The sequence below is a fragment of the Pogona vitticeps genome, chromosome 5 (assembly GCF_051106095.1).
Source record: "Pogona vitticeps strain Pit_001003342236 chromosome 5, PviZW2.1, whole genome shotgun sequence".
Lineage (NCBI taxonomy): Eukaryota > Metazoa > Chordata > Lepidosauria > Squamata > Agamidae > Pogona > Pogona vitticeps.
In genome coordinates this window covers 51,527,290-51,815,647 of record NC_135787.1, presented here as the reverse complement: position 1 = coordinate 51,815,647, position 288,358 = coordinate 51,527,290, and the positions used below count along the sequence as shown (strand labels likewise).

Sequence of the window (288,358 nt, the reverse complement as noted above, 5' to 3'; positions counted from 1 at the left end):
ATGTTCTATCTCTGGCTAACATTAAGAAAATAGCATGTGTTCTGATTTTTTAAAAAATATTTCTTTCACTAATATTTAATAAGATTTTTCTACTCATGGAATGAGATTCACAGTGTGGAGTAGTGGACAGAGTGACAGATTAGGACTTTGAAGAATAGGGTTCGAATCAACATTCAGCCAGTGGAACTGATAAAACCACTCCTTAAAGATTTCAGTTATCTTGAAAGCCCTAATAGGGTCGCTAGAGGTCAGTTCCAATTTGACAGCCCCAAACACACACACACACACAGACACACACAGAGAGAGGGGGGGGAGAGGGAGGGAGGGAGGGAGAGGGAGATGGAATGAGGTGGCCAGTGAACAATATAACCCCACAGGCACACCCAAAACCTTCTCCAGAGGTGTGCGAAACCTTCCAGAACTGCACTTTCAGGTTATGTAGGGCAGGAAGGCGGAGGGGAAGAAAGTTTTGACTGCATTATCCTTCCGAGGTTGATAAAATGAGTACCCAGCTTTTCTGGGGGGGGGCAATGTGTAGCCTGCATAATTAACTTGTAAACCGCCCAGAGAGTGCTTGAAGCGCTATGGGGCGGTATATAAGCAGCACGCTTTGCTTTGCTTTTATCCCCCCCCCTTATATCACTTTAGGCCATTCATTCTCAATGGGGCCACATGGCCTCTTGGGTGGGGCCCAGCACATTTGAAAGGGGTCACAGACTTGATCCAATTTTTCACACATCTCCTTATAAGGTTCATTATGCAACTTTTCTGATTCTGATTTGGCCTATATTTCTTTCATTTTTTGTTTATAGCTGTGACCAAAATGGCTGCTTTAGACTGTCCCACAAGCTATGATTTTCTGTGTCTTGCATTCAGCACATACCACAGAAATCAGAATCAATTTGCACCAGTGCTAAAAAAAAAAATTGCTACAAACTGGACAACAGAGAGATAATGCAGACTTGGCATGCATGGCCTAGAAATCCTGCAGAGTAGGAAAAAACTTTGCAGCCAGTGTTATATAGCTCTCACCACTTCTGCCAACCACATCTTATTTCATTCTGGAAATGGGATTTGATTTCACTTTGAAACAAAGCAATCGAAAATTTTGTCTCATGTCCTCCCCCTCACTTTTGTCATCCCTCTCTATCTCTCCCCCTCTTTCCTTATTCTCTCATCGTCTCTCCCCCCCCCAAAGGAACTTTTCCTGAATTTCATATAGGGTATAGTGTGATAGATGGAATCAGAAGTTCAGGGAAACTGACATTGTGTTAATAGTTCTGTTTGTATTATGATATTAGAGAAAATAGCTGAAATCCTGTTGAGCAGCTCAACATACAAAACAGCAATGATGTCATCAACAACAGCAAATGAAAGGAAAGTTGCTGATAATTACATGTGATTTTGGGATGCACATGACTCATACACCACAGAAAGCCTATTTGCCACCAGTGATGACCTCATCACAAGTGCATGTGGATCTGTGCAACAGGATTTCAGCCAATGTCCCAAAATTACAATACATGAAACTACTGTCTGGTAAAGACAACATTTGTTCGTTCGTTCATTCATTCGTTGGTTCGTTCGTTCGTTCGTTCATTCATTCATTCATTCATTCATTCATTCATTCATTCATTCATTCATTCATTCAGTTAAAATACTTTTACCTTGACTATTCTCCTTAAAAAGAACCCAAGGCAGGTTATATCAGTAGAAGTCAATATTTAAAAGCTAAAAACTGTGAGTATACAGATATTACAAAAGAATCAAACAAATACCACACACTAAAACAGTAAACAAAGTCAACACCAAAAAGACATTTGACACTGCAAGGCACAAGAATCTATTTAAGAACCACCCTTGGGCAGCTAGTAATTAAAGGAAAGCCTGTCTGAAGAGAAAGGTCTTGGTCTGCTTACGGAAGGGCAGCAATGATGGGGCGAACCTGGCCTCCAGTGGGAAGGAGTTCCAGAGTCTGGGAGCAGCAGCAGCGAAGGCCCTCTCCTGTATTGCCACCAAATATACCAGTGAAGGTGGTGGGACTGAGAAAAAGGCCTTTCCTGATAATCTTAAAACCTGGGCAATCTCACACGGGGACACATGGTCCTTGAGATATCTTTTAGGGCTTTATAGGTTATAATCAGGACTTTGAATTGTTTCCAGAAATGGCTCGGCAGTCAGTACAAGTGCTGTAATGGAGGGGGAGAGGGTTATGTGACCTCTGTAACCAGCCCCAGTTAATACTCTGGCTGCAGCATTTTGGACCCCATGAAGTTTGCAAACACAGTGACAAGTGTCTACTTTAACATATAATGCAATCTGATTGAATCGGTTATGAGTCCACTTCAAAGTGCTGGTTGTTAGGTTAAAACTCTAAATGTATGGGGACTAGATTGTCTGAAGAACATCCTTCAGCCTGTGAGCCAGGCATAACGTAGATATCAGGTGCCAAGGCTCCACCCTCTGGTCCGTTGGTAAGGCCCATCATTTTGGTGAGCATAAAGAGACATTTTAAAATTATGGTGGGACTATAGAGTAGGTCTTTACATACAGCAGGTTCCAGATTTAATCCCTGGAAATTCCAGGTACGACAAGCATCTTGCCTAGCATAGTATTGCCAGTAAGTATAGTTAACAGAACTAGTTGCACCAAGCATCTGTTTTAGAATAATGTAGTTTCATATTTCTAATTTTCTGGCATAAGAAATTCACTTGATCCTGCCCTAATGAGTTTTTCAATAGACTGAGAAAAACCCAGTTACTTATAAAAATCTTACTTCTGGTGATTAATTTGAGACTTGCTTTAAAAATAAATTATAATACCTAAATAGTTGCTGCTTATCTTGCTTTCTGTTTTAGATGGTAAGTCTTTCTAGGTTATATATGGATTTTGATGTTATATTTATATGATTTTATTACACATGTTGTGTGTGTGTACCACTTTGGGAGAGCTATATATTTCCTAAGGTCACTATACACACACACACACACACACACATATAAGTTTATTGCGTAGCACACAGGCTGTTGCAAAGTACATCAAATAAAAACAACATAATACAGTACAATTCGATACACTGTAGCATGAGGAAGGGAACTAAAACCAGGTTAAATTTCTATCACAGCTAAAAACCTCTAACATCTTAAAAAATACCACAGGGAAAATTAAGTGATGGCAGTTGAAAGACAATATCTGGTGCCAATAACAAGCATCTATCACAGAAAGGGGCCCCCAAAGGGTACATGAACCTAAATAACAGCTTGATTAGTAATAGTGGGGGCTACGAGTTTTATTTTCATTTTCATAAGTATAGATATAAAACTTGCCATTCGAAATGTAATAAATTTATCTCTGTCTGAAAGTAGGATCCTGAGCATTTTCTGGACAGGTCTTCCAGGATATTTTTCCAGAATAGGCTTCAAAAGCCTTTCACGGTGGGTCACGAATATGGGACAGTAAAACACGACATGTACTAAGTCCTCAACTGATTTTTGGTCACAAGTGTAAGCAGCCCCTTATCTCCAAAGAGATTTATGGGGGTGCCGGAGACTGGGATGAGTCCGAAATCCAGACAAACCTCTGACTGCTGAGCAGAGCCCTTAGGTCTCAGCAAGGTCCTGTCTAAACTTCTTCCTCAAAAGCCAATCTCCTTTATTAAGAAAGCAACACACACAGACAAATCCATGAGTTATACTCAGAATAATCTGGCTCTAAATCTTTGGTAGCAAACACACATGGCCAATTAGACATTCAGCTAGTCTGTACAAGAACCAATGCATGCAGATCAAATCATTACTGCTTTATTGAAAAGAATTGCTTTAGAAAAGGTTTCAGTTGATGGTAAAATAGTTCAGTAGGTACATTTTCATATCAAGACAAACGGAACACTCCCCCTCCCCCACTCCAGCTATAAAAATAAAGAAAAGGAATTATGCTAACTAATAAAAAGCATAACACAGTCCATCTCACGTGTCTTGGGTCTTCATAGGCTGACGCTAGATGAAATCCAGTTAACTTCCATCAGTCCATGGTAGAAAAAATAGTCCATAGCAAAGTTATAATCCATTATGGGAAAAAGCACGTGTCTGACCTTTCTCAGTCCAACTCCATCTTTTTCCAACTCCTCACCAACTTCCTTCTTCTTCCCAGAATTCTTCATAAGGAACACCCCCTCCTGGGTCTTGTTGTCCCGCCTAACTTTCTCATGAGAGCTTGAGAGTTGTTATCAAGTTTTGTGGCAGAATTATTTTGACTACGAAAGTCTCTGCTCTCTACTCATCTTAGCAACGAGATAATCAGAGAGCGAAGCTTCTCTGAAACAGCATGAAAAACTTTCCTACTACAGAACAGACTTTAAATCAAGATGGATGCTATTGGGACAATCTTAGGACTACATATCCCATTCTAATACACATAAAAACACAAATCATCACAACAAGAACAAACTCTCTCATAGTATGGAGTTTGTGTGTAACGCCCTTTTAAGCTAGCAAGTGGCAGCATATCAAGACGTGCCTGAGTGAAGGCTTTTCTATAGTCGAAGCTCACTAAATCTGCAAAATAAGAAGGAAGATTTATAGGTGGAGATGAAATAATCTTGTAGAACGAGGCTGTTTTTAGAGTGCTTAGTGAACCTATATCTGTTTGGTAGCAGAGATCAAATAATCTCTGCTTTAATAAGCTTTTTGCTGCAGACAGACCAAGGTGCCTTACATACTCTTCTGAAAATCCAAGTTTGGCTACTAGTTGCAGTACGTAGGATTTCCACGTTCCAGAATTCATTTCCCCATATGATGATGTTAAATATTCTGACTGAGTGGTAAACAAAATTTTTAGCCAATAGTTAACATTATCGACAATTCTAATCTAACTAGTGCTGAGGGAGTTGAGGGGGGGGTCACTATATAAAGATTTTAAATGTATAAATAATACACATAAGTAACTCTCCTCATTTCAATTGTTCTGTCCTGGGGCGGGGGGTGTACAGGATTGTAGATTTGGCATAGATCATATTTTGTGTTGATACATTATCTGGCTGTGACCAAAAAAGGTAACCCCAGACTATCTTTGTCTCTGATGTGTTTGTTTGTTTTAATAAAGAGTAAGTGGGAAATGGCTGAAGCTTGGGGACATGTTTACAAGTCTTAATACAACAGAATATCTGCACTTTAGGTCTAGTTCCTTGTAGGTTCTTCAGGAAAATGTGGCTCAGGGGAACTCAAACATGCTGGCAGGGCACATGAGGGATAAATAGACTTTTAATTACCAAATGGCCTTAAAACATCCGTGCAAAGAAGCAAAGCAGCAGACAAATAAACAAATAAAAATACACAGTTTGAGATACCCAGTAAAGGCATCACCATCTCTGAAGGAGAGATCCCTTTTTCTGAATTAAAGGAGAGGAATGTTAAATACAATTACTAGGTTTTGGGTAGCATTCCAGATTTGTTTCTTAAAGTGCTATTTTCCTTCTTATCATTTTCTTCAGGCAATGAGGTTTGACTCAGTTATTACAGAAATTCACTCTCCACCTCAACCCGCAAAAGACAATCTTAGATTGCTTTGGAAAATTTTTTGTAGCTGCACAAAATGATCTCCATCGGGCAATGGGTATTAAAACATCATTTCCTTGTTAAATGTAATTTCCCTTGTCCTGTGTAACCATCACTTTACTTCAGTTCTTATCTGCTTCCTCATTTGTGCTGTCAGCATGTAAAGAATGGTGAAAAACTATCTGAAGCTGACAAGAATGAGGCACTTGGGGAGGCCAGAGGCAGCTGATAATTGGTAGCAAAATACAGAGCATTCCCAGTGTAAAGAACTCACTTTAATCTAAACCCTCAACACCCACTGCATGTTGATTATATCTGTTTGTTGACATTCATGATATAGGATTGATCCTTTCATTGTCATTCAGAGCAGGAGTATACTGTCAGCTGAAAGATAGCTACAGAGAAGGGATATACTGACAGCTTTTAGGGATGGCCAGCCAACACTGTCTCAGGGGATATGGGGTGATGTCCTTCTTTGGCATTGCCGAGCAATTGAAACCACAGAGCAGGGTGGGGAATATGTGGTCCTACAGATGTTTTTGGACTTCAGCTGTCATGGACCCTCACTCTTAGCTGTTCTGACTCGGGCTGATGGAAAATGCAGATCAATAGCATCTGGAAGGCCACATGTCCCCCAACCCACATAACCAGTGTCTGGGTGGACCCAACATATACCTGGATTTAATCCTTTAAAAAAACCTCTAGTTTAAGAATGTGAGATGTTGTGTTTCTGTACCCACAATGCAAAAAGCCAGGAAATGGTCCAATATTGCTGGACAATGCAGTGTCCACATTGCCAGAAGGAAAAAGGATGACAAGCTTTACATAGTAAAAGGCACCCTGAATGCTGACAACAGTCAAGATGATCTACAGCAGTGGTTCTTAACCTTTTTGAAAGAATCGCCCCCTTGAGCCATTGAGGAAGTTATCATCACCCCCCTCCTGGCGCCGCCGCAGTGGCGCGGCGGGGCAGAAGGGGGCGGCAGCGGGGCAGTACTAAAAATCCAATCAAAACATTAATGAATAGCAAGCTATCTAAAAATCACACATGGGTTGCTGGTTTACTGAAGGAAATCTGGCCTGAAGAGAAAGGTCTTTGCCTGGTCATGGAAGGAGATCAATGAATGGGGCCAGCCTGGCCTCCAGTGGCAGGGCGTTCCAAAGGCTAGGATGCATTTTAAAATGTTTTCAGATAGAAATAAAGGAAGGGACACCTTGGTGCCACTCAGTCCTCATACAAAGGGAGTCTAGGGAATTAGTGACCCTTTCCACAAACTTTAATATTGAAGGAAAAGGGAATTCCTTGCAGGAGGACGAACGGGGGGGGGGGGGGGCTGACTGTTGCTTGAAGGTGGCAGGAGGAGGAGGATGAGAAATGGGATGAGGAAAAGGGCCCGCACTTGCTGACATGGGCAGGAAGAGGAGCTGATCCATGCAATCCGTGGGATCCAGAATGGGGGAGTTGTAGACGGGAAGCTTCCCAAGAGGAAGCTTCTTCATGGGGTGGGGGCAGTGTGGCCTAAAAGTGAGATTGGCCCTGATTTCTGGGCTCCAAGTTTCTCCCCTTGATCTGGGAAGGTCCTCATTTTCCCAGGAGAGCCATGGGGGCATTGGGAAGAGGAGGGGGCAGACGTCCAAGGGAAAGCCCTGCACAGAGCAAGAAGAGCCGATGAATGCAGCACATGTGAGCACATGCACACCACTGTTGCAGAACTAAGGTGGAATCTCTTCCTGGTCAAATGTACTGTTGCTCAGGGAGTGGGTGGGAGAGATGAAGACTCTAACATTGGGAGCTAGAGGTAGCCAGTGAGAAAGGGATTGGGAGTGCACAGACACACACACCTGGTGAAGCCAGCCTCAGTGTGCATCAAATGCCCAAAGAGGAAAGAAGAACCAACCAATGAAAGAGGCAGCTCGGCAGCTGGCGGCGGCTCGCTCCATTGCCCCCCTACCACCCCCCTCTGTTCCTTCACCCACACATTGCACCTTTTAATTCCATCACCCTCCTGAAAAACAAAATCACCCCCTGGGGGAACAATATTACCCAGGTTAAGAAGCACTAGTCTCCAGGATACCCTCTCCTGCTCACTGTCATTCATACTTGCTGCAAAACAGCCCTGACAATTGATTTGAGTTTGGGTGACAAGTGGTGAACAGATGAAAAAAAGGAGTCAGATTCTAGGATTTTACCTTTTGTGATGTCATTTTGTGAATGGTAGCAGTGCTGGGGGACTCCTGTTCAACACCTTGATCAATAGCCTATGGAGTGTCTCAGGGTTCCAGGATTCCCCAGGATTGTACATATACATGAAAAACCCAAAATAGGCTGTCCAGAATTTTGTGGTCTGGTACCACCAGTGTGCTAATAACACCCAACTCAGTCTGCTTTTTAAGATCTTCCAGGAGGCTCTTCTCACAGTCTCTCAGGCCCCACTATGTGGTAACCCAGACTCCCACCATCCCCTGCTAATTTCATCCTTGAATCTACCTTACTCCCTTAGCTAAAATTCTACTTGTAAAAATAACCTTACAGGAAAATCTAACATGAGATGGGCTGATTCAGTAAAGGGAAGCCATAGGTGTTAGTTTTCAAGATCTGAGCAGAACTTAACGGAAAAGGCAAGACTTCTAGGGAGGTGTAGGAGCAGCAAGATGAGAGGAGAACGTACCATGAGATGTTGTTGGTTTACAAGTTCTGATCAGAGGTTTTAATTATTGTACATTTTGGAAGCCAGTAACTCATACAGAGTGAGAAAGGTATGGCGAGGTGGGTTTACTTCCCTTCTTTCTCCCTAACCTTCACCCCAATGTTCTACTCTCATGTTGCAGCTGTCCTTAACTGCTGCTGTTGCTGCTGTCTACTTACTTGCAGGTAAACCGGGTAAAATTTGTTTTGAGATCATAAAACAAAAAAAGTTCATTTATTTAATGAAGGTGGTTTACAACAATTAAAATACTGTATTTAAGATTATTAACAATGAGTGTATAACACTAAATGGATCAATGAATACAATACCAAAAAACATAAACAGCTTGCTTGAAAAATGACAGGAAAGATGGGGCCAGTCTAGCTTCCTGTGGGGGAAGCTTCAAGAATCTGAGGGAGGAAGTATAGGTCACCTGCTCTGTGACCTAACTGGAGACACATGCTGATTGGCCAGAATGCTATGCTATGCAAATAGGGCCTTTAGAATTCTCAGAAGTTATGTTTCTGCACAGGGGTAAAACAGTGTTCCTTTTTTTAAAAAATCACAATTCCAAACCCTTTGCCCAAACATCCCCAAATTTCCACAGAGCAAAAGTAGACTTCCTGCTACATCCATGCCCAATTCAGTGTTGATTCAACATCCAGTTTCCTAGTTACAATTTTTTGTTTGGGGCACTCCTAATTTTTGATTTGCCTTACGGAATGTTGAAAACTCCTAATGCACAATATATTTGTTCCCATTAGTTCCCACCTTGCTGCAAGACTATCCATAATGCTACAACACCAACATTTTTGGACACTTTGAAGGAACAATAATATGTGTTTTGAGGGCAGGGAGGTTGGCACTCAGGGGTTCAGCTGAGTCTCTATACTCCTTCCTCTCCATCAAAGGATAGAAAACAGAAACTGTTATAGTCTTCCATTGACCTTAGAGTCACCCAATTCCAAATTAAAACATCCTTTAATGCAGCTGGCTACATTTTCTTCCACGAGGTATTATTACCTAGCTTTGAAGCAGTGCAGTAGGGTGAAATAAAAGTTTTGTTTCATTTCAAGACAGTAACAACATTGGATTTCATTACCAAAGCAGTTTAACACTCGTTCTATTCCAAAAATCCTTAGAGCATGTAATATAGTCATGAGCATTCGACCAGAAACTTTCGCATCAATATTTTCTGACAATGCATTGACTTCAGCTGCAACCTTTCATAGTTTTGGTGACTCAGGGTGCTAGAAGACCACATACATTCACCGGGGAGATTGCAATTGGCTGGTGGTGCCCACCCTTAAGGAACTCAATGTGATCTGCTAGATTCACAAAAGCGTGGCATCATTCCAGTCCTACAGTAACAGCATTGTTTATTGATGCATGTCTAGACTCAAGAGGCTAGACTTCTCCTTTAGAATGATAGCTCAATGTTTTCGGTCTCTGGCTGCAGAGCCAGAGGTTGGCAGTTCGATTCCCCATTGTGCCTTCCTGAAACATGCTGGACTCAACGACCCATCAGATCCTTTCCAGTTCTGCAGTTCTAAGATTCTTAGAAAACCCCTAAGCAATGAAGGATTAGGTTATTTGAATGTTTGCGTCTACCCCCAGTTAACCAGCCTGGGCATTAAGATTGGCCACAGAAGTCCTGCTTATTGGACTGCTGTTAGTAAGGATCAGGTTGGACACATGAGGTCTTACCAGTGGCGTTTCCATATCTTTCAGGCCCCCTTCCATGACATTGTCAAGCACCATTTCTGATGGTTTTACTAGATGCTGAATCCATTTATTAATGTTATCTCTTTTTTCCTCCTTTAATCAAGTCTATGTTTGTTTTATTTCAGGCTGCACACAAAGTTTTGAATTGAATTTTTATTACTATTGTTCTACATTTTATTGATTTTTATGTTTGGTTGCATCATTTGAGATTATCTTATTTCATAATACAAGATTCACATATTTTTATTTCAATTGGTCCAGTCTTTTTTCTCTCAAAGTAGCTTTTTTCTCTGCTGGGGTGGAGGTTCTACTTCTCCAAGCCAAAATGATTCGAACAGGCTTTTCCCCCATGTGGATAGTTGTGATACATTCTTGTAAAGAAGAGGGAGCTTCCTGTATGTGATATTTTGATCATGTGGGCAGTTGGGGTCTGATGTTCAGGACGAGGTGAACACACACACACACACACACACACACACACACACACACACACACACACACACACACACACACACACACACACACACACACACACACACACACACACACACACACACACACACACACACACACAGAGCATTTTTGCTCTCTCCCAATCATCTTTTTTTAATTTTTAAAAAACTTCTTAAATACAGTACTTGAGACTGGTGCTAGATCATTCTGTCACCTTATTGCTTGGTCATCATTTTTATTTCCTGTATTTACGCCCCCATAAGTTCCCTGTCTGATCAGCAGAGGCAGGATCAGAGAAAGGAAGAATCACCAGAAGTAGGATCAGAGGAAGGAATGAAAGAACATGGGCTGTGGGCTGGATTGTGGAGCACATCACATCACATGCAGTAGAATTGATTTGTCTCACAAATCAGTCTGCAGTCCCTGTATGAGGACTGACTGTGAATTCAAATGCAATGCAGGCTACAAATTGAATCACTCCAATTTGGCTTTCTGATACAGTTGCACCCTAAGTCAATGAATTGTGTAAAAGAGTGAATGAAAAAAATAATAGCGTACAGTTAACCCAATTAGTGTGAGCATTTTCGCTCTCTAATGTGAGAGGTAGAAAGAAGGTCAGCTACCAAGCCTTTTGCAATTATTTATTATCCTATCCAATCTTCTTAACACAAATATATTAATTAATCCCCTTGTGTGAATGTTGTCAACTTTGAATTTGCTTATGGAAATGCTGAGGAACCCTTAGAAAGCTGTTGTGGGACTCTGCATCCTCCCTGGAGGGCTTTAAAGGAAGCCTATAACTGGTACATTTTTGTGAAGTATCTTTACAGTGTGTGGCCTCTGCAGCATGCCTCTGATCTCAGGTAAAGCCCTCCTCTGAAATCTTCTGATGGGTTTGTATAAATGGCAACATTCAGAACACCAGAAGCAAGTGTCTTCCACGGAAGGGAAAGGGCAAACATTCTGGATTAACAGCTTCATATAGATATTGGTCCCTCTGGACATTACAGCATTTCAACCTTCCCAAAAATTGCTTTAATTAATAATGCTTTTTTAGGAACAACAATAGCAAAACAACACTGCATTAAAAAGAAAAACATTCCTGGGCACAGTCTGAAAACGTTTCATGTTTAACACTCATGGTTTAATCTCAGGAGTGCCATATGAGAACTATAACCTTTGTTCTCCTATCTTCCCCCCAGTATTGTGAATATTTTACTTCTCTTTCCCTCTCTCATTACATTAAAAGTTTAGTCCCATAATACAGTTTACAGGAATTGAATCCAAACTTCCAGTATGAGGACTTTGCCCTGTTGGACTAGTACTGGGATGGCAGCAACCACTAATCAGTGGTGGAGAGGAGCTATTATGTGGTCAAGCAGTGAAGCATCTGGGCATTGTGAATGATGGACAGAGCACAAAAGAAAGGCACAGTATTAAATCTTAAGATCTGTGGAGCAAACTTCTGTCTAGCACTGCCACCTACTTATACTGTCCCGTCTTTCTCGTTATCTAGCCTTCCTTAGGTGGCTTGAAGAAATCATGAGGAATGAAAGTGATCCAATATGCTCACCTGGTCCTTCAACCCCTTTCCTCATTATGTGAACGGATGGATTTGAACTGAGATTCTGCTCATACAGTTGGAGCATCCCAGGTGTTCTGTGTAGATGGGGATATTGATAAAAGACATAAGCTTTGTTAATGCATTCAGTTGAGCATGAGTAGACTTTCCATCCAGATCTCTCTATTCTGATCACCCTTTCCCATGTGTCAAAGTCAAATAATGAAGGTCAGGTGCTCACTGAGATGTTATGTTTGGGGCAGATTGTATATCTCCATGCCTTTTCCTCACATTCAGTCATTATGTCTGAAAAGATGATCTATCTATCTATCTATCTATCTATCTATCTATCTATCTATCTATCTGTCTGTCTGTCTGTCTGTCTGTCTGTCTGTCTGTCTGTCTGTCTGTCTGTCTGTCTGTCTGATACTCAGTATGGTGTAGTGCAGTGGTCCCCAACTTTGGGCCTCCAGATGTTCTTGGACTACAATTCCCAGAGGCCTTCCCCACCACCTCTGCTCTCCGGATTTCTGGGAGTTGAAGTCCAAGAACATCTGGAGGCCCAAGGTTGAGGACCACTGGTGTAGTGGATACAGTGATAGACTAGGATGTAGGAGGCCTGGGTTTGAATCTCTGTTCAGCTGTGGAAACTCACTGGGGGTGTTTAATTGGTAAAACTACTTCTTAAATATCTCTTTTTCCTTGAAATGCCCTATTAGTGTCCATTCCAACTTGATGGCACAGAACAACAATGAAGCTTACCTATCTACCTACCAACCAACTATGCCAGCACTTCCTTTACACTTCCCCTTGTGTCCATACAACAAACTTGTTAGATAAGTTATAATGAGAAGAATTACTTGTCTTCAGATAAGAACAACTGAACAGGACACTGGATGTCTCCAGTCTTAGTCCTTCTCTTTATTCACACCACTACTTTTCCTAGTAAGGTTCAGTAGGGCGTATGTAGACCACAAAGTTGGTATCAAATGCCATGGACTCATTAAACACTGAGCAGATCCAAGTAAGAAAGTATCTAACCCTATGACAAGGCATCAAGATAAACAGAAGCAAAGCAAAAACCAAATTTAGCACAGAGGACAGAGTCTAGTATGTGCCTGCAAACCAGCGCTTCATTTTCAAGTGCACCAAGCCTATCAGAAAAAGTAAGCAGGGAGAGGACCACATGAAGAAGGCCTAGTGGTAGGAGGAATATTGAAGGGTAAAACAAATAGCTCTGTTATATATGCATTGCATATTTTATATGTCTTTGTTCTTTTGTGTGGTATGTTATGTTCATTTATTTGTTTCATTTTTTGCTTCTGCATGAATGCATGTGTCTATTTCACCTATATTGTTTGTTTTCAGTATGGTCTACTTTTTGCTAGTTTTTTTTCAGGGGTATGGGACTTCTTTTGTATATGTGTGTTCTGCTTGCGTATTTGTCTAAGTCTCACCTTCTTTGACATTCATATTTTGTTGTGTTGGGGGGGGGATATATGTGTGACTCATAAGATTGCCAGATCTGTAACTTCTCACTCCATGAGATTTTGAAGTCAAAACCTTACAAATATCATGTGCTCAGTAAGTATGAAAATACTTTCAAACTGAGCCATTGAGCTCTGGTGCCAATTTGGAGTGAGGAAGAGAGAGGAGCCCAGGCTTTAAAGCCACCACAGACAATAAAACCAGTTTATCTCCTCCTCCAGAACTGCTTGCCCTGCAATTTCTCTCCTTGACTGAAGACCCCAAGAAGTATACTCATTCCCTGAGGCTTGGTAAAACTTACTTACACCCTATCTTTGTACTCAGTTTCTTGGCCAAGTTAATTGTCTTAGTGGCAGCTGTTTTGTAAAAGCATGTTATAGTCTTTCAAAATGCCAGATGTGAATACCAGACTACAAATTTTGTGGAGCCCTGCTTTAGGAACTGCAGTGTCTCTAAGTGGTTTATTTATGCACTGAATGCCTGAAGAAACATCTGCTTCCACTGTCTGTGTACTGAATGTCTTCAGTAGTAGTAACAATAGTAGTAGCAGCAGGAGCAGGAGCAGCATCAAACAAGGAATATTTCAGGAGGATTCTTTGTCACCACTGTTGTTTAACATCTCACTAATCACCGTGTCGATAATTTTAAATAAAACTCAATTGGGCTACCATATTTCACAACGAGAAGGAAAAAAGACAATCATCTGTTACACATGGATGACCTAAAACTATATGCAAAATTTCCATGGAGATAGAATCACTGCTAAACACAGTGCAAATATTTAGTGAAGATATTCAAATAGAATTTGGAATTGACAAATCTACAGCTCTGTCTATACACCGTGGCAAGATCCAAAACTAGATGGAAAAGAGTTTTAAAATGATGATATTATAAAATCACTATCTAGTGATGAAAATTATAAATACCTTGGAATACTAGAAGCAGATAACATCGCGTACACAAAGATTAAAGAACTGACAGAAAGGAAATATATCAAAAGACTGCAGAAAATCTTAAAATCAAAATTAAATGGTGGAAATGCAATCAAAGCCATAAACACATGGCTAATGCCAGTAATTAGAACCCAGCTGGAATAATAGATCGGACTCAAAATGAATTAGAAAAATTTGATCAAAAAACAAGGAAACCAATTAACATGCATCATGCACTACATTCAAAAAGTGATGTGGACAGATTATATTTACTACGAAAAATCAGAGGTCATGGATTACTGCAAATTCAGCAGGTAGTAGAGGAGGAAAAGCCTAAATGGTTATATCAGAAGAAGCAGATGAAAATTACCAAAGGTAGTGAAAATGGAGAATATTTTGAAATCAGAAACAAAGGCTCAATATAAGAACCAACAATTTGAAAAAAAATAGCTGGAAAAATAAACCAATGAATGGACAACACCTGAGAAATATTGATGGAAAGCATGATCATGATTCAACAGGAGCATAGCTAAACTTGGGGGCCATTAAGAAAGAAACTGAAGGCTTGATTTTTGCTGCACAGGAACAAGCACTCCAAACCAATGTGATGAAAGCTAAGATTGAAGGAATTAGTGCTAACAGCAAATGTTGACTCTTCCAAGAAAAATATGAAACTATGCTGCACCTCATCAGTGAATGTACAAAGCCTGCACAAACAGATTACAATATTAGACATGACATAGTGGCAAAATTAGTGCACTGGTCATTATGCAAAAAATATAACTTGCCAACCTCCAAAACCCCATGGCAATATTAGGTACAGAAGGTGTCAGAAATTGAGGACGTCAAGATCTTGTGGGATTTCTGGATTCAAACTGATAGATACCTTGAATAGAACACACCAGACATAGTACAAATAGAATGAAGAAATGTCTGGATCATTGACATTACAATTCCAGGAGATGCCAAAGTTGAAAATACAAGAATTGAGAAAACTAACAAAGTACAGAGACCTGGCAATCAAAACATCTCACTTGTGGATGAAACACACTTCAGTGGTCCCCATAGTCATCTGGACTTTGGGAAAAATATCAAGAAATTCCACACAGTATTATATATAGTTGCAGATCTCAGAAGTAACACCATCAGAGCTACAAAAATGGCAATATTAGGAACAGCATACATACTTTACTAATATTTAATAGATGCTTCAGCTTTTGGTTAAAACTTGTATCTGTTATATAAACCAGTCAATGTTTTTTAGAATTTTGATTGACCGTGCCTGGTGTTATAATAATAATAATGGGTCATGAAGTCAATTCTGACATATGAAGATCATTTTCAGGGTTTTCTAGGAAGACAGCACTCGGATGTTTACCATTTCCTCCTTCTGGGGGCATCTTGGGACTGGGGAGCTTGTCCAAGTCAACACAGGCTCTTCTGGGATGCACAGTGGGGAATCAAACTCCTAACTTCTCACTTCACAGCCAGATACCTAAACTACTAAGCTATCCAGTCTGATGAACATCTTCAGTAGATTCTTCTTATTGCCACCATCTGAATGGTCCTCTCTGTGGTAGGATGCTATGTGTAGAATAGTTATCTCAGGAAGGCAAGCCTATCCTTATGGGCAGGATCCTACAACCTAAATATGGAGTGGGAGGCCAATTGTCTAAGTGTCCTCTGCTCTGATTGGTTTTCCATTGTGTGGCCTGTTATGCAAATTATCTACCAACCAGTGGAAGAACAGGTATATGCCTGGAATCTGGCCATTAGTGGAGATGTATCTGACTGCATTTTAATATCTATAAACATCCTTGTTGGTTGTATATTCCAGACAGTACAATTTAAAAACAAAATTCTTATTAATCAGTTTGGGCTATGAGTTTCACCAGATTGAGTTCTAATGCTGTCTTTTCTGTCACTGGATTGTATTCTTTGAATGGTCCATTTCAAACGGTTTCACTGTGAAATAGCAGGACTTAATTAGTAATATAACTCTTCAGAACAGCTGGTGTGTCTTGGTTTGCTGAAAGTGGAACATTTGTTATACCAGGTGTGCATTGATGTTGTTGGTACTTTTCCCATCCATTGGTTCTTATGACATTCCTCTTGACTTAGTGTTTGATCTACTGGTGAGAAAGGCCCACATCCGATTGCACCAGAAAGGGCTGCTTTGAGGGAGCAATCTCCCTTAATGTCACCCTTCCTTCGTCTGTTGAGGAATCACTCCAGCCCGGCCCTTAAAAGTAATAGGCCCTATGTATCAAGTGACTGATTACCGACATGCAGTATTAGGAAAGTAGATGTTTACTTTATGGCACTGATGGAAAAGGTTAGTATTTGGACTACCTCCCAGCACGAACCTTCACTGTGCGCGATACATACTCCTGTCTTACAAAAGTGAAGAATGGTTAGGCATCTCGGGAAGAGAGAGCCTGTGTGCCATCACTACTGCCACTCTCACCTTTGCTGGAAGTTTCCCAGAAGTTGCATAGCCATCTGTCGGGGATGCTTTAGCTGTGGATCTCCTATGGTAGCAGCAGATCTGACAAGATGATCCTTGGGGGTCACCTTCAGTTCCTCAGCCCAAATCCTCTTGTGTGGCTATGCCTGGGTAACTCAAAGTTGCACAAGTGGCTGCAAAATTCGCAGCAAGGCAGACGTGATAGCCAACAAGCAGTTCAGCTGCCATAGTTGTGCAAGTAATTGCACTATCAGTTACGTAATCAAGTGAAAACTTATGGACCACCTGGGCTACTTTTCTGCAAATTTCTGCAGGTGTAACTTTGCATTATGCCAAGGATAGTAGGAATTGAGTCTACAATTCTATGCTTATATGAGAAATATGGATTTTTTTTTAAAAAAGGTATTTAATTTTTTTATTTAAAAAAACATAATGTACTTGCTAATGACATAAAATCTTCATGCAGCAAGAAATGAACAGGCAAATGTCCACTTCTTGAAGTAGAAATTAAATCCTTCTATTTTGTTACTGCTACTGGCTTTACTTTCCTGCACACTGTACAGATATATATCCATTTATTGGAACTTTCCTTCCTCTGCTTGTTTTAAAGCACTATAACAAGTTCCGGAGATTTTATGTAGCCTTTGTGACAGAATGTTCTGTTTCAACTGTATTTTCACCATCTGGTCATCCTCTAGTGGCAGAACGAGCAGCTGCAGGGATGAATGTCTCTCATTTACAAATTTCATGCACACAACTGTTGTGGGGAGCCAGCCTCATGTTAAATAATGGCACTTTGTGGCAAAGGAAATATTCTAGCAGCCAGTTAGCAAAATTTCAGTGACAACAGACCATATGCCGTGGCATTTTCCAGACTTAAAATGTACAGGGAAGTGGAGTTTTATGAGCTTTAAGAAATTAGATACTAATGATCCATTTACCTGATCTTTCAAGTATATTTTCAAATTTAATATAGTAAGGGAAAGTTTTATGCAGTTGTCAAACAACAATGCAGAAAACATTTGATAAAGTTCAACTCTACAAGATCAGTGTTCTATGTTATTCCCATCTTATGAGTGCTTAGAACAAAGTCCCCCTGTACTATGTAGGGCTTACTCTCAAGTAACTGGGTTGAGTGCAGGCTAAAACTATGTAAATTGAACAACTATTTGAAACCCATCCATTACAAACATTTTCACCCACATCTTAAATATTAAACTCCCATTCTTCTGTATTTCAGTTTAGATATTCACATTTCTGTAAACCTTAAATACACAATGTTCATCTAAACATCTATTTGACAATTTTTTGTGATATATCTGGCTTATAGGTCAATCACTGGGATGTTAGCTGAACTAACTGACTTAAGCTATGATCTATGAATTTAAAAAGGAATGAAAACTAGGAAAACTAAGGTGAGAGGCAATAAGTGGGAGACATGTCAAGGCAAGTAATGGGTTCAAAAACAAGCTTATAAATTGACTTAACTCATAATCCATCTGTGTTAATTTAAAATTATATTCAGTATAATATGATAAGAGTGGGAGTTAATGAATTTATAAAAATAATGCTGGATGGCTCAGTGGCTTAAGTATGGAGTTCAATTCCACATTGTGCCTCTTTGACAGGAGCTGGACTTGCTGATCCATGAGATCCCTTTCAGCTCTACAGTTCTAAGTTTATTGTTATCAAAGTTGGGGGGAAAATCACCTAAAATGTAATATCCCATGTCATGAGGGCCACCAGCTTGAACCGTTTTAAAGAGAGATTAGACACATTCACAGAGGATACGGCTACTAATATCTGCTAGTTATATTCAATGTGCATTATCTTCAGCATTTAGATGCCCTATGCTTTTCTGTACCAGTTGCTGAGTGACGTAAGCAGAAGGGTGCTACTGTGCCCATGTTGTGGCTCTGGGCTTACTATGATTGGCCATTATATTAATGAAATGCTGGCTGTGATAGACCTTTGGTCTAATCTAGCATGTTCCTCACAGAAGGAGATGAAAAAAGAAGCATATTCCTTCCAGAGCAGAATTTCACACTTCTTTTTTCATTTTCCCTGGAAAGTTGGAAACCATGAGTTGGATCTAAAGTGTCACAAATGGAGTACCACTCAAGAAGCAGTATTAGGTTTCCCCCTTCTACCTATGTGATTCTGCAATCCCTCTGAATGACCTCCAGAGATTTGGGTGACCCTTCAGGACTAATGGAAAGTGGTGCAGGAGGTTTCATGTGGAATAGGGAACAGGTGAAAATCACCTCTAGCTCCCAAATTGCTTTTGGTTTTCCAGTGCAATGGCAACTTCTTCATGATCCAAACTGTGAATGGAATGACTCTTTCTGTTAATGGAAGAGCATTTGTGGAACCAACCCTAAAAGAAGAAAGTGGTTGATCAAGCAGACTTTATAACTGAGTATTAGTTGCTGATCATGACACTCTCTGCTTATTTTAAATCCAGCTCCTGGATTTGTCTACTCTTATCTAGGAAACATAATCTCCAGTCAGTGTGCTAATGGCCTAACGTGCTGATCAACCAAAGATTGGTTTCAATAATTGTAGTCTCATTGGGAGAAATAGAATAGCCAGCTGAGATCTCAGCACCCAATTTTCTAACAATGTTAGTTATTTCTTTCTTTTCACCTAGTCTTTCAAGTCAAATTCTGTTTCTCCACAAGGTATATCACTCATTTCAATTTCTCTTCTACCGGCATTTCTCCAACAGGTTTAAGCCTAATACCCTGAGTAAGAGAGATTTCCTACCTTTTTTTCCCAACAGGTCAGCTTTTTTTTTTAAGTTTGTTTCCAACTCAAAGCAATTTTTGTTCACTTTTTTTCCTGTGGGAACTTCTGGCTGAAGATCTCTTATTGACTTGGTTCTATTAAGTCATCTTTTGTTTTAATGTAAGAAGAAACAAAGATTTCCAGTGAGTTCATAAAGGGAAAATAATGTTATGTGTGAATTCTAATGCAATTTGAAAGGCACAGATTTTTCAGAAGGAAATATGTCATTGTTAAAAGACAGAAAATGGATGTAGCAATCATGCAAAATTGTAGGATGATAACAAGGAGTAATATTTATCCCCCAGGCAAAGAATTCTAGATAAATGACTGTGAAATGCATGCTTGAAATGTTAGAGCATTTTGGACTACAAAAATCAGAATGCTCCAGCCAGCATGGCAATGGAAAGAGCAGTGGGAGCTGTAGTCCAAGCAAGTAATTTTCCTAAAACTCACGGAAAACTTGGGTATTGTCAGTGGCTTTTTCAAGTCAACTGAAAAGACTTCTGATTTTGACTGATTTAGTCTGTTCAGTTTCGACTTCTCCCTCTGATTCAATGAAACCCCACCACCCTACAAAAATCCTCCTTCAGGTTCAACCATCCTTCAGGACAGCAAGAAATATAGTGCAGACAGTTACAGAATGTATGAACAGAGTTTTTAAAAAGAAGTAACTAGCCTTGTATGAGCACACCGTGTTCTCTGAATGCAAAGAAGACACAACTGGGATACAATCCTGCATGCTTAAAATAGAGCTGCAGAAAATAGTCCGTGAATGATAATATTGAACCATTTTGTTGACTGCAGTTGAATGTCTGGGGAAAAGCCAACAACTCAGAGAAAGGGTCTGAGGTCAGGAATATAGGGTCTAATTGGTTTTGGGACTTCTAGGTAAAAACAAGTAGCATAAATTACAAATGGAAGCTGTAGTGTTTTGGGTAGTATTTCTGGATACGTTTGCCTCCAACTGTCAAATCTCATTTGGTCCTCTCCTTGACTTCCAACTCCTCTTTGCCTCACCCAGCAGAATCAATGATAAAGAAATCTGAGAGTTGTAGTTCTAGATAAGAAATTGGGCAAGAACTTCTAGAGGCCAAGGGGTTCAAATCCTCTCTATTAAACAGCTTTTGCCTAACTTCATACTTTGGAGTACCATTAAAAATTTTAAGCCCTCAATAGCTCAGATGAATGTATTCTCCTGAGTGACATCAATAGCAGATTTATTCCTATTTATTTACTGTAGTTTATAAGTCCTTTCAGCCATATGATATCATCTCACATCTAATTTACTTTGGCTTGTGCAATTGCTACAAGGATTTCACTAAAACAAACAGTTGAAAACAATATGCAAATGAAGAGAACAAGGAATCTAAATACTATAAAATACTGCTTGCATGTTTGCTTAACGACTGAAAATGCAGGACTTACTATGTCAGCAGTTATGAGCCTTTCTTCAGATCCAGACTTAACATTTGCCTTAACAAATGTTAATCCATTTCACAGGGTACTTCAGCATTTTCCCTTTGTTGTCATAAGCCAGCAGATTCTCTTCCAAGGAAGAAGGCTGACAGCCAGAGTGTATTCTAGTATGTCCCACCAGCTGGTTTTCAGGGAAGCTGTTGTATCAGGTTTTAAGGGAGCCAAATGGACAGATGGCAAGAGAAACCAGTTCTTTACTGTAGATTCCCATTCTTCCAGTACTAAACACCCATCACAGGAATGAGCTTGTTCCAACTCTTTACTGGTTTCCAAACAAAATGGATGTGCCCATTACCATCATCCAAGGAAAACAAATGAATCAAAACCATTTCAAATGTACAATGTGAATTTTGCTCTTGGAGTTGCTGAGCAAGTCAGGCGATAGCTGAGATCTTTTCCTCCTGTTCCATATTTATGAATCTCAAACAAGGCCTCTAGTATTTATTTGTTTTAAGTTGTGAATCTTCTCTGCCTATCATGAGGAAAATGTTCACAAGGTCCATTCTCATTATGACATAAAACAGCATTGTTGTAGAAGTTATGATTGGAAAAGTTACAAACCAGTTGTCTCCCTTTTTCTGTGGTCATGGAATGAACTGTGTTTTCCATGAACAAGGTTGTATAGCTTGTGTGTCATTCAACAGCTTTGGGAATTCTGTAGAACCGTACTTACACACACACACACACACACACACACACACACACAGAGAGAGAGAGAGAGAGAGAGAGAGAGAGAGAGAGAGAGAGACGCACACACGCGCGCGCGCGCACACACACACACACACACACACACACACACACACACACACACACACACACACACACATCACAATCTGCCCACATCAAATAATAAGTGTCTGCGTATATATAACAAATCCTTAAAGGCAAGGTCTGTTTGAAATCTGGTTTTACACATCCATAGTTCTGGATAGAGATAGCACAATTGTTGTCCATGTTTTGGATCTCTGGTTATTTTTGTGCTTTATGTGCTACATATGGGACTGCTGTTGAAAATGATTTGGTAACACTAGTTAGTTGAATGCATGTTTGTTCACTGGAACTATGAGACATAACACCTCAAAACAACTAAAAGAACTTCACTAGCTTAAGTTTATTTCCAGGTACAATTGCTGATTTTATTTTCCTAGCACAGCTTTAATTAAAGGAATAGCATTCTCACATCAGAGCCCCATGTTAGGAGAAAACACTACTACGGCTCAGAGGTCCAAAGGTGCCTGGTCCAGGATACAATCCTCATCCGTTAGTATTCATAGAGCAAGCCTGAGGATGTGTAGGAAATTGGTCTCAGTGTGTGTGTGTGGCATGTTAGAAGTTCATACTGGGCCCAAAATGATAATTGTCCTTGTGCTGAGGTCATCATAAGAGACTCCTTCATAGGAGCCCCCACTATCTGACGCAAAGGGCAGATGAAGAATAGAGCAAGAAACAAGGTGAAACAGAGGAAGAGACAGTCCATTTTCATATTATCTTGCTTAGGCACCCATATTGTTAACCTTAGCCAAAGATGTTTTTATTTTTCCAAAGAGTTAAAATTTTATTTCTTGTTCATTGCTATCTTAATCTGCTTCTGTCTGTTTTTAGCTGCTATTTCTTTCTGTTTTCTTGGATCTAAAGCCAATAATTAGCCCCAATGAGAGCAGACACACTGGATCAATTGCTGAATGATAAGCTGGTGAATATGTAAATCCCATTGTTTCAATAGGTTGTATTGCATTTTTGCACACTAATTGTTTAATTATGGGAGTGAGGATGATGCATTTATAGAAACATTCCTGGAAACATATCTAACAAATGGAATACAAAAACTAAAAACTAAATACAGTCGTGCCTCGCTTTACAATTGGCCTGTATAACAAATCTGCTTAACGATACCTTTTTGTGATCGCAAAACGATGCTTCCTATGGGCAAAATCTGCTGTGCGATCATTGGTTCCCTGCTTCGGGAACTGATTTTTCACATTACGATGATCAGCGAACAGCTGATCGTTGGGTTCCAAAATGGCCGCCGGCTGAAGAAAATGGTCCCCCGCTGTTTTCTAGGATGGATTCCTTGCTAGACAGGCACCGAAAACGGCTGCCATATGGAGGATCTTCACTGGATGGTGAGTTTTTAGCCCATTGGAATGCATTAACCGGGTTTAAATGTGTTTCAATGGGTTTTTTATTTTTGCTTTACGATGTTTTCGCTCTACAGTGATTTCTCTGGAACGAATTAACATCGTTAAGCGAAGTACCACTGTAGATGTTCATTTATCTCACGCAACTAGGAAAACAACTATATGTTAAACTTTCATAGAGGTGACAGTTCCAGCTGTAGGTGTTTCATGAGGCAGCCTTTGTGCATATTAGTAGCTCATTCAGTGTTTCAAGAGAGAAAAATCAAATCTAATGTGGTCACTAATAGCTTCTAGATATGCAAAACAATCCCCCTGTTCAGCTACTTAAGTTGAAGATGGGGAGTCATAAAAGGAACAGTGGTGACCAATAAGGCAGTGTCAACATTTGATTTTTCAAACATATTCTGAACTACCAGTGGGAACTGCAGGGCCTATTTATCAACTCAATTCAGCCAATTTCCCTTCAAATGGAACCAAGTAACACAGAGAAAATAATGTTGGAATGAGCAAATGACATCAAAGAGCTTATTTATACTCAGCAGGAAAATTTGAAGGTTTCTTTTATTAAAAACCAAAACATTAGCTAATATTATTCAACTCCCAACGTCTACATTAATCTCCTCTCTCTGGAAGCAAGAGTCCTGGTGATGTAGAGCTTATCCACTGGCTGGCAAACATAGGAATTGTTCTCAGAAGCCTAAAGACAAAAAAAAAATTATGACTCTCCCAAATTAAAGAAAAGATCTTAAAACAAAAGACATTTCTACAGGCTGATGCATGAATTCCAACAGGGACAAAAACAGAGCTACAGAAGAACTTATTGAACAAAGCAATTTATGAGGCTGCTTTATAGCCACCCCAAGAGAGAGATTTATATTTTATTTTATTTTTTCTTAATCTACTAATAACACTGTTTAGAGGAACTGGAAATACATGGTATATAGGGGATTCTTCCATAGTAAAATAATAAGATGAATAACAAAGGCATTATACTTTTAGAACTGCTTCTTGAATGTTCTGAACCGAGGGCTTTGTTCATGCTGCTGCTATTGTTGCTGATGCTATTTCACATTTCTATCCCATTTTTCTGCCTAAAGACAGATAATCAAAGTAAACCCATTGCATCAAACTAAAATAAATTAACCCAAATAAACTTTTTTTTAAAGGACGCTTAATTCACCATCAGCTGCTCCGTGGTACTATCAGCCAATAATGATGAGAATTATTCACAAGTTTGTCTTAACATTATTTATCTGGAGTTTTTCTTTCTGAATGGGTTTGTAGGGTTGCCAGTTCCCAGGCTTTGGCCCTGAGATCCAGGTTTGTGGTTCAGTTCTCACCTTGTTCTACAATTTGTCCTAACATACAGTAGGATCATGCAAAGATTTACCAGCGGATTCAAATTTACCCTTGATTTTAGCAATGTTGTTCCTTTAGTAAAGTGTTTACTTTCCTCTCTGTAATGCTGCCTTCAGCCTGTGAATCTCTTTCAAGAGTCTCTGAGTCTTTGTATTCTGCTTCATAGGCTTTAAATGTATCATACTGTCTTCACATTATCTACCTATCCAATGCACACCATTTTGCAATTGTTGCTGAAAGTTTTTTCCTGCTGTGACTTCACAAGGGTGCATCATTACAACATTGCAAGAACACACTCCCAGGTCTCACATTTTGGCCTTGAAATCTCAGGGAATGGGATGCTGACCTCAATAGTTTGTGGTGCTATTACATTTTTTGTCTGCTGCCACTATTGTAAACTTGTTTTATTTGCCACTGTTAATTTCATCTAGTTGTTTCTGACTGACCTCTTCTTTTAACTGCTGTCGCTATAGTTTTCTTGTGCTTTAATGTCTTAATTTTGCTTGTGTATAATATTATTATATTGTTTTATTGAGTATTGTAATCTGCCTTGGGACTGGGAGGATAATGTATCCTGAAGGGCAATTTTATAACCCATTAAATAATCATAACAGTTCTCCATTTTTCTCCTCCAGGATTAATTTTCCTTCAATTCTTCCATTGCACATCATCTCAGCACTTGAGGGAGAATTTCTCCTCATTCAGACATGGTGATTCAGTGCTCTCCGTGTTGTAGCTTCAAAAGCCAATTCATACAAATGGCAAGTCAAATAAGGAATTGAGATACAGGTAGAAGAAACTGGTGCAGAAGCAGTTAACACCCTACCTATGTGATATCCATGACTGGATCTCCTGCTACAGGTATCTACTCTCTTCACCATCACATACCTCATCAGTAGTTAATCATTTGAACCATTCTTTAGCAAGAGGCAGAGTATCTAGTGGAAGGTTAATTTGCTGGACTACAACTGGGTTTTGGGCACTGCGGTTCAAAAAATGGTTTTCGCCAAGCTCTTTTCAGATTATAATTGCTTCTCTGGAGATAATGTGAGAGCCAGATCCACATCTGGATCTTTCTTCAATTCTTAGTATACATGGAGGCCTATTTGCTTGTTTCAGGAAGCAATGCTGTAGAGAGTTTGATAAGAAAGGTGATAGAATCTCTTACAGGATGATTGTTTGAGCAGCACTTGGAACAATAGGCTATGCTGACTGAGGGATGGTGGAGCTGCAGTTTGAAACAATGATGTCTCCAAGATTCGGTTTTGAATGGTATCCTTGTTGTCTGTATAACCCATAAACTTGCTTTACATGCACTGGACAGTTATTTAATTTTAAAAGAATGGAATCCCAAGTTAAAATTAGCAGCTCAACAGTGGGTCTTCTATAATGAGGGTGAAGCAGCAACCCAAACAGAGTGGAATGTATAGGACTGGAAGTTAACATTTACCAAAGAGTAACACCAAAGGAGTATTAGGCAAGTATTACCTCCAAATACGTGCATTAAACAGACATGTCTTGGGCGTTTTGCTTTACTACTTCCACAATAATTCTAAGGCTTGAGTTGGAAGAACTCCTGTCACAATCAAAGGCATTGTTGACAGCCATACTTGTGATCATCCTGTTGTGATCATTGCTGACATGACAAGAATGGACTGCTTCACAGAGCAAACAGATTTTATGAACACTTCCAGTCAAACATTTGCTTTACTTTGTTTTTCATTTGTTTTTCTGTTAAGGCCATGGCTTAAAGATGGAATTAACTTGTGGGTCTTTGGGAACTTTAAGATCGCTCATGTTTTAGACACTTACACAGAAAGAGAGCCAAATTTTTCTAAGCAATTAGCTATGCATAAGATAAGGATAAGTTGTTTTCTACAGCTGCATAGAGAATGTCTCTTTTTTGATTTGGGATTCAAATTAACTCATAAATATTGAAATTATAAGCTTAAGGAAATTGTGTTATTTGATGCGTGGCCTATTTTAAATAATTAGTTTTATGGAGAAACTGTAGCAAAAATAAGAGAATTGCTATTCTAACATTGCAGGAGCGATGCTTAACAAATGTATGGATTCGTTTCTTTATTTAAATATTCAGCCTGCTCCACTTTGAAGGCTTCATGGCAAGTAATCAATTTTAAAATCAATTTTAAAGTATACAGTTACAATTCAGCCAAAGCAATTAAAACATAAATGCCAAGACCTCACAGTTGGACTGGTTGTATCACAACCCATAAAAAAACAGCTTTCGTCACTTCTGCTGAGATTTTGAGTGAGGTTCATTTCCTAAAGAATGAGTTTGGTTCAGTAGGTTGGAGATAACCATAAAGAATGCTTCTATCCACCATAGAATTCCTGATGCAACACAGGGAGATTTGTGAAGACGGTGAGTTGGAGCAAGATTCAGAAACACACACACAAATGGAGGGACTCAGGGTGTGATAACAGTAAAGATAAGGTTTGTTGCAGTTGTTTAATCTTCCATTATGGATTTTTTTTCAGAGAGAGGCCAAGTGGCTCAGTCATTTGCTTTTTTTGTAAATGGCAAAAATGTAGACATTCAATTAAATTGTTGTTGTTGTTTAGTCGTTTAGTCGTGTCCGACTCTTCGTGACCTCATGGACCAGAGCACGCCAGGCCCTCCTATCTTCCACTGCCTCCCGGAGTTGTGTCAAATTCATGTTGGTTGCTTTGCAGACACTGTCCAGCCATCTCATCCTTAAGGTAAACTCTGCACTTGGATTGACGGGTAACTCTATTTCTTTAATATTTTGCTATGGTCTTTTCTTTTTCATTGATGCTGCTGTAGCTGATGTCATGAGAATTCTCTCTGGGATGCTACAGCCATGATGGATGTACAAGTCATCACTTGATGCCACAGTCATGAAAGAATGAGCAGGTTTACTTGACAGTGGACAGGCAGCCAACTCATATGAATCTCTTTCAACAGACTGTATTGTTCAACAACATAACAAAAGAGTAATATGACACAGCATAAATAAAGGTAATGAGGTGGCAAACATTCAAGGAGAGGTACGTGCAGCTGAATCTGGGCCAGGAATGGGCACACTGCCACCCAAGACTACATGTGGCTACCCTCTTAGCACTCACACACAACATTTGGAATTTTCAACATTGCTCAGAAAGTCTAGAAGGCAGAGGCATCTTGCCATAATTCCCACCTCCGATTATATTATGCAGAATGGAAGGCCCTTTTCAAAACTGGAGGGAAAGCCTATGGACAACCCCAAATGGTGAAATGGCTCCCTGTAGCCTCTTCGGGCTATTACAGACTTCTTTCATTAAAAATAAATAATAGAATGTTTTTCTACATGTGGGAACACATGCTCTGTCCTACATAGATGAAACATGAAGACAGGCAAGGGAGCTACCTACTGGAAGAATGGAAAAAGAAGTTGGCAGCTGGTGTGGGGAGGTGAAGAGTAGAATAGCTGGAGTGGGTGAGACACACTTGATTGAGAGAGAAATTACAGGAGTTATTCATGTGACAGAAGCACTGAAGAGAAATGAGAATAAGCACCTAAAGAAACAGTTGAGAGAAAAACAAGAAATGTGAACATTTAGAGAGAACTAATTACAGGTGGAAGGAAAAACATCTGTTCCTGGAGGAACTAGAGATCTGTGCTATGTGTCAAGCCTGACCAAAGCTTGAAGTGTGACTTAGTAGTTTGTATTTACTGATGCAAGAGGTATGGGAGAGGAAAGAAAAAGACTGTGCAAAATCTAAATGTGCTGTAGCTTTTAGCCTTTTGTTGAAAGTGAATTTATTTAAATATTGAAAACACTTCTTTATTCTAGTACCATTATTATATATACCTCTCTTCAGCTACATACATACTGTAGGTAAAGGTAAAAGTTCCCCTTGACAACTAAGTCCAGTCATGTCTGACTCTAGGGGCCGGTGGTCATTCCCATTTGTAAGCCGAAGAGCTGGTGTTTGTCGATAGACACTTCCCATGGTCATGTGGCCAGCATGACTAGACACAGAACACCATTATCTTCCCACCGACGTGGTACCCATTCGTCTACTCTTTGTATGCTTTCAAACTGCTAGGTTGGCAGGAGCTGAGACAAGCAACAGGAGCTCACCCTGTCACATGGATTTGAACTGCCAACCTTTCGATCGACAGCCCAGTGGCACAGTTATTTAACCCATAGCATCACCCGTGTCCCTCAGTTATATATATATATACATTTTTTAAAAAAAAATTATATATATATACTTTCAAAAAAATCTTTATACATTTCTGCTAATGTTGCCCAACTGATCAGTTTTAGTAACTTTTCTAAGAAGCTGCAGCTAAATATATGTGAATGTTACTGGTAGAAAATTCATTTGCAGAGCTGTGTTGCTCCAACCCCAAGCAGCCATGACCTTACCATGTCTGTCTGTCTGTCTGTCTGTCTGTCTGTCTGTCTGTGTCTGTCTGTCTGTCTGTCTGTCTGTCTGTCTGTCTGTATTTATTTATTTATTTATTTATTTATTTATTTATTTATTTGAAGGCTGAAAAAAATTTGTATAAGCAGATAAGGGAAAAAAGGCGAGAAAGAAACTGTTGGCAGTCCCAGTAAAGTGTATATTAGTGCTTAGGTCTTGGTTTGTAAATCCCAGCATCTCTGACAGAAAAGTGATAAATTGCACACAACATGGAAGACTTAATGTTTTTTAGCACATTTCCCAGAATTCCCCAGTCAAAAAGTTGCTTATACTAGCTGGGGGACTGGGGAGGTCATAGTTCAAAAATTTAACTTTTCAGTGTTCTACTCTGTTCTAGGTACACACAAACCCTTTCTCTAATTAGTAGTGTTCTGAACCCAAGTCCCTGTTTTCAGAAACAACGAAGAAAAATGGAGGTAGGGAAGGGTGACCATTTTGTTTGCCTTTTTTTAAAAAGGATTTTTCAAAACTGCCCTTTTTTCATAAATTTGACCAAAAATGAGATTAAACAAAGCACTGACCATGAGAGAAAATGAAACTGACATGTTTATCTAGTGATAGTTAGAATATATGTGCACCAGCAGCCACTATCTCTGCATTTCAGAGCCTGGAAATCTTAGTTCTGGGTACTACTACTCCCAGATTCCCCCAGCTTTGCTTGGTGCAGGATTCTGGGCACTATTGTTTAAAAGGAACTTTTTCAAACTCTGCTTTCACTTTGATCAGAGGAAAGTTTCATCATGTTCAGACAGGGAAGCAGGGGCAGAAAAGGTGATGGAACTGGAATATTCTTGAGGACTTTTCTGGATATATTCACCTTTACTGTGCAGAAAGCCATAACCTTGTGCAGGTGAACACAGAGAAAGGACTTTGGGGTGAATGTGGCAAGTATTGTTATTTTCCGTCTCAAAGATTTCAGTTTTTCAGGTTCGAGCAGGGGTATGAAAAAAGACAAAGAGAGGGTCCCAAATGCATGTATAAAGGGTGGAACTAACACTCTTGGTTCCACTATCATCTAGCAAAATGTTGATGTCTACCATTTAATGCTAACTCCAGCATGGGAAAGGCAGAGACTGTCTGGAAGCTCCCAGCTTTTTACTGATCAAGGAGCGTGTGCACTTCATATGGGGAGCTGCGTTGCAACTACGCTGCGGAATGTGTTGCAGCCTTCTTTACACTTCTATTTGGATTAGGTGAACAGATGGAGACCATGGATTGTGTCCACATTGGGCCTTCAATCAGATGCAGTTTGATCTGTACAATTTTCCCTCCTCTTCCTTTGATCTGTTAATCCCTGTTTCTCCTTTTAGTCTTTCATTGTAAAGCTGGTGGGCTGTTTAAAGTGTTCCATTCAACCATGGAACTCACTGGGGTGTGGAACTGGAAAAACCACTCCTTAAATATCTCAATTACCTCAGTAGTCCTATTAGGGACACTATAAGTGAATTCAGAATTAACCGCACAGAACACAACAAGTAAGTGGAACCAAGACGGAGAACAAATATACCTACAAGGCACTGTGAAGAACACTGAATGAGCATTCACAGCTGTGAGGACTCAAAAGTAGGTTTCACTAGCTATTTTTCAAACTGTATTTGTTTGCTTGGTTGCTTGAATGTTAAATATTTATAAGATACCTTTCTGCCCACCAGGGACCCAAAAGTAAAGTACAATAAAATCATAAAGAAAACCAGAATTTTTAAAAATCCATTTTTTAAAAAAAGAGTGAAAACAATTGTTATTATTATTATCTTAGAACTCCAGATCTGGAAGGGACTCTATGGATCATGGATGCCAGCCCTTGTCAAGGAGGTGCACTATAAAAGCCGTAATACAACTTTACTGCCTGTCAGAAGCTTAGAAGTGATCAGTCCATTCTTACTTGTAGGAAGCAGGTCTATAATCAGAGTGCTGCTTCTGTTCTAATAACCAGAGCAGAGGGGGCCCTCCTGAAATTTTGGGGGGAATAGTAGAACCAAGGCTCACAAGACTGAAGCCCTGGGACTTCCAAAGCAGCAGGAGCTATGACAAGCCACACTGGATAGCTCAGTGGTTTAGGTGTCTGGTTGTGGAGGCAGAGGTAGGGAGTTCAATTCCCCACTGTGCTTTCTTGACAGGGCTGGACTCAATGATCCATAGTGTCTCTTCCAGCTCTGCAGTTCTAAGATTGTTATTATTATTATTCCTTGAGTTTAGATGCAATCCTGAAAGGAGCTGGGAGAGAAACAGATTTGCACAGGAAATATATATTGTTGTTAGCTGTCTCTGCTGTAGTGCAAAGTATTTGAGAGGAGTCTGGTCTTGAATGGGCAGTTAGGAGCTATTCAGCTTTTTAAAAAGCTGTGCTCCTTGTTTATATGGACTTGTTTCACTGCCTCTTTAGATGGGAACATGTATTTCTTACTTTAGAATGTGTCAAGTCAATTCTGCTGCATTTGAGGTACCTCTTTTACCCTATGTTAAGCAGATCAGAAAATCTGGCCTAAAGTCTTGTCCTGAGTTCACCACTGACTGAACTGTTCATTTCCTGGCTTAACCTGCTCTTTTCAGTGTTGAACTGCTCAGAGCTCACCATTTATTTTAGCACATTTTATTCAGATGGAACTAACCATTTCTGTTGCCCTTTTAAAATACATCTTCAAGATCTCGAAGTAATGCATCACCAATTCCTTTGGAGAAAATAGTTTAAAGTGAAATATTATTGTGAAAAACCATCCCATTTTTTCTCACTTTGCTAAAAAGAGAAAGGAAAGAAATCTTTCAATTGTATCACATTTTCAAAGAGCACAGCTTTTTATTGCCGTTGAACAGTCTTGCCGCGTGACATATAACATTATGAATGAGTCATAAGCTGATTAAAATTGTGTTTTATGTTGTATGTGGAAAAATTGCCCTCTGTACACACTCAGACCTGTAGTAAATACACACTAATGTTAAAATTGTAACTCCCATAAAATGATTTCAGTCCATCCCTCCCACTTAAACACCAGCACATTCTTCATGGTGAATTGGTTTTAAAATTGCTTTAATGACTTATAATGCAAAGACCAAATTGGGAGCAGTATCTAAGTACGTTCATGAAATCACAGAATGAAGTCCTTATTACTGTAAGTTGTCTAGTGCCTTATTGCTCTCTGCCATATATTTCCGTTCTAAAGGGTGTCTAATTATTGTTGAACAACTTCTGAAATCAGCCCTATTGCTACTGTAACTCAACTAAGGGCTCAATCTTACTGACAATAAAAACCTGTTATATCAGGATCTCCTTTTTAAAAAAACAACTCAAATGTTAGCATCTATGCTAGGTACACACATGGACAGAGTAATGTGCCAAAGGAGTGTTTTCCTCCTCCTCCTCCTCCAGAGGTCTGTTTATTTTGAGGCCGATGTGGAATCAACTCCATGTATGTGAACACCCCTGAAAGGAGCAGAAAAATTCACTCGCTGGTCTGCCCGCTTCACTTGCCCATCCACCCAACTGCCCGCCTGATCATCTCCCTTGTTGTTGTTGTTGTTTAGTCGTTAAGTCGTGTCTGAATTTTTGTGACCCCATGAACCAGAGCATGCCAGGCCCTCCAGTCTTCCACTGCCTCCTGGAGTTGGGTCAAATTCATGTTGGTAGCTTCAATGACATTATCCAACCATCTTGTCTTCTGTCGTCCCCTTCTCCTCTTGCCTTCACTCTTTCCCAACATCAGGATCTTTTCCAGTACGCCATCAGTACGTTGATGACACACAGCTCTACATCTCCTTTTCATCTACCTCAGTGGATGCCGTCCTGTCCCTTCAGCGCTGCCTGGAGACTGTACTGGAATGGATGCAGTCGAATGGGTTGAGGCTGAACCCGGACAAGACGGAGGTCTTGAGGGTGGGTGGCCCTTCCATTAGTGGTATAGGTTACTCCCTTTCTTTTGGGGGGACGACCCTTGCCGCAAGGAGTGAGGTCCACAGCTTGGGGATACATCTGGACCCCACTGTTACCATGGAAACCCAGGTGGCGTCCATGGCCCGCTCCGCCTATTTTCGTTTATGGCGGATTGCCCACCTGCGACCATATCTTGATGGGAGGGCCCTCACTACTCTAGTCCACACGCTCGTAATCTCGAGATTAGACCATTGTAATGCAGTCTACGTGGGGCTGCCTTTGAGGTTGATGCGGAAACTTCAGGTGGTCCAGAATGCAGCAGCCAGGCTTCTTAGTGGGGTGAGAAAATATTAGCATATCTCCCCCACTCTGGCTGCCTTGCACTGGTTGCCCATCCATAGTTCTTCAGGCACTCTGTCCACCAAATCTAGTTCCTTAAATTTATTCTTCACTTCCACTGTGTATTCCTAAGGGATTTGGTTTAGATTATACTTGACTAGCCCAGTGGTTTTTCCTACTTTCTTCAGTTTAAATTTGAATTTTGCTATAAGAAGCTGATGATCAGAGCCACAATCAGCTCCAGGTCTTGTTTTTGCTGACTGTATGGAGCTTCTCCATCTTTGGCTGCAGAGAACATGATCAATCTGATTTTGGTATTGCCCATCTGGTGATGTCCATGTGTAGAGGTGCCTCTTGTGATGTTGGAAAAGAGTGTTTGTGATGACCAGCTTGTTCTCTTGACAAAACTTTATTGACTTTTGCCCTGCTTAATTTTGAACTCCATGGCCAAACTTACCTGTTCCTTTTATCTCTTGACTCCCTACTTTAGCATTCCAGTCCCCTATAATGAGAAGAACATCTTTCTTTGGTGTCAGTTCTAGAAGGTGTTGTAAGTCTTCATAGAATTGGTCAATTTCAGCCTCTTGGTGTTGCATGGTGCAAGGTTATCGAGCTGCTTGTCGGCTTTCACCCTAACCCCACACACCCCATGAGGTTAACAGACCATGGCCAATGGTCAGAGCTGCAGTCCACCAAGCTCTGGGGAACTACTTCTATACCATAGAAATTGTTCAGAAGTGGCCGTATGAGTGCAGCCATATATAACATGCAACATCAGCTGGGGCATCTGTGCTAACTTGGAGTCTCCAGAAAGAGCCACTCATTTGATTTCTGTGTTATTTTCACACATGACATGGCATGCAATGAGTAATACAAGCAGTAGTTTTTTCAGCAATTTACCCCTGCAGTTTACAGCACCAGACTGATTCTGGCATAAATAGCCAATTAGATGCTGGCCTTTGAGTGATGCTCAAGAAACCACAAAGGGTTTCTCGAGCATCAGTCCCATCCCGTACATTATTTCATCTTTCCCATATTGCTACAATGACAGGGCTGCCACATGAAGAGAATCTTTAAACGTATAATTCCGACATAGACTTTATATTCCTCTACAAGTATTGTTTGAATACTCCCATGTTTATTCTTTTCATTCTATGGGACGTTTTCTTTCAAATTTATGCTGCTTTTAGACATTGGATGAGACAAATAAACAAAGGTACTTCTTTACTGCTGAATAGATAATATGCAGTTTGCATGTGAATTGGTTCAAAGGTACAAGAGCAATGATTAAAAGCAAACTAGAGAAAATTAAACTATTAAAAAATCAATTTAAAATTCATCATTATTCTACTCTTTATTAATATTATTGAATTCTGTTTGCTTAGGTGAATTATATGCTAGAGCACTTCAGGGGGCATAACAGAAGAAGGGTGGTCATGAATGCATTTGGAAATAGTTCATGAAATTACCCATCCTTTGCCTTAAGGTAGTCATTCATACCTCCCCCCAAAAAAACTGTCACATACTCTTCAAACATTTTTTTCTTTATCATAAAACCTTTTAGCAAAGAATACGATGGCAGAATTAATATTGCCTGCTTCTACAAGCTGTTAGAAATGACACAAGGCACACCACTGTTCAGATATCAAAAGAAAGCATCCATAGTTCCGGTATAACGTAGGCTTTCTGTAAATTAGTTAAACATTTCCACCTTTCCTGAGGGAGAAAGAGCATAACATTGCCAAGACATTAAAAATAATACATGAGATAAGAAAATGGAAAATGTTAAAATTCAGATTAAATGCTATGGTAAACTGAGGAAGCAGGAGGAATCTGAATTACCTGGGTATTTTTGTTTTCCTGTCATGGTAGACCTTGAAGTGATGGACCTGAAGGTTTCAACTGGTAATTCAATCTATTGTTGATCAGCCTGAGTTACAAGTCACTTTACCGAGAAAGTTGATAATACTATATGCTTATTTACATTTTTATTGCTTTTGACAGCCACACAAGATGTTAATAGGAGGAAAAAAGCAACAGTTTGCTGGGTTCAAGGTGTTTAGAAGAGTGTATTTAATAGCACACAAAGGTCTTCATTTTAAAAAAAAACAGGGTTTTGCTAAAATGTATTTAAAGTATATTTATAACTCAATAGACAACTTCTTACAGGCAAAGAAAAAAAATTCCATAAATTCATTAAAGCTACAGTCCCATTTACCTGACAGTAAACATCACTGGAATCTGTGGGCATTCTGAAACAGACATTATAAGACAGCACTAATTTTTCCCTATTAAATTTTATTTTTATTTTATTTATTTTTAGGGCAATAAGTTTGTGCTTTCCCCTCAGTTTCCTCCCAGCTAAGTCTGTGCTCACAACTTGGGCTCACACCTTTCTAGGAAGGAAAAGGGAATCCAAAGCAGAGAATGAAAAAATATATTTACACTTGCCTACTTCACCTGACACAAGGAGGAAGTTGCTAGGAGATAAAGCCTTGTTTCCTTTTCAAATATAAGGCAATTCTGGTTTCTGGCTTTGTTTAGATTTTTAGATTTTTCTACTTTGTGGACAAGCCCAAATGTTCTCCTTTATAGCAAAGTTCTCCTTCATTGCTCAGGCACCCATTTTGGGGTCATTCTGTCTTCATTTTGTTAAGCATTCCGTTTTTATATGTGCTTGTTTTGTATTGTGAAGCAATTACACGAAGGAAACATTTATTCCCCAGTGGACCGTCTCACTCAATCAGCAGTATAGAGCAAATCAGATTTATATGTAGCAATATATATAACCCCCTTTTTTCCACATGTGGAGAAACAAGAGGCTGAAGAAAAGGAAAAAAAAACAAGAAAAAAGAAAGAATGCTTGCTGATGCCTTGAAAGAACGAGGACGATAAAAAACATTTCTTGGTTGAAAGATATTTCCTTTCCATGAGTGTACAATGTACTGTTTTCAGACTGCAGTTGACTAACAGCCACCCAGAGGTCCACATAATAGTAGCACTATCTGGGGATTATACAAAGACTTTGTGCTATAGCAGTATTCCACAAAACCCTTCAATGCAAAATGGCCATTCTTAGGCAGCATGTTTGGGTGACAATAGAGTATGGCAGAGCATGTAACTGAGAGGGATTCACATGCCAGAATCCAAAAGGCATTCCTCATCATCAGTGCACTCTTATGTTTAAATTACATGTACAGATAAATCTGTTGAGAGAGCTGAAATCATATTACAGTAGTTTTCCAGCTACACAATTCAAGCAGACTGACATATTTGAGAAACTGAACTTGCAAACAAAGGAGCTGTATATTAAAAACCGACCACAAAACAAAGCAAGCTGAGATTTTAAAAAGCTCCTGCTGTGACAACCACACACAACCAGTTCTTAAGGGATTATCTTTTATGATAATGTCTTATGTGTTCATATTAAAGGGTGTGTGGAAGCACCCACCCACCCACTTTATTCCTGAATAAATGGCATACAGATTGGGGTCAACCTGTTCTATCATCTTTAGGAAACATTTTGACCTGCTACATCTCCAGAACTATGACGTTATCTGTGGATTTCCAGATCTCTGAAACATAGCACAACAGAAAACAAAGCAAGAAAACAAATAAAACTCCCATGAATAAGGAGAACGCACAAACTATTATGATGTGGAAGGTGGGTCTGTGCAGTATCTTAATTGCCTGACAATAATACATAAACACACACACACAATCCTGATAGTGTAATGAAATTGCAGTAAAGTTTAGAAACTTAAACTAAGCAAGAGGTTCCAGAACATTAAGGGATATCCAGTATGGTTTAATGCAGCCGTCCTCAACCTTTTTGGGACCACAAACTGGTTGGGGGGTGTAGGCTCCGTGCATGGGGGAGCACCCCTGCGCTTGCAGAGGAGTGTGTTGCGCTCGTGGGTGGGCATGTCATGCCTGCAGAGGGGCATGGCACACTTGCGGAGGGCATGTCATGCTTGCAGAGGGGCATGTCACACATGCATGTGAGCTCAACATGCCCACCCACAACCACAACATGCCCACCCACGAGCGCAACACGCCCACCGTACATGTGTGCAGGGGTGCGGAGCTCCATCTCCGCAGCCCAGTTCCAGGAAGCCCATGGACCAGCATTGGGCTGTGAACCAGGGGTTGGGGACCCCTGGTTTAATGATAGGGGTCTTACTGACTTCTCAGCTAGGTAGAGACATGGCAACAGTGTTTCTATGAATCCCCCTGTCTTCACCACCGATTCAGGCCTCACACAAATTCAAGCATAGTAAGCCTTCTGTGGTTCCAAGTATTTTTTTAAAATGTATTCAAGTTGTTCACCACCTGTGTTTGAATGGCAGGAATGCTGGGCAGCAGGTTGAAATATACAACTACAATATGTGTGTATGTGTACAAACAAACCTGTACAACAGGGAGGTTTCTATATAATCAGGCAGCAGGATTCTTCCTCCTGTTGAGTTAACATGAGCATGTGCACGCATGGTAGAAGAACTCCATTTGATGGGGGAAACCTGTTTGTAAACATAACTGTTTTCACAGCTTTTCCCCATTTTGCATGTGAAGTACAGGCAAGGGAGACCAAAACAAAAATGTCCAACAACCTTCCTGTTCCTGGCTACTGTATTTAACTTTTCTTCCCGAGGTACAGAATTGTCTGGCCTGGTCTTGGCTTGCATCCCCAGTTGCCATCAAGGCTCTTTTGAATTCTGACAAACTTAGTATGGTTTTGAGGTATGCAAGATTTTCAAACAGTGATTTACTGGTTGATATCCTGCAGCGCGTTTCTATGGCCAAGCTGGGATTTGAACTCCTCAGTCCTACTCCAGCCCTCTATCTGCTATGCCAACACTAGCTCTCTCATTAAATCTGTTAGAGTCCTTTTCCATCAGAAGACCTCTCCCCCCGCTTTTGCTCTGAAGATGGAATCTATAGATGACTCATGACTAAAATAGGGGGCTGTCCCATGCTGTAGCAGCAGGCAAGGTGCCATTTTGTGGTCTCATTTAACCACAAGCCACCACAGAGGGAAATCATCAGCAACTTGAGCAATTCTCCCCAAGAACTTAGGTTCCCTTCTGTAGCGAGGGTGGCCACTGTTATAGACCACTTCCTCATTATTCAAGGATTCGTTAAGAGAGAGAGAGAGCACATGCTGGGAGAACAACACCTACTGCTACAGTTCTGTTTTTGTTATACAGGGTTTGGTCTTAGTTATACGTGTTGGAACAGACAACATCTTTGAAAATTAATTCATTTGCATTATGGCTGTTACAAATTTGCTGAATATTGTGAACAGCCATAGCTATATATGAGGACCTAGTGTTCTGGTATGGATTTCAGAAGGAATATATCCATGCAGTTGATGTGAATGTCTTGAATTAGCCAGCTGTATATGAAGATTAAGGAGAAGGCTGGCCCATTGCCAGTGCCAAACTATGAGACAATGGCCAATCCAGCTTGGCTTTTGTAAATGAATGTTGTGGGTCCACTCTTGTCCTTCAATCTTAGCAGCAGGATATTTTGGACCAGTCCTGCAGGTTCCAGGTTTTGCATTATATACAGTAACACCATCAGTTATGCTGTAAAGGACCCTGGGTATTTCTTTCAGTTTCTACCCTAAAGTAAAAAGAAAATGCTATAGGGGGACATTCGGTTGCAGCAAAATCATCACTTTAAATTTTATTTCTCATTGGTTTTTGTGGACTGCATCAAATAAAGCAGTCCACAAAAATATATGCATTCCACAAAATATATGCCGGATAGTACCTATTAAATGGTATAAGACTCTCTTTTTGGTTGTTCTTGTTGTTGTTCTTGTTGGTATTTTTACGCTTAAGTAGGTGCCTTACAAATGTTGCACCTGGATAGTTGGTTCCACACCCCCCACACCCCCAAGATTCTCTGCCTTGCGACTGTATGAAGTGCCAAATTTGTGTTTGAGGGGGCACACTTCTTCATAACAATTGCTGGCGTGTTTATCCAACACAACTAATACTACATGTGGTCCTCAAAATCAAACCAAAACAAAAGATAAAACACTTTCTTGTGCTAGAAAAGAAATATAAGCAGAAGATGCCATACTGTATACATGACAAGTGGCAGAACGTTTGAAAAGCATTCTGTGAGAAATAAACAGATAATAAGGGTAAAATGGTCGGTATTTAAAGTTGAGATTTCCACATGTCTCTCTCTAAGCAGGCAGAAACGATAAGAAAAGGCAGCCTTGATCTTGTATGTCTGGTGCAAGAATAAACAAGGTAAAGAAGGGAAAAAGATGTAAATGACATTTAGAAAGACAAAGGGGATTTTCTTATCAAAGACCCAAAAGGGAATGTTTTGCTCATAAAAGTAAAGGTGGGAGGCAGCAAATGCCAGACCCACATCTCAGGAATAAGTTTCAGGCTACCCTGGAGGAGCTCGGAGGGATGCAGGAAAAAGCTTTCCGTAAACTTAAAAATGCTAGGATTGCTCGTCACCTAGGGGAGCTGAGAGCCCTGGATGGCCAGCCATTCACTTGTTTCCATAGGTTTGTGGCCGAACTGCCATTCCATTACCAATGGCCATCCTGAATGACCCTTAGACACAGGGTGGTGACAGATTTATATTGGGATGTCAGGCAACTGGTACAGCAGCAATTGGGCAGAGCACAGGTGGTCCATGCTACAAGTGACATCTGGAGCAGCCAGGATATAAAACATGCCTCCCTCTCCTGACAAGACACTAATGTGAGGTGGAGACCTCAAGCATAGACAACACAAAAGGGCAGAATACAGGTGGACCCTGGACCCTGTGTATGTGATGGAGGGCAGCCACACAACTCACAACATTCAAGACATTATGAGGGACATGCTATAACAGTAGAGTCTAGCTACAGAAAGACAAGGTCTGTTGGTAACAGCTAATGGGGCAAACATGGTGGCAGTACAGCAGGCTGGCAAGATGTAAGGGTTGCAGTGTATGGCCCATACTCTCAACCTAGTACTTCAGGGTGCTTTGCAGGGTATCAAAGGCACATGCATGCCTCATATAATTGAGTGGGCCAGAAAGATGGCACTGCATTTTCGCCACAGTGTCTGGGACTCTGAGCTGTTGCAGCAGAAGCAGGAAAAATTGGGACTACCACTGCACCACTTAATCCAGGATGTGGCAACTCCATGGAACTTCACTTTCTACCCACTTGAAAGAGTTCTAGAGCAGCAAACAGCACTCCATTATTTGGCACTGGAGACTTCCATTTGTGTGGATGCTCCTCTAGGCTGAGAAGAGTAGGGCATTAGGGGCCAGATTGTCTATGTCCTCCAAAGCTTTGGGGGTACACCACAAGCCCTTAATGGGGAGACAGCCATCCATAGCAAGGTGATTCTAGTGTTACAGGGCTTGGTTTGCATGATGGAGGTCTTACAGAGGAGACTTAGGTGGATGAGGAATTCCATTGAGAACGTCATTTTTTTCAGCCTGAAGTGGTCGTGATGGCCAGCAAGCTAACAGACCAGCTCCACTACAATTTTGCGTCCTTGTGGGAGAAGGGGGAGTATGTTCTAGCATCTCTCTTGGACTTCCAAATTAAGCAGTGAGCAATGGCATTAAGTAGCAGCAAGGAGTGTCACAAAGCTAGCCAATTTTCCATCACATGCAGCAGTAGCAGCTAGTGAAGAAGGTCCACCTAGCACTGAGAAATCACACCAAGCAGGAAGAAAGTAGCAATACTCGTAACATCTCAGACAGCACTACCAGCAGTTGTATTCTAGAGTCCAAGCAACAACAGAGCTAGCTTTCTGTGAAACACTGTCTTGACAAGCATGGCTCAGAGAGCACCCCAGAAAAAGAACATGAGAGAGGCAGAGGTAGAGGCATGCATGCAGGAGCCCTGCAAGAGAAAAGAGGCTGACACCTCTTCTTATTGGACTAAGAAGGAGTATGTTTGGGGAGGTTGGGCAAAGGTGGAAATGGGGCTGTTTTATTGCCCACCAACTAGTGTATGCAGTGAAGGAGTGTTCTCTCAGACAGAGGACATTGTCAGTCTTCATTGCACATGCCTGGAACCTGGATCTGTAGAAAAACCTATTTTCATTATGGTCAACCTACCATTGCTGGGCTTCCCTTTAAGTACAACAAAACAGCACACTCTGGAAACAGTACTAGGTGTGCTATGCGTCAGTCTGCTGCCCCCTCATGCTGCCTCTTTCATTCTTCCAACTGATACTCCAACACTGGGGTCAGCCACTCAATTGTGCTGTGCCCCATGCTGTAGGCACAAGTTCCCACCCACCACGGATCATCTACTGCTCCAGACTGCCTGCCACTGGCTGCCCAGAGTATTTGTCCACTCCCCAGTATGATCTGTCCTCTGCATCCTCAGTACTCCTGATATTTCCTGCTGGTATCCCCACTGTTCAGGATTCAGTCAGTATGCCCATTACAAGTATTAGGTACTTCCTGTTACTTAAACACTGCTGGCTGTTGGTGTGTATTCTTTTCGTGTGGCACAATGACTGGGAAGGCATCAGAGGACACAGGGAAATCCATTGAAATGTTTTGCCTCTTTTTGGTTTTTAAAGGGGAAAATAATGACTATACAGTGGGACCTCAACTTACAAACGTCCCTACCTATGAACATTTCGACTTACGGACGGCTCCATTCGCAAAAATCTGCATCGACTTGCAAATGGAGCCTCAGCCTATGAACAAAAAAAAGGCAGGGGGAAAGGGCAGGAAATTCAAATTTCCCCTGCCTTTTGTTGTTGTTATTGTTGTTGTTGTTGTTGTTGTTGTTCCATTCAAACCGCTGGTGGCAAAGAGGCTGCTCTTTCACCCCAACAGTTAGGAAAAGGGACCCCAGGAGCTTCAGATGTAGGATTTAGGTTTTAAGTCCAAAACTGCACTGCATTAAAAACAAAACAAAAAAAAATTTTGAGCTAAAATATAATATATAGCCATATGGTGGTATTGATCCATTGTTCTAAGTGTGATGAATATTTATTTCCAAACACAGTTTTAATTTCTGCATTCACCTAATATACTCAGGATGCCTCAAAATGAATTAAAAATACTCTCCTCTAAAGTTTGCAGGGTTTACATTGTGTTTGCTTGTACAAAAATAAAATGAACTGAATATAATCCACAAACAGACACACATCTGAAGCTAATGTACTTGAAAGAGATGAGCAAGATGGAAAACAGAACCATGTCACTTTCCGGGACATCAGAAGTAACATAACCCCACAAATAAATGCATTTGAAAAATTGATTTCAAATGCATTCCATACCAACAAAGGAAAGATTAGGGTTCAAAGTGTTAATTGCTCTATGCCTGGAAACAACCATACAGACAAAGTTCAGTTTTATAATGACAAGGCCTACAATTTCTTTCTGACAAATCCAGATACATCTGAATTTTTTTTTCTTCTGGAAAAAGAAAAGTTGTGAGTTAAGTGGAGTTTTCCTGTTTGATGAATCCTCAGTGATTATCTTTGACAGTCTGCTTTTCAAATGGATAGTTTTAATTAGATGCTTTCTGCTTTAGCTTACTTGTTTTATGTAACCAAGAAGTATGCTTTAATTTGCATCAGTGAAAATATTTGAATGCTAACAGGAATAAAACCATATGGCTTCCCATGTGATACAGAATCATAGCAGATAAACTATTCCAAGAACATTCTTCTCAGATGCTTTAGTTGAACCAGAATCTATGCCAGCAAAGCACTGATTAACCTCCAGGTAATGGCAGCTTCTCTCACTGGCAGTCTCATAGCTATGGCTGAAAGACTAGCCTTACTGTTAGGCAGAGTGAGACAAGTGTCTCTGTAATTTTCTTTTTAGCTCCTGAGTAAGTATATGTGAGCCGGTCTGCAGTTTGTTTTTCAAAACTTAAATTCTGCTAATTCCTTTATATGAACCAAAAAGGAAAGTGAGTTAATACACTGATAAAGCTTCCCTACATCCACCCCGAGTAAAGTTTAAAATGCCCTGCCTGTGCATCCAAGATCACTACCAGGGACTCACTTGGGGGTAAAAAAGAAAATGTCTACACATTTAAGAGTCTTCAAGATTCCAGAACAAAGAATCGAGTCTGTGCATATAATGTCTGTGTCAAGTACATGGACATTGTGAATTAGGCAGCAGTACCACATACATTAGGGGCAAGATAACCCTTTTTTCACATGTAACTTCCCCTTCACATTTATTGGAGAATTTTGGTAAAAAAATTAAAAGAGGGTTTCATTTGATTATTCCATTAGTTTGCAAAGTATTTTGTTATTTAATTGTTAAGTTGTGTCCGATTTTTCGTGACCCCATGGACCAGAGCACGCCAGGCCTTCTTGTCTTCCACTGCATCCTGGAGTTGGGTCACCGGACCAATTTGCAGCATTTTTTAAATCTAAAGTGGAGGCCATCCGCCGGGACCTCGCTCCTTTTTTGAATACAGCGAGTCGAGTTGAGATGTCCAGCGCTCCGTCTTGTCCGGTGATTTTTGATACCTTTCAGCCTGTTTCGTCCGATACTGTCGCCAGGACGCTTGATCGCTGTCGTGCCACCACCTCCTCCTTGGATCCTTGCCCGGCCTGGCTAATCAAAGCAGCCAGGCCAAAAACAACAGAATGGGCCACAGCAATAATAAATGAGTCTTTCCTTGAGGGCAGGTTTCCATCTACCCTCAAGGAAACACTCATTAGGCCCATTAGAAAGAAACCTAGTTTGGCGGCGGACGAAATTGGCAATTATAGGCCCGTCGCCAATGTTTCTTTCTTAAGCAAGGTAGTCGAGAGGGTGGTGGCTGATCAGCTTCAGGCGTTCCTGGATGAAACAGATGCCCTGGATCCATTCCAGTCGGGCTTCAGGCCGCGCCACGGAACAGAAACTCGGTGAGCCTCCCCAGAAACGGCATTGGTCGCCCTGTGTGATGACCTATTGAGGGAGGCCGACAGGGGCAAAATGTCTCTGCTGGTCCTCCTCGATATCTCAGCGGCCTTTGATACCATTGACCACGGTATCCTCCTGGGGAGGCTCACCGAGTTGGGAATAAATAAATATTTATTTAAATAAATAAAATAAATAAATAGGTGGCCAGGCTTTCACCTGGCTCCGTTCCTTCTTGGAGGACCGCCCCCAGAGAGTACAGCTTGGGGAGAATGTCTCGGCCCCGTGGAGCCTCAATTGTGGGGTCCCACAGGGGTCGATCATCTCCCCAATGCTGTTTAACATCTATATGAGGCCGCTGGGGCGGGTCATCAGGGGGTGTGGAGCGATGTGCCATCAATATGCGGATGACACGCAGCTCTACATCTCCTTTTTTCCAACTGCAGGAGATGCCGTTCTGTCCCTTCAGCGTTGCCTGGGGACCGTATTGGAATGGATGCAGGAGAACGGGCTGAGGCTGAACCCGGACAAGACGGAGGTACTAAGGGTGGGCGCTCCCACAGTTGGGGACTTGGGAAACTCCCTCACTTTTGGGGGTGTGACTCTGCCCGCCAGGGATGGGGTCCGCAGCTTGGGGATCCATCTGGACCCGGCGCTCACTATGGAATCTCAGGTGGCGTCTGTGGTCCGTACCGCTTTTTTCCATCTTAGGCGGATAGCCCAGCTGCGACCCTACCTTGATGTGGGGGCGCTTACTACCTTGGTGCATGCGCTCGTAATCTCAAGATTAGACCACTGTAATGCGCTCTACGTGGGGCTACCTTTGAGGTTGCTGCGGAAACTACAGGTGGTGCAGAATGCTGCGGCCAGATTACTTAGTGGAGTGAGAAGATTCCAACATATCTCGCCTACTCTGGCCGCACTGCATTGGCTGCCCATCCGATTCCGCATCGACTTCAAAGTGTTGATGCTTACCTATAAAGCCCTAAACGGTTTAGGACCTCGATACTTGGTGGAACGCCTTCTCCCACCAAGATCTACCCGTGTCACTCGTGCGAGCCAGGAGGTGAGGCTGAGGAGCCTAACGCCGAGAGAGGCCCGGAAGGAGAAGACCAGAAATCGGGCCTTCTCGGCGGTGGCTCCTCGTCTCTGGAACAACTTACCTCCTGAGATTCGCGTGGCTCCCTCGCTGGACATTTTTAAGAAACAACTAAAAACATTGATGTATAGGCAGGCTTTCCCAACAGAAAACTCCTGACGATTTTTCTTTTCTTATATCTTTCTTTGATTTCTATCTTAGTTTAGGTGCAATGTTTTAAAATTATATTGTTTCTTTTATTGTAAGCCGCCTAGAGTGGGCTAATATGTCCAGATAGGCGGGATAGAAATAAAATAAATAAATAAATAAAATAATAAATAAATAAAATCATGTTGGTCGCTTCGATGACACTGTCCAACCATCTCATCCTCTGTCGTCCCCTTCTCCTCTTGCCCTCACACTTTCCCAACATCAGGGGCTTTTCCAGGGAGTCTTCTCTTCTCATGAGATGGCCAAAGTATTGGAGCCTCAGCTTCAGGATCTGTCCTTCCAGTGAGCACTCAAGGTTGATTTCCTTCAGAATGGATAGATTTGTTCTCCTTGCAGTCCAGGGGACTCTCAAGAGTCTCCTCCAGCACCACAATCCAAAAGCATCAATTCTTTGGAGGTCAGCCTTCTTTATGGTCCAGCTCTCACTTCTGTACATTACTACTGGAAAAACAATAGCTTTGCAGAAACCATAGCTAAAGCAGAAAGAAGAGGAAGCTATCAACAACAGTGGGGGGGGGGAAAGAAACAGGAAAAGGGATGAACCCTTGCCTCAAATGCCAGAGGCTGGAAAACAACTTTATCAATCATGTTAGTGGCAAAAAACCCAATCACATTAGCTTTGAATTTCTGGTTAAAGTCCTCTAGCTGTGCAGCAGAAGTGCAGATTCTTAGACATTACGTTGGAAAAATAATAAAAAGGTTCTATTTACTTACAGTTGAACAGATAAAACAGCAAAGTGACAAAACATGACTGTTTGTTGCAGCAGGCCCTAATGGGCTACTTCCAAGAGACTAAGGACTTCTCCAACTCAGAAGCAGGTAGGAACTATTGGTTAGTGCTGGATGGATTGACAGCCACTCCAACCCAGGAAGGTCCCACCCAGCCAAACTTACTAAAAGCAGCATAAGTTTGCAATAGCTTCAACAACTGGTTGTAAAGGCTCCTCCCACTGATACCCAGTGTTAACGCATGCAAGATTGTTATTACTGCAACAACATCTGCATGTTGCCATGGGAGTTATATCCCCTTCTTTGACACTCCAGGGCCAAAATATGATCCCATGGGATGACATGTGATGATATCAAAAGAGGAAGGGCATGAAAGTCTGGCCATATCTACTTCTGATCCAGCTGACTGTGGAATCTAGGTAAATGGTCTTAGAATTTGGGCAAATCCCAGAGGGTCTAATAATATGCTAAAATCAGTCTTGGAGGAGAAACACTTTCTTCAAGTGGAAAAATGTCACAGACTCACTATTTCTGCTATGGCCTTATCTAGCTGATATTGGGGATTTTTTTTCCAAGCACTGCCCTGGAATTAGTAGAAATGGGTGCCCAGCCTTTAAAGCCAACTCACCCATAAAAAGCAAATGTCATCTTCCCCCTGCCTGACAAATCACCCTGATATTTGTTTCCCCACCTGGAGACCCAGAGAGACATAAAGAATTGGTGTGTTAAACTTGTGCAGGGATTTATACATTTACATCTGAGTATTGGATTGTGAGCCATTTGCCCTCTCTGGAAAGCTGTAACTCGGCAGCCATTATGATAACATAATGTTTATCACTGAAAAATGTGGCTAGTATTTATAGACTTTGGAAAGGGAGGTAATATAAAGGGGTAGGCAGGTTTCATCGTCATGATGGAACAGTAGATATCTTCTCTAATAAATAATTTCTCATAAAGACATGTCAACTTTCGTTAGCTAACAGAAGCCCTGGGAACCCCACCGAGCACAGCTTCTCAATATGACAGAGTAACAATGACATCTGCTTTCACATTCTAGGAAGCACAAGCAACACAGAACAGATTTACTCTCTTCTACAGTCTAAGCAAATAACTGTATGGAAAAAGCAAAGCAAATCCAGTGCTCGCTGAACTGAAAAATTAATGGGAATTATCGTGCAGATTTGAAGGATGGGGCGGAGGGTGGAAGATCAGTCAGAAACAGTTAGGAATTGCTAGGCATATATTTGTCATTAATGTGGTCAAGCCTCAAGCCAAATGTGAAGCCTTCATTAAGACATGCAGTATCATAGAACAGGTGGTGCCTTGCGATGCTTCCAAGCTATGCCCCTCATGCCTGGGACATATTTCCTTGGAACCTAAATATAAAAAAAGTGATAAAATGAAAAAAATATATATAAGGTAGCAGAAATTCATCTTTGCAGTTCAGTGAAAATGAATTAATTATTTTGTTTGACATGCTTGTTCTTAATATTGTCAGCTGGCTAAATAGCTCAGTGAGTTAGATATCTGCTGTGAATTCAGAAGGTGGGAGTTTAATTGAACACAGAGCATCCCAGGAGAGGAGCCAGCCTGTATAGTCTTGGGCAAGCTGCATAGCCTCAGGGTTCTCCCAGAAGAAGGGAATGGTAATCACTTCTGAGTACTCTTTACCTAGAAGTTCCTGAAAGGGTCATCATAAATCAGAATAATGGCATGTAAGTACTATAATTATTATTTACACTTACATACTATTTGCTTAATCTTATGACACCCTACCTCCATCTTTGTTTCTCAATGTAACTGTGTGTTTCAAAGTTTATTAATTACATTTATATCTTGCCTTTCCTCCAATGAGCTCAAGGCTCGTGGATCTTTTCCACAAGCTTATAAGGATATTTATTTGTTTGTTTGTTTGTTTGTTTGTTTACAATATTTTTTAGCCGCACCATTACCAGTGGCTTCTGGGTGGCATACAACATTAAAACTTAAAAACATTAGAAACATTTTAAAAGACAATATAAAATATCATATATTAAAATAATTCTTAAAACAATAAAATTAATAAGTCCTGCTGCTCATGTGGCCAGCTAGGGAATACTGTTTAATTAAAATGCTGGCTAAACAGAAAGGTCTTTGCCTGGCACCGAAAAGCCAAGAGTGTTGGAGCCAGGCGGATCTCTATAGGGAGGGCATTCCAAAGTTGGGGGGCAACAGCCGAGAAGGCCCTATTTCGACATGCCATTCCCGTCACCTCTTTCAGGGATGGCACCTTCAGAAGGGCCTCCGGGCCTGATCTTAGAGGACGGGCAGGCTCATATGGAAGAAGGCAGTCCTTTAGGTAAACAGGTCCTAAGCCGTTTAGGGCTTTATATGTCAAAGTAAGCATTTTGAATTGGGCCCGAGCAGCAACCGGCAGCCAGTGCAAATTTTTCAGAACCGGCGTGATTTGAATCCGTGCGGCAGCACCACTTACCAGCCGTGCAGCCCAGTTCTGTGCCAGTTGCAGTCGTCGGACCGTCTTCAAAGGCTGCCCCACGTATAGTGCATTGCAGTAGTCTGGTTGTTACCAGTGCATGAGTGACTGCTGCCAGGCTCCGCTCATCCAGGTAAGGGTGAAGTTGATATATTCTCTGCAGCTGTAAGAAGGCATTCCTGGATACTGAGTCCACCTGGGCTTCCAAGGTCAGACTGGGGTCAAGGAGCACCCCCAAGCTGCGGACCCTGTCCTTTAGGGGAAATGTAATCCCGTCTAAGGCAGGGAAATGGCCCTTTAGCCTATCTGGCGGGGCACCTACCAGCAGCACTTCAGACTTGTCTGGATTGAGCCTCAGTTTATTGAGCCTCATCCAGACCATTATCGAGTCCAGGCACGAGTTCAGAACAGTGACTGCCACACCTGGATTGGTAGAGAATGAGAGGTAGAGCTGGGTGTCGTCAGCATATTGCTGACTCCTCAGCCCAAACTTCCTAACAACCTCCCCCAGCGGTTTCATGTAGATATTGAACAGTATGGGGGACAGTATAGAGCCCTGAGGAACCCCATGACGCAACCGCCATGGATCAGAGCTACTGTCCCCCAGCACCACCTTCTGGACTCGATCAGCCAGGTAGGAGCGGAACCACTGTAAAATAGTGCCTCCGATTCCCATCCCAGCCAATCTGTCCAGAAGGACACCATTGTCAATGGTGTTGAAAGCCGCTGAGAGGTCCAGGAGAATCAACAGGGATGCATTGCCCATGTCTTTCTCCCAGCAAAGGTCCTCAAACAGGGCAACCAAGGCAGTTTCCATCCCACAACCTGGCCTGAAACCCGATTGAAATGGATCTAGATAATCCGTTTCATCCAATACAGTCTGGAGCTGCTCAAACACCACATGTTGCAACACCTTGTCCAGAAAAGGGAGGTTTGCTATTGGTCGATAGTTGATCACTACGCCTGGGTCCAGATTAAGTTTTTTCAGGAGTGCGTGAATCACTGCCTCCTTTAATGGGGCAGGGACCACTCCCTCTCTTAATGAGGAGTTGATGACCTCCAGGATCCAGGTGCAAACTCCCCTGGCAGATTTCTTTATTAGCCATGATGGGCAAGGGTCAAGTTGTGTAGTGGTGGCACGAACCGATCCAAGCACCTTGTCCACATCCTCAGGTCGCAACAACTGGAACTCATCCAATAAATTATAAGTCCAGAGCACTGGACACAACCATAGGCTCTGCATCAACAGTGGAGTTCAAATCTTTGCGAATCTGAGCAATTTTCCCCTCAAAGTGTGTAACAAATTCATTACAGCGAGCCACTGAGGAGTCCAGGACCTCCACTGAACCATTAGTTTGAAGAAGGTCCCGGACCACTCGAAATAGCTCTGCTGGACGACACACCGAGGAAGCGATACAGCTGGAGAAATATACTGGCGTTTCGCCAGCCGTATTGCCACAGAGTAGGCCCGATAATGGGCTGTAAGCTGTGTTTGGTCATAGTCGCAGTGATATTTCCTCCATCTGCACTTAAGCTGTCTCCCCAAACGTTTCATAGCCAATAGCTCCTCTGTGTACCATGTAGCCATATAGGCTCTGCGGGTAGGGAGAGAGCACCTAGGTGCGATAGTGTCAACTGCCCGGGCCATCTCCTTGTACCACAAGGCAACCTGGGCTTCGACAGGAGCGCCGACCATATCAGCTGGAAACTCCCCTAGAGCATTCAGGAATCCTTCAGGATCCATAAGTCTCTGGGGGTGGATCATTTTAATTGATCCCCCACCCCTGCAAAGGGTAGTAGTGGCAGAGAGTCTAAATTTTACCAGGAAATGGTCCAACCATGACAACGGAGTCAAAGATAAATCCACCACATCCGGACCACCATCCCCCCGTCCCATTGAGAATACTAGGTCAAGTGTATGGCCTTTCTCATGAGTCGGGCCGATGACATGTTGAGACAGCCCCATGGTTGTCATGGCGGCCATGAAGTCCTGAGCTGCCCCTGATAAAGTGGCCTTGGCACGGAGGTTGAGGTCTCCCAGTACCAAAAGTCTGGGGGTCCTCACCACCAGATCCGAGATCACCTCCATCAGCTCAGGTGGGGAGACTGTTGGCAGCAGGGTGGGCGATACACCAACAGAATCCCTAATCTGTCTGGCAAGCCCAACACACAATACAGATCCTCAAAGCATTTCCCAAGGGGACAGGGAGTCTGGAAAAGTGGAAGGAATCCTTGTAGACTATTGCCACACCTCCTCCCCGCCCCTCCGGGCGCCCCTGGTGTTGGACCACGTACCCAGGGGGACATTACTGAGACAGAGGAACTCCTCCTTCTTCTCCCACCCAGGTCTCAGTAATGCATGCCAGGTCGGCCCCCTCATCCAAAATTAAGTCATGGATGAGGGCAGTCTTGTTTTTTGCCGACCTGGCATTTACCAATAGTACCATGTGGCCCGGGGGGGTGGCTGATATGGTCACCTGGTACCGTTTGGCTGGGAGTAGAGCTAGAAAGGGGGATATGTGTAAGGTATCTAACCTCCTTTCTCCTACGTGGGCATGCCTTACTCCCACTGCCATATCTTCCCCTGCCATATATTGTCTCTATTGGTTGTCCCAGAGGCCCCTCAAACCCCCCTGTTTCCCAACTTTTTCCCCAGCCAGTTCCCTCAGGGAATCTGGCAGCTGGCGGGAGCTGCCAGATTCCAGCCATAGTCCCACCGTCTCTCACTCAGTGAGCTGTAGAAGGCAGATGTTGTTCAGCTCCCCTGAACACAGGAATGCTGGTCTGGTGGGGCCCTTGAAGCAGCTCCGACTAAAAGCCTTCTTTTCCCCTTGAGCCAGGTGGCTGATGTTGGGAAGGGGGAGGCAGCCAAACATTTGTTTGTTTGTTATGAGCTTCAAGTCACTTTATAGCAGCCCTCACTGGGTTTTCAAGATAAGTGAGATGTTCAGGGAATGATGTATCATTGACACTTCCTAACAAGTTTCCATGACCAAGCAGGGATTTGAACCCACGTCTCTGGAATCCTAGTCCAATATTCTATCCAATGTACCACAATGGCTATCATCTATTTACTAGTTTACATTAACATCTTGGTTTTCTTCCCACAATGTACTTTTTGAGAGTAACAAGGATGCAATAAAGTTTCAAATGCAACAAGAAAGAAGATAGTTATTTTATTGGAGCAATGAGCAATATTTTCTAGTTGCTTTCTGAAGTTCCTTAAAAATTCATTTTAAGGGCATTTTTATAAATATCTTACCAGGAATTTTTCAAGTTTTATGCCATTCTATTGACAATCCTAAGTCCACCCCTCCAAAAAAAAATTAGAACAACTAACAGAGAACAATGAAAAAGCAATGGATAGTGCAAGAACTAAGGTAACAAATTACTTTTTAAATACTGTAATGATGAGCAACAACTATGGTTTACTTTTCAAAATATATCACAAATAGTAGGAAATTAGTAGAAAACCTGGAAAGTACCAGGACGATGAAAGAGAAAGGGGTGTCTATAATGTTTTGTGATTGGCAGATCTCGCCTCTAATTATAGTGAATGGTTTTACCAGAGGTCTCCAATTCCAAGGGTGGGGGAAGGAAGGATGTTGAAGTAATATCTTGCAGGACTGATCCAGAGTTCAGTGCTTTTTCCTATTTCTCCCTCCGATGAGCAGGAATGTTAAAAGTGATGTAGTGGCACCTATGGGACCTAGAAGGATACAACATTGGGCACTTGATTGGAAAATGCTGGATATTTTAGCTATTCTGCCTCGGTGGCTCCAGGTCCCACATTTGTGGTCTGTCCCACCCCTGTTGCACTTCCAGTAACACTAAGGTGAACTAAGCAGCAAATGAGTAAATCTTAACATCATTCATCACAACCTCCTAGTTGTTGACCTGTTCTATTAAGCAGTGGTTGTTTCTTGTGCAGGGACGTCTCTGTGGGAATGGTGGGAGTTATACTGGAAAAATGTTAACATAATATAGTGCAGAACTGATCCAGTGGGCAATCCTGCAAAACAGCAGGCAGCAATATGCTAACAAATGGGACATATGAACTGAAATTTTATTTAATCTATTAATTCAAATGGCCTTAATTCCGGGTAATTTAAATAAATCCACACTGTAGCCACTAGTGTAATATGACTCTTTATTAGTTCGCTGAAATGCCCTTTTTTCATCATTAATTATTTTTATCTGGAATCACTAGACGTGCTTATTTTTCCCCTTTCATTGTTCTGACAACGGCCTTGATGTAAATAACCAGGATAAAACTGCTGGCAACTTCCACCTCTAGCAGAATCATAAAGTTGGACAGGATGTCAAAGGTCATTGAATGGAAATCCTTGCCAAAGTGGGAAATCCACTAGATAAGCAAATGGAATATAGAACTCTTGGAGAATTAGTAAAATCTTGCTTTGTAAGCCACTGAATCACAAGCAATGTAACATTATCCACAAAGAATTTCTAATGTCACCATGAAGTTCTAGCCTCATTTCATGTATGCACTTGAAACTGCCGTTAGGGTCACAATCCTACATATGCTGACCTGGGAGTAATTCAATTGGATTTACTTCTGAGCAGAGCTTTAACTACCCATTTTGGCATCTGTGACAAGCAGCAATTCCTGGCGCGTAGCCTAAGATTACATATCACAATAGCAAAATGGCTACTGGGCTCTAGGCAGCTGCAGAGGCGGTGTGGCCCAAGATGTCACAGGGAGGGGAGGAGAGGAGAGGCAACAGTGGGAAACGTTCCTCCAAACTCTGGTTTGCAATGGAGGTTGTGAACGAAAGAGGCATGGCTATCCCAAATCTCTTTTTCCTGCCTGAAGCAAGAAACCAAGCATCGACTTCAAAGTGTTAATGCTTACATATAAAGCCCTAAACGGTTTAGGACCTCGATACTTGGTGGAACGCTTACTCCCAACTAGTTCTACCCGTGTCACCCGCGCGAGCCAGGAGGTGAGGCTGAGGAGCCTGACGCTGAGGGAGGCCCGGAAAGAAAGAACTAGAAACCGGGCTTTCTTGGCGGTGGCTCCTCGTCTCTGGAATAACCTACCTCCGGAGATTCGTGCTGCACCCTCGCTGGGTACTTTTAAGAACCAACTAAAAACATGGATGTATAGGCAGGCCTTCCCTTCCAGTTAATTCCTGTCCTCTTTCCTTTTTTTCTCTCTTTATTTGATTTAATTTTATTTTTCCCATCTTATAGAATCATTTAATTAATTAATTGTTATAATTTTTTTAGAACTTGTTATTCTTATGTTGTAAGCCGCCTAGAGTGGTCGAAATGACTAGATAGGCGGGGTATAAATACAATAAATAAATAAAATAAAATAAATACAAGAACAAGCTGAAAGAAATGGGCATGTTTAGCCTGGGGGGGGCTGAGGTGAGGTGAAATGTGATAGCACTCTCAAATATTTGAAAGGTAGTCATAGAGAAGAGGGGCAGGATTTGTCCTCAATCATCCCAGAGTGCAGGGCACATAGATCAAGCTACAAGAAGCCAGATTTCAGTTGAATATCAGGAAAAACTTTTTTTGTTAGAGCAGTACAAGAATGGAACCAATTACCTCAGGAGGTGGCAAGTGCTCCAATGCTAGAGGCATTCAAGAGGAAATTGGACAACCATCGGTCAGATCTGCATTGTTTTGGATTTCCTGCATTGAGCAGGAGGTTGGACTCGATGGCCTTATAGGCCCCCTTCCAATTCAGTAATACTATGATTCTCTGATTTCTGAATTCTATGACTGAAAAGCATTTTTAAAACTAGTAGCTTAGAGAAATAGAATTGAAAAGTGCCTGAAGAGCTATACAGAATGTGTCTCAAATGCTACACAGCATTAGCATATAACAAGACTCTGCCAGACACTAATGCAATCTTCATAGTGACCTATTTTGCTTTAATTCTTTTGAAAAAGAGAGATCTCACAAGTTGCTCTAAGCACATGCTGAAGGATAGGATATCAGGAGACAAAGAGAAACTTGGGTTCTTTCCAGCCTGTTGCATACAATTAATTTTTCATCAGTAACAGCATTGAGGCTAACGTCTCTGAAGGGAAAAGCTTCTCCTCTATTTGGATGCTCTCCGTGTGAATCAGAGCACTAAAAAATCAGGCCTCTGGGTCATGTGGAGAAACTTTCTCTTTCAGATTCATCACCCTCCTACATGTACTTCTTATGTGCACGTCCAACAGAAAGAAGGCTGCAGGGATGTGGATAGTGTGCTTTTCCTCCTCCCATGTTTTTTACTTCATGAGAAATTTCTCAATAGGGATTTGGCTGTATTTAGAGTAGATCCACTGAAATTAAGAGCATTTAAATTAGACGAGCATAAGTCCAGTACGTTTCAGTGCATGTACTCCAAGAGTGACTAAGACCTGATTCCAGCACAACAGGGAAATGGCTCCTTGAGTCTAACTTCCATTGTGTGTCCCCCACCACACAAACCTTTTTCATATGATTAAATGGCACAGGGAATGAAGTTCACATCTCTTATGCCTGTTCATCATCCTGTCACCATCACTTCTGTGGACATAAGCAACATATATGCAAGTTGCACATACAAAAAGCAAGGCTCCCATCCCACAGAGAAAGCTAGTTCTGTCCAGCTTGTATTTGCCTGGAGCCACCTAAAGAGTTCCTTACAGATGACGTCTGAGGAAAAGGCCCAGGGGTGTAATTCCACTACCTTCTTCATTCACTCAATATACACATAGTTAGAGTGTGTTGAAAGCGTACATGCTGCTTTGTATATTTCATGAAGAAACAGTGAGTTAAGCATGTAATAGAAAAGACTCACAGGTAAAGGTTATCCTAATGTAATTCCTCTCTATGTAAGGATGTAAATTTTTGTTAGATAAATGAAACAATAAGGAAGGTACCTCAAAATGCCTGATTCAGGGGAGGGGTATCAGGGGACAGGTATCTAGTTGTCTCGTGTGCTCCCAGAGGCATCTGGTGGGGCCCCTGTGAGATACAGGATGCTGGACTAGATGGGCCCTTGGCCCGATCCAGCAGGGCTCTTCTATGTTCTTAGGTAGGTAGGTAGGTAGGTAGGTAGGCAGGCAGGCAGGCAGGCAGGCAGGCAGGCAGGCAGGCAGGCAGGCAGGCAGGCAGGCAGGCAGGCAGGTAGGTAGGTAGGTAGGTAGGTAGGTAGGTAGGTAGGTAGGTAGGTAGGTAGGTAGGTAGGTAGGTAAGTGTAGGACTGCCCCAGGCTGCAACAGATTCAATTGCTGATAGAAAGGCAACTAAATGTTACCTATTACATTGATATTATGTTTACAGCACAGAAGATGGAAGCAAGTACTTGAAGCATTTTCTGTCTCAGGTGTCAAAGCTAGTTTGGCCTGAGACACTATATACTGTGACATGTGCTTTCTGATCAAATTAAACCCAAGGTCATCCACTGAAGCTGAATACTTGGAGATTCAAGACAGATTAAAATGAATGGCTTCTTCACACAGCACCTAGTTGAACTGTGGAATTTGATGCCACAAGGTGAGATGATGTCTGACAAATTGGATAGCTTTGAAATCGGATTAGATACGTTTATGATGTTTAGGGAACATCCACGGCTACTCCTCAGATTGGCAATATATCACCTCTAGGATCTGAGGTAATAGCCCTACAAACCTCAGTTACTAAGGCCAATGAGATGGGGGAGCAGAGTCATATACCATGTTGATCAGCTCCCTGTAGGTAGCTGGTTGTCCAATTAGTGAAAAGAATGCTGGACAGGCATTTGATTCTTATAGTTTGGGGGATTGTGGCATTTGTTGTGCTGCCTCAGACAACAGACTGTTTAGGGCCAGCCCAGAGCATTCCCTAGTACAATGCACGCAGAAGCTGAAACTAACTGGAAAGTCTGGATGTGTGTCTATTAACATCCAGGCCTTAACTTTACAGCTCTCAGTGAATTCTGCAAATATACTAGCAATATATTCAAGATAGCTGAATATATTCAGAAGGACTCTATGATCCTTTCTTCTTTATTCTATTTCTGCTATAATTACATGATTCAGTAGCTTTTATCGTTTGTCTATTTTACAGTAAGGTGAATCAATGGTCTGGCACAAACACTGAAATAAAGGGTCACCATTTATTTTCCATATTAGGAACTTCATTTCCATTGTTCCAGGAAATAACTACACAAGTGTCAGAATTCAATCACTTAGTGATATTGTAGATGTAATTACAACGAGCCCTTCCAGAAGTGATGGTGTAATATTTGCTTCTCTATTCATAGGAAATGTTGGATGACAAAGGGAAATGTTCTTGAAGAAGTCATGTGGAATGAAGGACTGGGTGTAAAAAGTAGTATGCATGGGAAAATATATAGCCTGTTGGTTAATTTCCACTTACTGTAGTAAAGCTAGGTTCAATAGTATGCACACCTCTTAAGTAGAATGGGTAATGTCTTTGGCTGACAATTTATGCCATACATTAACTCAGCTGTACCATGACTAATCATGATTAATTTGCCTTTAAGTCAGCAAAATTCTCCAGGACTATCAATCATATTCTTATAGTCTAGCAGATTTGCCCATAATTATCCTACAGACATGATAATCCTCATGGATAATTCACTGATCTACTATGTAAGTTATGTGTCAGCTGTAGTGTCCTATTTCCCAAAGGATGATAAAGGGGAAATGGGAGAAACACATACCTTATTTCTGAGACTACAAACTATCAAAGGAGCAAGATTAGAGTGGCCACTGCTCTATCACCAAAAAAGAGGACAAGGGACACCAAAAAAGACATCCTTGAATTTAATTTGCATACAGTATTCAAATATAAATGAACATACTCTAAATTGCAAGTAAACATTATTGCTGTAATTTAACTGGAAATATACTACTGACCACTGTACTGCACGGGATTGTACTAGATGGGATGCAGCATTGAGTTTGTGCAGCTTCCATAAACGTATCTATTCATAAGTATCTGCTGTCAATTAATAAATATGATCTGCAAGGCTTTAAGAATGAACAGAATTAAGAATTGATTGCCTGATTTTACTGATCAGTTAAGTGTGACCATAGCTTCTACACCTGAGACACCTAAGGATCTGAGACTTGGACTTATTAAATCAAAATTTTTGTGTGTATCTACTACATATCATGGTGCCCTTTCCATAAAAGCCTGAGTACTTCAGCTAATTGGTAGCACTGCAATTCAACTTTAAACATTTCGCTACAGCATTTCCAGTTGTAGCCTCCAGTTGAAATATTAATTTCAATTATTGACCCCCACCTTGGAAATTAACTAGTGCTGAGCAGAAATGGATGTTTTCAGGCTAACAGGTTTATATTGTGGAAACATGGGAAAGATAAATCCACACGTTCTGTTGCTCAATGGACTGGGGACCTTGCATGCAATGGACTGAAGACTTTGGGGATGCAACTGAGCATATGGCATACAAATGAGAACATGCAATACACTTTTGTCCAGACATGTGATCAATGGCTATTCACTTGTATGCACATTTTTTATTTTCATTTCCATACTTTCCATATTGAGGATTTTGTTTTCGTTAAGGGTATTCTCTCTTTCTCTGATTTTTTTTAAACATTTCTTTCCACAAAAGATTTATTCTTATTAAAAAATGGAACAAAAAATATCATAGGTTCTTTCCATCCTGAATATGACCAAATCTGCACATTTTGAAAAGTTCTAATGAAAGTCAATTGACTCCCCTTGCTCCTCACATCTTCATGCATCATGATTGTACAAGTGCAAGACTCATACGAAAAAGTTCACCATGAGGTTGTGAATAGATTGACAAGAAATGCAGGATGTGTTACAGGATTGGGTTGGTCTGATTCACTTTTTTTGTTGATTATATTTTGTAAAAGAAAATGCAAATCAGCCCAGAGTCCCCCAACCTTCACAGTTATTCCCTCTGCCACTGGGGCTACTACATTTTTTCACAGAGGATCCATTCATATTGGTTCAAACAATGTGATTGCTTGAATCAATGAAGAAAAGTGGGTGTTGTGGTTGGTGCAATGGCATGGTGTTGGGGGGGGGGGCAAGATGCAGCCTAAGAGAGCTAGATCAATGCTATTAATGGCATTTATTTATTTATTTATTTATTTATTTATTTATTTATTTATTTATTTATTTATTTCAACAGCTTGGTGGCAGCACTGTTGTGCTATGGCACCTAAACACCAAAGAAAGAAAGAAAGAAAGAAAGAAAGAAAGAAAGAAAGAAAGAAAGAAAGAAAGAAAGAAAGAAGGAAGGAAGGAAGGAAGGAAGGAAGGAAGGAAGGAAGGAAGGAAGGAAGGAAGGAAGGAAGGAAAAGAAAAGAAAAGAAAAGAAAAGAAAAGAAAAGAAAAGAAAAGAAAGAATGGCTAAACAGCCTTATTTACAGCTCCTTAAAGTAGTTCTCTTGCAACTACACATCCTGCATGGGTAGAAGAGAGCTAGCTATCTTGACAAGCTGTTAAATGTGTGGCCAGTTCATGTGAACAGACCTGGAGAAACCTGAATTCCCCTATGCAACTCTTCAGTGAATGAATTTGTATTTCTTTTGCTATGTAATCACACCTTGAATTAGTGAGCTCTGAAACCAGCTGGGAATGGATGAAGATGGGTATTCAGCTTTTTAAGTAACTTTGTACACACACACAAAAGTTTCTATTCTAGCACTACTGATCCTGAAATTTATTTTCCCACCTGGAAACTTAAAGAAGCAGAGCAAATCCCTGCAAATTTAGCCAGTGCCTTGAGACCTGGCAATGCTCTCCTCTGTAACCTTATACAAGTCAGACAAATCAAGCGCCAGTGTCTGTCAGAAAGTAGGTAGTGAAATGAGAAGGCAATGTGTTTTAATTGATGAAAAATCCTTTGTAATACAGCAAACATTCTCTTTGTTCATACAATCCTCGTTCAGGGAAGAATGGCATGAGGAAGAAATGTGACCCATTGCTTTTCACCCTGTAAAACATTTTAACAGGGACATATTATTTAGTGCAATCCACAATGCACTGCCTTAGGCTTAAATAGAGGTCTGACATCGCTTCATTAGAGCAATGTGAAGACCTTGGCCATCCTGACATCCCATTTCAGATTTTGGCATATGCCTCTTGTAGTATTTAAATCAAGAAATGATCTGTCAGTTTTAATGATGTAGTGTTGGCATATTATGTCCAAAACTATTATGATAATGATTTCTTGCTAAAATTATATTCAGATCCATTCAGTTCATTACTTTTGCTGTAAATCATTTTGGAAATAATCCCGGGTTGTAACCATTGTTCACTTGTCATGGTCAACAGTGACATAACCTTGGCAGAGTATAAGTTTGGTACAGGGATGGATTCTGTGAAATCTGTTTTTTGTTTTTTGTTAGGGTTTTTTTGGTTAGTTTTTTTTCCTTTTATCAAGATGATTGCTATATAATTGCTGGCAGGTTAAATTTCCAAAGCACTGAATATTTTCTCTTGCATAATTCCTGAACCAAAGATCCTTACATTCTGAATCTCTGGGAGAAGGAAACTATGGCCCAGATGTTCAGATGTTCATGAACTCCTGCTTTCTGCATGGATAAGACCAAAGGCTAATCTATTTTGAATTATGTTTATACAATGATGAAAAAGATGCTGATAAAAGGCCATAACAGGGCATGAATGAAGTAGCATCTTCTTTTATCACTGGTGAGACCGTTGGGGGTGATGGATGTCCAACAATTGGAGGAGGTTTTTGTGTGCATATTTCCTGATCAGTCACTTGTTTCTGCAGAAGTACAGTACAGCCTTATCCACCCATCACCTAATTTGAACATATAAAAGAAATTTTCTGAAGGGATAGCTTTGGCCTGGTGGCACAAAATAGATCCATGTCTTGTTTATAGGCAAATGTAAAATTTTCCTATAAAATTAAATCTTTGATGGAGATCTGGAAAGGTCCAACTAAGGTGCAACTACACCATGAGAAAATTCAGTTTTCCCCTGGTAAATTTGAATCAACTGGCCACACAGTGAGAAAGGAGGAATTGGCTAAACAGCCTTGTCTGCAGTTTGTTAACATAGCTCTCTTGTAGCCCTCCTGATATGCAGGAGGCATGGCTATAGGAGAACTACCTTAATAAGAGGCAAACAAGGGACAAGTGGCAATTTCCTCCTCTCATTTCCTGCTCTTATTCTCTACATTTTGGGGAGGTTGTTTTGGTTTTGTGGGGTATAGGTGCCCTAGTACAACAGCACTGGAACCAAGTTTTTTGTACAGATGAGCAAGTTTCTCTACAAGCTCTGGAAAAAACAGTCTGCAATATCTGCAGTCAAAGCTGTGCATCCATCTGTGCATACTACTGAACAGCTGGGTGTTTTAGTGGTGTCATCTTTAGTCTAGTTCTTCCTCTTCTGGGGACAGTTTTACTTACAGTGCTTTTTCACCCCTAAGTAGTTATTATTTTTGGAAAAACAAATGCATATTCAATTACACAAAACTTCACAAGACAATTTAAAATTTGAAGCTTAAAATTTAAATTTTAGCCTATCTGAAGACTTGGTGGATTATGACAAAAGAGATAACTGAATTAGCATTTGTTTCATTTGAACTGCATAGCAAAATGGTGGGAAGAGGCTGAACTTCTCTATAGGGAGAAAATGCATGAAGTTGCAAGTATAGATGTGTAAGTTTGCTTTTGACAGCAGAATTCTGTTGTTTTTTGGATCATGCACCTTGACCATATCAAAAGTCAGAAAAATGTAGAATGCTTTATAACTATTGATTAGACATGAGATTGTGACAAATAGTAGGAAGAAGGTTTTATTAATTACTTTAAAGAAATAGTAACCAGAATCCAACTGAAAACTTTTCCCAGCATAGTTTCCTTTGGTTTGAATTTAAACAGTGAATTGCTGCAAGTAAAGATGTCAGTGTAGATATTTGCAGACCTATGCTGAGTCATGTGACTTGTGTGTGACCGGAAATACCTACACCACCTTCTTAACGTTTGCCATTTTGCTGCTGACATTTATGCCAACAAGAGCTACCCTGCTAAGAAAAACAAACAGGATTTTGGCCATAGTTCAATCTACTTTACAGATGGGAAGGGGGCAGGTTTTCAATGGCAAAGCTTTGCCGTTTTGCCGAAGCAAATTGAAGAACGGAGTGGAAAAAAGTTTGGCACTTCATTTTGTTTCAGCAAAATCGGTTGCATGAACCAAAATATGAACCAAACCATGAACCAGCTCAGTTCATTTTTTTCCAGTTTGTAGTTTGGTTCATACCCATCTTTACTCATCACCTATTTTTCACGAGAAGTGCTACCACATTCCCTAAGGCATAATTTGCCTAAATGCTTGCAGCCACTGTTTCTCTTTCCTGTCCCCTCCCCTCACAACTAGCTTTCTGTTATGCTCATGCTGTTGGAAGCACAACACCTGTATATAAACACCTTCACACTGATGTAATGATCCCTGATACTCCAGAGCTATCCCTAGGCTTTAAAGGCAACTCATATACGAAAGTCAAACTTTCTCAACTTCCAGCATTACTTATCTTGAGACTGACTTCTTTGTCTGAAAACCTGGAGAAGCAGAACAATTCCCTGGCACTTTAGGCAGCATCTTGTAACCTTTGCAACAATACTAACCCTGGAGGACGCCAAAGAATATCAGAAGACCAGTTTATGCCTTATAGACTACAGCAAAGCCTTTGACTGTGTGGATCATTGTTGTTTTGAAAGAAATTGGTGTGCCTCTGCACTTGATTATCCTGATGTGAAACCCGTATTGTGGACAAGAAGGTACCATTAGGACAGAGGATGGAGAGACAGAATGGTTTCCTATAGGCAATGGTGTCAGACAAAGGTACATTTTATTCCCTTATCCCCTTATTTTAGACTCTTATCTGTTCAATCTGTATGCAGAACATATCATATGGAAAGACAGACTAGATTCAGATAAACTAGGAGTGAAAATTGGTGAAAGAAACATCAGTAATTCCAGATATGCAGATGATACCATCTTATTGGCAGAAAGCAGCAATGACTTGAAGCAACTTCGGATGAAAGTGGTGACCTCTGTGTTGAAGGCTACGATCAGAGTTTGCAAATGTTACCCTTTTAGGCTGCAACCCAGAATTCTTGTCCTGTATAGCCACAGGCTGAAAGATTCTGGTTGCTGAAGCCTGCATAGTTTCAAGAAGATGTGCTAATATCCAAGGCAGAGGTTAAAACAGTTTATTTTAAGGCTACCTCCCAGAAAACACCAGTCAGCAGGCTCACTGGCCATGGTGGCTGGCAGATTCCCATAAATCAGTTTAACAAACTCTGAAGAGAGGCTAGAGAAGGAATAGGCAAAGGAATGACCGGAGGCACATGCCTCAAGGCAGTCCTCTGGCAGCAAAGATAAATTCTTCCTCTTGGGAACGGCGATCCACCCTTTAAATATATCCCAGCCCCCCTTGCACCCTTTTACACCCCACTTTTTCAGAATTAAAAGAGAACCTGCAGCCACTTCCAGTTTAATTCACACACCCCTCCCAAGTATTTTTGGCAATCTGTGTGCCCCACCCTGCTACGCACCATGATTCCAAGGGCAGAAAATTGCCCCCTGGACCTGCTAAATATTTGTGTCCTTAAAATAATCCTAATTCTATTGTGGGTGGGTGGGAAATAATGGATACATGAACTTTTCAATATGTTCTGTCTGTAAAACAATTGATCACTACAGTCAGGGGATAGAGAGCATAAAGCAAACGAAATGCTTAAAACAGCAGGCAATGTTGTTTTTTATGTGAAAGCAAAATTTCAAATACATGCAAATATGTACTGAAACAGAAATAATCTTCTAATCCTATTTCTTACTAAAAACCGTCCTGCAGAGTTTTAAGGAGTGTATCATAAATAACTGAAAGATTCTGTGTTTATCTTACATTATCAGAAGAAACAGAGACTTTATTTGTTCATCATGCCATGCTATTTGGTTTGTGCTAAGAACCCTATTAAATGATATTACATTCAACAGCTCCATTAGGTCTCGGTTTCAAAAATATGCTTTCAAGGAAAATGTGATCATTTAATGCAAAGATATTCTGGTACAGGGGAGGGCAATCTGTTAAGGCAAATGATTTCGTTCTGCCCTCCCAGCATCTCCTCATTAACACTGACAATTTGTTATTGCTCTCCAAGCAGTCCGGCCTTCTGGCAAAGTGATGACAACCTTGGCCGTCCTCTGTGGAGTCACCACAAATGTCTTGTTCTAAGCTAAAGCAATGCAGACAAAGGCCAAGTTTCCCTTTTAGATGTGGTCAACTTTTTGGCATCATGCTATTTTTTCTGCTCAATACAAATATTGCAAAGAGGCAGAAGGTAAGCAAAGACAACCCAGCTCATACTGTATATCTAACAGTTTCTGTGTAAAGCAAACATTGGATGCTGGAGGCTATAACTGTGACACTGAATCACCAGGTTTTGCAGAAAAAGCATTTTGAGACAAATTTTCAGTGTATATCGATCACATGTGAAAAACAAAAAACATGCAAAAAGCTCATAGTTTCACAGTTTTATTGATTGGTTCATTGATAAGCAGCTGTGAACAATTGCTGTCTCCTCTCCCTGCCTTTTTTTTACAGTTACGATCCTATAGTTGCGTCCCAGATTGCACAGTCCTCACGGAGTAGCAAGATTGGATGTGATCTCCCAACTCCCTTCCAATGCTCTGATTTCATGAAGACTAAATGTGACTATAGCTAGCTAGATAGCTCAGTGAATTTTGAATCTGGTGGTGGAGAAGAAGGTGAGAAGTTCAATTCCCCAGTATGCATCCCAGAAGCTTCAGCCTGTGCAGCCGTGAGCAAGCTGTACAGTCCCCATGGCAGCCCCAGAAGAAGGCAAACCACTTCTGAGTACTCTCTACATAGAAAACCCTGGAAAGGACACAATGGTACACAATAAAAAATAAATATGACTGTATGTGTATAAAGTCTGTTGGCTTAGCATGTGCATGTTTGTGGCAAAATATGTCCTCCATGCCCTCCACTTTGATGATACATGAGTGGCCACCATAGAAACATTTCTCTGTCTCTGAGAAACAAATGTCCTGCTAATGCCTTAATGTGTCTCTGAGCGCTAACCAAATGGTTATCAGTTAGTAGTGTAGTCTAAAGTTTGAATTCTCCAGAGTTCTGTAATGGAACAGTCCAATGCCCCCTCTGAAACATATATGGATTGGCTTGTCCTGGTGGATAAAGTTTTGTGTGGCTTCAGCGGAAGAAAGTTGGGTTTTACCTCGATCTCAGCTCTGCATTTCCAGATTATGCTGCTGGATGAACTGACAGAGAAAATATGCTATATATTGCCTATGTCCCGAATAAGGGCAAGGATAGTTCATTGGAGCCTAGAAACTGAGTAAGCATCTTAACCCACAGCCTCCCAAAGAGAATGCATTATACAGCACTTACATTTGTGAGTGGTGGGACTAAGAAAGTGGAAAAGTCATTCACAGCCTTATCCTCTGGCTGGTGAGAAGCAAGCAGAGTGGTCACTTACACATCATTTAAAAAAGAGGGCACAAGAAGGAACTGAACTGGTGTAAAACTGAATATGCTAATCTTTACAAACTTGCACAAAACTGTAAGTGACTATTATAATTTAAACAGAGCTGCAATGCATGGCATTTGACTGAGAAAGACTGTGACTGGGTGACTTGTGTGTTTACTGGGGCTGCTCACTAGTTGCTAAACTTTGATGGGAAACTTCAAGACCCCTGGTTTTGCCCCCATTGCTCTTTTGTCTTTAAATTGGACTGGACAGTACTTCAAAAAAAGAGAATGGTCCCCTGGCAACCCTTCAAACAGAGGACCATCCCCTTCAGAAAGGGAACAGATTATTTCTTTAGGAGCAAGCTAAGCATCTGGAAGATACTTGTGAAAGATCAGGCCAGAAGCCAAAGAGCTTAATTGGAGCTCTGGATAATATTAACAGAAGTATAGTCCCCAAATCCTGTGAGGTACAAGTCACTTTCTATTCAGCAACCATTATGCCTCATCTAGAGTACTGTGTTCAGTTCTCAACATCACACTTTAAGAAGGATGCTAAGAAACTGGAGCAAGTTCAAAGGAGGGCATCAAGGATGATCAGGGGACTGGAAACCAAGCCCTATGAGGAAAGACCGAAAGAACCGGGCATGTTTAGCCTTGAGGAAAGAAGACTGAGGGGAAATCTGATAGCACTTTTCAAATGCATGAAAGGTAGTCATACAGAGAAGGGGCAGGATCTGCTCTTGATCATCCCAGAGTGTAGGACTCAAGTTATAGGAAGCCAGATCTTGGCTGATTATCAGGAAAAACCTCTTAACTGCTAGAGCAGCACAACAATGGAACTAATTATCTCAGGAGGTAGTGAGCATTCCAATGCTGGAGGCATTCAAGACAAAATTGGACAACCATCTGTTAGATCTGATTTGATTTGGATTCCTGTATTGAGCAGGGAGTTGGACTCCGTGGCTGTACAGGCTCCTTCCAACTCAGTTATTCTATGATTCTATGATTCAGGTTGTCATAGCCCTGTGGGACTAAACATTAGCACATTTCCTAGGAGGAAAGGCATCTGAAAGAGCAAGAGGGAAGTGCAACCTAACCCACTAGCAGAGAAAGACCTGGGATGGATAATGAGAGCTGAGGAGTGGGAAGCACATGACGAAAACCAGCACTGACAAAGTATTGTGTGTTAGTGATGGCTTAGATTATTTGACACTTTGCATGGCAGCAATTGGTAAATTAGGAGAGTGGCTTAGCATATCCATGGTGACTTTCTGTTGCAAGTAACTTATACAGTGGTGCTCCGCATGACGTCAAAATCACTTGACGATAACATTTTTGATTGCAAAATGATGGTTCCAATGGGGGAAATCCGCTTTACATTGATTAGGAGCCTATTTTTTCCGGCTCTGCAAAATGGCTTCCCTCTATTCTCAAAATGGCTGCTTTCCAGCTCTGCAAAATGGCTTCCCTCCCTTCTCAAAATGGCTGCTTTCCAGCTCTGCAAAATGGCTTTCCTCCCTTCTCAAAATGGCTGCTTTCTGGTTCCGCAAAATGGCTTTCCTCCACAAAATGGCTTCCCTCCCTTTTCAAAATGGCTGCTTTCCCGACAGAAGCTTCGCATTACAGCGATTTTTAACAGCTGATTGGCGGTTCTCTATAGCCAATCTTCACTGGACAATGAGGTATTTCCTCCATTGGAACTCATTGACCGGTTTTCAATGCATTTCAACAGGGAATTTTTTTTCACTTGACGAAACTTGACGACGATTTCGCTTAACAGCGATTTTGCTGGAACGCATTATCGTCATCAAGTGGGGCACCACTGAATTATAGTTATAGAAGCTTTTTAAAGCAAGAACATAAATGATTCTGTGAATATGTGAATATATGTAAATCTGATTGATTGATTGATTTAATAAAACCTATAATCAGTCAAATTAGATTTCTTGAACTGAAAGGCAGCCCTGTTACTTTTGCTTATTTGTGCGTTTTTTATTTATTTATTTATTTATTTATTTATTTATTTATTTATTTATTTATTTATTTATTTATTCCATTTTCACCCCGCCCATCTAGATTCAGGAATCTATTCTGGGCAGCTTACAGAATATAAAGATAAAAACAGCATTAAAATAGTTTTGATCATAAGAGCAAAAAGATCAATAAAGAAAATAGGATCCAAGATGGAATAAAGAAGTTATGTCATGGGAGGGAGGGAGGCCGGCTGGAAGAACCAAGTCTTCAACTTGCTTTTAAAAACATTTTGTACAGACAGTGAGGGTTTCTCGGTTTTTCTTCATTCACATCAGTCCAAGGAATAGGTTTTTGTTGTTGCAGCTGTTTTCTTCACAGAGTAAAATCATCTGTATTCTATTCAATGGCAATGACATAATGCAGAAACCTGAGCAAGGAAACATATTCAAATTTGTATTTCACTTACTATCAATATTAAATAGGTGTTACATGCAGCTGTTTCTTTCAACTTCAATTTATCTTGTTTTGGTGCGGGAAAGCTTTGCCAGAGTTTGTAACCCCAAAATGCCACCTTTGATTATTTTCTGTTAAGACATCTTTAAACCACCATATTCAACTTCTTTGGAGCACATTTTTATATGTTTTTTAAAAATATAAAGCTCTTAGCATTATATTCTTTGTTTGGTTTTATTCCTTGAAATTCTTGGCAGCTTCGGCCAAGACATTGAAATTGAAAGATTAATTATGTTTCACAAGCAGTATGACTGAGGAATTAAAACATCAGTGGTGAACCGAAAGCATGCTGTCTACCACCGACCCATCAGTTTGAGTCCAGGCGTTTGATGGAGCTGTGATGCCTAGAGATTATTCATGATATTTGTTGGTGTTTTATTCACACTGATTGACAGCCATGACTTTTGCCTGCGAATTGGTGCTTGGTTGCTCAGAGATAAGAGAACAATTACTTTGACAGTCTCACTAATTGGTATGATTCTAAAATGTTGCTTTGTCTAAAGAAACTGTTTGCATGGTGATTTTTATGTCACACACTGTGTTGAATTTAAGCATCTTATCATTTTTCTCAAAAGAAATGTCTGCAGAAGCATTTTCCAAGAAATTGAACCCTTTATTAATGCCCCTAGATCTGTTTAGCTACCAGGGAGAGCTCATTGTGATAGTTATACTTCAAAGGCTTTTAGGATACCTAACCTTTCTTTTGAAAAAAGGAAACTATTTGAGAACTTGAATGCTAGGTAGCCACTTTCACCTTGCATGTGGATCACTTACAGGATATTTTCCAAACAGGTGGAGGACTGGAGCAAAAGATACATTGCTAAGAGTAAAATTCCTGAAGCAACAAATGTATCTTGTATAACCTCAGTGCACACAGATACACTTGCACATATCAGTGGGTTTATTTCAATAGTACATTCTTGTCTGATATACATCTATATTTGTATTCAAAACAGACCTTATTCAAGGTACATTAATTTTACCACCACTTTCCAGGTGAAGTCTACATGACCTAGTGATAAATTTTGAAATGCAGGAGTGTATTAGGTTAGCCTACATAGCCAGATTTCCAGAAAAGAGTCCATATCTATGCCTACAGACAGTAAACAAAGATAACAAACTGTTTCCCACATTCTGTCTCACCTTCCAAGGGCATCCAGCTATTAGTTCCAACTGTAGATCCATCAGATCAGTGAAACTTAATCAAATGTTGACTTATCAAGTTTTCATTGATTCAGTGGATGTACTCTAAGTCAAGACTAACAGTTGGATTTAGGCCCATAGTACTCTTTATATTGCAATACCTGTTTTATTCAGATCAGTTGACAGTCATAAAATAGCCACAAGGCATGATTTTCTGGTTAGCATAATAAACTTTATTTGGGGAAACCTGGTTTTACCTCCCTGGTCAACCATGAAACTAACCAAAGGGATCATGTGCCTCAGCAGATTTGCCCTCTAACCTGACCTGACTTTCTCTCAAACTGACAATATGTAGACGTACTGCTCCAGCAGATGACATCATCATTTTTACTGTGAAAAATGTATGGATTATGTGCTCTTCCATGATCTTAGTTCACCATTATTCAAAGTCTTACAAACAGTGACAAATCTAAAATTCAAAAGTTTGCATGCAATTCACAGGCACCAGGAACTTGTTACAAATAAGAGAATACCAAAGAACTTCAGCTTCTCACATCACACATAGCAGAAGTATATGAGACAGTTAATGCCAAATTATCCCTACCCTAAAGTTGTCACAGCGTGAGGCTATACTGGAAAACTAAATGAGTGATTCAATTTTGCTGCTATTTGATTCACAGCCTGTATTATTTTTGAAACTGCAACCAGTGCTCACACAGGGGTTGGGGACTGATTCAGAAGTTCACTATCTGTGAAGATTTTCGGTCATCAAGATGAAGTTATCTAGAAGTTGACTCAAGGCACCTAGACTTCTTTCTAATTAGGTTGAAACATTTCCTACTCATCCAAGTAGCTTCTTCAGTCTGAGGAGAGTTGGTAGGAGACCCCTGATATATCCTCCACATTAGTTTCACTTCCCCTAATATATCCTAGCCTATGCAGACCAGGAGGAAGTGAGAACAACATGGAGGATATATCAGGGGTCTCCTCCCAAGTCTCCTCAGACTGAAGAAGCTACTTGGATGTGTAGCAAAACATTTCAACCTAATAAGAATGAAGTCCAGTTGCCATGACTCAGCTTCCAGAGAATACTCAGAAGTGGTTTATCCTTTCCTTCTTCTGGGGGCACTGTGGGAGTGTGCAGCTTGCCCAAAGCCACATAAGCTGGGTCATCTTCCAGGAGGCTCAGTGGGGAATTGAACTCCCAACCTCTGGCTCCACAGCCAGATACTCAAACCACTGAGCTATCCAGCCAGCCCTCTCTTCAGGGAAGTGTTTTTTCAAGAACACTACAGAAATATAATCTACATTGCATATATCAAAATGATGTGATTTACAGTACCATCACCTGTCCTCTCCTCCTCTTCCTCCTCCTCTTCCCTATCATCATCAGCAACAGCAGCTAAAGCCTAGAGTGACAGGTCTGGGTTGGGTGACCTCATACCACTGCCCAGGGGGGAAATGTGCATATGTTTTCTACCACAGTTTTAGACACTGATAGGTGTGACAATCAGCTTGCTCCTGGGAGGAGAAATTAATTTATTCTCCTTCATAAACAGCAATACTTCACAGTTACTCTGTCTCCCCACCCCCACCCCTATCCCTTCAAGCTGTTGGGGAATTAAGCAGCAAAAGCTATCTGGACACTAGCTGCTGTTGCAGTGTTCATGCATTTAATTAAAATGCCCTTAATTGGTTTACTCTGAAATTGTGTCCTTTACTTTAATTAAGTACAATCTGATGGAAGGCCAGCTTGGAGGTATTCATTACAGGGCCTCTGCTGCTTTCTGCAGAATCAACTTCTTAGACCCACAACAATGTTTTTTTCAGCAGCTGGAGTAATGATCTATGGGAAAGATAGGAATCCAATGCAATAAATACCTATCTATCCAGGATGTGCATAAAAATCATTATGCATTATTATGATTCCTAAAGGGTTCCTACAAAACTGTTGAAATTCATCTGTGTGGTGGCAACAGCAGCCGCAACAGCAGCAGTAAAAGAAAGTTCATTTTTTCTTTAATTTCCTCCTAGCAGCAACATGGGATCCATGATCACTGCAGATGGAGACAGCAGCCATGAAATTAAAAGATGCCTGCTTCTTGGGAGGAAAGTGATGACAAACCTTGACAGCATCTTAAAAAGCAGTGACATCACCTTGCCAACAAAAGTCCGCATAGTCAAAGCTATGGTTTTCCCTGTAGTGATGTATGGAAGTGAGAGCTGGACCATAAAGAAAGCTGACCGCCAAAGAATTGATGCTTTTGAATTGTGGTGCTGGAGGAGACTCTTGGGAGTCCCCTGGACTGCAAGGAGAACAAACCTATCAATTCTAAAGGAAATCAACCCTGAGTGCTCACTGGAAGGACAGATCCTGAAGCTGAGGCTCCAGTACTTTGGCCATCTCATGAGAAGAGAAGACTCCTTGGAAAAAAACCTTGATGTTGGGAAAGTGTGAGGGCAAGAGGAGAAGGAGACGACAGAGGATGAGATGGTTGGACAGTGTCATCGAAGCTACCAACATGAATTTGACCCAACTCCGGAAGGCAGTGGAAGACTGGAGGGCCTGGTGTGCTCAGGTCCATGGGGTCACGAAGAGTTGGACACAACTAAACAACTAAGCACACACACACAGCAGCAACACAGTGGCAAAGCCGTTTTCTGAAAAATGAAGACTTCTGCTTCAAAGTAGGGAAATGCATATCTTGTTTTGAATCCAATTAGTTCCCCTGCAAGCCTTTGACTAGTGCTAATAGGCTTCAAAACAAAGTTGTGCTTTCTGTATGCCTTGTTTTAAAAGCAGAAGTTCCTCTTTAAAGGGCTTTTTTTAGCACTGCTGCCATCCTGCCAGGTGGTATACTAGCAGGAGGCACCAGCCCTGGGAGTTGGGACCAATTTCAGATTGACACTTTTTAAACGAACCCACTGTGTTACTCATTACTTCTTTCCTGCCCGGCTGCCATAGTGATTATTGCTGGTTCAATCACACAAGCAATGCTTCAGGTTATGTATTATTAACACCTGTTGTTTTCACCAGCAAACAACAGGGGGAAAACAGGGATAATGGTATTGCTCACTCTTGCCTTTAAGGATTTTCAGAACTCATGGACTAAAGTCTCTGCAAGTCTGCAGGAATTTCCCTAACCAGATTTCTGGAGGCTTTAATCAAGAAAACTTCCTGACAGATGTTTTCATGTTTTTTTAGCCAATGAATTCAAAGTCTGGCAACCATTTTTGTCCCATGGAGGAGACAAGAAAAATGGATGGCAGGGCTGATCTCTGTGGGAGCTGCAAGGGGTTATGAGTATGATAGTCTTTGCCCATTAGCCTCTCAAAAAAACTCTGCCAGGCCTATAATCCATTTTAGCTCCCACAGAACTTAGCCTTGCCACCTATTTTCCCTGTCTTCTCCACAGGGGGAAAAAAAACTTTACTTTATTTGCACTTATACCCCTCCCCTCTAGACAAAGTCTACTCGGGGCGGCTTACAGGAGTAATAAAATACAATAAAATAAAATGCAATAAAGTAAGATACATAATAATAAAAAAGATTGTAAGAGTCTGAAATCAGTAGTTTAAAAACTTCAAAACACCTGTCCGGACTTTACGTTTTTGATTAAGGTCTCTAGAAGTGTGACTGGGATAATTCCTGCAGATTTTGGGAGGCTATAGTCTACAAATCCCAAAAAAACCATACCTAATGAGCACATCATTTTTCTTCTTTATGTAATGCAGTGAAATACTCTCTGATTCCCTCTAGTGGCCAGTTCTGATATCATGACTTGCAAATATAAGACAGAAACAAAAAATAAAAATAAAATAAATCCAATGGCTTCCTGGCAAAAAACATGGAAATTTTCGGTCAAAATACCTCCAATAATGTGTTAAAATGTCCTCAAGAAGTAACATGCAGAAGGAACTAGATGCTCCTTGTTGCATTTAAAAAGTAACTTCATGTATATTACTTTTACTATAAATTTGTAACTATTAATTATGTCGCTCATTAGCAGAAGAGTGACTGGGAACAGCATTAAGTAAAAAAGTTAAATATAACTAGTTGTCTTCATAAAATGGGGTGGAGTTGACAGAGTAGCTTTCTGCCCCCCCAAAGGCTGACCACCAGTAGCGAAAGGTAGAAATACTGTAAAAGTCCATATGAAAATATTTCATCCAATTAATATGTTACTGCTGGGACTGCCACTGGAAAACCACACTCACTTGCATAACCAAGTAAGGCAGGGTTACTTCATGGAAGGTAAGGTTACTTCCTACTTCATTATCAAAAGAACACATTTGGTTTCTGCTAGTACATGTTGTGGTTAAATTGTGCAGCTTTGATTAAATGGGCATTATTTTTGGTGGCTGCAACTCCACAGCAGTAATAAGCATAGTTGTGTTTTGTCCACATCATGATGCCACTTAGAGATGGTCAAGTGAGCATGGAGTTCACAGTGATATCATCATTGTCATTATTACTATGCATCAGATCACATATCATAATGGGTTTAATTGCAAATTAGTATTAATTGCAAATTGCAATGCATTTAATTATAGAACACCATTTTATTTTCTAGTACCTTCATTCAAATGTATCTTCACTGGTTTAGTATACTATCATATGATTTAATGCAGAGCTTAACTTTTTTCTATTGTCATATGATTATTTGTAAGAGCATAAATTTATTTGTTGGATTAATTCTTCTTTTGCCCTCTCAGCATAGCAACTAAAATGTTTTAGTTAATTAACCTCATCTAGAGAATACACAAACTCTTAATGTATTAATTAAATAGGTTTCTGTGGTCTCTCCAGATCATGGAAATCCTAACTCTTTCCCCAAATCCAGAATGCAATGCAACATATTTTTAAAAGGTTCCTAGAAATTATAGAATTTGATCAGATCACAAGCAGTAAAATGACTCACCTGGTGAGCCTCTAAATTGGTGTGGTCAAAATGAGCTCCATGGGCTGAATACATTCCCACCGCAGTTTGTTTGAGGCCCCCTAGGTCTTCCCTGGCCCCTTCATGACACTCAAAGGAGTACATATACTGCTTCTGGAAAAAATGACGACCACTGGGGTTTGCACTGGAAGTTGCCACCTCTGAAGTCCTCCAAAATCAAAATCAGAAGTGAATAGGCAGTAACTTCGTCTTTTAATTTTTAATTTGCCATTGTGAGACATTTCTCGGCCTGGTGTGGTCCTTTGTGGTGCTAGAAATGAAAATATGGCCCTAGCCCAAGCCCACTAAAATTATCCACAATGGCTCCTGAAGGATGTTCAAACTGGCATTGTCAAGTTAGAATAGAGGGTGGGGTGGGTTTTTGTATTTTTCACATCAGAATCAATAATGACTTTTGCTGCAACAGTATTTGCAAGTGTTGGCAGCTTGGAGGCTGTATATTGGCTGATCAGGAGTGTGAATGCAGTTTTTTTAAAACCATGTCCAAGGGCAGGATCCAAAGGTGGAGTTCTGCTGGTATAATGTCAGAATCCTGAATGGCATGATTTTTTCCCCCACAGTCACTCTTTGTATACCTGTGCAATGGATCAACACAATTGCCTTTGGGTTTGCTTTGGAGGTACTGTATGTCTATGCTGACTGTCATGAAATGTTCCAGCTCTTTAAAGTCTTCAACTACATTAACTGCAGAAGTTATACTAAATATATGAAGTATCGCTGGAGCCCAGCTTCATAATGTTATTTTAAATCTCCATTTGTATAGATGTAGTTTCTCTTCAGAAATGATTTATTTAGTCATTTAAAGCCTAGCTTCTTAATCTGTGGTCGGCAGACCCCCAGGGAGGTGCAATGTCCTCACAGGGGGTCTGTGAAGACTTGAAGAAATGTTATGATCTTATGCAGTTGAAATAGGAAGGAAGGAAGGAAGGAAGGAAGGAAGGAAGGAAGGGGAAGGGAAAGGGAAAGGGAAAGGGAAAGGGAAAGGGAAAGGGAAAGGGAAAGGGAAAGGGAAAGGGAAAGGGAAAGGGAAAGGGAAAGGGAAAGGGAAGGAAAGGAAATGTAGAACAAAATCTTAATTTCCCTTCCTTGTTTGTCTAAAGGGTTGGCTTTTTTTAACCTACCACCTCCCTTAAAAACAAACAAAAGTAAAAAATTGGTTATGAAAATAACTGTTATTTCTGCACATTGTGAGAACATGCAACTGAATGATGCTGAGTGGCTGAGAGGCAGCATGTGACATTTCTGGCTACTGCGCAGACTGTTAGAAGCCACAGGAAGAGAGTTAGAGTCAGTCATTGTCAGTGTCAGTTTTTGGACAGACTTCATGATCTTATTCCTTCTTTAATTTCTGCTAATAAAACAATGTGGTTATTGTCAGGTAAAGTGACTTTCTGATATTGTCATAGTGAATCTCATAACAATACATTTTAGTTGAGCCTGAGAATGGATTGCTGGCTGAATTTGAAACATAAAAGAACTGATTGTGTTGATGAGGGTGCATCCTGTTCAACGCAAAATGAAGCTTCTCCCATTCATCTTAAAAAGTGTTGTCGTTATAGCCAGGAATATCTGTTGATTAGCTTCACATGTACAGGTCCTGAAGACAAGCAACTACGACAGTGTGTGTTACATTACAAAGTATTGTCCAACAAGGTCATGAAACTATCAAAATTTTATTCAATACTAAAAATAAAGAACATGACAAAAAGAGAATAATTTTTTTCAAGGTAAGAGGATCATGAGCTTCATGAAAGTAAGAAAATGGGGGCGGGGGAAGACTGCAACTGGTTGTAATAATGGATATACACTGAGGAACTCATTTGAAGTTTCTCAACTGATGGCTAAAACTGGAAAGCTGCATACAATAGCTGAAAAATATTACCTGCTGCAAAAATCATGGTTCCTGCATTGATCAACAAGAACGTTGCCAAGAACCTTTTCTTAATACCTTTGTCAAATGACATATTTAAGAAGTGAATCAACGGTTTGTCAGGCAATATCAAAGAACAATTATTAGAAAGAATTTGCATGTTTCCCTACTTTGCACTGCAATTGGATGAAAGCAGAGAAATAACAAAGAGATCTTACTGTGCTCCGTTAGATATATCATCTTGAGTTAATTCTTGAGATTTGGCTTCTCTGGTGGTCCATAGTAACAAAATATATTTAAAGGGGGTCCTTGATAAAGAAAAGGTTAAAAACTGCTGATTTAAAGCATTTGTTCTTTGACCCACAGGGCTTTGAAAGCAATTACAGTGGGGTCTTGACTTAAGAACGACTTGAGTTAAGAACATTTTGACTTAAGAACCGCTCTCATAGGAAAATATTGACTTAAGTACTTAGATTTGAGTTAAGAACTGAAAAAAGCCACGTGGGAGGCAGGGAAAGTGCAAAATGTGAACTTTCAGTTAACTGTTGGCCAGTGAAAAGGGTGCCTGTCTGCTTCCTCACTCCTCCCAGCATTTAGAGAGTAGATTGGGAGACAGTCTTCGGACTGCCTGGTACTGTACTGCCTGGACTGTATTTTCCCTGCCTTCCATGAACCTTTCTTGATCTAAGAAAAAAAGAGAAACAAAAATATCCCCCTCTAGTGGTCGAAGGCGGAATAGCAGCTTCCCATTAGTTTCTATGGACGGAAAAGAGCAGATACGGATCAAATGGTTTTCAATGCATTCCTATGGGAAATGCAGATTTGACTTGAGAACATTTTGACTTGAGAACCGCCTTCCAATATGGATTAAGTTCTCAAGTCAAGACCCCACTGTACAATAATTTTGTGTGAATCCGAGCAAAGCCTGCTACTATGCCACTGGCTCCTTCCCTTGGTGTATTCACATTCCCCTTTGAATGCTTGTATAGGGCTGTTGTATCTAATATGACAATCATTACACCCTTGGCCTTGTACAACTTTGTTAGTTGCTTTGCTTTGCTTTGCTTCACCACTAGAAAATTTCCACTGATAGATGGTGGGATTAAGAGTTCATCGCACTCAACTTGGAGCAACCTGTTTATTCCTCTGCATTTGTCATCAAAATGAGAATGACAGAATAAAGAAAGATTGATGAGCACAAGTTGGAATGCAGCTTTGCAGAGCGGTTCCTAAAGTTGCTACCAGCAAAAGCTCAAATGGAGTGAATAAAGAAGCCTACAGGAAGACCATCTGGTGAACAGAAGCTGTGATGAAGTCTGGGTCAGTGCTCATGTAATGGATCAAATCCAGAATGCTCAGCTGTCCAGGGGGTGGTACAAATACTGCATGACCAGACAGGGCAAAGCAGAAGAAGCTAGTCATGGCACACAAACAAGTACTTTGGCAAATTAAGACAGCAGGTTCTTCTGTGAAAGCACGAGGGCTTCTGCCTCGCATCAATGTTGTCTGAAATCGTGAGGCTGAAAGTCGACCTCTTACGATTTGTTACACTAAGCCTTCTGATAATCAAGATGTGGCTTTTTGTCAAAGTCAAGGCAGGCTGAGACAGGCTATATTATAATTAGTAGAAAACTAGAATGCTTAGAATCCCAACCATTAGGAAGCAGAAAGATAGATTTCAAAGCCCAAAAGACTTGATTTTTTGGCCTCTGTTTTCTCTCAATTAAACTACCTGTCATTACGTGTAAAACACTTGTGAAAATTAGCAACAAAATGTTGCAGTACAAAGAACTCCTGTTCACTGTGCCCTCTTTCAAGATCTTCCATTACAGCTCTAGCCTCCCCAAGTTATGCACTGCTGATGAGCATTCTGTAGCCACCTACCATGCATACAACCCTCACTGGGTTGTCATTTTCTTCCTCCACCAAAAATGTTTATTATTTCTACCAACTCTGAAGTTCTCCTCAGCAGCTGGATGCCTCCTTCTTATTTCTCAGTAGCCACAATGTGGCTACACAGCCATGATAAATCAGAAGTTGCATTCCTATACTTAATATAGAGGATTATGACCTGTTCCCATTAAAGGGCTCTGCCCTTCAAGGTGGACCTGCCTTGAAGTGCAGTGCATCTATAGTATGTCAGTAGATAGAAGAGAAAGGTGAGTGTGTAAGTTGCACACCAGGAAATCCCTTTACCTGTTTGATGCAAACAGCCAGCACTGATGACAGATGAGCCACTTGGGTTTTGTGCTCATATGCCATTGACACAGAGCATGTCTCCTCTTTATTAAGACTTTTTTCTTTATCACTGAACAGAAAGGTTCTGCCATTTTTATAAAAGCAAATAAAACAGAGACATTTTATTATCCTGGTTAAAGATTTCTGCTGCAAGATAGCATGCACCATGTGGTATTGATTTGCCCAGAAATATGGCTTCCTTTGCAGTGAGAAAGAATAGTTCCCTTCAGAATATAGAAGTTTAAATGGATTTCTCACCTCTTTTTTAAAAAAAGAAAAAGAAAAAGAAATGTGGGCTCTTTAGCAGCATAAAATTGATGGTATTTTTTGATGAGGGCTGAAGCTACCGTCTGGTTTCACATTTGTCCATCTCAATTATATTGCAAGCCTGCTGGGAAGAAATGGAAACTTTCAATGTTTTGTCTGGTACTTAGCAACTGGATGGTGCTGCTTCGTCACTAAACATTTGTGATGTTAACCGATGAAATACTGCATCATTTTAATCTCCATTGATGGCCAATACTACATTTTAAATTGCACTTGCGTCAAACACAGCTAGACTTCTGTAATGAGGAGGAGAAATTTGTTTAGATCATAGTTTAATACAGACTAAGTTAATCTGAACAAATATTGTAATGATCTTCAGTTTCCACTTTTTTTCTTGAATTTAATGATTCAGTTCTCTGGCCAAATAATGTAAACAAATAATGCATTATAGAAAATAGCACAGAAAAGCATAAATGAAATTAATTGAAAAAATATGTATAGTAATTAAAATGTATCAAAAGGTGCATATGGAGTTCTTACATGGAGAAATAGATATGAATTTCACTATGAATTTTCCCACAGACTTTTTTAAAAACTAAAAAATCAGAGACAAGAGTATGCACTTGCACTTGGGAAATGTAGGTGTTATACAAAGCAAAACAGATAAACATCTGGATCCAATTGTTAGTCTCTGGCTAAACTTATTGAATCAATGGTACTTTCATAGAAGTTGACTTACCAAACCTTCATTGATTTAATGGATCTACTGAAATTCCAACTGATAGTTGAATGTAGACTAGATTCATTCATTCCTAAACAGCCCCCACCCTGCCTGTTCCAGATCTTGAGAAATTTGGGTAAAAGTGTAAAACTGGGATTGATTTATTTTTTAAACTACAACACCAAAAACCAACTTCCACGCAATCAAAATAATTTTTCCAAGCTCTGGTAAAATGTTTCTGTCATTCAGTTTAATACAGAAAGAGTATAGTCATGTGGGTGAGAAGTATATTATGCCCTCTTTTGTCAAGCAGTGCTTACACCATCTTCCAACAATATATGTGATAATATGAAATTAAAATCCATGTAAACTAGTTTGGAATTGGATGTCCTCATTTCCTCTGTAATGCCTTAAATTGTTTCTGATGACCTTCTAATTTCTTTTCTCTCTCTCTCTCAGATAAGGGGTTAAGAAATCCTAAGGTATAATGGAGTATAAATGTCCAATCCAATCCAAGAACATTTAAATGTACTCCTTTTGTCATGTAGGTCTCCCTCAGTGGTGCTAAGAGACACTTCCTTCAAGGAGCTGTCAACAACCTATGTTAAGCTTTGAATGGGAAAGGAATATCTTAAGAGAAGCCAAATCTCAAGATACTGTGAAAATATGCCATAACATAATAATGGAAGTGTCATTTTTGTTTGTTTTTAGAGGATGCCTCGATAGAAAAAGAGAAGACTACTTACCGTAAAGGGCATTACTGCCCCAAGGACACCTCCAGAGACTAGCACAAACAAGGAAGCACATTGAAAGTGCTTAAAAAATTATGAGAAGTGGAGCATAAGGGGGAATATAAAAGCTACCTCTGTGTGGCTGCTTTTCCATGTAGTTGATAGAGAAGAGATGCTAGATTCTTTCACAACCCTGACTTTGTAGGAGCTAGAGAGGGAACTAACTGTATATGGGATTGGAATGTATGCCATAACCATATCATCTGCACATCTGTTTTGGAAGCTAAGAAGGATCAGGTCTGATTTAGCCCAAAGGTGGGGGACTAGCTGGAAATAGCAGGGATCTTTAGGTAAGGCCAGGAAAGAATCCTGCCTGGAAACCCAGGACAGTTATTGCTAGTCAACATTGTCAATACAGAACAGAATGGTACTCACTATAGGGCAGCTTCCTACAGCCCAATCAGCTTTTCAGATGAAAGTAGTTTTCTTTCGCCTTGGTAGGATTCACCCATCTCTTTTTGGTAGAGGAAGCAGAGTTTTTCATTGTTTTCTATGAGTGTCTACTCTTCAGAAGAAATGGGTTCATATCTCTGCTGAGCCATGAAAAATCACTGGAGGGGTGGTGCCTTGAATATAGTTTTCAAAGGAATAGCTGTGTTAGTCTGTGCAAGCATGCGAGAAAAAAAAATCAAGGCAAAATCAAAACAAGAAACAAAAACATTGTGGGACATTAAAAACTAAGTATAGTGGAGTCTCGACTTACGGTCGGCTCTACTTACGTACTTTTCGACCTACAGAATTCTCCGGCCGCAAAATTTTACTTTGACTTGCGGCCAGAGAAAGGTGGGGATCTGGAAATGCCTGTGGCCTCTTTTGCTTCCCATGGAAAACTGTATAAAAAGGGACAGAATTCAGTCCCTTTTCTACCATCAAACTGTTGAGAAGTGTTTCTTGAGGACTGGAAAATGTGGCATATGTAAGTATCTTATTGCCTATCTGCTCCAAATGTACGCTCTTATTTTAGTGTAGTATTGATTGTATTCTTTTGCTTGTAATCATGCCTTGATAAGAGGTTTGGACTGATGGTCCTGTAGGACCCTCCCAACCTTACTTTTCTTATGATTGGGCAGATTATTATATGCATGATAGCTCTCTCTCTCTCGCTCTCTCTCTCTCGCTCGCTCGCTCTCTCTCTCTCTCTCATAGAAAACTGTCACCAGAGAAAAGCCATTTTATGTGCCACTTCAGATGAATTGATCACAGCCATTTCAGAAATTACTCTGAACACCTTAAAAGGAAACATTGCTCTATCCCCTCAACAGGGACAGCCACCCCTTTCCTAGCCAAACCCCTCTAACCTTGCCCCATTGGCTCACAGGACCACTGGGGCAACATGTCACTTTGGGGAGCCAATCCTGAGGCTGTGCTCTGGTCACAGAGGACCCCAGCATCTATGAACCCCTCCTATAGGCCCATGGTGGCCTCAACAAACCCTCTACATCACCCTAAAGCGCTGCCCACCCAGGAGGAGGGCCCTGGGTCAATTCCTGACCCTTTGTCCCACCTCACAGGGGCAGCACACCTGTCAAAATTGATTTTGTTGAGGGCTAGGTGCACCGAGAACAGAAGTACAAGCTGGATTTCGAAGGGGAAGACAGACTAGAGACCAAATTGCTAACATGTGCTGGATCATGGAGAAAGCCAGAGAGTTCCAGAAAAACATCTACTTCTGCTTCATTGACGATGCAAAACCTTTGACTGTGTGGACCACAACAAACTATGGCAAGTTCTTAAAGAAATGGAAGTGCCTGACCACCTTATCTGTCTCCTGAGAAACCTATACATGGGACAGGAAGCAACAGTAAGAACTGGATATGGAACAACTGATTGGTTCAAAATTGGGAAAGGAGTATGACAAGGCTGTATATTGTCCCCCGGCTTATTTAACTTATATGTAGAATACATCATGCGAAAGGCCGGATTGGAGGAATCCCAAACCGAAATTAAGATTGCCGGAAGAAATATCAATGACCTCCGATATGCAGATGATACCACTCTGATGGCAGAAAGTGAGGAGGAATTAAGGAACCTTGTAATGAGGGTGAAAGAGGAGAGTGCAAAAAACGGTCTGAAGCTCAACATCAAAAAAAAATCATGGCCACTGGCCCAATCACCTCCTGGCAAATTGAAGGGGAAGATATGGAGGCAGTGACAGATTTTACTTTCCTGGGCTCCATGATCACTGCAGATGGTGCCAGCAGCCACGAAATCAAAAGACGCCTGCTTCTGGGGAGGAAAGCGATGACAAAACTCGACAGCATCTTAAAAAGCAGAGACATCACTTTACCATCAAAAGTCCGAATAGTCAAAGCTATGGTTTTTCCTGTAATGATGTATGGAAGTGAGAGCTGGACCATAAAGAAAGCTGAAAACCAAAGAATTGATGCTTTTGAATTGTGGGGCTGGAGAAGGCTCTTGAGAGTCCCCTGGACTGCAAGGAGAACAAACCTATCAATTCTAAAGGAAATCAACCCTGAGTGCTCACTGGAAGGACAGATCCTGAAGCTGAGGCTCCAATACTTTGGCCATCTCATGAGAAGAGCACACTCCCTGGAAAAGAGTTTTTATTAATTGCATGGAGTTTTTATTAATTGCTGATGGATAAGAAAAATGAACAAAACAAACATAACTGACTTTTTATGAAACTGACCTGGCCCAGAAATAGACTAACACATCCAACTCTATATCCATTGTTTTGGATTTGCAGTTGGTTTTTCCCCCATTAATTTTAAAGATACTCCAACTGGACTAACATTTAGTGAAATTTCAATTGTGTGAAGAAGTACAATTGGGAAGAGTCTTGAACAACCTTAAACAATAATGAATCTCTGTTTTTTTAAAAAAAATAATACACAACTGTCTTAAAGAAAGTTCTAGATGTCTTTGTATCCACAGGGAGTGAACCTACATAGGACCTGTTCAGGAAAGGCATTGTAAAAAGGGAGAACCTGAATGTGTGAGAAAGGATGAAATATCAATCCATCCCTATCCACTGTTGTTTTCTTCAAGGAGGGGAGTGACAGTCCGAAGGGAAGTACACATGGAGCCTCCCTTTACAATCAGGGTGATAGGATTGGCTATTCTACTTGGGACCATGCTGGATTCCCCCAGCACACAAGCCCAGCTCTCAAGCACATATTGCAAAACCAACACCAAGTTAATAATCTGTAAAAGTCTATCTGCTGGGACGTTTGGAAAGCCAGCTGCAGGGCTTTATTTTTAAAAGGCCTGTTTTTCTCCCCCTGTTAATGTGTTTGCCACTTTGCACACACTATTAAATTGGATTTAGTCTAACCCAGGAATCATTTCACCTCCATTGTATTTAATCAGAGGTGTTTCCTATGTGAACCAGTAAAAGGTCTACACACATACCCCAGTGGCACACCTTCCAGGTTTCCTTTTGCAGTTTGCTAATTCTCATTACAATTTTCCTGGCAACTTTATGAAAGCTCTTCTGCTAATAACTCTGTTTTGATTACAAGTCACCAACCATTTATTCTGCAGTAATGTTTTTGAAATTTTTTGATACGTATCCAGATATTCCAGGGGCTTTGCACAGAATGGATGTACCTATAGGTTGCACCTAAATAACAAATGGAAAAAAATATTTTTTTTTGTTTTTATAAAGGCTTGAATTTGCAAGTTTTGAAGGTTCTTGGGTGTTGCTGGGGTCAAAGCATTAATCTGGAATGTAAATGCTGTGACTCTGGTAGCGTTAGTTATAAGCGCGTTTTATATATATACAGTGGACCCTTGACTTACAGATGGCTTGACTTACAGACTTTTTGAGTTACAGACTTCTCTGGCCGCAAAATTTAGGTTTGACTTGCAGCCTGAGAATTGACTTACAGACCAGAAAAAAACCAAAATGGAACAAAAACGGCCTGTTACGGGATTAATCGGTTTTCAATGCACTGTAGGTCAATGGAGACTTGACTTACAGACTTTTTGACTTGAGAACCGCCTTCCAATACGGATTAAGTTCTCAAGTCAAGACCCCACTGTATATATGAAAAAGGATAAACATGGTTATGCCTGCTATCAATACATGATAACCTTACTTGGAAAAAATTCCACAAATGTCAAGGAGACTTGCTTACAAATAAACTGGGTTCAAGATCATATTGCAAGACCTCAAATTTTTATTTCTATTTAAGCTGAAAAGACACAAGTAACCCTTAATCAAGATCTGCCCCATTTGCTTCTGATGCACCAGTTGCAAACTAAGGAGACCCATTAAAATACTGCATAAGGAGAAGCAGACAAGAGTTTGCTTTTATGATAAATTTATTAAAACTTCCAAAATTCTTCATAGCAAGCAAGGGGAAGAATGTGAGAATTAAAAAAAAAAAAACCCTAAGAAAAGCCAAATCTGATATTTGTCCAGTTAGGCCAAGGCTTTGAGCCCTTAGTTCTTAAAAATCTTAAAAATCTATGTTTGTGTTGTTCTGTATCATATTACTACTGGAAGAGGGTAGCCACTAGATGGGCATGCCCTGGCTTCCCTGCCCTGCCTCCTCTGCCAGAAGGGAGCAAGGCTGGGAAGCAACAGACACCTGTCTGGCCAAAAAAACGAGCCAGCATGAACTGCTGAACCTGCAGTTGATGTCTATCTCTAGTAGCCACCTCTCTTTTCTTATTTTAAAAATAACAAAATCATAGGTAGACAGAATATAGCTCATCTGCATGAGTGCGGGGGGGGGGTTTATCTATTTTAATTGACCAGTACTGAAAATTTTGTTTCAGTTCAGTTTCAATGAGAGTTACGAGCATTTGCAAATTTTGTCTAAAAGGCAAAGAAAGTAATCTGGGAGAAATTCACAATTTATTTTTTCTAATCTTATATAAATTTCCTTCTCAAATCCATTGAAGGTCTAGCCTCTATTTTCCTGAATTGTGGCACATACATACACATGTAGAACATATTTAATGTGAAGTTCTTGTGATATTGTTTTAGATTTTCAACAATTATATTCATAACTTCAGGGACAGATACTTTCGGCATATCATATTTATGCTTAAATTAAGCCTACAGATCATTCTAAATGACCTAGTATTCCTTACACCTTTCACTGCTCCAAGGTCAAGAAAAGAAAAACAATAAAGAAATTTTAAAATGTTTGTATTTTAGAGGAAGAAAGTACAATGATCTAAAGTATCTTGGCACAAAGAGATTTCTCAGCATGCAAAACTTTTAGTAGAGTCTGGGACTATTTTACTTTTAAAGAGCAAGCCTGACATCTAGTGTAGACAAACCACTTAACAACAGTCTTTTTGTTGTTGTTTGGGAAACCCTATGATTATTCTCTTTCATTTGATCACTGTGGTGTTAAATCAGAAAAGTTACTACCATTGTGTATACTGGAATAAATACCATGACTTTAGAAATTGTGCTCATAATATTTGAAACTACTACATATTTTGAGTTTCACACAACTGATCTGGTTGGATCAAACTACTGGAAGCTCGCTGTAGCTTGACTACTCCACAGAAAGTGGTGAGCAAGGTCCCCAAGTACTTAAAAGAATTCTGCTGTGACACATTTTGAAAGAGGGGAGTGAAAGTTAGAAGGAGTGGCCTCTACACAACATTCAGATATGCATAAAAAGGCCTAGCTAAGTTCACCTTTTGGCATGAGAGGTGGCCACCTAATGCACCAAAAATTCTGTCCCCTTATTTTCTGAGCAAAAGAAAAATCTTACTGCAGTGGGTCCTTTTCCACTAGGGATGTGAAGAAATCTTGCATCTCACTATCTCACAAATAAGATAAGCTTTTAGTTTTTATCTTTGTATGCAAGACAGGATTTACATCTCTATTCCCAACAAGCCAGAGTTTCATCGTGCTGTCCTTTGCTTTGTGCCTCACTCCTATCCCTGTTTCTTTTTCTCTAATGAAACTCCCAAAACCAGTCCTTCCATTCCTGTGTAACTCATATATTTTGAAGGTTTGTTACAGCCATTTCTTGAGAATAGTTTATTCATCACATGTGTTCATAGTCAGAGAAATGGCAAAACAAATTATTACTGAAGTTTTATGCAAAACATATTGTACTATCCAGGCAATTTGAAAAAACAGATAAACAATTCCACCTTTTAGCACAAGCAACTATGGATAATTCATTACTGAAAGAGGTAGTGCAGACTGCAATATATCCTGTCCTTGTCTGGGAATTAGTGGGTAGAAAGTGGTGGTAGATAGCCTGTACATTGTTAGAGTTCTCCTCTGTCCTGCATTGTTCCCTTCCTCCTCATATTTTTTGTGCTTCTTTCTTGTTTGAAAACAAAAGTTGTATTAGCAAACTAACAAAAATGAAGTTTTCCTGTGCAATTTTCTCTGTGATAAGTGAAGTCAATCATAGCTTGACACTATAAAGCTAGTACAAACAACAGACTCTGGGCGACTGTTGTAGTTGTGAGAACACTTAATCCCCAGCTGGTTTGCAAAAATTAATATCTGTTTATAGCACCACCTTCAAACTATCCATAAAGAGAATGAAGCCATAGCAATGAATTCTGGTTGGGGGTTATGGGAGACTGGAAAAAAAGGAACTTTTCCAATCTGTGATATTATGCAGAGTACTGCTTTCCTGGTTCCCTTCCAGCTTTGCAATTCTATGCAAGTGTGGCTCTGTGCTCTTCCAGAAATATCAGATTCCATTCCTGATGTCCTTTATTGAAACCACTCCTCCTTCTCTTTCTTTGGCCACTGTATGTTTTATTACCAAAGTCCCTAGTGCTCTTTAAGTGCAAGTTGCTGAGAAGAAGATGTGAGCAAAGCTGACCTCAAGAGATTGTGAGGTGTTCTGACTAAGTCCTCAGAAATGTTAGTCAGCTGAATGACTCAAGAGACAGTATTTTCAGTTCTCATGAGCTCTTTCAGATAGATTTTCTCAGTTCCCAAACCACTAGGCATAAGCTCTGGGAAAAGGCTCTTTGAAAGGAAGCTAGAGAGGATGCATGCTGAATCTTTGCAGTAAACTATTGGACACTGATATGAATGTATTTTTGTGTTTGTTGTTGATTGGGGGAGGGGTCTGTCTTTTTTTGCTCCTGAAGATCTCATCTCATTGTCAGATGCATTTATTTCTTCCAGTGAAATGCACTTGCAAAGAAGTAGTTTCAGCACAAGTTTTCTGTGAATCCATCATTAAATTGTCTTACTCAAATATATTGAGCTGATTTTTTGTGACTTCACACTCTGGGTTCTCAAGGGTGATGTAATCCAATATTATTCCTGTGCCAACAAAATGAAAGCCACAAGCATAACAGTTCCCCACCACCCCACCTGTTGTCACATCCCCTTGTTCTCTTCAAGATAAGGAAACTGTATGGAGGAGAGTGGAGAAGTCTGTTGAGAATGGAGGGAAAGGTGATTTAGCTGAGTTGACATTTATTCTCTTCTGTGTTTATGAATTAAGGTGCATTTGTTACAACTTTGTAATTTGAAAGGCATGTTAGGCATTGACTTGAATTCATGAGAAATTTGGGCAGCTCCTCAGTGCAAAGTTGGGGGGGGGAAAGTACCTCCTAGGTTCATTGAGTTTTTGATTTGCAAAGCTGCCATTTGGCTTCACATTAGTTCTAATCACAGGAACGGAAAAATGCTATAGATTAGAAGGGCTTTGCATTAGTGAAGCAGCACAAAGCTGCCCTGTACACTAGAAAATTAAGCCCCTTATTTTAAACGAATAAATCACAGGGTACTTATCAATGCAAGAGGCTCCATGGGGAGGCAACTATGAGAAATGGGGGAAATGATGTTCTCTTTGAAAATGCATTGGAAAATATTCAGTCCATATATAAATAGGGACTTTTATTTATTGAACCGTTCACTCAACAGTTAGCAGTGTAACTAATAATCTTCTTTTGCACTTGTCTGAGCACAATGCATACTTAGGACAGCAATTCAGAGATCACTGGAAAAGAGGAGACACATCCTTTTACACAGGGGCAGGGGAGGCAAAAGAAGATACAGATTTGCATTCCATTCAGGTTTGTTAATTTGTATATATGGATCCAGAGTTGGAAAACTAATACACATCTCAACATAATAGAGAGGACTGTGCCCATATGATGAGGTTACCTGCTCAATCTATTGTATAGGTCCTAAGAGTTGATGGGTAACTTTAAGATCCTTGCTCTCACTGTTTATGGTTCATTTGTAATCCTCATATACCGGGGGGGGGGGGATTACCAATAAATGTGTTGTGTTGTGCATTTTTCCCTTGCTTCACCCCTAAGAATTCTAAAGTATTGTTTGTACTTTAGCAGAAAGGTTACTCTTAGTCTTCTTCAGGCATTTTTCAACCAGGTGCTGTGAGAACACTTTGAGAGGCGCACTAAGCCTTGCCCTCTCCATTACTGCATTCAGACTTGGCTCTAAAAGGGAGGACAGTCCTTTGTTCATACAAACTCTACAGACCAGCAAGAACACACATTTTCCAGGGTTCTTACTTGCATGTAGAGACTAAACATGAGCAAGATCCTGTCCTCTTCAGACACAGCACTATATCTATGAAGAACATAACAACAGAGGACATGGCTGATGTCCTCCCCTCTCTCTTCTGAGTTCCGTGTGGCTGAATCCTGTGTGATTAGCCGAAGTGAATTCACCATAGTCTAACCATCAACCAAGATAGGAAATCCATAGCTAGACCATCCCTGGCAAATGACTACCTAACCTTTATTCAAAAACCTGCAATGGAGGAGAGTCTGCCACTTTCTGCCACAATCCATTACACTACTTAACAGCTTCTACTGTCCTAGGATATTCCTAATGTGAACTTAAAATCTCCTTTGTTATGATTTGAATCGACTGTTCTAGCTCCTGCTTTCTGAAATAGCAGAAAACACATATCCTCCAATTTAAATCCTATTTAGATCAATTGGGATGCAACTTTATGATCAGTTGACTTTAGCAGAACTTAAAGACTTACTTGACCACCTTTGAACAACATATTTTGATTCTTAAGAGCTGAAAGATGCAGAGCTGTAGCCCATCAATCAGACATTTCTCTCTAAAGGCCCGTTTGTATGCTCCAAATTCTTCCATGAGGAGAGACTTTGTAATGGCAGCCTTGTGGAAAAAGTAATGCATGAATTGATTGAAGTGATGATCTTGATGTCACTTTTCATAGTGGTGACTCGCATGAGTGGAACAGCTGAAAAACAGCTCACTGTAATCATGAAAGTCATTGTACTGGTGGTCTCAACAAAATGGCTCCTGTGTTACAAATAACATAACAAGAGCAGACCCATAGAATCAATTGCTAGATGAGTGAATGGACACTAATTTAAACCCAATTCATTAAATATGTATGGTGTAGTTCGGATTTGATTCAAGCTCAAACAACGACTGGTCACAAGCTATGCTGGATGCAATTCTACCAGCATGCTCTGGTATGGTTTTTGCCTCTGGTATAATACTTGAATAAGAACATATATAGTGCATTGATGTAAGACAACAATCATGCATGATTTTGTAAAATTCTATCCTTCCGTTCCTTGGTCTTTTTGTATGCTAAGAAGCCCTAAACTCTATAACCTTTCCTCACAGGAAAGATGCTTCAGCCCCTAAATGATGACACCTCCCCGAAAACCGATATTGTTCATAAGTTCCAAGATTTTAGGTTTGTGTTAAGAAACACGTGCCCAAATCAGCTTGTACCATAAAGGGTCACCATAAGTCAGAACTGACTTGACAGCAGATTAGAATTATTAAAGGACATGAAACTGCTTCCATATCTGGCATGTCATATAGTAACCACTCTGTTTTGCCACTCACAGCATGCCACATTTTCTTTTCAAAGAGGTCATGCAAACATGCTTAATTGATGACTTGATATGAATGAATGTGAATAAAAAAAATTTTGCACCTGAAAGTTGGCATACAATAATCATTAGGGATGAGTTATCCTAAGGTTCACAAGAAGATAACCTCACTTATTGCTGAAATCAAGCAAAAACAATAATGAAATATCTAGGAATCAATTTGATTAACTGCACAGTTTGCACCTTTTTTCCATTAGCAAGTAACTCCGGAGACCATTGACTGGGATGTTTTGCAACTCCTTAACCTGGCTGGCTTTTTTCAAATGCTTCCAAGCATGTCTAGTGCAAAATCGACAGAGACATTTAGCAAACATTTCACACTTTCTTAACTACTGCACAAGGGCATTTCAGGCATTAAGTCAATCAGGCCACTGGGAAATTCTCCACTATGACCTTTCTGTTGGGGCTAAATAAAAAAGTCATAGGATAAATGGGAAGTTCCTGATTAGAAACAGCAACTCAGAAATATGTTGGAATGGGAACAATTTAGTTTATTCATATGTTTTCCCCCACAAGAGGACTTTTAAAGATTTATTCCAGAAATCATTTTACAATTTTTTGAGAAAGTAAGAACCTGAACACAACAGAATTTCTGCTTTAAGATGTCATCTGGTATGGCCATAGAAACCACCAATGTTGTGACAGAGGCAACATTCCCTCTAGAATGCATGGGCACATGGGTGCACGTCACTTCATCAGTCATGTGCAGCTGACCCTGTATTCCTGCCCATTTGCTTCTGGTCGTGACTGGAATCTTGCGTGCAGGGGGCAGAGTTATCACACAGCACTCCAGAGAATTAGAGGGAATGTTGGACAGGGGTGTTGTAGCTGTGGGAAGAGCCAAGAGAGAGCATTCTACAAGTGTGCGGAGGAAACCAAGGATCTAAGGGATCTTCAGCTAACTTGCTCCCCTAAAACATCTCCAGACAGATTATTAGAGTAGCATTGCCTGGAGCGCAAGAGAATATATGTATTTCAGAGTTACTCAACCAATATATTCCAACATAAATGTGAACTAATGTCTGCATTCATAGTAGTCATATACATAGAATTATGAATTAACTAGTAAATAGATGGTAGGATTACGTTTCTGATGCATTGAAACAACTTTTGTCATCATATTGTAAACTAATTGACCAAATTGCTGAAAATAATTTTTAAAAAATCTCTGAAAGATCCTCCTTGGACATAAAGGTAAAGGTAAAGGTTCCCCTTGACAATTTTTGTCCAGTCGTGTTCGACTCTAGGGGGCGGTGCTCATCCCCGTTTCCAAGCCATAGAGCCAGCGTTTTGTCCGAAGACAATCTTCCGTGGTCACATGGCCAGTGCGACTTAGACACGGAACGCTGTTACCTTCCCACCGAGGTGGTCCCTATTTATCTACTTGCATTTGCATGCTTTCGAACCGCTAGGTTGGCGGGAGCTGGGACAAGCGACGGCCGCTCACTCCGTCGCGTGGATTCGATCTTACGACTGCTTGGTCTTCTGACCCTGCAGCACAGGCTTCTGCGGTTTAGCCCGCAGCGCCACCACGTCCCTTTGGACATAACATCTCCAAAAATGAAATAAAAAATGGTGAAGAGAACCAATAGTAAGAATTGTTTCACAGCAAGCTCAACGCCTGATTGTTGACCATTTGTAAGCAGAAAACCTATTTCCAATTGAACATGGGAAGATAATTGGCTTCATCCACTGACTTATTCCTTCAGGAATGATAATAGCTCAGTTTCTCAGTTCTGTCATCCAGACTGTGAATAGCAAGCAAGGCTTAGGTTGGGATGAATAACCTAAAGCCCTAGAATCTCATGAGACCTGTGGCTTGATTCTCTGTGGCATTTGCAGGGTTCTAGCCAGAAATATACCCGAGGGGTTTGGTCAGCATATTCAAGTGAAAAATAGACGCAGTAACTTGTCAAAATATTATGCACCATCAACAGAATGGGCTTCATATTCTCCGTCAGGAAATCAATGTGTATACAGTGAGGTCAATGGCTATTTCTCTGCTGCAAGATGGGAAGCCAGAGAGATCTTTCGGGTGTTCAGGCCTCCATGTTAACCTCTCCCATATACATGCAGGACTGGATTTATGTCAATAATCTTTTGAAAGTGATTACAAGCTTTTGGAGAGTAATCAGCTCCTTTCCTAGCAGTCAACTGGGAAGAGAGTAAGGGGTGAAGAGAAAGAGGGAAAGAAAAACTTTGGGCTTGGTTATGGGGCCTATCCATCACTGGTTTCAAATCTACACCTAAAGGAATGTGGTCCTCACCATTCCTTTCTCTCATTCAACTTCTCCAAGCCATGGTACCATGTTTCCCTGAAAATAAGACAGGGTGTTATATTAATGTTTGCTCTAAAAAAACCCATTAGGGTTTATTTAAAGGGAATGCTTTATTTTTTTTTCATGTACCACAATCTACATTTATTTAATTACAGTCATGTCATCTTCTTCTGGTTGCTGCACAATGGTGGAGGGCAGGGTTTCACTTCACTGGGGCTTATTTTTGGAGTAGGGCTTGTATTATGAGCATTCTGAAAATCATATTAGGGCTTATTTTCAGGTTAGGTCTTATTTTTGGGAAAACAGGGTAATTCTGTCCCATAACTGAAATCTTTTCCTCAGCCAATTTGTGCAAAGGCAGTTGACTTCTAGGCTGTTACTGATATGAGCAACAGATTTTATAGGCATTTCATTTATATAACTTTGAACCACAAGTTCTATGGATGTGCATCGGGAAAGTGTTTAATATAGTCCACATATTACACATTCATCAGCTCATCTCTGACTTTTGAAGCCTAGAATATTGATTTAAGGCACAATCCTAACTAGCTGCTACTTGGCCACCAGAGAGTGTGTTGGATCCAACAACACTCAACACACACACACACACACACACAGAGCCTAGGAGTGTTGTAAATTACTTAGAGCCACCTGACCTTTACACCTCATTTTGTGCTGGCACAGTGGCAGTGAGATTCAGCTGAGAGAGGTTTGGCATAAACTCAGCTCCTCCCCATCGTCCCCTTCTCTACCCATTTTGTGGCTCTTTTGCTAGCTCACTTCAGCCAGCACAGCAGTTATACTGGCAGATCCAGTTGTGCCAGCAATTCAGTTGTCAGCCAGTACAAGAGTCATTGTTCATTCCAATGCCACTGTATACAGCTTATCTTTGAGTTTAGATTTCACTATACATGTAGCTCAGAGAGAGAATTTTAAAGAAATCCTTGACATACAAAAAAATCTTGTATCTATATTGCTGGATTTATGTGGTAGGGATAATTAAAAATTCAGTTCAACTTATTTTCTATAAGAATTTACCGAAATCTGCACGATTTCTCTATATTCAAGACAGGAGTCTGATCTTTTAAAAAGATTAAATGTGGGAGAAGGTGAAAGTGAGAGATTTGCTCATATAGGGCATTAGACTCTTTATTCTGCGTTTGAATCCCTGTGCATTAAAATATTAATGTTGATTGAGAGCCTCATTTTTTCTAAATGTTGAGTGACTTCTTATTTTCAGCAAGTGAAAGGCATCCAGATGTAGCATAGTCCTTTCTATGTTGAGAAGGGGAATTTTATTTCAGTTCAATTTTGAAAATTAAACCAAAATGCATAAATTTTATATCCATATGATGGAGAGAACATCAAGTTTCTTAAATCTAGATGTGGGAGAAAACAAGACTGACAGATTTTCCCATTGGTAGTATGTTTATTAAGAAACTGTTGTCAATCATAGCTTCTCAGTGAGATAACATATGATTAGTGAAAGACCTATAATATTTGCACAAGGCAATATATGCCAGTGTATCTTCTGGTTCATGAAGATTTTGTACCTGACCTACTATCCAAACTTCATCTTCTGTGATGGACTAAAGAAACAGACAGCCAGTCCCTTTGAAATTAATAGGATGGATAGACAAAGCCATAATCATTTACTAGCATAGGTTCAATGTATCAGGCTCAAAATGTCATATAATGTGAACAGTGCAGGAAAACATCTTCCTGAAATACAGAAGGTAAGAATGTGCCATTCTTTCCTCTCTTTTTTAACGGGAAAAAGTCACATTATTAGAATTAGTCTAAAAGTAGTAAGTAGCAAATTTGGTCTGCTGCTGAAGGACTCTCAACAGATGATAAATCCACTATAGAATTACACAGACACATTTTATAGCTTGCTAAGAGCTTTCCAAGGTGAAGAACAGAGCTCTTCAAAATTAAAGACAGCCCATCTCAACAAAGAAAGGGTCTGAAGTGTTTCAAATGCTGCATCAGCCAGACTGTGTAGTGACACCATGACATTTTGACTCTTTTGTCAGCTAGGGCAGTTGCTGTAAAAGTCTATGTAGTGTGTAAAAATCCCATAACTCTGTGTTATTAGCTGTGGTTTTATTCTGTTTGACATCATTTCCTAATACTGTATATATGTGCAAATGGAAAAACAGATATGATGGGATCTTAGTATACTGTATCAGACTTCAGTGTTCATAACATGTGTAGGAATGGACAACCAATATAATTTATTAGTGGATTTCATATTTTAGACTCCATTCCTTTACCCTCTTTTCTAGGAGTAAAGCCCATTGGATGCATTAGCCATATAAGAGTTAACATAGTCACAGGTCCAGGATTGGTGCCCAGAAATTCACTGACTGGTCACAAGGAAAAGTTTCACTGTCTTAATAACAATAATTTTGTGCTATCAAGTCATTTCCAAATTATGGCAACCCTCAGAGGGTTTTCTGTGTATGAAGTACAGATGAAAACTGTTTCCAATTTTAAATGATAATAGCATTAAGTTAATTTCTCAACTGCTAACATCTAACTTTCATTTCTTTTCAAACCTAATGTTACAAGCTCTGATTATGCCCATAGTAAACTGCATGTGATACCATTCTTCATCTCTATTCAAGCCTTAGAAAATATGAGTTACACCTCTTGACGAATTCTTGTTTAGCTGTTTTACGTTTCATGTTCATTCTTCTTTGAGAAAGCTTTGTTTTTTTTAAAAAAAAATGGCTACCCTAAGGTCATTAGCAGTTTCCTAGAAAACTGAAATACTTCCCCATTGATTTTTCAATACTGAGATTTCTGAAGGCAGATATGTATCAATTTATTCTTTTGCATAAAGTATAGATTCACCTATCTGTCCTACATACAATGACGTGAGCATTGTTGCTGAATGATAGCATATACCACCCTAGAGAAGAAACAGTTTCATGAATTCTGAATACTGTGGATGACATTACTGTGTCCTGTTGCTAGAACAGGCATGGAGACATAAACCCTATTAAAATATTATAGAATTCATTGTAAATATGAAAAGGAGAGGTCCCTGCTCATGTGGAGCAGCAAGAACCCAGATCTTCCAGGATTCTTGCTTCAACGGAAAACCATCACGTAAGCAGCATGAATGATACCTTTATTAGGCCACCAAAATCTCACAAACAGTTGCTGGTTTTCAAATTGTGCAGGCCCCTTCACCTGCCTGGGCATTACAGAGCTAGGGTGTTACAAAAAGAAAAATGAAAGAAAAAGAAAAAAAATCCCCTCAAATGGTGAGACATAGCAGTCCATCTCTTTGGCTTAAAGCAAGTTCCAAAATGGAGGCTGTCGCACTGGTCAGTTCATGGTGACAGGTTTCAAGTTTGTCCCTGGCAGTATGGATCACAACATCTTTCTCAGTCAAGGTAGACAAAGAGCTGCCAGTCACTCAGTGTATGTGTTTACACAAACAAACAAACACTTCTTTACAGGAAACCACAAAGCTCATTTTTGACTGGGAACAGAGACACACAGAAATGTGACAAACCTTGCATCGAGCAAGTTTGGACTAGGCAAAACACAGCCAATTGTAGCCAGATTAAGAGTATTACTTGGTGGCTGGAGGGAAATGCAATCCTGTTTGGAGCCACACAATTTTGGGTTAAAATTTAGGTTATGCACAAAACAAGAAATAGTTGTAAATTAAGAATATTACCCACTGGCTGGAAGAAGGTGTTGTCCTTAATTTGATACAGGAATATTTTCTCTTCATATTTACTGTTGCTTTTATGAAGAAAGTTAACAATGAAGGGAGTGGGGCTGGGTTCTCTGACTACTGGTTAGGGTTATAATTGGCATATGGATCTGTCACAGTCTCTATTTACCTATGCCCCAATCTTTGTTCAACAGACTAGTGCAGCTACTGCCCAGGAATAGAGATGGGCAAAAACCTCAGTTTGAGGTTCTTGTCAATTTGCACACTCTGCCTCCCTGGCCAATGACCCACTCACCAGTTGAAATGCACGCCTCTCCTTCTCCTCTTTGGCTGTTCAACCAATGCCTGATGAGAGCATGGGTTTGCTTGTCCTGCCTCCTTGTCTGCGTAAGTGATCAGCCAAGGAGGAGGGACAGGGAAACCCCTGCTCCTGCCAGACACTGGTTGAACAATCAAAGAGGAGGAAGAGAAGAGGATCACATGCTGGCTGGTGACTGGGGGATCTAGCCAGGGAGGCAAGGGAAAGGAACACACATACAAACCAGCGCAAACCTCCAAACTGAGGTTCATGCCCATCTCTACCCAGGAATAGTATTCTGTGCTTTATCTTTGGCCTTGGGAATCTATGGAAAAATAATAACTATATGTTTTGACAAATCCAAATTGCATCTGGTATTTTAATTTGCACCTCTTACAAATGATTTGAAGTATATTTTCTTTAAAGATTAAATTGAGCTCTTATTTTTTTAATTGATTCCAGAAATAAATATTGGAAATGATTAAATTCAGGAAGATACGGGAGAGACAAACTTTAAAGTTACTGCCTTGGTTGACCACCACCACCCCACCACCCCGGTTGTTAAGAATATGACTTCAGTCTTAACATTGGTTATGACCAATAAGGCCCTTAATGGTTCAGGATCTCAATACCTGTCAAAACCTCTCTCCCAGCTATCCATTTAACTCAGTCCTTCCACTTCAAATTGCTAAAGGTGGCCACACCAAAAGAGGCTTAAAAAGTGATGAGAAAGTTGAGCTTTTCAGTAGTGGCCCCTACTCTGTGGAACAAGTTTCTTTGCTAGAAAACTAGTAAAGGCATAGCTTTATAAAGCAGCCTTTAACAACATAGCCCCAGATGTTAATATTAATTTTTAAATGTAGGCTTTTTCTTACTTTTGTGTTTGAGTTGGTTGCATCACCATATTGTGTTATTATATGGGGGTGCTGGGGGAGAGTTGAGGGGTTTTATATCTTTTTTTTGTAAACCACCCAGAGTAGTGGGAGTTCACTAATGAGTTGACATACAAAGCAAATAAATGAATAAATATAGCTCTCCCCCTATACAATACACACAAACAGGTGTAAATGCAGTCTGGTATGTTCCTCTACAATTACAGAGGAGGAAAAGATAGCATTTAAGCTTCTCCTTGCCCAATTGTCTACTTCAAGTCTTAAAAACAACAACAAACCCTTCATTTTGAAAGTTTAAGCATGTAAATGATGTGTAAATGCTCTCATGGAATATTTTAAGGTGGCAGAGGGTCCAGAGGAACTAACTTAAATACCACCTTTTCTCCACCACTGCTACTTGGCTGCTAGTTCTGTGATGAAAACATGCCTTTTAAAAGAAGCATGCTGTCTAGCTTCAGTTGCACACATTTCTGTATATTGTACAGCCTGGCACTAGAAAACTGTCTGAGTATAGAGAAATAGAAAGTGGCAGCCAGATTGTGAGGAAAATAGCTGAGAGAAATTCTCCAGCATGCTTGACATCTCAGATATACTGAAATGAAGGAAGGGAAAAATTATATCCTTCATCAGAAATAGCTAAACATTAGACAAAGAGGACGTATATTTCTTGAAAACTGATTTTTTTAAAAAAGTTTGCTTCTGGGACAGAAAATATACACGAAAGAGTTTATTAGCAAAATGGTTGTCTCAAAAATACAGATGACATAAGGGTCCTGGGCCATAGTCCAATACAGACTTAAGCATGCTACATGAAACTCACTGGAAGTCAATAAATTTAAGCGTCATTAATTCTGAACTGTAATATGACATAGAAATGAAGCTCTGCTAAGAGTCTTAAAAATAATAGTGCTTTTGATTGATCTTATGGGTTTGATTTATACGTTGCATATTAACTGTGTCAGATTCAACTTCCTGTCCAGTTGTGAGCAAAAAAAGAGGGAAAGTCAGAAACAATCTCTGTCTGAAATAGGGAACAGCAGTTGCCTTCCTGTGTACCTCAATAAATAAGCCTAACTTGGAAATTTTTATAGAGCTTGAGTAGTGCCACATAAACCTCACTGGGCAATTTTTTTCTCTAGTTCCCCCTTTTGGTTGAAGTTTCCCCAAAACACACAACTTGCATTCCAACCTGACATTACAAAATCTCAAGTGGAGAACGTACAGAACCCTGGCACGTGTTCAGCAAACAAATCCATTGAATTAGAGAGCTTGCCTTTAAACCCATTAGTATCATAATCTTTAAGCATATTTCAGTCCCTACAGAAATTATTCTGAAGTCAGTGCTGGTTAGTATATCCCTTTGCTCCAGTGAAGCCAGCTGGACCACATCCATGGAAATAAAATAAAATTTTCTCATGACTGATTTTTCTCTGTATTTTGGAGATGATCACTCTTCAGGATAGATTTCCTTAATATATTTATGTCTTCGCAATATACTCTCCAGATTCTTGTAAACAATTTTGTTAGGTAATGAGAACCTTCTTCTTCAAAGCTGGCTACAATTTAATATCCTGCAGCTAATAATAAATGTAAATCTATTTTCAGAGTTATAAGTTGTATTTTAATTTTATCTAAAAGATATTCAACATCAAACATCTAATGATCACTTTAAAGATCACTGACTTGGAACCACTTCATGTAGTGGTAAAAAGCTCACACTGGTTTTTTGTCTATTGTTTTTTCAGTCCAGTCTCTTTTTTGTGTCATTAAGTCGCTTCCAACTTATGGCAGCCCTAATAGGGTTTTTGAGGTATATGAGGTGTTCAAGTAGTGGTTTACCACTGACAACCCCACTGAGTTTCCGTGGTCAAGCAGATATTTGAACACAAGTCTTCTAAATCTAAAACTCTACCCACTATATGAGAGAGACACAAATTATACTGGGTCCAATAGGTTATGCTTTACTCGGGCATTTTATCCTATCCATTTGTTTTGCTGTTACTGTGATTTTTCATTGCAATTATTCATTATTTTAAAGTATAATCACATGATTTTTGGAAGCTACTATGGAGCTGTTGCTGTATAGCAGTTTACAAATAATCTATATTAAAGACTGCAATCCCTTACATAGCCAAAGAAGCACAATTTCTTGCTACTTTGAATATTCTCTCTAGCATCTTCATCTGTCAAATCCTAATTCTGTCTGATGAGAAAATGGGCTTATAAAGTGCTCCAGGGCACCATTGCCTAATGGTATGAACATGAGGATTTGGGATCTCTACAACATGTAAATGTATTTTCCATCCTGCTCACTTTCTTGTCCAATCAAGCGTTGTGTGTCACTTTTTGAGTGGGTATCTAGAGTCCTGGGCAGGAAGAACACCACAAAAGAAGCATCAGAGAAAATTACTGGCAAAGCAATTGTAAATACTCAGATGGTCATCAACAACCTTTAAGGTTAGGGAATCATCATTTCTTTTATGCAGCTGGATATCTAAATCCTTCTGTAGCTTATTTTGTTTTTTGTTTTTATTTAAAGATCTGAACATGACAGTTGGATGCACATGCATGCTGGTATACTCGGGAATGAGAAACCCATAGTATCCTTCTTTTCAGAGAAGGGTTGAAGATTGGAAACTCTTTTGTTTCAGGTACGAGGGGCTGCTGTTAAGTATTGAGCCTTTCCCAGAAAAAAATTGAACTAGGAAGCTATAAATTGCAGGGTGTATTGGCTAATTTGTCTGTATTCAGTGGTGTAAAAATCAGCTACCTATGATTTTAACTTATCTTTCATGTTCAGGTCCAAAGTGAACATGGCAGCACCTCCAGAAAAGTTCAGTGTGGAAGAGCATAGGACCATAATCAAGTTCCTGTTTCTCCAAAGAAAAGGTGCAAAGCAGATCCATGATGAAATGTCACAAACTATGGGTGATAGTGGCCCTTCATATACAACAGTTAATGTTGGGTTGTCAATTCTAAAACTGGCCATTTCGGTGTTGAAAGTGAAAAACCCAGTGGAAGGCCTGTTTCTGTCTCTATGCCCGCAAATGTGAAAGCCATCCATGACATGATCATGGAGGACCGCTGAATATCAGCCAAAAGTATTGCTATATATCTGAGAATATCACATGACAGAGTTGGTGCCATTATCCACAACAACTTGGAAATGAGAAAGCTGGCAGCAAAGTGGATCCCCAAACTTTGGAAAAACGAACAAAACAGGAAACATGTGGAGTCGTCAGTGGCTGTTTTGAAACATTTTGCAAGAAATAAGTCAGATTTCTTGGGCAAACTGGTAACTGGTGATGAGACATGGATCTACTGTTATGATCCTGAGACAAAGGAACAGTCTAAGGAATGGAAGCACAGTAGTTCCCCCAGGCCAAAGAAGTTCCGGGTGCAAAGGTCGGTGCAGAAGCAAATGGCAACAGTTTTTTGGGATAAGAAGGGAGTTCTGCTGGTGGACTACCTCCAACACGGTTCAACCATCAATGCAAAATATTACTGTGCTTTATTGATGAACTAGAGGCAAAACTTCAAGGAAAAACATTGAGGAAAGTTCTCCAGAGGTGTCATCCTGTTGCATGACAATGCCTTGTCACACACTGCAGGTGAAACAATGGCAAAACTGATGTCCTTAGGCTTTCAAGTGATGCCCCATCCACCCTATTCTCCCGACCTGGCTCCTTCTGACTATTCTGTTCCCCAAACTCAAAAAAACGTAAAGGGACAATGATTTGGGAGTGTTCTGGAGGCAACCAATGTTGCAAATGAGTGGTTATAGCAGCAGTCGGAATAATTTTATTTGCAGGGACTTAAGAAGCTGCAGGACAGATGTCGCAAGTGCATTGACTTCCTGGGGGAATATGTAGAATAGTGTGGCAGTTAGTGCTTCCTAGCACAATTTTTTTCTGGGAAAGGCTCAATATTTATCAGCACCCCCTCATATATTGGTAACTAGTAGAGATTGGGGTATTTGTATTTGTATACGAACGCAAATATCCCTGCACAGGTTGCATTAACAAAGGCCCAGTCCCATGGGGCCAGACGGTCCATTCACCAATCCACCATGATTCTATGAATGACTCTGGCAGGAGGTAGGAGGACAAACCGGGACACACACTACACCAGAACACATACAGAGTTCTAACTCCTGTCCTCTAAAGATGCCAGCCACAGAGACTGGTGAAATGGTAGGAAGAAAAACCTCCAGAACACAGCCAAACAGCCCGAAAAACCTACAAAGGAGAATCATCCAATTTCTTCCTCATAGCCACAACATGGAAAGGGGGGAAGCACATGAAACCAAGGCTAAATTGGCAACTCTTGAAATATTAAGCAATAGTGTCAAAATATAATCATTCTGCTGATCAAAGTTATAATCAGGATAAGCAAATAATATTGACAAGAGCAATAAATAGAGTAAAATAAAGCACTATTGATGATAAAGGTCTATTTTTAAGAATGTTTTAGTTCTTTCACAAATCTAAGAGAATTAGATACTTTTGAATTAATAGGTAATATGAAGGACTTTTACAGTCATGGCCAAAAATATTGGCACACTTGCAATTCTGTCAGAAAATACAACCCTTATCTAAGAAAACTGTTGCAGTTGCAAATGTTTTGGTACTCACATATTTCTTTGGTTTGCACTGGAACAACACAAAAAAATAGAGAAGAACAATCAAATCGGATACGTTCTCACAGAGAAATCAAAAAATGCACTGGCCAAAATTATTGGCACCCTGTCTAAATTGTAAGAAATAATTGCTTTTCAAGCATGTGATGCTCCTTTAATTTGTATTTAAACACACCTGTCACAAGTAAGAGGTGTGGGCAATATAGTAATCACATTTGCAACCAGTTAAGATGGAGAAAAGTTGATTCAACCTTTGTGTTGTGTGTGACACGGAGCATGGAGAAAAGAATGAAGTGTGAAGAGTTGTCTGTGGATTTGAGAAAAACAATGTGGAAAAACATCGACAATCTCAAGGCTACAAGTCCATCTCCAGAGATCTTAATGTTCCTGTGTTCACTGTGTGCAATATCACCAAGAGGTTTACAGCTCATGGCACTGTAGTTAACCTCCCTGGACGTGGACGGAAGAGCAAAATTACTGAAAAATTACAACCAAGGGTTGTTCAAATGGTGAATAGAGAACCCAGATTAACTTCCCAACAATTTCAAGCTGATTTGCAGACACAGAGTACAACAGTGTCAGCTCGCACTATCCATCGCCATATGATTGAAAAGGGACACCACTGCTGACACAAAGCATTAAAAAGCAAGACTTAAGTATGTCAAAACTTATGTGACAAAACCACAATCCATCTGAGAGAACATACTGTGTATAGATGAGACAAAATAGAGCTTTTTGGTCAAGGACATCATGGAACTGTTTACAGAAAAAGAAATGAGGCATTCAAAGAAAAGAACACAGTCCCTACAGTCAAACATGGTGGAGGTTCAAAGATGCTTTGGGGTTGCTTTGCTGCTTCTGGCACTGGATGCCTTGACTGTGTGAACGGTATCATGAAATCTGATGATTACAAAGAATTTGGGAGCACAGCATAGTGGCTAGTGTCAGAAAGCTGGGTCTCCACCAGAGGCCATGGGTCTTCCAACAGGACAATGACCCGAAACACACTTCAAAAAGCACCCAGAAATGGTTACAAACAAAGCACTGGAGAGTTCTGAAATGACCAGCAATGAGTCCAGATCTGAATCCCATAGAACACATGTGGAGAGATCTCAAGCAGTCGGGAGAAGGCATCCTTCAAATCTGAAGGCCCTGCAGCAGTTTGCAAAGGAAGAGTGGTCCAAAATTCCAGTAGAGAGGTGTAAGAAACTCATTCATGGTTACAGGAAGCAATTGATTTCAGTTATTTTTTTCAAACGGGGTGCGACCAAATATTAAGTTAAGGATGCCAATAATTTTGGCCAGTGCATTTTTGGGTTTCTGTGTGGGATTGTATCAGCTTTGACTTTTCTTCTCTGTTTTTTTGTGCTGTTCCAATGCAAACCAAAGAAATAAGCATGTGAGTACCAAAACATTTGCAACTGGAACAATTTTCTTAGAGAAGGGTTGCATTTTCTGACAGAATTGCAAGAGTGCCAATAGTTTCGGCCATGACTGAATTTACCTTGGGCTTAGTAATGCCTTAGTAACATAATACCTTGGTAACAACATTTTAAATCCATTTAGGAATAACCTAAAATGCACTTTGTACAGAATTTTCTTCATAGGCACATAGCCATATACAAATATATATAATTACCAGCTCAACCAAAATAATTTTTCAATATTACTTTGCCAAATGTTTATTTCTAGGTTTGATTACTGAAGTTTAAGACACAGAAGGCCCTATGAAAAATTAAAATACTGTACAATACGGCCATCTACTTTCCTTCATAGGTTTTGTGCCTACTTATGCAGTAATTGTTTCCTCAACTTCAGTTGTACTTATTCAGTACTTTTAGAAACTGAAAATGCTTCTTTACTTTATGATCTATGGATTCCAACATGAACATGATGACATCATTATATCACATAGCTAGTCAGTGAGAGCTGTGCATTGGCCATAATTGGCCCTACTGGCTGAAATGTTGTTTGCGCAACTCCTTCCAGGATGACTGATGATGCCGTCAGTAGGGGGTGATGTTGAAAAACTGAAGACCTCCTAATGTTGACCCATGGCTTATGTGCGATCCCTTTCATCAATTGGAAGCCATGGGATCTGTGGGAGAGGAGGAGGATGTATTTAATTACCGAAAAGAACTACTACCAATCATTACAATCTGGCAGCAGAAATTTTTGACAATTACAGACTTCCACCTCCTGTTCCACAGCTCCCATAGCTTCCAAACTATGAAAACTAATACACGGGAGTTGTAGTAGCTGTGCAACAGAATTAGCAACTGTTTAATTTCTGAAAATTGCCCCCTGCTGATGATATAATCAGCCTTCCGCAGGCCAAGTTTCACAAACAGAATTTCAGCCATATTTCGGTGGTATGTGTTTTGCCTGCTTCTTACAAGTAATTTTGAAAAATAATTCAAAAAAAACCTATGCTTGGTGATACAAGATTAGTATCACAAAAGTGCTTTTGTTTTTGTTAGAGGAAAATTAATTAATCACGATATAACAGACGTGTAATATGTTATAATGACCATCAGTATGGAAGAATAGAAGAATTCTCTTCCCCCACACATAGCACTGTCATCAGAGGAGAGGAAACTTGGCCTGCATTTCCAATCACTACAGCTTTCCACATTCAGCAGATTTTAGTTAACTATGTAGTACAGGATCTCCCTCTTTGAAACTCAAAAAGTCTTTCAGAGGTTGTTACAAGTGTACACCTGGCACTGTGCAATTCTGTATTTATTGCAACATAGCATGGGATTTGCCTTGGTCAAGAGTCAATGAGCTACTATCTTTTTAAAGCCAGAATTAAAAATAGCAGATGCATTCTTTACTGCGATGGCAGAAGAATGGAATGTCAACCAACTTTCTAAATTATTATTTTCAAAGGTGATATAAAGTTTATGTTATTTAGGAGGCAAAATCACATAGTTAAATATAAACAGCAAGACAGACACATGCTTAGTTTTATTTTATTATTATTTTTTTAAAAAACCCCACACATTTATTAATGCCAGTGTATGATCACAGTAAGGAAACATAAACTAAGCTGGGTAGCAACCAACTTCAAAGGTTATCAAAATATTTCTTCTGAATGGAACATAAAATTCACGCATTCTTGATTCTTTATTGACCCACTTAAGAAAGCTTTAAAGAAAGTTGCTACAGTCAATCTGGATTCTGGTGGAACTTGGCACATGAATTACTATTTACCTGTCCATCCACACACTTCTCACTCTCTTGAAGAACTCATTCATACATACTTACATGATGCATATACACTGTGACTAAAGCCATGTATGGCCTAAAGCACATACAATACTTTGTTCTAAAAGTAACATATTTCTACATCAACAGGAAGTCCATACTATTTACAACTGATGATCTTGGTCTGCAGATTTTGCAGATGGGGATTTGCTTGAGGATCACTTCTGTGAACAATACTTGTTCAAACTATCAAGTTCTGTATCAAATCAGATGTTTATCTACAGGAAGATCTGTACGATCATGTGCAAGTATACTAAGGCAATAGTAGTAGTTGTTCCACAGGGCTTGTGCTGCCATTTTAATTCTCTTTTTCACATGCTTAGAAAGTCTGTCCTTCTTAAGATGCAGCCAGGCATTGTGAGACATTCATGATCTGCAGGTTGTTGGCTTGAAGGTCTAGAATATTTTAGATTATGGGAATATTTTTTTAAAAAATGTTCATAGAATAGCACCATAGAAATATCTTGCCATCATGGGTCTTATTTCCAGAAAACAATTCCTTTGTTCTTTCCCCCCCAATTGGTTGGAAAACCTGGTTTTGGGGGGGAAACCTTTAATTGTTTACGATTTTTTTAAAAGCAAACAAACAAATAGCTCATTCACAAACATTTCCAAGGAAATGTAGACTAGCGGTTCATTACTATCAAAATGAAACTCACAACTGGCATTTGGGATTACTCTGGTCCTGGTAACCTCTGTTGTTCTTTATACAAAGGTCTGCAGCAGTCTTGTAAAAGACACATTCCCTGTATCATTCTAAGTGTAACATGTAAGAGGTCAGCAGATACAGAGTCTGTCAGCAGTAACAAATCCAGTGTTCCCAGTCACTGACAGTCTCCAAGGTCTAGATGTATCATGATGAATGTAAAAAGCGTCAGACATTCCAATGTGTTGCTATAATCAAAATTCTCTACAGATCTAATGATTTTGCAGACATGGTTTTCCAGTTTCTATGGCATTAATACATTAATGGGATAGATGAAATATGAGTAAGGAATAAATCTCAGAAGATCTGCTGCCCTTCTTTGCTGACTTTTGTTTGTATGTATTGTATCCTGGATACACCACTGAAGCAATTACAGTAAGGAGGATATAAGAACAGCATTTTTGAGTGCATGACTTGCAGAAGGTGAACTTTTTTCCTCTCCTGGACACCAGTCACTTGTCGTAACAAAAGAAGTCTGTAGGGTCTTTCCCCCTAAATCTGACTGTTGAATATGCAGGCCTCTAGGACACTTGTCAAGCTTTTAATAGTCTCCTTGAAAGCAGGTGATGCCCCTTTGCCAGCTTTGCAGAGACAGCCACACACGGAGACCACACGTCATCACCATAATGTCTGTACTGTTAGAACAGGAGTACATTTGACAGTGAGATGTTTTGGCTTTCCTTCATTTGAATTCTTGGTGTAAAACTTGTTTAGTAATAAGGTCAGTATGAAAAAAAATCCACCCCTCTCTCTCTTTCTCTCTCTCCCCTTCTATTTCTCCACAAGTCGCTCTTTCTGACTCATTTTGTGATCAAAGGTACCTTGTGTTATTTTTTGGTGTGGACATTATCTGGGTATTTTATACTTTTGTATCGTATATGGAATCCTTTTTTGTTGATTGTATCATCCGTGTGAAAATGAAGTAAAATAGAATCACCTGCTGAGTACATTTCTTCTGGTGGCTGCAGAGGGGGGAAAAGAGATTATTACAAACTCTGGAAACAACAGCTGATTAGGTTGCAGCAATTAGCATTGCTATCTTATATTTTGAGGACTTTTTGACCCTTTTCCAATAACAGCCCATCACTACTGATGCGTGTTGTACTACCAACCCTGGACAGCTTGAATATGAGTACACAGAACACTGAGCCCTATAATTCATCTCTCCATTTCAGCTTTGTGACAGATTATATGTAATTTATCTACTTACTTATTTGGTTCTTATTCCACTTTTCTTTCTAGTGGGTACCTCAAGGTGGCAAGTGGGGACATATAGTATGGTCCTGGGTGAACTAAACCAACTCTCACTATGAGTAATGCATTTTTGGAGGGCCTCATGGACTGAGAAGTAATAAACACATTGAAAATAATAAAACTGAAAGATTACCTACCCCTGATCCACAAAACCGACCAAGTCTTAGGGCTGTGGTATCATGGCCATCAAATAGTTCTAGGTAGTCATAACCACAGTCTGCTTCTTCTTCCACCTCAAATGTCTGAAAAGTCAATTCTATTCGATAGCCACGGTCTGATACTATTAGCCATTCACAGTCTGCTTGAACTGGGTAGTTGTTATCACCAAACTGAGCATGAGAATAGAGATCTCTTGGTTTGCTTTCAGCTTTCAAACGACCACCACATTCTGTGCAAAGTGATGAAGAAAAAAAATAGGAAGAGAAAGACAGATTGTTTCAGCCATCTTTCAAAAACAGTAAAACAAACAAAAAAATTCTAAACTCTTTGTTCTTGTCAATTTGAGCTGTCTTCACTCATTGAGACACACTGGCTGAAATCTTTTTGTGATCTTCTCAATCAGCAATTGAAATATTTAATTTAATTTAATTTAAAACTTCCTATCCCCACCCCCCTTTCAGGTTCTTAGCATTCCTAGGGATCCCTTTTCATCTTGGGAAGCCAATGGGAGCCACAGGATGGGAGGAGGAAGTCTTTCATATTGGAAAATTGTTACCAGATCACTGCCAAAAGTTATGAAAAATTAAATTTCAGTCACTGGCCAATGACATAATCCTCATTGTGCAGGATAAACTGAATTCAGCCACTGATGAGGAATTTGCAAACGCGTTAAGATGACAAACAAGAAGTGTTGTTATTTTCTCATCAGAGTCTTCATGATTTTGGAGCTGTAGTATCCTTTTCTTTTGAGAAGTAAAGTACATCCATATTCAAGAACAGAATTGCTCATTATTTTAAAAGACATAAACAATTCTTCCAAATTGTTTAGTTCCTAAAAGTCCACTTAGCTTTCATCATATTGTGCAATTTGTGTTGAAGTGGACTGTCCACAAAAGGTCACATTAAAATATAGAAGTTAGTCCTTAAGGTGCCACAATGCTTTTGCCTTCTTTATTTTTGTTTTGTTTTTAAGTGTTATTTCTGCATGTTACTTAATTTGTGCAACACCTTATTCTCTTTCTCATTCTTACCGTGAGTGCCTCAAAATACACTGCCCTCTCATGAGGCACTGCAAGGATGAGACAAATGAAGGTTGACACATCACTATGCAAAATCAAATGAAAGAGAATCAAATCTTAATTTTGACTGTCCAACATTTATGAGCATATTGGAATACAGAAGAATATTAGAGCAACACTAGGTGTCAGTGTAAACCAAGAAACTGAAATAACTGAAAACAAAACCATACTTGACCCGGAGAGAAACTAATATGTGTCTTTAGTTTTTTCTAAGATAATTTTGAGTAATAGCAACATTCAAGTTTGTAGGATTCAAGGTGCTACCAGGGTGAAGCCCCACATCCTATCTTTAATGTAAACATGTTAACACCAGCAAGATAATCAATACTACTAGATTATACTCCATTGAAAAGTCTGCTAAACATAAAGACACCCCAGGTTAGAATCTGGCCTAAGACATTTCTCAATATTTCTAAATGAAACTAGCAAGAATTATGTTCATACCTGTAGAATGTGTAGCTTGGAAGCCTTTCCGCTGTACTGATGCGTCAGAGATAAAACGAATGAACATTTTATTTCCAGTAGCAACAAGAGGATCTGGTATCTTATTTCCACATAAACGTCCAAGAATTGGAGACTTTTCAGTTTCTCCATCAAATAGTTCTAAATGGTCATAGGCACATTCTTGATGTTGCTCAATTTCAAATTCATTAAAAACCTGGAAAGGTAATAAAATACAAATCTATTATTTTGTCTGTATTCTGAGTATGAATTCTGCTGCTCTGACACTTATTGAATGGCATAACAATTATGGAAAGAGCAAAGCAGTGAAAAACTGGGTATAATTCATTAAAGAATCCTCCTACGCAAGCCCAATTTGCTCTGGTGGTTTGTTTTGTTTGTGAACTCCCTTTTGCAATAGTGCTGAACAGCAACCCTAACCAATAGACAGCTCTCTCAATGGTTTTCAATTTCAATGGCCATGTTTTCACACTGAAGGGATTAATACATTTATTCCTAGTAATCATCTATGGAAGAAATAAGCAAATCTGGAAGACAAAGATGTTCCACTAAATTCATTCTTGCCACTGACAGGAGCATCTCATATTTCTCAAAGCATTTGAAATACATGGCAAATGGGGAACGAAGCATTTACAAAATATAGGCCAAAATAAATGGTGTAACTTTGGGAGGCAAATTGCCCCGAGTTATGAAATCACCACAGACATTATGAGTTACAGTTACAAAAGAGTAGTTGTATAGACCAGATGGGCGGGATACAAATCAAATCAATCAAATCCAATCAATCAATCAATCAATCAATCAATCAATAAAATAAGTCCTACAACTCAATATTCAACTGACTATTCTATGATGCTTTCTTAACTTACAACATTTCGCCTTCAAAAGTTTCAATTATGAAATTATTAAATAAGAGAGAGAGAGAGAATAAAACATGAACTTTCAAAGTATTATATAAAATAAATTTTAGGGCTATTGTACTATTTTGGATGAACATAGAACCAGTGTTTACCAATAAGAGGAAAAATGCTGCATGGAACAGAACTCTTACATTTTCCTCATTTCTTTTTTCATCACATGGTACTATTTTTCCTCTGTTCAACATTCACATTTTTCAGTTAGACATTGTGGCTCTCAAGATCTTACTGGACTAAAAAGCTCCCATCAGCATGTAGCCAAGAGAACTAATTGTGAGCGATGGTGGGAGTCACAGTGCAGCAACATCTAGAGGACCACATGTTCTCCATCCCTATTCTGCAGAACTGCTGCCTTTATGAAAATCAGATGTTACTCCAAAGATTGCTCTTTTAAAACTGATGTACTAAAATCCATGTTAAAAAGACAGCTCACTCATTTTCAATAACTGACAAGGTAACCCCATGCATTTGGAAGTAAGTCCAGCTATGTCTGGTGAGGTTTACTGTGACTGTGATTACAGCCTAAAGGTTCTTTCTGAAAATATCATTTAACATGCTCGGCTCTTGTAAACTGTAAAATGGAGCTGACTACAGTTCATCAGGTGGGAGGCAGGAATATCTGAGGAACTTTCTAACAAAGGAAACTGGAGAATTAAGGACCATATTTAAAAGGAAAAAGCTGAACATGAGTCAAATGCAGAGCAAACAGAACTGCTGTATGTTGTGTCTGGGACAACAAAGCAGCTCTAATCAACTGAATGATAGCTAGCCAAAGTACAATGTGATGCCACTTTATATTAACAGCTGTCCTTGAGGAACTTTCAGAAAGCTCCGTTGTTGATGTTTTGGCAATGGAGAGAGTACAGACAGAATAAGCACCGAGCAATACAAACTGAAGCAGTGATATAGTTCCTTGACTCTTTTATTTCTCAGGAAGTTTAGGCATTAGTAATAATAAAAGGAAACTATGGATACAAGCAGCTATACAGCCATCCCGGTTGGTACTCATAAATGTTATCCTAAGATACTACTTTCACATAGCCAAATATACTGTGGAGAAAAGAGCTAATCTTTTTTCTAAAATAAGCTAGAGGAGTGATCGTTGCTAGCTGCCAGCTAATAAAGAATATTACTTTCTATGAATTGGAATGCTAAGTGATAGAAAGTGCAAATAAAGTAAAACCATGATCGGAGATATCATTAGGATTTGCAACAATATCAGAGCAAGGTGCCTGTGTTCATGTCTAATTATTATAATGTGACATGATTATTTTACCTACATGCTTTAGCCTTCTTTCACACTCATTAACTTCCAAACCCCAAGAAATTAATTATTGTGCTAAATCTCTGGCCATAACACACTTTTATAAAATGTTCTTGAAAAATTGCTTATTTGGCAAAATATACAGCTATCTGGCAAAAACACAACAGCTAAAGGATTCTTTGAAAACCACTGTACAGATGTTATCACCTACTCCATATCACCAGTAATTCACCTTGATATCAGAGTTTAGAGAACTGGCAGTCTAGCAGATCCTTTTGATGCTGCTCATTATTGGGTGAACATTACATTATGTATTTATTAATAGAACTGTTGTGTTTCTGATGTGAACAAAGAAAGCAGCAGCAGCTGCAGTCCAAAACACTGACTTTTCAAAGTTCTGGCAATCTTATGCTAAGTACAAGTGACTTTTGCTATAATGAAATTACTTACTATTTTGACTCTGTGACCAGGAGTGGCACTTATTTCCCACGTGCATTCCTTCCTGCTTGGGTACTTGTCAGGCCAGTTAGGGCTTGTGATAATTCCATTTGGGCTGTGGATCTTCTGTTCACACTCAGCTGTACCAACAACAGACAGAAATTAATGAGTCTAGAGGAAAATATATGCCATGTAGCAATAAAATCACACTCATTATTTCATGAAAAGAACAGAATTTTCTAGAACCCAATCTGAAATGCTCACTCAGTATTCACTATTTACTTGCTTTCTTACTAGCTTGCTTACTTACTTATTTACTTATTTAGTCTCATTTATAGACTGCCGCTCTCTCAGTGAGGGAACTCAAGGAGATTCACAGAGTTGAAACAAGTAAAATTTAAAAAACAATAAACCATACTTTAAGAAAAACACAGAATGCTAAATAAAGTACATTAAATGATTAAAAACATTTAAAAGTTTGAAAACAAACTTACTCAGCTAATAACTGGCATTCAGGGGCTCAGCCTGCCATCACTAGCATCACAAATAGCTATAGTTTTGAGTTCTGTATTTACATTTATGTAGTTTCTAACTATCTACTCTAGATCACATAAAACGTTTTTGTAATTATCCTACAACAGGTGCAAATGCATAGGTAAGGGCTTAGACAGCAATTTGTTCTATCATAGTCTCCCTGACCTTCCTTGCAGTCATGTTTGTTTTCATGTAGCACAAATCCATTGCGACACTGACACACATAGCTTCCTACAGTGTTGATGCATTCATGCTGGCAGCCACCATTGTCCTTTGAACATTCGTCCTTATCTGGAAAAACAAACAGCATATTTATTCTCAGCTGAATATTACTCAAACTTCCTTAATGTGAAACTCACTTTATCCTTCTCCACATGACAATGCAGCTGTACTACACCTATTAATTGTTCTTCCTTCAACCTTGTAAAATGGCACAAAGTTATGGAGCCTATTTCTTAAACATATGATTTTAAAAAAAAAATCTGTGGGTAACTACAATGATTTGAGTTTGTTTTTTAATGCTATCTTCCTCATTTGCACAGTCTTCTGGCTGCAAAATAGGGGAAGAAAGGATTTTTAAAGAAACCTTCAAGGAACTCTGAATTTATCAAATAGGCAATGGCCAGTCTGGTGTGCTATACCTTCCCCAGAATATCTCTGAAGTGTAAAAACAAAAAACAAATAAACAAACAAAACCCACACAAAATCCAAAGATAAATGTGTGCGATACCTTTATTAGACCACAAAAATATCGCAAACAGTAGCTATCTTTTGACTTGTGAAGGAGTCTTCATCACACTAACAAGATTAGGAAGGACACTGTAATCTACATCCACAGAGATGAAATCTGAAACCTGCCCATCTAAACTGACTTTGCTATAGCCATTTTGGAACTAGCTTTAAACAGAGGAACTGCTACAAACATTCAACCATGTTTTTCAAATGTTTATGTTTCTGTAGCCCCACCCCCAGCTCTGTAATGCCCAGCCTATGAGACTCCTCCGGGAACTGAAATTTAGCTACTGTTTTTAATTTTTAATAATCTACTAAATGTCTCCCCCCTTTTTTGTCTTCTGATTCTGACATGACACTGCGTCATGATGTAGCATCATTCTAAATGAGGCATTGTGTGGGAACACGTCTTTCCAATAAGCCCCCTTCTCTATGAAAATTCCTTGAATATTTTCTACCCTACACTGAAATCTATTTCCTCCCCTCAGCACTGCACCTCCCACCAATGGTGAGGCACGAAGAAAATGGTCTAAAATGGTTTTGGCCCAGGCCCCAGTACTTGTTGTAGCATTAAAAATAGTTTATTCTTATTATATGTTACAGTGTTTTAACAGGAACTTGCAGTGTTACTATATTATTGAAGTACCCACATGGAAGAAACAGATGTTACATATTGCAAGAAAATGTACAACATAGCAGGCACTATCCTGTTGGCTGAGTAGCAGTCCTCTAAAAGAGCTTTTAGTACGTTAAACATACAGCAGGGTCGGGTAGTGTTGGTAACATGAGCTGAACTAAATGGCATCAGAATTCATTTGCAAGGGAAAGAGCCAAACTAGATTAACAGGCAGCCATTCTTGCAAGAGGCATCAGCTGCCCCCATTCAGCTGTTATTATTTTAGGTGGGGCTGACCCATTAAATCGAAACTGGCAAAACCTATGCCTGAAACACATTCAAAATGACACATATTATACCAGCTGTGTGCAAGGCCCTGTCAGTTCAGCAAGTTAAAATCCTGAGCGCTCTTGATAGTTACATCAAAGAGCTCCTCATTCTGCACTGAAAAGCATACACAGGACACAGTGAAGGAAAGTGCATTTTTGAAAAAGACAAGCATGCAGTTATTCCATCTCATTGTTGGTTCAGATGAAGTCACTGCAGATACACAAGCCATTTGTTTTTTACAAGTCTACTTTCCTTGAATATTGTATTCCTGTGTGCAGTAACCCATCAAGAAACAAAACAGCTTCACTATCAAACACTTCAACTAGCTGCATGTTGAAATACATGTAACACATACATTCTTCTTCAATAAGTTTAAAAAGAATTAGAAAAATCTCCCACTACTACTTTTTTCAGTGGCCCCATCTCTCTTTTCACCATCTGGCCCAGCATTTCTAAAACAACTAACCAAATAATAACTACCTCCTGTGGAAAGCCTATTTTATAAAATGACTGCACCAAATCAAGTTAGTGTACACGTGTTACAATGCCATATAAGATATTAAAAAGTTCATATTCTGTGTGAAATTTCTGCCATACACAGATTTTTTTTTGCAGGTAAATTACCAATTTGAGAGATCCTGAAAATATTAACCTATCTAAATTCTAAGCTGCAGTTTAATATAACATTACACTTGTGATCGCATTGGTTATGAAAACCTGTATTTGAAGAGCCCTCTGTGTATGTCTGAAAAGACATGATGCATGCAAAGAAGCCTTCCAGGCAGCCCCACTGGATCCCAGCCAAAATAAATGAACATTAATTGATGGCATGACTCCAACTGAAGACTGAAAGTTCATCCTAAACCCTGGAGAAAGAGTATAGACCTGCCCACTGAATGTGAAAGCATTTGCTTTCTAATTCTTTCAAAAGAATGCCGATAATAAACTTTCTCCTGCAACTGGAGAAAAGCAATAGGCAAGGGAAATGACAGAGAACAGATCAGAAAATGAGTAGTTTAAGATTTCTTCTCCTTGGTGTTTCAGTAGTACTAATTGCCTAACAAATTGATCAAATGCATAAAAAAATAAAACCACTTAATACAATTTACAAACACATGTATAAGTAGCTCTGATATTTTAGAAATTAGCAGGGCCTTCTTTGTTCATAAAAACACCTGTGAAGGAAAAATAAGGTGTGTTTTTCTTAATGAGTGTTTACTTAAGCTGTTTGAATTAAGGGATAACCTTTAACACCTTCTCCAATATTGTTGTGCAGTAATAACACAAAGAAAGTGACATTGCAACAGAATGCAATAGTTTGGCACTGTAAATGAACTGGTGCAACAGAAATCTTGTCTACATTTTTACATAAACCAGTGCAGACTTTCCGTAATTTGCATTCAAGATTGACATTTGTAGAAGAAGAAAATAATTAGTGCAAATTAGTTATAGAAACAAATGTTTTGCTGGGTAAATGCAAATCATTTGTTGTGCTAAAAGATGGAAATCAATCTCCCAGTTTTGAATGGATCCTCTCTGTATTTTTGCCTGTTAATACCTCTAAAAAGAAAGATCCATTCTGAACAATGTGTTAGATTTTAATTATTCACAAGACATATGGTCATACCTCTGAGACTCTCAGAGGCCAGTCTGTGAATTATACGTACTTGGCCTGAAGGGGCAACCTGTATCAAGTCCGTGCATGATTCAAAAACAAAAATTTTCTCCTTGCAGGCAGCTCTCTTGTCTGTGGGGAAAAACGTACCAGGATGGCACCAAAAATGAGTGTCTGTTCCAACATCAATCTGCTCAAGGGTAGAATAATCATTACATATTGATTACCCACTCCCACCCACCTTGGCCAATAAACACCTGCATATGATAGTAAAATGAATTTTAGTGGAACAGAAACCACAACCTATTTCGATGATCACCCAAAAAAATAAGAAAGAAAAAAGAAATGCCTTCAGAAACTTAAAAAAAGAGCAACACATCATAATCTCCAATTAAACACACATAACATAATTAAAAATAATTAATTATGGCTCCCTTTCAGTATTATTCATAGAAGGGGCAAGTCCCTTCCTCCAGATGGCTCTGCATTAGGGCCCATAGCCCATTCTGCTCTGAAGGAACAGTATTGACCCATATGCTAACATTCCTTGTTATGGATACAATGGCCATAGAGAGCCACCTTCACTATATTTTTCAAGAGTCATACCCTCTTATTTTCTTTAGTTTGTGGTTGCAACTCAGGACCAGACTAGAAGAGGTACAAACAGTGGCAGTGGTGGGTCAGGGGCGGCTTTAAAAAATCCCACAAAGGGGGGAATGGGGGGGCAACTTCATGCTTCATGAGTCATCAAATTTTGACGACTGACAAAGCGGGATGACTCGCCAAAATGGTGAGTCATCCCCATCTCTAGTCCGCATGAATTAGGCCAGATGGGCAAAACATCCTCTAGATTAGTGGTCCCCAACCTTTTCCAAACTGCGGACTGGTTGGGGGTGGCGTGGGTGTGTGTGGAAGCCATATGCGGGTGAACAGGGGAGCCACGCACACATGCGTGGGTGGATGGGGCATCCATACCCGCACATGCGAGTGGGGGCGCTTGTGAGCACATGGCACCCATACATGTGCACAGGGGCGGGCAGGGCACCCGTGCATGAGGGCATGTGTGCATGCATGGGGGCATACATGCAGTGTGGGCAGGAGATCTGTCTCTGTGGCCTGGTCCTGCCAAGGCCATGGCCTGGTACCAGGCTGTGGACCAGGGGTTGGGGACCCCGACTCTAGATCATTTTTTCAGTATTATAATTTAACTATACTTTAACAATATATTAGTTGAAATCTTGTTGCTTAGTGTAATAACTCATAACCAAAGTTGGCCATTGAATCTGTGGGCATCTGGCAAATCAGGTCCTCCATAACTTCCATTGATTCAAATGGGCTTAATTTAGTTGCAAATTATTATGATGAGCAAGAGAACTTCAGTTATTATTTACCATTCTCATTTCTTCTGAATAGAGATGAGCAGGAACCACCAGTTCATGGCAGTTCATACTTCAGCGGAACAGGTGTTTGGCGCTTTCTTTCTCTCCTTTCTCTCAAAGGAGAAATAGTTTTTAGCGTATAGTTATGCCATTTATTTTCTTTGACACCCCTAGCAGTTCTGAATTTTTGTTTTTTTCCTCTGTTTGTGCTGAAGTTCCCCATTGTGGCCCAAGGTTTACTTCCCATTGTGTTTCAGATTGTATTGAACTCCAACATTAGGCTGAATGTAATTATTCACATATCCAGTCCATACATCCATCATAAATAATCAAAAAATAAATCAAACAATTGTTTGTCACATGCAAAGATGCTAAGATCTTCTTACACAGACCTTTTTTCTGAGTTTATATTAATGAAATGGAAGTCACTGAGTATAATGAACTTCTGTGTGCGCGCGCTTGTGTAAACATAATTTAATTATCTAATATGTAAATTATATAGATTATATAGTTATGAAATAAGCAGTTTGCTTTTACCCCTCCATAATAGTAATCTAAAATGGCAATATAAGGAAATATAGAAAAAAAGACTATAACAATTAAAAACCCACAAATAACATACAGTCCTTTCAAGACCTTCTAAAGCACGGGTCAGGGAACATTTTTACCTTTTACCCCCCAAAATTTTATATACATCAACATTACCCCCCCGGCTCTTGCCATCTGTGGCAGACCCCCAGCCTGCCTCTGGGCTCACCCGGGACCTGTGGCCACCGCCCGGGTAGCCAGTCTGGAGCTGCCACACCACTGAGAAAGCGCATCCTTGGTGAGGGGAGGCGGTCACCACAGGGCTGGCAGGTCCATTGGCCATGAGCTCAAGCGAGGCGGGGAGGGAAGGGGGCCTCCTCACCAGCGCACTGGGTGGGTGGGCACGGGCAGGAAGGAGAGGTCCGGCCAGGGCTCTGCCGGATAAAGAGACCAGTTGACCTGGTACGCCACCCTCCCCCCCACTTTGGAGGCGAGGAGGGCAGGTGGGTGCCCTGTGTAGTTCCTCTCCAGGGCTCGCTTTCCCCGTGACGGAACACCTGCCTACACACACCATCGTCAGAAATAAAATGCCTGAGGGTAAAATGCCTGCCGTGACCATCCTCATTACCCTCAGGATTTTCATTTTTACCCCATCTGGGGTAATTTACCCCTGTTCCCTGACCACTGTTCTAAAGCAAAACAAATATTATTTAAAGAGAGATTTTTTTAAGATATTCCAAGCCAGCCATTCTTAACATTTTTTTTTTTTTTTGGCCAAAGATTGTATAAGTCGCATAATGAACCTTATAACATGGCGTGTGAAGAACTGTTTCCAGTCTGTGGCCTTCCAGGGACCATATGGCCCACATTGAGAATGGTTGTTCTAAGCCAATGGTTCCCAACCTTGGATAACCCAGGTGTTTTTTGGACTGTAGTTCCCAGAAGCCTACACCACCAGCTGTGCTGGTGAGTTGCAGTCCAAGAACACCTGAGTTACTCAAGGTTGGGAACCACTGTTCTAAGCAATCATTTATTTCTTAGAAACCTGGTCTGTAAACCTTTAGCTTTCCTGTCTTTACACATTCTGCCAGATAGTGTGTCTCCTTTATTGAATTTTTGAAATAACTATACTTCTTGTAATAAATAATCTGTTAGAGAAGCTGACCTTTTTAGGTTACACAACATGCTATCAGAATTACATTTACATATTGCATTTAATCCCCTTCCACTGAAATAAACAGGAGCTACTCAAGAGGACTGCACAGCTTCATAAGCCAAGATCCTTAAGGTAATATATAAACAACACAAAACAATCTTAAAATACATTAATATGAAACAGGGAATATTGTCCTTAAATAGGAGGCACGTGGTTTAACATGGAGCACACACATGACAATTACTGACACAATCAACTGAAGTTAAATGGCTTCAGTTTTCACAGATTTTAGTGAGAGATTTAAGCATGTTAAATCTTAATTATTCCAATTTAATTCTGGCAAAATCATGTCCCTAAATATTAACATGCTGATTCAGACATTATCCAAAATGCTATGTGTAAAATTGATTTGCTGACATTTAGAATGTAATTCAATATGTAAATAATAGAAGACTTCTGCATGACATAGATTCTTATGGAATAGTATTAAAAGCTGTTTATATTAATTTCATTATGTCAGAGATTTTACATGATGAACATGTATTTAAACTCACTCATATTGGACGAGATGGAAACCTGAGAGGCCCCTTTTTCATGGAACATCAAGTATTATCATTAAATGAAAAGCCAAGATCTTTTTTCCTGATGAATTTTGCACCTGAGGTGTTTTTATATATTACATTAACAAAGCATATGGTTACTCCTTTGCTGACTTCTTCGGTTTGCATAATAAGCTGATGGGTAATATTTATAATTGGTACAATTAATCTGTTGTGTTTTTGTTAAATATTCATTGAAGTATATTTTTTATTTCTTCATTTATATTGTGTTGATACATTTAAGGTAAAATGTAACAAAAATACAATTATACTCTAAAATTCTAATTAATTCACAATATTTACATTAAAATTTATGCAATTCTATCGACTTAATACAGAATAGTTCAAATGCTCTGGTCTGTTGCAAGGTACCAAGACTTCATGAACAGTGGAGCTATTAGACTCCTGTCTGGTAAAAGGGAATCTTGCATAGATTCAAATGTTAATAATATCTAACACTGAAATCTCTGGCTTGTGTATTACCCTCATTAGCAAACCAATTTAAGAAAGGTGTTTTAAATGAGACATAGTACACTATGAACAAAGTTAGGTTTCCCATAGATTAACAACGCATTCTGAGTCATATCTACTCAGACATAAATCCCATTATTAATAGAATTTTTCAGTTAAGAATATGCAAGACTGTCGTCCAGAAAGAACTAAAATAGCTAGATCAAAGGTAAAGAGAAAATGTATTATCAATTGTTTCACTAAATTTTATATTCAAAATCTACCAGGCAGGTAATTTATCAAAACCCTTTTCTGTTGTGGGGACACATCTTATCCATAACAGAAACATCAGAACACAGAAAAAATTCCAACATTTATAGAAAATGAATAAACACGATGCCAAAGTGATTAAAATCACAAGTCAATATTATTTACAAAAATAAAATGAAAATTAACAGGATGATAAATGGGGTATTCAGAATCAGTTTATACATCTTTTCTCAGAGTCCCAGTCTCTCTTAATCTTACTCTTAAAATTAATTTATTTAATTCATCAGGAAACTGGAAATGAACACACTAAAGAAAAGGCCATTCATCTTGTCCACTGTGGTGCAAAATTTGTAAGCAAAAAACTTATTTGATTAAAAGACGCAGCAAACAAGAAAACATTCATATACATAGGTGTGATGCATTTATTTTAATACCTGAGAAGAAGTGAGCCTTGAAACCCTTTTTTGAAACTGTGTTATCTGATCTGAACTCAATTCTCATATTATTCAGTTGGGATGTAATAACTTCAGGCACTTCTGTACCACAAAATTTGCCATGTAGTTTGGAATCAGAAGATAGGCCACTACGGATTTCAACATAATCATATTTGCACACCTGAAAGATGAAAGATCCAGGATTAGTCATAACAGAAACGACAAGATGTACTTAGAGATTTTCTTGATTTAGTCATAATGATCCAGGTTTACAATTTCATATATCTCTCTTACTTCATTATGTTGCTTGTATTGCAAAGTCTATACATACAAAAAAGCTATATTAATGTGATACTAATGCTTTCAAAGGAAAAATCACATATTTGTTGTTGCAAATGATTCAATCAAATAAGTAAGAGATTATGCTTCATTTTTCCTGGGAAAGATGGCTTTGTGGGGAAGAAATCAGTTTAAGTTCTCTTGTAGAAGATGTCTCTGGCATTAGCCTTTGTAAGTTAGAAGCAACAGAGACTGACATATTATGGCAATATTATGTTGCAGTCTATAAATGCTTAGGTCAAGGGCTGTAATTTGTGTAGGAGTAAGACCTCAATTTACACTCAACATATACAGTCATGCCCTACTTAACAATTACCCTGCATTACAACGAATCTGCTTCACAACAATGTTTTTGCGATCGCAAAACGATGTTTTAAATGGGGTTTTTTCGCTTTGTGAAAATTGGTTCCCTGCTTCGGAACCGATTCTTCACATTATGACGATCAAAACAGCTGATCGTCGGGTTTTCAAAATGGCTGCCGGGTGATCAAAATGGCTCCCCGCTGTGCTTAGGGGCGGATTCCTCGCTATACAGGCACCGAAAATGGCCGCCATATGGAGGATCTTCACTGGACGGTGAGTTTTTAGCCCACTGGAACGCACTAACCGGGTTTTAATGAGTTTCAATGGGTTTTTTATTTTTGCTTTATGACGTTTTCGCTCTACAGCGATTTCGCTGGAACGAATGAACGTCGTTAAGCAAGGCACCACTGCATTTAATTAATATATTAATGGCTGAAATGCAGTGGCAAGTGAAAACTAGAGTAGGTCTATTGAATAAATGCAGCTTATAAATGCAGTCCTTTGAGGAAGCAAGACGAATGGCTTGTAGACAAAGGGCCTTTTCAGCAGCTGCCCCCAGATTATGGAATGCCATCCCAATTGAGATTTACCAGGTACCGATGCTGATGACATTTCGGCGCCAGGTTAAAACCTTCCTGTTCCACAAGGCTTTTAATTGAAATAATATCAACTGTGGGTCCTGGTGGCAATTTTAGAATACATATCTTAATTGTATTTTAATTGTTTCATTTTTTTACTGTATTTTAACTGTTGTAAGCCTCCCAGAGACCTTTGGGTAGTGTGGGTGGCATATAAGTTAAACAAACAAATAAAGGTGTTAAATCTGCACTGATTCAATGAGCCTACTCTAGTTGTGACTTGCTACTTGATTTTAGCCAATGAAATGTAGATCTTAGAGAGGATAACAAACTGCCAGAGTGAATGGGATGGTGATGGACCACATTTGAGTAGGATAATTTATTAGTGTGTGACAAAATAATAATCTGCGTCTACTTTGTCAAGTTTCTTCTCAAAGCCGGTCTAATAGATATATTTTCAACATATTGTCTGAGGAAAGGAGTTGTGGGTTTTAGCAAGATCCAACATCTGTAGTGAATTCCGTGGTGCAATTGCCTGTTTCTACTAAAATATTAATTTCCTTTCAAAAAGTTTCCATTTCCAAAATACCTGTAAATGGCTACAATAATTCCTTAATTCCTGTCTGGGCAAGTTAAATAAATATGGTACTTTTATTTTCTGGTTCTCTATGTATCATTAAATGCCACAGTCTACTTTAAGTCAGCATCCCAACTCTTTTTAAGTGTCTTATGTAGTCTGAAGGTCCTTCTATTTCCTATGTTTCATTTATTTTATAAAGCTAACTGAAACACAGCAGAAAGCATTTACTTTAAATTTCTTTTGCACATACACAGCAACATATCACTCACAAACAAAAAAGAAAGCACAAATGTTTACATCTGTTTCAAAGTTATTCAGGTGTAGCCCTATGTACAGCAAATAAAAAAGCACCACTAGTTTTTCACTCCTTACAAGAAAGCACTTGTAGAAGATATCAATCTTAAACAATTATCCTACTATTGACTATATAATCAGGTATAGGTTTCTGCACACAGTAACTTACTTCATTTCCTTCTAATTCAAAAAATTCAAACTTCACTGAGATTCTATATTGGGTGGGAGCAACCACTTGCCATACACAGTTTTTGTTAGGAGGATATTCTTTGGGCCATCCTGGTGTTGTTATAGTCCCATTCAGCTTTGTCAAAAGTCCTCCACAAGCCGCTTAAATGAAAGAAAAAGTACTTATTACTTACAAATTCATAAAGCCACTTTTGGGTGCATGCAAGCAGTTAGACTGAACAACAGACCCAACTTTTGCAATATTTTGTAAATATAATCAGGGAGAGGTGGCTAGTTGCAGAGCCCCACACAAGCTCTGAACATGAACCACTTATGTAATAAGATCCAAACAGGCTGATTCAAGGAAACAAAAAATCAGAGCCATTTCATAACTACACCCTGATATATGTCCTCTGTATATAGTGAGTTATGGACACGAGTTCTGACATAGACATTTTCTCTGCACTGTATAGGAAACACTTTATGTGGAATTTGTAAGTGACTCTGTTTGCCCCATGATCCCTCTTCTTACTTTGGGGCAAGGAGGAGCATTCACAAAGAATAAGAAGTGCGGAACTACTGATTGACAGGAAGGCTCACATGTACACTTGTGGGAAAACTAACTGCTCACATTACTATCTATTGCTTCACAAACATATCATTGTGGCATGTGCCTACTGTATGTTAAATCCACGTGCTTAAAATCAGTGAGCCTGGCACATTGGCTTAAAACTAGAGTGATATTCCCCTTATCAAAATACCTAACACTGAGCCTGTGTCACACAATATGACTGTATAATCTCTAGAACACTGAAAAGCAGCACACAGCTGTACCTTCACAACTCTTCTTATCAGGCCCAAGTTCATAACCTGGATCGCAAGCACAATGATAGCTGCCCAGCGTATTGACACACCGTTGTTCACATCCACCATTGTCAGGTTTGGCACATTCATCTTCCTCTATGAAAAGATGGAGGAATCAAATTACACTAAAATGAAACTTTGTCTCTTTGATCCTTGATTATAGAAAAGAAACACACATGGATATTCCTTTAATATCTTCCTGTAATTCATAATGTGTGTAATACAATTGTATCTGCAGAAAGAGGTGTTCTGGGGACCCAATAACTATAGGGGAAAATACTCATTTTTCAAAAGCTACTTAAAAGTCACACTATAAATTCAAAGTGTCTGGTCCTACCCTGCCCAAGAACATATGTTGAGAAACCTCTAGAAGGCATAACTGAGCTCTGTCTCCCTCCCTTCTTCCCTCCCTTTGGAGTGCACATGAAAACGTATGACCAGTAGTTATAGGGGAACAAGAAGTCTGTAAGTGCTGTGCTAGCTCTAGCTTTCTCCTTCCTCTTGTTTGAGAAACAGGAACCCAGCATCATTATATGTGGGTGTCCCATTCTGCCTACTGCTTGTTATGCTCTGAGGGGATCATTCTGGAGACAAGCACCATATGCAACTATAAAATCTATGCACAAATTGTCATGTGCTAAGGATTCTTTCACCTTCACGGATTCCTGCCTTGTCGTGGTGAACGGGCTTGAGTAATTCAGAGAAGCTATGGGCTATGCCGTGCAGGGACACCCAAGACGGACAGGTCATAGTGGAGAGTTCCGACTAAACGCAATCCATCTGGAGCAGGGACTGGCAAGCCAATCCAGTATCTTTGCCAAGAAAATCCCATGAATAGAAACAAAAGGCTAAAAGATATGACGCTGGAAGATGAGCCTCTCAGGTTGGAAGGCGTCCAACATGCTACTGAGGAAGAGCGGAGAACAAGTACAAATAGCTCCAGAGCTAATGAAGTGGTTGGGCCAAAGCTGAAAGGACTCTCAGCTGTGCACGCGCCTGGAAGTGAAAGGAAAGTCCAATGCTGGGAAAAAAACCTGCATTTTTTAAAAAAAAACTTACTGGAATGTAAGATCTATGACCCTTGATAAGCTAGATGTGGTCAAACAGGAGATGGCAAGAATAAACATTGACATCCTGGGCGTTAGTGAACTAAAATGGACGGGAATGGGCAGATTCAATTCAAACGATTACCATAGCTACTACAGCGGGGTCTCGACTTACGAACGGCTCGACATATGAACGTTTCGACTTACGAACCGCTCTCATAGGAATATATGGACTCGACTTGCGAACTTAGATTCAAGTTACAAACTCTTTTTTTCCCTTTTTTTTAAAGCTAAGTCATCTTAGGTTAGAAGGAAAAAAAGAAAAAATATCCCCCTCTAGTGGCAGAAGGCGGAATAGCAGCTTCCCATTAGTTTCTATGGACGAAAAGAGCAGATACGGATTAAATGGTTTTCAATGCATTCCTATGGGAAATGCAGATTCGACTTAAGAACTTTTCGACCTGAGAACTGCCTTCCAATACGGATTAAGTTCGTAAGTCGAGACCCCACTGTATTGTGGGCAAGAATCCCGTAGAAGAAATGAAGTAGCCCTCATAGTCAACAAAAGAGTGGGAAAAGCTGTACTGAGATACAATCTCAAAAATGATAGCATGATTTCAATACAAATCCAAGGCAGACCTTTTAACATCACATAAATCCAAGTTTATGCACCAACCACTAATGCTGAAGAGGCTGAAATTGACGAATTCTATGAAGATTTACAACACCTGCTAGAACTGACACCAAAGAAATATGTTCTTCTCATTATAGGGGGCTGGAATGATAAAGAAGGGAGTCAAGAGATAAAAAGAAGGACAGGTAGGTTTGGCCTTGGAATTCAAAACAAAGCAGGGCAAAGGCTAATAGAGTTTTGTCAAGAGAACAAACTGGTCAACACAAACACACTTTTCGAACAACACAAGAGGCAACTCTACGCAGAGCATACCAGATGGGCAATACCGAAATCAGATTGATTATATTCTCTGCAGCCAAAGATGGAGAAGCTCTATACAATCAGCAAAAACAAGACCTGGAGCTGATTGTGGCTCTCATCATCAGCTTGTCATAGCAAAACTCAAGCTTAAACTGAAGAAAGTAGGAAAAACCACTGGGCTAGTCAGGTATAATCTAAACCAAATCCCTTATGAATACGCAGTGGAAGTGAAAAATGGATTTAAGGAACTAGATTTGGTGGACAGAGTGCCCGAAGAACTAAGGTTGGAATCTTGTAACATCATACAGGAGGCAGCAAGAAAAACCACCCCAAAGAAAAGGAAATGCAAGAAAGCAAAGTGGCTGTCCAACGAGGCCTTACAAATAGCAGAGAAGAGAAGGGAAACAACATGCAAGGGAGATAGGGAAAGTTATAGAAAACTGAATGCAGACTTCCGAAGAATAGCAAGGAGAGACAAGAGGGACTTCTTAAATGAACAGTGCAAAGAAATAGAGGAAAATAATAGAAAGGGAAAAACAAGAGATCTGTTCAAAAAAAAATTGGAGATGTTAAAGGAACCTTTTGTGCAAAGATGGACATGATAAAGAACAAAAATGGGAGGGATCTAACAGAAGTAGAAGACATCAAGAAGAGGTGGCAAGAATACACAGAGGAATTATACCAGAAAGATTTGGCTGTCCCGGACAACACAGATAGTGTGGCTGCTGACCTTGAGCCAGACATCCTGGAGAGTGAAGTCAAGTGGGCCTTAGAAAGCATGGCTAACAACAAGGCCAGTGGAGTTCAATTCCAGTTGAACTATTTAAAATCTGACCACCTTATCCATCTCCTGAGAAATCTATACGTGGGACAGGAAGCAACAGTTAGAACTAGATATGGAACAACTGATTGGTTCAAAATTAGGAAAGAAATACAACAAGGCTGTATATTGTCTCCTTGCTTATTTAACTAATATGCAGAATATATCATGCGAAAGACTGGACTGGATGAATCCCAAGATGGAATTAAGATTGCTGGAAGAAATATCAACAACCTCAAATATGCAGATGATACCACTCTGATGGCAAAAAGTGAGGAGGATTTAAGGAACCTCTTAATGAAGGTGAAAGAGGAGAGCGCAAAAAATGGTCTGAAGCACAACATCAAAAAAAAAAAAAAACCAACTAAGATCATGGCCACTGGTCCCATCCCCTCCTGGCAAATAGAAGGGGACAATATGGAGGAGGTAACAGATTTCACCTTCTGGGCTTCATGATCACTACAGATGGTGACAGCAGCCATGAAATTAAAAGACACCTGCTTCTGGGGAGGAAAGCAATGACAAACTTAGACAGCATCTTAAAAAGCAGAGACATCACCTTGCCAACAAAGGTCTGCATAGTCAAAGCTATGGTTTTTCTAGTAGTGTTGTATGGAAGTGAGAGCTGGACCATAAAGAAGTCTGACTGCTGAAGAATTAATGCTTTTGAATTGTGGTGCTGGAGGAGACTCTTGAGAGTCCCCTGGACTACAAGGAGATCAAATGTATCAATTCTGAAGCAAATGAACCCTGAGTGCTCACTGGAAGGACAGATCCTGAAGCTGAGGCTCCAATACTTTGGCCATCTCATGAGAAGAGAAGACTCCCTGGAAAAGACCCTGATGTTGGGAAATTGTGAAGGCAAGAGGAGAAGGGGACGACAGAGGATGAGATGGTTGGACAGTGTCATCGAAGCTACCAACATAAATTTGACCCAACTCCAGGAGGCAGTGGAAGATAGGAGGGCCTGGTGTGCTCTGGTCCATGGGATCACAAAGAGTCGGACACGACCTGAAGACTAAACAACAAAAGGATTCTTTTGCCAAAATATAACAATTTTGCTTGCAAGAGTTTAAAGACAGTATAAAATAAGAAAGACTGAAAATTTGAAAGGGTCACTCAAAGGGCATTTTATCTTCTTTGTACGTTATCCTGAATTCATATTCATCTCCAGATTAACAGAATTCTCAGATCTTGTATTTTTATTCTACTAATATTAAAGGAATGAAGATGAATCAGAGGAAGAGATGGAGGAGGTGACAAATGTCATATTGTTTCCACAAGCAGCATGACATACTTACATGCAACTCAATAGTACTGTATGCTAGTGCTGCCTAGTCCTTTTGCCACATACACTGCCTCTGAATCTTCCATTTAAAATCTATGATAGAATAATATACTTGAGAATAAGGCCTTCCCCCCCCTCCTTTTTTTTTCTTTTTTACTAAAGCCCCCAGAAGGAATTCTTGGTGCATTAATCAAACCATAAAAATCGTCTTAAGTGTTTTCAGCCATTTACAACTGAAAAGTAGAGGCTCTGTCAGACATAATGGATCTTCATGAAGAGGGAGAAGTGACTGGACAGGGCTACACTCTCTGGGAGCTGCAAGACATTTAGAGGTTGATGCTTCCAGAGAGGTACGCAGAGCATAATGGGCAGTGACATTACTGGGCAACTACTGCCTTGTAGCTCCCACTGAGCTTAGCCCCACCCAGCCACTTCCTCCATCTTCATGGAGATTTATCATGTCTGATACAGTCTTTATTCTTCAGCTATATGCAATTAAAAACACCTGAGGGTACTTTGATTTGTGGGTCAAAATCCCTGGATTCTGGCTGGGAAGATTTCTGTAGAATTCTGGGGGCTATAGTCTGATGCCTAGTAAAAAACCTTTTAATTCTGCTAAATATTTTAAGAAGTACTTCAGTATGTATTTGTTGGTTTGGTTCACCAACTGCAGAGATAGAAGGGACCCTGTGGATCATGGAGTGACTGTAAAGAAGGCATAGTGGGGAACTGAAATCCAACTTCTGGCTCCGTAGCCAGATAAACCAGTGAGCTATCCAGCAATTTTGATCTCACTGTTCTCACTGCTATAAAGGAGATGGCTATGAAAGGACAGATGGTATAAATAATGTCTGAACAGTAATTAAGTTACTATTGCTTTTTATTTGTACTGTACTGCTAAGTGCAACTAGATCCTTACTTTCCAAAAAAGGTTACAGTACCTTTAAAAAAGTTAGCAGCAAACCCTGCTTTGTTGACTGTTCCATCAGAAACAAATTTCATCCACAGGGTGTTGGAGGTAGATCTTATGTCTTCAGGTTTATCATAGCCACAAAAATGGCCAATTAACGGACTGCTTTCACTGATTCCATCTCGGACCTCTAAATAATCATAGGCACAATTGTCATGTCTCTCAATCTGAAAATACAAAATAGTATTTGAGCAAAATTTAAATAAGCATCTTTTTTGAAAGTAAATTTAACACAGCAATTAAACATTGTGGAAGCTGAGCATGATATTGAATATTAAAGTTCACTTTCTAACATTATAAATAGCGTTTATGCATCACTCAGAAAAGATTCCATGGATCTATGGCGTACACTTTCCAAGTGCAAATGCATACTGAATATTATAGTAGAATTTGTCTGACATTAAGTTGTAAAATGAAATTAATATTATGTTGGCTTCAAGAGGTAGTGATATCACAATCAGAAGCAGAGGAGGAAATAATTGTAAAGATGGACACACATTGCATACAGCAAGTACTTGAACTGTGGGGTTCATTACCACAAGAAGTAGCAATGGCTGTCCGTTTAGATGGCTAGACAGATTCATGGAAGACAGAGATATCAGTGGCTATTAGTCATGATTAAACTATACAACTTCCAGTACTATAAACAGTATGATTTTTGTATATCAGGTGCTGGACAATTTGAGCAGGAATGTTCTATTCCACTTATGCCCTGACTGTAGGATTCCTATAGGTAACTGTTTGGGCATTGTGTGAAAAGAGTACCAGTAGAGATGGGAATTTGTATTCTTATTCCTGAGGATATGGATACGGAGCATGGCACTCTAGGTGCAACGGAGGTCCATTCCCTCCCCCCCCCCCAGAACCAGACTGGTCCACTCACCAGGCTCTGTGTGCAACATGCATCCATTGTTAGGGACATCATGCCAATCACAGAAGTAGCCCAGCTGGCACTTCCCTGCCTCCCTGTGCTGCTTGACCACTCCAGCAAGGAGGTGGGATGACGAGTCTACCCACTCAGCTGCTGAGTGGGCAGCAGCACAGAAAGGTAGGGAAGTGCCAGCTGGGCTACTTCCATGACTAGTGTGATGTCACTGATGATGGACTTGCATTTCACATGGAGCCCAGGGAGTGGACTGGGCTGGTTCTAGGTGGAGGGAGCGGATTCTGTGACACCTGTAGTGCCACACTTTGTAGTTCTATCCTCAGGGATACACAGACCAAGCTCCCACCAGACTAGATAAGTTTTTGTTCTGATGCAGCAAATCTTATTGTTAGTCCTCGGTACAGCAGTCCCACTTAATAAGCTATTGAGCGGTGAGTCAATATGTATGTGAACTCTATTAATTTAATGGATCTAATCTAGTTGTGCGTACTCAGAGTCTTCCAGTCTTACATTCTTGGGTACATGCATAGCTAAATCAGAACCAAAAACTGAAGCTTGCAGCAATTAAGGAAGGAAATGTAAACATGTGTGATTCCTGCTATTAGATTCCAGAGCTGATTCCTGATAGCTTGAATATTAGTCTATTAGGCTTAGCAGTGATCTGGGGCAGCACTGGACAATTGGCATTTGACAGTAACAGAGGTCACAGGCAGGCTAACTCTTTAACTTAGACACAGACAATAAGACTGTATTGTGATGCTGCCGTGTTGATTAAGGCCACTAGAACATCTGATCTGGGACAGTTTAACTTGACAGACACCATTCCTATTTTAGGGTAAAAGCCTTTCTCGGCTCTACTACCTGAGAAATTGAGATTCTGGGAACTGAATGGATGCATAAAAATATGCACTATAGGATTGAATCATAATTTTTCTATGGGCCTTCCTGCAGCGAAAACTACTATTTTGCCCTTAACTTCCACAGAACATGCATCTTTTGAATCAGACTGTTTGTTATAATTCTTTGATACTGTCCTTCTTTACTGTGCAATTGTATATTCTCTACTCAGCTGCCTTAAACTTACTTTGTTGTGAAACTTATAAAATAGCATAGTATAAATGTTATTCTAAAATGAAATATGCAAAATCCATATATCAAGCAGGATATAAAGATCAATTCTCACATAAAGTATTTATAACTAGCTTTATGAAATCCAGTTTCTACTTATACACAGGTGTGCCTGCCTATATACAGGCGTGCGCACACACGCATGCACACACGCACACACACGCGCACACGCACACGCACACGCACACACACACACACACACACACACACACACACACACACACACACACACACATTCATTTATACTGCCTGGAGGTATTTAATAATTGTATGAAAAAGACTTTCCTAACCTAGACTGTGTCATATCATTCACCATGAGCAAACTTAGTCTACATATAGCAGCTAACACCATACCGAAGTAAACTGGAAGTATTAAAATATAAACACACCACTTTTATGTAATCTGCAACAAATTGGCTATTGAACAAGTCTGTGATAAAATTCAAATTATATTTAATATCGAGAAATAACAGCACTTTCTTTTAAAAAAATAGATTAAAAAAAGAAATAACTCCCCTGTTATTTAAGATACAGTATTCGTAGAGAAGCCTTGCAGAACAGAGATTTGTCAAAAATAAACTATTCTCAGGTTTTTAAGCATCCCAATTCGAGTAACACAGATAACATAAACTGCCTTTGTCTTGAAATGTATGCAATTTGAAAAGTGTCAGTGAAAGAAAATAATAACTGTACAGTGTAGACTATACAGAATGCATTGTTTCTTCATTAGCTTACTAAGGATTCCCCTAAACAGCACTGTTACTTATCCATGAGATGGTTTGCTCGTATCAGCTAAAAAGCTTTACCTCGAACGCCTGAAAGGTTAATCCGACATTGTAGTTCTCTGACACTGTTATTTTCCACACACATTCCTTCATTGGTCTGTAGTCATCAGGATAATTAGGAGATTGGATCTGGCCTTCGTTTTTGTGTATTTCACCTCCACAAATTGCTGAAGAATACACCAGAGGGCACTTATACACATTTTAAATGTTTATGTTTTTCCTCTTTTGAAAACAACAATAAGTAGAAAATGCTTGCGCCAGGAGAAAGCTGGAAACACTACAAATGCACTACTGACTCCCCCACTCGACAGTGTTTATAGTTTAAAACCATTTCATAGTACAGACGACAATCCAGCCTGCAATCCGTATGCGTAAACTGCAGGCTGGACTGGAGCCATAGGACATGACCCAGCAGCTTCAGCGTCTGGACCAAGACCTACTAATACAGGGGCTTCCCTTTGTCTTCTATGAGAGAGAAACGCTTGGCATACACAATGGGAAATATCTGTGCATGGAACATTCCCTTCTCATAGGAAAGGAAGCCCTTAGCATGCAGAACTTGGTATGCTGCCATGGCTTGCATATTTATCTAGGAGTGAAAAATGTCATTATTACTGTTCAGAAAAGGCTGGCCCCTTCACTGAGATTTGAACACATAAGGAACATTGAAATAAATGAGCCATGTAAGGGAACAACTGGATGAGTGGCACCTGACACATACTCAGTAACAGAATGTAGAAACCTAACAAAGAGCCAATTAAAAACTTGGCTCTTTAGGCAGGCCTTCCCTCCTGTCAATACTTGACTTTATTTTTATTATAATTTTCTGTTTTCCCATCTTGAGCACTACTAAGCATTACTAATTAGTACTGTTTCGAACTGTTTTGAACTGTTTTACTTTACAATGTTTGATGGAACCTGCCCGGAGTAGACTTTGTCTAAAAGGGCAGGATAGAAATCTAATAAATAAATAAATAAATAAATAAATAAATAAATAAATAAATAAATAAATAAATAAATAAAGTAAAACACTAAGTTTGTGTGTGATTACGTATGTGTACATATCTCTGTGCACTTACACATACACATACACATGATGGAGATATTGGGTTTACATGGTTCTTGCAGACAAGCATGAAAAAATGCTGTTTTTCTACCTGCTGAGTAAGATTAGAAGCATTTCAGATTTTTTTTTGCAAAAAAGTGTTAATTTATTTGCATAAAAATCTGCATTTTGCACAATAAACCATGTATTTTGTGCAGGAAGCCTTGCGCTTTGTACAAAATCGAAAGCTTTAAACATAAAATACAAGTTTTTCAGGCAAAAACTAATAATTGTATTACGGATTTTTAAAAAGTGTTCATCTTCTCATTCTCATATAGAAGATAAAAATCTTGCAGTGATTGCCTGTTTTGCTAGAACACTCATTTCAACAAGAACGAGAAAATATATGAGTATTCACTATATCTTGTTCACACACACATGAAATAAACATATAGGGTACAACCCACTAAACATTATTCAGAGTATTTAGTGGGAAAACTAAGCATATGCTCAAGTCCATTCTGATTTTATTTTTGTTTTGGAGAAGGAAAAATAATCGGAGGTGGCCTGTATGAGCAGAAAAGCAGCTAAACGTACAACGATTCAGAAGAATGCTCCCTTTCCACCACCCCTTCGCTGGCACCTGTTGTAAGAAGATATTGCATTATACACCATTCCATATTGAACTGAATTTGGGGCACAGTTAACCATTCATTTAATTGAGTGTAAATTATATATAAGCTATCATTCAGCTAATACAGCCCCAGTCAATTTTCAGAAAGACTCACCTTCATAAACGGCTGCAAAACCCTTTCCTACCCAGTTACTGCTACTACGGAACTCTATCCACATTCTGCTGTCACTAGAGGTAAGGACATCTGGGAGTTTCTCACCACAGAACCTGCCTAAAGAAAAGAAAATGAAAAGAAAAAAGAAAAAGAAAAGAACAGAACAGGAGTGAAAATGAATTTGAGAGGTTTTTTTTTAAAAAAACCCTCAAACCCTTCAGTCTCATACACTGCGTAATAGTTGAGAAAACCTATAATAATTCTGCCGAGAATGTAGGAACTTCCCAGTAACTTCAGGTACACATATCTGCTTTAAGCAGGCTGATTTTCAAAGCTTATATATCCAATTTAAAAACTATAACAGATCTTTAAAATAACACAGGAATTCTAAAATTTGGGACAAAACAAAATAGAAAGTCTGGAAAATACATTCTGTCTGAAATCCTTTTCACACCGTAACTTTCAGTTTGTTCCTCTTTGGTAAACAAAGTGACCCTGCTATGATTCTCAGAGGGGGCTGCACACACCCTGGCTTGGTGCATAAACATATTTCCTCCAAGAATTGCAGTGGGAATGCTTTGTTTATCACGGAGGAAAGGATGGAAGGTTGTGACTTGGCTTATGCTATGAATGAGATTTCAGTATTTGAATCATAAAAATTACATCTTTACAAAGCAGAACCTGCGAGTACAGAAATTCAAATGCAGGATACTAACATTACACATAAGCTTAATGAATATCACCCAGGCAATCACCGAGCTCTACATAAAGATACCTATTTTGAAATTCTTAGAAAAATCTTCATTAGTAAAAGCTTAAGTACATAAATCCATTCTGGATTTTTATGTTTTTGAAAAGAGGTCTACTTACAGCTGCTCCACATGATATTAAATTATTGAGCATGATCCAAGTTGGTTTAGGAGAGGGGTCTACTCACCGTTGGCACTATTATTATTATTATTATTATTATTATTATTATTATTATTATTATTATTATTATTATTATTATTATTATTATTATTATTATTATTAGTATTAGTAGTAGTAGTAGTAGTAGTAGTAGTAGTAGTAGTAGTAGTAGTAGTAGTAGTAGTAGTAGTAGTTTTATTTATATGCCACATTTCTCCCAACAAGGGAGAAAGTATTATGTACAAGAGCTTTGAAGTGTTGCTTTTTGAACTACATCTCCCAGCAACACCTAGCCTGCATGACCACTGACAAGGGGATGCTGGTAGCAATAGTTCCAAGAAGTAAGCTGTGCAGGAAAGACAAACACATTTCTTCTACTACACGCTCAATCCCACAATACACCAAAGGAAACTTGGATGTTACTTATGGCTCATCACATGAAGCATTCATCACAAAGTGGAGCATCTCTCTCACATGCTGCTCTGTCAGCACATCAGAGGGCACACATCCCTCTCACTGGGTATATCCCAAATATCCCTTGATCCTTTCTGAAGAAGTACTCTGAACTAATATATCATGGGTCAGCTAGCTGAGCCACTTAAGTCGGAATCGACTTGACAGCACTCAATTATTATTTGTAATATATCGTTACAGGATTGTTTGACTTTCCCATTGTTCTTATGTTGCAGTTATTCAATATTAATCATAACCAATACACTCATACCAAGCAGAGGTGATTTTCTCCAGTAGCCATCTCTTACTTCAATATAGTCATACCAGCAGAGGCTGCTCTTATAGAGGTCCATTGTAGTAAAGTTTAAAACAATCTGGAGTGCAAAAAAGATAGGGATGCCATATAATTAGTTGTCATCTGTCATCTGAACCAGAAAACTATTCTTGTTCATACTAACTTGTAAATAAGAATGGCCAATATTAAAAAAAATCTTCACATCTGAACAGTCATCTAAATTTGTGTGTGTGATTGGGGAGGGAAAGAAAACCAGAGAGAGCAATTTCATCCCCCACTGTCCCTAAATGACACACAAGCAGAGGAGGGAACTGTTAATTTGTTGACTAAGCTCCCTCTGCAGTAATGAGGATCTGGAGCTGTCATCTTGTTAGTCATGATGAACATAACAGATTGCATCCATTCATAACACACATTTTTAGATAGTGACACCAGAACTGCTTAAATAGCACTTGGCACAAGAGCATGTCATTCCCTCACACCCCAGAATTCATACAGAAAACACTCATTTGTATGTTGCATATTTACTGTGACCTGAGAGAGATATACTGGGCAATTTGGTGTTGCTGTTTATTCACTATTTTTTATACCTGAACTGTGCACAGAATCTTACGTACATGCAGACAGTGCTTCCTCTTGTTCAGACATTCATTGTAGATATAAGCCCTCCCCAGATGTAGTCTACATGGGTTCAATAGATGTGTGAGAAGCAAAAAATGTGCTAGTTTCACTCCTCCATTGCTGATCTTGTAATTCTTTACTATGTGAAGTCTGATGGTTTCAAAAGAAGTCATCTTACCTACCAGGACCACAAACATTTATCTCAAAGCCTACTTCCTTTGATTTTTATGTTGGTTACATTTAAAGCTAAACAGAACTATAACAATACAGTGGTGCCCCGCATGACGACGATAATCAGTCCTGGGAAAATCGCTGTTTAGCGAAATCGTCGTCATGCGAAAACACTTTCCCCATTGGAATGCATTGAAACCCGGTTCAATGCGTTCCAATGGGGAAAATACCTTGTTGTCCAGCGAAGATCGCCCATAGGGAAGCCATTTTGCGAGCGCCGATCAGCTGTAAAAATGTCTGCCCTGCGAAGCATGGGTCCGGAAAACACAGGGCAGCCATTTTGCAAAGCCGAAAAAATCATTGTCTTGCGAACAAACGGTTCGTGAAGCACGAACCTAATCGACGTCCAGTGCAAATCCCCCATTGGAATGACTGTTCTGCGAATCGCTATAGTGATCGCAAAAAGTCATCGTCATGCAGATTTGTCATTTAGCAGGGTCGTCGTTTAGCGAGGTACCACTGTACTACAGATCAACTATCCAAGCCAATCTAAACAAATTCTTCTTCCTATATCAACCCAATATCAGTAAGGGAGATTCTTCTTCAGCTATCTTCAGTGCATGATTGTGACAATAAAGAAGAGGAATGTCTCTGCTGTAGCATGTCCTCCCATCCTTCAGAGATACATCTGACACCAAAATTGCAGGTCTTCCAAGACTGTTCTCTTTGCCTGGCTATTTGAAGTTGGATTGTCTGTCACGTTGGTATCTGCTTTCCCTCTAATAGTAATTTGATTGCATTGCTGTACTTCCCAAACTTGGGTCCCCAGATGATCTTGGCTACAACTCCCACAACCTGACCAGCACAGCTAGTGACAAAGGCTTCTGTTAAAAGGAAAAGAGTGCCTGATAGTGCCTTGAGACATTCAAAGGCCACCGTAGCTAATTAGGCATAATTAGAGAGAAATCTAACTATGCCTAGGCTAAAATAAGAAATTCACACTGGAGTAACACTGCAATATTTTGCTGAAGGTAATCTTTGAGGTTTTAGATAATAATTCCTTGGAAAAGCACCTGTCATTCACTAAACCAGTGGTTCTTAACCTTTGTTACTCAGATGTTTTTGAACTGCAAATCCCAGAAACCCCAGCCAGCACAGTTGGTGGTGAAGGCTTCTGGGAGTTGCAGTCCAAAACTCCTGAGTAACCCAAGGTTACGAACCAGTGCACTAAACAACTGACTAAATCTGCTCAGGATTACAATGGTGCTACCAATCCCATCTGATTGTGGAAGCTAAACAGGGTGAGTCCTCGTTAGTACTCAGAAGGAAAGCCACCAGGGAATACTAGGGATCCCCAGATAAGGCTAAGTCAAGGAATCTTGCCTGAAATGTTGGACAGTTGCTATCAGTCAGTATTGACAATACTGGATGAGATAGAACAACAGTCTAATTCAATATAAAGAGCTTCTTTTGTCTGTATGCTTGCTAGCTATAGCTGAAGAATCTAACCTACTACAATTTAAATAATCACTGTAAAATTAAGGGTATGATTAGCATTGGTTAAACAATTGGCTCATCACCATTTGTTATAAAAGAAACCATTAGTTTCATACTACAACCTTTCAGCTACTCTGGCAACAGTATGGATCATCTATATCTGTGTGGTAATCTTTTTCTCTGCTTGCAAAGAGGAAAGTACAATGCAAACAATGAGCCTAAATGATTATTAAATGCTTTCTGACTGCACACCACATGCACATGTACCCTATTAAATCACATTGTGCAGGGCTTTTAAATGCTTGTAAATGCTATATTGGAAGCATCACTATTATAGAAAGAAGCTTAAAGGTAAAGGTAAAGGTTCCCCTTGACATTTAGTCCAGTCTTGTCTGACTCTAGGGCGCAGTGCTCATCCCCGTCTCCAAGCTGTAGAGCTAGCGTTTGTCAGTAGACAGTTTCCGTGGTCACATGGCCAGTGTGACTAGACACGGAACACCGTTACCTTCCCATTATGGTGGTACCTATTTTATCTACTTGCATTTTTACATGCTTTCAAACTGCTAGGTTGGCAGGAGCTGGGACAAGCAATGGGAGCTCTGTTGCGTGGATTCAATCTTACGACTGCTGGTCTTCTGACCTTGCAGCACAGAGGCTTCTGCGGTTTAACCCGCAGTGCCACCACTCAAAATACATTAAGCTACAGAATGGACATCACCGTTTAATGATTTTTTAAAAAAATCAAGCCTATCATTTCTTCTTTTGTTTAATGGCTTCCTGTATGATTTATTTTCTAGTACTGTACTTCTTGAAGAAAAGTTCCTGTATCACTGGAAGAAAAGTTCTACAAAGTTTAAGAAAGGTGACACTAATGACTACTTCATATGTTATTGCCCTTATATTAATGAGATTTTTAGGATTAGTCATTTTGTTACCTATATCCTTCATAGCAATGGTTTCTCCCCTCACTCCTATCACCTTGTTGAAAATGAATTAAAGGACACATGGATGGTATATGTGTATAAAATAGACATGATGCTGAAGATCTATTATGGCTGAGATCTATCAGTCTTGTAACCAGATATGGCCACACACAAAACAGCAAATAGTTTGTGGCACACAACCAAGTTAAGTAACATGGTACCCAAAGCTGGCCAACTTATTTTGGCATAAGGCAAAAAATATTAAAAATGCCTCTCTCCTTTATCCTTGACAGTAGAAATATGATATCCATGAAAATAAATAATAATTTGCTGCCCTTTGGTGACACAATGTTGCCTCAGATTCTGACTCACTCTCCAAAGTACGCCCCACAGGCCACATCCAGCCTGCCTTGCCTTTTTGTCTGGCCCATGTGTGCAGGTGTGCACATGGGCAGACAGGAGTGTGGGTGGGCAGGCATGCATAATCATACGCCTGCCACGCACATTCCTGTGGACCTCAAAAATATGGACAACATACTATGCGAACCTCAATGTGAAAAGTTTGGACATCCCTGTTCTACAGTAATCCAAATCATATTGGCCAGATTCAGATGCTAGATGCCACTAGATACTGATGCCAGTAGGTATCTACATATTTCCATCTTTGATAGTGACTATACCATCATGACTGATGTAATTCTTTCCATGAATTATTCTGTATAGGATTAGAATCCAAACATTTAAGGAATAAAATGAATAACTAAACTGTGTACAAGATTGTCAACCACTGCCACAAGAAAGTTAAACACACGCTCATTGAACTCAGTGGATTAAAGCATGCTCAACACTGCTGAACTCTTGTCTTAAGGCTTTCACTGAAAAACTGACACACTTAGTAAATACGTGTTTAATCTCTTCTCATAATCACAAAGCTTTAGGAAATCTAAGTTATACTTATTTTTTTATTGTTGGCAGAAAATATGTAACAATAGCTTATTTTATTAAAATACATAGCAAGCTTCAGTGTAGAATGTAGCAAGTGTAATTTTCAAAACAGTTTTTAAGACCGCTGTCAGCTGCATTGACATTACCATTCTGAAATGTAAGTAGAATTGCATAACCATCTAAACTATCTAAACTGAAGAAAACAAGTTCTAGAATTTGTTGTACTTTAATTCCAGTGCCAAATTGCTTTCTCTTTCTTAAAATGTATAAGTCAGATCAGATGAATGAAATCCTATTTACTCAATTTCTTTTTATTGTGATACGGAAATAAGAGAAGCCAACACAGAAGTATGACCATTCAGGATAAGAGGTGTGGCAGCTTTAGAAAGGAGATATAATAACTTGGACACAGGGTCTCAAAGTATACTGAAATCCTTCAGTGTTGCTTTGGTATTTTTCATTGCTATGGTAACACGAAAGCTAAACATTACATTACTTCAGGGCTGGAATAAACCTAAATTTATTTTAACTTCCATTTTGCAACTCAGCAGATATATAAGATCTGGATACAAAACAGATCAACAGTTCAAGAGGACAGGATGGTTGCAAATCCCCAGAAGTAAACAATCAATGTCCATTTGTCAGCACAATTAAGAAATTAATGGCTTAGTAAGCAAACTGAGTAGTAGCAAGTGTACAGTAGTTCTGTGAAGAATAATGGAGTATACATTTCCATTCCAAAGCCCACAATACAGTATAAAAATATATATAAATGACTAGGCTCATCTTAAGAAAACTACACAAAACATGAGAAAATGTGTAGTGCATGCAGTTTCTTTGTAGGAAAATGACTGAAAATAGCTGCTCCACTTAAAATTATTATGTGTAAGTAAAAGACAAATATAACTTTTGTGATCTCTGGGAGAGTTCTGCCTTTGATAAATGAAAATGTTAGATATTATGGATGGCCAAAATAATGTTTCAATTCATTTTTCTTTTTACAGTATGGTAGTGTTAAGCTACTGAGAGTATATGCTGTAAGACTGGATACCTTATTTTATTCTGTATAACACATGAATGGAATGTCTACAGAAAATATTTTATGTAACCTGCTTTAGAGGCTACACTGTGTTCACAAAGCCAAGCATAAATTGTAGCACTGTTTTATTATGTTTATATTTTGCTCCTGTTCTTCCAAAGGATTCAGCATTATGTAACTACTTGCTGCCTCCTTTTTGTGCTCAGAACAACCCTCCAAGAGATTTTACTGTAAGATAAAGTGTCTGTCCCAATGTCACTCATAAAGTTTCATGGCTGAGCAGAGATTTCAGGTACGTTCTCCTTTATCTAAGTTCAGCACTCTCCAGCCACTTCATAACATGAATTAACTCATAAATGTGCTCTTTTACCTGTGTAAACTGTGTATAACTGCCTCATGTCTTACGATCTCAAATTATCTAAGAGTACAATTATTAGATAGACCATTTCTCATATCCATCTAAGAAATTATCACTGTTTACTGCATTGACTAGAATGTTGTGTTAGGACTTGAAAAGGAAAACGTATTCAACCTGTGGCTGAATTGACTTATATTGCTCTTCAATGCCTTGAGCTCCTTGGAGGAAGAGTGGAATATAAACTGAGGTCTTGCTCTGGAATGCCTAAAATGACACGGGGCAAGGGTATCTCAAGAGGCCATTTCCTCCCATATGTGTCTACTCAGAATTTTAGAGCTTCCCTGGAGGCCCTATGGTGCTTCCTACCACTCTGAGAGGTACAGGGTTTTGGATGCATGGGAAAGGACTATTTCTGCAGCAGTACCTCAGCCATGTAATTTTCTTCTGAGGAAAGTGAAATGGGCTCCATTTTTCATCTTGAAAATAGGATGGCGAACCTGTATTATTCCGCCATGCCTTTGGCTTTTAAAATCGTTAAATATAGTTTTACTCCTATTGTGTTTTTATTGTATATTGAAGAGTTATGAGTACTTTTCAAATTCAACTGATAAATAAATAATATTATAAAACAATTACGTTCATGTTCAGTAGGGCTAACTCCTCAGTCATTGGCTTGGCATCCTTTTCTGTCAAACTGCTCATACAGCGACTCTGGTGTAAATAATTTGGCTTTCATGATAATTGTGCAATTCCATTAGGGTATTTCTAAATGGAATCACTGCTTGCACAATCCAGAGATCACTGTGCCAGGAGAGTTCTGCTGATGCCCAACGTTCTGCTGATACCCAACACAATTCTGGGCAGTGTGTTTAGGGCTGTGGAATAAGCAACGTGGTACTCCATGCACACACAGCAAGGCAGGTGGTGTTTGTATAAGAGACTAACAAGTGTTTGTTGGTAGCAGGTCTGCCCCTCAATCCTATTTATTTCATAAGTGAGGAAAACTGCTGTACTAATCCAGGTGTTCTGATGTTTACATTTCATGAGTTTCAAACTGTTCAACTTTAAATTGTTTTAAATACTGTATATTTTTAAATTGTCTTATATGGCTCTGTAAGTGACTCCGAGATCCTGCAATATAGGGCAGACTACAAATGTGGAAATGAAATTGAATGAAACCAAAACTTAGGGCCTTTTGGAATTAGCCCTGGATTGCCTCTGGCCTTCTATACCTTGTTTCAGAACTCTCCATTTTGGGACCTACTAGTGCCAGAAGCACCAGCAGCTTACTGGGAAGTTTGCCAAGGGGTGTAGATTGGGAATTTCCATGAACATCCCAGGGGCTATTAGGGCAGACCTGCCTCCCACTGCCAGCAGAGGTCCTCTTCTGTTGATACACACACAGGTTTGCTAATATTAGATAATATTCTAAGGACTATATTATTGTCTCATGCAGTACTTTAATATACCATCACATAAATCACATATTAGAATAAAACTTACTAAAGACAAAAATATTTAGAAGATGCCTATTATTACATGCCCTTTCCTAGTGCTAAATCTGGCACTACGGATATAAATTATGATGGATTTTCATACATGAACACTTCAACACTAGGAAGTGTTTCACATGGAGCTTGAAATAATGGATCTGCTATACAACTAACAGGAATCCAAATCAAATGATTGACTATGCCGTTCAAAACCCAGTGGGGAAGTCATTCAAACATTAATTGAAGCGGAGTGTTATGTTGAAGTTAAATTCTATTTTTTTAAAAAAAACAAACACAAGATTAGAAAAACATAGAACAAACAAAATAAAAATTTACATGTCTGTGGGAGCAAAATACCTTCTCTCCAGGCGTCACTGAAATTCTCCATATGCAATGTGTATATGATGGATAGCCATTTGGAAATCCTGGAGAGGAAAAGTTGCCTGTAGACTCTTGCAATGTTTCACCACATGCTGAAAGAAAGTGAATATTATAGAATCTGGGAGTTGCCTGAAGAAGTGAAAGTAGCATGTGTTTCTGTGATTCAACAGTTGCAGTGGGAGAACTACATGCAATCACATAATGATTCCTTATTCAAGGCAATAATTGCATAACTGTCTGCCCTGTTCACCTTCTTCTCGCAAAAGTGTTAATTCCATATACTTTCCTCTCTACATTAAAATCAAAATCAAACTTACAGCAGTCCTTAACATCTTAGTCAGATCTTAGTCAAAATGTTCTTACACAGCTTTTTTCCCCCAGAGTAAGATCACCACATAAAGAAGTAAAGTGGTTGCTATGATGGTGGAAATTACAGGCCCAAATCCTGTGTAAGAATGCTGATGTCAGTAACAGGAGGAGACTTATCTGCTTATTAAATAGCTTCTGCTTTGATTCTGGGGCTTACCCAATTTTCCTACAATTTCACTGAATATGAGCAAGCCAGGCAAGCTCCCCAGGATTGAACCAGGAACTCTTTAATAACCAGCACCTTCCCCTGCTGATGACATCAATATCCTTACACAGCTATAATTTCCTCAACAGGGTTTGGGCCAACTTGTATTTTCACTTAGCAGCTTTCCAGTCCTTGATTCATGTCAGATGATATTTACATTAACACAGAATCTCTAAACTAGATAAAATAACTATGCATATATTTTCTAAGCAACACTGATAATAAAACCAAAGCAATTATAATGACGAGACAGCTACAGTACTTTTCATTGCTCTGTTATTACATAACCTGTCTTACCTATCTATCATGACAACATCAACCCCTATAATTATTTTTGAAGTTGACTCAACAGAGCAAACCTCTTTCTACCGGGAAGCAATCCACAATGCATTCAACAAAAAGTGTTCACATGTAAGTCAGTATAGGATTGCCACTTAAATGAACAAATTATTTCTTCTGTTGATTTGGTAATATGACTGAACACAAGGTATTGGAACTGATCACCTTGCTACTAACAACAGCAGTTTCAAAATAAAAATTCAAAATGCCAGAAGGCTAAACAGGTAACAACAGAAGCCAAATCAATTATCTAGGCTTTGCATAAATACAGACAATAAATACAATTTTATCATCACTGTCCTACTAAACCTTATCTAAAATTGAATGAAATTTTGGAAAGGTTATTTTTTGACTGCATAATCCCCCAGCCAGCATTACCATTGTCCAGGGATACTTGGAACCGAAGCCAAAAAAATATTATTTTTCCCAAGCTCTGGCCTCAATATTACAGAACATTTTGTGCTGCAACATTACAAAAGTATCTGAGATAATTTTAAGGAAAGGATGGTATGAAGATTACTTTAAAGGTCAAAATGTAATTTGCACTATCAGCAGAGAAAGTCTGGCTTAGCATAAAATCTTTCCCTATTTGCTTTTCTAATCACACTTAAATCACATGACATCTAATCAAGGATGATTTATGTACTAAATAATTTATTCAGTACCAGCCATTATGACAGTAAATAACATAGCTAATAACCAGTTGTTTATTTTTAACTCTGAAATCATTAGCCATAATGTTAAACTACAGAAACTGATATCTAGAGGTTTCCCATGCTGACTGCTTTGCAAATAATCCTGTAATGAATTAAGATTTGCTTAAAGTTTAAAAGACTTGTACAGGAACAAGACGACTTCTGCTACAAATCCCAATCACATCAATAAAACCATAAAAGGATAAAAAGTAATGTGGCCAAAATGATCATTATCTCATTCATAAGATTTTATTGAAATGGTCCGATCCGGTAGAAATGGAATATTTTCCTCAAAAGGAGGGAAATTACTTGTTCCTGATAAGACAGGCTATCTCCACACACTGCAGCAGCCTGCTAAAAGTCTGTTGACCCTCAGGTAACTTCTTGCCTCCAGCATGAGAACATGACAACTTCTTTTATATTGAGTAAATTGAAATTTGTGCAAAATACATGCCTCAGCAAACTAATGTCTAGGCCTGGTCCTCAATACAGGAAAGATCAATCACCTGAGACCTGTGCATGCAGAATCCTACATTTATGCACCAACATCAAATAGTCAATATGAGCTCCATGATTTTGTGTCTAAGGTTTTCCAAGTCCAAGTCAGCCTGAAGTACAAGTTAAAGAACTATAGTTCTGCATAGCATTTTTGCCCATTTACACTCACAGTTAAAGACATCAGCCTTTTCTCCTTACAGAGTTTGCCTTTTCAGCAATAGGAAGTAGAACAATAGAAATATCAAACAAAGCATATGCAGTTCCATCTTAATTCTCTTCTATCCCCACTATGTACATGAGTGTTATTGCATTATGGCTATTATTTTCAACTTTGTGGAATTGTGGAAACATTAAATATTTAATAGCCACTGTACTAATGATGATCTTATAGCTGAAATACTGTTCCTTAGTGTAGGAAAATGCACTAGAGCAGAACCATTGACTCAACAGGGATTTGATAAGTCAACTTCTCCATACCACAGTAAGTCACTATTAGATCAAGTTCATCTGAATCAATGGAACTTATATTTAAATACATAAGCTGTATAAATGTCCTCCATGCTACAGCAGGTTCCTTGATACAGTAGAAGGTTAATCTTGCATTAGATGCAGGACAGGTTACGCAGTCATGTAACTGATCATTCGACAAGGGGTCTGCTGGTTTAGGGAAATATACTCTATTAATTTATCTTACGCTTTAAAAATTCTCACTATATACTTTTAAAACCTATTTACAACAATCTATTTTATCCTACAATACAATTTTCAAAAGCATTTTGAGCAATGTAATGAGTCAGAAAATTTAGAAAAAAATGGCAAAATCGAAAAGATAAATTCTCTTCTAATCCATGTATCAATCAGGAAGATACAAATCAAATCACTTTTCACTGAAATTTCTAAAAATTAATTCTTCACCCATCCCTAGTTTAGAGACCTCTTTTTCAATGTTTTATAGGTCATATGGTTCATTAAAGGCTGTGTATGAAACCATTACATAAACTGGTACCATATGCTCAGAAATGTCCTATTGGTTTTAATAGGATTAAGTCAAGCAGATTTATCCATTACAGCCTGGATACTCAGCAAGAATAAGGTAGAAGTATACTGTTAATGTTTTATGTCTGTAATTCTTTCATTCTGATTCTCTTCCCGTGCCCCTCAGCTATTTATTGTATTTGTGCTGCTGCCAGTCTGACTGGTCTTCTAAAGAGAGAATGTATCTATTTAGGACAATCATCTAAATCTACATAGATAGTTGCCAGGTTTGTACAATAACCCAGCAGAGTCTCATTTCTGCTAAAACAGTTATGCTCACTCCACGGATTGTTTAACTTGAAAACTTGTCTGGCCAAGGACAAGTACTGTACAAGTTAGAAACTGTGGTCCAACGTGAGCCACACCCCAAGAGGAAGCAGCAGGAATATATAAGTTTAAAAACACTCTTATTCAAAAAATGCATAGAAGAAATGATTACTTCAGCCAAAGAGTCATCTCACAAGATAGCCCTCCTGCAGAGAGGGAACACAGATTAGTTTATGTTCTGTTTTTAACTACTAGGATTGTCTGAGAGCAAACAGCCTAGAAAGCTTTACATTTTCTTAGAGCCTGACCATTGTTTTCTTTTTTGTAAATGAAATGGCACATTATGTTTCCATTCTCCTTTTACCATGAGATAAAGTTAATCAGGAGTGCAAGATTATGGTCAAGGCAAAACAGGCTAAGTGGACGTATGACTCACAAGGGGCCAGATCACTGTAGTCAGCCTGGCCAGAAACCATATGAAAAGATACACAATAGAGTAGTAATATTTGCTGCTTAATGTCTTAATCTATGTCTGAACCTGCTGCTGCTGCTGAAGACCTCCTGCTGATCTCTGCCAGACTTCTTTGAGCTGACCTCACTATTTTTGAGCTCAAATCGCCTTCCCCTGAATCTTTTGAGCCCCACCTTCCCCTGAATCTTGGATTTAGCCAACAAATCCTGTTACCTTATATTTCTCCCCTGTAATCCTGGCTTCTGGCCTAGGAACTCTTTTAGTGTATTTTCTCTTGCCGAGGTATTCCCTTATATTGTTCCATTTAAGAGTTCCAACCCTCCTGAGCTTCAAGATGGTCTAATGAAGACCTGGGCAAAGTGCGGCCCGAGGGCCACATATGGCCCGCAAGCCGCTCCTGTCCGGCCCGTGGACGGTTTTGAACATCAAAACCATTTATAGCTTTTTGTCTAAAGTTGATCAGTTGCTTATCTTTAACATACCACAAAAAACGTCTTTAGTATTTGTGAAGGTTTACAAGTTTAAAATAAAAACAATAACACTGTTTCATTTTACAGTATTTTTAAGTAAAGTTGGTTTGGCCCCCGAACACAGTTCAGATTTTTCATGTGACCCCCCCCATAGAAATTAATTGCCTACCCCTGGTCTAATGAGACTAAGTAGAGGTAATGTTTGTCTACCCTAATCTATCTTTAGGAGTATTTTCCCCATGAATCAGTGGCTCCCAATCTATTTCTTATGTGAGAGTATGTGGCTAGAGAGAGATCTTTATTCCTTTCCTTTTGGACTTCTTTCTTTCCTTTGAGTCAATATTATAATAGCATTTGTATTTGTTTGTCATTTGTGCTGCTTCACTCTAATTTTTGCTATTCTCCAGTACAATCATTGTATTTATTTTAGTTCTTGTGTGTTCAAAAAACTCTCATGTTGAATTGCTCTGTGTAAACATGCCATACTCAGCCCAATCTGCATCAAGATGCTATTGTTCCAACTAGAGATGGGCACAAACCAGTAGTTCATGCCAGTTTGTTTTTCAGCTGAACAGGTGTCTGGCACTTCCCAGCCCTGCCTCCTCCAAGAGGCGCCCACTCAGAGACAGCGTCCTGGCTTCCCTGTCCTCTGGGCACTGCCTCTGAGTGTGCGCCCACTGAAGAAGGCAGGGCTGGGAAGCGCCAAACACCTGTCTGCCCAAATAATGACCCAGCGCAAACCACCAGTTTGGTGCTTCATGCCCGTCTCTAGTTCAAACATCTTATAAGGAGTGTGTCTTAGAACATGTATGAGTTCATACATGTGCTCTAAGAGCACACCTGATAATACTTCCCAACCTTTGCATAACACATGAACATACAGGAATCATCCGTCCATCCATCCATCCATCCATCCATCCATCCATCCATCCATCCATCCATCCATCCATCCATCCATCCATCCATCCATCCATCCATCCATCCATCCATCCATCCATCCATCCATCCATCCATCTATCTATCTATCTATCTATCTATCTATCTATCTATCTATCTATCTATCTATCTATCTATCTATCTATCTATCTATCTACCTACCTACCTACAGTGTGTGTGTGTGTGTGTGTGTGTATTCTGCACTGCACTTTGCCATGGAATAAATGTTGTGTAAATGTTTACTATGAGGAAGCTTTTAATCTGATAGTTCTTTAAAAAGAAAAATGGTTCCCCCACATGCTCCTTTCCTTTCTTCATCTTTTGCATACCAAGAAAAAAAATCTTTAGCCCCAGCTTTTAGGAACATAAACAATGGTGACTGAGAATAAGCCAGTCTCAAATAATAGTTTCAATGTGGTGAAGTGGTTCTTACAGTATCAGACTAGAACTGATTTGGTTTAAGTCCCTACTTAGCCATGCAGATCTTTAGGTCGATCTTAAACCAGTTTCTATATCTTAGCTCATACACTTATAGGGGGAAAAATCAGAATATTTTTTTGGCATACTGAATTATTTTATAATAAAACTTTAATCATACACTGCATTGGGAAGGTTAAATTGGTTTAATTATGTTACTTCATTGCACTTTCAAAAAATAATGTGTACACTGTAGTGAACACACTGCCATCGTGTACATGACTTAAGCTATTAGATCATCTAAATCACAGGAAATCTACAAAAAAATAATTTGATGTCTTGTGAAGAAGATGTTAATTCTGACAAATGTCACATCCTCCTCTTGATTATGCAACATAACAACACTCTTAGTTGAAAAGCACAGTTCAGTACAATGGTTCCATAGTTGTTAATATAATTAATTAAAATTCCAACACAAGAGCATACAGAGGATTTCTTTCCATAATCATTCTGCCCACAATTACAATGTATACATTATTTGTGAACAGTTTTATGAAACGGCTTTCTGTTAACAAAATTTACGTGTTGCAGCTCATTAATTCTGGGCTTCAGAAATGTGCATGCAAAATAAGTAAAAGTTATTGTAACTTATTCACAGACCTCATGGACTAATTTTATCATGTTTCATGTCATGAAAAACTAATTAGTGGTGTGTGTGTGTGTGTGTGTGTGTGTGTGTGTGTGTGTGTGTGCACATGTGTGGGGGGCATATTTCAGCAAGAGCAGGTAAATCACTGCAAAAACCTTAAGAAAATTTATGTTTTCTATATAGTCTGGTTAATACAAGTTCTTTCCACATGATGTATCTGGAATGCTTACATGATATGTAGGTCCTGTGAATTGTTTATAATAACATTCACATTGAAGAACATGTGACAAAATATAAATATGTATGAGGAAAAAAATAAATAACAGGAGTGTGGGTTTGTAGCAACTTTGTAGCAACTCTTTGTAGCAACTGGTTCACTTTTAACAAGCAAGAACTTATAGGTGTGAGACTTTCCAGTCACATCGCACAATAGATATGCTATATTGTGCAGTCAAAGACTGTAGTCAGGAAAGGGATTTTACATAGGAACAATGATGACTGGTGACCACCAGCATACCTAGAAGGGCAAAGTAAACTAAATAACAAAAAGTCCAAGCCAAAGAACTAGGGTTCGTCTCTCCACTAGAAGTCCAGATCAAACTGTATTCATATTGAATACACAATACAGTAATTACATTTCTTTCATTATTTCTAAAACAGAAATCCATGCAGGGAATTATTCTGCAGGGCAGCTGAATAAGATTCTTAAGATATATTAAACAATTCTACTATCCTAAAAATTGATCTGGCTTTAAAATGCAGCACTTTAAAAAGAGTGGATAGAATGAATCATGTTTTCCCCACCTCTACGTTTATCAAGTGAACAGCTAAAGAAAACAATCACAGAACTTCTATTAGAAACAGTAAATTCAGACGCATTCTATTTATGCTTTAACAGCAGGTATTTTAAAGCTACCACACTTTAAATACAGCCCTGCAGCCCCTAGGACAAAGGCCCAGGGGCATATGAGAGATGGGAATGCCTCTTCTGAGGCCACAAACAGCTTCAACTTTGCAAGTGGAGAACCAATCTTGGGTCACTACTCCCTGACCCAATGGATCTTTCCGTGTTCCTTTTCTCTTTGATGTCATACAAGGAGGGAAATAGTTGAGCTAAGATATAGTATGAGCTAAGATATAGAGTCATGGTAAGGGCAGATTGAGGAGGCACTGTATACACAAATCCAAAGTCTTCCCAGAGTTTCACCAGCATCCCCCAACACGGGAGACGATTTAGACCAATCCAAGAGCTGGTTTAAATGTTTCTCCTTATTAGGAAGCAAATAGATGCTTGTTAAAGAAAATAATAAGTGAAAATTAGCAGCAAATGGTACTCCTTTGGTCCTGCTGGCAAGACTTGATAAGCTTTAAAAAACAGTGCATGTACCAGTCTCAAAACTTTCGTATTTAACCATGTGTCTGCCATGTTAAGAATGTTTGTGAAGTCACCTACATGCTTGAATGGAAAGAAATAAGGAACCAGCTTTCATGCAATTATCAAATAGTATTAACTTTACAGTAACACATCTTTCTTGGTGTGTACTTGTGATACAATACCTGGACATCTGTACAGCTTTCTTGCTTGTGCAATATCTCCTTTACTTAATCGGGTGCGCTGACCAATGGCTGGCCGGATCCCATTGTCATCACGGGAAGGAAGTATGGTATCCAGAAACATGCCCCTAAATAAATAAATAACCAAGAAAACCCAATCAATTTTCATCTTGAACTACCCTTAAATTTAACAAAGTTCTTTTTCTGTGCACTGCAATCTATTTAATCAAATTAAGAGTCTATAATAAAAATATTTTAAAAAAACAGCAAGTGTAATGGAAATTAAACCTTTGGACCAACATAGCTTTTAAGGTTTGCATAATTGGTCTGGTTTGTTGCTGACAACCATACAATTGTAGAGGAAACTGGTCTACTTAAGTGTCTGTTCTTTCGTAAGCAGTCAACAAGCAAGCAGACAATTTGTTCACAAACAATTATTTTAACTATATCTATTTGAACTGAATCTTAGGAACAAAATGCCCCCACAAGCTCTTAGCTCTCTTATTACTGATTAGTTCATTAAAATCAGGTTCAGAATGCTGCTTCTAATTTTCAGGAACCTGACTACATGATTTCTTGGTATGTCTGATATGCGAGACACCAATTTATGCCTACAGACACTGTTTCAATCAGATGCTGTTCACCAAAATAACTATGGTAACTAGCTTTACCTCAAATATTTATTTGTCAGTGCAGTGAGAACAGAGCCATAACAGGAAATTCTTACTTTCATGTTCATGGTCAAGAAACAGAGGAAGTCTTTTAAACTGTAATGAACTGACAAGTGTGACATATTAATTACCCTCCTTCCCCATCAACATACAAGAGAACCTCCATGGGAGGCACAAGGAACAGAAACCTTTTCTCTTCTTGGAAAAATAGTCAAAATGTAAATTGATCATATACAAAAGACCTGCATTTAAGAACAAAGTAAAACCCTTTGTTACCATACAAATGGATTGTTTTCCAAAGGTTTTACTTCCATCAGAGTTAACCTCAAAATGATCTAAAATTACTATAACTGAAAATGAATTGCCATGAACAACAGAGTTTAGAATACACTATGGTTGGGGATATTCTACATTGTTCCTATTACTGGAAGACTGCTTTATCACTTCAGAGTAGCCTGCAATGACCTTTATTAAGCAAGACTTCAGGAGCATTCTGCAGAGTCCTTATTTGACTTTATTTCTGCCATAGCCAAAACTGGGCTAATCAGCTTTGAAGGCAGTGGCCATGACCTGGCACAGGATATTCCCAATTCACTACTATAAGTAGTCGAATTCTGAATGCTACGGAGCAGTCTTCTAGAAAATGCAGAACAAAAGTTTGAGGCATAGTTTGAGACACATCCATCAAAAACAATTGTCAGACCAAAATATTTTTGCACTGTGGATCTGTAAAAAGTCATTTGAAGAGTTATTAGCTATTTACTGAGAAGTGATAACATTATACATTTGTTTTGTCAATTGTCTTAATAAAACCAACATCTACAGAATATACACATTAAAGAATGGAATTAAAAGTCAAAAGGTATAACCTGAGACTCCAACCTTGAGAAGGTGTTCCGGGCATAGTGCATAATGCTATCAAAATCATATGGCTCCCCCAGAGAATTAACTTCTCCAGGCTCCATCTTCAAAAAGTTGTACTCCTGACCTGTAATTCATAAGCAAGATCTTGTGTAAACCCTTCCTTACAAAACAGAAGGAGATCCCTGCCCTTCTCTTTGAATAAAAGTTATCTACTTTGTCTTATAAGAAACAGTCTAAAGACAATAATCACTTTTAATTTATTATCCAACTTTATCACAAAATGTTCCAATGCAGCTCAAACAGCAATACAAGAACAAAAATAAATAACCTCACAACACTGCAATAATATAATCATTACAGTAATGAACCAAAACATTTCACATTTCCTTACAAAATAGGTAATATCAACTATTATTCAAGCAAGCACCAAATCTTACAAAGCTTTTCACAGTAGTCACACATTAATATGTACATCCAGCAACCAGTTCCCCAATAAACCACAAGAAACAAACAAACCAGCTTTTAAAGCCCATAGCAGATTATAGCTCCCATGTTCTAAACTCTCATTGTGAAACTACTGTTTCTTCACCAATCTTTTCTCCTGCCACTTTGAAAGTTTTGAAAGCCTGTTCCATGATCTATTTGTGCCTTACACTGCTCAGGAATTTCTCCAGAGGAGCAGTATGGTGCCACAAAAGAGTGGTCTAGCACACCAGAATAAAGGGATGAAGAGATGAGAATGTGGGGCCATATAACTGAATCTGAACCTCTGCTTTCCTTCTGCAGAATAAATTCAATTCTCCTGAATTTTTTAGGTAGTGGCTGTGGCCAGGAACATTCCTGTTTGGCTGTTTTGCTGATTATACTCCATTGTAGAGAAAATGAATCCAGCCACACAGATGAATGTCTCATTTACTTATTTATCGCTGAGGGTACTCCAACACCAACAAGAGTGCTCAGAAACTACATCTCACACACCTAGATTGCTTTCTGCTATGGACTATATAAACCTTATTACGCTAGACTGCATCAATAACACTAGTGTCCAATCTCCTTCTGGGTCCAATTCAAAGTGCCAGCTCTTACTTCTGAAAGCACAAATTACTTGGTATCAAGATATTTCAAATATCACCCTCTCCCATACAAACCTGCCTGTACAATGTGGACACAATGTGGACTTTGCCTCAGGCTGTATTGCACATTGCACCACTAATAAAGTTAAACATCGGTGTGAATGCTAGATAAGGCCTTTAATGGGATAGCAATACAGTGTTGAAAATTTTCCTCATGTCATTCTGTCAGTGGGATTAATCCACAGCAAGCAAAGTGTTCTGTTGTTTGAAGAAACCCTTTTGTTTGTAGACTGTTAAGTTTTTCATAGAGCTTAAGGTACTAATTTGCAGTTAATATTTTTAGACACCCAAATACTAGAATGACAATCAGGTGCTATGATTCCTCGGGGTATACTCCTTCAAGGTGTCTGTTTTTCCACACAAGTAAGCCATCATGGTGGCAGTTTCAAGAGAAGGAGACAGAAGGAGGCATCAACTGTTTTTCAGTAATTATTCACTGTGTTACAATTGAGGAGTTTGTGTGTTACAATTATCTGATATAAACACTCAGTTTAAATAGAGAGTTGTAAATGTTCATTGTTTCTTAAGAGTCATAACAAAAATAATGCATAAGAACAAGGAGAGGAACAAATACATAAACTATCAGATGGCTACTTTAAAAGATAGAGCAGCATAGTAAAGGGTCTCACCTGGCTGGATATTTTCTCTGATGATGGTTACATGATCGTCTCTATCTGGTCTTGTGTGTTCATGCCAAAACCCTATCACATGTCCCAGCTCATGAACAACAATTCCAAATTTATCACAGTTCTTGCCTATAGAGATTGCCTGAGGACCATTGCCCCTTCGACCTACATAAGAACAGCACCTGCAATTTAGAACAAGAGCTAAGATGAAATCCTCACTGAAATAATTTCCTGCCAGAGAAAAACATGGAATTTGTATTCTAATGTTCTGAGAATCTTTAGTTGTTCTGTGGTTTGGCAACACAGATTAAAATGTTGTTCTTTCAGCAAATGTACGATTAGAAACAATATTGATATTTAAAGAGATATGGGTGGGTATTGTGCATGTGTGCATTGATGTGTGGAAATAAGACTCATTTTGATAGCTGATATATTTAAAAAGTCACAAAGTCCTTGAGAAAGTCAGTGCCAAAAGCCTTGAGCCTTAGAGGAGCATGAGAACAGTAGGAAAATAAGAGAGCCACAACATGGGTCTCAGTCCTTCTCACCCACATCCCTCACATCTTTTATCATTTTATTTCAGAAAAAGCTGCGCAGACATTTCTGCATGTTTAATACCAGGGCATCTGAAAGCCAAGGAATGTTAGGCTTTGAAGGAGGAACAATGCAGAATATTTTGTATTGTCAAAATGTATTATCTTAGGACAAAAAAGAAGCTATTCAGAGGGTTTCTCTCCACCTATGCTAATGAAGGACCAAAGTTGATACAATGTCTGGATATCTGTGAGTGGATAGCTGGTGGATTTCTTTGACACAGAGATATGAGATTTTCAGTTGCATCCTTATCTAACATTATTATTATTATTATTATTATTATTATTATTATTATTATTATTATTATTATTATTAATTATTATTATTATTATTATTATTATTATTATTATTATTATTATTATTATTATTATTATTATTATTAATGCCATAAAGGCCTAGTGAGCATTTGGGTGCCAGATTTAGTCATGGCACAAATGCTTATATTTGCCACAGACCAACGAAAGCTGGTTAGGGCACAAATTCCTCTGAATAATGTTACGACCAAGAAATCATTGTTCCTTCTCCTGGGGTGTTATTCCCTCAGAATCCCTGCTCAACACCTTCTCCTTTATCTTCATGCTCTGCAGGAAGATGGGAGTCTTGCAATGACAGGGTTAATTGCCTACATCCTTCCAGTGCATACTTATTTTCTCTTGTTGCTGAACTCATCAGAAATAAGGTAACATCACTTATCAGAATATATGGGATGGAAATTGAGATGTATGCATATATCCCCTGAATTCTTTCAAGAGCTATCTGGATTTTTGCTGACCTGCAACAAAAAACTGCCATGTGGAGTTAGCCTGTTCATGGTTTCGGCCATTCTCCACGTTGGAGTGGCCAGAAGCACAGCTCTATTCCATTTCTCCTTCCTATTTCTACTTTTCCACATTCTCCTGAGCTGCATTCTATGGTAACTGAGTAAGCTTAGATCTCACTGGACTACTGGGAGACGGGATTATGGTGCCCACCAACACATTTCTGTGCTCCTACAAACCTTGCTGTTTCCCCAAGTCCCTGAAATCCCCAGCTTGTGTGCGGATCGTGACATTTTAATTACATAAGAGTAAACCAGGCTTTCCAATAAACACATACTGTATTCCCTGATTAACCTGTTTTCCCTCTCACATTGGGATTTTTTCTGAGATACATCTCTCAAAAATCACACTTGCAAATTAAGTCTGTTTACTTTCCCATAATTTATCAAACAACAAAGAATACACATTGCAAGATAAATACATGAAGAAAGCAATATGCTGCGACAAACAGTCTTCTTTCATCACTTAAGAAACCTTTTCTAAAAATATGCTAAATGTATTGTCTTGTTTGGACCTCAGAGAATGAAATTGCTACTAGTACACAATGTGTCTTTCTACACAAATGCTGTAAAACGTAAGACAAAATAACTGCTAAACATCACAGCAATGAAACTTCAACAAGGAAAAAATTTACCTGTATTATGTGACAAAAATGGATTCTGTTGTGACTCTTAACTTTGAGAAAACACATTGAGAGATGAAACTAGTTTCCACCATTTTAAAAGATGTATAGGTAATACCCCTAGGTATACCATAAACTCTATCACATTACAAATTCTAACTGGAATAAAAAACATGGACTGTTTACAGTGATATGGCTAATCCAAATATCCCCTAACACCCAGTGGAGCCTAGTCTCAAATAATTACAACTGAAATTATTATGTAATTTCAGTTGCAGTATTAAATTGACTGAATGAAATAAATATGTGTTTACATAATTTATTATGCAACCAAAATTCTTTGATGTACAAACTGAATATTTTTAGCACACAATGTGCACAGGTCTGCATAAAAACATGTATTAGAAAAACAAACTGTGCAAAACAATATTCTTTTAAGGTACCGGACCACTGAAACAGAGTTCTCTGTACCATGCAGGTCTTATGATATTCTACATATGAAATTTAAATCAACTGAGTACATATGAGCTGCTTCTGACCTATTTTAGGGTCAAAGAACCATGGTTATAGATAAGTAGCCTCTCTTTCTTCTTCATGGCCTCTGTGAATGCACACACATGGGTGACTAGCAAGCTCACTTACTGGAAGGAGGTCCCTCTCACCAACAATGAAGTCAGCACAGCTTGTCCAAAACTTGCTTCCTTCTTGGCCCTGACATCAAGACAATAATGTGTCACAAAAGTTGAGGGTGTAGACCAAGTGGCCACTTGACAGATGTCAGGGACTTCAACGCCATGCAACCACACCATAGACGTAGCCATAGTGCCTGCAGCACTTCTGGTGGAGTCTTGCCTGTCAAGTCATAAGCTAAAGTGATAGCAAAGACAATCCACCTAAAGATTGTGAAAAGGCAGGAGAACCCTTTTGTGGGTCATAGAAGCACACCAAAAGTCTGGGGGAAGTGCGGTATTCATTAGTCCTGGAAATGTAAAATGCTAAGGCACGACGAACATTGAGGGAATGGAGCATGCACTCAACTTCAGAAGAAGGAGACAGAAATAACATCAGAAGAATTAGAGGTTGATTAACATGGAAATCAGAAATCACTTTGGGAAGAAAGGACACATCTGGATATAAGACAACCTTTTTGGGATAGAATTGAATGTAAGGGGCATCAGCTCGAAGGATGAACAGCTCGCTTGCTCAATATGCAGAAGTTATAGCCACAAGGAACAAGGTCGTGATAGAAAGAAGTTTGAGATGTATCAAAGTCATGTGCTCAAACGGTGGATGAGCGAGTGCGCAGAGAACAACCTGGAGAGACCACTGTGAAAGTGGAGGTCATGGAGGTAGGTGCATGTTCCGCAAACCTCTCAGAAATCTCTTTAAAATTGGATGAGAGAATAAATGAGAGGCCTCTGACCCCTCAGGCTAATATGAAACTATAGCAGAAGTATAAACTTTCAACATTGAATGAGCCAAACCTTGGTCAAACAGATAACGAAGGAACTGGAGAAGGGTGTCCAAAGACACAGGAACCATGGGTAATTTTCGTGATGCAGCAAACTTGATGAAAGTGTTCCATTTATGCTAGTACAGTAATTGAGTAGAAGGCTTCCTAGTCCTATTTAAGAGTTCAGCTACATTGGGGAAATTCTCCATGCAGTGAGGTGTAGAGAGTCGAGGTCAGGATGACAAATCTGACCTTCGTCCTGAGTGAGAAGGGACAGTTGATGAGATAACCTCAGGAAGTCGGTAGCCATGGCTCTGAGAGTGGTGAACTACAGTTGTCAAGGCCACCATGGTGCTACTAGAATGGCATTGGAGTTCAGCTGATGGATCCTTATTGTCCACTGGATGAGTGGAATGGGTGGAAAGAGATAACTGTTGCCCCAGTCCACCATGAAAGTGTCACCTAGAGAGTTCTCTCCTCTTCCTGCCTGTGAGCAGTACCTGCTGCATTTGGAGTTGACCTGGGTGGCAAAGACATCAAGACCCGGCGTCCCCCACCAACTGCAGAGATGAGAGAAGATGGTGTCACTGAGGGTCCACTCGTGGGTTTGGTTGTTCTCTGTAGCCATGTGAAGAGCCACCGGAAAGACATGGTGATTGTAGCACCATTCCCACAGCTGAATCGCTAAATATAGAAGATGGAAAGAATGGGTGCCACCCAGTTTGTTGATATAATACAAGGTGATCAAATTGTCCATGATGACCAGGATCCCGTGACCAGCTATGAGAAAATGGAAAGCTTGGAAGGATTTGATGACTGCTAGCAATTCTACTTGACTGATGTGCAGCAGTCTCTGAGCTTGACCACAAAGTGTAGCTCTCTTGATGGCCACAGTGTGCACCCCATCCTGTCTGACTGGCGTCTGTTGTAACCTGTACCGTGAGCTGGAGAGGCCTGAATGGGTAGCTCACCAGGAGGTAAGGGATGAAGGTCCCCCAGGTAAGTTGCCGAGCTAATACCGGGGTCACTAGTAGACACTTGGAAGGATTGTCTATCAGAGGGTTGAACTGGGATAGGTACCAGGCCTGTAAGGACCGCATCTTCAGTCTCGCATGTTGGAGTACAGACATAGTGGAAGCCTAGGAGGTGCTGCGTATGGTGAGCTGTGATTGTGGTGCAACACCAAAAGGGATGAATTGCTCGCTTTAACTCAGTATTCTCTCTGGAGGGGGAAACATCCTAGCTGCGATGGAATCGAGATGCACCCCAATATAATCCGTGGTCTGAAATGGCTCAAGATGAGATTTTTTGTAATTGACTTGAAGGCCAGGATTTGCCAGAGTCTGTAGAACAAATGTAGTGTCCTTTCGGGCTGCACTGTGTGATCGTGCTACTATCAACCAGTTGTCTATATATGGGAATATTGTGATGTTGTGCAGATGAAGATAGGCAGCAACTGGAGCCAGACACTATGTGAAGGTCCTTGGAGCAGTGGACGAACCAAAGGGAAGGGCACAAAATTGGTAAGCAATGTCCATGAAGAGAAAATGGAGATATTTGAAATGCCATTCGTGAATCAAGATATGAAAATATGCGTCCTGGAGATCTACAACTATGAACCAGTCGCCTGGTTGAAGCAGAGGGATTACTGATTTGAGGGTTACCATGTGAAAACACCTCGGGCAAATGTAGGTGTTCAGAAGTCGCAGGTCTAAGATGGGACGGAGGCCTCCATCCTTTTTGGGAACTGTGAAGTAATATATGTAGAACCCGTTCAGAACATCTTGGAGAGGCACCCTTTGGATAGCACATTTTTGAAGAAGGAATGTAACCTCGTCCTCAAGAGCAGGTGAGTATGTTGTGGGTCTGACACGACCAAGAGGAGGAAGTTGCTTGTATTCCAAAAAGTAACTGAAACGTATGATGGCAAGCACCCAAAAGTCCTTGGTGATGGTGGACCACTTGTCGAAAAAGGGAGCCAGCTGGGTATGATGGAGATAGTTCAAGAGAGGAGACTCAAAGATATTGCCTGTCTTTCCTTGTAGGGCAACGGAAACCTTGTCTGCGTTGAGCAGGGGCCTGGGACCAGAAAGGAGGAGCAGAAGAGGAAGGCTGAGAAAAGTTGGATCTCTCAGGGGCCTGAGCCAGAGGTTTGTAAGGGCGGTAGGGGTGCCAGTATGGTGGAAAGTGAAAGGCTTACGCCATTGGTTGCGTTGATATCTGGGCTCTAAATGGAATAGGAGTGGGCGTGTGTGTGTGTTTAGTCGTTTAGTCGTGTCCGACTCTTCGTGACCCCATGGACCAGAGCACGCCAGGCCCTCCTGTCTTCTACTGCCTCCCGGAGCTGTGTCAGGTTCATGTTGGTTGCTTCGCAGACACTGTCCAGCCATCTCAGGAGTGGGCAGTCTTGCAAATTTTATGTAGGTTTTCCATCACCTCAACTCATTGAAGAGGCCTATGCCATCGAAGGGCAAATCCTCAATATGGGATCAAGCGTTGTCTGTAATCCCCGCAGACCGCAGCCATGCAAGCTGTCTAAGGGGAATGGCAGAAGCCAAAGATTTAGAAGCAGTGTCAGCCATATGGCAAGATGTGAGACGTTGTTTGGCCAAAGTAATGGCCTCAAGGTGGGGATTCAGAGCACTGGTTCTAACCTCTTCAGGAGCTGCTTGGAGAATAGGGAGGATTTTGTTTCATAGCTGCCTGTGATAGGCCCCCATTGCAGCCTGGTAATTTGGGACCGTCATAATGAAGGAAGCCAAAGAATACAGATGATGACCCAGTACGTCTAGTTTCCTTCCCTCCTTGTTAGTAGGAGTGACTGAGGACCGACTGCCTGCTTGGGACTGATTTGACTGAACAATAATGGAATTTGGTGGAGGATGTTTGACTAAGAACACTATATCTGTGCTATGAGTGCAGTAGTGATTCTCCACACATCTCGAGATCTGTAAGGACATCAATGGTCTGTCCCAAGATTCCTTAATAAGATCTGGCATGGCTGGGATGAATGCCAAACTCAATGGAGGAGATTTTTCTTGATTAATGTCCTCAAAGACAAGGTCATGCTTGGGAGGAGATGGCTGATCAATGTCCAGTTCCAACAATTTGGCCATGTAAAGAATGAGTTGTGCGTAAGAAGTAAAGTCTTCAGATGGCAATGGAGGATGCACATCTGCAACATCAAAATCAGGGCTTGGTAGATTCGATGAGGACTCCTTGGATGACTCAGAGGGAGGATCATGATCAGAAACTATTGATCCCAAAGATTCTTCAGAGATGGAATGAGCTGGAGAGGGAGAACGTTGACGATATCAAGAAATAAAAACAAGAGGGGTTGGTGCAGGGGCCTGACGGTTGGAGCAGGATCGAGACAGGGAGACAGACTGGTGAGAGAAGAGCACTGCTGCTTTGATGGAATGGGCTTGTGTTGAGCGGACTTGCGTCGAGATGGAATTGGGTCAAGACACGGTACTTCAGCGCTCGGCAAATGGTGTTTGGAAGATTTTTTAGACCTCAGCACGATTGGAGCAGGCTCATGACTAGCTCGGTGTCGACTCCGAACAGAAGGTGGCGACAGCGATGGAGAGGATTCTGACAGGGCACAAGTGTACCGAATGCGTCGAGGTCGACATCAATACCGAAGGTGATTTAGACTTGGAAGCCTTGGTAGAGGACCGCGGCGAGGGAGTCATAAGAGCCAACAGGATGGACAACTCAGATCTAGACAATGGAACTGGGGTAAATTCCATTGTAGGATTGGTTGGCAGACTGGAAGGTGCTAAAGATTTTTCCCACAAGTGGGACCTCAGTCATTGAAGCCAGAGTTTTAAAGCCAGTTTTGTCAACTTCTTACACTCCGGACAATTGTGAGTTTGTTGACTCTCACCCAAACAGAACAAGTAACGATCGTGGCCATTAGTACCATGCTGCATAGCACATGTCATGCAGCGCTTGAAAGGGCCTGAGGAGGCCATAAAAAGGGCGAGAGGGGGGAAAGGGGAGAAAGATAAAGAAAAAATGGGAACGTCCGTAAATGAAAAACTTGATTGAGTCTGTAATCCAAGAATCAAAACCCATAAACGGTCCAAAGATCAATATACCGTTAATAGAATCACAATCAGAAAGCTCTAAGTTGCACAGAAGTCCGATTTCAGTGGCGGCTAAAAGGAACACTGGTGGGTGGAGCATGCGCGCCATGGGGCAACATCCTACTAATCACACCTTTTTAGGCTCTAGAATATTCTGAAGAGTCCTGTGCAGGCGCAGTAAAACTCATTTGTGTGCATTTGCAGAGGCCATGAAGAAGAACCTTATGAAAATTAAGCAAAAATTAAGTCATTTTAAGTCTGCAGCACATATAATCTCTTCCTCTCATCTGTTCTGTTCCCCTGCTCGTGTCTTGCATCTCTCTATAGATCACTAGTGTATACCTATGGAAGCCGCCAATGGCCCTGCTGAGCACAATGTGTGAAAAGCTATTTCAGAAGAAATAATACTGAAAATGTAGAGTTGACATTTGTTGACAAAATACTGTCAGTAAACACTTTGAATTTTCTTTAAGAGTTCAAAAAAGTACTCTCAAACTTATAAATTAAAAGCAAATTTCAAAGATTAGTTAACTGTGAAGAAGGATCGTATAAAAAAATTAAATGTGACAGTGAGACATCCCCCCTTCTCTTCAGGCAGAAGAGATCAACAAGTGTTTTACATACGGAAATTCAAAATATTAATTTGGCGCTGGTTCAAAACCACAGAAGGAAAAGAGAGGAGAAGAGCGGGAGTAGGACAACCAATAACAGGAAGTCTCTTAGTAACGGACGAATGGGAGGAAAAAGCAGGAATACGAAGAAGCTGGGAGTCATTAACGAGTTTAGCCTCAGTAGAGGAGGAAGAGAAAAGGAAGGAGGATACAGAAGGAGAACAGAGTGAGTGTAAAATTGAGCAAAGGCATAATCCGAAGAGCGGATCAAAACCTTATATATTTGAGTTACCTGAGCTAGGAGAAAGGTTTTGAGAGAAGACGGAAATCTATTTTAGGACCAGTCCCAATGGGATTGGGCCAGACACCTATACTGTGGGGACCATCTGCACGGTTTGGAGTACACCTATGTGAAGACCGATCAGGAAAGATTTGGGATGGTGCCACGTAGAAAGAAATAATTGTAAATAATGACTCTGATAATATGTGGAACAATTTACCTTTGTTTGAGAGTCCTGTTGGACCTACTGAAGTTGTAATTCAACCCTCCCCTCCTCCCAATACAAAAAGTTTGGTTAAAGAAATTCCATCTCCTGTAATCTCTCATGTAGAAAGAAGGGAACTGTTAAATCTCAAAAAATGAACCCGATCACATTAACTCTAATTATAGGTTTAGGAAAATTTTTAACATCCTTTCTGCTTCAGTTGCAACTATCATGAAATGCAATTGCCACTTAATAGTTTCCACTTTTGGGGGGGGGGGAAGTATTTATTTATTTAAACTGAATTTATTTTTAAATACATAACTATCTTGTCCCTTGTTATCCTTCACTTTATAACTGATAATGAAGATGATCAAACACTTTAAACATAGATACTTGGAGAATAAAATATTGCAATTTACTATACTACATATTTAGCTCCTATAGATTAAAATCTTTATGCCCAACAAGCATTAAAATTCAAAATGACCTTGACAGTCTTATCAATAAATGTTACATGAATAGTGCTTAACCCAAAATTATTGGTGTATGGTCTTCTTGTCAGTAGTCCGGTTGGGCTCTCTCCCTCCTCTTCTGGTCCCTCTCCCCAGGATATAAAGAACAGTAACTCATTTGGGTAACAATGTCACTGGGGCTCTGCTTTTATTGGCCTGCCAAATATATACAGTGGTGCCTCGACCTACGACCATAATCCATTCCAGAAGATGGACGTAACTCAAAATGGTTGTAGGTCGAAGCATCCTTCCCAGCAAGAAAAAAAAATCACACACACAAAAAACCACAAACCCACAGCCAGCCCCATCGGAATGCGATGGGGCTGAAAAACAAAGCAAAAACAAAAAACACCCCCACCCCCACACAGGCAGCCCCACTGGAATGTGATGGGACTGAAAAACAAATAACACACACACACACACACACACACACACCACAGTCAGTCCCATCAGAACATGATGGAGCTGGAAAAATAACACAAAAAGACCCACCCACCCACAGCACAGAAATATAACCCCCCCAAAACCCAAACCCATGCTGCAAAACAAAGTAAATGTACTTACTCATGAGCAGAAGGCAGCACCAGGCAGTCCAAAGCCTCCTCCGATACACACTCTCTAACTGTTGGGGCGAAAGAGCTACAAAGAAGCTCTTCGCCGACCAACAGTTAGCCCTCTAATTTGAATTCCCCACCTTTTTCCCCTGCCTCTTTTGTTTGCAACTCGAAGCTCTGGCCGCAAGTCAAAGCAGAATTTTGCGGCAGGAGCTGGTCGCAACTTGAAATGGCCGTATGTTGGGACGGTCATAAGTCGAGGCACCACTGTAATTGATTCATTTAGTTCAATAGACAGTAACTTCAAAGATAGAAGCCCAAGAATCAAATGGTTAGGAATGATGGGGGAGGGGGACAGAATGATATATCAAAAGAATACAATTTTCTGTACCAAAACAAAAAACACATAGACTAAGGCCAAGTAATCTCTCCTCTCCACAGTGGGAATGCGAAGCTTCCTAAACAGACTGTGCCACTGGCTGACTGTCATGGTCTTGATCTCTTTAAGCTTTATTGTACCAGACAGCAGTTAAAGTCACTAACAATTTATGGAATCTCTAATTCTACTTAATCATTTTAGCTGTCAATAATAGCAAGTGCAGTACCTGACAGCCTGAGAAACAGGGAGTCAATCTAATCAGAACATTAATCACACTGTTTGCGTACTAAAATATTTCTTCATGTCTTTCTGAGAGTTAGATCATAAAGATGGACTTTAAGCTGATTAGAAGAGGTCTGGAATCAGAATCAGGTCAAGTGCTTAGTGTTTATTTAGTCAGCTAGACTATAAAGGATGCTATCATTTAACCATACAGTCCTACACATGTCTACTTCAAAGCAAGATCCCAATGGGATTTACTTCCCAGTATGAATAGAAAAGCCCAAGAAATCTTGTAAAATACAGCAATTTAACATTACAGCAAATTAACGTTTCATGTGGACTTAATTTAAAAACAATGATTTTACAAAATGCCATGTAGCCCGAGTAGTAAGGCACAGTACATCGCAATAGAAAATTAATTTAAGGTAATAATATAATTAGTCATTCCATTAATGACAGCTTGTAAATTGACTTACATTAAAAAATAAGAACAAAAAGTTCTCTGGAAGTAGGCCAAATATTTACTGTGAATATGTAAGTGCTTACTCCCTTTTGTTATTCTGTATTTTGACATTTATAATAGAGTTTATTGGCATTCATAAGGATAATTTCTTAAGATTACTTTCAAAATATACAGACTTAACTATTAAAAGTTGTGATTAATCTGAATGATCATTACAAAAGGGTTGAGACCACTGTCGAGATCCATCCCAAAGCTGTGGCTTCTACACTATTGAAATGTTGCACTAGAATTCCTACTTGCCTTCGAGAGGACTTGAAGGAAACCCACATCTTGGGTTCTACTGGGTCCTACAAGGTGCATAGCTACAAAGAACTATGAAAGTAGTTCCACATGCCCAAGAGGGTTCTCAAACAGCTAGCTTCTCGAATTACACGGCAAACGTCTTGCAACTGTAGGGAGAATAACAGCAATTGTGATATGGCACATGTTTTGCCGTTCAAAGGCAGGTGGGAGTTAAAAACCACACCAATCAGAGCCAGAAGACCGGGTTGAAAACAACTGAGTTTCTAGATCCAAAGCTGGTCATATTCAAAGCAAGTGTAATTTATAGTACAGTAATCTGCTATGGCTGTGAATGCTACTTCCTTGAAATAGGCTTGCTGTAAGTTGTATGTGTAGGCTTACACTAGAATGCAAGACTGCATCAAACACTAACTCTTTTTGGGAGGGGAGGGACTATTATACCATCCTGAAAAAAATAGAGAGGGCATTAACATAGTTGGATTTGTCAAGGTCTAAAGATTTGTTACAAATATGCGTAACAAAGGAAAGCATGCCCCACAAAGAGGCTCAGCAGCTTCATTTTCAATAGATGTGTTTACAAAAGTGTCTTTTGAACCCAGCAAATGATTTTGTCCTAGTAAAGAGAAGTCTTTAGTGACTCAAGGATGAAAAATGAGAGAGGGGATTACATATAGCAAACATCAGTATGGACTTCATTCAGAGCTTGAAGGAATACAAAATTGACAGCCAACAATGCAGTTTTATTTATATAAAATTCAGGAGCAGTTTTTTTTTTATCACAGATTGGAAATGTTACTTTTTTGATTTGCTCCCAGAATCATCTAGCTACCAGCAATCTTAAAAATATTTTTGAAAATCTTCCCCCCACCCCGTTATACTTTTTGCATACAGTAAGATACCTACCTTTGCAGAATAGTTCCTTCTTATGTGGTGGATATTAAACTCCTTTTACCACCTGTTCATTGTACAGCTATCTCATACTTAGGGACCCTTAATAAAGCGGCTTAGGTTTACTCTATACTACATCTGCTTTGTTAGCTCCTAGGCATCTCCATCAATTTCTCGAGTTTGAAATACACATTAAGAAAATTCTTCTCTTCTCAAATGCAGAATAGGTGGATGTTAAAAACTAAAGTTCAGTATGTAAAGAAACAACAGGAAATAATTTTAGGATATAAAGTGCACATACACCCACATATACATTTTTAAGGGATTCATCGTTTCCTGAAGCATATGATGCATTTCATTTTTTTGGAAGTGTGTTTGCTCTTCATGTACATGTTAGCAATACACCCTCTCAACTGGCAGCAGCTTACTATAATCTAGACTCTGTGCCATGAAGCAGAAAACTGGGTATATGGCCTTTTGTTTTTTTCCATTTCTGTTTTTCAAACACACAGAGTGAACATATACTATAAGGGTCATCTTTCTTCAAAGTGGTTGTGCAAATTTGTTGCATCAACAGCAACAAAGAACAACGCCTTACAGATCTGATGAGATGGGTTGTAATCCATGAAATCTTTCTCTTCATGCAAGTAAGGCAGGGATACAGTTATATTTCACCAACACACTTTCACTCTTCAAAGCAAAGTCTTCCATCACTTATGTCTGATAACTTACCCACAGGGCCTGTATGTAAACACAATGTAACTTTCTTCATCACTTCGCTCAATGAATGTAACACAGGTATATTTTTCCCAGTGCCGCATTGCCTGCTTGAACATGGCTCGCTGGCTGCCTGGAATCAACATTTGCAATGAAATACATATGACTTTTTTAATGTACCCTATTTCATGCCAACATTATTAGTGTAATTATTTTAAAATACATGCAGGTAAGAATGTTTCAATGAAACGTAAGTGCAGGCTTCAGAAATCAGCTTGTAAATAGTATAAATCAGGGACATTTGTGTTTTTAAACAATTCCCAGTGCAGCACATCTACTATACATTTTAAAAAGGAAGGACCACATTTTCAAAGCCTACCAATATTCACACAACTGCATGTTATCTATTAAGCAGAACACACAGTCCATCAGCCACATCCTGCAATCTGCCAGATATCTGACAACACCGCCATATTTCATAATTTAAAGTAAACAGGATCAGAAGGTTTTTTTAAGCTTCTGAAGCTCAAGTGTACTTCAGTCAGTTTGGGTTAGTGAGTGATAATTAACACAGATGTGTTACAAGCTGAAAATGCATACAAGTCTTTCAACATTACTGTACTGGAGCTCCTTACAGGTACATTAACAGCTGCTGATAAGAAAACAGTCATGTTGCTATCTTCAACATGTGTGCAACAAATGAAGAAAGGAATACTGCTGCACTTCATAATGATTCATATACACATAGGAGCATCCTTCTATGTACAGAACCTTTACTTGATACAGACCTATGTATAGTTTTACTTATATTGTGTTATAATATTTTCTAATACCGGATGATGACATACAATTTAATTTTGACCCATTTTATGCAAAGTTCCATACATTCAGCTGGAGGTATTCTGATGTCTACACACATAGAAGTGCAATATTTTCATACAAAATGGTTAAATATAGCTGGTTTGATGAGAATCTCGAAGGGGAAGTTGGATTTCTTTGCTAATAAGTACTATGATTTAACGTATTTCATTCATTACTTTTCATTGTCTATTTTGTTTTCAGGAGATAACACAATTGTACAGAGAACTACAAAGAATCCACCAATAAAGGTAACTGCACTCTGCAGACTGTGGAACATGCAGGTTTTTTTAAAAACTGAACATTCAAAGCCATGTTTAGCATAACTGAAATTTCACACACATATAAAAAGTAAATTCAAAAACTCCAAAACTAATTTGTTAAAAATAGTATTTTACCAAGGTAGGGACCAGTTCCTTGATGAATCTGATAAAAGTGCATCTTCCATCAATCTTACCAGTGAAATTTCCTCCTATAACATATGGAATGACACCTCCTGGCCATATTCTTTCTGTACGCGATGTAGCCGCTCTAGGTATCCTTTTTCTGTCATAGCTCCCTGTGAATGTTAGTGCTGCTCTTCCCTTAGTTGTATTACTTTGATCAAAGCCTGCAATGAAATTCACAATGTAAAATGGAAGAAAATGCTTACAGAAATGGCATTTTTTTAAAAAGGCATTCACATTTTAATACACATCATGTTTAGCCTTGCAGTACAATTAACAAGCATGGCTTAATGTGAAATAGCTGTGTGCCGATTTCCATGGGGCTATTTATAATTCGGCCTATCACAGCCATGAGAATGCTGTGCTCTAAGAGGGTTTTGAAGAGTGCTATGGCCATTAGAGAACAAAGTCAGTTTGTTGTTGCTGATGGTTGAAAAAGATGGAATGGGGAGTTGAAACAAAGAAACAAAAGGTTACCTACCTGTAATTGTAGTTCTTCGAGTGGAACTCTGTGATTCAAACTGTGGGTGATCCACACATGCGCGGAGCCTCGTCGGAATCTTTTAGCACTTCTCTGGTTGCAAAAAGATACATTAGTGCAGACCCCTCCCCCGGTATATGTACCTTGGTGCCAAGGCTCTCCCTTCAGTTAGGTCAACCGCTGCATAAAGAAAAGGGTGTGACAATGGGGAGACGGGGTTGGGATGTGTGAATCACAGAGGTCCAGTTGAAGAACTACAATTACAGGTAGGCAAACTGTCGTTCTTCTTCATGGCCTCTGTGAATCACACTGTGGGTGACTAACAAGCTACCTTACCTGGAGGAGGGTGTCATGCCAAGGTAGGTGATAATACAGCATGCCAAAAAGCAGCATCGGATTTCTGCCAAATGTCCAACCGAAAGTGATTGATTAACGTGGATGACTGTGACCATGTGGCAGAGGTGCAGACATCAGCAAGGGGAATCCCTTGAAGAAATGGCATAGATGTCACCAACACCCTGGTGGAATGAGGGCGGATACTCTGTGGTGCTGGAACCTGAGTGAACTGACAGGCAAGCTGGATGGTAGACGTAACCCACTTGGATATTCTCTGTGAGGTAACTTGGAGATCCTTAGCAGGAAGTTGGCAGCTGACAAAAAGTCCAACTGAGCGTCTGAAGGATTGAGTGTGGGCTATGTAGAAAGCCAGAGACCGTCATACATCCAATGTATGGAGAATCCTTTCTTTAGGATTAGATGGAGAAGGGAAGAAAGACGTCACAACCAAGGGTTGGGATAGGTGAAACTGTGAGACACCCTTGGGCAGGAAAGAAAAATTTACAAAGAGTTTAACTTTATCAGGGTAAAGCTGGAGATAAGGGTAGCCAGACCTTAAGGCTGCTAGTTCACTAGCATGTTGTGCTGACGTGATAGCTACAGGTATAAGGAACACCGTCTTAAAGGTAAGTAATCTGAGGTCAGTTGACACAAGGGGTTCAAACGGGGCCCTTGTAAGGTGTCGGAGGACTAATGTCAATGACTACTGAGGTGGCAGAGGACGTATGTCAGGATATATGTGTGACAATCCTTTGAGGAAACGTTTCAGAGTAGGATGTATGAAAAATTTAGCTGCTGGAGAGATTAGTGGTTGATAAGCCACAATTGCCGAAAGGTAAAATTTGAGAGATGAAAGAGAAAGGCCTTTAGTTTTTAGTTGTAACAGAAAACGAAGAACAGTGGTAAGGGAAGGGTTGGTGGAGGGTAGTGATGACACTGTAGTGAATGACTGGAAATTTCTCCATTTATAGATGTAGGCCTGCCTACTTGAGGGTTTCTTTGCGTGATGAAGGACATTTATCACGGAGGCAGAATTCTCCACACTGTGAGAAGGAGGAGGACAGGGAGATCTGGGAGGAGAAGTTGATTTTTGTCTTCTGTAAGCAGATGAGGCAGGTGGGGCAGTTGATAAATGTCAGCCGACAGCCAGAGGAGAATCAGGAACCATGGCTGTTGCGGCCACCATGAGGATATCAGGATAGCATTGGGCCTCTCCTGTTGAAGGCAGACTATGACCTGGTGGAGGAGTGGGAACAGTGGAAAGAGGTAAGTGAGTGATTTGGGCCAACGGCCGACAAATGCGTCACCGCAGGAGTTCTTGCCTACTCTTACATGGGAGCAGTAACGTTTGCACTTCCGGTTTGTTCGGGAGGCAAAGAGGTGGGTAGGTGTGCCCCAGTGTGTGCACAGTGAGAGAAAAACAATCTGATCTATTTCCCACTCATGGGCTTGAGATTCTTTGCGACTGAGCAAATATCAGTATGCCGTGAGATAAATGTGATGGGAGAGTCACCATTCCCACAGGCCAACAGCGAGATATAGGAGACGTGGGGAGTGAGTGCCCCCTTGTTTGAGAATATAGTACATCATGGTGGTGGTGTCTGTGGCTGTTTGGACCATTTTGCCAATAAGATGCTTCTTGAAAGCTTTGCAGGCTTTTATTACTGCTAAGAGTTCTGGTTCGTTGATGTGGAGCAACCTTTCTCTTTGTGACTACTGGGAATGGATTTGTAAGGACCGGCAGTGGGCACCCCAGCCACTGAGGCTGGCATCTGTGGTAACTTGGATTTGTGGACAGGGTTGTTGAAAAAGTCATCCCATCATCAGGTTTTGAGTGGAGTACCACCATGAAAGCTCGGAGGTGAGTTCTGGAGTGACTCACTGTAGAGTATTTGGTGGGTCTGTCACTAGATTGAATAAGGCCAGGAACCATGCTTGAGAGGTCTATAACAGCGAACCAGTCTTTTTTGCAAAGTAGTGGGATGATGGACTCGAGGGTAACCATGCAGAATTTGGTGGTAGTGATATATTGGTTTAGTTCTCTAAGATCAAGGACATGGCGGAGGCCTCCATCTTTTTTGGGAATGGTGAAATAACGAGAGAGAAAACCTTTGACTGTATGGTGTAGTGGTATTGGTTCTATGGAGTCTTTGAGTAGCAACAACTGTATTTCATCCTGTAGAGTTTGCGATTGAGGTGTGATGGTGTGTGATGGTGGAGGAAGCTGCTGAAATTCTATGTGGTACCCATGTTGTATGACGGAGAGGACCCATGCATCTGTCTTTCCATGCAGGTAAGTGCTTCCAGACGGCAGACAGCTAAGTGAGAGGTTGTATTGGGATCTCGGCTGGTTGCATGTCAGACCTGATGTTTAGGTTTGCAGCCACTACACTTGGTTGTGGTTTGCTGTCGAGGTTTGGCTCAGTAAGGTTGTTGTTTGTAGTAAGGCACATTAAGACGTTTGCCTCTAAGATTCCTGTTGGAATTTTTGATAAGAGGTGTAAGGGCGGTACCACTGAGTGTGCTGAGGGCGTTGTTGGTGTGTGGGGTAGACGCCCCTCTGCCTGGCAGCTATTCTCTTTTTCTGGACATTCTCGAGAATGTCATCCATCTCAGCATTGAAGAGGCCAACTCCATTGAAGGGGAGGTCTTCAATGCACGCATGGGCATCCTCTGTGAGACCTGCAGTTCTAAGCCAGGAGAAGTGCTACCAAGGTAGCCATAGATTTTGACATGGCATCGACAGTGTGTCTAGCAGATAGCATCTGTTGTTTAGCTACCAAGAGACCTTCTTGTTTGTGCTAAGATCCTTTTTTTCTTTGGGGAGTGCATCAATAAAGGTAGACATATTGTCCCAAATAAAGCACTGGTAGGCACCCATAGCTCCTTAATAGTTGGCGACCCTCATAGTAAAAGCAGAAGAAAAATATAGCCATCTGCCCATAGAGTCGATGAGGCTGCTATCTTTATTAGGTGGTATTAGAACCTGTCAATGTTGAGAGCGAGATTGTGAAGCCTCGACAAATATGGAATTAAGAGCCGACTGTTTTTACAAAAAGATTGCATCAGGGTCATGCACTCGATAGAGGTTGTCGATGCACTTCGACACCATGTGTGATGAGGCTGGTTTGGTCCAGGAACGCCTAGCTATGCTAAGGAGAGATGGGAGCATGGAGATGTGGACTGATGTGGTAGTGTCCTTAGAGATGGGATCATAAAGATGATCTGCTGGCTCAGTAGTAGGTCTGTGGATCTGTAGGTTGAGTGATTTGGCCAAGCAAACCATTAGCTGAGCATAGGTTTGGAAATCTTCCACCAGTGATGGAGGGTCCATGACTGCTACGTCAAAGTCTGGTGATGTTAAAGGTACTGATAGTGTTTGAGGTCTGGAACTATGATCAGACGGTTTGGCATTGTGCCATGAGTCGATCGACTGTTGATTGACATCAACGTAAAAAAGCTGGTCTTCCAAGTATTGCTGTTGACACTGAGCTGCCAACGTTGAAGGTACATTGGTGGACAGCAGCTGATATCAAGGGTCATCGACATCAAAGGGATCAGTATGGAGCGATGTCGATATGGAAGTTGCTGTCAGTGTTGAGACAGCTGCTGAGGTGGCAAGGGCGTTGATGGACCACATTGGATCACAGTGGAATAGACAGATTCCAGTGATGCCAAGCGGAATGAGTGTTCACAGTCATCCAGATGGGCAGGAAAGTAGTAGCTTGCTGGTGCCGTGAAAGTGACCAGAGCCAAAGAGCATTGATCGGCTTGTCTAGGTTTCTTAGGTGCCAACTGATAGGAGTTGCCTGGTAATTCTGGGTGATCATGCTGGTAAGATCACTTCAACACTGAAGGCTCCTGTATGGGGACATGCTCTGGCGCCGCTGCTGAACCAGGAAAAACTGGTCGACAGTGCTTGGCGGACCTCTCCGTTGGGCACCGATCGGGGCAAAAGGCATCCCAATGATGGTGCTGAGCATAATTCATGTCCACGCGAAAAGGCAAGTGAATGCTGTTGTAGGATTGGTGCCTCTGTTGATGTGCCAGAGGCTGAGGTGGAAGGCCTGTTGGGGCAGAGTAAAGCATGGTTTCGAGTTGCATTTCAGTTCCGTAGACATCCAGCAAAGCAACTGGTAACTATAGAACAGCCAAAAAATTGTTGAGGGCAGGTAGGAGAAGTCGTGAGTCAGTCGACACGCTGTTCCCATTCAGGAGGCAGTGATGGTGATGGCTGGTGAGGTAGAAGTGCTGTGAAAGAACCATCCGAGAAAGAACCAGCACAGATGAGGTCTCCGGACTCCGGTGGTTGTGGAGTCGGGAAAATGGTTTTGCAGGGCTTCGATTTCTTCAGTGGTGAAGGTTCAGGTGCTCAGGAAATGTTGGTGGACGGTTTTCGTTTGGTGGCTGTTTTTGATGTCTTTGTGCACCCGCATGGTGGTCGATGTCAGAGGCACAACAGGTTCTCGGTGTTCATAACGAGATGGAGTATCCGAAGGACATTGCTTTGCCACCTCAGAAATGGCTTTATTCATGGTTTTAGTGTGGGCTATGGATTTACAAGAAGATTGGGCCATGGGTTTAGCAGGTTGCAGAGATTGCTCCCAAAGCTGAAGTTTGAGCCTAGAAAGGCAACTGAGGAGAACTCCGCGCTTAAAGTTTTTACAGTGAGGGCATGAGGAAGTTTGATGAGCCTGACCGAGGCAAAAAAGGCATTTGGCGTGGCCATCAGAGAGTGGGATTTTGTTATCACAGACCACGCAGCATTTGAATGGGCCTGAAGAGGCCATGAACAAAAAAATGGGGGGAAAGGGGGGTGCTTCGGCCCTAAGGCAGGAGCGTACTTGATTTGGAAAAATATAACAGGGACTGGTAAAGATAGGAAATTTTTAAATAATAAACGGTAACTAACTTTCTTTCATTTTTAGAAAAAAAACTCACAGAAGCTATCAATCGAGGCTCTCAACGCAGTGGTTGAAAAGAAACTGAAGAGAGAGCCTTGGTGCCAAGGTACATATACCAGGGGGGAGGGGTCTGCACTAATGTATCTTTTTGCTATCGCAGAAACTCTAGAATATTCCGATGAGGCTCTGCACATGCACGGATCACCTACAGTATGATTCATTGAGGCCACAAAGAAGAACAAAGGTTGTTATATGTAATTTTTGAGGTGAAAGGTAGAGGTAACAAATTGTAAATGGGTACAGTTAAAAGTGGACTGGAAGTGTGAAAAGTGACAATTGTGATACAACAGTCCAACAAAAGGAGTTGCTGACCCAGGAATGGATTTAATAGACAATATAGTAGCAGATGTAACAGAAATGTAGAAGATAAAGGCATGATGAAATGAGCTAGCTAAATTGGAATGTAATTCAGAATTTTTGCTAATTAGGGAAGAAAGAGAAAAGGGAAAAGAGAGGGAAAAACTCAGATGGGAAAGAGGAAATTAGAAGAAAAGAGAGAAAGGGAAAGAACACGCAAACTGGAGAGATGTATGAGACTGAAAGTACTAGAATGAAAAGCTAGTTTGGCACCTACTACTCTCTTGAGTAGAGATTATCCTCTTGTGGCTATGAAGATTTTCCAAAAATATTATAAAGGAGACCATATGGAATCCATTTTCATAAGCTCCAAAAGAGTATGATATAAGAGTAGAGGATAACAAGAGAATGGGATATTTACATTCTCAAATCTCTGGGGGCTTGGTAGAAATATATGGAGAGATGAGGATAGAGGAATCCCTGTATTACTTGTTAACCAGTGAGGGCATTAGACAGTGGTTTGGTTCAGCTGCAGAGCACTGCTGAAAAGAGTTCAGCTCCACAAAGAAAAAAAATTATGAAATGTATACTCAGTTGCAGTGTAGACTGGACAGACTTCTAAATAGCTGGCTGAAAGTGTCGAAGGCAGACACAAGAAAGGCTATGATAAACAAGATTGGGGTTAGAGCTGTTTTATCACATTTTACCACAGGAATTCAGATGGTTGGTTCAGGATAAATAACCATGGACAGCAGTCCAAGCACTTCTATTTATGAATACCTTGGTCCTCTTGAAAAGAGCAGCAGGGAGAAAAATGTTTCCCTCATAACAAAAGGCAGCTCTTTTGGAGAAGAAAATGCAGGGGGGGGAATGGAAACAGGCTAGCTACCAGGTGCCTGAGGAAAAATGTTATGGCAATAATGATGAGCTCTTAAGCAAAGGCCTCAAGCCAAAACGTAAAGGAACCACATGTTATCAATGTTATCATGTTATCAATATAGGCCTATGGGACATTTAAATAAAACTGCCTAAAAGTTTTTAAAAAATCTGAATGGGGGTCAGAAGGATGACTTCAATGAGGAGAAGGTGGCATCCAGACAGTTAACTTCAACCACTTCAGACAGGAGAAAACCTGGTGAATTTGTTATAGAGACTGAGAGACAGTTAATTTTTTGGCCACACAGCCAACAAAACCATATGGGTTACTGACTGCAGGAGAAGAAATAGACCCTCACTGTAGAGGGAAGTTGAAGTGAGTAGTTGTAATATCTTGGCTGCAGGGATTCAGGAGCAGAGGTCTATGTAGATAAGTCACATGTCCTAAATCTGTCAGCAAACACAAGAAGGAAAACAGATTTTCATTAAGGGGTTAGGAGGTCAGCTTTTCCAAGTACCAGTGACTAAGTTGACCATCTAGTGTAGAAATTGGATGGGCCCCTGGGAAGTGGTCATGTTTCGTAACATACCAGCATCAATGAAACTTGGAAATGACATGGCCAAGCACATTGCCAGAGTCTATGTAACTACCCTCCACCAGCCTAAAAATGAGCAAACCATGAGTCCTTCCACGGAAAAAGATGATGTCCATAAAATTACAGGACCGAATAAGCTTTTTGTGGAGAAAAAAGAGAGGTTGAATGTATTATGTTTCAAGCTCTTTTTGCTGGAGATATAAGGGCAACCAGGCTTACATACAGCTTAACTCAAAACTTCTATTGGCCAAAAACTAATAATAATGCACCAGAATACTGTTGAATCAATGTGATTTGTCAGATACTGAAGGGTCTAGAGATAAATCATGGTCACAATGACATCCCTTGCCTGTTGTTGTTACACCTTTTCAGAGAGCAAGCAGTAATACAGTTGGTTTAACACCTGGAGGAGAAATATTTGCTGTCTTTTATGAATTATATCACCCAATATCCTGAAACTGTGGCATTAACCAGCATGGCTGTTGCATTAATGAGCTTCTTTAGCCAACTTGCTTTACTTAAGGACATGTTTCTTGATTTGGGAGTACTGTTCATGTCAGCTACTATGAGAAAACTATGGGACGTATGTGGAATTAAACACATACTCTGAGACAAACGGATCAGTGAAGTGATGCATAACAATTGTAATAGGAAATATGCAACATGTAAATATAGGAATTATATAACATAATGAATAAATAATATTCATTAACATGTGAGTATTAAAAGAATCTCATTGCCCAGTAATGTCACCACTTTGAGATAAAAGTTTGAGGTATGGTTACAAAAGAAAGGACATGTGATGGAAAGCACTGGTATCTGCTTTTTCTTAGATTAAGGCTGTCACAGTCCTCAGAATGGTATAGCGGGCTTAAAAAGTGGCCATCAGAGAAAGGCAGGATACAGTGGTGCCTCGCTTAATTATTGCCCCGCATTACAATGAATCCGCTTTACGACAAACTTTTTGCGATTGCAAAATGATGATCTAAATGGGGGAATTTTGCTTTGCAATGATCGGTTCCCTGCTTTGGAAACCGATTCTTTGCAAAATGATGTTTTTTTAACAGCTGATCGGCTGCTTCAACATGACCGCCAGCTTTCAAAATGGCCCCCCGCTGTTTTCTAGGGACGGATTCCTCGCTATACAGGCAGCGAAAATGGCCACCGTATGGAAGATCTTCACTGGACAGTGAGTTTTTACCCCATTTCAATTGGGTTTTTATTTTCGCTTTGCTATGTTTTCACTTAACGGCAATTTTCCTGGAACGGATTATCGTCGTTAAGCGAGGCACCACTGTATTGTGGTGGTTGCCGAGGGTTGAGAGAGAGATTTGAAGAGAATGGAGCACTGAGTGCTATACTTTAAAGGTGGAGGAAGCAACTGGGAGAGTTCAGGGAAAGGCTAAAAAAATGCAATTGTAACAGAAACCAAATGTTTGATGGTCAACCAGCCTGGCATTCTTGATGCTGTATTCAAGCATTGAGAATAAAAGTATTAATGTTTTATATTTCAATTGTTGTCTGAATCTATTTGGACAGGGGAATTATTGGATTCCGGCCATACACTAACATAGCACAGAAGACATACAACCCTATCCTTTGGTGGAATGTTTTTTTTTATTTCCCTTAGGAAACATGAGTTAGGTTCTGATGTGGAGAAAGCATACCAACCCAAGGTAAATAAATTTGTAAAATGTGGTTGCATTTGTGGATTGTACTCCTGCAATAAATTGAATGATGGTGACACATGGATGTGATTTTTGTGCAAAATTCAAAGTGCACGTACCTATGGCTTGCAATAGGAACATGCTTCACAGTACCCTCATTTTTTGCGTTGTAAGGGCTATGGTTCACTGAGTTAGATATCTGGCTGTGGAGCCATAAGTTGAGAGTTCAATTTCCCACTGTGCACCCTAGAAGAGCCAGCCTGTGTGGCCTCAGGCAAGCTGCACAATCTCAGGATGCCCCCCAAAGAAGGGAACAGTAAACCATTCCTGAGTACTCTTTACTTAGAAAACCCCGAAAGGTTTTGCCATGAGTCATAATTGATGGCAAACAATTATTATTAATGTCTATATACCCACTGAAAGAGTGCAATACCTGAACCAAATGTTCTTATTCTGTCTATTAGCTGATAGAGAGCATCACTTTTTTTTGACACTCCATGTTCTCCAAATCCACCTTTAAGAAAAGAAAATCAAGTGAGAAGCAAAACACAGGCATTTAGCAAATGAAAGAGAGAAAATTTTCTGAATGCCAGGCACTGCCGACAAAAGATATTTCAAACACAGTGGAAAATTCTTGTTACAACATTCAAATTTTTTTACATAGAAAATAAAACATAAACCTATTTATGTTGTAAGGGTTTTCAGCACACATTCAATATCCCAGCAAGTATAAATTTGGTATTCCAACAATTGATAATGATATTATTTAATTATTATTTGGGAATCTTAGTATTATGGAAGGCAAACTACACCCTTCTTTTAGAGAAGTTAGGCTTTATGAATAGAGATGGGACATTTACATTCGTCTCTCAGGGGAGATGAATATGGATATTAGCACCACAGGCGGCTGGGCTGAATGGACCCTCCCCCCGGAACCAGGCCATCCACTTACTGCTTGCAGCATGGCGTGCATGGCTGTTGTCATTCGTGCTGTGCCAATCACGGAAATAGCCTGGCTGGGGCTTCCCCGCCTCCCTGCACTGCTAACCAATCCAGTAAGGAATTGAGATGATAAGTTTCTCTGCTCAGCTGCTGAGTGGTCAGCAGCACAGGGAGGTGGGGAAGCTCTGGCCGGGCTACTTCTACGATTGGCACAGTATGAACGACGATGGCCATATGCACTGCACTGCAAGCAGTTAGTGGACAGCCTAGTTCTAGTGGCAGGCTCCACTTGGCCTGGTCACCTGTGGTGGCAATATTCGTATTTGTCTCCCCTGGGAAATGAATACGAATATCTCATCTCTGTTTATGAAAGTACAGGTATCTAGGGGTATTGAATAACAGAGCATATATATGGAAAAAATACAAACTCATCTTACTGTGAAGTTATTCATACGAGTGCATCTTGGTAACACTGTAATGTAAAGATGTTAACTTTTCATATAGTTCAATAACTCAATTGATCCGATATAAAACACTTCCAAAGTACTAAATAGTACAGCCACTAATAAAACTGTGTTGAGAATTCTTAGGTAACTTTACACAATATACTGTATGTATCTGATACTTGTAAACAGACAAATATATATTTAATACTGGCTAAAATTATGTTGTGTGACTTGCATCTGTGGAAGACTGATGATGTCATCAGTGGCTGTGGGGGTGTCAGTATGTAAAGACTTCCTGTTTCTTTCCTGTGGTTTATCCAAGGAGGATAAAGAGGTTGGTTTTAATTACCAAAAATCACCATCTCCTAATGATGTTACCATCAGGTAGAGATCTAGGGGGATCGAAAGTTTTCCTCCATTCATCTTATGGTTCCTACAATTTCCACACAATGAAACAGACTACTCATTAGTAGAAAAACTTGTGAGGTTAAAGTAGCAAGTCTTTAATTACCAAAATTGGTGCTAGTGACATCACTCTTCCACAGGTTTAACTTTTTGGTCATTATTTAAAAGTATCTAGTGTTAACTACTGTTCATGTAAACTTTTAAAAGGCAACCCAATGCATGTTTGTTTAGAAGTAAAACCTGCTAAGGTCAACAATGTTTGCTCTCAAAGAAGCATAGCATTCCTTAAGGAGATACAATGAAAATAGTTTAGGTATTTCAACCATTCCCCAAATTCTTTCAATGTATAGTCTCATGCAATCTTCTGAAATGTCAGTGTTCAAAACGGTTGTTATAAAATGCACAGTGCCATATAAGGCCAGTATGTTTGCATGATTACTCTGTAATCTGCTTAATTATTTCTGGTACATTGTCACATAGCTGCAACAACCCTTGAGAAACATTGCTTAAATTTTTGCTTAGATTTTAAGAGAATGAGGCAATAGTCTAAGACATTCTTCTCCAATGAGGTATTTTGTTCTGCACAACCCACATACATTTATTGATGCCACCATTTTCAGGCAAGGATTTAATTCATGGGACATATATGGTGAAAGGAACTGGACAATTACATAGAAGAGATAGATCTCTTTAGTTGGCTAACAGTATTGTCCTACTTATGACTACTTATAGTTACTTATTCTCAAGTAACTAGGTCTATGACTGCACTATAATACTACATGTGTAATATTAGAATCATGTCCCATTGAATTCAGTGGGGTTCATTCCCAGATATACGGATACACAATTATAGGCTAAAGAATGTACAGATAAGCTGCACTATTAACTTTTAAAGGTGCATTACAGTATTCATTCAAAGAAGAAAAAATTCTTATCCTTACTCTAAATATTTTTGCTTGTAATCCTTTGAGACGATTTTAGTATAGGCCCCAAAAATATACTTTCTGAAATATCACAGTCTAACCTAGAAAAGAATATTCAGCCTTTTCAGCATATGATCAATCACACATGTTTCTCATGCAAGACATGGAGAAAATTAATCTGAGAGTTGTATATAGTATAAGATGACAGGATAATTGTAACATGAATGTCTTCAGATGTCTGTGTATCAAAACAAAAATGCAAGCTAAACAAATTGATCAATTATATTAAAGTTTCAAGAGAGGTTATTTGTTTTGCTATATGTATCTGTCAGCAAAATTCTACTCTGAAACAGTTCAAAGCTAATTAAAACTATTTGTTATGGGGAAAAGGTAGAGAAGTAACAGTTAATATTTTAAATCCAAATCTTAAAAAAGATCAAAGATGTAGAACAATCAGTGATTTTAAAAAAAATTAAAAAGGGAGAATAGGGTAAAAATTGTCTATTCATTACTTTTTTAATTAAAAAAGAAGGCGAACCTCCAACCAAATTAATATCAAACCACACAGTTACTATTATCTGACTGACTACATTTAGACTCCATGAAGAGTCTAAAAGAGATTTTTTCAATTCACTGGTTGAAGTTATGCCTTTAACATATTTTGTTGTTGTTCATTCGTTAAGTTGTGTCCGACTCTTCATGACCCCATGGACCACAGCACGTCAAGCCCTCCTGTTTTCCACTGCCTCCTGGAGTTTGGTAACATTCATGTTGGTAGCTTTGATGACACTGTCCAACCATCTCATCCTCTGTCGTCCCCTTCTCCTCTTGCCTTCATACTTTCTCAACATCAGGGGCTTTTCCAGGGAGTCTTCTCTTCTCATGAGATGGCCAAAATATTGGAGCCTCAGCGTCAGGATCTGTCCTTCCAGTGAGCACTCAGAGTTGATTTCCTTCAAAATGGATTGGTTTGTTATCTTTGCAGTCCAGGGGACTCTCAAGAGTCTCCTCCAGCACCACAATTCAAAAGCATCAATTCTTCGGTGGTCAGCCTTCTTTATGGTCCAGCTCTCATTTCCATACATCGCTGCTGGAAAAACCATTGCTTTGACTATGCGTACTTTTGTTGGCAAGGTGATGTCTCTGCTTTTTAAGATGCTGTTTAGGTTTGTCATCGTTTCGTCCCAAAAAACAGGAATCTTTTAATTGCTGTCACCATCTGCAGTGATCATGGCGCCCAAGAAAGTGAAATCTGCCACTGCCTCCATATCTTCCCCTTCTATTTAATAGACAGTCTTACAAATATTGTTAGGTGGTATAATTATCTTCATGCTGTGAATGCTTCATTTATTGATCTCTATAGCGCTAAAGTCAGGCCACTTAATCTAGGTTAGCTGAGATTAGTAATGGCAAGGTCAGAACATGTAACACATCTTCTCCTCCAACACCTCCCAGTTGAAAGCTGCTCGCAAAAGATCTCAAATTTTAGTGGTTATTTTATAACCACTGGTATTGCCTGTGGACATAGGTTGGTGAAAGACATGATAGGAAACAAATGGGACTGCACAACCAAGACTATCCATCAAGAAGCACAACACAGATATTGTGGGGTACATACAGAACCCTGACCATATTTTCAGCCCCCAGTCCACTGGGGATTGTACTGAGTGGATTGTACAAAGCAGGTAAAAACAGCCCACATTTTGCTGTTTTTCTCATTTTATGGATATTTTCCATCATATTGTCTGTCTTAGTGTTGACTAGACCCATGGCATCGAATGGGAGGTCCTTTATCCTGGTCTTGGTGTTGTCAATGATGTTGGATGATCTAAGCCAGGCATGCCTCCTGGTGGCTATTGAGGTAGCCAAGGTCTTGGATGAAGCATCCGCAGTGTGTCTCGCAGCTACCCTCTGTTGTTTGGCTAGGGCCGTAGCTTCTGTATATGTATTCAATAGATCTGGTCTCACTGCTTCAGAAGCTGCTTGCAGCATCGGGAGTATCTTGTCCCATAAGTGTCTTTGATAGGCGCCCATGACTGCTTGGTAATTGGAAATTCTAATCATCAGCAATGTGAGGGAGTAGAGTTTTCTACTCATGGAGTCCATTTTGGAACCCTCCCTATTTATCGGGATCATCAAAGACTTGGTGCATGACATACTGGGTTGACTCAACTACTATTGAGTTAGATGTGGGATGTTTGAGTAGAAAAGTGGTGTCCGGGCCATGTGTCTTGTAGTGGTGTTCAACTCAGCATGTGGTCTGTAACGCCGAGGGTGGCTTGTCCCAGGATTCCTTGTAGAACTGCAGTAGTGCCAGTATGAGGCTCAGGCTAGGAGGAGGGTCTTATCTTGTTCAAGATCATGGAAAATGAGGTCCTTCTCTTGCTGAGAAGGTAGTTGAGTATCCAGCTGTAAGGTTTTGGCCATTCTAAGGATGAGCTGAGCATATGACATGTAATCCTCCGAAGATGAAGGAGGGTGGTTGTCAAGCGCGTCCAAATGAGGAGCGGGATGTTGAATTGTGGAGACATCCGATGAAGATGAGCCTTCATCTTGGGAGGAGGTGGAAGACATCGAGGGGGAACAGTCTGTTCCTTCTATGTGTGATCTCGGGTATGGAGCCATCATCCAACTGGGTAGGCATTGAAGGTGGCTTGGTATTGTGTCTATGGGGTCCAGAATATGCAGTTGGCGTAGCTACGGTGGATTGTCTCTTAGCCAGTTTGGACCATTTTGCTGGGGCACTGGTTTCCAGTGGTGCCGTTCTTTTTCATGACTGTCTCTCTTGCTATGGTATGAAGTCATCTCAATGTCGAGAGCAGTTTGGAGAGGGCGATCTCGGTGGGGAGTACAATGTTGGAGGAGGATATCTAGGTTCTCTAAAGTCATCATGGTATCCATGTTCATGGTACTGATATGGGTGGTTCTGAGTAATGATGTCTGTAGTACAGATGACGTGCGGTATGGCAGCAATGTTTCCATGTCAATGAGGTTGGTATGGAGAGGTATGTTGATGCTTCTCCGTTCTCTTTCTTGGAGAATGTACAGGAGATTTGAACTCAGACTCCATATCGACATTCGCCCGCCCAGATGTTCGATGACTATAATGAGCCACGGCCGGGATGGAGGGTGCATCAGCCTCAGAATGGCCTGAACTTGGAGAAAGGCTAAGAATAACATGAGGTTCCTGTGCTGAAGAAATACCATGTTCCTCTCTATCGGAGAGTATAGGTGCTTTTCTATTCTTCTATCACAGTTGGAGGTATTGGCACTGGCGGGGCAGCTAAGGTAGTCAATTTAGTGGTTTTCTTTTGCTTCTTAGTCTTAACTTCTCGTGGTGGGTTTGACGAGGGAGGGGTCCTTCCATGGCAGGATTTAAGCTCTTTTCGTATAAATCTGATCTCAGATGCTGAAACCTCAGTTCAATGGCTGGTTTGGAGAGGTTCTTGCACGCGGTACAAGACTGGGCTTGGTGGGATTCACCCAAGCAAAACAAACATTTATTGTGTCTGTCTGTCAGTGGGATCTTATGGAGGCAAACAGAGCACCTCTTGAATCCCTGAGGAGCCATAAAACATGGAAGATTGATAGGGGGAAAAGGAGGGGAAGGCGGGAAACTAAAAAAAAAACATTTATAGGAGAAAAACTCTAATCACTAGGGTAGAAACCAATAGTGATTTAAATGAAAAAAAATTAAAGGAAAAAGGCAATCGAATAGAGGAAAAGACTATCTTTTACTTTCCTCAACGGAGCTCTACTGTTCCTACGTCCTGACCAAACGGCAGAAAAAAAGGAACTGAGGGAAGGTTGATGAGGTGGAGCTTACTCCCTAGGGGGTTATCCTGTTAGTCTTTTTTCTAAGCTCTAGAAACTTCCAAGGCGCAAAGAAACCCATTTGTGTGCATTCACAGAGGCCACTACAAAGAACTCTATTTTCAACTGAGTCACTCTATGCCATGGGTGGAGCACACGTGACCAGAGGGAGGTCCTAGCAAATAGGTGTAAAAGCTCTATAAGTTTCTGAGGGTCTCTGCGCACTAAAACCCATTTTTGTGCATTCATAGAGACCATGAAGAAGAACATGCCAGTTGAGATACATGAAATCACCACTATGAGGTTCTCCATGTAAATTAATACCTAACAACATTTAAGAAGCAGTGGCTGGACACAGATAACCATGTGAACTTATCCATACTCAAAATTTAGCAATTAATGTCATGGGTCCACATGTGGGAGAACTACTTGGAAGCCAATTACTATGATTAAGAAACTTTAGCCTGAAGGCTGAAGGCCCTATGAGTGTAGTAGTCATCGGGGAGCACATATGCCAGCTTCCCACAATCCGTACTCAACCTTCATTCATTAGGTGCAGAGGTCTGAGGGAAGATTTTTACCACTGGATTCAAGAATGTAAGGAGGCTTTCCAAACTCTTTCAGCTGAACAGAATGAGAACCTTCAAACTGGGCATGGAAGGACCAGACATTGAATGTGGAAGGGTCTCTGGGTGAGGGTGCCAAGCCCACACTCCCTGCAGCTGCCTGCACAGTTTGCCTCTCATATGTTCAGGCTCCACATGCAAACAAGAAATTTGTTTTATCAGCTTCAGTATTTTCTGGTCCATTTCTAAGTTGAATTCAAAGTGTTAGCTACTTCCTTTAAAACCCTACATATTTTAAAGTCATATAATGTAAAAGATAACAATCCAATTGTTAAAACAAAGTATAATATAGTCTATTCAGTAGATGCAGCAAAGTCAATGAAGACTCTTGTGGCATTTTAAAGATTAACGTGCTTTATTTGGAGTAAACTTCTATGGACTGAAGCTGACTTTGTCAGTGGCTGGCAGTCTGCAAAGAATTACCCCAAATAAAACTTGCTTGTCTATACCAAATAAAACCCATGATACTTTTAAGATGCTGCAAGACATTTTGCTCATTTTGTTCCACTTGATTAAGGACTAGCATGATTCAGAATCTGGGAATGTCAGTAGACATACTGAATGACTGTGATTTGACACATATGCAGATCCTGTTGCTTCAACAGGTTTATTTTAGAAGGACTAATAACATTTATGCCAGCATCTTCTTTTATGAGCCCACCCACACTCCTAGTGACAGTGAGAATGCCCTCCATGTACGACCAGTGTCAGAATACAAGAAGCCTCGCTGACGCAGTACTTACAAAGTTTATTCTTCAGGATGTTTTCCTACTCCCCATTAGGGTGTTATTTCAATGCCAGCTAAAAACTATTTTATTCCAAGAAGGCTTTGGGTTTGCATGATTTCTGTACCTGAATTGTTTCTCCATCTTAGGATTTAAAACTTTAATTTATTACACTGTAATTGTAGGTGTATTGGCTGTAAACCAGCATAGGCAATACCAACACAACAGAACACAAGCAGACAAACATTTGAAAATAACATAATATACACTATCATTATCACATTTCTGTTCACTGACACATTCTGGTTACATTCTGTATATGTGAAACAACCAACATCTCTAGCAGCTTACCTGTATTATGTCTGTCTCTCTCATTTGAATGCTGTGTAAGATCAATTGTCCTGTCAATCTGAAAGATTTTTAAGTCTTCATCATCTAAGGCAATATCTCCCCAAAAGACAGCTTTAAATATAAAAAGAGAGCTTAATTTAAATATATTAAGAAAAGTATCATACAAACAGTTACTTTATATCTGTAGCCATAATCCAAAACAGAAGCAAGAATGCTTTAACCTTAAGGTTCCCAACATAGTGTCTATAGACAACAATGTGGCTACAGATATCTGCTCAGACATCCTCCAGAGTGCCTCATGCCTCTATCTAAAATACTGTACATATTTAAAATGAAAAGTGAAAAGAAAAAGAAAAAAAGAAAATGTTGAGAAGTTAGAGGACGTGGCGAGAATGAGGGAACAGTCTGTTTACACAGCGTACATGTTTTCTGTCTCATAGCGCGACATGTTATCTGGCTTTTTTATTTGGCTGTTTTGTGTTATTATTTGGGGAGGGGGGTTTGCCTTGGTATGGTGAGGATGAGATTTGCCTCTACTTTTTCTGAGCATCATAACTGCGTCACATGTGACATTTTTGTGTGTCTCTGAGGAGACAAATACGTGATTTGACATTTGGACATCAAACCTCACTTCTGCCCTATACTATGTTTGTTGCCCAAGTTACTTGTCTCTGAGTCTCACCAGTTTGCATTCTGTAAAATTTGTGTTGGAGCAGGAAACTGGGAGTTGTGTCCCACCCTCCCCAGTTTATCTTCTGGGAAATAGATGTTTTGTAACTGGCCATGATTACTACAGCTGCCATTTTGTGAATAGTAAGCCCCCACTCATGCTAATTGTTTGAGATGCTCAGAAAATGCTAAAAATTGAATCCATCTATCAGTGCATTTCATCTTTACTATTCTATGATTTTACTGTTCATTAAAAGTATTCATTATAACAAACAGAAATGTCTTACTGAGTATTTCTAAATGTGTAGTTTCTCTGTTCTTACAGTATATAGGGCTTTAATATGCTAAATTCCAAAATATTTTATCAGTCTTCTTGATACATTTTTAACAGACATTGTTTCATCACAGAGCAGTTTTGCATCATTAGTCCATACCGACCTGTCAGCAGAAAAGATAATGCTGTACATCACAATCTAATCACCATTACACAAAAGCTGAATTGCATCAAACACAGCATGACTTTGTCGTGAATAAAACATACAAAGAGTTGTGCTGTAATTGCACTTTAGTTGTGGCACTTTCTATGAAAATGGAGTGCAAAAAGAACTGTGTGGAGTTATGTTTTAAAACAAAACATAGGGATCGGAGAATGTTGCAGTCATCTAATAAAGCTGAATAGATCATTAAGCTTGCGCTGGTCCTACAGAGCCCTGATATGCTGCTGGGTTTCAAAAACATCACAATACAAGGGAGCTAACAAATATGTTACTCTAGATAAAATTGAACTGCAGTTCTCATTAGCAGTGCCCACCACAACTAACATTGATGGATGATGAGGGCTGCAGTGCAACATGTGGAGAACTACATTTTGCATTCCAGTCTCAGCTGCACTAGTAAACTACTAGAGACCAAGTCAAGGCCACTATACAGTGGTGCCTCGCTTAACGATTGCCCTGCTCTACGACGAAATTGCTGTATAATTAGGTTTTTGCAATCGCTTTTGCGATCACAAAACAATGTTTTAAATGGGTTCTCTTTTTTTGTTTAATGATGATCAGTTCCCTGCTTCAGGAACCGATTTTTGCTTTACGACAATCAGCAAACAGCTGATCGTCGGGTTTCAAAATGGCCACCGGCTGCTTAAAATGGCTCCCTGCTGTGTCTTTGGATGGATTCCTCGCTTTACAGGCAGCGGAAATGGCCGCCCCTATGGAGGATCTTCGCTGGACGGTGAGTTTTCAGCCCATTGGAACGCACTGAGGGGTTTTCAATGCATTTCAATTGGCTTTTTTATTTTGCTTTATGACGTTTTCGCTCTACAGGGATTTCGCTGGAACGAATTAACGTCGTTAAGCAAGGCACCACTACCTTAACTCGAAGAGTTCGGCAGGTTTAAACTGTCAACCTAAATCAATCCACAAGGAAAGAATCTTATCCAGAAATAATCCAGGAGACTTACAATTTCTATAATACCTGCAGCAGAAGTGATTTTCAAATGTGTTTAGCAGTGTAGTCCTGTCCCTTAGCAGAAAGCACTGCATTTTGTGACAAAAACACCATGTGGAACAGGTGTAAAAGGTTTTTTTTGTAGCTATCAGTGATCTGGGTTAATGTTATCTGACTGTTTGGTTTAAATGTTATATTGAAACCATTTCAAAGATTTGTATGGGGAGTATTTTATTGGAATCTAGTCCATCGTGACTAGATAGGCGGGATATAAATTAAATTAAATAAATAAAATAAATAAATAAATAAATAAAAATACAACCATACTTCGCTTATATTTAACAAAAATGACTATATCTGAAAGAACACTGTTTTTAAAATACATTCCTAAAAGCAGCTGGACCTGATATATCTTATCACAACAGTTTAACTTTCTTTTGTTGAGGTATAACTGTAGTATTTTCAGTTGCCATTACTCACTTTTTGCACTACTTTCCATTTCAAACTGAGAAAAATCTGATTGGTTCAACTAACTAAGCACTCTATTTCAATACAAGATGGTTGTGAGTCTCTTGTCAATCTCATTTTATCTTGACTACTTCTACTTGTGACTGATTGAGAAGCAAAAGATTTGGGGGGAAATAAAAACAAGCTTAGACGTGATGCTCATTTGCTGGTATATTTGTCCTCCGGCATGTACAAGCGTACAACTAGATGGGCCAATTATCCCAGCCTGGATTGGTCTAGAGTGTACAAGACAGAGTCACTTTAAGGTGCAGTATATCATTTTGGGTGATCCTTATATCTACGTGCAAGCACTGACCAGACTGCACATCAAACAACCCTGTTTATCATGATTAAGACATAGTGTCTTTCACTTTAAAATGAAAGAGAGGAAATCCCTCTCCTGTTTCCTCCTTCATGCTTTGCCTGAGTCACTTAATCTTGAGAACCGTGAATCTTCCTTGCCTCTTGCCTATGAAAGGGAAGGGACAGAATTTTTGCATTTACTTTTAATTGTTGCTAAATGACACAGTGCATCAGCAACGCTTTGAAATGACTTTTTAAGCAGCAATTAAAGAAAAAAGCAAAGCTTCCTCTTCATTCTTCTCTGCAAGCAAGTGGAAAGAAAGCTTCCCATTTCTCAAGGTTGTTAAGTGACTTCACAGGGACAGTCAACCAACCACTTTGGTTCAATTCCAATAATCACATCAGCTAGAACCAAACTAAAACAGGGCAATCTTACCTGCACCACCAAAAAAGTAGGGTTTTGCCCCGACAGGAATGCAAAAAGGTGTGGATAGACATCGATCAGGGGTGGGCTGGTTTGCAATGGTATGTATGTCATGTGCTTGCTGGGAAAAGGAGCAAACCAGTCCATCCCCAACACGGACCAAACTGCAGAATAAATACCCATCTGATCACACCCTAAGTATGGGCCACACTATGTCAGAAGCCAACAGCATTGTGCACACGAAGAGGTTGTCATATGTGATTTCTCAATTTGCATACAGCGAAATATTAGATCAGTATTTGTCTCCTTAGAAGAATAACTTATAGAGGTTCACATCCCATATTTAGCCTATCATGTTTACAGTACAACAACCAAGATAACTGCAGATAAATATAGAAATATATGGTGCAGAAAAATTATCTGACATAGTACTAAATCAGAAAACATTTAAACATAGTTTAAAACATGGTTCCAAGTAGAGACAACAGATGCTTACTTAAGGAGGATGTTTCCATTGTACTGTCATACCATACAAGGCTGCAGCATATTCTAGTACAGCATGAACATCACTTTTAAGTGAATGTCTATTCTCTCTCTTCTAATTTTTTTTTTAAATTATGCTTTTTGAGTTTAGTGCTATATCAGATAAACACTGTAGTTTCACAAGTTGTTATATCAATTAGCCACAGTTTTTTTTTTAAAGAGAGGAGCCGGCAAAAAGGGCAGTGTTAACGGCAGAAGAGGGTATACAACTAGTGGTCCCACTGAAAATCATAGCAATTTGAAGCACACTGTGGACTCTTGCCCCCAAAATTGTTCAAGATAATTAAACATTCTTTGTCAACAACAACTACAATGTAACAGCCCTCAATCACTCTCAGGCAGCTGCCCTGTCCAGCTGCATCCTAACACTGCTCCCATCACACTCATGAGACATTTTATAATTCACCTCTCCCATTAGCAGTACTGATAAATATTTAATTTGTTGTGTATGCACACAGGAACTAAAAATGTAGGAAAGAGAAAAATACACATAGCTTTTAATTCTATTTAGCTATTTTATATTGCTATTGTTGGAACTGTAAAGGTGAGAAAAGAAAAAGCAAAAAAAATCTAATATGATCATTATAATTTCAATATACCTACAATTTGTTGCTCAACAATCTGTCTCATCAAGTAATTACCATAAAAATAAGATTTTTAGAATTCCCTTTGTTGTAAAGATTCTTGTAAAGAATGTCCACAATATTTGCAAATAATCTCTGATTTCAGAGAGGGAGGTAACTTAAAATAATAGATCAGGTTGAATATGTAGTCTCCAGCTCACTTATTTTCTTGAACTGACATACAATTCAGCATCCCCATTTGACTGACACATCACACAAAGCATAAAACTAGATATTCTACAAAGAGAAAGGGCAAGAGGCCAGAAAATACTGACTAGAAGGTGAAATAATTATACAGTAATTTAACTATTTTTATCTGTAGTTAAGTTTAAAATTATGAGATCAAGCACATGCCTGGTCTTGTCAGCTCCCCAGGGAGAAATAATTGCTTATTTTCATAATTCTTTAGGGAAAGCACCAGAATACCTACGCTGCAGGGGTACTGAGAAGTAAAGAAACTAATTCATTTTTTCTCTAAAACCTTCTTACAGTTATGAAGAAAATAATTCACTTTTAAGCTTCTACAAATTTAATTTTCTTACACACTACACAACATTTCATCTCACAGATCATATCACACATATGCTTTGAAATTTCAACAGGAACATTTTACCTCACTGGTCACTTCAAATGTTATCAAAATTTGTGATGTTTTCTATAATATGAATCTTCACACACTTAATGATATTGCAAGCAGAAGGATGCAGCAATAGTAGTAGTCTCTTCTTTAACATCAATCACTTGGATAATCATGAACCGTCCAGCTATACACCATATTACTATAGACATCAGAGAGCTTACTGTGAAAATGTGTAATCATATTATTTAATTATTTTATTTAGTAGATACAATGCCCAAAATCTTATTGTAGATTTATATTGGCAAAAGTGTAATGGCATGTTTTGTGGCAGGGAATTGCCACTATGTAATAAGTTGCTGCTTGCATTTCTGCTCATATGCCGGTTGTACAACAGAATGTGTCTCAATGGAATGTGTTTGTTATGACAAAACATGTGAATATCTCATTGATATTTTAAATAATAATTAAAACATATTATAGTTGCACGAGCTCAGGTATAATTCAAATATTACATGATGTATGAAATACTGTATTACATTGCTCTCCATGAGGCCATTGACCTTTCAAAAAACAAGCAAACAAAAATGAATCTTTAACCCCAAGCATTGAAACTAGCCAAGGAGGCATAAAAAGAAACTCTAGTACAGCAATGGTTACACATGTCACATACATTAGAAAAAGACATATCTGAGACTGAGGCTGCAAAGGTGTTACTTTTCACATATAAGGATGCAAGCTAAATTTGCTTCAGTTGCTTTGTCATGTAAACATAAAACTTAAATTTGTCAGAATGAGGTAGATTAAAGGCAATTTAGACTTAGCATATCAAAATAATTTAACAGAAACTGTGGAGAAAGCAAAGAGACAGACAGACACACACACACACACACACACACACACACACAATTGCTGAAGGCACTATTTGTACATTCAGACGTGCACCTTAACCCACCGTTTAAAAGTTCTTTCTTGAAAACAAGGATCAAAATTGCAGCACCATATAATACAGATCATGTAGTTTTAAAGAGACTGGCCAGATAAGAAAAGCATAGTCACATAATCATTTAATTGAGGAATTGGGCAGGAGGCCTTTTCCCAAATAAGTAACAGAGGCTGGTTACCTCTGACTCATATCTATCTGGCCTGAATTTTTCATATATACAGTATAATAGCTTACATGCGCCAAAAATTGTGGGCAATTAAACTGGAAGTTCATTAAATGAAGTTAAGACATCAGTTCTGTGCCAGAATGCAAGCCCAAAGAGCCTGTTCTTACAGTAAGAGAAGATAATGAGGTAGGAAATCTCTGTTATACAGTATTTGCCTCCTCTACCAAGGAAGTCCCTGTTACATATCTCACTCCCACCATAAACTTACTGGGTGGTATTAATCAAGCTTCTCATTCAGATTTCATATACAGTAGTATAGAAATAATAGCATGAGACAGTTTTACATGGCTATTGGGCAGATGACTAAGATAATAAACAATCAGAGATGTACTGGATAAAAGCTAAGTAATATTACATTTGAATACCATTCAGTATTTCATTTATTAACCACTTTAATATATCGTTTTGTTTGTATGTCAGCATGAAACAGGCAAATCAAATTATTAGACATCATAACATCAATGAGGATAATATTAACCTAAAATTTGAACTGTTTACATATCTATTCCAATTACAGATGAGTATGTGACACAAGCCAGGAAACTGTTAATTTTATTATAATTTCTTGAGGCTTCTGTAACATTTGCTTCCTTTCACCTACACTGGTGAAGTCCAGTGTAACAAGTTATAATAATCAGTTGTTAATTGTGAAGATTACAAGATTCACCATGAAATCTGTAACCTTCCTTTCAGTAGAATAATTTGTGGTAAAAAAAAACATGGGCAGAACTTCAGCGTTCTGTTAAAGCACATAAAGATATTCTCTATGGCTGGCATTTTTTGGGAGAACAAAATCATTTAGAGACAATATTCCTTCTACAGAAATTCACAAAGCTTGTGTCTTGAGAAAGGGAACAGCTGCATAACAGATATAGTCTAAGTATATGTCCACCATATAACATTAAAGACTTAAGTGTACATCCATTCACAACACACTCAGTTTATATGATTCTCTGTCAACCTACACATCGCCTATATCCACTTTTGTTACAATCATGGATAATCAGAATAGCAGCTTCATATGACACCTCACACATTTTGACACAAGCATCTGTTCCAAAGCGTGCTTTAAAAGTGTAAGAGCATAGAAAAGACAATTACCAATAATGGCACATTGTAAGGAAAACCTCCATAACTGGGGATCCACTAAGCCTAATACAACATACCAGATGTTCAATTAAATAACAATAGACTTGTTGTGCAGTTGGCACACCACAAAAACTCGTTAATAGGCTGTGTTCCATATGCCAAGCCACTGTGGTCAGTGTGCTAAGTTATATAACAATGTTATTTCGGGGGGGGGGGGGATAACAAAAAAAAACAAGAAACCAGACAACAGTAATAGAACATAGAGGCATAAATGCTAATTGCAATAATGTGTATACAGGAAAGAAAGAAAAGGCAGGAAAAAGTCCAACCCTGCTCAGCAAAGGTCTATTATTCACACCACTTTACGGTAAGCCCTGCCTTCCTTAAACTGTTGCATCCTCAAGAGCAATATGACACTATCTGGTATGGCTTCTCTCTATTTTTTTTCATGCATTGAGGAAACTACATGAAGGGAATCCTTACAAATCAGATCAGGGGTGAGGAAAGATAAGTTGTCTGACCAAAGAATTCTGGGTCCCCTTGCTGCTGTTCTTGTTTCTTCGTTCTCTTCATCTCTTTTCACTAAGAGGGAGAGACCAGTGAAGATCAAGGGAAGTAAGCTAACTACTTTATTCTTCTTTTATGTCCTACAGCAGTGGTTCCCAAATTTGGGTAATCCAGGTGTTCTTGGACTGCAATTCCCAGAAGCCTTCACCACTAGCTGTGCCATCAAGAACACCTGGGTTATCCAAGTTTGGAAACCACTGCCCTAGAGCAGTGGTTCTTAACCTTTGTTACTCAGATGTTTGTGAACTGCAACTCCCAGAAACCTCAGCCAGCAGAGCTGATGGTGAAGGCTTCTGGGAGTTGCAGTCCAAAAACATCTGAATAACAAAGGTTAAGAACCAGTGCCCTAGAGCACTAGTCATCATCTGGAGTTCCAGGTACACTTCTCAGCAGAAAAATATAAGAAGCATATTAACAAGCTGAAATCTGTCCAGAAGATGGTGACAAAGATAGTAAAAGTTCTGGAAACCAAGCCTTATTATTTTGATTACTTATTAGGAAGAACCTCCTGATGATAAAAGCTGTTCGACTGTGGAACAGCCCACTTAGGATGGTGACAGATTCTCCTTCACTGGAAATTTGTAAGCAGTATTTTGATGGTCATATGTTAAGGATGTGTCAGCTATGGATTTCCTGCAAGAGACTGGAGTAGATGAACTTCCAGCCCTGAAACTCTGTGATCCCATTCAACAAATCTAGGAAATGGATTTCAAAAACAGTAACAAAATTTTACTTTTTGAAATGATCTATTTCTCAGGAACAGCAATGAGGGTTCAAAGACCAGCATGAAAACAGCAGAGTTCTCACTTTTCTTTTCCTCATGTAACCTTCACACCAATTCTTTTCCTGTCTCTCTTGCAGGAGGAGATTTGCTCTTTAATTCCCTACCCCAAGATTGCTAGGAGACCGGCTAAAATGAACAGAGGAGATGTCTTTGAGATGCATAGACAAACAAGTGACAAGGTGATGCTCTGAGCTTTAAGACGAATGCAATACACCCAAGTTTCTTACCTCAGCATCTAACAGCTGCAATACTGGCCCTGTTCTCTCTCTCTGTGGCTCTGTCTCTGTCTCTCCCTCCCTCCCTCTCTTATACACACACACAGTGGGGATGGCAAGTCAGATAAAGCCAACTCTTAAATGTGCGGGGTTAAGCTAACTAACCAATCTCAAATGTACAAAGGAAATATTGATCTAACAGTGTTTGGCTACTTTAAGCTGCAACTCTGGTTACTTACCTGGAAATAAACTTAGCTGAATTCAGTATAGCTTATCTCTAAGTAAACATGCAGAAAAATTCTCTGTTAATTGCCAGAAAGAAATGTACGGTTTCACCAATTTAAAATTATTCCTTCAACAGATAAACATTAAAAATCCTACATGTTTCATGGCTTTACTAGGTATGATAAAAGGAATAAATAAAAAAGCACCATTGTGGTTTTCTCACCTACATGAAACAGCTGTTAGAACTAGGAAACAAACAAAGGCAGATGCTTCATACTTAAGCACATTTGTAAATTACAGTCACAATATCCATTTCGGGAGGAAAGGGGAGGGGAGACAAAAAAAAACTAGCTTGAACAAAACAGCCAAGTTGTCTATAGTGCTCAATAGCTACTGCCTCCTGTTTAAACTTATTAATAATAGACATTTTATATTAAAGGCAATACATAATCTGGAAATCAACAGGTAGCAGCATAAACTTCCCTGGCATAAATCCTGCTGTGACACTTAGACACCCTCACTAGTCAAGTCTGAACAGATGCCATGGAATACAGTATGCCATCCTATGCCCAAAATATACTTGTTGATTTTTCACTAAAATTAAAATCTTACAATTACTTAAAACTTCATTCTGGCTCATTGTAAGAAAATTAATGTTCATGATTGTTGTATGTTTTTCAGGCTGCTTAGCTGTGTCCAAAGGTTTTTCTCCCTAACATTTCACCAGTCTCTGTGGCTGGCATCTTCAGAGGACAAGAGTTAGAACTTTGTCTGTATTCTGGTGCAGTATGTGAGATAGTTGAGTATTTGTAGCTGTGAGTTCAGCTTTTTGTCCTTTTCAGGAGATTGGGTGATTATAGTGATCAGGGTGTTTTTTGTTATGGGTGTATTGTTGTGTTAAGGAGGGAGATGGTCTGTCACTGTGATTCATAGGTGCCGCACACCCCCAGTGTCGCCTCTTTGTTTCCCCACTCACAGGTTCACCTTCGGACATGACTTGATCTTTTCACCCTTTTGTGCTGCCACCAGAGGGTATTACCCTCACTGTACCAATTATGAATCTCAGACTATTGCTGCCAAATATAACAAGGTTTATTTATGGTTTGGTAGGTAAATAACAGAAGAAAATCATGGATGTTCTTTTATTATTCATTCAATAAATGTGGATTTAATTACATGTAAGCTTGCTTGAATTCATTCACTTTAATCAAGGTCTCAATATATTCTGACTGTCTATGTATTTCTTATTACTGTTAACTCTTTTATATTCTCTAACACACCAACTTTCCAATACCTTGTCTAAACACTTCTCAATCTTCTCCCTAACTGATTCTCTGTCTCACCCATTTCTGTTGACTCCGCCCCTCCTGTCCTGTCATAGGCTCCTGCACTAGAGCTCTAAAATTACTCACAGGAGTGACGTCAATAATGGATAATTCAATTCAAAAAATCAAACAAATTTCAATTTATATTGGGAAAACAGAAAATTCAGGTTTAGCACAAGATAGTGGTAGTGGGTAGTGCAGAAAAATTCTACACAAGAGTAAAAAAGATGGTGGTACATGTTCGTTTCTTCTTGAGTAGGTATCAAAAAACATAATTTCACACACAAGAGTGGTATGTATGTGCAAGAGGGTAAGAGGATTCCGTCCATCAGCATAATGATATGCTGTGAAACAGGAACCAAATGGCATGCACACAGATAAAACAAAATTATCAAAAGTCTAATCCTGTGCAGTGATGTGACTTGAATGTATATGGATAAAAAGAACACAGCTGGTTGTACTATGGTATTGTATTTCTTTCAACACAGTAGAATCTTTAAAAGGCAAATGAGACCCAGCTACTGCCACTTCACTGGCTTACTAACTGATGTCAAAGAAACACTCAGTGTTTGTCATCCATATAGCATGAAGGATTTATTTTCAAAGGTTTAACAACCATTTAGCACTTGATCAATCCCCATCCTTTCAGACACTGGAGAGGCAGCTCATAGCATTAAAAAGTTTAGAGAAAGTTGTGCCCACAGTCTGTGTTGATAACGACAAACTTTTGAACAGAAAAAGAAGTCACCAGTAGAACAAAACCTAGGTGTCAAAGCAGGCAGATTTTGGATAAATTTGGGAGAGGTAAACAACTGATTATTTATGGAAGAATTTGGGAGGGGTAATCACTTGATTATTTTTCCCATCTTGAACTATATTTCTACTGTTGTTTTTTATTTTATTATATTGTTTTCATTTTATCTATTATTGTTAGCTGCCCAGAATAGACTTCGGTCTAGACGGGTGGGGTATAAATGTAATAAATAAATAAATAAATAAATAAATAAATAAATTCTTACATATTCCTACTTCTTCCTCCACATATACACAAATCAAGATGACTGTTGGTTGATCACTGAGCACTTGGTCTAACCTGTTCTGTAATGTACAGTATTAAGTGAGAACATTTTATTTCCTCTGAAGTGAGACCTTTTAATTTAATCTGAGTTATTGTTTTAAGGGAAGGTATAGCAAGTCATTTATTATAATATTGTGAATTATAAGAACCTCTATGTATTTTGACTAACTTAATTAATGTCCCATCTTTCTTCCAAAGCAGTAAACATAAGCCTATCTCTTTTTCTTTTCATAACACCCCTGAAAAATTCCAGATGCCTATGACCAATTCATATAACTAAATTAGTCTAATAAAAATGGAGGGCATTTTATCTATGTAGAGCTCAGCCCACTTTTACTATACCAATATCCACCTCTATTCTAGCAATTTTTCAGCTCTGTATGTATGTTGAGAGAATTACATCTGACAGTAAAAGAGTATCCTTCATTTTTATTTTAAATCAAAGGATTAAAAGTATAACTAGAAACACATACATTTGCTCTGAATTTACCCATCATATGCATTCAACTGTCCCTACAACTGGAAGTACAGCTATTATTCTTTCCCTGTCTTTACCCTCCTCTACCCACCCACAATCACCACTGCATAATAGTTTTATATCTTTCTTTTGGCAAACCTACTAAAAGAAATTAAAATAAGTGTCTACAAATATTTGCATAATAAAACAGTTAAGACAATAACATATTAAGTTAGGTAAAAACATGTTAAACATATTTAAAAGATTGAGCAACAAATAAAGGTCTCCACTTCCCACCAAAAGAACAAAAAATCAGTGCTAGGTTAGTCTCCTGGGAAGTGTGCACTAAAGCCTGGGCACCGTGATAGAAAACACCCAAATCTTGGTCATTTCCCATCTCACCTCAGGATGATTTGCAGAAAGGACCTCTGTGTAAATCATAACTTCCAGACCAGTTTGTAGATATGGAATGAGTAAAGCCCCTTTAGCTTTACATTAACCCAAACCCAACAAATATTTCCCTGCTACAGGTAGCTTTTTAAATATGTATAAGGTACTAGTCAGAGATCATCACAACTTGTTTGGCCTTAGCTCTTCCAGTTTCATCTGTTTTTATTTCACTTTTATTAAGAAATTTGAAAGCGACACTGTTATCTTTTAATGGAAAGGCAGGGTATAAATGTAACATTTATTCACACATTTATGATTATAATGATGATTATAATTATGATTTTCCATGCAGCTGACTTGATCTGGATAAACTGTATGGGTAGGAAACTATATGGGTGATAAACCTCATGTCCTGGGCCATATCTGGCCCTCTTGGGCTTTCCCAGTTGGCCCTGCTGTGTTCCCCGTTGTATTGTTTGGAGTTTTCCTGGGTTTTGTATATATTTCCTGTCATTCTAAAGGCTGCAATGCCGTAAGTTTAGTTGCTACCAATAAGAGGTTCACATTAAATATGCTGATATTTTTGGTCTCATCATTTTGGCTTTTGGTACTAGTGAAATGCAACTTCTGAGAACCTATCTGAAACCAGATTTGGCTCAGATATTTACTACCTTTCAGTTACTGTAAATCATCAGTTCTGATCCAAGGAACTGAACAGCCATCCGTGTGAACCCAAAAAAAATTTGTTTTTGTTTTTTATTAAAATCACCCTGCTCTCAGTTGCTAAATGCTTTTGAAAATAAAAGGAGCTCCAAAGGTTGTTTATGATATAGTATAGGGTTTTGAAGAATAAACATTTCAGTCAGTGCACACAAGCCTAAGGAAATTCTGAATTTTTGTTTTCCTTGGAAAAAATTAATATATTTAACATCAGTAATATGAGAAACATTCCTAGAACTATTGCAAAATATAATTGACCTGCCTTGATTTTTTTTCTGTCTCAATTGTTATTAATTCCAACACAGAAGGCTCAAAAATACCTTTTCCTCCTACTAACTGCATCATTTTCCAATCTGTGAACTGAGATTTCTCTCCTATGTTTGTGTACTTTTAAGCAAACATACCAGATTAACAGGGCAGGGAGTTCATAAAAACTATCTTATTGATTTTTCCTTCCAAACAACCCACAAGTATAAATACCAAGCAGGTGCAAATATGAAAAGTGAATCACTGTTAATAAAAACTATGCACCCCACGCGCTGATTTGGTTATTGTGTTTTCCAAACCTGTTTCCCCCTTCTGATATCACGTAAGCTATGTAACAGCAATGAATAAAATTGACAGAGAAGCTCAAAGAAATATTTAGGGAGAAGAACTGCCTGAAAAATCACAAAAACGGAAGCATTCTGCAGCTGTCATACAACAAGTTGATAAGATGAACTACATGCAGTTCTCAAACAAAATAATGCCAGACTACTCCACGAAGGTCAACTGCAAGAGTGTTCTCTGATAACCAATTCTGAGTTCTGCAATATTAACCTAGAGATTTTCTGGGCTCCAAATAGGACATGGGGTTCCACCACCTGGAAACACTACCATCAGCTCAATGGAAGAACAGGTGAACAGCACAACGGGTCAAATACACAGATTTAATAAACTCTTTGAAATTACTGCAGTATCCTTTATTGTGAAGAGACTGTGACCAAAGGAAATTGTAAAGGTAAAAAAAGTTGAAACTGGTACAAATGTCTAGTACATTGGTGCCTCGCATAACGAGCACACCGTTTAACGATGAATTCGCATAGCAATCTAATTTTTTAGATCGCTAATGCGATCGCATTGTGATGTTCTGTATAGGCAAAACATCGCATTATGATGATCGGTAAGCGTTTCGCTTACCGATCTTCGCATTGTGATGTTTTTTTAAACAGCTGATCGGCAGTTCCAAAATGGCCGCCGGGTGCCCAAAATGGCTGCCGCAAGTGTTTTCGCGCCCTGCCCTTGCTTACCGAGGGCGCAAAAATGGCGGCGCTATGGAGGAACATCGCTGAATGGTAAGTTTTGGAGCTATAGGAACGCATTAAATGAAGTTTAATGCGTTCCTATGGCTTTTTATGTTCCGTTTAGCGATGTTTTTGCATTGCGACGATTAATCTGGAACGGATTAACGTCGCTATGCGGGGCACCACTGTATTATCAAGTGTGGTGGGCTGCTTACAATCCTTTCTTTATAAAATGCCCACAGAAATTAATATGGGTGATCACCTGAGATGTACAACTTATTTCTCTCTGAAGCTGCACTCATAATTTATCCATTTCCCTTCCAGATAGTAGAAGACGAAATATAGAATCTTCACAGGAGCTTCCTGAAACTCATAGGCCTTGCACCATTAATAGCAGTTGCACAATTCTGAAACTGTGTGTATATCCTCCTACCCCTTATCTAACATTATGGTATTTTTTGGTTAAAGCCAAATGAGCTTTAACTTATGTATAAAAGTGGATGAACTAGTTGGTGTAAAAAATCTTGTGGGAATTCACTAAAATGGCCACCACCCTGGAAGCAGAGGTACAATACTCCCCTCACCACTGGCAAAGTTGCCAAGGTTAATGGAAAAAGATAACCCAACAATAGCGTGAAGGCAAAGTTTCCACAGCCTTGCCTTAGGCCTGCTAAACAAGAGTAGATCAGTGATTTAGGTATCTGACTGCGGAGCCAATGGTTGAGAGTTCAGTCCCTTTCAGCTCTGCAGTTATAAGGGTATCCCTTTTTTGTTTTTGTATTTCCTTAAAGAAATGGAAATATCTTAAATAAATTCCAAATCTAATTGACATGTTCCTTCAACAAACATCAAACAAATCAAGTACCCAGATTACTGGGAATGGGAGAGGAGGTAATGGAAAGCCTGCATAATTTTTTTAAACACTGAAAACCACCCAAAGAGTTATTTTACTGCTATCAGGCAGTATATAAACAGTACACTTTGCTGTCCCACCAGAAACATTTAGTGTCACTATGTAAGATTAGTGCAGTTTGGGGAGAGCAAATTGGACTAATTTGAGGAGGGGACTGAAGATATTTTGGGAGGGATGGGCTTATCACAGACATGACTATATCCCTAGCCATGCCACAGATTTGCTCTTTCATATCCACCTTATCATTCTTTCCAGCTTTTAAAGGTTGTGATTGTGTAATTTCATAATATTTGTGTGCAATGAAGGCTGTTTTCCCTTGCAAATTGCTGATTTTCCTACAGATTTTGAAAACAGTGGCTTTGGAAGGCAACTGACTTCCAAAGTGAATTAGCAGCAGATGACTGCTGTCATGGAAACTTTTAATTTAGCACTAATTTACTAAAGCTACATAGGAGAGGCAACAGACATGAAAATTTTTAAAGTTTTTAAAGGGTTATACAGGGTTTCTTCAAGGGATTTTCAAGACTTTTGAAATCTATCTCTTAAATACATGCTGACTTTTAAAAGGAAGAAGCAAATCAAAGCAGACATAATTGTGGTAAAATCTGCACTTAAATGGCACTAATTGACACCAACTGCTACAAAGCAGGCAGGGAAATCATCTGTCCAACTGAGATATGAAAAATGTTTGAGTAGACTTTAAAAAGAGAGCAATGTAGTGTAGTAAATACAATGACATACTAGGACTCAGGAGACTTGCAAAGAAAATTTAACTAAAAAAGTATATACATTGTATGTAACATCACTATATTCACCCACTCAATACCCATTAAACTGAATGAGAGCAGCAAGAACAGAATAGTTTTAAAATGCCAAAAATATACTGTATAATGTTCCTTGGCACAGTATTTCTCGAATCAGCACTGATATTTCTGGAAGCATTTGGTTTCAGTACGGCTCTTGTATGATTGCTAATTCTATGACGGACTGCCTTAACAATGACCAGCTTTAGCTATAATATTTCTGTTGCAATGTTTGATCTTTATATTGACATTCCCATTTTACTTGTTTTATTTCTCTTTCAGGAGAATTATTTATTTATTTATTTATTTATTTATTTACAATATTTTTTAGTCGCACCATTGCCAGTGGCTTCTGGGCGGCGTACAACATTAAAACCTAAAAACATTAAAAACATTTTAAGAAACAGTGTAAAATACCATATATTAAAATATTTCTTAAAACAATTAAAACATTAAAATTAATTAATTAAAATGCTGGGTGAACAGAAAGGTCTTTGCCTGGCGCCGAAAGGCCAAGAGTGTCGGAGCCAGGCGGATCTCTCTAGGGAGGGTGTTCCAAAGTTGGGGGGCAACAACCGAGAAGGCCCTATTCCGACATGCCATCCCCTTCACCTCTTTCAGGGATGGCACCTTCAGAAGGGCCTCCTGGCCTGATCTTAGAGGACGGGCAGGCACATATGGAAAAAGGCGGTCCTTTAGGTAACCAGGTCCTAAGCCGTTTAGGGCTTTATATGTCAAAGTAAGCACTTTGAATTGGGCTCGAGCAGCAACCGGCAGCCAGTGTAAATTTTTCAGAACCGGCGTGATATGAGTCCGTGCGGCGGCACCACTTACCAGCCGCGCAGCCCGGTTCTGTGCCAGTTGCAGTCGTCGGACCGTCTTCAAAGGCTGCCCCACGTATAGCGCATTGCAGTAATCCAGTCTGGTTGTTACCAGTGCATGAGTGACTGCTGCCAGGCTCCGCTCATCCAGGTAAGGGCGAAGTTGATATATTCTCCGCAGCTGTAAGAAGGCACCCCTGGACACCGAGTCCACCTGGTCAAGGACCATCCCCAAGCTGCGGACCCTATCCTTTAGGGGGAGTGTGATCCCGTCTAAGGTAGGGAGATGGCCCTAAGAATAGTGTGGATTGTAATTATATGGATAGAGAGCATTTCACTAAGCTAAAATACAGTCTTGTGAAAAATGAATATGCATTGTTTCGAAGTGTTTGTTGACAGCATTTGCCTGATAGCAAGTCTGCTGTGCACATTCCCCTCAACAAAGAGTATGTGCATTATTTCAGAGAGAACCATGTACAGGAAGATGAGTTTAGTTAATGCCAAAACTCCTAACTAAATGCTGAAAGCAAGTAAATCTTTTCTTGACAACTTAATGACAACCAGGACTTAACTTATCCGTGATAATTAGACAATGTATACTTCTACACTTAAGAGACAAAACTACTGTATTAGCATTTCTAGGACAACTTAATATCCCATTTTAGAGTTGGCAGAAAGGCTTTCCAAATGTTTAACTACTGCTCAGTCTTTTGACAAAATTAAGAGGTTGTGGTTATCTATAAGATTATGCATTCAGAAACTTATTCAATGAAATATACAGTGGTGCCTCGCATTATGACGTTAATTCATTCCAGCGAAATCGCTGTAGAACTAAAACGTCGTAATGCTATTTTTAAAAGCCCATAGAAACGCATTAAAACCAGATTAATGCGTTCCTAGGGGCTTGAAACTCACCGTCCAGTGAAGATCCTCCATAGCGCGGCCATTTTTGCTGCCTGTGCAGCGAGAAATCCATGCAAACACAGCAGGTGGCCATTTTGTTTACCCGGCGGCCATTTTGAAACCGCCAATCAGGTGTTAAAAAATCATCACTTTGTGATGATCAGTTCCTGAGGCAGGGAACCGATCATCGCAAAGCGAAATTCCCCCATAGGGAACATCGTTTTGCGATCGCTTTTGCGATCGCAAAAACATCAACGTCAAGCAATTTCATCGTCAAATGGAGCGCCCGTCTTGCGGGGCACCACTGTATTAAACATGTATATTTAAGAGCCAACTTAAGACCTGGCTCTTCAGGCAGGCCTTCCCTCCTGTCGATACCTAACTTATTTCGCCATCCTCTAGTATGTTAATACAGTATTGTTGTTTTGTTTTATTTTAATATTGTTAGCCGCCCAGAGTAGACTTCAGTCTAAATGGGTGGGAGATATATATATATATATATATAATAAAAGATATTATTTGTTAATAGGATACTATTGATATGAGATGCTAGATGTAGAATAAATTAAACTGTACATAAACATATGAAAATGCTATGAAAAGTATGCAGTGAGAAGATATAGCTGCAGGAAATTTTTGGTTACCCTCACAGTTTAGAGCCAAAGTATTATAATAATATAACAGTGACCTAATCAAATGTGCAAACAAAAGGTAAAAAGTAGCAATATACTTCTGTGTCCAATGCCTGCAGAGTTAGAACTTTAGGCCTGTATTGGTGTCAAAAACCTGCTCCAATGCTTTGAAATCAGTTTTTACACTGCAAAAGTGGCTGCAGGAGGGAAAGTGGTATATCAAATTTGGCAGGATCAAGAAGTACATTATTGGATCTTGCCAAAAACCTTTCATTACTGTTTGATTCTAAGGACAGGAATGTTGTAGAACAATCGAGAAAAAGATGGAAGTGGGAAGAGGAACTATAGGAATACATAGGAGATGGGTCTTCACAGACCAAAGGCAAAAAGGAGGCTGTTGGAGTCACGAAATGAGCAGGCTGATAGTTTATGTAGTCATAAGTAATTAGGATAGCAAATAGTCTTAAAGAAGATAAAAAAGTCAGCCACACACAGGGATGTCTGCCAGCAGTGCTCCTGATGGGGGACTAGTAGAAGAGGACCTTGAATAAGATGACTGCCCTGTCCCCAGGAGGACTGTGTTTATTAACCTTACAAGCTCACAGATAGTTGACAGTATACAAAGATTTTGCAGAGTTCAGATAGGACAATAGTTACATAATGCCATTATGATTGGCCCGAAGAAAGGCTATTAAGCAAGCTCTCTATCACCTATGAGAAAGAAGTAGAATGGGTAGCAGCTCTTCCCAGAAGCAGCTGTGACATCATCCAGGAGAGTTTGCCCTACTAGAATAAGCCAACAGCTTAGCAACTTTGGGGAGGGCATTCCCCTCCAGGAGGCAGTTGAGATAAAAATTATCTGTCATAATCCTGAGAAGCATATACAGTAGACCCTCTACTTACGGAATTAATCCGTATTGGAACAGCGGCTGCAGGTGGAAAAGTCTGTAGGTCAAGGCTCCATTGACCTACAATGCATTGAAAACCGATTAATCCGTAACCGGCCGTTTTTGTTCCATTTTTGTTCCATTTTGGTTTTTTTCTGGTCTGTAGGTCAATTCTCCGGCTGCAAGCCGAACCTACATTTTGCGGCCAGAGAAGTCTGTAACTCAAAAAGTCTGTCAAGCCGTCTGTAAGTTGAGGGTCCACTGTATTACGAGGGGGTGCTGATAAGTATTGAGCCTTTCCCAGAAAAAATTGAGCTAGGAAGCTGTAACTGCCACATTATTCTACATATTCTCCTGGGAAGTCAATGCACTTGCAACATCTGTCTTGCAGCTTCTTAAGTCCCTGCAAATAAAATTCTTCCGACTGCTGCTGTAACCACTCATTTGCAGCATTAGTTGCCTCCAGAACACTCCCAAATCATTGTCCCTTTAGGTGTTTTTTGAGTTTGGGGAACAGATAATAGTCAGAGGTCAAGAGAATAGGGTGGATGGGGCATCACTTGAAAGCCTAGGGACATCAATTTTGCGATTGTTTCACATGCAGTGTATGAGGTGTTGTCATGCAACAGGATGATACCTTTGGAGAACTTTCCTCAACATTTTTCCTTGATGTTTTGCCTCAACCTCATCAATAAAGCACAGTAATAGTTTGCATTGATTGTTGAACCCTGTTGGGGGTAGTCCACCAGCAGAACTCCCTTCTTATCCCAAAAAACTGTTGCCATTTGCTTCTGCACCAACCTTTGCGCTCGGAACTTCTTTGGCCTGGGGGAACCACTGTGCCTCCACTCCTTAGATTGCTCCTTTGTCTCAGGATCATAAAAGTAGATCCATGTCTCATCACCAGTTACCAGTTTGCCCAGGAAATCTGACTCATTTCTTGCAAAATGTTTCAAAACAGCCACCGATGACTCCACACGTTTCCTCTTTTGTTCGGTTGTCAAAAGTCTGTGGATCCACTTTGCTGCCAGCTTTCTCATTTCCAAGTCGTTGTGGATAATGGCACCAATTCTCTCACGTGATATTCTCACTATTTTTGGCTGATATTCGGCGGTCCTCCATGATCTCTGTCCACATTTGCGGACAGAGACAGAAACAGGCCTTCCACTGGGTTTCTCACTTTCAACACCGAAATGGCCTTTTTAAAAATTGACAACCCAACGTTTAACCGTTGCATATGAAGGGCCACTGTCACCCATAGTTTGTGACCTTTCATCATGGATCTGCTTTGCACCTTTCCCTTGGAGAAACAGGAACTTGATTATGGTCCTATGCTCTTCCACACTGAACTTTTCTGGAGGTGCTGCCATGTTCACTTTGGTCCTGAACATGAAAGATAAGTTAAAACCATAGGTTGTTGATTTTTGCACCATTGAATACAGACAAAACAGCCAGTACACCCTGTAATTTATAGCTTCCTAGCTCAATTTTTTCTGGGTAAGGCTCAATACTTATCAGCATCCCCTCATAGAGTTATGTTTCCCCCTTAATACTTCACCTATTTTATACTGTATCACACTGGGGCAACTATTTAGACATCACAAAACAAAGAGGAAATATACTATGAAAGAAGAGGTTAAAGGGTGCAGATGTGCATGAAATTTCCATAGGCTTATTTATGTATAGATACAAACTTAAGAAATGATTACTATGATCAAAGTACAATATATTTTACCAATTACTATAATCTAACTAGAACTTCAGTAAAGTAGTGAAGAGGCACCTTCAAGGCTGGATCTCTCACAGTTCAAGTTTCTCCATCTTTAAAGTGGACCTGGTTTGTTCAGTCCTTCAAATAAAGGCATCTTCAAACAGAAGACTGACAGTATCTCAAACAGAGAACTGTCCTCTGCAAGTACAATACACAGGCACCTTACGTCACAGGCTGCTCCTGAATCACAGGGAATGAACCAAGCATGCTGCTATGTGGAACAGAGATGGAGGGAATGTTCCTCAGCAAATAGAGATAGTCTGACTATGCGTGTGTGAACTGTTCCTTGCACTTTAAGGGATATGCTGAGGAAGAGAACAGCAGAAGACAGCCTTCAATACAAGGATGAGGCAACTGATGCAGATGTAGAATATTATAGATAAACCAAATGTATATGACAGAACTGTTGGTCACAGAAATGTAGCAATACAATCATTCTGCAAGATCCAGAATGGAAACATAGTGCCCTTTTACCCTCAGAGTGTGGAAACAAAAAAGAAAATGGAAACACAAATAATAAGAATTTTTTCCATAAATATACTTGCACATTAATTTCCACAAGTGTGTTTTATGTCAACATAATAATGTCAGGGCAGGTCTGACTTTTCGGTAGGGGGAACAGTACAATAAAAATTCCCACTTTCAGAGGAGAGCTTTATGCAAATTGTCATTGTATATGTTGCTGCAAACCTAAGAGTATTTGGGAAGAAAACTAGCAAGGAAGCATGTTGATTCTTTTTTTCACTGAACAGGATGCTTGTTGAGGTGAAAAGAGTATATCTGATAAATAAAGATATAAGAGCAAAGCGCTGACCAAACAAAACCCTTTACTAAGTTGTGGGCTGAACGTATCTGCTTCCTGTAGCTTTTTCCTTGCTGCTTTGCTAAGAAAAAAGGTTCATCCTTTTTCTAAGATCACCTTCCTTGAAGAAACAGGAAGCATCCTAAGTGTCTGCTGCAACAAAATTCCTCATGATTTATTTTCAGATTAAAATTAAAATTTTGTTATAGATAAGGATAAGGTTCAAACAGCCACTTCCTTGGCATTACTCACTGAATCCTTTGAAACAACACTGCTTACCCCTCATATACTAGGGCAGAACATTTTACTCCCCTAGATTTTGGGGGGGCTGAATTCACATAGAACTAGACCTTCCATCCTTCAACAACACTGTCACCTGAATAACTTTGTCTCTCAGTTACAGCCACTGAAATTGCCAGAACAAAAATTACTCACAAAATTGTTTGCATTTCCTCACTGGGACAGATTTTTCAGTGGCTCTTAAACTTGGGTCCCCAAGATGTTCTTGGACTGCAACTGCTAGAAATCTTGGCCAATACAGCAAGTGGTAAAGGCGTCTGGAAATTGCATTCCAAAAACATCTGGAGACTCCAGTTTAAGAACCATTGATTTAGGCAATACAATGCACTGGGACCATAAATGGCCTTTGTCAGGTTTTTTTTGGGGGGGCAAATCATGATCCCCCAAAAGAGAAGTAACATCTTCTAGCTGTCTGTAGGCTGTCCGTGGGGAAGGGGAGAAGCACTTAAGTCTTTAATTTTCAAATTAATCAAAAAAAAATGGCAGTAGCCCCTCGACTTCCATCGGAAATTTGCCTGGCACCCTCGCGGGGTATTTTTAAGAGCCAACTTAAGACCTGGCTCTTTAGACAGGCCTTCCCTCCGGTCATTAATTGATTTTCTTTTTTATCTTAACTTCCATTTTGCTTTTCCATCTTGAATGCCACTAATATTATTGATTTGAATTGTCGTTTTAATTATTTATATGTTGTTTTTCATGTTTTTACTATAAGCTGCCCAGAGTAGACATAGTCTAGATGGGTGTGATACAAATCGAATATATAAATAAATAAGTAAAAAATAAATAAAAACAGACTCCTTGTGAGGACATCATCAGCTTTTCACGGGCATAGTTCCACCAACAGGGTTTCAGCTTATATGTTGTAAGTGTTGCATTGTCTATAAACATAGATCCAATTTTGCATCAATTATTTCAAACATTAAAACATCTTAAGCAAGATTTGACCTGTGAGGAATGTATTTTAACAGGAAAATTGCTTGGGGGAAAACTATCTAGTTTTCTTCTTTCAGAAAGCTACTGAATCTAATCTACTCACCTGTATTTCTGCAACCTTTTTATTTGCTCTATCAAAATAGTTTCCCCATAAAGCTTAGCTTTTTAGGGTCATCTAGTATAATCATAATCCATTAAAATGACCAAAGCAATTTCTTTTGCTGAAGATTTTCAGGATACGTGTAATTTTAAAAGAGGCAACCATGTTAGTCTGTGCTAGTGTATTAGGCAAAAATGAAAGAAGTGAAAAAATAAAGAAGAGAAAAACATTGTGGCACCTCAAAACTAACTGCTGTATTTTAATGTGAGCTTTTGTGGACAAATACACTTCCTCAGGCAGAGATACATTTTCTGCAGGACATCCTATCTTAGGGCAGAACATTAGTCTGTTTTGTTTTCAACACAAATTATATGAAATTTAGAAGATACTGAACCCAACAGCCTTTGGAGTTTGTTTGGAAATGTATCCATAGCCATTTTTATAAATAAACAAGCATGTCTACATTAATGAAAGATTGTATATCATTTGCCCTTTGCAAAACTCAATCTTGAATATACCTCTCAGTAGCATTTCCTTGATAGCAATGTACTATGTTGTGGTGGTATTTATACACAGTTTTTACTATGAAGTGTATTAAACTAAATCTGGACAGGAACCCAGGGAAAACGGTTTTGGTTGTAGTCTTTCACGCACATAGTACATTGAAATAAGTTCCATTCAATTCAGTAGGACTTGCTTCTGAATACACATGAAAAAGGTTGTACTGCTAGAAAGTTTTTCAGTGAACGTAACTGACCCTGCACAAAACATCTCTTGCTTGACTTGAACTGTAACTGTGGCTAAATCTCTATACACAGAAACCAAATGAACATAAAAATAAATTGTTCTATAGACAGGAGGTTCCTGTGAGAAGAAAGGGAATTTGTCATTCTTATCCAGATGAAGAGATGCAAGCAAAAACCAACAACTACTACTATGTGTTTGATTCAGACTAGGCATGTGCTTTGGGTTTGGTATTTAGTCAGATTCCAAAGCTAATTGGGGGTTTTTGTCCATTGCCAAAGTGATCAGAAATGAAGCAAGGAAATCTAAACAGCACTCAGATCAAAGCAGAGCTCTCTGTAGCCCTGAATATTACTTGGTGGTTAAAAAAAAAAAGCTAAAAATGTTAAGAAAACTTTCCCTACAAAAGCAAAATACAAAAACATTCCTTGTATCTCAAAAGCTGATTTTGATCCCAAAGGTCACACTGAAATAAGTCTTTCAAGTCTGTTAGTCTTTAAAGCACCACAATATTTTGTCTGTCTCTCCTGCCTTATTTTTGCCAGCATGCTGAGGCATGCTACACTAGTGATATCATAGGATCCCATAATCTAGGTATGAAATACTGAGGAATAACACTTATTTTAAGTCCTGAATACAGTAGTCATTTTATCTTCCTGTTGAGTCCCAGTTTTTTTCTTAACCTGATGAGAATAAGAGAAAAATGTATCTGTATCGATTCTACATAAACTATACATCACTTCATAAACCCTTATAATGCTCTCATGTTTCAAACTTTCCCTAGTACACAGTGTGATCTCTCTATACACTGCAGTCTTAGACCTAATTACTTGGAAATAGGTTCTATGAAACAAAACTGTTATTATGAATATTAAAGATCTTGCTACAAATTTCATTTCTATTTCTTTTCAGCTCCATTACATCACTTTTAAGATGGGCTAAACAGAGACGCACACAGTTTTCTAGATATGGTTGCCCTGCAGATTTATGTGATGGTATTTGGCTATTCTTTAGTGCTTAGAAAGAAAAAAGGGGGGGATTGGTTTTTCAGATTTTCTGGACTTAAAAATACCTCAGTTCTCTATTCTGGAAGTTCTAACAACTTTACAGATATTTTACAAACACCTAATTCTAATGCCCCTTGATGAAAGACCTACATTAGAAGGCTCTGAGGCTTAGCTCACCCTAGTTCAACTTAAGCTTTTTGTTCCTACCCCAGTACTAACTGGGAGTTTTATTTCTAAGCAGGATGGTTGGGGAGAACTTGATTTAGCTAATCTTCAAACCCTTCCAATTTGGGCTTTTCTCTTAAGTGTATCACATTAAGGTGTCCATAAGGTCAATACAATTACCAGAATGAAGAATTACATTTGTAGTGCAAAAATCCAAAAATCACATCCCTACAAAACATTAGAATGCTTCAAATGAACTATAATTGTGTTTGTTGTTCCTCCTGTGGTAGCCAATGGAGTACAGCTTTTTTGCAGACAGAAATTCTAATCCATGCTTGTGGTGGTGCAAGTCCTGTGCTCATGCATATTCTTCTCCTTCTTATTCCTTTGTTTGGTTAGTTTAATGATGGACTTCATGGTTTACAGCAAACCATTCTTTGCGACTTCTTCCAACCTGGTAAATGACCTTTTCAGACCATAACTGCAAACTGCAGTTTCCACCTTGTTTTGAGATTCATGCAGTTTGCCAGTCTGGACATTTGCCAAGAGAATAGGAAATGATGCACAGGATATATTCCAAGTCTTCCACTCTGTGGTGGTATGTCACATTTTACTACTATAAGCAGACTTCCAGTTGGCCAACTTCCAAATGCATGGAGCATTAATCCATAGACTATTCATTCATATGATTATGCGACAAACATACTAAACGTCCAGTGGCCGAAATAATGTTGTAGACCGACTAATCAGTGAGGATTTGGTGAGTAACTCCTCTGTAAGTTCAACTGATTCAAATGAGCCTACTTTATTTGTGACTTGCTTTTGCAAAGTATGTTGCAACTAGGATAGACTCGTAAGAATTAATGAAATTTACAGAGTTGACTCACCAAATCACAATTGTTTAAATTGGCTTACTCTAGCGCTGCTTACTACACTGAGCAACATGATTTCAGCTATTTTTTATTCTTCTCAAATTTTATCATTTATTCCCATTTAATATTGTAGAACACCACAAAATTAAACAGCATATCCAACCATATTAGCTCTTTCACCCTTATTTTCCCTATATTTATATCTTCTCAAATTGCTTTTCTCTTTTTGTTCCTGTAGCAGTCAAATTTTGCACCATGCCAACATTACAGACATGCCTTTAGAACTAGGCATTCTTTAGACAAGCACAATGCCAACTTTTCTCCAATGATTTGTTTTTCCCTCAATTAATATCGCTTGGAATCAAGTGTTTTAACACTGGGATGGCATGATATGGTAGGAAAACATAAATATACTTTCTGTCAGCAACATTTAGTATTATACATTAACAGTTTTTGTATAAGAGAAATTAAATTCTGCCATATATAACTGAAGGGAAACCTATGTAGCATTACTTAGACAAAATAACCTCTAAACACTTATGAAACTACATAGGCTGAAAACCAGTCATATGTCACAACTCCAGTAAGCGCACTGAATCAATGGGAATTTGGTGAGTGCACTCCTCTATATGTTCTGTTGATTCAAAGACCACTTACTGATGCATTTCAGCCAATGCTTTAAAAGAATTCAACTATCTATGACACTTCCATTTACACATCCCACAAACATGGAAATCTACAGCATTATGAAGTGACATTAGAGCAATAGTAATCCTGAGTCTTAGTTTTAAACATAAAGAAGGCTGCTACAATAGTATTGTTCGTTATCCTGATTTTGATCAGCTTTCTCATTTAGTAACAATTTTCAGGAAAACTTGAGTAACTGAAAATTTAATACAAATAACATCTGGAGAAAAGGAACTTAAGCCAGTTTATTACTGTATGTTTTTAAGCTCAGCTGCAGAGATAAGTAGTTATTATCACATTATGACATGTGAAACCTCTTCAAAATTGCTGAATAATATAGTTGTGAGTAAGGATGCAGAAAACAAATGATTCAATCATACATCTGTCAAATTGGCCCAGTTCAAGAGAAAATGGTTCTATGGAATGCCTCTACATAACCTCTGATTAGATATGCATAGGATTGAACTGTTAATTTCTGCTCATTCCACTATCTCAATCATGGCCTTAATTATTTCTTTTTCTCTGGAGGAGTTTAATAATACACTTGTCAAATAAAATGGGCTTCTGAAGGAACAATCCATTCTTTCTATAAAAATGTGTCATTTTTTCTCTAAATACTCAGCTGCTGTCCATTAAAATTGTGCCCCCTACCCAAACAACAGAAAGAGGCAACCGCATTTTATGATGATTGATTTCTCAAGAATTTCCCAAAATTCTCTTAATGACTTAGAACATATTTTTCGAGGAATAAAATTACTCTAATTGAATTCTTTCCCTTAAAAATTTGCCTCCCTTCTCCCAAACGTGAGTAATTAAAAATGAGTTGGGTGAAGCAGCTCCCTGAGTGAAACCCTTTTGAGGTTGAAGAAATTGTTGCATAATACTGTAGTTCTTGTCAATTCAGCACAGCCCCATATGTGAAATAAAAAGCCCAAAGTGCTTCAATATATACATAAAGGTTTGACCAACGAACAGCATGCTCCAGCTTCACACTTCCATTGTGCATACATAAAATTTCCTGGCACAAAATTTCCTGAAATGAACGCCACATCATCATTCACGGAACAATATCAAAGCATACTGAAGTTTCCACTAGAATTTGGAGACAACATGTTAAAAGTAGCATTACTAATTAATAAAGTACTGAACAGTGTTGTTACCTTTAGTCATTTTAGTGAAAAGCAGTAAATGTCAGTTTTTTAATGAGTAATTCTGAATTATTATTTCAAAACAATGCTTGGGGCATGAGAGGCTTTCTTTTATTTGTATATCACAAAAGAAACACAAAACTGCTGTGCTACTAATAAACAATAACCAAGAAACAAATGCTGACCCATTAGATTTTTCTGTAATACTACCAAACTACCATCCTCACAATTACAGAGGTACAGATTCAGGAGACTATATTTTCTTTCAATCTGTTGCTAGGTTTTGTTTGTTTGATTGTTTGTTTATTTTGAAAGAAAGCATGCTCTTCTCATTTGACTTAAGTGTCAGTCACAACGCACAGCATAACTATTTTACAGAATTAGGATATGGAATGTTCCAGACACCTTCTTTTCCATAAACTGATGGTGACAGAGAAAAATCCAAAATGGCCAATTATCTAAAAACAAATTTATTCTTGAAGGAGAATACAATGTCCAATACCACATTCTGGCAAGACTTTCTTTCCCATTTAAGCAAAATCTTCTCTTTTCTGGAATTTTTTAACAGTATAAACTACAATTTGAGAAATTCCTGCAACATATAGTATATACAGTATCTGATTTTTCACTGCATTTGCATATTATTCTTGCATGGGATTTTAGGTTTTTTTAAACTGTAAGGAGGAAGCATGAATGGGCTCCTTTCGTGTGTGTGTGTGTGTGTGTGTGTGTGTGTGTGTGTGTGTGTGTGTGTGTGTGTGTGTGTGTGTGTGTGTGTGTGTGTGTGTGTGTGTGTGTGTGTGTGTGTGTGTGTGTGTGTAAAAAAGAGAGCCTTCTAGCTAAGTGGCAGGATGCAGGCTACCAGGAAGAGATAACTAAGGCAACAGTGAACTCTAATATGCAAGCACATTTGGCAGGACTCAGTACTGTACCGTGGTCGGGAAATTAGATAACAAAAGGTTGGCAAAGTGCATTCTGCTCTTGAAGAGAACAGATTATATCAGATAAGTGAACAGCCAAATAATCACATCATGCCTTTCCTAACAATAATATAAACAGGAATACCTAGCAGTGATAAAATTTTGTAATATTGTGGTTGAAAGTAAAGCTACTTCAAGCATTTGTAAACTGAAATGATTTTTTTGGTTGCTTATAAAAGCTTATAAAACTGGTGTTTGCACAGTGTGGTGGCACCAGCAGTGCAAGAGGAGCAGGTAGTCCTCCCCCACAGGACATAAACCAAAAACTGAGCAGCGAACTGGTTCAGTTTTCAAGTTGTTTGTGGTGGGTCAGGGTTGTGGCTAACTGCAAACCATCATGATCCTCCATTTTCAAGTTGTTTGTGGTGGGTCAGGGTTGTGGCTAACTGCAAACCATCATGATCCTCCATTTTTCAGTTTTGTGTCCATCTTCACTGAAGCTGTTTCCTAATAGGTGTGAACTATGAACCAATGCCAGTATTTCTTCTTGCCAGGCAAAGGGCAGAGGAGTTTTTCTTTCCCTCTACTCACCACGTTCTGGGGAGAGGGAAAGGGATACAAAAAAAAAGTCTTTTACATTCTTCATTCAAGGAAAAGAACACCAGACTTTCTAGTGTCCCAATGATACAATTTCCTCACAGTGTGTCAGTACAGAAAAAAAAGGGGAAACTGCACTAGGTCTTGTAACTGGCACATTTGTACATCACAGCCATTCCTCCCTGTCAATCACCTTATTACCTGCCAATGAGGGAGAATCAGGTACTACACTGATCTATGGGGTCAGAGAAGACTTTCCGTAAGAGGCAAGGCATATTCCCTCACTTCCTCTGCTTCTCAGAGAATTAAACAGCTGCCCATTGGCTGCTCAACCCCAAACAGCATTCCCACTATTTTTAAGGGGCACAATAAGGCAAGGGATCATTTCATCTTTATGTTCCCCCGTCTTCTTCACCTTGAATAGGAAATGATACCTCTTGAATATATGAGATGGCTAAAAGAAATGACTTTATGGCTTATATGTAGCAGTACTCCTTTTCAGACAGCTCACATATCCTGTACCTTCAACATGCATCAAGTTTCTCCTTCCCATAGAAAGTCTGCTTCTTCCCATCCCATCTAGGAATAACTATAAAGGAAAAAGAGAGGTTACTTACCTGTAACCATGGTTCTTCAAGTGGTCATTCTGTGAATTCACACAAAAGGGTTAAGTCAGCACCAGTGTCAGTCCCTTCAGAATGTTCTCGAGCTCTGTAGAAAAAGAAACATACTGTAGTTTAATACTGCCTATACTGCACATGCTCAGCCCGCCCAAGCCTCAGTTCCATTTATCCGCCACAGATCAGTAAGCATGAGCTATACGTATATACAGTGACAGAAGTGGGGAGGCTGGGCGGGATTGTGTGAATTCACAGAATGACCACTTGAAGAACCATGGTTACAGGTAAGTAACCTCTCTTTCTTCATCGTGGTCTTCTGTGAATGCACACAAAAGGGTGACTAGCAAGCTAACTCACCGGAAGGAGGGCCATCAATGAAGGGCAGATGCCAACACAGCTCTTCCGAATCTTGTCTCTCTCTTAGCCCTCAGGTCCAATCTGCAGTGAGTGATAAAGGTGGACGCTTGAGACCAAGTGGCAGTCCTGCAGATGTCAGGCAAATCGACGACATGTAGGAGGGCTGTAGAAGAGGCAACTGCTCTGGTGGAGTGAGCACGTAAACCTTCAGGCGGCGCCTTCTGTTGGAGTTCATAGGCTAAAGATATTGTAGAGACAAGCCATCTCGAGAGTGATGAGGGCGATGCAGGGAGACCGTTCTTTTGCCCAAAATAACACAGAAAGAGTTTAGGAGATAACCTAAATTCCTCAGTCCTTGAAACATAAAAAGCAAGTGCTCTTCTGACATCCAAGGTGTGGAGCATGCGCTCCGTATCATTGGTAGGTTCAGAGAACAAAGTAGGCAGTATAAGAGGTTGATTCAAATGAAACTCTGAGGCCACTTTGGGAAGAAATGAGATATCAGTGTGCAACACCACCTTGTCCTGAAAAAATTGTAGGAAGGGCTGATCAGCTCGAAGAGCTGCCAGCTCGCTGGCCCTGCGGGCTAAAGTTATAGCCACCAAAACTAAAACTTTGATTGATGATAACTTGAGATCATATGTGGCCATCGGTTCAAAGATGGACACGTCAGGGAGTGCAACACCAGATGAAGCGACCATTGCGGCACTGGCCATCTAACAGGGGGTCGCAAGTGCGTAAGTCCTTTAAGAAAGGCTTTAACTGTAGGATGTGAAAACAACTGAGAAGCAGGCGATCCTTGAGGTTGGAAGGAAACAATAGCTGCAATATAAACTTTCAAGGTCGAAATTGACAAGTTAAAGTCAAAAAAGTAACGAAGAAACAGCATCAAGGTAGAAAGGGCCACTGGACGTGAGGCAAGACCTTTAGACTCAGTAAACTTAAGGAAACTTCTCCATTTATAACCATAAAGACGAGTAGTTGACTCTCTCTTGGATCTGTCTAAAACTTCTTTGATCTCGGGGATATTTTCCATGCAGTAAGATGTATCGTCCTGAGGTCCGGATGAAATACCTTGCCTGCATCCTGTGTAAGCATCTCGGGAAAGGTCGGCAGTGTCACCAAGTTAAAATCAAACTAACGCAGAAACTGCAACGAAGTAGAGAGGGTGACCGGACGTGAGGTGAGACCTTTAGATTCGGTAAACTTGAGAAAACTTCTCCACTTATACCCATATAACCGAAAAGTTGAAGCCCTTTTAGACTTGTCTAAAACTTCCTTAATTTGGGGGATATCCTCCAAGCAGTGAGATGTATCGTCTTGAGGTGCGGGTAGAACACCTTGCCCGTATCCTGAGTGAGCAGAGCAGGAAAAAGCAGAAGTGTCACCAAGTCTATTGCCATTGACGCTAAGGTTGGAAACCACGACTGACGTGGCCAGAAGGGTGCCACCAGAACTGCCTCTGCAGACTCCTGATGAAGTTTGACCAACATCCTCTGCACTAGAGGAAACGGTGGGAACAGGTAGAGAAGACTCATAGTCCATGAAATCATGAAAGCATCCCCCATGGAACCTTGTCCCCAACCTGCCCTGGAGGCGTAAAGTGGACATTTCCTGTTGGTTTGAGTGGCAAAAACGTCCACGGCAGGAGTGCCCCAACGACGGCACAAATTGTCAAACACCTTGGCATTCAGTTCCCACTCGTGCATCTGACTCATGCGACGACTCAGTTCATCGGCTAACACATTGTCTTCCATCGACACATGAACTGCAACTGGAAAAATGTGATGGCAGTAACACCATTCCCAAAGCGTCACCGTTAGAAACAGTAGGGAGTGAGAGTGTGTGCCCCCTTGTTTGTTTATATAGTACATGGTTGTGGTATTGTCCGTGACTACTTGTACCCCACAACCATGTACTAGAGGGAAGAAAGCCTTGAGTGCTTTGATGACAGCCAGAATCTCCAAGTGGTTGATGTGTAGAATTTGTTCTTGCGCTGACCACTGGGCATGTATGTGATGTCAGCCGCAATGCGCCCCCCAACCTGTGGGACTCGCGTCCATTGTGACTTGGACAGTCAAGCGGAGAGGTTGAAATGGACGTCCTACTTGTAGGTGCGGTAGAAAACTCCACCAATGCAGCTGCTGCGCCAACTCCGGTGTGACCCAAAGACGCCTCTCTTGATGATGCCGAAGAGGGTCGAAGAGGGAAAGAAGCCACACCTGTAGAGACCTGAGTTTGAGTTGAGCATGAGCCAAGCCTAGAGCTGTCGACGCCATAAGACCCAGGAGATGCCGAGCATGAAGCGCGGGCACTGTAGCTCCTGCCCTGAACTTCTTTACAGCTTTCAGAATCTTTTGGATCCATTCTTGTGGAAGGAAGATGCGGCCTCTGGTAGCATCTATTGTGGCCCCAATGTAATCTATGACTCTTGAGAGGGTCAAATGAGATTTCTTGTAATTTATTTTGAGACCTAGATTCTGAAGGACATATAGAATAAATTTTGTGTCTTTCAGGGCCTTACGTCTGGACGGGGAGACCACCAACCAGTCGTCGATGTACGGAAAAACATGGACACCATTTAACCTCAGGTAAGCAGCAACAGGTGCCATGCACTTCGTAAACGTCTGGGGTGGGCGTCGCAAGGCCAAACGGAAGTGCTAGGAACTGGTAGATGATGTCTTGAAAGACAAACCTGAGAAATTTGCAATGTGAGGGATGAATCATTATGTGAAAGAACGTGTCTTTCAGGTCTATAACCACGAACCAATCTTTTCTTCTCAGCAGGTGGATGATGGACTCCAACATCACCATTCGGAACCGGCGTGGTCGAAGGTAAGTATTTAGGGTTCTTAGGTCCATGATGGGTCTTCTTCCTCCATCTTTTTTGGGAACAGTGAAGTACCTTGAATAGAAGCCATTTGAAATGTCTCTTTTTGGCAATCTTTGAATAGCGTGTTTTTTCAACAATGAGCGAACCTCCTCCTCTAGGGCAGGGTCGAATGAAGTGTGTTCTACCTGACCTAGAGGAGGATATTCTATAAATTCTAGCCGGTAGCCGGAGTGAATGATGTCCAGAACCCACGAGTCTCTTGTGATGGTGGACCAATTTTGTATAAACGGTTGTAGTCTTGTCATGGGAGTGGGGAGTGGCAGTATTGTTGTCAAGTCAAAGATATTGCTTGTGTTTTTTGGCAGGAGGCTTGTATGACTGACATTGTTGGGAAGTCTGAGCACGGTAAGTAGAGTTTGAAGAAGTGCCTTGTGAAGAACTAGCCTGAGATAGTCCTTTGAATTGCCTGTATTGCTGAGAAGGTTGATTGTATTGTCCGGAGGGCTTCTTCCACTGATACCTATTGAACCTAGGTTGAGGTTGAATATAATAGGATTTAGCCGTCTTTTTGGCCTTGTGCAGCTCTTCAAGATGACCGTCGGTTTTTTCATTAAAAAGACCCGAGGCATTGAAGGGCAAGTCCTCTACCTTGGTCTTCACATCATCAAGAATATTCGCAGACCGAAGAGTAACAACTGACACAAGAATCCTAGAAGCCGCCCCCACCAAGTGTCTGGTGGCGATTCTCTGATGCTTGGAAACAGTTTGGGCCTCCTCATAGGTGTTAAGGTACCCTTGCCTCACATCCTCAGGTAACAGCTTTAAACCTGGGAGAATTTTCAGCTATAGCTGCTTCTGATAAGCACCTAGGGCAGTCTGGTAATTAGCTACTCGCAGGATGAAGGAAATAAGGGAGTAAAGCTGTCTGCCTATCATTTCTAGCTTCTTCCCCTCCTTATTCGTTGGAATAACATGAGCTCTCCCAGTCGGTTTGGTACAGCTGGTCTCGACTATCAGAGAGTTCGGACTTGGATGCTTTAGAAGGAATTTAGCATCATCACCATTGATCTTGTACATATTCTCAGTGTGTCTAGGTAACGGGACTGCAACTGAAGGATGGTCCCAAAGTTCCTTAATAAGTCCCAACAAAGCCGGTAGATAGGATAGGCTAGGAGGTGGGGAGCGTTCTTTATTAATGTCCCCAAAGATAAGATCCTCCTACGGAGGTGGGGGCTCATCTACGTGTAACTTGAGAGTCTTTGCTAATCTTGATAACATCTGTGAGTAGGAAGAAAAATCCTCAGATGACGAGGAATAATGCGGATCACCAGTATCAGATTCAACCGTCTCTCCCACCAGCAACTCATCAGTCTTTGGCTGTTGAGGCAGGTCACCATCAGAATCAGAGGCTGGAGAAGAAAATGGCGCCTCATCTTCAGACGAAACTTCATGGGTCCTATTCTGATGTCGAGGCTCGACATCAAGAGTCGCCAAAGTAGCACGCTGTGGAGGTGGTAGTGCTGTCGACATCAAAGCCAAACTAATAGGGGGATCCACCACTTTAACCCCCAGCGGGGGTGCATGAGGAAGTTTCTCAGCCTCCTCCCAGCGTCGACGTCAATGCTTTCGTGGAGGGGTCGAAGCAGACGAAGAAGACACATATTTGACATGGCGACGACGTCCATGGTTTGACGATGTCGAAGAGGAGGAGGTAGAAGAATCCCTTCTACGACGTCTTCTGTGCCTTCTGCGCTTCGATCCCGAGGTAGATGAATCATCAGAAGAAGACCTGTGACGACGTTGAGAACAACGATGTTTCCCTTTGCCATCCCTGTGAGGTGATCGACGTCGACCACCAGAGACATGCTTCCTTTTTTCCGCTTTCTTTCGCTGAGGCGATGGACGGGAGGGAATAGAAGATACAGAATGAGCCAAAGATGCCCGCCCGGTGGAAACAGGGCGCAAAGGGGCTGAACCCAAGCTTGCTGTAACATGAACAAGCTGGCTAGGAGTCGGAGAGGGAACGCCAAGGGGTAAAATTCGCTCTGCTTGTCTGGGAGGAAGTGAAGGGGCTGCCTCCAACATGGAATCCTTGTCCCTCGATGAGTCTTCCAAAATCGGCGAGGGAAGAGATGAGGAGATGGGAGCAAGCTGCTGGGCAGAATCTTTACTTTTGGCTGACTGCTTGGTCTTCGTTTGTTTAACAGGCTTCGGGGCTGCAGCAGCCTTAGAAGAAGATGTCTTCTTAACTGCAGATTTTTAGGTGGTTTGGCAGCAGATGCTTCAGAAGGATTAACTGCAGGTAACTGATAGGGGCTACCTTCAGCACGGGGGGTAGAAGCGGGAGACGGAAGCTCCATAGTGGACGGTTTGGAAGCTGAGAGAGCAGAGTCCCACAAATGCAACTTTTACTGTTGCTGCCGTGCCTTCAAAGCAACTTTAGTAAAGGCGTTGCAGTGCTTGCAATTTTGAGATGAATGCGACTCTCCCAGGCAAAAAAGACAGGTGTCATGTCCGTCGTGATAGGGGATCTTTCCAGAGCAAACCACGCACCGGCTAAAGGGGCCAGAGCGTGGGGGGGCATAGGCAGAGACCGAAGAACCAAGACTCAGCCGGTAAAAATGGCGGGAAAAAGCAAACCCCAGCTAGAGCAATGGGGAAGGGAACCGAAACAGCCAAACAGAGTCCGCACGACAGAGTAGTCAAAAGCACGCCAAGATCGAAAAAGTCCAGTAAAAGCTACAGTAAATAGAATTTAGCAGAACTAAAGCCGAAAGGAACCACTTCGCACGGCGGAGAAATGGAACTGAGGTTTGGGCGGGCGGAGCATGCACAGTATAGGTAGTATTAAACTATGTTTCTTTTTCTACAGAGCTCGAGAACATTCCGAAGGGACCGACGCTGGCGCTGACTTAACCCTTTTGTGTGCATTCACAGAAGACCACGATGAAGAAAGGTGGTTAGGAAGATGTTCAGTCTACCTTTGACAATTAACTCAAATCTTGATTCCTTATAGTATTTCCTTTATGTTTTCCATGTGTTTTCCCCCCAGTCTCAAGATCATTTTCACTTCCAGAAAGTTTTGATGACAGAAAAAAAGATTTAAACTACCTAGGGACTTAGTCCTAATCTAATCAAGAAGAGTATTTGCAAGCCCAAGTGCACACAATCTTACCAAATCATGAGGCAGAAGTCATGTTGTTTATGGCTACTGCTGCATTTTTAAATTACTCTTTTGGTGTCTGAAATGTCAGGTGAAGCATACTATATTAGCAGCATCACCTAATGACTTCTGCCAGTCATTGGAAATGTCAGAGCCAATATAAATATGTACAAGAATTCTGCATAATTCTAATTTAGTATTTTTCACAATCCATATCTGCATAATTACGTACTGGAACCATTTCAAAGTACCTTTGGTAATATTACGTGCAAAACACATGGAAAAGATTACCTTATATTTAAATAAAAATTTAAATGAAAATTTAGGATATATTGACAAATTGATTCTTTTCATTATTAATTAGAGTGGCAGAGCACATGATTATGATTTCCACTGTTTTCTAGAAGTTAATGTGCATTAACTGTTAATATCTGGTTTGATACTGCAGGGTAAAGAATGGAGTCAATGATTTTTGTTATATGTTTCAGTTGGATTAGTTTGTAACAGTGAATGTTAAGTAATTTTTATCCTCCTGCTTACTATATTCACTGTACAGAACTTGGTAAGATTAAAATATTTTCAAATCTGTTTCAATTCTCAAGAAAAAAATTAGGAAAAGAATGAAATGGAGAAGCAATGGCACTCTTTAATACATATGCTGCTGAGAAATGTACTGTTAATTACATTCGTCAGACAGCAACCCAGTCATCCTCATATGTTCCCTTTATGGAATAATAAGTCCCTGAGTTTTCAACTGCTGGCATTCAAACATTTTTCCATCTGTACAAGGTCTGAAAATCTCACACTTAAAGTGGTTCTTCAGCATTTAGAAAAGGCTTTATATGAGCATAAGTGGGCAAAGAGCAAAAAAGGGAAAAATGTGAAGTGACAATTAGGATTAGTAATTGCTTGGCAGTAGCAAAATTCCTTCTAGTTGCTATTTATCAATGCACTCACTGGCTTGCAACATCTTTTCTGGCTCAGTAGGCTTTGTAGTTCCAAACCTTTTCATATCTGTATATTCAGTTGCTTTAATAGCTAATTGATTTAAATACTTGACCAACATCCCACTCCTTATAGTGCCAGCATATAAACACACTGTACAATGGGGATTTATTAAATAGCTGAGATAAAGTTCAGAAGGGACATCTGTTCTTCTGTGGCATTTTGATATAGTTGCCAAGTCATGGAGTGAGTGGAAGCTAGTACATGAGGCCAAGTGGCCTGCCAGAGGACTGACTGCAAACGAGTAGATCAGCAACTCAGTCAGTCATCAGATGACCACCCGTGTTCTTTTCTAGGGAGGACAGTTCTCAGTTTGAAAGACTGGTAACTCCTCTGAAGGCATCTTCCATTTGAAGGGCTATCCAGTCCAATTGTGATTCTAAGACAAAGTCCCAGAGGAGGGAACAGACAGGCTCTGAAATTGCATATCCACCTGGACAACCAACTCAGCAGGCACATAGTTCACCTGATCCCAGCCTTCCTCATTATAGTGTGATGCATAGTAACTCTAATAAAACTATTAACATCATTTTTAATTCTATACATTTATAGTTGCATGTATGTCAGTATCCCCCTTTGTCCATTCTTCTGGTGACAGCCATTTTAGTCAACCAGAAAGCCAGCCAAGTTCTTTTTCATTGTCACCAGCTGGAAGGAATATGATTTTTAGATCAGAGGCGGCTGTCTTAAATTTTATGAGACCGGCAAGGTAGGGAACAACCTATGAAGAGCCAGTATACAGTATTATGTTGTTGTTAGTTAGTCATTAAGTCGTGTCCGACTCTTCATAACCCCATGGACCAAAGCATGCCAGGCCCTCCTGGCTACCACTGCCTCCTGGAGTTTGCTCAAATTCATGTTGGTAACCTCAGTGACACTGTCCAACCATCTTGTCCTCTGTCGTCCCCTTCTCCTCTTGTCTTCACTATTTCCCAACATCAGGGTCTTTTCCAGGGAATCTTCTTTTCTCATGAGATGGCCAAAGTATTGGAGCCTCAGCTTCAGGATCTGTCCTTCCAGTGAGAACGCAGGGTTGATTTCCTTCACAATGGATAGGTTTGATCTCCTTGCAGTCCAGGGGACTCTCAAGAGTCTCCTCCAGCACCACAATTCAAAAGCATCCATTCTTCGGTGGTCAGCCTTCTTTATGGCCCAGCTCTCACTTTCATACATCGCTACTGGAAAATCCACAGCTTTGACTATGCGGATCTTCGTCAGCAAGGTGATGTCTCTGCTTTTTAAGATGCTGTCTAGGTTTGTCATCACTTTCCTCCCAAGAAGCAGGCATCTTTAATACTATATTAGAGAGTATAAGACAAGAGTAAGTGAATGGAACATATTGTAGTACATCACTCTGGTTGCAATGGATAGAAAAGTAGAAAAAATACCCCCCCCCCAATTTTTTTTTTTTATTCCTCCTCACTTTCTGCCATCAGAGTGGTATCATCTGCATATCTGAGGCTGTTGATATTTCTTCTGGCAATCTTAATTCTGGTTTGAGATTCATCCAGTCCTGCCGTTCGCATGATGTATTCTGCATATAAGTTAAATAAGCAGGGAGACAATATACAGCCTTGTCGTACTCCTTTCCCAATTTTGAACCAATCAGTTGTTCCATATCCAGTTCTAACTGTTGCTTCCTGTCCCATGTATAGGTTTCTCAGGAGATAGATAAGATGGTCAGACATTCCCATTTCTTTAAGGACTTGCCATAGTTTGTTATGGTCCACACAGTCAAAAGCTTTTGCATAGTCAATGAAGCAGATGTTTTTTCTGGAACTCTTTGGCTTTCTCCATAATCCAGCGCATGTTAGCAATTTGGTCTCGAGTTCCTCTGCCCTTTCGAAATCCAGTTTGTACTTCTGGGAGTTTTTGGTCCACTGAAGCCAGCCTTGTAGAATTTTGAGCATAACCTTGGTACCGTGTGAAATGAGTGCAATTGTACAGTAATAGTATTATAATGTGCATTAAAAATGAAAAATGAATGGGAGAAACAATGGCTCCTTCCACTTAAAAGTCAACCTATTCTGACAGTCAATCTACTTCTACATTTGCATATGTGTGTCTTTAGAATGAAGCCCCACTTAATTCAATGAATTAAACATATTCCCAAATGAATGTGTATGTGAGTGTGGACTTCAGTAGCTTGGAAACAGTGTATTTAGTGAAGCTTTGGGAAACTAGTACAGTACAGTGGTGCCTCAACTTACGACCATAATCCATTCTAGAAGATGGACGTAACTCGAAATGGGTGTAAGTCGAAGCACCATTTCCCATAGGAATGCATTGAAATGCAATTAATCTGTTCCAGCCAAAGAAAAAAATTACCAAAAAATAATCACTGCAAGACTCATTGGAAACACGAGTGATCTCTTCCTGTCGAGGGGTGGGAGAAAAGCAATCAAATGTGCAATACCCATCGGAAATGCACAAAAAACAAACGGAGCAGATTGGAAATGCGCAGAGAATAAAGGGGGCGGGTCAAAAATGCAAAGAAAATGAAGGAAAAAGCAAGGGAAGCATGCAGGACCCATCGGAAATGGGGGGGCAAACCCCAAAAAGCAACCAAACCCCCAAGACGATTGGAAATGGGGGGAAAGCCAATAAACAAACAAACACCCATGACCCATTGGAAATGGAGGAGACCCAAAAGCAATCAAATCCCCCCAAGACCCATCAGATATCGGGGGAGAAAAAACCAAAAAACAAACAATCCCCCAAGACCCATAGGAAATGGGGAAAAACACTCCAAAAAAGCAATAAAAAACCCAAGACCCAGCAGAAATGGGGGGCAACCAAAAAACAACCAACCCCCCCCCCCAAACCCATCTCAGCACAGAAACATAACTCCCCGGCCCAACACCACGCTGCAAAACCACCCAGAACAGTTTTTAAAAAGCAGAAAACAGCACCTTACCTTACCAAAGCCTTCCTGCAAACACACACACACATACGCTCACTCAGAAGCAGAAGCGAGGCAGTCCCAAGCCTCCTCTGAAGCACCCTCTCTAACTGCTGGGGTGAAAGAACTATAAAGAAGCAGCCTCGTCGCCACCTACAGTTAGAAATTTGAATTTCCTGCCTTTTTTCCCTGCCTTTTTCTCTTTGTAAGTGGAAGCTCCAGTCGCAAGTAGAAGTAAAATTTTGCAGCTGGAGTTGGTCATAACTTGAAATGGTCATAAGTAGGTACATTCATTAAGTTGAGGCACCACTGTAATAGCCATCTTTGGAGACCACCTAAAATAAAGACAATTATTTTATGACATTTTGAAGAACTGTGGGTAAATTTTTCATTGGAATCTCTTTATAGGAGAAAGGGATAATTTCTGCAGCAACAGAAATACAAATTCCACAGCAGAGGAAACTTGCCTAACTAAAACATGGGAAGTAGTGGTGAAATCTTATACAGTGGTGCCTCGCTAGACAATGTTAATCCGTTCCATTGAAATCGCTGTCTTGTGAAAACATCGTCTAGCGAAAAGCGTTTCCCCACTGGAATGCACTGAAACCTGTTTAATGCGTTCCAATGGGGGGAAATAGTCATCACCCAGCGAAAATCCCCCATAGGGAAGCCATTTTGCGAAGTGCCAATCAGCTGTTTAAATCGCTGTCTTGCAAAGCATTGGTCCCAAAAACACCCATTTTGCGGAGATCGCCCATAGGGAAGCCATTTTGCGAAGCCAACGATCAGCTGCAAAAATCGTCATCTTGCGAAAAAACGGTCTGCGAAGCACGGACCAAATCATCATCCAGCAAAATCCCCCATAGGAAAAACCGTTTTGCGAATAGCTGTAGTGATCGCAAAAAGTCAACATCTAGCAAAAGAAACCATTTTGCGGGATAATCATCTTGCGAGGTACCACTGTACCTTGTAATCCACAATGGAGAGATCTCGGATGTGTCACTTTCCAGTGCATACATCATTAATTTTTCAAACACAAAGCAAGAAAAACAGTTTTCTGGGGTCAACATATATTTTTGTTGTTGTTTAGTTGTTAGTCGTGTCTAACTCTTTGTGATTCCATGACCCCCAACATATATTATCTACTAAATGCCATTCCATATATTATGAGAACATGGGGGAATAGGTCTGTATGTGGTCACTTTTTAACACAGGTATATACTGTATCTTGGGAATCCACAGCCAGGGAACCCACAGGCAATGTTCATTCTTTATATTTGCCTCTTTATTCACATATGGAAAACAACATTTGAAGAACCACATTGAGTCCCAGTTAGCCAATATCAACTGAAGTGTATCTTTCCCTATTTGTTGTTTTAGAAGAGGTAGCCGTGTTAGTCTGTGCTAAAATAGAACGTCAAAAAAGAGAGAATATTTTTAAAAATAAAGACAAAAATGTTGTGGCATCATAAAGATTAACTGTTACAGTTTAATGTGAGCTTTCATGGACGTCCACTTTCAAAGACAATAGCAAGTAGTAATAATAACAAGAAACAGTGGTACCTCGACTTGAGAATGTCCCTACATAAGAACGATTCGAGTTAAGAACGGCTCCGTTCGCAAAAAGTTGCTTCGACTTGAGAACGGAGCCTCGATTTAAGAACCAAAAACAGAAAAACCTTTCCTGCACTTTTTTTGACCTAAGTTCACCTTAGGTCAAAAGAAGAAGGGAAAAAATCACCGCCTAGTGGTAGATATGGATTAATCAGCTTTTCATTAGTTCCCATGGCAACTAATGCTTCGACTTAAGAACAGCGCCTCGATTTAAGAACGAAAAACAGCAGATACGGATTAAATGGTTTTCAATGCATTCCTATGGGAAATGGTGCTTCGACTTAAGAACGTTTTGACTTGAGAACGCAGTCCCAATACGAATTAAGTTCTTAAGTTAAGGTACCACTGTATTTGTTATATGTACTAATTAAATTGGGAGCCAGGTCTGAGGAAATCTACTATCTGAGGAAATAGACTTGTCCACAAAAGCTCACATTAAAATATAGTAGTTAGTCTTTAAGATGCAACAACATTTTTATTTTTATTTTTTTATTTTTCTAATTTTTTTTACTTGATTTCCATTTGGCACATGAAGTTCCTATCTACCTGGTTTCCCTGGAAAAAGAATGCCCCCATTTTTTGCTTTCCTTGATAGGGGAAATCTTATTAGGGCACTCAGCTACCAACATTCCACAGATCTCAAAAGTAAGACTACAGCTACCAGAATACCCATTCTAGCTTTTGTCCCAAAATCAACATTTTTATGTTGCCATGTTGTCACTCTTCATGCTTCAGCTCCCAAGTCTCCAGAATTTAAACATTTGAACTGGGGAGGAAATGCATCTTCTCTTTGTGGCACACGCCTATTCTTGCACACGAACACATACAGACACACACAATCATCAATATATCATGCAGTGCACAATTGCCATTTTACATATGACAGCTACTGATGTGTACTTTGAATACTAGTGACATATGGCAAGACAATTATGTCATTTTGAGTATGGTTTTAGTGCAGGGATGGTAAGCCCATTTTCTCAACAATACTCTTTTGGTGAGCACGTACCACCACAGGCAGGGAAAATTCTGGAAGTGGGCATTGCGTATGTGGGCAGTGCTATAACCACCTAGTTTATGACAGTGGCAAAGCCCTCCCTCAACACAAGAAGCTGGTTTATGTTGAATCAGATCACTGGCTCATCTAGCCTAATATTGTCAGCTGAATGGCTAAGGTTGTCCAGGACTTCAAGGCAGAATTTTTAGACTGAATGTGAACTTGAACATAGGTCAGCACTTTAATCCCCAAACACTGTGTCTCCCAATTTAACGGATACACGTAACAAATATCTTGATATTATTACTGTTAAATACATTTCTACTGAGGATATTTTTAAAAGCAAACACATGAATAATAAGTTAATTAAAAATACAAAACTCCAAATCAAACCATAAAACAATATTCAAAACACACATCATGAACAGGATAAAAAAGATAAACAAATAAAATAGCAAATGAAACCTGACTTAAAAGCATAGCACGCAAATATTACTCAGGCTGCTACTTTAAACATACAATTACCAGGGAACAAGCAGCATTAAATACTGTACAGCACAGCTTCTGTGTAAGCACATATGAAAGTACATTATAATAGAGTGGTTATTTCTACAGTCCTCCACATTGCAAAACGAACAAAGCAGGGATTAGAAACAAAATCAGATGTGCTTAAATTGCAGGCGTTTATGCCAATTGTTTTTAAAAACCAGAACACGTGGTTATAAGGCACATTAAAGACAAGCCAAACATTTAAAATCAGCCAATTCACCACTGTTTCTCATTAAAAGGCAGTAAGAAATTTTGGAGCAATCCAGTCATACTAAAGGTAATTAGATATATTTCCCAAGTGATGGCTGCAGACACTTGTAAGTGGTTTATTATCCCTTTGATATGTGTGATTAAGTCCTATTAACATCAACAGGGAAACCTAGACACATACATTAAGGATGAAACAGGTCTCTAAAGATAACTGCCAATAGGGCCTCTATTGCCAAGATAATTAGTGGACAAGTGCTTCACATAGACGCCACAGCTGTGGAATAGAAAGAGCAGAGAAACACATCATGGACATTTGTTACAGAAAATTGACAAGAGCAAAGCTCACCATGTCACTGGGACTTAATCTCACATATCAAGGAGAAGCCGTGAGAGAGGATGTCCCCTACAAATCAAAATATATTGTTAGCAAATAAAAAATAAAAAAATCAGAATGTGCCGAAGGATGAAAGAAAAATCTTCGTCTCAGATAGAGCTACATTTTTAAAGATTCTCCTGACTCAAATTTAACCAGTTAAATCAGGAATATGAATTAACAGTTGAAAAAGTGATCAACTGTATTCTATTACCTTCTCTACACAAGAATTTGAGGTTGTTCATGATTTCGCGTACCTTGGCTCAACGATCTCTGACATTCTCCCCCTGGATGTCAAGCTGGATAAACATACTGGCAAAGCAGCTACTATACCATGTTCTCTAGACTCACAAAGAGAGTATGGCTTAATGAGAAGCTGACGGCATAGACCAAGATCCAGGGCTATACAGCCTGTGTCCTGAGCACACTCCTGTACTGCAGTGAGTCCTGGACCCTTTGTGCATGGCAGGAGAGGAAGTTCCACGTTCCATATGCATTGTCTCTGACACATTTTTGGTATCACCTGGCAGGACAAAGTTCCAAATAGAGTAGTCCTAGAACAAGCTGAAATTGTTAGCATGTATACATTACTGAAACAGCAATGTCTACGTTGGCTTGGGCACGTCGTGAGAATGGCTGATGGTGGGATTCCAAAAGATCTCCTGTATGGGGAATTAGTGCAGGGAAAGTGCCCCAGAGGGAGACGACAGCTGTGATACAAGGATATCTGCAAGCGGGATCTGAAGGCCTTCAGAAATGGACCTCAACAGATGGGAAACCTTGACATCTGAGCATTCAGCCTGGAAGCAGGCGGTGCAGAACAGCCTCTCCCAATTTGAAAAGACACTTGTCCAGCAGGCCCAGGCAAAGAGGCAATCCCGAAAGCAGCAAAATCAGGGAGCTGGACAGGGAACAGCTTGTAGAGTGGTGCTCCGTTTAGTGACGAAATCACTTTGCGATGAACTTTTGTGATCGCAAAAGCAATCACTTTGCGATGTTCCCTATGTGGGAATTTCGCTTTGCGATGATCGGTTCCCTGTTTCGGGAACCGATCATCGCAAAGCAACCATTTTCGCACAGCTGATTGGTGGTTTCAAAATGGCCACCGGGTAAACAAAATGGCTGCCCGCTGTTTTCTGGGACTAATTCCTCGCTTAAAAGGCACCGAAAATGGCCGCGCAATGGAGGATCTTTGCTGAACGGTGAGTTTTAAGCCCCTAGGAACACATTAATCAGGTTTTAATGCATTTCTATGGGCTTTTTAATATCGCATAGCGACGTTTTCGTTCAACAGCGATTTTTGCGGAACGAATTAATGTCGCAATGCGAGGCACCACTGTATTTGTCTTCAGTGTGGAAGGGATAGTCACTCTCAAATTGGCCTTCTCAGCCACACCAGATGCTGTTCCAAGACCTCTATTCAGAACACATTACCATAGTCTCCCAAGATGGAAGGATGCCTACAGGGTAGGATGTATTCTATAATATTTAACTTCTAGGTAGATAGTTAACTCCTAGTGGCAGGAAAAGTAAGAGCAAGAGAAAGTTCTCCCAACCTCCAGGAGTTAAGTATCTACCTAGGAAGTATTATGCACTGAATAGTTCATATTAATAACTATTCATACTGTATATGTAAATGCCATTTCTAGAACAGGTTGCACCAATGAACTTCCATCAAGCAAGAAATACCTTTGTTATACTCCTTCAACTTAATAACAATGATGATGCCAAAAACAAATGTTAGAGACAGCCTATGACTGAAAGCATGACATTTTAAACTAATGGGAGTATCTGAGTGCCAGCACACAAGTGTCTCTCACCTCTGGAATTATGCAGATTTGTTTGCTTTGTTTGGTGAAGGGTCCTCAAGATTTATGCATAAGATTCCTTGGAAGTCTAATGTAACACAGAAAGACAGCCTCTCTGCAACTTAACTGTGCTTTCACCTTTAAGTATGAGCTATCTCTGTTTGTTTCTGGCCTGAATAAAACCAGAAAGCTAGTAACAGGGACTTTGTTGTCAGTACTGTGTTGTTGTTTTGACTTATATGCCATCCCATAATGCTAAAGCAATCTCTGGGCAGTTTACAACATAATTATGCAAACAGCACTTTGCTCCCCAGTGAGCTGAGGATACACATTTTACCGATCTCAGAAGGATGGAAGGCTGAGTCAACCTGGAGCTGGCTACCAGAATCTGTCAGGATCAAATTCAGGTTGCAAGCAAAGGCTTGACTGCACTACTGCTGTTCAACCACTGTGTCACATGGCTCTTTGTGGAACAGGTTATTTATGTTATCACCAAGGTCAACATAGCTACAGAACTCACTTTAGAGCTTCTTGTTTGATCACAGTGGCTGAAAGTGCTTGGTCAAATGTATACATTTAACCTAGGGCGTGTAGGTTTGTTCTGTTCAGAAATGTGATCTGCTGTTTTGCCTTCTCTTTTAAGTAGCTGAAAACAATATTCCATCAATACAGACCTATTCATTTCAATTTCAATTAGTTATACATTTTTCTTCCTCCAACCACTTCTCTAGATAATTTTAGATTAAGAGGGGGTGACTCTTTTCCAGTGGGGAAAATAAAAGGAAACTCTCAAAGTAAATAACTATACAAGTGGCTAACCAAGCATTGTGCAGTAAAGATTTCAAGGATGACTTGAGGTAAAATTTCTGGGGCATCGTCCAGAAAAATTATCAAAATAGATTGTCTTCATAGTTGAAATTCATTCCAAAAGTGGAACAAATCACTATCTTTGTTTTGTATGCCATTCTCTAAAGTAAACTATCATGCTATCTCAATTCAAAGAAATGATGACCTTTCAGTCCATTCCTCTTTATCACTAAATTATCACCCTGACTATAGTTTTCATAAATCCATTTGATTTTGTCCTGAGGTACACAGTATCTCCAGATTGATGCATAATGGTCCTGAATATATTATTCTCTGAGCACTATGTTTGCTTTGAGGAATGCTTAACTTTTATCTAATGCAAAGTACCTTTCCCTTATTTGCTGTGAATTGGTCATTTCTGCTCTTTCAGGCACTTCTACTGGATGCAGATCTGGCATCCATTCAGGACCCATGGCTGTGATTCAGTATCTGCACGTGTCCCAGATGCTCCACCCTTTAAAAAAATGTTTTGGAGGAAGTCTGCAAACACAACATTCATATGTACCACTCTGTTCTCAAAAAGCATCTTTTTCAACTATTCTATAATTCTACACTTTTAAGACTGGTGAGGCACATTTATGAAACTGTCAGGTGATATATAAACAAGGAAAACAATTAAAACCACAATTCTCATCACAACAATAGAGATGGGAAGGAAAATAACAAAGCCGTAACATGTTCCAATGAGAGACATTAATTGTAATGTTCCTTGGATAGGAATTTCACACATCCTCGTTTTGAAAGATGGCAAACCAAAGCAAGGAAATATGCTGCTCTTCAAATGCTTTGACTTTAATATCACAGACAATATACACCAGACCTAAAGCATGTGTGACTAATGCCAACACAGACTTTTATTTAAAAGAATAGTAGAATACTATTAGGTATTTTCAGTTGCGGGGGTAGCACTAAAGAAACGTCACATATCTTTAAGGTAGTTTAATATACATCTTGATTTTGCATATTATGGATCTATGGAATGTCATCCAGTTTATCACATGACATCCAGGAGTTGAATGGAAGAGAAACTCAACAAGCTGAATATGAAATATTGTAATATGATTGGCATGTGTGCAGCTAGACTACCTTTAGCAAAACTGCAAAAAGAGAGAGAGAGAATTGCAATGGAGAAGGTGTCATTGAATTCAGTAACATTTACTTTTAAGTAAACGCATTAGAGTTCTATCGGATGACAATGGGCCACAACAAAAACACAAGTTCTCAGGGCAACTGTAGCTGTGCTGGAACTAGTCCTTGAACTAACTAGACAACAGTTGAGGCAGCACCCAAAAGATGTATAAGGAAAGAAAACATTAGGCAGGATTGTCAGGAGAAATGGCAAGGTCTCAAGCAAGAAGAAGGACTCTAGTGGACTGTGTGCAGCCATACTATCAGCACAGATAAGTCTGTGGTTTTCAAGAAGAACATTTTACAAAGGTGAACTTCAAAAGCGTTTTAGGAACTACGAAGTAGTGAAATCATATCCTGATTCTGATCTAATGTCCAAATCAGCATGTTATGAGGATCCTTCCATTCACAGGGAATGTCTACAACAGCACCAACTACCAGGAGTATGCCATCACAGTGCAGAATCTCCCTGTGATCAGGAACACCAGTACAACTTCTATGTGAGATTTATCAGACACCTTCTCACAAGCTGGGAATGAATAGAATTCTCAGGATTTGTATAAAGAATATGGAACTAAGCATGCAAGAAAATCGAGTGCCCTCAAGAAGAAAGCTGAGTTAGAGAGAAGTAGACAAAAGGGGGGGGGGGAGGTGACCCAAATTTAGAAAAGTTAAAATTTGCAGATGCTGAACTATAAAACCTTTTTCACCTTTTAATAATGAGGAATATATTTGTTCAATGTATGCCTGATCACAAATACTTTACCAAACAGTCTTTATACTTAGCTTTACATGTTAAATTCCTGCCTGAGAGACTTAGCTTCTCAGTTTTGCCTTCCACTACAGAAGGGAATTAGATTTCATTAAGTTTCACCCTTAGTCCTTTATTTGTGGACAGGTGTCTTGTACCCTCTGTGGAAGCCATTCTTCTGAATTGTCCCTTTAACAGCCCTGTAAACTCAAGGTCTTGCAAACTCAATGTCATGACTGCCTTTTTGATTACATTATTTTTAATCTCTTTATACAAAACATCCTTGGTTTCTTTTCAAGTGAGTTGTTTCTAGATTGCTTTGTGTATTATTAAAAAAATTTCTTACATACACTCTAATGCAATAATTTCTAACAATTAGGCTGAAGCAGAGAGTAAATGGTTTTGGGTGCAAGAAACATCTTTCTTTTTCTTGAGCTGTCTTAATGCTACTCTGACAGGCAAACTGCCTGCATTGTTAACCAACTTGCTAATGGCGACTCAACTTTATATAAATGTACTATTGTGCTATCTTCCACAGCCTCTTTTAAGATACAGAGGTTAAAGATGCCTCTTTAAAAACACTGGAAATTATCTGTTCAAGCCATGAATTAGAAACTTTAATTAAAGCAAAAAGAGCTTTACATTCTTCTTCTGTTTACCCTATCCAGAGTCCTGATGCTGATTAATTAGTTTGACAGGAGGGAAAGCCATCAACAGCCATCAAATGACCAAGGATTTATTTGAAGGCTGACATCACCCTGTCTGTGTCACTAAGTATGAATGTTGGTTGTTAACTGGCGTGAGAAAAACATTCTGCTAACCTCCATTTGACTCCACATCAAAATACCAAGTATATTGTCCAGAAATTATTTCCACCTTAGAATAGACTTACAACATATTCAAGCTTCTCAGATATTTGTGCTTCAAACTGCATCTCCTTCCTTAACAACTTATATCAGTTCATTCAGGAAACTCTGCACATCATTTATCTATTATGTCTCAAGCACCACGTTGTGCCTGTTCAGAATCTGCTAAGTAATACCAACTCATCCAGCTACACTTTTCTTTTTCATTATTTCTGTTTCTTACATTTCTCAGCCCATGAAATCAAGCACTGGCGAAACCTCTTTTCTTCTTTCCTCTAACTGGCTGAAATCCAGGAGTGTAACTTATTCACCCCCCAACCCAAAAGGTCATTGAGTTTCCCTTTCGTCATGAGGCAGCCAATGGGGATCACAGAAAAGCTACCGAGGGCTACAGGATGAGGTCTTTAATTTCATAAATTGCCACAACTGGTATTACTTTACCAACCACAGTGATTTTCAGAAATTACAGACTCCCCTCCCCCACAGCCCCCATCAGCTTTCCCATGATGAAAGTCTTTCCATGGGAGCCTTGGGATCTTGCGGGGTGGAGGACCAGAAAATTGTTATTTCTGAAAAAATGCTGCAGCTGATGACAAAACAAAAGCAGATGTAAGGCTACCAGGCATAGCTTTGCAAACAGGTTTTCAGCCATTATGCCCCACATCTTGCAAAATTCCTTATCACAGTAATACACATCCTTGAAAATATAGCCCTTCCAAGTTTCTTTCTCTCATAAGAATCAAAAACTGAGATCCTCTAATTCTGAAGTTCCATTATTATCTCCACAGGATTTCAGAGAACTGAAGGTTTGTACAGGTTTCATAGATCAGTTTGTTTCTGGATTTGGGCATGCATATTTTGAGGCATAGGACAGTTGCTTTGGTATTGCACAAAAGATGGCAGAACCTGAAGCAAACAAGATGGCTTGAATGGTGTATATGTATTTTTTCTACAGCAGCCCTTCACAACATGGGTGCCCTCAAGATGAAGTGGACTAGAAGAGGTATAACCCCAACCAGCATGAGCATTGGCGTGACCAGCACCTCCTTACTACATGAATTGTAAATGCACTGTGCCTATTTGTTACCTGTTCTTCGCATACCAGCCTTACAACTGCTTTCCTCAATTCATCTATCAGTGAGTTTGTGACGTTGATGGACTGAACCAAGACCTGGGGCTCATTTTCTGCTCTCATTTCTTTAAGTTGTAGGGTTTCACTGTCAGTGGTTGCCTTCTCAACTAGACACCAAGTCTTCTATGTTTATATTACCACACTGTGTTCCAAAGTCACAAACATTACATTACATAGTTTGAAAATGAACATTATTTTTTCTAGAGGTTACAGTACCAGATCAATTAACTACCAAAGGATTCTCTAGAACAGTGGTCCCCAACCTTAGGCCTCCAGATGTTCTTGGACTTCAACTCCCAGAAATCCTGGCCAGCAGAGGTGGTGGTGAAGGCTTCTGGGAGTTGTAGTGCAAGAACATCTGGAGGCCCAAGGTTGGGGACCACTGCTCTAGAAGATACAGGGGGGGCTGATAACTATTGAGCCTTTCCCAGAAAAAAAATTGAGCTAGGAAGCTGTAACTGCCACACTATTCTACATATATTCCCCCAGTAAGTCAACACACTTGCGACATCTGTCCTGCAGCTTCTTAAATCCCTGCAAATAAAATTCTTCCAACTGCTAGTGTAACTATTCATTTGCAGCATTAGTTGCCCCCAGAACACTCCCAAATCATTGTCTCTTTAGGTGTTTTCTGAGTTTGGGGAACGGATAATAGTCAGAAGGAGCCAGGTCAGGGTGGATGGGGCCTCACTTGAAAGCCTAAGGACGTCAGTTTTGCCATTGTTTTACCTGCAGTGTGTGACGAGGCGTTGGAGAGCGTTCCTCAACATTTTTCCTTGAGGTTTTGCCTCAACTTCGTCAATAAAGCACACTAATATTCTGCACACGTACTACTCCTGTCCTCTGAAGAAGCCGGCCACAGAGACTGGCGAAACGTTAGGAAGAACAACCTTCAGAACACGGCAAAGAACCCGAAAAACCCGCAACAACCATTAGATCCCGGCCATGAAAGCCTTCGTTTTGCTTCAACTTTGTCAATAAAGCACAGTAATATTCTGCATTGATGGTTGAACCCTGTTGGAGGTAGTCCACCAGCAGAACTCCCTTCTTATCCCAAAAAACTGTTGCCATTGGCTTCTGCACCAACCTTTGCACTCAGAACTTCTTTGGCCTGAGGGAACTACTCTGCCTCCATTCCTTAGACTGTTCCTTTGTCTCAGGATCATAAAAGTAGATCCATGTCTCATCATCAGTTACCAGTTTGCCCAGAAAATCTGACTCATTTCTTGTAAAATGTTCCAAAACAACCACCGATGACTCCACACATTTCCTCTTTTGTTGGGTTGTCAAAAGTTTGGGGATCCACTTTCCAGATAGGACAATAGTTACATAATGCCATTATGATTGGCCCGAGGAAAGGCAATTAAGCAAGCTCTCTATCACCTATGAGAAAGAAGTAGAATGGGTAGCAGCTCTTCCCAGAAGCAGCTGTGACATCATCCAGGAGAGTTTGCCCTACTAGAATAAGCCAACAGCTTAGCAACTTTGGGGAGGGCATTCCCCTCCAGGAGGCAGTTGAGATAAAAATTATCTGTCATAATCCTGAGAAGCATATACAGTGGACCCTCTACTTACGGAATTAATCCGTATTGGAACAGTGGCTGCAGGTGGAAAAGTCTGTAGGTCAAGGCTCCATTGACCTACAATGCATTGAAAACCGATTAATCCGTAACCGCCCGTTTTTGTTCCATTTTTGTTCCATTTTGGTTTTTTTCTGGTCTGTAGGTCGATTCTCCGGCTGCAAGCCGAACCTACATTTTGCGGCCAGAGAAGTCTGTAACTCAAAAAGTCTGTCAAGCCGTCTGTAAGTTGAGGGTCCACTGTATTACGAGGGGGTGCTGATAAGTATTGAGCCTTTCCCAGAAAAAATTGAGCTAGGAAGCTGCAACTGCCACATTATTCTACATATTCTCCTGGGAAGTCAATGCACTTGCAACATCTGTCTTGCAGCTTCTTAAGTCCCTGCAAATAAAATTCTTCCGACTGCTGCTGTAACCACTCATTTGCAGCATTAGTTGCCTCCAGAACACTCCCAAATCATTGTCCCTTTAGGTGTTTTTTGAGTTTGGGGAACAGATAATAGTCAAAAGGAGCCAGGTCAGGAGAATAGGGTGGATGGGGCATCACTTGAAAGCCTAGGGACATCAATTTTGCAATTGTTTCACATGCAGTGTGTGAGGTGTTGTCATGCAACAGGATGATATCTTTGGAGAACTTTCCTCAACATTTTTCCTTGAAGTTTTGCCTCAACCTCATCAATAAAGCACAGTAATAGTTTGCATTGATGGTTGAACCCTGTTGGGGGTAGTCCAACAGCAGAACTCCCTTCTTATCCCAAAAAACTGTTGCCATTTGCTTCTGCACCGACCTTTGCACTCGGAACTTCTTTGGCCTGGGGGAACCACTGTGCCTCCACTCCTTAGATTGCTCCTTTGTCTCAGGATCATAAAAGTAGATCCATGTCTCATCACCAGTTACCAGTTTGCCCGGGAAATCTGACTCATTTCTTGCAAAATGTTTCAAAACAGCCACCGATGACTCCACACGTTTCCTCTTTTGTTCGGTTGTCAAAAGTCTGGGGATCCACTTTGCTGCCAGCTTTCTCATTTCCAAGTCGTTGTGGATAATGGCACCAATTCTCTCACATGATATTCTCACTATTTTTGGCTGATATTCGGCGGTCCTCCATGATCATGTCATGGATGGCTTTCACATTTGCAGACACAGAGACAGAAACAGGCCTTCCACTGGGTTTCTCACTTTCAACACCTAAATGGCCTTTTTAAAAATTGACAACCCAACGTTTAACTGTTGCATATGAAGGGCCACTGTCACCCATAGTTTGTGACATTTCATCATGGATCTGCTTTGCACCTTTCCCTTGGACAAAGACGAACTTGATTATCGTCCTATCCTCTTCCACATTGAACTTTTCTGGAGGTGCTGCCATGTTTACCTTGGACTGGAAAATGAAAGATACGTTAAAATCATAGGTACAGTGGTGCCTCGCATAGCGATGTTAATTCGTTCCAAAAAAAACATCGCTATGTGAAACCATCGCTATGCAAAACACCATTTCCCATAGGAATGCATTGGAAACCGGTTAATCCGTTCCAATTGGAACGGATTGCCGTCGTTAAGCGAAAAAACCCATAGGAAACATCGCTAAGCGAAACAATGTTTCCTCCATTGGAATGTATTGTAGCTGACTCAATACATTTCAATGGCTTTGCGAAGTCAATTTTTGCAATTTTAAATGTGTCATACAAGGGGCAAAAATGGTTTTAAATGCTTGGAATAGCTTCTGCACCTTCTAAAATGGGTGCAAATATAATTTGGCTTAGATCTGACTTTTCGTTAATTTAGGGTGAATTTTCCCCCCCAACTTTTGACAGCTGTCAAAATCTGACAGCTCCATTATTTCCTATGGGGGAAGAAAAAATTCACAAAAAATTAATGAAGACTCAGCAACTGTTCTAAATGCTTGGATTCGTTAGAGGACCCCCTAAGTCGTGTGCAAACCTGATTTGGCTTTGATCTGAACTTTTGTTAATTTATGGCGAATTGTTTTCTCCCCCATAGGAAAGCATGGAGCTGTCAGATTTTGACAGGTCCATTGGTACCTATGGGCCGAAAAAAAAAATTAACCATAAATTAACGAAAAGTCAGATGAAAGCCAAATCAGGTTTGCACATGACTTAGGGGGTCCTCTAACAAATCCAAGCATTTGACCCTTCTAAGACACTTTTTAAATTGAAAAAAGAAACATCCTTAAGTGAAGCAGGGGACCTAAAATCGCATTCGTTATGCGAAGCATGGTCCCAAACTTCGCTAAGCAAAAATCGCCCATAGGAAACATCGTTATACGGTGCATATTATTTTCTAAAAAAACACATCGTTATGCGAATTCATCGCTAAACGAGGCAATCGTTAAGCGAGGCACCACTGTAGTTGATTTTTGCATCATTGAATACAGACAAATTGGCCAATACACCCTGCAATTTATACCTTCCCAACTCAATTTTTCTGGGAAAGGTTCAATACTTATCAGCACCCCCTTGTATTCAGAAGTTTTGAGAAACAAAAGTTTAAATCCCACAGGGAATAAATAGCAATGAATTAAGTGGGACTTTTTTCTGATTATACACACAAAGCATCTTGTTGACTGACACTATGCTTATTTTCATTTACAGGTTCTTAAAATCATGGCATATTAAACCATTTCACAGCATCAGTTCCATTTTCTGTTCCCAGTTTTGAGACAGTAATACAGTTCCTCACATATGTCGGTCTTTTTTTATTTTTTTTATTTTTTTGCTAAGCCTTCTCAGTTATTGGTCATGCCCACAAAACCACAACTTCTGTACAACGATTTGTACAGAATTCCTAAAATTACTGGCAATGCCAGATGGCGCTTTGCATTAAATTACCAGACATGACACAAGACATTAAACTTCAATCTATGTAAGAATAAATGTTTCCTTCTATATTTTGGGAAAAACGTTTGGCACATTTTTACTCAACTGGGCCTCCCACATTTCATAATTCAGGTGCCAATGTAACAATGCATATGAAGGAAGGCTTGCATACTTCAGTCTTCATGGCCTTCCACATGACTAGGTCTTGGATTAATCTGAAGATATAAAATTTGTTATCTGACAAATCTCACAGTACTCTGAATGATGTGATAGTTTTCCGCAGTTTATATCATAGATACCTGATGTAAACCTCTTTGCCCCCATTAGACCCCCAAGCCACCAATCCTGGTTTAAGTGTACCAAAATTCTATTTCCACAGGTTTCAACAGAGACTTTCACATCACACTTCTCATGATACACAGGGTGCCATCTTCTGGCAAGGCATGATGAGCTGCCAGTCTTTCTCCCAGCTGACGGAAAGTTTAGGATTGTTTGGCAGCTGCAGCATGAAGACATGTGAACAGCCTTAGCCAAGCAGGACCAGAACACTCTGATATGCCAAAACATCCTAAAAAAACTAGATCAATTGTTAGCAGATGGGTGGGTAGGGTTTCATGTGGTGCTCGTCTTGTTAAAACCTGGTTTTCTTTTTAACACGAAGTTCAACTTCGACTCTGCAAATACATTTTAATTATAGCACCTGAAAACTTTATCATATTATACTCCGTAACCACCATAGACGACAAGGCTACAAAAGTCTGAAGCCTAACCCCCCCTTTTTTTCTTAATAGCAATATTAAAACAAGGTTTGAGTGAAAGAACTAGCCTTAATTAAACCCTCTCACAGCCTTCCATGACAGTTGCTGAAGTCATGGTGACCAACTGGCATCTGTCACATACATATACACACATACCTCACTTCAACATAGTTGTCCAAAAACTGGTAAAAAATATGATTTTTGTCTCCCATGGATCTTGCTTCCAATATAATGTTGTCTGGCACAACATCAGAATCCAGCAGCTTCTGTGCAGGATGAACTCCAGCTAATTTCCATGGTTATGCTATGTACAATCAAGTCAGAACCAACTCACAGGGAGTCTTCAAATTATATTAGAGTCTTCAAATTAAGTGAGATATTTCAGAATCAGTTTTACCAGTTCCACAGCCCCAATGAGCTTCCATAGCTGCACAGGGGCCTGACATCAAGTCTCATCACTCTATCCACTACACCGCACTGGCTATCAATTTGCATGCAAGCAGTCTGAAAGATTTATGTGGACAAGCAACTTGCCTGCTTTATGGTCTTGAACTGGGAAGAAGAGGAAAAAGGAGAGGAAACGAGAGAGAGAGAGAGAGAGAGAGAGAGAGAGTAGGGCATGGGAAAGCTGGCTGATGTGGGAAGCTCCATCTTGCCAGGGACTAAAGTTCATTTAATCCAGTAAGATTGATTTACTTCCAAGTAGACATGTTAGTTATACTGTGCTTCATTTTCAGTTGTATGCAATAATTATGGGCGTGCAGAGTTTCAACAATGGAGGTTCCCACAACAATCTGCCAAGCTATTGATCACACACACACAAATGGCACCTTGCCATGTTTTTGCATCAGCTTCCACAGTTGATATTCTACACATGAAAACACTGAATAAGACACTGGCCAATGTTTATTTTTAAATCCTTGGTCTTTCTACACAAAGAAACATCTACTCACAACCTCTTCAGACGTGTCTTTCTCATGTACAGTATAGGTTTGAGTTGGATACTCTCCAGTTTCTATTATCATTAAGAAAGACAGATTTGCTGTTCTTGGCCATTGCCTATGTGGGTAATATAAAAAGGGTGAATGTTTCACTGGCACCATGAACATATAAAGAGGTATGATAATACTGTACAGAGGTTTGTGTGTGTTTTTAAATCTTTATGGACCAGTTATTTGGGAGTTTTTGTTGTTGTTGTTGTTTTTTCAGAAAGCATGTTCACACCATATGATAAGATGAAAACTGGGTAGCTCATCTCACTTTACTGCTAAACTTTAAGGAGAGGCAGCCCTTTGCCCCATTCACAAGGGCCCTCAGTAAGGACTCCAAGACAGCAACGGACAGGAGCTACCCATGTTTGATACAGCAACTCAGTGGTAGCAAGACTTAGGGCAGCAACAAAGATTGTACCTAATTAGAGCTGAAAACATGTTAATGTCGCAGAGAGGTGACTGAGGCAGAAATTTCAAGAAATTGAAATCAGACTTCAGAGAAGTCCCATGCATAAATTATGTAGGCCAATCATCAGAGAAAGAAAGCTAATTTGCACAATGCCATAGGTAGAAGAAACTCATGCTCTGACACTCAGATGCTCAATTGTTAAGAAATCCCATCTTTCAGTCATGGGCTATCCCTAATGACAGTTTCTGGCCAAGTCTCAAAAGATCTCCATGCTCCTTATACATTATCTTTCAGCACATGATATTTGCTTGGTTAATCACAAGTAGCATAGGGCTGTGTTTATTTGCCTCTTATACAGTCACATATAATAAGAAGGCCCACATGTTATACTACATATTGGGGGGAGCACATTAGCAGATGATTAAAAGCAGATCTTCAATAATCAGCACATTTTCCCAAAGCACGTTTGGCTACTTTTTTCCTTAGAAGTACTAACTTTTGAGTTATACCACCAAATTCCACAAAACCTGCACAATAAACATATTCACATTAATGCATTATCTTGCTTTGTTTACCATTTTTGGGTACCTGGCATCTTTGGGTACTAAAGCTACATGCCCCAGCAGTCACAGTCTCTTCCCCAAAATAAACCTTCAATGGGATTTCTACACAGAGGAGCACACCCTAACAGAACATGAGACTCTTTTTAAGAGCATGAATGAGCCATTTTAAAAACCACAAAATGCTAATGTTCGTCAATCTGAAGATACAGACAGATACTCCCACTCCAGCAAAAAAAGAACCATGCAGTATATGCATACAATTTTTCACATACACCATAGTCTTTTTTTTAACATGTCGATACTGAAGGGGGCTATACAGACTAAAAGAGTAAACACATGCCTCATTCCGCATTATTTTAGCACTCTATACATACAAAATCTCAAAGCTTGGCATCTTTATCTGCTAGCATCACTCACAAAATAGGACAGAGGAGGAACACTTTGGAACAAGCTGAAATTTAATGCCAGTCATGTGAAAGCTACACATGGAATACAAGAATTGCTTTGCTGGTTCTGAGCTTCTTAGTGTATTATATCAAATTAGAATTTTTGCCTTTGTGAATATAACTTTCCACTGATTTTGCTTTATGGGTGAATTTTGCCCTGAGCTATACAGGCCTACTATTTCTTCAGTTTTATTTGATCCAAAATCAAGACAAGTCAAATACCAATACATCTCACATATATATTTAAAACTCAATAAATAATTCTGGACTTCATGAGAGTTTTGATATTTCTGAAGATAAATTGCCTTCCTCTTACATTGCCACACATACAGAGTTACTTTTCTGCATTCAAACAAATCTGTATTAAACTCTCTACATATGTAAATAAGCATTTCTGTTCTCAAACTTTAGAGCCTACACAATCTCGACAACATTAAATGAAAAGTTTGCTTGCTTGAAAACACTAATTTATTTTTACAGCAAATCAAAATGTCTTTATTAGATATTTTTATAGAGTTTTGATGGCTACACTCCACATTTCAGCAGCTTAAAGCACTCCAAATAGAGCATGAATACATATTTCCATGCAACATTCACTAAAAGGAGCTTTGCTTCAAATGGATTTATAATCAAGCAATAATTCTGTGTAACTTATTTTTTTATTGTACAATAAAACTACACTAAATGCTAAGATGCAGTTAGGCTTAGAGAATAAAACATTTCTTTCCATTAGGAAGAAATATAAAATAGAATTATAAATAGAATTAGGGTGTGACCAGACAGCCAAATTGGATCCAGCTGGATTGGGCTAAATAGGGTCACTTAAGATCACAGAGGTGTGGTATGCCATTTGGGGGCAATTCTTGCATTCACAGGCAAGAATCAGGTGGTTTCAGAGCAGGAAACCACACCATATCTAAAGCAACCCTATTAAGTGTCCATTCCTCCCTTTTAAAGGAAAGAAAAGAAGAAGGAAAAAAGATGGAGGAAATAAAAAACCCAAATCTTCCTCTTTTCCCCCTCCTGTCTTCCCCTGTGTAAGGCAGCAAGAGGAAGCTTTTAATTACTTTTAATTTTTTTGGCTTGCCAAACAACCAAATTAGCACCGGGTTCAAAGAGCTCTTTTTTTAAAAAAAATCTTCTCAATCTCATCTGTTTCCTCCGCCAGTGTAATAGGAGGAAGCTTTTAATTTATTGATACGTAGTTTGATCCTTCAAGGAGCTGTTATTTCCTGCTCTTCCCTGTGAAGTAGCTAAGCTAACCGCCTTGGTTCAATCCCAGCAATAACACGTCAGAGGTTGGTTGCTGAGAAAAGGAGTGAACCAGCCCTCTCCCAAAGCAGATCAAACTGTAGGACAAAGGCCTGTCTGACCACACCCTTGATTTTCTCAACTATAGCCCAACACTGTTCATCTGCAATGGCCTTCCCCCCCCCGAAAAACAAACAAAAACTAAACAAAACAAAAAACAACAGCTCTTATTTCTGTTATTTGTGAAGAGGTAAATCCTAATCAAAGTTTTAAAAAAGGCAGGATCAGCATAGTAAGAAAGCATGCACTATTACTTTCACAAAGAATTTAAAAGAAATGTATACTGTAAGATACAACTTCATTTCTGCATTTAGAAGAATGAGTACAAAAGCATATGTAGTCCTTGCAAAAGAAATATCCACTTTTTGTTTGTTTGTTAGAAAATGCAACAAAGGGGAAATGAGAGAAATAACCACCCCAAGTTAGCAATGGCTTTGGACAAATACTACACCTCAAATGCAAATGCAACTGTATCTGCCCATCCATCTTTAAGTGACAAGTATGAGTAAATACATTCTTATCAGCGGACACAACAGATGAAACTTGAAAAGAAAAAGAAAACCGTGTTCCTTGGGGTACTCAGACGTTCTCCCAACTCCTGCTGTTCTTCCAAAATTGTTAACACCCACACACCTTCTGGAGAACAAGAGATCTTTATTTCAGGAAGGATGATTCATTGCTGAAGTCCAGTTTAAAGTCCTGATGAGGCAAATTGGACCTAGTTTCTTCAACAGTTGGTCTCTCCTGGAGTATGAGTCACAAGGATAGGCTTATCACACCACACTGTACCCTACATATAGAAATTACCTTAGTAATCAATCCCATCCTAATTGTGGGGAACTATACTACCTGCCGTTACAATGCCTGCCGGGCACTCTTACTCCATGTACCACAGCAACTGACTTTTTAACCCTCTTAGACTTTATTATAAAAACCTGCTAAAATGTCAAGATGGCCCTTTGAAGGATCTAGAAGACCGCTATCAGCTTTGCTACATTTACTAGGCATAAAACAATAATACCATTGCAACCAATATGTCAACCCTCTCACCTCTGCTACAAAGATGACATGCTGCTATGACAACCCATATGCTTTTGATGAGGGATGAAGTACAGTGAAATTGATTCCTACCCAACATTTGTTAGAAAATCAGTCCAGTCTTGGTTCTACAAAGGGATGTAAGCCAATAATAGCTCTAAGAGATAACTCGTTCATATATGAAAGGAAGGGCACAGATACTACCCACAAGTGATTTCACATGATTGAGATTTCATGCAACTGTTGCAATGTTTGAATACATTTCATTTCTACATCTGCTCAGCCAGACAGCATGATAAGGTATAGAGCTCGCATGTGTCTGCCGCCTCTATACATATGTTCAGAGACTGAATTATTGCACATATGAAACAGTGAGGCTATTTATTTATTTGTTTGTTTGTTCTCACATACACACACACACACACCATCCCTTTATTGGATGAAATCCAAGTCTAGGTATTATTGGCCAATGGCATAGTTTTAGCAACAGGGTATGAACATGACTAATGTTTTCTGTTTCCCCAGATTTCTCTCCCATTCCAAGATGAACACTGATATCTCCTAATATCAGAGGCACAAACTGTGCCTATAGTGAGGCCTTGACATCTAATGAGATGACAAAAACACTAAACACTACAAACAAGTACCGAGAATGAACAGTATGGTTTAATTGTGCTTTCACGCACCTCTAATCTCCATACTATGCTATCTTTATGAGGAAATGCACTGCCAAATAAATGTTTTTATTAGGGAACAATGCTTTCAGCATTAGTACAATGCTATTCATGTATGACAGTGCACAAGTGTTACAACATGCTGGTGCTACAATATGCATTATAACCATAGTTACCTGGTGGGTTATAGTGATCTAAACAGAAGTTTCATGACAAAAAAAAAGTTAAGAAAAAGGATGTAGAAGTGGACCAGAAAATAGATGGTTGGATTCCACATATTTAGAACAAGCCAGAAGTGGAAAGAGGAAAACACAAGAGGAAATAACCATCCAGTCTAGTTCTCTGAGAAATGCCTTTTTCACAAATAATTCCTGGGATCCCTAAGCAAGCCAGTGGTTATCATGGTTAACAGATTCTGGTCCAGAAACTAACCTTTCCAAGATCTCATAATTACAAATGTTTTTTGGATAGTACAGAGAGAATATTGCCAGGACAACTGTACCTGTTATTTCATAGCATCATTTTTATAAGGTAGTAACTGACCCCTGAACTGCATGGAACACTACTATACATCTGTAGAATTGATAATCATGTTTTTAATTAAGCATTGTTCTGCTTTATTCATTACTAGTGCACATATCCTATCTTCCAGGATAACATTCCTTCCAAAGCAGTGCACAAATAAGATGAAAATACATTGAAACTATTATAAACAATTTAAAAATAACATGGGTAGTTGATTATGGCCCTATGAGGAAAAGGAAAGCTCATCCAGCTGGAAAAATGGACAAAAATAGTTACCTGCCTAGCTTTCTGTCACAGAATCCTTCCTAAAAAAAAAAAAAGCAGTTAGTAGCAGGAGTAGGTTTGTTAGCTGGCTCAAGAATAGACAAGATTTATTTTTTGTATGTACTGTATTATGAAACATCAACCACATTTAATTAAAACAGCATAGTTTAGTCCTTAACAGTACAATAGTAAAGTCAAAGCTTTACTATTCTTATGGCTGCCAACTCTATGCAAGATGTAAATTTTTGATTTCTGACACTTTACAATCTCTTCTTTTGGAAGTACAGATCTTTCTGGCTAAGCTGTTCTCAGACATATAAGAATTTCTTTCATGCATTTTATACAATTATTTTATACAAAATATTTATAAAGAAGAACAAGTTAAAAATGTTCACATGCAATTTGCTATGGTGTTTTTTAGCAGCCACCCTTTACAGCTCAAAGAGACTTAATGATGATATGGAAAGAACATTCTTTAATCATCCAAAAATAATTGTAGTAATTTACATTCTGCCTTTTTTGGAACAAAATTTGACACTGGTACAATGAATGGAATTCTATTCACGCCTGCATAAATGATCTCTGTGCCAAGAACATATATTACTGTAGTTCTCATAACTGTGATCAAAGCTACAAATATTGGACAGTTCAGTCCATCTTTCATTCACACATACCTGTATAATTCCAGAGAACAGAAGTACAGTACAAATCAGTTATATATACAAATTTTAACTAGGGACTAATTCAACAAAAGTTGTGATTGTAATCATGCGTGTAAGCAGACATTCACATGGAAAAAGCTGAACTTGGTAAGACAGAAGGCATCTCTTTGATCAATTATACTACTTTGGCAGCTGCAGTCACAGAGACAATAACTACTAATTCAAGACATTTCCCTTAATATTTTCACACCGATTTTTTTTTCTGGATAGTTCATAGCAAAGAAGAAGAAACACTATTGTTAACTTATTGCAAGAATCATGGCAAATTCACAATTGCATAGTGATGTTTCAGGTTAATGAATGGTCCAATTAGAGTCTCATCAAAACTCAGCTAGTAAACACTTAGTTAGAAAGTGTTAGTACATGAAATGTCCAGGGATTGATGGCTTGTAACAGAGAAAGGCAATCCTGTGTCCTCCATGTTGACTGCAGCTGATGAAACTTTTACCAAAATATCAACATGACACCAGGTTGCTTATTCTCTAGTTTATGAAAAGGTGGCAAGCTACCGGTAAGTATCAATTTATTCTGAGCACTCAAGTAAAAAGACTACAGCTTAATTTCCCAAAATTTCTGGATTTTCACTGAAAAACTTGTACATGCAATACAAGAAATATCACAAGCATGCTTGAGTTCTACAGACTGTAGTCCTTTACATTCTTCCCTAAAATAAGTCCTATTGAACTCAGTGGGGCTTTCTTCTGACCAGATACATATGGGATTACGCTGTCAATGAAATTAGGTATGTTTTACTCTGTAATTGGACTACAATCTTTTACACAATTACACTGATACAGTATTGACATCACTTACTGTTGTTTTTGGAACTATAACCTAAGGTACAGTAGCTTTATTCAGCAAGACCAATATTTATACACTATTGTTTGACTTAATGAAACAGAATTAAAGATTCCTATTTTTTCAGATGTTGGGGGTAAGTGAGAAATAGCATTCTTAGTACGCAGGTTAAAACTACAGAACATGCCATAGCATTACACAAATGCAGAAAAAGCAATTTTGCCAGATGGTTAAATTTGGCAATTCATCTCAGATGTTCATCACCATCATGTTCTCACACCCACTGAGTTGTTCTAAAACTATCTTTCATGAAACCAAATAAAATTGGCTTGTCTAAGTAACATGCTGCAACAAACACTGAAATTATGTAAGACTTAAAATTCCACTCCTCATTTATTTGAGGACATCATGTTGGCTACTACAAAGGGTAGCTACAGGACATCATTGTGCAAAATGTGGGAATGATGATTCACTTGTAACACATTGTAAACAAACATCAATCATGGGAAAAGTTACTGTTTTGGCTTACAACTCTCTGTATACCCAAGCAAGTAAGGCCACCTGGACATGCTGGCTGGGATATCATGTTAACTGCAGTTTGAAAAAGTAACTTTTACCATCTCTTACAAAATATTGAACTTTTCATAGTAGATTCAAATAGCAGTAGATGGGGAAGAGAAAATAATTCTTCGGAATTATTAAACATTTAGTGGTACCTTGACTTAAGAACTTAATCCGTATTGGGACTGCGTTCTTAAGTCAAAACATTCTTAAATTGAAGCACCATTCCCCATAGGAATGCATTGAAAATCATTTAATCCGTATCTGCTGTTTTTCATTCTTAAGTCGATATGCTGTTCTTAAGTTGAAGCATTAGTTCCCATAGGAACTAATGCAAAGCCGGTTAATCCGTATCTACCACTAGGGGGCAAATTTTTCTTCTTCTTTTGACCTAAGGTGAATGGGTTCTTAAGTCGAGACTCCGTTCTCAAGTCAAAGCAACTTTTTGCGAACGGAGCTGTTCTTAACTTGAATCATTCTTATGCAGGGACGTTCTCAAGTCGAGGTACCACTGTACATAGTAAACAAAATTCAACTTATATATCAATTATCAAGCACTAAATCAAAAGTTCGTTCCAACTAGAGCAACCTAATGAAATGAATGGGACTTTTTAGTCACAATAATGCAAGCTCCAGTAATTTCACTACTCTTTTTCAGTCTACCATTAGTGTGAAGGAGGTCCCAGAGAGACTGTGCCATCCCATGAGAAAGAGAAAGAAAAGGGAGTAAAGAAGCCAGAAGGTATCATTGTAGAAGTGGACCTGAAGAGAACTTAGCTAAGGAGGGGGTGAAAACAGAGCGAGGCGGGAAATTTGAAATATGTCTGGTGGAGAAGAGCAGGAGTCAGAAGAGGGAGGAGCAAGAGCTGTCAGTCTGGGAAGAGGGTATAAGTAATCATGGAGAGCAACGGTTTGAGGTCAAACTGGAATTGTGAAAGTGCAAGAGAGAGCGGGAGAGGTTGCGGGAGTATGAAAGAATAAAGACGCAGGAGTTGCTAACGGATTTTCCTAATCTCAAATTAGGAGAGTTGTTGCCAGACCCAACACCCAAAGAAGTAGGAGAGGTGAGACCAGAGACGTTGAAAGGGTCAGTCATAGTCTTCCCTTAGAATAAAGATAGAGGACGTTAAGTGATCCACCCAGACTCTAGATACAACACACCTCCCCCTGAAGGAGACTGGGCCCAGCACCTATGCTGCGGTACCATTTGTACAGTGCGGACCACTCCCCTCCAGAAACCCACCGAAGCAAGGATGTTTGGCCCAGCACCCCTGTGAGTTTGATGAATGTGGGGTGGGAATTTCCATCACATAACTCATGACCTCTTTCTTTCCTTCTTTACTGTTCTATGTTTTGTGTTTTGGCATCGTAATGTAGTGTTTTTATGATTTAGAACTGTTTATTTACATTGTTTACTGTATTATTTTTAAGGTTGTTAGCTGCCTAGAGTGGTCCTCGCTTGACCAGATAGGCGGGATATAAATAAAATAAATAAATAAATAAATAAATAAATAAATAAATAAATAAATAAATAAATAAATAAATAAATAAATAAATAAATAAATAAATAAATAAATAAATTTGTGTTGGACAGTTATGGCATGTTGCCTAAGTTAAGCTTCTTTGATCCAATTATGAACAATATCGATCAGCATGTAATCAATAAAGATGAAGTTGTGAAGGTTAAAAAAAGTCTCCTGTAATATTTCCCACACAAAATGAGGAGTTGTCAAAATGTGAAACTGAACCCAATCAAAATTAGATTTAAGTCATAATCAATTATTCTCATTTACTAAGCTGGATGGGACAATTTTGTAAGATTTTGTGAACAGTTTTCTACGTTTGACCATGCTAGCTTGGATACTGTGAGAAATGTAGTCCAAAACAGTCACTATTTTTGTCTCCTTGGAAAACCAAGCTGTTGGAAAATAGAATTTTTCTGTAGGATGAATTCATATTTGAGAATCCTGCCACGTATTCACTGAAGTAATAGGAGGAAAGGGAAATCTAAGGCTGGTCATATCATCAAGTACAATGAGATGAATGCCCTAGGCAGAAGATGTGAAACAGGCAGCAATGTCATCATAGTCCCAGATGTTCTTCTGAACTGACTGTTCCCCTTTTATAGAGCTGCCTTATCCATAGTCAGACTCTTGCTGCATCTAGCTCAATACAATCAACAGAGTTCGCCACCCAAGATCTGCTAATAAACCTGAAATATTCTGCATATAAAGCAAAGCATGTACTCTACCACTGAGCTATAGACAACACCCATGTTGAATGATGGGGTTATATATGCAGAGCATGTAAGTAACAACAACTAACTAAAACATTAATTTTAATTAACTTTTCCCCATTAACCAAGGTATAATTACATTATTCACATGAAAAGCTGGATTATATTTAGAGGAACAAGCACTGAAAATCAGTGAAAGAAATATCAATATTTTAAGATGTGCTGAAAACAGCAATAGCTTAACAGCTACTGATGAAGGTTAAAAAAGCACATGCAAAAGCAGGACTACAGCTGAAGATTAAGACAAAACTCATGACTACAGGAGAATTAAGTAATTTCAATACTTACAATGACAAAATCAAAATTGTTTAAGATTTTCTGTATCTTGGTTCAATCATCAATCCTCAAGAAAACAAAAAAAGACTAAGACTTGTAAGAGCAGTCATGAAAAAATCTGTAAGTATAAGGCTGTATCTATGGAGGCCAAGGTAAAAATCACACATGCAATGGTATTCCTGATTAATATATACAAATGTGAAGGATGGATGATGAAGAAAATTGATGGAGTGGCACCCCACTTCATTCAAAATATGGTATCAGAGGAGAGGTTCAGAGGCTCCATGGATTGCCAAGAAGGCAAATAAGTGGGTCTAGATCAAATAGAATCTGAACTCTCACTTGAAGAGTGACTAAATGGAGGATATTCTACTTCTGACATAATGGGAAAAGTCTGACTGGAAAAAAAACAGCACAGTGGTGCCCCGCAAGACGATATTAATTCGTTCCATTAAAATCGCTGTTTTGCGAAAACATTGTCTTGCGAAAAGCGTTTCCCCATTGGAATGCAATGAAATCCGTTTAATACGTTCCAATGGGGAAAAATCGTCGTCGTCCTGCAAAAATTGCCCATAGGGAAGCCATTTTGCGAAGCGCCAATCAGCTGTAAAATCGCTGTTTGCAAAAAACGGAAGCACCGATCAGTTGTAAAAATCGTCGTCTTGCGAAAAACGGTCTGCGAAGCACGGACCAAATCATTGTCCAGCGAAATCCCCCATAGGAAAAACCATTTTGCAAATCGCTATAGCGATCACAAAAAGTCATCGTCCTGCGGATTAACCATTTTGCGGGGTAATCGTCTAGCAGGGCCCCACTGTAATGCAAGAAAAAGTGGAACGCATTTGGGGGTTTTTAAAATCTTAAACTGGATTATTTCAGTAAAGCAACCAAAGCCTTTAGCTTCCAAGACCTAACTGGGCTGTTAATAGTACTTTTCAGGAATTATTAATTCATAGGATCACACTACAGGGGCTTGATGGCACACAAGAGTAACAGAAAACGATTACAGTACAGTTATAATTCAAAACAGATTTTGCAGTGTTATTTTTACTTTTTTAGAGTTACATTATTGGAGGAGGAAGATAAATGGTTCAGCTGTCAGCTTGTGCTGTGCCTTGTCTGGCTGCCTTGTGCTGTTTTGAGTGATCAAGTGATAATGAAATCAACTGGAAGATAGTGTGCATTGTACCACAGGTCAAGAGCTTGGAGCATTCAGATTTTTAAAAAATGAAAAGGAAAGTGAAGACAACAGTTTACGTTCTTGTGAGAAACAGAAAAGAGTTGAGAGACTTTACAAAGGTAATTATAATGATAACTAATTACTTTGGAGAAACACTAGACCTAGTTAGTTTTATAACTATTATATTATATTATTGTCGCGATCACCTCTGAAGTCCCTATTCCCCTGGCTTTCACAAGGTTCTCGCTCTTCCTTCTTCCTCGCTGCCACCAGATATTAATGCTTTAATATCAATTAAATGCTGGGACACGTGTGATGCTAAAGCATAAGTCTTTTATCCAACAAGGGAAGATAATAATCAATAAGGACTCATGGAATAAAGTACAGGCTGCAAATCACTTATATTTGAATCAATTAGAATATTGCTTCAGAACTCTTTTAACCTTCTGCTTCAATCTGCACTCTTGCACTTCTCTAACTCACTCTTCACTACTTTTAAGCCACACACAGTCTCTCTCAGACTCTCTCCACCAGTCTTTTTATCCTGCTCCCTTCCCCCCTGGCTCCGCCTTCCGTTCACTCACTGGCTCCTGCGTCAATGTTCCGGGGTGACGGGTAGGTGAGGTCAGGGCTCTTCACTACAATTATATTATATTATGTTATATTATCTTTAAAGACATTTGCAAGCTCTACTCTAAGTTACACTTCTGTTTTATACATGGAAGAGAATACTATATAATGCTCACTGTTAAAATAAGATCCAGATCTCCATCCAGTTAGCTTCAATATGAAAAACAGGGAGAGGCACCTTCTTATCTCTTGCTTCTGGAAGCAAAATATTTGGAGTCATCTTGCAAAGCTCCCAGTTAACCCTTGACATGGCTAGAAGGGAGTCATACCTGAAACCCCATAAAACCACTGCCATTCAGTACAGAAAGTACTGAGCTGCATACTGCACATCAATGGCCTGATTTAAGAGTATACAGTGGTGCCCCGCTTGACAATTACCTCGTTAGACGAGGAAATCGCTTAACAATGAAGTTAAAAACGATGTTTTAAATGGGAAAAATAGCTTCACAATGATCGGTTCCCTGCTTCGGGAACTGATTTTTCGCTTTACGGCGATCAGAAAACAGCTAATTGTCGGGTTTCAAAATGGCCGCCCACTGTTTAAAATGGCTCCCTGCTGTGCTTAGGATGAATTCCTCGCATTACAGGCACCAGAAAATGGCTGCCCTATGGAGGATCTTCACTGGATACTGAGGTATTTCGCCCATTGGAACGCATTGAGTGGTTTTCAATGCGTTTTAATGGGCTTTTTCATTTCGCTTGACGAGGATTTCGCTTAACAGTGATTTGAATGGAACGGATTATCCTCGTCAAGCGAGATACCACTGTATACACAGATCCCAACAGCACTATGTTCCAGACAGCATCCAGGCACTGTTTGTCCCAGCCCTCTGCAATTTTCCCAACGCACATCTCTTCCTTTCCCAAAACATATCCGGGTGGCTGGACAGTGACAGTATTAACATAGGCTTCCCCCTCAGCTCTAGACTTTGACTCCAAGGTTCCAACTATCCTGGAAAATGTAGTTTTCCAGGGTGCTTAACTTTAGATGTCTTCCAGAGCTATATTTACTAAATTTCCCTGCACCTACGTTCACCTACTGCAGTGCTTTAGGCAACAGGGAGAAATGGAGACTCATCACAGAGACTTCCAGGGAGACCCTGCCACCAAAGAAACCATACCCAAATGATGGAAGGGATGGCTAGCTGGCAGCAATTGCAAGTCAGAATAACCAGTCAGTTCCAAACGGAATACTAAGAACTTTTCCAGAAAGAAACTTACAAACATCTACTAAACACACAAGGAAAACTGTTATTAATATCTTGATATTTCTACTTAGACTGAATATTACTTTAAATATTCACTTAGTTCTGTCCATGTTTATCTTAATGGTGTCATAAAAATAACTATAATTTAATGTGTCATATGTTTACATTGCAAAGATCCGTTCCTAATTAAAAAATATTTTAAAGCTTTCTCATTACTTATTATATTTTATAAAAACCAAATATCATCAGCATGCCCAAATGTTTATTTAAACAATTCACAGATTATTTACATATTATGTGATCTCTCACCAGTAGACAGTGTTAATCATTGCACACCCAGGATTGCCCGTCATACTGAAAGAAAATAGTCCAGACTGGTTGAAAGAGTGTCCAGTTCATGACTCATTGATCATAAAAGGTAACTTTATTTCCCCACCTGGTTTTCTTACTCTATTAATACTATTATAAAATATTTCAATTTTCTTTCTTTTTTCTCAGCAAAAGCCCAGAAATCTATGCAAGGATTCATGGCACTGGTCTGAATGAATGTGATTAATCTGCCGTGCCTTGTTACTTTCTCATCCAGCCACATATTCCAAAAGGCCTAGTGCAGTATTCTGCACGGAATGTAGTGTTTTTTTTAAAAAAACTGTCTTTTAGAGGAGACCTATATTGAGTGCAATGCGGTTCCTAATAATCCTTGAGATCATAAAAATGTGGGTAGCTCTGACAATGTCCTGATTACTTAGAAAGGGAGACAGTCAGCATATCAGGTGTACTTGACAAGAGACCTGAGGCCACCACAGCTACTACGAGCTTATCCAATTATAACAGTAGGTTCCAGTGGGACCCAAATGCATCTCTGCTTTGATAGTATAACATGCACACTATCAATAATAGGCAACCCTCTCATGCCTGGAGTGTCTGACCTCTGCCTCTAGGAAAAGATTGTTCACCAGGGCAACTAATACTCTTGCTGTTCTTTATCGAGGCCAGGAGCCAGGCTGAAATAGGTCAAGGAATTATGCTTCTCACATCATGGTTTTTAACACTGCATGTGGAGTTTGCAAAATGAGGTCAGATGGTCCTTTAGATGTCATATCCATCAAAATGAGGTCAGATGGTCCTTTAGATGTCATATCCATCGTAGTTATTCAAATACATGGATATCTTGTTTTTAAAAATTAAATATTTATACTTGTTCCTGGATTTACCTGCAACTATGTTTAGCTACTTCAGTGCTTAAGGAAATAGGAAGAAAAGAAGACTGATTACAGAGACCTCCAAGGAGACCCTGCCACCAAAGAAACCATACCCTGTAAGTAAAGAGCAAGATTCATGGGGTGGAGCCTTCACTGCTGAAAAAAGTTCCAACAAAGAGACGGGTAATTTCTGTCTACCTTTTCTGTAAGTTTTAATACAGGCAACCTTAAATAAAAGCATTTATTGCAGCTAATTGCTCAAGAGAGCATCTTGTAAAAAATGCTTTAACCTTACAAAATAAGCCCTTTAAAAAAAACAGGCATTCATGCCAATAAAAACAATTCAAGATCAATTATATATTCATTTATTAGGCTTCTTGTCAAGGAAATATCATCTTCGCAATGTTAAGTATGCAGAGCAGGTGGCTAATTACCAAGAGTGCCTCTCCTGAGGCATCATCTTTCACATACCTCAATAAAACAAGAGCCCAGAAGCTATTTTAGAACAAAATTGATCTATGACTCTTTGAATCTTGACAATCTGCTTTTAAATATTGAAGGGAAAAACCACAGGCTTGCATTCTTACAGTGTAGGATGTAGTGCTGCCCAGTGGACAGAACACTATGTCTGGAACTGTGGGGTTTGATATGCCACCTCACAGATTTGCCTTTGACAAGAAGTGCTTTTGACTCAGCCCACCTATCTTCAGAATGGGAGCATCAGAGATTTCCCTTTTCAGAGTCTCTTTTGTGAGGATAAACATGACCACGTAAAAATCCAACAACTTGTTATGCACTCAAAACTGCACATGTTTTTACCACACATTCATATTTCTCTCTTCTACGGCTAAGGCTTAAAAGCTATTTTTCAAAGGATTTGGGAAGGTTTTTTTTAAAAAAAGAACATAGCTGTCATGTATAGCCTATAGGCTTCACATTACTCAGTCCTGAGATAAGATGAAGTTGTTACCTTCTCTGAGCTGGAGGCTAGAGACCAGCTTAATATTAAAATAGGATTTACAGGATGCTTTTCAGCTGTGCTGCAAAAATGCACCTTCACAAATTAAGTACCTTGCAAGCATGAAAGTGAATCAAAAAACTGGTTCAAGATATGGGTTGAAATCCTCTAGTACATCACAACTAGAGTAGTCCATGACAAAGAAGTTGACTCATCAAATCTCTACCGGTCAAGGACCTAATCTAGTTGCAATATACTTGTGGAATTTCAGCCACTGAGTTTTTCCCTTGTGTGGTTGCTCGTTTACTTTATATGGCTGTCTCACTTTCCTGTCTCCAGTTCAATCATCTTTACTTGACCTTACTTAAATTTAGGCAGCCTATCTCATCCTTCTCTCTGAAACGTTCATGAAGCTTGAGAAACTTTAAGCCTAAAACAGGGGCCTGAATCCAACTGATAGTCCCAACTAGAGTAAATCCACTGACTCAGTGGGTTTTTCCTGTTTCCTAAACAATATTCAACAACATCTGATGGGTGTACTCTAGCAACTGGAACAACCAGCTGGATTCAGGCTGGGTCTCCACAGTAATGATGTTCTGAAATATAGAGAAGAAAATAAGCAGTAGGCAAGTGAAGGGCAAGTTACAGAAGAGAGTGGGTTGAAAATGCTAGAATTCTCAGAATCTAGAACTAGAGCTAGATTAGAATTCCCAAAATTCTACCACTGGGCCACACCAACTGTAGGATTCTGGGAATCATACTCTGTAAAGGTAACGTTTTCCAAATTCCAGTAAGAGGATACTATACAACAACTTGAAAAGTGACAGGAAAAGCAGATGACTGTAGATTGCTACATTTATGAAGAAGCAAATCTCAAGAAGCTGTATACAAAAGCAAATAATGACAATTGATGTGGCTTGCAACAGCCAGTGGGGTAACCTGCCACAGTGGAAGAAGGCACGTGAACAGATGGGAGAAGGAGACAGAATAAAGTACAAAGGCAGACAGTGTGACTAACTTTTCTCAAAAAAGGACAGATTTTTTTACACCATAGAAGTAGGCTAAAAATATCCAGATAACTTTACTAGCATGTCTTGTTCCTATGATAGTTGCTATAGTTGCAACAAAGATATATGAGGAAGAGTTACCTGTGACTAAGTGAGATGGCTACTTCTCTTGTTAACCTCCCTGCCCAGAAAATTACTCAGGCTCTGCAACGCTCATGTCTGCTAAGGGACTCCCATACCAGGAACAATATAAGACCACTATGCCAAGAGTGAAGAATATGTGGCCATCTACGGTTTAAATTACATTTCTCATCATTTCATATGATAGTCCAAACTGGTTACGGCTTCTGGTTACGTAACATATGGAGGGCCAAAATTTTTCAATCTCTGTCCTTTGCTGTTGCAGAATATCTATTTCTTTCTTTTCTTCATGAATCCCATTCAGGTCCTCTGGGTCTTGATCAGCTCCATTGACCCTGAAGCCCACAAGTGTGAACTTTTACAATATCATGTGATAATGAAGTAGAAAGGTATTTTTACAGCTAAAATATCAACAAATCTATCAACAAAAAGTTGAGCTACATATCTGACAATATTCCAGCTAGCATAGCTAGTGGCACATAGTATAATGAACTCTGGCAAGGACTGGCAGCCCAATACCCTAAATGCTAGGCAACCATTCTCCCCCACCTTATCAAAATTTCTGGAACAATGTCTCAATCATAAGGGAGATCAGCACTCAAAGAGCAAGTGAAGGCATGGAGAAAGCAATATGTTTCAAGGAATTCCAAAACAGTATCTAAATGGACAATATGTAGCCAGGAATATGAGCTAGAAGTTTAATCATCTATCTCCACACTTGAGTAATACTCAGAATGGCAAGTGGGTCTGAAGTTGAATCCAGAAACATCCTGACACATGCCTCCCTAACAAAAGTATTCATAAATGACTAAGCCTGAAGCAAGGGCATACCTCAAAGTTGTCAGTCTCATAAATAATATATCCTTGTCTATATAAACAGTTTATTCTGCATGAAATATTTAACTGAATGTTTTTCAGATATCTTCAACATAGGATATTTTTAAAAGGTCACATTGATAATAACCAATATATTTTCACACCTTTTCTTTATATTGTTTCCACATCTTGAAATTTTTAGTAAAACTGTTCTGTGACAGAGAAAGGTCTCAATCATTTCATTGTGTGCTGATTATTTAAGAGATCCTTTGAAATACAAAATGAGAAACTTTCCTTTCTAACACCATATATGTTCATTTAAATATAAATGCCACTAAATTCTGTTGGTTTCAATTCCAGGTAACCGGGATTTAAGTCCCATGAAATCCAGTAAGAGTCATGTCTGACTTATTAGACCTGTATTATAATTACACTATTAGGTTACTAACCTAAGCATACCTACTCAGAAGTAAGTCCCAGGTCCTTGGCTTATGGTGAAGTAAATCATTGGTTCTTAACCTTGGGTTACTCAGGAGTTTTGGACTGCAACTCCCAGAAGCCTTCACCACCAGCTGTCCTGACTGGGGTTTCTGGGAGTTGCAGTTCAAAAGCATCCAAGTAACAAAGGTTAAGAACCAATGAAGTAAATCATTCTGGACCAAGCTGCAAAACTTAAATTTCAGGTACACCTATTTGGGAATGAGTCACATTGAACTCAGTGGGGCTTATGTGTGTATAAAAAAGTATATTATTGGGCTGATCAGAAACCTAAACAAAGCATGCTGAGAAAGTATCTAATGTTTTGTTGCATATAAGCAATCCCAAAGACAAGCAAGTTCATTCTACTCCTGTACATTCCTAAGTCTCAAGCAATGATTTTCTAACATTTTATACCAAGGTGATACATATTTTTAAGATTAGGAAAGGAATTATATGATATGCAGCATATTTGGCATGGTTAACACATACGCCTAAATAATTCTGACTAAAAGCAACTTAGCAACATATACCTAACTGAGGCCAATCCTCAAATCACTTATTTCTGAAGAACGCCCATCACTACTCAGAACTCAAACCACTTTTCCCCGTTCTTTACTAAAGTATAAATAATTGGAAGATTGTGGCCAAAAAGAACACAGACTTTGGCTGAACTAAGTCTCATGGAACAGAGAAGTTAATAAAAAGGAGTGAGTGCAATGCTCACACTTGTTTTATACAGCAACTGCAGCACGTGGGCCTGTGCTGTTTACAACACTTTTTCATAATGAATTTTGCACATACATAATATGAAGACAAACTACAAAGGTACAGCATTTTGATTTAAGAAACCATGACCCCAGTTCCTGATGCCAGGAAAGCCACTGAGCAGGACTGAACAGACCTAGTATTAACAAACGCAAGCCACTCAAAGAACCTATAAATCTAAAACACATGTCATGCAATTCAGCAGATGTTTCACTGGAGCCTGGAAAAAGAGAAATCTTCTACTTATATAGGAATCTGGCATACTAACTCAACTCTCCAATGGAAACTCATCAAGAAGTTATCTAAGAACACTATAGGAAGAGTGGGCACACAGGTGCTTGGTCATAGCCTTCCAACCAGATACACCTCAAAAAACCAAATGCCTTAACTACCAATGTAACACATAATTCATAGGACAATAGTGAACATTTTCAAAAATTACCTTACTATCCAACCCCATGGCATTTACCCACAACTATTCTCTTTTTTTAAAAGAACACTATGCTGAAAACCTTCCTAAAGATACATAAATGAATCTGTAAGATTAGAATCAATTCAATAGACAGTCTCTTCTCTACAAGTGGGTTGACCAATTTCAGGTTTGTCACTGCAAAGATGGAAGCAATTTCTGAGAGAGGTACGAGGCAGGATCTTCCTCACATTCTTTCCTCCAGTCAAGCATCTGAGTATTGCTTTCTAGCTCAAACAAGAACTACTCCAAAACCTGAGTGGACAAAAAAAAAAAAAACATGGGAAAGAATCTTCACACCAAATATGTTTTTCCCCATAATGAGATTTTTTTTTCCATAGCGGAGACTTTTCCTAAGGCAGCAAAATTGCTTTTAATCCAACTAGCATCTTGTGTCACTCACAATTTATTAACTGAAGATGCTCTTGCAAGTTTTATATCCAATCAAGTTAGAACTGAGTTATAGTGACCCTGATAAGAGTTTTCAAAGTAAGTGAGATATTTAAGGAGTGGTTTTACCACTTCTACTACCACCACCCCTTGAGTTTCCATGGCTGAACCATGGAACCCATGGTCTCCTGAATCCTAGACCATTATTCTATCCACTACACAACACTGAGTATCCTAAAGATGCTAGTCTAACGGAAATGCCATTTTTTCCAGTGTTTTTTAAACTATTTGATTTTGTGGGGAAGACCTCTGTTTTTGTAGGTAATTTCTCTAGCTCAGTGTTTGAGCCAAAAATGCATTCAAATAGCTGAAGTGCCTTTGGAAGAATCAATGTTTCTTACTTCTCAATTTTGGGGAGCAATACTTGAAAAACAAATTACATTGTTTCCTGGTCTTGATTGCTCTGACTTCCCCTCCAGGCCCAGCATCTGATGACTGAACTGTCAGATCATGACTACATAAGGGGAGTATACCCAGATGAACCCAGGATTTCCTTCTACCTAATGCCACAAAGGATTGGGCTCAGAAAAAGAGACTTGTTGGGGCAATATCCAATGTAATTCTTTACATACAACTCAGGAAAGACATGTGAAGAAATTTATGCAGGAAGTGTCATGACTTTTTTTTTTAATTTAACGAAACACAGATGAGATGAGAAATGTTACATTTTGGAGACTACAACTCCCAGAATTCCTGATAGTATATTTTGACAGCTGTAGTCCAAAATTCTAACATTTCCCACTTCTAATGGATTGCATGATACATGAATAGAATGCTTGATCTCCAGTTATTGCTACTCCAGGATCTTTCCTGCAAGATCCACCTGCACTTTTGTGTTCCAATATAATATCTTCCACATTTATGCCTTCAAATATTTTATTCTGCAAATGAATTCATCACACCAGAACTGGCAAAGGAGACTCTATCTGGACCCTCAATACACTGGAAATGCTATTCTGCAGCTGGAGGTAAGAAAGCAGCCAGGAAAAGGTAGAGGTTGCCAAAAGAAAAACACTTTTTTATTTCCAGTCAAAAAAGACAGCATCAGATGGTATTTCTCTCTAAAGCAAAAGAAAAACTTATCTAGAGGATACTAGGTTTCTCCCGTGTCCATTAGCACTTAAACCTAATTCAGATAAGGAAGAGAATAGCAGCAGTTGCTACAGCAAGGGCCCTAACCATCTTGCGTGCCAATACCAAGCTATGTTTATAGACAAACAGAGCCAGGGCATGCATTTCCTAAAGAGGCACAGCACCTGCTGGTTCCAGATGTTACTGTCTGAAGAGTGAGCACCACCCTGCCCTGCTTCCCTCTGCAAAAGTTGCTGACTCCACAGGCTTTCTACTACTTTCATATGAAGTGGCTGCTGCCAATGGGTGATCCTAAGACAGCATTTCTCTATAAATGGAGGGAAGAGGGGAAAGCAGGGGCAAGCAACAGAGCAGAGCCAGCCCTACAAATTCCTTGTTCACACACACAAGGCTCAAACTTGCCAACAATACAAAGAATGACAAAACTGTTTCGGCTGGAAGTTCTTTTAGCACCATGAACGAAAATGATGTTAAATGCTATGTTAATTATGGCCTGGCAGTTAAGTTTTGCTGGGTGCAGGGAGGACTTCTAGTTTTGAATAAACAACTGCAAAGGACCAGATTCTGCTTGCACACTGCAGAGCTCTTGACTGTACTTGCTGGAACACCCAATACCATTATAATCTCCAGGTCAGGTATGCTGATTCTTTCCCTCCCAAAACAAATGTGAATCCAGAGCAAACTCCTATTATACAATCAAGGATCCCTTAGACCAGTGATGGTGAACCTTTTTGAGCCCCAATGCCCAAACAAAACCAACCAGGACTGTCCCTCTGGCCACAAAACCTCCTGCACCTGCCCGGGACACTCCTTGCTCTGCAACCCTTAAAAGGTGTAGGTGTGGCAGGGTGTTTCCATACCCGGTGTCCAGGGATGAGGGGGGCGCAGCAGCCGTTGCTGTCTTGGCACTCCCTCCCTTCCCAATACTACTTCCTGATCCTTCCCGGGATCATAGGACAGGTAAGTATTTCTCAATGGAGACGTATGGCTCAAATGCCCACAGAGAGGGCTCTGCGTGCCAGCTGTGGCACACATGCCATAGGTTTGCCCTAGACTTAGTTGCAGAAAGGGCAATTTTTTTTTCAGAGCAGAGTCCCCAGGTACATATAAACCTTAAGGGGGGTGGTGTATGCCTTAAGCGTGACCAGAGAGGGCCTTTCCCTACCCACCCTTCAAATTCTACACACCTGGGTGCTGAAGGAGCGATTTCTAAGCTGCCAAGACCAATTTCCCAAAGTTATTTTAGAATACAAACACCCTGGGGAAAAAAGCAAGGGACCCTGTTCCATCAAAAGTTCTGCCTCCTAAACGGCCTCAAGTCCCAGGCAAGCAGCTTTACAGCGACATCCGCCCGAAGAAGCGGGGCTCCAGCAGGGTCAGCAAAGGGCACGGGGGAAGCCGCCTCCTGGTTTCTTCCGCTTGCGGTCGGCGTCTTCCTCTCCCCGCGCCTGGAAAGCAGATTGCTTTTCCAGCAGCCCACCGCGAAAGGGGGAAAGAGCGCGCCTGTCTGTGGGCGACGTTGGGGGCTGGAGGCGGGGGAGGACGGGCGAATCCCGAGAAAAAAAAAAACACCCGGTGCTTCGAAATCTGCCCCCCTGAGTGGCTTTCGCGCCAAAGCTCGGCGGAGCCCCAACTGCGCCTTTCCCGGCTTCTCCCCACTTCCTCTCGGCCCCGTTCTGTCCCATGACTCGCTTCCCAAGGAGAAGGAAACAGGTGAGCTTCCTCCGCTCCCCAAACACACACACACACACACACACACACACACACAAAGCCCTCCAGCTACAAAAACGCCGCACACGCACACGCTGACAGCTCCTGTCTGGAGGGGAAACGGGAAGGCTGAGGCAGAGAGGAGTCCAAAGGCGGCGGGGCGCCGAGGAAGACTCGACGTGGAGCGGCACTTACCGGCTTTGCAAGGATCTTTGTAATCTATCGCTTCAGTCTTATCCTCTTCGTTGAAGTCGTAAGCGTAGTCATAGTCGAGGCCGGTGCAGCGGGCGAGCTTGCCCCACAGGGTCATCCCAGCCAGCCACAAAGCCATGCTCCAGCGAAGCATTTTTATTCTCCTCCTCAGAAACGAGATTTGGCGGGGGGGGGTGGGCGAGAGAGAAAAGAGACGCGCGCGCACACACTCACACGGCGCCGGGTGTCAAGAACCTCGGAGCGGCAGCGTGTTTGTGCGCGTGTGTGTTTTGTTTGGGGGTGGGTGGATGTAGGAGTTGGCCAAAATGGAGGGGGGGCGAGGCAAGTTGAACCCGAGGCGGTTCACAGCCGTCCACGCGGGGACAGCCACGCGGGAGTTGTGAGGAGGGGCAAGCAAGGTCTCTTTCTGCACTTTCTAGGCTCCTGGCGGAGTGTCAGCTCCGGAGCTGGCGCGTCCCTCCTGGCGAGCCAAGCACGCGGGTGGAGGAAGGAGGAGGAAAGGGTCTTCGCCGCTCAGCCGAGGAGGGAAGTTGCCAAAGGGGAGGGAGGGGGGAACCAAGGGCGCTTGCCCGCCCGCCGCCTCACAGCGTCTCGCTCCTCTCGCCGCTTCTGTCAGAGGCCGAGCAAACTTTCCTGGGTTCCTCCCGCTGGCGCTGCTGTTGCCGCCGCCGCCGCCGCCGCCGGTGAGGCTGCCGGTGCTCTTGCAAATTCTCCCGCCAGAGCCGCTGCCGCCGCAGCACCACCACCTCCAGAGGGCAACTGGGGGCTCTCCTTGCCGGGACTCGGCGGCACACGCAAGTCGTCGTCGTCGTCGTCGGAAGGCTCCTTCGAGTCAAGCGCCTCTTGCCCAGCCTCCCGCCGTTGGCGAGCCCGTTACCGCTCCCGCCGCGCTTGCTGCTGCTGCTGCTTCTCCTGCTCTTGCTGCTACTGCTGCTGCTACCACCGGGCGATGGAAGAGTCGGGCTGCACATCAGCAAACTGCCGAAAGGGAGAGAAAGAGGAGGAGGAGGAGAAGAAGAAGCGAGGGAGGATGCTTGCGGGAGGGGGGGATAGGCAAAGGCGAACAGGGCTAGGTTTCCCCACCGCAGGAGACGTCCTGCAGGGATGGCTAAGCGGCGGGCACTGGAAAGAGCCACGAAAAGTGCAAAGCCTCCTCTCTTTCTCCCCCCCCCCCGTCTTTTCTTTTCCTTTTTTTAATTATTGTTCCTGGGTTTCCCTGCCTCCTCCCTCCCTCCCCTGCCTGCCTGCCTCTTAATTTACGAAAACGTCCAACGCAGTCCTCGTCAGCATCCTGCTTACTTATTCATACAATCAGGGTCAGGATCCGGGCTGCTGCCGAGCTGCTGCCTCGATCCCCTTAGGAAAACACACGCGCCTGCCTGGTGTGCCTCGCTCGCCATAGAGCTGCTGCCGGAGGTGCTGCCTGAGGAGAGAAGGGAGGCATAGTAGGAGGAGGAGGATTGGAGGAGCGGACGGGCGCCGGGGCGCGGGCGGGGGGCGGCGGCGGCTCAGAGCGGCGTGGGCATGGTTAACTCTGCGCCAGCCGCCCCCTCGAGGGTAGGCAGAATCCGGAAGCGGAGATAAGGCAAAAGCTCGCAGGATTTTGGCGTGAGTGGGAGAGATGCGGGGGTGAGAAAGACGCGCGGGGCTTTTCCCAGTCCCTCCGGCAGCGCTTCAGGTCTCCCACTTTCCGCTCAAGGCGCGAGGAAGGAAAGTTTCTCGTTTGTTTTCATAGGCGTCCACCCGCTTGTTTAAATAACGAGATACAAGAAGACCATTGATCGGTCAAGGAAAACGATTTCAACTAAAAAATTTTTAAAAAGCGGAGGCAAAAAAAAAAAAAAATCAAAGGAGCAAACAGGCTTTCCCTCCTCCAAAACAATACAGCAGTTTGGGCATCGTCAGCGGACAGTAGCAGTTTTCTCTTTTTCTTTTTCCCAGGCAGCTCGATTCGCTGGCTTTCAAGCGGATGCGAAAGGTTAGCAAGATTTTCAGGAGCCAAAGTTTTCCGCCGCAGCCTCAGCGCCTTCCTTTTCTGGCTTGGAAATATGGGCTGTGCGTTCAGTTGCAGTCTCAGAAAGAACGGTGGGGGGGGGCATACACACAAACACACTCCGAGTTAAGAGTGTGTGAGAGGTGGATTTGCCTTCCCAAGCCAGCCAGCGGATCAGCGGGTTTAAAGCTTCTGTTCAGCCGATCATCAACCTGGAAAGAGAAATCGTGGACCCCGGTTAAATCACCAAGGCAAAGGGTAGAAAATAGGAATAGGTGTAACCCCTCCGGCCAAAGTTTAATGAGACCGGCCTACCTGGTCCTTCACTATGCTAAACTATGTCAAAAAGAGTTTTACTGGGAGTATTTTTAAAATACATTTTAGACACAAGTCTCCAAAGAACGTTAGTAGGGACATGGAGAAGACAAATAAGAGTTTCTGCTCTTGGCAGTGTTGGTGGCACCTTTTACCGTAGAATTTGAAAGGATTCTGAAGCTGTTGCATTATACAGTAAAGCACTCCAAAGAATCCTATATCTTAATGGCTTCCTGGAATTCTTTTACTGGAAAGGGAAAGGGAAATGACAAGGCCAATCATTTTGCTGGTTGTGGTAAAGCCACAAGTGGGTCTTCCTCACCCTACTACAGACAGGGCAGGTGATTCTCCAAACCAGCCATGTTACCTTGGAAACTGAGGCACAAAAGCCCACATGCGCCTCCCTCCCTGCTGGAAATAATAAAGGAAATAACTAGCAACATTCTGCCCTTAAAACCTGGAACTTCCGTGCTTCGAGGAGCTGCTTCATTTTACCTAATGGTGGGCCATCCCTGAGAGATGTCCCTGTAATATGAGGATAGTATCAGAATGTTTACTTGCTCGCATGGGGAAAACAGAACAAAACAAGGGAGTTGTAACTAGAGTCAGTCATCAGGCACGCTGGGCTTTTTGGGAACTATCGTCCATAAAAGTAAATTTGTAAGCTTCCTCTGTAGCTACAACCAGTAACTAGAGACTGGACCAATCTTTATGGTCTTTCTGCAACCCTAGCAAAGCATCAAATACCAAGATGTATGCAACTCAAAAAGCTGCAGAGATCAGGCCTTGGGATAAGTTCTGAGGCTGTCAAGTACTTAGTTTCCTTCCAGGGGTTAAAAAGTACATGTGAGCTTTATCACCGTATCTACCGTGAGAAAGTGCTTCATCATCGTATCTGCAAGCAAAATTACTGCTGACTACAGAGCCTTAGAAGAATGCGGGATATTCGGGAGGCAAGAGGAAGGCACAATCAAAGGCTGATTGCTGTGACAATTTAGACAAGAATAAGAAAGGACTGAAAGATGCTACAGCATTTTGTCCACTGCATTGATTTAGCTGTGACCCCCCCCCTCCCAGCTCCCATTAGCTGTGGCTAGCATAACCAAGGATGGGAGATAATGGGACTTGGCAGTCCAACCATTTCTCAAGAGCCACATGTGCCCATCCTTTTCTCTGCTTTGACAGTCTTGATGGTTAAGGTGGGCACCAGGGAGGATGCATACAGGCCTACTATTGTATATGTTCTTTCAGAATGACCTTGTCTTTTCCAGGCTAATCTTATCAGTAGACAATATAAAGTCCCCCTTACCTGTAGTGTTGCCCTGATGAAAACTACTGGAGATTAAGCAAAGGCATCAGATAAGAGATGTGTTTTCTTAAAGGTCCTCTCTATCTGTGGGCTTGACACAATTTGTAATCTTGTGCTTTATTTTTAGAAGCTCTGAAATCCTGGTGTTAACCTTAAGCTAGATGTTCTTTCCTCAGCCTTTGTGAGGGAGCTCCTGAATGTTATTTTACTTACATAACAACATTAATATTATTTGCAAGGAATTATCTGTAGGCTTTTGATCCTTTGCACAGATATTGCTATCATAATACAGTATAGGAAAGCAGGGCCACCAGTCAGCCTTCCTGAGGGGATTTCTCCCCAGGTGTCATCTGGTAGCCATTCTATCAAGCTGTAACAAAGGAAGAGTTAGGAAACTGGGCCACTATTGGCTCAGCAGATAAATCAGTCCTTCTTGATCTCTTTCTATTGTTAGAGACTAGCACTAGCATATAATGCAGACTAGCGATATTTGGCTGCATTATAACATTTCCGCTGCATTAAAGCTGGTCACTCCACAAACCTCATAACATTTAAGGACTTGTACCTGATTTTTCTCATTTTCCTTTTCTCTCCACCTTTTGTCTTTTCAGATTGTAAACCTGAGGGCAGGGATAGAGTTTTCTTGTTTTGATTGATGTGTAAGTTGCTCAGCATTTAGCCAGCTGAAGAGGAGAGCATACCTTGTTTCAATAATAATAAATATACAAAATACTGAGACTTAGCTTCATGCAAATATCAGAAATGTACACTAGCTCTACCAATGTTACAAAGAGGTAAGCTGAAATACAGTCCTTGCTTTCTATTCCACATAGAAAACATAAGAGAATCTAAGTCTGTTTTTCCTGATACATGTGAAAATATTATCTCACCAGTTACTCAGTTTTTTTAAAAAAAAATATACAATTTACTCTGTCAATAACGTTCAAATTTATTTTGGAACAGAAGCGTACCTACCTCAGAAGTAGGAATGGTGTTCATTCAGTTACAAGCATAGAAGGGATCTGATCCTGACTCTGTTGAATATACATGTAGGCAAGGAGAGTATTAATTGTAGGATATTTCCCGTTGGTATCCTATCTCCTAAAGGAAAGCGTGCAGTATACGATCTCAAGTATCCCTGTCTCCCTACTGAGTTCATTATTAAACTATATCCTCCTAGCAGGAGATTAACTATCCCAGCAAGTTACGCACTGACGTCACCTCTTAGCCTCCAGACAGCAATCTGACCCTGACCTCGACTTTACCAGTGGAAGCAGAGCAACACTGGCAAGGCAGCAGACAAGAGGACAGCTGGCCTTGAAAACCCCTGACAAAGATAAGAGAAGAGACCCAGACACGGCTGTGCTTGAGCTATAGAAGCAGGTCACAGCAATGACTGCCCACAATGGAAAGATCCAACAAATCTACCCAGAGAAGAGAAGCAGTCCATGAAACATGTATCAATGGTGGGTTGCAGAAATAATCTAGGCAGGATGCATGGTTTTCAAAACATATTCACTGAATTCTTGTCAAAGTCTTTACATTTTAAATATGTTCTAATAACTGATTTGATTATATTTTAATATTTGTATCTTACTGTGAATACATTATAAGTTGTTTTAAGTGCAAGCCATGGGAGAAGTGCAGCATATAAAACACATAAATAGTAAATTAAGTGAACATTACAAAAGTATTAGTTTGTTTATATTTAGCAATAGAAATAAAATTTATCCTTAATACTGCAATTTAAAAATTTAGTCTTTACATTCTTTACATTTACTGTAACAGGAATTGTACTCATCAGAAACAGTATGATTTTCAATTACTAGTAGAGTTTCTTTCTTTCTGTTTACTCCCCAACAATACTACTGTGATGTTTTGTGTGCTTAAAACTTACCATAAATTATACACATATTAACAGAATATCTGTTTAAACATGTCAACATCTTTCTTGGAAAAAAGTTCTTTGCTTTCATGATGGAATGGAACCCAGATTTCTTTACAGAGTGATGCTTCTGTATTAGATGTAAAAGCTGAGAACCTCAAATCTGTACAACCAGTTTGTATTTCCTAGTAAGAAATGTAGACCAAGTCCATGATTCCTTTTCACAGTTTTACAGGTAACTCGGTTCATCTGTTGCTTTAAATTAACAAGGGATTTTTTTCCAGATGACACGTAAATATCTACTATTAGCTTGCTGGTAACTGATGACCCATCTGTCAACAGAGACATTCATAGTCAGTCTGACATCACAACTAAGTAACTAAAAGAAAGGCACAGAAACAGACGGCAAGACTTAAAGGATCCACTCCTACCGCACTCCTAATTCTGGAAAGACAACAATTGTGCAGGCTGCATTCATTGGAGCGTGTTTGTATGCAAACATGTTCATATTTTTACTGATCATGTGGGGAGGAGAGGGAAACAATGTCAAAGAAAGGCAATTAAAGAAGTACAGTAATATGCAGCATGTTTCAAACATTTCATTCATTTTATTCAAATGTAGCCTGCTTCCGCAACTCCTGAAGAGAGATACACATTGTGCAGGGTCTTGGCCCTTCCAGGGAGCATCATAGAGTCAGACCCCATTTTAGTCTATGCACTGACAAGAACGTTGGAATAAGTGATCTGTCAGGCAGCGGAGGTATAGGCCTATTTATCCTTTACCAGAATTTATTTTATAGAATGAAGACATCGTTCTGTAAAGTTGTTCTCAGCCTGAAGCCTTCATACAGATTCAATTAAATTCCCCAGTTCATTAAAACAAAAACATGTCTGCTTTATGGTTCTTTTCAGCTGGCAAAGCTGAATTTAGGCTGTGGGCACACTGATAATTTGAGTCACATGGTATTTAAACTAGTGGCAGCATTCACATGCACTGAACTGAAATCACTTTATTGCTGGTGAATTAAACTGGTTTGGACATCTACACTGCAGAAACTGACTCATTTTCTTTCTGTTATAGGAGCACACTCTTCAAGTTCTTGATTTTTTTTTCCAAAAAAAGCTAAGTGATACATCAATAAATCGAGTGTCTAGGAGGTACCACCTGCTGTCATAACAGTCACTTGAAATTACAGGGGAAACACTGGAGAGGTGATCCCAGCCAAATGATGATGAAAAAATGAGAATTGGGAGGGAGGCTTTCAGCTGCTTTCTGGGACAATGCTCCTAGTATGCAGACTGTCCTGTGTCTAGGCACACCCACTCTGCACCTGCTGGACTTCAGCTGCTCCTACATCAACCAAAAGGAGAGAACAGGGTAGGTGGTTGTCATGCTGAACACACTGATGAAGTGATGCAAGAATAAACTTTTTAAGAAAAAAGGGGAAAACAGCAGTACCCCTACCACCCAAAATCCACACAGGCACAAATTCAAATGATAGTGGTGTTCATATTCACAAAAGCACAATTTTAGAAGCAAGTTAGGTTAAAAAGCCCTTGCCTGTCAGTTGAAAAAAAACACTTTGCAGCCCATATAAACTGAATTTACCCTTGGGTTGTGTAAACAAAATCTAAATTGATTTCATTGATGCTAAAATGTGGTTCTAATTGCTGGTGCCACCGTGGCCTTAGATGCTATGGTGTCAGTGACCATTGTCTTAAGCAGATGTGTCATTAGGAGGAAGAGGAGCAGACATGCAATTTGATATCTCACTTATAACAGTTAATTTCCACTTGATTGATTGCAGAAAGTACTCACAGCAGTAGAGTCCATATCTCGCATTTAAAAATGGTTCTTCCCATTTTCTCACTGTGACAGTGGTAGCATTTGGCTCATTAAAATAATTTTTGGATGAAAAAATATTGACAGGCTCTCTTATGCTGACATGGTCACATCGCAAGTCTCTCTCATTTCAGCTTCTTCCTTCACCTAGCTGATTTAAATAAATGATTGAATGACTATGCATTACATTAAGGAATTCCACATTTTGCTAACCTCCCTCTTCCTTTTTACTTCTGTCCTTGGGGGGAAAAAGGAACTTGAAATGCTGCAGATTTCTCTCCAGGTAATTCAACAAAGAGATTGTGTGCAAAGGTACGCATCTACCTACCTGCCAGCAGTGGCATCTAACACCTATATTCTCAGAAATATGCACTGTTGAGTTCACTGAGACATGCTGTCAGATAAATGTGTGCAGAGTTGCAGGTGAAGCATATATGAGATTAATTTAAAACTAATCCAAACAGCAGTTTCTGTTTCAAAAAAGAGAGAGAAATGGAAATGTATGATGAGCAAAACACCCTTGCACGTCAACAAATAAAAAGACTAAGCAGGTGCTAAATTGTGAGGAGGAATAAAGGTGTGATTATTGCCATGCTATACCAGAGTTTGTTAAACTGCACTGGTTCCAATACAACCCAATTTGTGAGTATGGCACATAAATGCAACACAGATGTGAAACGACTTCTTTTTTAAATCAAAGCTCCCAGAATCCCACAGCTAGTTACATCTTGGGGTGTCGTTCAAAAAGTAATGTTCCTTATATCTGCAAGAGAAGGATGAGCATTAGCATCATAATCCTATATCATCAGAAATTGTACCAGCTTGAGGGTTCCTGCTGTTACTGATACAATTTTCTCATGGTCAACTTCCTGCCAGGATGCAGCAGCCATACTGGAAAAAGTAGCTGCGCCCTGAACTATATATCCTGTTGGACACCCAACCATTCCTCTAATACCTCCCCATAATGTCGTGCAAATTCTGGAGCTACAGAATGTTTTTAAAATGTTCCCCATATACAGATATTCTGTCTCACGTGCTTCTACTATTTGAAAAACAAAAAGCAATGCAAGAAATAAAACGTATCACCAAAATGTACTATTAAAAGGATGCAATGATGGTAATCTAGCATCTTAATTAAACATCTTAATTAAAAACTGTTGTTTTCTGGTACTTGTCAGCATCCCTCACTCTCATCAAGGAATAAATCAAATGTCCACAGCTGTGAATAGCTATTTAAAACAAAGGCCAGGAAAATTTAATTGGGGAAGCCTCGTTCAAAGTTAAAGAGGTCAGATTGTGTTGTTAATTATACATTCACTTTACTTCCTTCCAAGATCCTGCCATCTTCCAGTTAATAAATAGTGAACATAAGCCCCTGTTCTTTTGTTGAGAGGGTCTTCTATCTCTGAAAAGAGATAAACTGCTGACAACCCTCAAACCTAAATATTTGCTGAATGGATTAGGAGATTTTAACAATAGTGGATAGTTTTAGTAACAATAACTTGGACACACTCAGATGTCTTTTTTTGTTTTTGTTTCTGTGAGGAAAACACTGAGGGTCCAGTTAAATACTCAGATACATGTATTTTAAGTCTCATATACTGAGACAGGATTTACAAGCTAAGCCCCATACCACCAAAGCTTTGACCATCAAACTTCTTTTTTTAGAGATCCAAAAAAGGATTTCTCTGAAAGGAGAAAAAATACACTTTTTGGTTTGGGAATGATGTGTTTAAAAATCTTTGAATGCTGCATAATGTTCTGAAGTGTTATTTTGGGATTTTTATTCCACCTGAAGACCATTTAATGACATGAATAATCAAAAATAATATATTTTAAATTCATTATCTTCCTTCATTGGTTGATAACAAGAAAACAAGGATTGATCTGAGAAGCAATGATTGGTCTGCTCTTCCCTGTTTTAACAACATAGCAGTCAGAAATCTTACAAAATACTGACCAAACAGGATCTGACCTCCTCTGCAGTTGGGGGCTTATTGATCCTCTAGTTGCTTTTAACAGATTAGTGACTTTGCAACAGAACGCTTCATGGCAATGACTTCCATAATTATTCAAGATGATGCTGGTGTGTACAGGAGGCATCAGGTGATCAGCATGTAGATCCTTCCACATGTTAGCAGACTTTTTCTAACCACAATTCAAAAGCATCAATTCTTTGGCGGTCAGCCTTCTTTATGGTCCAGCTCTTACTTCAGTACATCGCTACTGGAAAACCATAGTTTTGACTATACAGACTTTTGTTGGCAAGGTGATGTTTCTGCTTTTTAAGATGCTGTCTAGGCTTGTCATCGCTGTGCTCCCAAGAAGCAGGTGTCTTTTAATTTTGTGGCTACTGTCACCATCTGCAGTGATCATGGCGCCCAAGAAAGTAAAATCTGTCGCCGCCTCCATATCTTCCCCTTCTATTTGCCAGGAGGTGATGGGACCAGTGGCCATGATCTTAGTTTTTTTGATGTTGAGTTTCAGACCGTTTTTTGCACTCTCCTCTTTCACCCTCATTATGAGGTTAATTCCTCCTCACTTTTTGCCATCAGAGTGGTATCATCTGCATATCAGAGGTTGTTGATATTTCTTCCGGCAATCTTAATTCCATTTTGGGATTCCTCCAGTCCAGCCTTCCACATGATGTATTCTGCATATAAGTTAAATAAGCTGGGGGACAATATACAGCCTTGTCGTACTCCTTTCCCAATTTTGAACCAATCAGTTGTTCCATATCCAGTTCTAACTGTTGCTTCCTGTCCCACATATAGGTTTCTCAGGAGATAGATAAGGTGGTCAGGCACTCCCATTTCTTTAAGGACTTGCCATAGTTTGCTGTGGTCCACACAGTCAAAGGCTTTGGCATAGTCAATGAAGCAGAAGTAGATGTTTTTCTGGAACTCTGGCTTTCTCTATAATCCAGTGCATGTTAGCAATTTGGTCTCTAGTTCCTCTGCCCCTTCGGAATCCAGCTTGTACTTCTGGGAGTTCTCGGTCCACATACTGCTGAAGCCTACCTTGGAGGATTTTGAGCATAACCTCTTGTGTTGTTGGAAAAGAGTGCTCGTGATGACCAGCTTGTTCTCTTGACAAAAATCTATTAGCCTTTGTCCTGTTTAATTCTGAACTCCAAGGCCAAACTTCCCTGTTGTTCCTTTTATCTCTTGACTCCCTACTTTAGCATTCCAATCCCCTATAATGAGGAGAATATCTTTCTTTGGTGTCAGCTCTAGAAGGTGTTGTAAGTCTTCATAGAATTATTTAACTTCAGTCTCTTCAGCATTGGTGGTTGGTGCATAAACCTGGATTACTGTGATGTTGAAAGGTCTGCCTTAGATTCGTATTGAAATCATTCGATCATTTTTGAGATTATATCCCAGTACAGCTTTTTCCACTCTTTTGCTGACTATGACGGCTACTCCATTTCTTCTACGGGATCCGTGCCCATAATAGTAGATATGATAATCACCTGAATTGAATTCGCCCATTCCCATCCATTTTAGTTCACTGATGCCCAGGATGTCAATGTTTATTTTTGCCATCTCCTGTTTGACCACATCCAGCTTCCCAAGGTTCATAGATCTTACATTCCAGGTTCCTATGCAGTATTTTTCTTTGTAGCATCAGATTTTCCTTTCACTTCCAGGCATGTCCGCAGCTAAGCGTCCTTTTGGCTTTGGCCCAACCACTTCATTAGCTCTGGGGCAACTTGTACCTCTGCTCTTCCTCAGTAGCATGTTGGACGCCTTCCAACCTGAGGGGCTCATCTTCTAATGTCATATCTTTTGGCATTTTGTTTCTGTCTATGGAGTTTTCTTGGCAAAGATACTGGAGTGGCTTGCCAGTTCCTGCTCCCGGTGGATCACGTTTAGTCAGAACTCTCCACTATGACCTGTCTGTCTTGGGTGTCCCTATACAACATAGCCCATAGTTTCTCTGAATTACTCAAGCCCCTTTGCCATGACAAGACAGCAATCCATGAAGGGGATTGCTGCCTTGTCCTTATGCTTATTTCTTTACTTTACTTTAACCTTATGCTTATTTCTCATTAGTATCTAAAGAATTCCTGCTGTTTCTCAATCTGTCCTCATTCTTGATTGGCTGTTTAGTTTTCCAGTAGGACTGAGACACATACTACTGTACATACACACTGCTGCAGCCAGCTTGCTCCCTGTTTTCTATTTAGAAAGACAGCAATAGGGTTAAGGAGTGCAACAGCTCTTTCCAGTAGAACTGAGTGCTCCCCCATAAATGGAAAGGGGCCAAATCAATTCTATTTATCATTAAAAAGTACTGATTTGGAGCAAACAGAATATAGTGTCACTTTGCTAGGGAAACATTCTTTGCACCTTATTTATGTTGAATAACACTGACAAGATAGATCTCCTGAGACTGTTTCTATGAATAAACATGATATAAACTGGGGTCAGGGGGTGAAACTGTTAAAATCCTGTCTCCTGGGACTGAAAGAAATTCAAGACTCTTGTAGGATTCAAGATTGTAGTAAATGACTCCTACATATCTGGGAAGAGTTGGTGTGAGCCACACGCTGGTCTAAAAGAAAAATGTATGGCTGATATTGCCATATATCCCCAAAGGACTTTTTTTAATGCTCTACCTGTGACGAACACGGGTTCGAAAACACACGTGTACGCTTGGACAGAGAGCAATCAGGAGTTTGCACATGCTAAAATGAGCTGAAAGAGTCCAATTCAGCCAGCCATGCTACAACACTCCTTCTCACAAGTCTGCCCACATAAGAACACCCTGGTACTCTCAGATATTATTGTGAAAAAGTCAAGTGGGCTTTGTAGTCCTTAGACTTAACTTGCACCACTGACAGGACTCTAAGTAAGCTAGGCCGAGGCAGCACTCTCAGATGACCCTATGACAAGTGTACTGTTCAGGAAAACCAAATGAGTTTTATAATCTTTATTTTATTAAAGAAAAAGCATGTTACTAGATATTCAAAGCCAAATTAAACCAAAACAAATAATCTAGCATTGTGCTGTTTAGTTACACAGATGTAGTGAGGCAAAGAAAACATGAAAAATATAAAAGAGTTCAAAAACCCAAAAAGCCATTAAGATGAATAAAAACAATTCCAGTCCAGGAAATCATTAGTAAACAAAATAATCCAAGTTGGTTATAACAAGGCTATAGTCCTCAGTGATACTATAGAATAAAAATCCCTAAACAAAAGTAAAAATCCATTATATGTCCCATAGTCCTTAGAAAAGAAAAATCCAGTAAATATACCATAGTCCTTACTAAATTACAAGAGCATAGTCCATATGGAGTATTCCAAGAAAAGAAGTCCATAAAGAATATTCCATAGGTAACAGTCCATAGAAAATAGTCCATGCATAGTCTTTAGGAAAAATCCCATAAGTCCCAAAAGTAATCCAGCAAAGCATAGAAACCAGTCCATGTAGGTAGGCCACCAAACTCTCTCTCAAGACATCAGGGTAAGTCCCATATGGCTGAAATGTAGGTCACGAATCACTGAAAGGTCGGTCTTGGAAAGACAAAGTCCATAGGTAAAAAGTTCCTTTTTCAAGAGTAACTGGCAAGGGCCTAATGCACCTTCCCACGATGTCATCCAATCAGAGTTCGTTACTAGGCAAACAGTCCTGTTACATCACATGAATTCTTTCTCATACACAGCAGATGTTATTTGGGTTACGGTGGTTTCTCAAAGAGTCACAACAATTTCCATCTATCTTATCACACAGAGTCCTTCTCAGGCCTTCAGAATAACATGCTCTCTGCTCGCCTAGAAAACAACTTGTCAGCATAGCACAGATATTATATACAAAGAAACAAAATGGAACCTCTCTGGCTCACTTCATAATTACAAAACCCATATGCCTTTAAAAGATTTTAACTTAAAAACCCATCTCATCACAAGCCCCCTGAAGATTAACAAAATTCCTAAACAATTTAAGTTTTAATTTTGATAACTGAATAAGATGAGATGTCATAATGAAGCATTAACAAAATAGAGAAAGATATTAACTTGATCATAAAGTAATACATTTCAAATATGATTCTAAAATAGCAAAACAATTGTTACATGAGAACTATTATAATTACTGTATTTACCATACATGAGAGAAAATTGGGTTAGACACTTCTACTAGTCTGAAAAACAGAAGAATAAACATGTTAGTATACTTAATTAAATACATCACTCTGCATACGCTCAGATAATACTCTAGTCATCAAACAGCAAAATAGTGAAACAAGGTTTAACATCATAACTTGACAATCTAATATACTGATATGTAGTAATAATAGAGAAAACACTCTATGTATGCTCAGGAACATTGTCATACAGAATACCAAGAAAATTAAACATCAGAGCTTTAACAATTCTAGCCGTTTTCTCCCCTTGCATCTGCACAAAACATTCGAGATAAGCAATGGGGAATTAAAGCCTCTTTTACTGGTAGATGTTTAACATCAAAATCATATTTTTGCAATCTGAAATACCACTGCATTAATCTTGGGCTTCGATGTCTCTGCTTCTCTAAGAATGTCAAAGCATTTTGGTCTGCTTGAATTGGATCAGGGCTGTAAATTACAAGGTTGCCTACATAGCCAATCACATAATATAAATCGCCAAAGAATTCATCAACCAATTTCTGAAAAGTAACATAGGTATTTTCCATTCCAGGTGCTAGTTTTCTGAGTTGGTAAAGCCCTCCTTTTATTCCAGTCACAGAAACAATTTCTACCAACATCTCAACATTAATTGTAAGGATTGATTCAGTCTTCGTGAGCTCATTTAACTGGCTAAAATCCAAGTCCACTTTAGGATTAGGTAACACAGACTCCAATACCTGTTCTGAGCTAAATTGATCAATGCCTTCCACGCCTTGGTCCAGAAATGTCACACCTCTGGACACATGTATTGCTGAATTAGCTGTGCTATCAGGTTTGGTCACAAGAGGCCGCTGTTGCAACAAAGTTCCCTCGGGAGTACTCTGCATAGCCTCAGAAACAGTATCAGCATTCTCACCACTTCCTTGGAAAATAGGCTGTTGAAAATAAGTATTGTCCCAAACCTCTGCCTTTCTTTCTGAAGATCTTTCTGAGAAGATTAACTGTGGTACTGGGCCAAATCTTTCAGTCTCTGGAGAAACATCAATACTTTGTAATTCCAAAAAGTTAGCGCTTCCCCCATCGTTGGTTGTGTTAGGAACAGTCTCACAATGTGAAAGTCCATGTTGCAAAACCGCTCCACTATCACCTCCTATGGCACTGGGTAAAGACTCTGAGAAAACCTTCATTCCTCCAGCTTCCTCAGCTGACTTTTCCGGTACCTTGAGTAGGCCACCCCCTTGGTATTTTTCTTTACTTTCGAACTGCCATGAATTACACGAGGTCCCTGTCAACCTAACAGTGTCTGATTTCGCTGTTCCCTCTGGGCTAAGAGAAGGGGGGTTGTTTGAGATCTGACATGCATCAAGATCTGCTGACACAAGTCCTGTTGCTTCTAAGCTCTCAGTCCCAGCAATTGCTTTATTACTTTGTAAAATCCCTTGCTCTCCTTCTTCTAGCAAACCCATAGTCTCCTCCCGAATTATTTCAGAACTTCTCACCTGTCCTGTGCTCTGAAAAGGAGCTGAAGATGGTTCTGAGCTGAATTCCAATGCACTGCAATTCTCTGGAGCACTGCAGTTTCCCCTTGGGTCGGCCGATGTTAATTTCCTCAAGTTCCCTTCGCGGCAAACTTTTTCCTGCATTCCTCCCTCTGCGCGCGGCTCTAGGGCCTGTAAATCCTTTGTTTGGACGGGCGATAAATCGCTGTCTTCTCTGGAATGCTCCTTAGCATTCCACTGGGCCTCGTTAACTCTTTCCACACAAACCTCTTGCATCTCAGGGTTGCTCCCATCTTGGAAAAACCTTTGCATCAAGCCAGGTTCTGTGCTAAGAAAACGTTTTAAAAGGATGTTTTCCTGATAAAGCTCACGTATCAGGAAATCTCTTTCCCTAATTTTCTGCTTGGCTTCCTCGAAAAATCCTGAAGCCATTTCTAAGAGTATATCCACGGACTGTTTTTTCTCCTCCATCTCTGCTGGCACTCTAGCCTAGGCTAGGTCAGCGAAAACAAACAAAAAGGAGAGAAAAAAAAATTTAAAAATCTCCTCTGCACTTCTGACCAACTGCTGTCCCTTCTGCTATCCTAAGATAGGCGAGAGAACAAACAGCTGCCAAACCAAAATAAAATTAAAAATGTCTTCTGCACTTCTGACCAACTGCTGTCCCTGTGACCCTAAGGTCTGTGAGAGGCCAGACAGCTGCCAAAACCAAAATACTGAAAAATCCAAAAGGAAGAGAAAAGAAAAACTGTGATCACTCTGTGAACCCTAGAGTTACAGAGATGATCCTTGACTGAACTGGGTGCAGATAGATACCTCTAGGGCCAGGTCATCCCGACAGATGCTGAGATCATAGGGCATGACTCTAGGCCAAGCCAGATGCAACTAGGTACTCCTGCCAGATCCTAAGATCGTAGTGGGGAGACCCAGAGCTAGACTGGAACACGGCCAGGTGCTCCGGCAAATCCTAAGATTATAGGAGTACGCTTAGGCCAAAACAAAAAAAAAAACCTGGATGCAAGTTCCAAAACAATGTAGCCAGAATAAAGTGGCCAGAGTCATTTATGCAATCCTAAGATTGTGAAATGACCTGGTGCTATTACAGAGTGCAAGCACTCTAAAAATAAAGGACATGCATCTTGGAATTTCTTCACTACAACGTTGTAACAACCTGCACATGCCTACTGATTAAATCCAATTGTTTCCTAACAGTTTGCTTGTCCCACTGGGAATCCCTTTCTTAAAAGAGCACCCCAGATTCTAACACACATTACCACAGCCTGAAGATTTAACACCTCTCACCACAGCCTTTAGATCTAACTGCTGGCAAACAGCGTTTCCTAGGAAATTACTGTTTACACCCAGGGAAGCACCTAGCTCCTTGAAGCCTCAGTGTCCCACTGCAATCAAAACTTAGCTTGTGGATCAGAGTCACTCAAGCTGTTAGATAGAACAAAAATTGGTCATCCTGAGGTACTACAAAACCCAGCACGTGGTCCATCGCGCAGCTGCCACCATGCACGAACACGGGTTCGAAAACACACGTGTACGCTTGGACAGAGAGCAATCAGGAGTTTGCACATGCTAAAATGAGCTGAAAGAGTCCAATTCAGCCAGCCATGCTACAACACTCCTTCTCACAAGTCTGCCCACATAAGAACACCCTGGTACTCTCAGATATTATTGTGAAAAAGTCAAGTGGGCTTTGTAGTCCTTAGACTTAACTTGCACCACTGACAGGACTCTAAGTAAGCTAGGCCGAGGCAGCACTCTCAGATGACCCTATGACAAGTGTACTGTTCAGGAAAACCAAATGAGTTTTATAATCTTTATTTTATTAAAGAAAAAGCATGTTACTAGATATTCAAAGCCAAATTAAACCAAAACAAATAATCTAGCATTGTGCTGTTTAGTTACACAGATGTAGTGAGGCAAAGAAAACATGAAAAATATAAAAGAGTTCAAAAACCCAAAAAGCCATTAAGATGAATAAAAACAATTCCAGTCCAGGAAATCATTAGTAAACAAAATAATCCAAGTTGGTTATAACAAGGCTATAGTCCTCAGTGATACTATAGAATAAAAATCCCTAAACAAAAGTAAAAATCCATTATATGTCCCATAGTCCTTAGAAAAGAAAAATCCAGTAAATATACCATAGTCCTTACTAAATTACAAGAGCATAGTCCATATGGAGTATTCCAAGAAAAGAAGTCCATAAAGAATATTCCATAGGTAACAGTCCATAGAAAATAGTCCATGCATAGTCTTTAGGAAAAATCCCATAAGTCCCAAAAGTAATCCAGCAAAGCATAGAAACCAGTCCATGTAGGTAGGCCACCAAACTCTCTCTCAAGACATCAGGGTAAGTCCCATATGGCTGAAATGTAGGTCACGAATCACTGAAAGGTCGGTCTTGGAAAGACAAAGTCCATAGGTAAAAAGTCCTTTTTCAAGAGTAACTGGCAAGGGCCTAATGCACCTTCCCACGATGTCATCCAATCAGAGTTCGTTACTAGGCAAACAGTCCTGTTACATCACATGAATTCTTTCTCATACACAGCAGATGTTATTTGGGTTACGGTGGTTTCTCAAAGAGTCACAACAATTTCCATCTATCTTATCACACAGAGTCCTTCTCAGGCCTTCAGAATAACATGCTCTCTGCTCGCCTAGAAAACAACTTGTCAGCATAGCACAGATATTATATACAAAGAAACAAAATGGAACCTCTCTGGCTCACTTCATAATTACAAAACCCATATGCCTTTAAAAGATTTTAACTTAAAAACCCATCTCATCACACTACCGGTACAATTCTGAGAGGCATTTAACTGGACAGTGTGAAAAATGCTTGCTATAAAGAGATGTGCTAGAGTCCATTCTACGGTTTATTAGCATGACACAAAATGCTATAGTTACACATGTCTTGGCATATCTTATTTTCAGTCAAAATATTTCAACGATATGCAGAATTTATTCTGTAAGATTAAATCTATAAAATTAAAATTATTCATCCATACATGGTCTATCTGTGCCAGTTATATATTTTGTCATTCCATTTAGACTACATATGACAGGAAAATATCCCTTTTCTTTAAATTTTATTTCTCTAATCACTGTCTCCCCCACCCTACCCCTTCTAAAACATACTTGCTTCAGGTCTACTTCATCCAGCTATTAGGTCAAGTCATGCATTCATAGATTGTGTTTTTGTCACAGTGAAAGCCACGAGTTGCTGGTAGCACTTTGCCAGACAGAAATGGAAGGAACATGAGATCAAAATCAAAGCAAGATTGAAATCTAATGTGAAAGCCCAAATCCTACATAGTTGGTAGAAGCTAAATGCATAATGATGAGAATGTCAGAAATAATTTTGCTCTTAGGTGTAAAGAGGTGCTAAGCATGACAGTTCCAACCGCTGTGAGTCACTGCCATGAGCACATTAGAATGTTACATGTTTCTCCCCAGCTAACACAGTGTAATTATTCTCATTTTAAGCACCATAGATAATTGGAAGATAATTTGACTGAGCCATAGGAGGAAGCAGCAAATATCTGCCAATCGAGCTATATGTTAACAGTGTTCCTGGTTGGGAAGCAGACATTTAGCTCATGCACTTCTCTTCCACTCATTTCTGTATGTACCACCACCCCCTGAGATTCTTTGATTCTGAATCTACATCTTTTTCACCTGTCCTGTTCAACAGTCCCCAGCAGGGTAGACATATATCCTTCTTTGGAGAGTCTGCTCCTTCATTTGAAGAGTTATCCTTTTTGATAAATTTTCCTGACTGAGCAGAGAAAGAAGAGATTTGATTAGTAAATGTGTCTAATCAATCCATATTTTTAAGTAAAATGGTTTGGGGAAGGGGTCATTTTGTAAGAAAGGATGGAAATCATGCACACTGCTGTAGCTATTGACAAACAACAGGAAGCATATGGCATGACATGGCAGTTCTGTCTGAACTTCAGCTGTGTCAATACCAGAAGTAGAAATTCTGAAAGTACTATTCAGACTATTCCTCTGATATTGCTGGTTGTTGCCTAGCTAAATATTTCAACAAAGCTGCAGCGACACCTCTTGCTTTTCCTTCTATACATATTCATCTTCAGTGAGCTGAAAAAAAATACAAGGCACAAAGAATTTCAGAGAGTTATCAAGCACCATGCCTGATTTATATCTGATCTTTCTCTCAGTATCATCTCCCAAGGTGGTTATCTAGTCACAGTCTTGTGCAATGTGGTGAGCAGTAGTGTATTTCAATTCACATTATAATAAAGTATAATCGTAATTAAATTTGCATATATTAGTTTAAATTAACATATGCAAAGTTAATACAAAAAGCCATCTTCTTTTGTGAAGAAAAACCTTCTTTTTGGTATTCCTTGTCCTCCTTTTTGGCAACTGAGCAGTGGCCACTCTAGTCCTCAATTTTTTCAACTTCTAAAGACCTCTTGACTCCACATGAAGGGAAAGGCGAGAAAGAGTGTTTCAGCACCTCAGAAATAAATCTGCATACCCTAGTTGTTAAGTAACAGCAATTTACTTTCCCCTCTCCCTTAAAGCTACAAAATATCAAAACAATTGGGGAGGGCAAATAGGGAGATCTTTACAAATGCAAACAGCATGGGGTGAAAATGCTGAAGGAGCCGAATGGGCTGTGCTACTCAAGACTTGGAGCAGAATCAAAGCTTTCGTGCTTCCCCAAATTGCTTGTGCTGTTGTTGTCTAACTACAGCAAGACCCCTATATCTGTAGGAACAGTATCCACTGGTTCACTTATCCACAGTCTGAAAATATTAAAAATATTAAAAGAAAAATCCTAGAAATATAAATTTCTAAAGATGAAATTACTAGAACTGGCCACCAGAGAGAGCCAGAGACTGCGATACAGTGGTGCCTTGACTTACAAACTTAATCCGTTCCAGAAGATGTTTGTAAGTCAAAACGTTCGTAAGTCAAATCAGTATTTCCCATAGGAATGCATTGAAACCTGATTAATCCGTTCCCGCTGTTTTTTTGTTCTTATGTCGAGGCACGGTTTGTAAGTCGAAGCATTAGGTCCCATAGGAACTAATGCAAAACCAGTTAATCCGTCCTCTACCACTAGGGGGAGATTTTTTCTTCTTTAACCTAAGATGAACTTGGGTGAAAAAAGGAGCAAGAAAGGAGGGAGGGAGGGAACAATGGGGGAAAAGAGGAAAGAAAGAAAGAAAGAAAGAAAGAAAGAAAGAAAGAAAGAAAGAAAGAAAGAAAGAAAGAAAGAAAGAAAGAAAGAAAGAAAGAAAGAAAGAAAGAAAGAAAGAAAGAAAGAAAGAAAGAAAGAAAGAAGGTCATCACTGGGGCACACAGTCCCCTCAGACAAAGGTTTGTGCTTTTAAGCACAAAAAGAGAGAAGACAGAGAGAGAGAGAAGACAATGAGGGGAGAGAGAGTTTGGTGTCTAAAACACATTTTAAACCCACACATTTTACAACAACACATTTTAAACCAAGCAACTTTTAAACAAAACGCATCTTAAACAAAACCAAGCACCTTTTAAATCTACCCACCAAAAAACAAAAGAGAGGTCACTTAGCTTTAGAGCCCAACAGCCAGACAGACCTTTGCAAAAAGTTTTTTAATTTTAAAACCAAAAGGCTAAAATGCCTTTTAGAGGCCAACAGCCAAACTGACCTTTGCAAACAGTTTTCTGATTTTAAAACCAACAGCCAGCACAGAAAAATAACCCCCACCTAGTCACCTAGTCCAACTCCAAGCTGCAAAACTCCTGTAGAGTAAATAAAAAAACGTGTACTCATCCAGAATAGGCAGTCTCTCTGTTTTAAAAAAGAAAGTCAAAAATTCAAAAATAAAAAATAAGAAAGCCAAAAAGAAATACAATCTGTACAGTACAGTACCAAGCAGTAGGCAGTCTGAAGTCTCTGTCCATATCCACACTCTCTAACTGCTAGGGCAAGCGAGTTAGCAAACAGCCTCTTCACTGGCCAACGGTTAACTGAAAGTTCAAATTTCCCACCTTCCCCATTTTTTTTGTTCGTAAGTTGAAGCTCCATTCGCAAATCAAAGCAAAATTTTGTGACCAGAGCTGTTCATAACTCGAAATGTGCATAAATTGGGACGTTTGTAGGTCAAGGCACCACTATATTTATAGTATTTGCTAGAGGAATATATTTCTGTGATGTCATTACCAGAACTGACCATTAAAGAGAGCCACAGACCATACAATGTAAAGCATTCACTATTACAATAGCATTCACCATGATTTGTGTTTTTCAGCATCCACGAGGGGGGCTTGGAACCAATCCCCCATGGATATGGGGGTCCTAATGTACCTGCAAACAGAAAACTAGCATAGGTGGTGAAGAGATGGGCTAAAATCCTTCTACTTGTTAGAAGTTTTTATGTTTGTGTGTGGGGGGAATGTTCTCCTATAATCTGAAGTGGCACATCCAAATGTACCAGCTCAGCATTTTTTCTGAATAAAAGTGTAGTCTTGCTAGCACTTCTTTCAAAACAACTCTCTCTCTCTCTCTCTCTCTCTCTCTCTCTCTGTGTGTGTGTGTGTGTGTGTGTGTGTGTGTGTGTGTGTGTGTGTGTGTAAATGATAGAAAGTGTTCTAAATCAGTGGTCTCCAACCTTGGGCCTCCAGATGTTCTTGGACTGCAACTCCCAGAAGCCTCCACCACCACGACTGCTGGCCAGGATTTCTGAGAGTTGAAGTCCAAGAACATCTGGAGGCCCATGGTTGGGGACCACTGCTCTAAATTATACAGAAGAAAACTAAACGCTTGGATTCTACACTGTAGAAAATGAAAGCTTGAAACATTCTTTATACATTGTAGTTTGGGGTTTTGTTTAACCTGTCTCGACGTTTTTATTCTTTTGTAGTTAAAAAAAAATCTTTTTTGTTTATAGACCCTTGTTATTATTTATAAAGCAGTCTTAAGATATTATACCCACATGTACTCCTGATCAGTGCTATGACACATGGTTTATGTAACATCAGCAAAGTAAACAAAGCTGCGTTTCAACTAAAGCATTCTTGCTTTTCAAAAGGACAGTTTGAAATCAGCCCTTAGCTAAGGCAAAGTTATACCAATGGTGTAAAAGGAGACCCCAGCTGTTTGCCTGAGAATGGCAAGCCCAAACGAACTGCTTTGGGGGTGGTTGTTGTTTGGGCAGTAGAAAAGATGTGTGAATGATGCAGTGTCATTGGCTGATTGTGTTAATACTTTTAGACCAGGAGCTTAACCTCTCTGCAGTATTTGTACCTCTCACTGTATTATTTGTTTTATGAACTCTTTGTACCTTTTTTGTCCCATATCTTGTTGGGCAGCTCCTCTTGTACAACATAAGTGACTCACCAGCTGTGCTAGATTGCTATTAATTAATAGCTGAAATCCTGTTGCTTGGTGTTGTAAATTGGAAGTAAAATAATCCTAATGCCCAGCTTGAGCTTGAGACCTGACAAAACTGAAGGTCTTCAGTGTTTAGTTGCAACTCACTACACTACGTTGGATGGAGTTCCACTTTCCCAAAGAAGCACATTCATGCCTTGAGGATTCTGCTGAGTTCCTTACTGTACCTTGAGGAATGGCTTCTATCAACTTCAGCTAGTGGCCCTGATGCCTCCCTGTCAGGTCTGGACTTGTGTAACTTCACAATCCTGTGCTGTGGTACCCTTCAGAACAGATTATTACAGTGCACTGTATATCTGGCTGCTTTTGAAAACAGTCCAGAAAATATAGCTGGAGGAGAATGTAGTGACCTGGTTGATGACTGGGACCAGAAGCTTTGATCATGTAACTTCTATTCTGACTCAGCTCCATTGGCTGTCAACACATTTTGAGTCTAATTCAATGCAATGATTTTAACCTATAAAGCATTATACACGTTAGAGCCCTAATATTTAAACAAAACCCCTGTCCTTTTCACTTCCTGTTCATTATGGTGTAATGATCCTCTTTCAGCTATGAACCTTTCTGTTCATAACATGAGACCTTCTCCCAAATGTATCCTCCAAAAGACCCCTGGAGTGTGGTGACAAAAGAGAGGGCCTTTTTTGGTTTTACTCCTCCTGCTCTTTCCAGAGAGACTCATCTCACCCTGGTTTTTGTTGTAGAGTTTTGAATTTCTGATAAAATTTTCTTTTCACCACACAGTAGAAGTACAGAGACCCACAGGGGAGAATAGCTACAAGTTCCACAGAGTCTGCCCCTTTCTCATTAACTGGCACTTGAAGTCTCAATAATTCACTTTGAGACATTTGTATGAAAAAGAATAACAATATTTCTTTACTTACAGTTGCATAAAATTACAGACTTGTGTATACTGCTTTCTTTACTGCACATATACTAGCAACAAACAGATTAATATCAACACATGACTACCACCATCCAACAAAGAGAAGGATAGAAAATCCACAGAGAAGCAGGGTCTCTTTGAATTAAAAGTTGGAAAGAATTGTTGGTTAGTGCTGGACAGATAAAGAATCACTCTCACTTAAACTACAGACAGCATGCAAGGTTGCAAATAAAGCTCCTACAGTTTTTTTCACCAAGTGAAAATGCACCATCTTTCCTAGGCATTTTATTGGCCAGTGTTTAAATATGGACTAATTGACTATCCTTGATAAATTTTTATTCTTGTGGCCATGTGTAGTTTTATATATTAGACATGTTTCCTGAATTGTTTTAAACCTTTCACATTCTTGTACCATTTCGGAAATAAAATAAACCTATTTATTTATTTATTTATTTATTTATTTATTTATTTATTTATTTATTTATTTATTTATTTATTTATTTATTTATTTATTTAATTTATACCCTGCCTATCTGGCCCACCGGACCACTCTAGGCGGCTTCCAAATATAAAATCAAATAATAAAACATAGACAAATACATAATAATCAAGCATGAACAGCAGTAAAAATAAAAAGGGAAAGTAAGAAAAAATCAAGAGTTGGCTGGAGAGAAGGCCTGAATAAACAGCCATGTTTTTTATTGGATTTTAAAGGTTTATGTATAAACCTATAAACATATGCTCATAAAAGGCTTTTTTTTGTTCATGCCAGGTGAACTTTGTTTTCAATGAGAAACATATTTGAAGGAATTGAGTCTACTACTCATACATGTTGGGGTCTTTGTCCGTGTGCTTTCTCAAAGAGAATTTTTTAAAGAGGTAGCTGTGTTAGCCTGTTGATATAAAGCAGTGATGGTGAACCTATGGCACATGTGCCACAGCTGGCACACAGAGCCCTCTCTGTGGACACACGAACCATAAGTCACTGGATCGCTACACCCAGCAGCCAAACCTGAGGAGGTTGTTGCAACCGTGGTGGTAGCGCCCTGATAGGTGATGGGCCAGGATCCAGAGCAGCTGGTGCTGCTGGTGGTGGGTTGGCTGAGCTATAGGCTGTGGTGGGGTTGGGCACGACTGGAGGCAGATCCGGAGTGGGGTCTGGAGGCACCTCCATGCTTGGGGTTCCCCCTTCCACCGCCACTTCTGCTGCTGCCACCACTGCCACCCGCCACCTGCTGGGTTGTGGGTTGTTGTTTTTTTGTTTTTTTTCCCCAGTCTGGGCACTTGGGCTCAAAAAGGTTTGCCATCACTGATATAAAGCAATGAAGATAACCGCAGCCCATGTCTTCAAATGAGGCCACCCATCATCTTGAGCCAATTTGAATAAGTGGTTTGGAGTCCATGAAAGCTTATGCCAAATAAAACTTGTTAGTCTTAAAGGTACCACAGGACTCTTGCTTTTTCTCAAGGAATACTTAAGGTGTGCAAATAGTTGAGTTACAGTAACTCTGCACTGCATAGATTGGATTTGGTAACCTTGTTCTTTGTTGGAGATTGATTTTTTTTTTAACGTTCTGCAACCTCTAATGGGGAACAAAAACTGTCAACAAAATTGTGTGCATCTCTTGCTGTCCAGATTGTTCTCCTTAAACTTTCTGAAAACAACTCAATGAGTCAACAGGTCTGCAGTGTATTGCTTGTACTGCCGTGATTTCCAAGTAAAAGCAAGAAACTTGGTTTATGAGCTGTCATGTCACTGATATGCACTCTCTAATTTTGATTAATTGTCTTATGAACCATTGCAAACATTGGGATAAACAGTGTTTGAAAGTACTGGTACCACATCTCTGGTAAATAAATTCTCCTTGCGTGCAGCAAGAGTAGCCATTCCGCACAGTTCTAAACTACTGATTTCCGAGAGTTACAATTGCTGTCTTCAAGCATGCATACATATTATCTATTATTTTAAGAAAAGACAAATGTTCATTTCCTGTAACTGAGAAAAGGAAAGAGAAGAGATAATCACAGAGTGAAAGTAAATTAACAGTGAAAAAGGAAAAACATATCAAAATAATCTCGTGTTAAAAGATGCTAGAAATGAAG

The 288,358-nt window shown here is 39.9% G+C and overlaps 1 protein-coding gene and 1 long non-coding RNA gene across 5 annotated transcripts; both read right to left on the bottom strand.

Annotated features, from left to right (window-relative positions):
- Nucleotides 1-104,244: 104,244 nt before the first annotated feature.
- TLL1 (tolloid like 1) lies at nucleotides 104,245-263,226 on the bottom strand. Of its 4 annotated transcripts, none has more exons than XR_013536895.1 (22): nucleotides 262,974-263,226; nucleotides 184,043-184,153; nucleotides 176,245-176,325; nucleotides 166,606-166,758; nucleotides 165,306-165,423; nucleotides 152,582-152,760; nucleotides 150,838-150,943; nucleotides 149,288-149,412; nucleotides 141,355-141,470; nucleotides 133,927-134,029; nucleotides 132,294-132,410; nucleotides 130,482-130,627; nucleotides 127,633-127,828; nucleotides 122,574-122,699; nucleotides 121,741-121,901; nucleotides 119,478-119,658; nucleotides 114,714-114,793; nucleotides 111,534-111,659; nucleotides 110,847-110,974; nucleotides 108,198-108,411; nucleotides 106,653-106,903; nucleotides 104,245-106,223 (listed from the first exon to the last, which is right to left on the bottom strand). XR_013536895.1 is itself a non-coding variant. In XM_073001480.2 (22 exons), the coding sequence occupies exons 1-22, from the start codon at nucleotides 263,122-263,124 to the stop codon at nucleotides 106,089-106,091; spliced, it is 3,144 nt and encodes a 1,047-aa protein (XP_072857581.2). In that variant the 5' UTR covers nucleotides 263,125-263,226; the 3' UTR covers nucleotides 104,245-106,088. The 4 variants fall into 4 exon arrangements, 3 of the variants coding, with proteins under 3 accessions (XP_072857581.2, XP_020657621.2, XP_072857582.1); XM_073001480.2 differs by having other exon boundaries at nucleotides 114,674-114,793; XM_020801962.3 differs by lacking the exon at nucleotides 114,714-114,793.
- Nucleotides 263,227-265,029: 1,803 nt separating this feature from the next.
- Nucleotides 265,030-267,293, bottom strand: LOC144583226 (uncharacterized). Its single transcript, XR_013536896.1, has 2 exons — nucleotides 267,174-267,293; nucleotides 265,030-265,196 (listed from the first exon to the last, which is right to left on the bottom strand). It is a non-coding gene; the product is annotated as an uncharacterized LOC144583226 (long non-coding RNA).
- Between the last annotated feature and the right edge of the window lie 21,065 nt (nucleotides 267,294-288,358).

Excerpts from the sequence above, each read along its gene's own strand:
- TLL1 (XM_073001480.2), bottom strand. The coding sequence starts at position 263,124 with ATGCTTCGCTGGAGCATGGCTTTGTGGCTGGCTGGGATGACCCTGTGG. Across the intron at positions 184,154-262,973 it reads CAAAGATCCTTGCAAAGCCG|CTGTCTTTTGGGGAGATATT; the intron begins GTAAGTGCCGCT and ends TTATATTTAAAG. Across the intron at positions 108,412-110,846 it reads CTGGTCACAGAGTCAAAATA|GTTTTTAATGAATTTGAAAT; the intron begins GTAAGTAATTTC and ends TTACCTTTCCAG.